The sequence below is a fragment of the Microdochium trichocladiopsis genome (genome assembly GCF_020744255.1).
Source record: "Microdochium trichocladiopsis strain MPI-CAGE-CH-0230 chromosome Unknown B0I36scaffold_7, whole genome shotgun sequence".
In the NCBI taxonomy this organism is placed as follows: domain Eukaryota; kingdom Fungi; phylum Ascomycota; class Sordariomycetes; order Xylariales; family Microdochiaceae; genus Microdochium; species Microdochium trichocladiopsis.
In genome coordinates, this window is record NW_025763550.1 from 1,523,135 (window position 1) to 1,760,210 (window position 237,076).

At 56.7% G+C, this 237,076-nt stretch overlaps 72 protein-coding genes and 2 non-coding genes across 74 annotated transcripts; 31 read left to right on the forward strand and 43 right to left on the reverse strand.

The window, feature by feature from the left end:
* Positions 1 to 290: 290 nt before the first annotated feature.
* B0I36DRAFT_141424 (uncharacterized protein) lies at positions 291 to 3,171 on the forward strand. The gene is made up of 3 exons (XM_046148374.1): positions 291 to 775; positions 1,038 to 2,700; positions 2,800 to 3,171. Exons 1-3 carry the CDS (start codon positions 557 to 559, stop codon positions 3,096 to 3,098), a joined length of 2,181 nt encoding a protein of 726 aa, XP_046010448.1. The 5' UTR covers positions 291 to 556; the 3' UTR covers positions 3,099 to 3,171.
* Positions 3,172 to 5,010: 1,839 nt separating this feature from the next.
* Positions 5,011 to 7,565, forward strand: B0I36DRAFT_375418 (adenine phosphoribosyltransferase; the record flags this gene model as incomplete). The annotated part of the gene is made up of 3 exons (XM_046160367.1): positions 5,011 to 5,049; positions 6,737 to 7,124; positions 7,408 to 7,565. The coding sequence occupies 3 exons, from the start codon at positions 5,011 to 5,013 to the stop codon at positions 7,563 to 7,565; spliced, it is 585 nt and encodes a 194-aa protein (XP_046010449.1).
* A 1,078-nt stretch (positions 7,566 to 8,643) lies between these two features.
* Positions 8,644 to 11,822, reverse strand: B0I36DRAFT_246285 (glycoside hydrolase family 47 protein; the record flags this gene model as incomplete). The annotated part of the gene is made up of 2 exons (XM_046150219.1): positions 8,644 to 11,649; positions 11,724 to 11,822. 2 exons carry the CDS (start codon positions 11,820 to 11,822, stop codon positions 8,644 to 8,646), a joined length of 3,105 nt encoding a protein of 1,034 aa, XP_046010450.1.
* Positions 11,823 to 13,282: 1,460 nt separating this feature from the next.
* On the forward strand, positions 13,283 to 14,068 carry B0I36DRAFT_327559 (uncharacterized protein). Its single transcript, XM_046154488.1, has one exon. The coding sequence runs from the start codon at positions 13,557 to 13,559 to the stop codon at positions 14,028 to 14,030; it is 474 nt and encodes a 157-aa protein (XP_046010451.1). The 5' UTR covers positions 13,283 to 13,556; the 3' UTR covers positions 14,031 to 14,068.
* Positions 14,069 to 15,432: 1,364 nt separating this feature from the next.
* B0I36DRAFT_141494 (uncharacterized protein) lies at positions 15,433 to 17,075 on the reverse strand. Its single transcript, XM_046148375.1, has 4 exons — positions 16,842 to 17,075; positions 15,842 to 16,777; positions 15,628 to 15,777; positions 15,433 to 15,534 (listed from the first exon to the last, which is right to left on the reverse strand). The coding sequence occupies exons 1-3, from the start codon at positions 16,980 to 16,982 to the stop codon at positions 15,745 to 15,747; spliced, it is 1,110 nt and encodes a 369-aa protein (XP_046010452.1). The 5' UTR covers positions 16,983 to 17,075; the 3' UTR covers positions 15,433 to 15,534; positions 15,628 to 15,744.
* A 4,578-nt stretch (positions 17,076 to 21,653) lies between these two features.
* Positions 21,654 to 22,090, reverse strand: B0I36DRAFT_141521 (uncharacterized protein). The gene has a single exon (XM_046148376.1). It carries the CDS (start codon positions 22,040 to 22,042, stop codon positions 21,761 to 21,763), a length of 282 nt encoding a protein of 93 aa, XP_046010453.1. The 5' UTR covers positions 22,043 to 22,090; the 3' UTR covers positions 21,654 to 21,760.
* A 2,953-nt stretch (positions 22,091 to 25,043) lies between these two features.
* On the reverse strand, positions 25,044 to 25,819 carry B0I36DRAFT_141528 (uncharacterized protein). Its single transcript, XM_046148377.1, has one exon. The coding sequence runs from the start codon at positions 25,727 to 25,729 to the stop codon at positions 25,241 to 25,243; it is 489 nt and encodes a 162-aa protein (XP_046010454.1). The 5' UTR covers positions 25,730 to 25,819; the 3' UTR covers positions 25,044 to 25,240.
* Positions 25,820 to 30,468: 4,649 nt separating this feature from the next.
* B0I36DRAFT_351162 (uncharacterized protein) lies at positions 30,469 to 34,569 on the reverse strand (the record flags this gene model as incomplete). The annotated part of the gene is made up of 1 exon (XM_046156989.1): positions 30,469 to 34,569. One exon carries the CDS (start codon positions 34,567 to 34,569, stop codon positions 30,469 to 30,471), a length of 4,101 nt encoding a protein of 1,366 aa, XP_046010455.1.
* An 810-nt stretch (positions 34,570 to 35,379) lies between these two features.
* B0I36DRAFT_327575 (SUR7/PalI family-domain-containing protein) lies at positions 35,380 to 37,039 on the reverse strand. The gene has a single exon (XM_046154489.1). It carries the CDS (start codon positions 36,776 to 36,778, stop codon positions 35,648 to 35,650), a length of 1,131 nt encoding a protein of 376 aa, XP_046010456.1. The 5' UTR covers positions 36,779 to 37,039; the 3' UTR covers positions 35,380 to 35,647.
* Positions 37,040 to 38,994: 1,955 nt separating this feature from the next.
* On the reverse strand, positions 38,995 to 39,896 carry B0I36DRAFT_327577 (uncharacterized protein). Its single transcript, XM_046154490.1, has one exon. The coding sequence runs from the start codon at positions 39,519 to 39,521 to the stop codon at positions 39,033 to 39,035; it is 489 nt and encodes a 162-aa protein (XP_046010457.1). The 5' UTR covers positions 39,522 to 39,896; the 3' UTR covers positions 38,995 to 39,032.
* Positions 39,897 to 41,520: 1,624 nt separating this feature from the next.
* On the reverse strand, positions 41,521 to 42,987 carry B0I36DRAFT_224260 (LETM1-like protein-domain-containing protein; the record flags this gene model as incomplete). Its single annotated transcript, XM_046149050.1, has 1 exon — positions 41,521 to 42,987. A coding segment is annotated over one exon (1,467 nt), but the record flags the coding sequence as incomplete, so codon positions are not given.
* Positions 42,988 to 44,020: 1,033 nt separating this feature from the next.
* Positions 44,021 to 44,663, forward strand: B0I36DRAFT_141570 (uncharacterized protein). The gene has a single exon (XM_046148379.1). It carries the CDS (start codon positions 44,169 to 44,171, stop codon positions 44,616 to 44,618), a length of 450 nt encoding a protein of 149 aa, XP_046010459.1. The 5' UTR covers positions 44,021 to 44,168; the 3' UTR covers positions 44,619 to 44,663.
* A 46-nt stretch (positions 44,664 to 44,709) lies between these two features.
* On the reverse strand, positions 44,710 to 47,356 carry B0I36DRAFT_246901 (uncharacterized protein; the record flags this gene model as incomplete). Its single annotated transcript, XM_046150262.1, has 2 exons — positions 44,710 to 47,227; positions 47,289 to 47,356. The coding sequence occupies 2 exons, from the start codon at positions 47,354 to 47,356 to the stop codon at positions 44,710 to 44,712; spliced, it is 2,586 nt and encodes an 861-aa protein (XP_046010460.1).
* A 629-nt stretch (positions 47,357 to 47,985) lies between these two features.
* B0I36DRAFT_327582 (CTLH/CRA C-terminal to lish motif domain-containing protein) lies at positions 47,986 to 49,799 on the forward strand. Its single transcript, XM_046154491.1, has one exon. It carries the CDS (start codon positions 48,303 to 48,305, stop codon positions 49,596 to 49,598), a length of 1,296 nt encoding a protein of 431 aa, XP_046010461.1. The 5' UTR covers positions 47,986 to 48,302; the 3' UTR covers positions 49,599 to 49,799.
* On the reverse strand, positions 49,800 to 51,347 carry B0I36DRAFT_327584 (putative U-snRNP-associated cyclophilin). Its single transcript, XM_046154492.1, has 6 exons — positions 50,960 to 51,347; positions 50,859 to 50,884; positions 50,593 to 50,738; positions 50,446 to 50,505; positions 50,261 to 50,338; positions 49,800 to 50,078 (listed from the first exon to the last, which is right to left on the reverse strand). Exons 1-6 carry the CDS (start codon positions 50,995 to 50,997, stop codon positions 49,878 to 49,880), a joined length of 549 nt encoding a protein of 182 aa, XP_046010462.1. The 5' UTR covers positions 50,998 to 51,347; the 3' UTR covers positions 49,800 to 49,877.
* A 6,397-nt stretch (positions 51,348 to 57,744) lies between these two features.
* Positions 57,745 to 59,387, forward strand: B0I36DRAFT_364836 (uncharacterized protein; the record flags this gene model as incomplete). Its single annotated transcript, XM_046159042.1, has 2 exons — positions 57,745 to 58,079; positions 58,136 to 59,387. The coding sequence occupies 2 exons, from the start codon at positions 57,745 to 57,747 to the stop codon at positions 59,385 to 59,387; spliced, it is 1,587 nt and encodes a 528-aa protein (XP_046010463.1).
* A 609-nt stretch (positions 59,388 to 59,996) lies between these two features.
* On the reverse strand, positions 59,997 to 61,471 carry B0I36DRAFT_327594 (uncharacterized protein). Its single transcript, XM_046154493.1, has one exon. It carries the CDS (start codon positions 61,332 to 61,334, stop codon positions 60,120 to 60,122), a length of 1,215 nt encoding a protein of 404 aa, XP_046010464.1. The 5' UTR covers positions 61,335 to 61,471; the 3' UTR covers positions 59,997 to 60,119.
* A 604-nt stretch (positions 61,472 to 62,075) lies between these two features.
* Positions 62,076 to 67,174, forward strand: B0I36DRAFT_246399 (Golgi CORVET complex core vacuolar protein 8-domain-containing protein; the record flags this gene model as incomplete). Its single annotated transcript, XM_046150229.1, has 3 exons — positions 62,076 to 62,393; positions 62,466 to 62,901; positions 62,955 to 67,174. 3 exons carry the CDS (start codon positions 62,076 to 62,078, stop codon positions 67,172 to 67,174), a joined length of 4,974 nt encoding a protein of 1,657 aa, XP_046010465.1.
* Positions 67,175 to 67,426: 252 nt separating this feature from the next.
* Positions 67,427 to 69,791, reverse strand: B0I36DRAFT_141647 (uncharacterized protein). The gene is made up of 2 exons (XM_046148380.1): positions 69,684 to 69,791; positions 67,427 to 69,603 (listed from the first exon to the last, which is right to left on the reverse strand). Exons 1-2 carry the CDS (start codon positions 69,711 to 69,713, stop codon positions 67,741 to 67,743), a joined length of 1,893 nt encoding a protein of 630 aa, XP_046010466.1. The 5' UTR covers positions 69,714 to 69,791; the 3' UTR covers positions 67,427 to 67,740.
* Positions 69,792 to 73,144: 3,353 nt separating this feature from the next.
* Positions 73,145 to 74,516, forward strand: B0I36DRAFT_364840 (uncharacterized protein; the record flags this gene model as incomplete). The annotated part of the gene is made up of 3 exons (XM_046159043.1): positions 73,145 to 73,416; positions 73,497 to 73,959; positions 74,028 to 74,516. The coding sequence occupies 3 exons, from the start codon at positions 73,145 to 73,147 to the stop codon at positions 74,514 to 74,516; spliced, it is 1,224 nt and encodes a 407-aa protein (XP_046010467.1).
* Positions 74,517 to 75,496: 980 nt separating this feature from the next.
* On the reverse strand, positions 75,497 to 79,792 carry B0I36DRAFT_271236 (uncharacterized protein). Its single transcript, XM_046151288.1, has one exon. The coding sequence runs from the start codon at positions 79,566 to 79,568 to the stop codon at positions 75,648 to 75,650; it is 3,921 nt and encodes a 1,306-aa protein (XP_046010468.1). The 5' UTR covers positions 79,569 to 79,792; the 3' UTR covers positions 75,497 to 75,647.
* A 1,477-nt stretch (positions 79,793 to 81,269) lies between these two features.
* On the forward strand, positions 81,270 to 83,137 carry B0I36DRAFT_141696 (uncharacterized protein). The gene is made up of 3 exons (XM_046148381.1): positions 81,270 to 81,424; positions 81,559 to 82,825; positions 82,882 to 83,137. Exons 1-3 carry the CDS (start codon positions 81,356 to 81,358, stop codon positions 83,028 to 83,030), a joined length of 1,485 nt encoding a protein of 494 aa, XP_046010469.1. The 5' UTR covers positions 81,270 to 81,355; the 3' UTR covers positions 83,031 to 83,137.
* On the reverse strand, positions 83,124 to 86,790 carry B0I36DRAFT_413164 (ClpP/crotonase-like domain-containing protein; the record flags this gene model as incomplete). Its single annotated transcript, XM_046161990.1, has 6 exons — positions 83,124 to 83,713; positions 83,920 to 85,053; positions 86,037 to 86,096; positions 86,167 to 86,277; positions 86,362 to 86,538; positions 86,775 to 86,790. 6 exons carry the CDS (start codon positions 86,788 to 86,790, stop codon positions 83,538 to 83,540), a joined length of 1,674 nt encoding a protein of 557 aa, XP_046010470.1. The 3' UTR covers positions 83,124 to 83,537.
* Positions 86,791 to 88,081: 1,291 nt separating this feature from the next.
* Positions 88,082 to 88,693, reverse strand: B0I36DRAFT_351177 (uncharacterized protein; the record flags this gene model as incomplete). The annotated part of the gene is made up of 1 exon (XM_046156990.1): positions 88,082 to 88,693. One exon carries the CDS (start codon positions 88,691 to 88,693, stop codon positions 88,082 to 88,084), a length of 612 nt encoding a protein of 203 aa, XP_046010471.1.
* Positions 88,694 to 90,395: 1,702 nt separating this feature from the next.
* B0I36DRAFT_141780 (uncharacterized protein) lies at positions 90,396 to 91,934 on the forward strand. Its single transcript, XM_046148383.1, has 2 exons — positions 90,396 to 91,035; positions 91,161 to 91,934. Exons 1-2 carry the CDS (start codon positions 90,681 to 90,683, stop codon positions 91,679 to 91,681), a joined length of 876 nt encoding a protein of 291 aa, XP_046010472.1. The 5' UTR covers positions 90,396 to 90,680; the 3' UTR covers positions 91,682 to 91,934.
* Positions 91,935 to 92,663: 729 nt separating this feature from the next.
* On the reverse strand, positions 92,664 to 94,687 carry B0I36DRAFT_141760 (autophagy protein Apg6-domain-containing protein). The gene is made up of 2 exons (XM_046148382.1): positions 94,523 to 94,687; positions 92,664 to 94,417 (listed from the first exon to the last, which is right to left on the reverse strand). The coding sequence occupies exons 1-2, from the start codon at positions 94,605 to 94,607 to the stop codon at positions 92,964 to 92,966; spliced, it is 1,539 nt and encodes a 512-aa protein (XP_046010473.1). The 5' UTR covers positions 94,608 to 94,687; the 3' UTR covers positions 92,664 to 92,963.
* Positions 94,688 to 95,127: 440 nt separating this feature from the next.
* Positions 95,128 to 98,784, forward strand: B0I36DRAFT_413174 (uncharacterized protein). Its single transcript, XM_046161991.1, has one exon. The coding sequence runs from the start codon at positions 95,258 to 95,260 to the stop codon at positions 98,486 to 98,488; it is 3,231 nt and encodes a 1,076-aa protein (XP_046010474.1). The 5' UTR covers positions 95,128 to 95,257; the 3' UTR covers positions 98,489 to 98,784.
* A 364-nt stretch (positions 98,785 to 99,148) lies between these two features.
* B0I36DRAFT_327620 (casein kinase II subunit alpha) lies at positions 99,149 to 101,560 on the reverse strand. Its single transcript, XM_046154494.1, has 7 exons — positions 101,150 to 101,560; positions 100,736 to 100,777; positions 100,488 to 100,666; positions 100,176 to 100,370; positions 100,052 to 100,114; positions 99,621 to 99,977; positions 99,149 to 99,560 (listed from the first exon to the last, which is right to left on the reverse strand). Exons 1-7 carry the CDS (start codon positions 101,220 to 101,222, stop codon positions 99,444 to 99,446), a joined length of 1,026 nt encoding a protein of 341 aa, XP_046010475.1. The 5' UTR covers positions 101,223 to 101,560; the 3' UTR covers positions 99,149 to 99,443.
* A 1,030-nt stretch (positions 101,561 to 102,590) lies between these two features.
* B0I36DRAFT_141849 (uncharacterized protein) lies at positions 102,591 to 103,692 on the reverse strand. Its single transcript, XM_046148384.1, has 2 exons — positions 103,407 to 103,692; positions 102,591 to 103,347 (listed from the first exon to the last, which is right to left on the reverse strand). Exons 1-2 carry the CDS (start codon positions 103,434 to 103,436, stop codon positions 102,631 to 102,633), a joined length of 747 nt encoding a protein of 248 aa, XP_046010476.1. The 5' UTR covers positions 103,437 to 103,692; the 3' UTR covers positions 102,591 to 102,630.
* A 1,717-nt stretch (positions 103,693 to 105,409) lies between these two features.
* On the forward strand, positions 105,410 to 106,999 carry B0I36DRAFT_364850 (UV radiation resistance protein and autophagy-related subunit 14-domain-containing protein; the record flags this gene model as incomplete). The annotated part of the gene is made up of 2 exons (XM_046159044.1): positions 105,410 to 106,016; positions 106,074 to 106,999. The coding sequence occupies 2 exons, from the start codon at positions 105,410 to 105,412 to the stop codon at positions 106,997 to 106,999; spliced, it is 1,533 nt and encodes a 510-aa protein (XP_046010477.1).
* Positions 107,000 to 107,521: 522 nt separating this feature from the next.
* B0I36DRAFT_364851 (uncharacterized protein) lies at positions 107,522 to 112,012 on the reverse strand (the record flags this gene model as incomplete). Its single annotated transcript, XM_046159045.1, has 4 exons — positions 107,522 to 108,186; positions 108,247 to 108,868; positions 108,921 to 111,725; positions 111,797 to 112,012. The coding sequence occupies 4 exons, from the start codon at positions 112,010 to 112,012 to the stop codon at positions 107,522 to 107,524; spliced, it is 4,308 nt and encodes a 1,435-aa protein (XP_046010478.1).
* A 2,412-nt stretch (positions 112,013 to 114,424) lies between these two features.
* Positions 114,425 to 115,874, forward strand: B0I36DRAFT_327628 (ribosomal protein S17-domain-containing protein). Its single transcript, XM_046154495.1, has 3 exons — positions 114,425 to 114,712; positions 115,011 to 115,249; positions 115,346 to 115,874. The coding sequence occupies exons 1-3, from the start codon at positions 114,535 to 114,537 to the stop codon at positions 115,412 to 115,414; spliced, it is 486 nt and encodes a 161-aa protein (XP_046010479.1). The 5' UTR covers positions 114,425 to 114,534; the 3' UTR covers positions 115,415 to 115,874.
* A 357-nt stretch (positions 115,875 to 116,231) lies between these two features.
* B0I36DRAFT_327631 (uncharacterized protein) lies at positions 116,232 to 117,713 on the forward strand. Its single transcript, XM_046154496.1, has 2 exons — positions 116,232 to 116,859; positions 116,954 to 117,713. Exons 1-2 carry the CDS (start codon positions 116,368 to 116,370, stop codon positions 117,431 to 117,433), a joined length of 972 nt encoding a protein of 323 aa, XP_046010480.1. The 5' UTR covers positions 116,232 to 116,367; the 3' UTR covers positions 117,434 to 117,713.
* A 190-nt stretch (positions 117,714 to 117,903) lies between these two features.
* On the reverse strand, positions 117,904 to 118,002 carry B0I36DRAFT_t123. Its single transcript has one exon. It is a non-coding gene; the product is annotated as a tRNA-Val (tRNA).
* A 145-nt stretch (positions 118,003 to 118,147) lies between these two features.
* B0I36DRAFT_364855 (ribosome recycling factor domain-containing protein) lies at positions 118,148 to 119,257 on the forward strand (the record flags this gene model as incomplete). The annotated part of the gene is made up of 2 exons (XM_046159046.1): positions 118,148 to 118,215; positions 118,306 to 119,257. The coding sequence occupies 2 exons, from the start codon at positions 118,148 to 118,150 to the stop codon at positions 119,255 to 119,257; spliced, it is 1,020 nt and encodes a 339-aa protein (XP_046010481.1).
* Positions 119,258 to 119,617: 360 nt separating this feature from the next.
* On the reverse strand, positions 119,618 to 121,009 carry B0I36DRAFT_141904 (uncharacterized protein). Its single transcript, XM_046148385.1, has one exon. The coding sequence runs from the start codon at positions 120,901 to 120,903 to the stop codon at positions 119,647 to 119,649; it is 1,257 nt and encodes a 418-aa protein (XP_046010482.1). The 5' UTR covers positions 120,904 to 121,009; the 3' UTR covers positions 119,618 to 119,646.
* A 179-nt stretch (positions 121,010 to 121,188) lies between these two features.
* Positions 121,189 to 123,615, reverse strand: B0I36DRAFT_327636 (Aldehyde/histidinol dehydrogenase). The gene is made up of 2 exons (XM_046154497.1): positions 123,006 to 123,615; positions 121,189 to 122,912 (listed from the first exon to the last, which is right to left on the reverse strand). The coding sequence occupies exons 1-2, from the start codon at positions 123,132 to 123,134 to the stop codon at positions 121,437 to 121,439; spliced, it is 1,605 nt and encodes a 534-aa protein (XP_046010483.1). The 5' UTR covers positions 123,135 to 123,615; the 3' UTR covers positions 121,189 to 121,436.
* Positions 123,616 to 124,047: 432 nt separating this feature from the next.
* Positions 124,048 to 125,045, reverse strand: B0I36DRAFT_423496 (Alpha/beta hydrolase fold-1; the record flags this gene model as incomplete). The annotated part of the gene is made up of 2 exons (XM_046162255.1): positions 124,048 to 124,514; positions 124,605 to 125,045. The coding sequence occupies 2 exons, from the start codon at positions 125,043 to 125,045 to the stop codon at positions 124,179 to 124,181; spliced, it is 777 nt and encodes a 258-aa protein (XP_046010484.1). The 3' UTR covers positions 124,048 to 124,178.
* A 2,150-nt stretch (positions 125,046 to 127,195) lies between these two features.
* Positions 127,196 to 128,375, reverse strand: B0I36DRAFT_327642 (uncharacterized protein). Its single transcript, XM_046154498.1, has 3 exons — positions 128,353 to 128,375; positions 127,778 to 128,249; positions 127,196 to 127,626 (listed from the first exon to the last, which is right to left on the reverse strand). Exons 2-3 carry the CDS (start codon positions 127,877 to 127,879, stop codon positions 127,243 to 127,245), a joined length of 486 nt encoding a protein of 161 aa, XP_046010485.1. The 5' UTR covers positions 127,880 to 128,249; positions 128,353 to 128,375; the 3' UTR covers positions 127,196 to 127,242.
* Positions 128,376 to 129,658: 1,283 nt separating this feature from the next.
* On the reverse strand, positions 129,659 to 132,573 carry B0I36DRAFT_351192 (uncharacterized protein; the record flags this gene model as incomplete). Its single annotated transcript, XM_046156991.1, has 2 exons — positions 129,659 to 130,090; positions 130,129 to 132,573. 2 exons carry the CDS (start codon positions 132,571 to 132,573, stop codon positions 129,659 to 129,661), a joined length of 2,877 nt encoding a protein of 958 aa, XP_046010486.1.
* Positions 132,574 to 134,030: 1,457 nt separating this feature from the next.
* On the forward strand, positions 134,031 to 136,925 carry B0I36DRAFT_432905 (heat shock protein 70 family). Its single transcript, XM_046162647.1, has 6 exons — positions 134,031 to 134,169; positions 134,519 to 134,696; positions 134,765 to 135,308; positions 135,423 to 135,975; positions 136,036 to 136,293; positions 136,365 to 136,925. Exons 1-6 carry the CDS (start codon positions 134,127 to 134,129, stop codon positions 136,631 to 136,633), a joined length of 1,845 nt encoding a protein of 614 aa, XP_046010487.1. The 5' UTR covers positions 134,031 to 134,126; the 3' UTR covers positions 136,634 to 136,925.
* A 930-nt stretch (positions 136,926 to 137,855) lies between these two features.
* Positions 137,856 to 138,599, reverse strand: B0I36DRAFT_351194 (uncharacterized protein; the record flags this gene model as incomplete). Its single annotated transcript, XM_046156992.1, has 1 exon — positions 137,856 to 138,599. The coding sequence occupies one exon, from the start codon at positions 138,597 to 138,599 to the stop codon at positions 137,856 to 137,858; it is 744 nt and encodes a 247-aa protein (XP_046010488.1).
* Positions 138,600 to 142,536: 3,937 nt separating this feature from the next.
* B0I36DRAFT_327656 (uncharacterized protein) lies at positions 142,537 to 143,468 on the forward strand. The gene is made up of 2 exons (XM_046154499.1): positions 142,537 to 143,380; positions 143,405 to 143,468. The coding sequence occupies exon 1, from the start codon at positions 142,812 to 142,814 to the stop codon at positions 143,193 to 143,195; it is 384 nt and encodes a 127-aa protein (XP_046010489.1). The 5' UTR covers positions 142,537 to 142,811; the 3' UTR covers positions 143,196 to 143,380; positions 143,405 to 143,468.
* A 378-nt stretch (positions 143,469 to 143,846) lies between these two features.
* On the forward strand, positions 143,847 to 144,536 carry B0I36DRAFT_432908 (uncharacterized protein; the record flags this gene model as incomplete). Its single annotated transcript, XM_046162648.1, has 1 exon — positions 143,847 to 144,536. The coding sequence occupies exon 1, from the start codon at positions 144,132 to 144,134 to the stop codon at positions 144,534 to 144,536; it is 405 nt and encodes a 134-aa protein (XP_046010490.1). The 5' UTR covers positions 143,847 to 144,131.
* A 1,112-nt stretch (positions 144,537 to 145,648) lies between these two features.
* B0I36DRAFT_327658 (uncharacterized protein) lies at positions 145,649 to 146,190 on the forward strand. The gene has a single exon (XM_046154500.1). It carries the CDS (start codon positions 145,659 to 145,661, stop codon positions 145,989 to 145,991), a length of 333 nt encoding a protein of 110 aa, XP_046010491.1. The 5' UTR covers positions 145,649 to 145,658; the 3' UTR covers positions 145,992 to 146,190.
* Positions 146,191 to 147,295: 1,105 nt separating this feature from the next.
* On the reverse strand, positions 147,296 to 149,603 carry B0I36DRAFT_375437 (cation efflux protein; the record flags this gene model as incomplete). Its single annotated transcript, XM_046160368.1, has 2 exons — positions 147,296 to 149,104; positions 149,580 to 149,603. The coding sequence occupies 2 exons, from the start codon at positions 149,601 to 149,603 to the stop codon at positions 147,296 to 147,298; spliced, it is 1,833 nt and encodes a 610-aa protein (XP_046010492.1).
* Positions 149,604 to 150,344: 741 nt separating this feature from the next.
* B0I36DRAFT_364865 (uncharacterized protein) lies at positions 150,345 to 154,068 on the reverse strand (the record flags this gene model as incomplete). The annotated part of the gene is made up of 2 exons (XM_046159047.1): positions 150,345 to 150,927; positions 150,983 to 154,068. 2 exons carry the CDS (start codon positions 154,066 to 154,068, stop codon positions 150,345 to 150,347), a joined length of 3,669 nt encoding a protein of 1,222 aa, XP_046010493.1.
* Positions 154,069 to 154,903: 835 nt separating this feature from the next.
* Positions 154,904 to 156,835, reverse strand: B0I36DRAFT_246235 (lysophospholipase-like protein; the record flags this gene model as incomplete). The annotated part of the gene is made up of 1 exon (XM_046150215.1): positions 154,904 to 156,835. The coding sequence occupies one exon, from the start codon at positions 156,833 to 156,835 to the stop codon at positions 154,904 to 154,906; it is 1,932 nt and encodes a 643-aa protein (XP_046010494.1).
* Positions 156,836 to 160,898: 4,063 nt separating this feature from the next.
* On the forward strand, positions 160,899 to 162,880 carry B0I36DRAFT_364867 (uncharacterized protein; the record flags this gene model as incomplete). The annotated part of the gene is made up of 4 exons (XM_046159048.1): positions 160,899 to 161,300; positions 161,372 to 161,398; positions 161,459 to 162,108; positions 162,172 to 162,880. The coding sequence occupies 4 exons, from the start codon at positions 160,899 to 160,901 to the stop codon at positions 162,878 to 162,880; spliced, it is 1,788 nt and encodes a 595-aa protein (XP_046010495.1).
* A 753-nt stretch (positions 162,881 to 163,633) lies between these two features.
* Positions 163,634 to 165,316, reverse strand: B0I36DRAFT_142106 (uncharacterized protein). Its single transcript, XM_046148387.1, has 2 exons — positions 165,084 to 165,316; positions 163,634 to 165,015 (listed from the first exon to the last, which is right to left on the reverse strand). The coding sequence occupies exons 1-2, from the start codon at positions 165,144 to 165,146 to the stop codon at positions 163,864 to 163,866; spliced, it is 1,215 nt and encodes a 404-aa protein (XP_046010496.1). The 5' UTR covers positions 165,147 to 165,316; the 3' UTR covers positions 163,634 to 163,863.
* A 1,667-nt stretch (positions 165,317 to 166,983) lies between these two features.
* On the reverse strand, positions 166,984 to 167,952 carry B0I36DRAFT_220138 (RNase P subunit p30; the record flags this gene model as incomplete). The annotated part of the gene is made up of 1 exon (XM_046149021.1): positions 166,984 to 167,952. A coding segment is annotated over one exon (969 nt), but the record flags the coding sequence as incomplete, so codon positions are not given.
* Positions 167,953 to 168,783: 831 nt separating this feature from the next.
* On the forward strand, positions 168,784 to 169,265 carry B0I36DRAFT_364870 (uncharacterized protein; the record flags this gene model as incomplete). The annotated part of the gene is made up of 2 exons (XM_046159049.1): positions 168,784 to 168,918; positions 169,038 to 169,265. The coding sequence occupies 2 exons, from the start codon at positions 168,784 to 168,786 to the stop codon at positions 169,263 to 169,265; spliced, it is 363 nt and encodes a 120-aa protein (XP_046010498.1).
* Positions 169,266 to 170,587: 1,322 nt separating this feature from the next.
* On the forward strand, positions 170,588 to 170,711 carry B0I36DRAFT_t116. Its single transcript has one exon. It is a non-coding gene; the product is annotated as a tRNA-Leu (tRNA).
* A 325-nt stretch (positions 170,712 to 171,036) lies between these two features.
* B0I36DRAFT_364871 (DNA polymerase ligase-domain-containing protein) lies at positions 171,037 to 172,632 on the forward strand (the record flags this gene model as incomplete). The annotated part of the gene is made up of 2 exons (XM_046159050.1): positions 171,037 to 171,570; positions 171,655 to 172,632. The coding sequence occupies 2 exons, from the start codon at positions 171,037 to 171,039 to the stop codon at positions 172,630 to 172,632; spliced, it is 1,512 nt and encodes a 503-aa protein (XP_046010499.1).
* A 581-nt stretch (positions 172,633 to 173,213) lies between these two features.
* B0I36DRAFT_292366 (WLM domain-containing protein) lies at positions 173,214 to 175,481 on the forward strand. Its single transcript, XM_046151770.1, has 2 exons — positions 173,214 to 173,772; positions 174,002 to 175,481. Exons 1-2 carry the CDS (start codon positions 173,595 to 173,597, stop codon positions 175,243 to 175,245), a joined length of 1,422 nt encoding a protein of 473 aa, XP_046010500.1. The 5' UTR covers positions 173,214 to 173,594; the 3' UTR covers positions 175,246 to 175,481.
* Positions 175,482 to 178,555: 3,074 nt separating this feature from the next.
* Positions 178,556 to 182,971, forward strand: B0I36DRAFT_247629 (uncharacterized protein; the record flags this gene model as incomplete). The annotated part of the gene is made up of 4 exons (XM_046150322.1): positions 178,556 to 180,764; positions 180,831 to 181,072; positions 181,137 to 182,059; positions 182,122 to 182,971. The coding sequence occupies 4 exons, from the start codon at positions 178,556 to 178,558 to the stop codon at positions 182,969 to 182,971; spliced, it is 4,224 nt and encodes a 1,407-aa protein (XP_046010501.1).
* Positions 182,972 to 184,082: 1,111 nt separating this feature from the next.
* Positions 184,083 to 184,626, reverse strand: B0I36DRAFT_364874 (uncharacterized protein; the record flags this gene model as incomplete). Its single annotated transcript, XM_046159051.1, has 2 exons — positions 184,083 to 184,181; positions 184,339 to 184,626. 2 exons carry the CDS (start codon positions 184,624 to 184,626, stop codon positions 184,083 to 184,085), a joined length of 387 nt encoding a protein of 128 aa, XP_046010502.1.
* Positions 184,627 to 185,392: 766 nt separating this feature from the next.
* Positions 185,393 to 186,910, forward strand: B0I36DRAFT_246354 (DAHP synthetase; the record flags this gene model as incomplete). The annotated part of the gene is made up of 2 exons (XM_046150226.1): positions 185,393 to 185,889; positions 185,956 to 186,910. The coding sequence occupies 2 exons, from the start codon at positions 185,393 to 185,395 to the stop codon at positions 186,908 to 186,910; spliced, it is 1,452 nt and encodes a 483-aa protein (XP_046010503.1).
* Positions 186,911 to 188,533: 1,623 nt separating this feature from the next.
* On the forward strand, positions 188,534 to 189,444 carry B0I36DRAFT_327681 (uncharacterized protein). Its single transcript, XM_046154501.1, has one exon. It carries the CDS (start codon positions 188,788 to 188,790, stop codon positions 189,361 to 189,363), a length of 576 nt encoding a protein of 191 aa, XP_046010504.1. The 5' UTR covers positions 188,534 to 188,787; the 3' UTR covers positions 189,364 to 189,444.
* A 503-nt stretch (positions 189,445 to 189,947) lies between these two features.
* On the reverse strand, positions 189,948 to 191,571 carry B0I36DRAFT_292376 (NmrA-like family protein). The gene is made up of 3 exons (XM_046151771.1): positions 191,029 to 191,571; positions 190,724 to 190,913; positions 189,948 to 190,667 (listed from the first exon to the last, which is right to left on the reverse strand). The coding sequence occupies exons 1-3, from the start codon at positions 191,206 to 191,208 to the stop codon at positions 190,078 to 190,080; spliced, it is 960 nt and encodes a 319-aa protein (XP_046010505.1). The 5' UTR covers positions 191,209 to 191,571; the 3' UTR covers positions 189,948 to 190,077.
* A 233-nt stretch (positions 191,572 to 191,804) lies between these two features.
* Positions 191,805 to 192,466, reverse strand: B0I36DRAFT_327683 (uncharacterized protein). The gene has a single exon (XM_046154502.1). The coding sequence runs from the start codon at positions 192,138 to 192,140 to the stop codon at positions 191,865 to 191,867; it is 276 nt and encodes a 91-aa protein (XP_046010506.1). The 5' UTR covers positions 192,141 to 192,466; the 3' UTR covers positions 191,805 to 191,864.
* A 620-nt stretch (positions 192,467 to 193,086) lies between these two features.
* On the reverse strand, positions 193,087 to 195,120 carry B0I36DRAFT_142221 (putative TOS1-like glycosyl hydrolase-domain-containing protein). Its single transcript, XM_046148388.1, has 4 exons — positions 194,552 to 195,120; positions 194,019 to 194,482; positions 193,790 to 193,956; positions 193,087 to 193,724 (listed from the first exon to the last, which is right to left on the reverse strand). The coding sequence occupies exons 1-4, from the start codon at positions 194,783 to 194,785 to the stop codon at positions 193,255 to 193,257; spliced, it is 1,335 nt and encodes a 444-aa protein (XP_046010507.1). The 5' UTR covers positions 194,786 to 195,120; the 3' UTR covers positions 193,087 to 193,254.
* Positions 195,121 to 197,778: 2,658 nt separating this feature from the next.
* On the forward strand, positions 197,779 to 198,960 carry B0I36DRAFT_142253 (uncharacterized protein). Its single transcript, XM_046148389.1, has one exon. It carries the CDS (start codon positions 198,090 to 198,092, stop codon positions 198,735 to 198,737), a length of 648 nt encoding a protein of 215 aa, XP_046010508.1. The 5' UTR covers positions 197,779 to 198,089; the 3' UTR covers positions 198,738 to 198,960.
* Positions 198,961 to 199,462: 502 nt separating this feature from the next.
* On the forward strand, positions 199,463 to 203,217 carry B0I36DRAFT_327688 (uncharacterized protein). Its single transcript, XM_046154503.1, has 5 exons — positions 199,463 to 199,677; positions 199,872 to 199,927; positions 200,043 to 200,147; positions 200,224 to 200,372; positions 200,468 to 203,217. Exons 1-5 carry the CDS (start codon positions 199,637 to 199,639, stop codon positions 203,084 to 203,086), a joined length of 2,970 nt encoding a protein of 989 aa, XP_046010509.1. The 5' UTR covers positions 199,463 to 199,636; the 3' UTR covers positions 203,087 to 203,217.
* Positions 203,218 to 207,353: 4,136 nt separating this feature from the next.
* B0I36DRAFT_327714 (putative short chain dehydrogenase) lies at positions 207,354 to 208,495 on the forward strand. Its single transcript, XM_046154504.1, has 2 exons — positions 207,354 to 207,972; positions 208,039 to 208,495. The coding sequence occupies exons 1-2, from the start codon at positions 207,833 to 207,835 to the stop codon at positions 208,334 to 208,336; spliced, it is 438 nt and encodes a 145-aa protein (XP_046010510.1). The 5' UTR covers positions 207,354 to 207,832; the 3' UTR covers positions 208,337 to 208,495.
* On the reverse strand, positions 208,494 to 209,626 carry B0I36DRAFT_327716 (uncharacterized protein). Its single transcript, XM_046154505.1, has 3 exons — positions 209,606 to 209,626; positions 208,576 to 209,419; positions 208,494 to 208,517 (listed from the first exon to the last, which is right to left on the reverse strand). The coding sequence occupies exon 2, from the start codon at positions 209,400 to 209,402 to the stop codon at positions 208,704 to 208,706; it is 699 nt and encodes a 232-aa protein (XP_046010511.1). The 5' UTR covers positions 209,403 to 209,419; positions 209,606 to 209,626; the 3' UTR covers positions 208,494 to 208,517; positions 208,576 to 208,703.
* A 1,072-nt stretch (positions 209,627 to 210,698) lies between these two features.
* On the reverse strand, positions 210,699 to 212,209 carry B0I36DRAFT_364882 (aldehyde dehydrogenase; the record flags this gene model as incomplete). The annotated part of the gene is made up of 2 exons (XM_046159052.1): positions 210,699 to 211,683; positions 211,764 to 212,209. The coding sequence occupies 2 exons, from the start codon at positions 212,207 to 212,209 to the stop codon at positions 210,699 to 210,701; spliced, it is 1,431 nt and encodes a 476-aa protein (XP_046010512.1).
* Positions 212,210 to 212,337: 128 nt separating this feature from the next.
* B0I36DRAFT_142339 (uncharacterized protein) lies at positions 212,338 to 213,291 on the reverse strand. The gene has a single exon (XM_046148390.1). The coding sequence runs from the start codon at positions 212,956 to 212,958 to the stop codon at positions 212,467 to 212,469; it is 492 nt and encodes a 163-aa protein (XP_046010513.1). The 5' UTR covers positions 212,959 to 213,291; the 3' UTR covers positions 212,338 to 212,466.
* A 463-nt stretch (positions 213,292 to 213,754) lies between these two features.
* B0I36DRAFT_364883 (uncharacterized protein) lies at positions 213,755 to 214,215 on the reverse strand (the record flags this gene model as incomplete). Its single annotated transcript, XM_046159053.1, has 2 exons — positions 213,755 to 214,018; positions 214,093 to 214,215. The coding sequence occupies 2 exons, from the start codon at positions 214,213 to 214,215 to the stop codon at positions 213,755 to 213,757; spliced, it is 387 nt and encodes a 128-aa protein (XP_046010514.1).
* Positions 214,216 to 214,621: 406 nt separating this feature from the next.
* B0I36DRAFT_327721 (uncharacterized protein) lies at positions 214,622 to 218,847 on the forward strand. The gene has a single exon (XM_046154506.1). The coding sequence runs from the start codon at positions 214,871 to 214,873 to the stop codon at positions 218,687 to 218,689; it is 3,819 nt and encodes a 1,272-aa protein (XP_046010515.1). The 5' UTR covers positions 214,622 to 214,870; the 3' UTR covers positions 218,690 to 218,847.
* Positions 218,848 to 218,849: 2 nt separating this feature from the next.
* On the reverse strand, positions 218,850 to 220,324 carry B0I36DRAFT_142360 (uncharacterized protein). The gene has a single exon (XM_046148391.1). It carries the CDS (start codon positions 220,057 to 220,059, stop codon positions 219,010 to 219,012), a length of 1,050 nt encoding a protein of 349 aa, XP_046010516.1. The 5' UTR covers positions 220,060 to 220,324; the 3' UTR covers positions 218,850 to 219,009.
* A 266-nt stretch (positions 220,325 to 220,590) lies between these two features.
* Positions 220,591 to 223,323, reverse strand: B0I36DRAFT_246635 (alkaline-phosphatase-like protein; the record flags this gene model as incomplete). Its single annotated transcript, XM_046150242.1, has 6 exons — positions 220,591 to 221,007; positions 221,129 to 221,250; positions 221,389 to 221,950; positions 222,044 to 222,546; positions 222,642 to 222,736; positions 222,878 to 223,323. 6 exons carry the CDS (start codon positions 223,321 to 223,323, stop codon positions 220,591 to 220,593), a joined length of 2,145 nt encoding a protein of 714 aa, XP_046010517.1.
* A 1,755-nt stretch (positions 223,324 to 225,078) lies between these two features.
* B0I36DRAFT_364886 (uncharacterized protein) lies at positions 225,079 to 226,836 on the reverse strand (the record flags this gene model as incomplete). Its single annotated transcript, XM_046159054.1, has 1 exon — positions 225,079 to 226,836. One exon carries the CDS (start codon positions 226,834 to 226,836, stop codon positions 225,079 to 225,081), a length of 1,758 nt encoding a protein of 585 aa, XP_046010518.1.
* Positions 226,837 to 232,271: 5,435 nt separating this feature from the next.
* On the reverse strand, positions 232,272 to 235,934 carry B0I36DRAFT_385684 (uncharacterized protein; the record flags this gene model as incomplete). Its single annotated transcript, XM_046161076.1, has 3 exons — positions 232,272 to 235,268; positions 235,335 to 235,580; positions 235,661 to 235,934. 3 exons carry the CDS (start codon positions 235,932 to 235,934, stop codon positions 232,600 to 232,602), a joined length of 3,189 nt encoding a protein of 1,062 aa, XP_046010519.1. The 3' UTR covers positions 232,272 to 232,599.
* Between the last annotated feature and the right edge of the window lie 1,142 nt (positions 235,935 to 237,076).

Here is a 237,076-nt window from a genome sequence, read left to right on the forward strand (position 1 = left end):
GCGACGATGCTTCAAAGTTCTGTCAGGTTGTTCGATTGTGCTTCTCCAGGTCGGGTATGCTCAAGAAAGAACCACCTGGCGGGCCCAGAGGGACAGCAGGTCCGGTCGGACCTGCCTAAGCGGGCGAGTTGACGAAAAGGGCCTGGCGGCGCTGAGCAGGCGACATCGCTGGGCCGGCAGCGTGTCCACCTCGACCCCGCTCCACCCTGGGCCCCGTCCTCGTGCTTTTTCACCCAGCCTGCTGCTATTTACCTTCGCCCTTCCCTCCTCCGCCGCCTCCGGTTCGGAACCTTCATCCTCGCGAGACCGGAGTCCCCCAAGACTTTTTTTTTGTGTGTGTGTGTGGTGTTTGCTTCTCCCCAACGGCACCCGTCCCGCTCCGCGCCGCCGTCCGCAATCCACAACACGTCCTCCGTTCTCGCCTCCGCCGCTGGCACGGACCCGGGCCTCCGCTCGTGCGGCCCTGTGCTGCGCTGTCGTCCACTCGACGGCCTCGCTGCCGAGGCTGAAAATCCGTCTGTGAGAGCAAACCACCACCGCGCCTTCCCTTACCACCATGGAGGCGCGCGCGCTGGTCGGTGTGGGAGGCCCTTCGGCTTCCCAATCCCCTATCAGCCCAATTGCCCGCCACGGCTCCATCAAGCGCAAAAGGAGCACGACTGGGCTGGATAGTAGCCCTGGCAGTGGCGATGAAGACCACTCGATGCTAGATCCAAACGACAAGAAACGTCAGCCAGGGGTCAAACGCGCTTGCAACGAGTGCCGCCAGCAAAAGGTCAGTATCATTTCCCCGGGTGCACCAAGGCGTACGCTTCGTTTCTGCGCCGAGTCTGCGGCGTGGTGTGTCTCTTCTCATCCGATCCTCATCGTGGTCCACCGGTATCGGGCGAGCTGCCTGGCGTCACCCATTTCGGACACGCATTTCCCCGAGACTGGCTCTTCCAATTCGTCATTCAAATGCATTCGTCCGAACAGATCTCCTCCTTTGCGACCCTTGAAAGAATCCTGGAAGCTGACGGTTGATCGCACTCTCTTAGTTACGATGCGATGTTGTGCAGGACCCCTTTCAGAGCTGCTCGCGCTGCAATCGCCTCAAGCTCGACTGCAAAATCGAGTCCAACTTCAAGCGTGTCGGCAAGCGTTCGAAACATGCCGAAATGGAGAGAGAGATTGAGCGGCTCCGGCGGAACATCCGGGCAGCCAAGAGCCAAGGCTACGTTCTCGAGGATGACCACGAAGACCTGGCGTCACAGCTGCAGTCTCCCGTGGCAACCAACGGCTACTCACATACCCGCAACCCATCTCTCATGGGTTCTGATGAGGCCGTGAGCTCCCTGCTGACCCTCAAGCGGGGAGGTTCCTACAGCATGGCTGCACAACATTACGCATACGAACTCGAATCCGTTCGACTCACCGATCAAGACGTTCGCGGCCTCTTCCAGGAATATTTTACCTGCTACCACCCGTTCTTACCGTTCCTCAACCCCGAACAGTCACCAGACCTCTTCTACCAACAGCACGCACTGCTATTCTGGTCCATTGTCGCCATCGCCTCGCGCAGGTATCGACCGAAGCCTAGTATTCTTCACGAGCTTGCCAACGGACCCCTCAATAGGTTGTTGTGGAACACCGTGGGCGATGTCCCAAACAGCTATTTTGTCGTCAAGGCTTTGTGCCTCTTGTGCACCTGGCCCTTGCCAACAAGCACAACAACAGCTGATCCGACACACATCTTGTGCGGAGTCATGATGAAGGCTGCAACCGGTATCGGCTTGCACCGCCCGAATCATACTCAAGACTTCTCACGAGTCTCTGTAGAGCTGAACAAAGACCAGCTCCACGACCGCGTGACGACCTGGGCTGTTTGTAACATCGTCGCCCAATCGATAGGAACAGGCTATGGACAGCCAGCTTCGACCTTGTACGATTGGACCCTTTCAATACGCCCTGGCGAGGATACGCCATTCACGCTGGCCCCGGAGCTTGAGGCACGGTTGCGCATCGAGAGATTCTGCGACAAGATCTCCAAGGAGATGTATAGCAACGCTAGTGACCCTCGAGGAGTCGCAGGCGATGAGCATCGAGCCATGCTCATGCGCGTATATCGCAGAGACTACGCAGACTTGCAGGCGTCCATCCATTCTCAACCGCTCTCTTCGATTGTGATTGTCCACCTCAAGGCCGCTGCAGTACACTTGCGGCTAGCAGGCTTCTTCGACTCAAGCACAACGCCCGGATACATGGATGATCTGATGGGCTTATGGAGGGCTGTGTCCACATTCCTAGACGTGCTTTTCGAGGAGTCGAATCGCCACATTTTGCTCTATGCTACCAATTATGTGCAGCAGATGCTAGTGGCCGCGGGTTTCGCCCTGCTGAAACTGATGCGCTCGTTCTTTGCTAAGACCATTGATTTCGACCGCGGCCGGCAACTATTTCACAAGACTGTACAAGCCATCCGGACGACGAGCGTATTAGAGAACGATCTCCAGTGGCGTTTAGCCGAGCTTATGGTGCAGATGTGGAACGGCGCCCGCCTTGAGAAGGGCAAGAACACCTACCACGAGGACGACCCGGCAGCCAACATCGACGATAGCCTGCAGCTGAAGGTACGCTGCCGGCACAGTATGAGCCTTGTCTTCGACTCGATCTGGCGGTGGAGAGAAGAGTTCCAGGCCGCTGGACGAGCCACACTTGACTGTAAGGAAACCCCTCGCCAGCCTCATTCATGACTTGCTTTTGTGTTGTAACATAGCCGCGCACGCGTGGTAGCAGTGCGCATGAGCTAATATTGAGCAGCGCTCAAACAAGCAACTAACCCGGACTCGGCTAACGAGTCTTCAGCATCATCGACGCATCTTGATAGCACACTGATGCCGCCGCAACAACAAAACATCTCGCAAAGCCTGCCGAACATGAACGGCGGGCTCACGCCGCAGCCGACCCACGGAATCACCAGCAATGGCCCTAACAGCATGATTGCGGGCATAGGCTATGCCGGCGACGCAAACTACGACTTCTTCGACCCTCAACACTGGATGCTGGATGGTCTGCTGGATTTTAATTACAACTTTTCACAACCACTTGAGGGGATGTGAGCATACAGAAACCGGTCCTAGCCGCCTGGTCGCTTCCACCTTTTGGGAGATGGCTTGGGTTGCGCCTAGCCACAAATCCGACCCCTGCAGCGCGTCTCTGACGAAATTCATGACTTGCATGACTGCAGCGGCTGGAAGTGGCGCTTCAAAGGGAGATCTTTTTGGCACAGACGCCGCGCGCCTTTTTGCGTAGAAGCATAGATGGCCACGTTTCGCGTTGTGGACTCCACGAGTCCTTGTTCACCATTTTGTTTTCACTTGGTATATGCCATCTGGACCTTGAGAGGGCACGCACACACAAAAAGCATGTTTTATGAATTGGGAGGGCAAAGAAAAGCGTTGCCGCCACCTGCGTCAGGAGATATTCCCCGGCCTTGTTTTTATCCATTGGTTGTACTTTGCGACATATCCTAATGTTATTTTATTCGTTTGAGAGATGAACTTGTACAACGTGATCTGAGTAGCTCTTGACATTGAATCAAAACAGGCCACTCCCTACAGAGGTGAATCCGAGCGTGGTGGTGCGTGGAAAGTGTCTGGCGTGCAACAAGCGCCATCCCGTCTCATATTTTTTTACTCACCCCAGAACCCCCGGGCTGCCTGCCTAGTCGGAAGCTCCGGATACTGTGACGATTCTGGACTTTGCTGGAACCACCAGCGACTTTGACCTGCCGCCGGTTGTCCTGCTGCCGCCTCGGTCCTGAGAGACTTGGCCTCTTGCCTGCCTGCCTGCCTGCCTGCTCAACCAACGCCTTGCGACGAGGCGCGAAAACCGCTTGCATTGCATGAGCATTCTCGGCCTTGGTGCTAAAGTGGCGGTGAGGGCATCATGCAAGTGGTGATGGAAGGCGTGTCCTTGTGCATCGAATGGCTGCATTGGCTGCGCACACGCGCCTGCGCCGATTGGCCGGCGTGTAGTCATAGAGTGCTGGGCTTCCATTACACAACGCTACTTTACTTGCGTATTTGGTCATTGTGAGAAACCATTCTGACTTTTATCCCCTCCTGCGATAGAAAAGCAATGGGTATCCCCTAGTGCGGCGGACCGGTGAGCGAGGGTAGCTTCCTCCATGGCTGTGCCGAGGCGAGGAATATCACATCACGCAACCTTTCGTGGGGGTAATGTATGGTGGTGCAGGACACGGTGGGCCAACGCCGGCTGTGGCGTTGATACGACGAAGCAGAGTTGCCAAGGCACTGGAGCTGCATGCTTGTGTTCACATAAGAAGAGCTGGAGGCTTGCGGGGTGAAGAGCTTCCAAGGTTGGGGAGGGGTGGCGGCCCGTCGTCGCACACGGAACGGTAACCTTTTGTGAGACAATCCGGGGAAGCTGCCGGTTGTGAGGACGGGTGGGTGTTGTTTGCGAAGAAATGGCAACAACCATGGACATTTCTCTGCTCGCTGGGTGGCCGTGACGCCTACGGACTGCACCAGGACACGGCGGCAGCATCGGATAGCCTGGCTCCCTCTCTGTTCTGTCACAACATGAGTTGCCCGGCAGCAATCGCCCCATGTCGAGTTTTCGGGCAGATGAAGCAGGGTGTGTGTTGCTGACTATCTTATGGGCTGCAGTGAGCACCCGATACAATCGATGGAGGGTGTCGCAAAGGCCGTGGCGCTGGCTGCTCAACAAGGTGTGACAAGGCTGTGACGTCCAGGCCTTTTGAGTCGCCGCTGGTGTGCGCAAGCGAATGCATCGACAGTCCAGCTTGGAGAGTATAGTCGGGGGGCGAGTTCATTTGATGGCAAACCTGTGAGTCTGAGCCTGTCCGGCGTCATGAGCACGCAACATGCTGCGAGGTGCTGCGGGATGGCTTGACCGCCTCCATTCGAGCAATGCGAGGTGGACACTGGCCAAAAAAAAATCTATTTCATGACACGGATGGCAGCCGGCGAGTGAGTACAAGGCGACATGCCAGTGCTCGGCGTGGAGATTGTGGTGTCTGGACAGGTTAGTGAGGGCTTGCTTCTGTGTGAGTGGAGTGCCAGTGCTAGTCCGACGTGTTCCTGAGACAGGATCGATCTGGAGGGTGCGGGTCGTGCGACGTCGATGAGCAGAGGCGGAGAGGCTCAGAGGCTGGGCGAGCATATAAGAAGAAATCTAGAGGGCGGCCCATCATCAAGTGGCGAGATGCCAAAGAACAGACGAGGTTACATGGAGGCTGCCCAGGATCGACAATGTACTTGGCGAGACATCTGAGCTGTGTAAGTGACAGAGGGGCCCGGCGGCCAATTGTGGAACCGGGCCAGCAACACCACGACTGCCTGCCTGGCTGACTGTCCTGGACATCTACTGCGTATCTGGCGAGGACCCGCGAAGCGTACCCGCCGACGCGTCAGCTGCTCCAGTGTCGTTGCAACAAGACAATGGGCCGAGCAGGGACTTTGGCCCGCATCCCCAGGGCGAAACCTGGCAGGGCGGCTCGGCGTGAGGTTAATGATGTGGAGGTTGCCAGTGGCGCACATAAGGTACATACATGGCAGCGTGCGGCTGTATTTTTGTTAGCACACAATGACGCTGCCCGGCGGCATCCATCGATCCATCCCTCCATGGATTGTGTAAGTGGCCGCCCTGGAGAGTCTTGTTGCTGCTCGAGCAAAACGAGGGCTGAGTCACCGGGGCCCGGCAGGCGCACCCGTGGGGCCGGGGCTGCCTTCCGCGGGCGCACGAAACAACCTTGGAAACCCGTGAGACCGTCACAATCATTCACGGCTCCACGACAAGAAAGCTTCGCGGGCTTCACTGCTTCACGGACAGACGGACGGCCAGCCATCGCCAGGCCCCCATTCGCTACGTACCTTAGGCAGTGCATGTCCCTTGTTGTCGACTGCCTCGACTGCCTGCCCTTTGTCAGCCAGAAGCTCCGCCCCACCCTGGTCGTGCCACACACACACACACACACAGAGAGAGAGACACACACACACCACACACCCGACCCGGGTCGCCGCAAAGGATACGACCGGGCGCTCTCGAGGCGCGCCGTGCCTGCTGCTGCCAGCTCAGACAGGTAATAAGGTCGGTTGCCAGCCAGCCTAGTTTGCGCTGGTCGAGACAACCACTGGTCAAAGGCCCTTCATACCGCCCATTGTAGTCTGTCTGACACGCACGCGCGCCTTGCCCGGCCACCCAAGCCTCCGCCTTATCTCGCCATCGCATCTGCTTCCTCTCTTTTCCCCCGTTCCCTTCTCTCCTCCTGCCTCTGCTCTGTCCCGCAGTCTCTGACGACGATCTCCGCCTGCTAAGCTCAACGGATCCCTCCTGTGTTTTTCCCCCCTTGATCCGACCACTCTCGCCCGCCTCCGCCCGAAGCCCCAGCTGGCCCTTTTGCGCTCCCAGCCTGCCAACTGCTCCTCGCCCGCTGCAGACCAAAAAAAAAAAAGCTACCACCGCCAACCAGATCACTAGATTCCTCCATGCCTCGCGACGATAGCCCGCCCCCGCCTCCACCCGTCCCTCCCAATTCTCCCGTCCGATAAAAAAATATCGACCCCGTTCGATATCTCACCACCACCGCTGCGACCACCCGCCCGCTCGTCTGTAACCCTCACGCCCATTCTCTATTACGCCACAACAACACTCGCACCACGCAACGGCTTCACAATCCAAACCGCCCATCATGGCCTCCAACATTGAGCAGACCAAGAAGATGGTCATTGACGCCCTCGGCCGGGTGCCCGACTTCCCCAAGCCTGGCATCAACTTCATCGATATCCTGCCCGTCTTCCAGAGCCCCACCACCTTCAGCGCTCTCCTTGACGTCCTCGAGCACATGATCAAGGAGCAGTTTGGCTCCGACGGCCCTGATGTTCTGGTAGGCCTCGAGGCCCGCGGCTTCCTCTTTGGGCCCTCTCTGGCCCTGCGCCTTGGTGCCTCGTTTGTGCCCGTCCGCAAGCAGGGCAAAATGCCCGGCAAGTGCCTGAGTGTCAGCTACACCAAGGAGTATGGTGACGACGTCTTCGAGATCCAGGAGGGTGCCGTCAAGCCCGGCCAGAAGGTTCTCATTGTCGACGACATCATCGCGACCGGTAAGCACCTCTTTTTCCTCTCTTTGTGCGGCCGCCAATCGTCGCGGCGCATCCGTGTCGGTTTCCAGTTGCGTCGCAATCGGCCCTCTTTCATGCCCCGCCAGAGCCCTGCCCCACCAACGCAGGTCTCGATGCCTGCCACATTGGTGGGGTCCACCGCCCGTTATCGCCCGTGGCACCATCTGCCCCTGACAACACGAGAGCCTGCTCTTCTTGGTCCTCGCTGCAATCAACTCGCCTCTCGTGCCCCCAAGTACTTTTGAACTGACTTGACTATTACCAGGTGGCACTGCTATCGCGGCTGCAGAGCTGGTCGAGAAGTCCCAGGGCAACCTCCTTGGCTTCCTTTTCATGATTGAGCTCAGCTTCCTCAAGGGCCGTGATAAGCTCGGTCTTGGCCCCTCCCGCAAGATGCTCACTCTGCTCGAGGATATCGAGTAGAAGGGCCGCCCATACGGCAAAGTTCTTTCTTATTGGTCCGGCGGCTTTCAACATCCGAGCTATGCAGGTGCGACACATTCAACAATCAAAGACAATAATAGACCATGATTCCGTGATGAGGGCATGAGCCGAGTCGTTGCGTCACGTATGTGGCCAATCGCAGCATCACGCGTTTTACACTTAGACGGTGAGGGGATGGTAAAGGGTCGGCCAGATGCGGTCATCTTTGCTGTAACATCGCCACACGCAGAAACAAAAGTTGGAGAGGCTATGCATGAAGATGGCGTTTTGGCGGGTTTTCCTTGGCTTATTTTCTTTTCTTTGAAACACACACACACGCTCTCTCTCCTCCTCTCTTGGAGAGCACGACGGACAGGTGTCGATATACTACCATTTCTCATGACCTGCTCGGCACCGACCGATCCTGACTTATTATAGACTTCCGACGCACCTAATACCAGATGTCATGCTACGCACGTTCGTGCAATCTAACCACCGATAGAAACCACGTGCGCTCGGCGTGAGAAGAACAACATCAGAGACCCAAGACCGATGCAGGCGACGCGGGCTGGCCATGTTTGACAACATTGACGATGCAAGGTAATCCACGTGCATGCTAGTGACTCTTAGCAGAGCTTTCTTATCGGGCATGGATCGAGCAGGAACTAACTAGATCTGTGTCAACCATGAGCAGAGCTCTCTCTCATACAAAGTATGCCCCAAGCCTGTCAGACAGCACCAGCGAGGTCGGACAAGCCCCGTTTGGCCCAAGCAAGGGGACATCGCGAAAACGGGCACGCGCGACGGGGACACGTGCTTCCAAAAGCACACCCCATGAGAACCATTGGGAATAAAAACACACCACGGGGATAATTTTCTTGGTATCGAGTGGATTTATATACATGACAAGCGTAGAACGTGTGCTAGACTAGCTGTACGCGTAGAGTGGATGAGTTATCTTCGCCCCGGTCTCTTTCTTTATAATATAGCAATGGTTAATCGTTTCAGGTACAAGTCTGGGGTTCTTGTCGTTCCCTTTCAGTACACAAAATTCCCAGGCGTCCGCGAGCCCGACTGCTCATACGACGACGAGATTATTGATCTTGAGCCCCTGGCTCTCGACGTGGTACCGCCTACGGAAGCCCAGACTCTGCGCGTCCCTCAGGAGGTCGTACACGGCGTCACCGCCTTGGATCATAACCATGGGGATCGGGTACCTGCGGAGCACTCCCGAGGGAGTCTTCTGTACCTCGTCGAGCAACGGCCGGATAAAGTTGTAATCATACGGATCCTCCTCGGTGGCTTGGATCGCCGTCGACTCGTGCGCCTCGCCGGACACGACAATGACGAGCTGCAGCGACTTCGAACTGGGCGCGAAGGACGGGATGTTGGCGAGCTTCTCGGAGAAGGAGCACCCGCCTCGGCGCATTACGATGACTTGGTGGTTGCGCGGCGCCGCGTCGGGCAGCTTGCCGTCGCACGCGGTGTCGGTCAAGAAGATGGTCTGCCACGAGAGCGCGCCGATGTTGGCCTTTATGTTGTTATGGTTGTTGAGGATGTTGACAACGTCCGGAGCCTGGCGCGTCGACGGGAGAGGCGCAACTCCCGGGCCGGTGGGGATTATGGCCGTAAGCTGTTCGTATTCGTGCTGTGGTGTCTTTGAGGGCTCCGGGCCTAGCGTCGCGATTGGTTCTCGGAGAACAGAGGTGATTTGCTGCAGCAGGGAGCTCAGCAGGCCGGACCCAAAATCTGCATGCCCCTCAAGTACGTGTTCGCCTTGACGGCCTTGTGTTTCTACAGGGCTTGCCGTGCCGTTCTGTGCTTCCAGCTGCTCTGTCGGGTTGAGCTGCACCACGATGTGCAAGAGGACCGAGTCCCGAATCCGATTGAATAAAGGGTCGACAATGTCAGACAACGAATCTCGGGAGATGAAGACCTTTTCGTCACGCCCAAGTGCCAGGTTTCCAATGCCGGTGATGCGCCATCCTCTCTCGGACGACTCTGGAGGCTCTTCCATCGCCATGGCGATTTTCAGCCCCGCGAGACGGTTGATAGCCAGTCCGTCGCCGCCTAATCTCATGACATGTTGCGACCCTAACATGAGGTTGAAAGCGCTTCCGCCTGACTGAGTGTTTGCCGGAAACTCGATGACCTGTGTCTCCGTCCGCTTCGATATCGTGCAAACGCCATCGTTAGGGAGAAACGCTGATGGCAAGGTCCATGGGAACACTGTATGGTCCTCGGTTGGTTCGCCTGGGGTCTCTCCGGGCTCACTGTCTGCACCGATATTTGTTCCGGCCGCTCTATCGGGCTTGGCAATCTGATGCAGCCGAATCAAGGTGGCCGCATTGAAAAAGTCCTTCCTCGCAGCGGTAGCAGAGCCGGACAAAGGTGGTATGGTCGGCGGTTTTGGACAAGCATTGGTGAAAGAGTCGTCATAGTACGGTTGCACTGCTCGGTTTCGTGACTTGTGTTTTGGCTGGTAGTGCTTCGCCTTGCTGGGGATAATGAGTGGGTGACCCTCTGTGGTGAACACATAGGCGGCGTCAAGCTTGTTCAGTGGATGATCTGGGTCGAACAGCAAGTACATGTATTTCGCCGTCTCTCCGAGAAAGAAGCTTTCCATGCGGTCGCTCAGTTGTCCTGTGCGGACGTCTTGCAGGCCCGACCAGCCGCAATCGGTCCAGCAGCGACGCTTGATGTCCCGGAGGACCATTTCGCCAGCATACAAGTACCACGGATCTTTTGTCGCACGATATAGATAGTACGTCGACTCGATGAACTCCGGCCGTCCTGGCCACCAGCCGAGTCCACCTTCGACTTGACCATCGCGGACAGACCACCTCTCTGGCAGAGCAGAATAGCGTGTCCATAGAGCTGTGTACAAGAGATGCGTTTCGATGGCTTCGTCCATCTCTCCTGCCAGCGCGAGAAGCCCTGAGTAGTACGCACCCAGACTGTCTATCCAGTAGGCCTGGGGCGACCCCGTTGACACATGGGCGTTGACGTAGTGTGGATGATGCTGGCCGGAGTAAAGATGCCGCTTGATAGCAGCATGTGCATGATGCCACGCCTGGAGGAAGGTGTCGGAGCTGTTATCCTCCTCCGACAGCGGCTGGTATATACTGTTGGGGTCGAGCCACGAGTCTGGCAGTTCGGCATCCGTAGACAGCCCGGGCCTTGGCAGCGTAGTATTGGGCAGCTGATGCCCGGAGAGTAAGATGTGGCTCTTGAGTGCATACTCGAAGAAACTGTCGATTCCTGCCCCTATTCCGGATAATGCGCCGATCCAGTGGCCGCTCTCCGCATCGACCCCGGCACCTATCAGTCCTATGTTGCTGCGGCGCGCCCAGACTGCCCAGAAGGCCCGTTTGGCAGCCTGCTCGAAGCGCGGATCGTCTGTGAGCCGGCTGAGTACTGTAAACTCCAGGACGAGGCTGCCAGCGCCAGCACTGCAAGTCTCGGTGATTTCCCTGGACGGGTCCGCCTCATTCTGGGCGCCGGCGGTGCCATGCAGCGGCGAATTGAGGTAGAACGGGATGCCGTGCCGGAGGTTGACGCGCGGGTACGGTATGCCGGTGGCGGTATAGAAAGCGGGTAGCAATCTCTGGGCAAGGTCAAGCGCGAGTCGCAGCAGCTGCCCATTGTAACTGAAGCCGTTGGGCCAAGGGATTGTGCGCTGCTCGTCCTGGTTCCCGTCGCTAGACCGCGCCTCGTAGCCATTGATGGGCAAGTGGCCAACCGCAAACAGGTGGGCACTCAGTAGTCCTCCAACACCCCTAATCACTGTCTCGAAGACTTGCACTTTGCTGTCGACGTCAAAACCGCGGGCACGTGCTCCCTTTCCAGATGGGCCCTTTCTGCCATCGCCATACTGCTCGACGAGAGCCGCGACGCCATCCTGGAAATCCCGAAGGGCCTTGGGACCCGTCCCCCTCTCATCCTCGGGAGCAGAGGCGAGAATGGCAAGGGTGGACAGACTGTCAATCAAGGTTAGAGAGTAGTTGCCGAGGACGTCATTGAGGCCAATATTGGCCGGGTTGGCGGGGTCGCGCGTCAGCGGAGTGCATGACACGGGCCGGAGCTGTGAGCGCAAGGATGTCAGCAGGTGCGTCGTCGAGCTGGACCGACCGGCTTCATGGCGGTGTGAAATCATACCTCGTCCTCGGGAAAGGCCACCGACATGTAGTTGTCGAAGCCGTGGTAGAACATGTCGACGGCTTGCTGCCGCAACTCGGCCACCCGTGCCGGGCGCATGGCGGCCGCGGAGCCGGCACATGCCAGCAACAAGAGGAGAAGCAGCGAAGAGAGCGAGCATAATGCGAGAGAGCTGGACAGCAAGGAAGGGACACGCCTGGGGGCGAGGCCCCCGGCGGCCAGGCCTGCCGAGGGCATCACCGCCGACGAGGCGCAGGCGCAGGCATAGATGGGCCAGTGCACTGCCGAGGAGTCGCGAGGCAGGCGCGCTCGATGGCTGAGAGGGATGACGGGAATGGGCCTCGGTGTAGCACTGCACGAGACAGAAGCCGGCGAGGTCACACGGAGGGAGCAGCGTCGACGGGCGGCTGCGGTCGCGACGTCGTAGAGGCGGATCGACTGACTGACTGACTGCCAGTCCACCTGGGCAGTCGCAGACGAGATGTTGTCATCAACGCCTGGTCCACTGATGTTGCGGGGCCCCACTCCACTAACAGAAAGCCTCGTGCCAGCCATGTCCCCGCGTTAGTGACGTGGTCTTCTGGAACTTGACACGTGCCACTCACCTGGGCAAGTGCTCCCTTCTTTGGTCGTCCAATCAGCGCAGTCGTGACAACAACCCTCCCTCCCACATTGCCATGGCAGCATTGATTCACACTTCGCACCTCTTCAGGGGTTCTGCGGGAACAGACGCATGCGTGAGCAGGTGCCTCTTTCACAGTGTGGCTCACTTGATGATGAAGGGGGGCCAAGTTCCGCCAATCCATGATTCCTGTCGCAGCAGCCCGTGCACATCACCCGGGGTCTGCAAAAGGCAAAAGTCCTTGCGCCTGCCCGGCAAGAGACCGATCTTGAGAGCGAACGTGTCCAGGCCAGGCCGAGCCTCCAACAATGTCGGCAGCCGTCCGGACCCGTGTGGTTGCCCGAAACCTCGGCCGGCCCGATCACCACCCTGCTCGGCATCGGGTACCAGCCCGACCGCCGCCATCCTAGCACAGCCCTCGTGGCACGGAGACATGTATCTCTTGCATTGCAGGTCATCATCTGTCAGCCATTTGATAAATGCATGTCATATTGAGCACGCAGACCACGTGTGCCTGTTTTGTACCACTTGGCTGATCCAGGCGCGGGTGCTTCCAGCAGCTTCCTTGAGCAACTAATTTATACGGTCGGGCTCAATTGATTGCCTTGTTGCCTTGTATTGTACAGCCCACCCTCCATCAAGTCTCTGTGCACGGATGCCCTTTGCCCGCCAAAGTGAAGGATGTACAGTTCTGCCTGTGGGTTACACCAAATCGTTGGCCGGCTGTGGTGCTCAAAGGAGACTTTGACGTACTGGGGACATGCCTACCAGGCTCGATTCTTTTCTGAGCATCGGGCGTGGGAAATGGCGGTGTACTCGCGTAGCAACAGGATTGACTTCTCGGGTACCAATGATGAGGACGTGTTTCCCATTAGAAGTATTCTTACTGACAGAATCGATGACATGATCCTCCGCCACTAGATTGCATGAGGAAGGGGACTTTCAAGAGGTTGCATGCGGCAATCTGCCACCAACGGACGATCACACATGGAGAACCGCTCTTGTGTCAGATTCCTTTACATAATGCAGGACTGTTGGCCTCCCAGCACTCGACATCCGAGCCACATTCCCAGAAACCACGAACCAAACAGGAAAAGATGTTTGCACATGCGTCACCAGTATACACCATGGCGTATCTAAGCCCGTTCTAGGACGTACCTACTTCCGATGCTGCTTTGCCCCAACGTCCGACACGGGCACACACCCCATGCATGGCATGTCGACAGCCTCTTTGTCCCTCCCGCCCCCCCTCCTCTGCGAATAGAGTGCAAGCGTGCCTGGCATGTCCAGGCGGTCTTGTACTACCACCCCCAGGACGACCAACCAGGACAGATACATGCGTGCCCATGACTTCAACGGCCCATGTGAGACAAAAAGCCAGCGCCCCTGATGAGTTGCATATGCTGCCGCCGCCGCCGCCGCTGTGGTCCGCTTACACTTTGGACAAGTACTCTTGCCTCGACCTCGACACCGCAGCTCCGCAAAGGAATTCCAGGAAAAAGAACGGGCTTTGTAGCAAACACCAAGGGGCCTTCACAGACCGTTGGCCGTCCGTCACAATTCACGCGCCAATGCTGGGAATCGGGACCAACAGGGCCCCAGAGTCAAGCATATCAGCTGACCGCGATGTGTCGTGGGATTCCTCACAAACCCCACTCTTCAGGAATAACAAAGTAACCCCCTGAGCGTCATACATATCCCGCCAAGAAATATATGATCGAATGTACAACATGTGCCCGTGAAACCTAAGATCCTGCTGCCCCCTCCCCCTTTCCAAATCCCCCGCCATGGATGAAAGGGGGGGGGGGGGGACAAACATCCCATCTCTGGTGGGACGAAGTCGGGAACTCGAAGCCGCTACCCCCCCCCCCCCTGGCTCATTCACCTGTGTGATAAACCCAAAATGAGCGGAGGAAAAAAAGAAGCAAGTAGATTGTAGGCGGGTAGACAAAAAAGAACAAACCCCAGCAACAAACATATACAGGGGAAGGGGGGATGTCCACCTTCAAATTGAAACGGGGGCTTGGGTGGATGCAGCAACATCCACCCAGAACCACTTGAAGCTGGGGTAACGCAAAGGCCATCTAGCCGACAGAAGCAATATCTCGGCGGCCCTTTAATACTCTTGCTTTTTTCACACACACACTCTCTCTCTCCAAGTCTCCTACAAGTACTGGCATGCTCTTATGAGGCGTTGATCCATGTGGGGTTATGGACCCCCATTGCCTTTGGCGCGCGTAGCAAGCATTTTTTGAGCAACCGGATTCCTCGGGGCCAAGGGCCTCCAAAGTCTGGTATTCTGGCTGGGCCCGAGGGTCACCACGCGAGTGGAGTTGGATGTTTGGGCCAAGAGTACGGCATCACGAATGGCCATGATATTCACAGTCAGGCGTTGGGGTTGATTAGAGATCAAAAACATTTTGTTTCACGGCTTACACGATTCCAAAAAAATCCGAAGCATTACAGTTGGCAGATCAGGTTGGAAATGAGCGTGTCATTGTTGCTGGAGGCATAACCTCACGTGTGAACTAAAGGCCGATCTAACGTAAAACAACGCAATGCAGCAGATCCATACCGCATGATGTACAGCCTTCGTAATGCGTACTGCAGCTGAGGCAAGAAAAAAGACGATGTCGATAACCCATGCTGCAGAGCTGAGCTCGTCCAAAGCGCGCAATGAGTGATGCCCTTGGCGAAGACTCCCCAAGGCGTTGCAAAATGTGAAAGTGTGGTATCGGTGCGAACGCTGGTAAGCAGAGTCTGATGCAAGTGTCTTGGTAATGATATGCATGGATGGGGTATATTTGAAGCAGGAAGCAAAGATGACAAGCCAGCCAGACGCGGCGATGAAGTAGAGCACAAAAGCATCAACCTCTGCTTGACGCCTCAGTCGGGCTAAATGGGAGCAACACTGCCGTTGCCAACGGCAATCTCATATGCTTCTTTCGAATAGGCAGCCTCTTGGCACTTCATGGATTGCGATGTTGTGTTGCCGTGGCTTGCCGTGCTGGTCAAGAAGGCTTCAGAGTCCATGAATCCGTGTTGTCGAAGACCATTGTGCATGAACCCGGACTCGTGAGAGGCCAAGTCCCTCTGTGCTTCCGAGCCCATGATGTAATCGAGTTGCTCTGCCGTCAACTCGAGCAACTGATCATGGCTCTTGAGGTCGCAATGGCTTGCAGACCGCGACTTGTTGTAGCGCGGAATCATGAGCTTGGTGCGTCGTGCGCCAGGTGACGAAGAGGACAACTCGTTGTCAACGGAGATATGACCCTCACGCACCAGTTGTGCCAGGATCTGCTCGTTGCAGAAGGTCATAGCTCTGCTACCCCCTCGCCTTTCCAGCTCTTGGCGAATGACGGGAACGATGTCTCTCATGACATCGGCCAAAAGGGCTCGCTATCTAGCTGTCAGCTGAGAGCTAGATGATCGCTGTGCCACACAAGGTGTTAGCCGGATTGACTGTTCTTAAACTTACCTCGGATTCGGGCCATACCTGGTGTTTTGCTAGAGCTCGGTTCAACTGCATCTGCAGTGTGGCTTTGCGTTTTGGTGCATACTTTTCCGCATATCTTTGCACAATTTGATCCCACATGTCTTCGCCGTTGAATGCGCCAAGTTCGCATCTCAACTCGTAGAGGTATCTGTCCTGTTCCTTCACGTTGTCGTCAAGGGCGATCCTCTCCTCAGGGTTAAGGGGGTATTGCTCAGGTCTATCGTCGGAATTATCTCGGGGGCGAGGCGTAGCTCGCTTGTTGCGTATCCGACGAGCTCCTGAAGACCTTCTCGAGGCCTTTTGTGAACGACTCTTGCTCGACCTGCTGGCGTCACGAGTCTCTGCCTTGTGCTCGTTCACCACAAGGCTAGGCTGGGCATGGTGGTATTGTGGGTAGGACTGGGCAACACCTCCCAGGTCGTTCGATGATGATGCTGAAGCATGATAGTTTCGCTCATAGGTATCATGAGATTGACGATAGAGGTGTGATTGATGGTGGGGAGTCTGAAGAGCATGCAGATTTGGCGCGAGTGGCATGTCGTGCCTGACCATTGCGGACGAATTCATGTCCATTGAGTAGGGCATTACTTCTGTGGTCAAGGCTGGGGATGGCCAGAACGAAGGTTCAGTGGCTGCAGGCCGGTGGATATCGGGTTCATCAGAACCTTCCAGTCCATCGTACATCGCATAGCCGTGGGATTGGTGATGAAGAGTGCCAGGCGAGTGAGGGTGGCTGTGGTACGAAACACTGTTCTCATAGTGCCATTCAGCACGCGAGGTTGAACGTGGCGAATCGTGATCACCAGTACCAGGTTCGTGCTTGACCATTGGAAGCTCCTGCGTGCTTTCGGGAGTTTCTGGTGACCCAGCCCCTGAAACAGGAGTTGGTAGCGAAGAGTTGTTATAAGGAATAGGATATTCGCCGTAAGTGCCAACCTAGCGGAGTTTGGAATTAGTGAGGCTTCCTTGGCAAGCATCGTTGCAGCCAAGAGCAACATACGGTCGTGTAGACTGGGTCGTGTGAGCTTGGTCCTGCCAACGGGGGTGTCCGCGTTTCCCGCAGCTGATGAGGCAAAGCGTCATGAAGGGACATGCCATCTAGCCTCGACGGCTCCGTGGAGAGGAAAGAGTGGTCGTCCATTTTCGGGATTCTGCAAGGCAGGAGACGACTCGAGAATGACACTCTGAGATGATGTTATGCGTGGGAACAAGTGGTGTGTTGTTGCTGTTGGTGATGTTTGATGTTGAACGATATCCCACGACAAGTAGCAAAAGCCTGCGGGGACACGACGTAATATGTACGGTCACAGCACCTTCGCTGAACCGTGCTATCCTCCCTGCAGTCGTCTAACAGCCAGCGGGTTGTCGAGGCGCAGCAGCAGATGTAGCATCAAGGAGCTGTTCAAACTGAGGAGGATAAAGGTTGAGGGTCTGTCTGCCTTCCGGGTCGCTTCTGATGCGGGCCACAAAACACGACAGGCCCGGGCTGTCTTTCGACTTAAGTAAAGAGGAAGAGACGTCGCGCCTGATCCCAGGGAGCTGATCTAAAAACGCCGGTATAAGGGACTGTAGTGTAGGGGCGAGGCATGCCATGCAGGTGGGCATCGACCCAGGTCCACAGAGGGCTTTACTCTATCGAGAACCCTGCCGAGGAGGGACCCTGGCCACAACCTTTACCCACACATGCCTCGCGCAAGACAGGGCGCCCGTCCTGGTCTGGAGGCTCGGGGCGGCTTGCGCAAGACAGATCTGCTCCGGTACATGCTGGCTGCCCAGGGCAAGCATGAGGCCCGCCAGTCAAAATGAAAACGCACATGCGCCCCACTGCGCTGCACTTTGACATGCCACAGCCGGCTTGCACACACAGGGGGAGGGGTGTGCTTGCGGTTCACTACGGCGACCCTGGGGATGGCCGTCAACCGTGTGTCCCGCCCGTTCTGCAAGCTGTGGTGCATGGGGGGAGCGGCCTCGTCGCTTATAGGTAGCGAGGCCACAGGTTTTCTGTCGAGCCTGCGTATTAGCCGCCCTGCTGTGGCGATGCCCTGGCGCGATCGTCGCCAACTGACATTGATGGCGAGCAACAGCCAAAGTGTCAGTGAGCCTAGGCCTGTTGTTGCGGCCATGGGGGCTGTGGAAGGCAGCATTGGGGGCTTCTCTGTGCGTCTGCATGTATTGGCACCAGAGCGCACGTACCCTTGACAGATGGGGACATGCTAGGCTGGGGATCGCCATCAAAGAGTGGCCGCAGACCCGAGCCGGCAAGTGTCCAGGCGTCGAGATGGATCTGGGGCCAGTTGTGTATGAGCACTCTTTGGTCGTGGGCGGGGAGACGATGAGACAACGGCCGCCACGATATCGGTGCCCCGGGAACGCTGATTGCGTCGACTGCTCGTCTGTGTATCTCGTGAGTTGCGGCTGTTGCTGCAACGCTAGGCTGGAAGGGTGGTGGTGGTGCTGCCTCCTGGAGGATGGATGCAATTGTTGCTTGCCAAAGCGTTTGAAGCTCCGTCTGGCACATCGATCTCGGCACTCTGTGACAGGGCTGTGCTGCCTGCCTGCCTGCCCGCCTGCCCGGGTGGGAGCAACCCCAAGGGAGCGTGCTCGGGTGCCCCGATGTATACAGTGCGTGCACACGGAGCATCGAGACTGGAGGGACTCAAGCTAGGGTCAAGTCTTCTCCTCCTCTCTGGTGGCTTGTGGCTTTCCCCTCCGAAAGCGAATGCTTGTCAGGAACCTTTTCCCAGGTGCTCTCCAACCGGCCTCAAATCTTGAGTTTTGGCGCCCATCAAGATCGAAGCCATCCCCTCGCTAGCAGCCACAAGTCTTGCCCCAGACTAGCACCGCTTGCGCAAGAACAAAGACGCGCGCCCCCGAGATCCATCTGGGGGACTCATGTTGACGAGCTGGTGCCCTCCGCACGACACCACTACGTCGTCTACAACGTTGGCTCCGTCTGAGATCGCAAACCTCGCACGTCGGCGAAAGGGCCTGCTGGCTAACAATTATCCATCATTTTTCAAGAGGACGACGACCGCACAAGAGCACGGCAAATGAAGTTGTCCGGAAGCCATCTTGTAAAGCGCGGTACTCCCTTCCAACAGGGCAATATCCGATATCAATCACGTCGCTCTTTCAAAGCGGCAAAGCTGGCGCGGGTACGGCAGGCAAAATGGACAATCCGCCCCCATTCATTTCAGTCGACATTAATTGCGACTTTAAAGAGTGGCGCTGGCGGGAATCTAAGCCCCCCGTTCCGCGCTAAACGCAAACGTGACAGCTGGGGGACAGCTTTCAGGCTTGGCTCTCAGGGTGTAGGCCTCGCCCCTCGAACCACTCTTCCCGGGCCGCCTTTTAAAGCCCGGTTTGTCGGGAGTCGTGCTCAGCAGTGCTCTCCTGCACAACGAGCTCACTTGCACAAATGTGCGAGTCTCAGCTGGAGGTTCGACAGCGCAGATGCTGTGTCGGGCCGTCGTTCCCAGCCCAGAACAACAGATCCTTCGCCGTCCCTGGAATCCCAAACCCGCGGTGGACGCGCACAAAGCTCTTGTTCCATGACTGTTCGGGCTTGGGTTGTGGGCGCTCAAGACAGCACTTTGAGCCGTATTATGCAGATCGTAAGGGGCTGCCGGCAAGTGGATCAAACTGACCGAGCAAGGTACGCCTGACGGAAGACGGAAACTGGGTCCGGTGAAGGCAGTTCTCCACTACTGCTACCACAAGCCAACCAAGCCCTGGTCTATCCTTCAGGCCCTGACCCATCGCTTCTTGCGCAGCATGGAGCAGAGCTGGGTAAAGAGCAACGGAGTGCTGCCATCATCCACTTGACAGGCAGCCAGAGTCTCCCTGATCCATGCCGCAAGGCAGTTTTGTCATTGGGGTTCCATCCCCCAGCTCTACTGACTACCGTAGTACGCCTGGCTATGCTAGGCATAGTGAAATGCTCCATCCTCGAGAACGGGCCTGAGCTTCCTGCCTCGGACGGATCCGAGCAATGCGGGCTTGGGCCGAACCCGCAAGGGTATTGGCCCTTGCTGGCTCTTTGAAGAATGGCGCTTCGCAACCGGTCATCGATGCACATCATGTGGAGGGACTCAGCTGAACATTGAATCTGCAGCAGGATTCTGTAACAAGAGCAACTCGAGTTATTGGATGTGACTGATGGTTCATCTCTATCCCACATCGAGGTTCGAGTGGCGCTTTGCTGGCTGCCGCCATTGTACTGAGCCCATCTCGCGCTTCCCGGCCCGTTGGAAGCCCTTCCAACCAGGTGCGGCCTCGTACGACCACGACGCACATGACCCCCCAATATGGTCAACGGCCTCCTGCCTAATGTGTCACAACTGAGTCGCTGGTAATCTTCCGACGCTCTGGAACGCCGCGCCTTTAGGAAGGTCTTTGCACCAGGTGGAGCACGCACAGAGGGCTCATGGCCTCGCGTTGGAGCATGCAGACTGGCGAGAAGCTGCGGGTGGCCCCGGTCAATCTCCGGGAATTTTTCGCCTAAGCAAGCCGCTCAAGTGTCGTGCTTCACGCTGCTGGTGCCATCTTGGACACCAAGATCCTTGGTATCCGCATCTTGCTTGAGATTTCAGCCCGCACGAGGCGGACCGTCCGCAGGCGGGCGAGTTGCATGATTCCTCGTTGGACATGTTTGCGTCTGGCCCCTCGTACAAAATCTGAAAACCAGGTTCTCAGGGGCCAGAAACGCTCGCCATGCCCAGAATGAGGAGCGATTCTGGCCGTCGTGGACGCGGCAAATAGTCATCACCGAGTTCCACCCTTTCGGTGTTCTTGTGAGCCGCAGAGAGGGCCCGGCCTGCGTCTTTTTCTCAACAGCACTAAGCGCGATGCAGCGTCCGCCCTGCCACGGCGCTTGGGCAGTCGTCTAAGATCAGGCGACCCAATCTCAGCATGACGATGCGCCTCGGGTGGGCAGTCAATCGCCCTGCAGGCAAGTGTGACGTGGTGGCCGCCAAAGAGACCAGAGGCAGAATCCCCGCTTGGGCTGCTGCAAGGCATGTAGACAGTGCTGGAGACGCGAGTGGGAGCGGGCCGGTACAAGCGCTGGTGGGCGTGCTCCTAGGCAGGCTCTGCTGGGAGCGGGAGGGCGATTCGTGGCAGCACATGCAAAGTGGGGCTCAGGCGGGAGGGGTGAATCCCTGTCCTGCCTCGGTCTCGCCCTATCAGCTCCCGGCAGGTTTCAGGACCTCCGCCGCGCCTATGGACTCTGCTGATTGGTGCACCGAGTTGCTGAACCAGAGTTCTGGTACCCAATCAGAATCAACTCCCGAGGCCGTGCAGCCAATCAGCGTCAACGTGCGCGTTAAACAGGGCAATTCTCGCGACTTGGCAACGAGCAGCTCGTTCGCACGCACGCTCTTGCCAGGTTGTCAGTCGAGCGCCCCCAGGCCCCCCCATCTCATTGCCTTTTGCGCGCAGGCCCGACACGTATTCTGCCAGACCCCTCGAGTCCATGTCCCTGCCGCTTGACACTCGACCACGGCCCCCTCTCCGGAGTGGCAACCCGGCTCCCCCCTCCCATGCCGCGCCCCACGGGTTGCTGCCACATATGCAGCTCGCCAGTGCCGAAGGAACTTTCGTCGTCAGAGGCGCTGCTCCCGGGCTCTCGGTGATGACTCTTGGTGCTGTCGAAGCATCAGCCTGTTGCCAGAAGATCGGTCCCGAGGCAGAGAGGTCGCAGCGACCACTCGCCACGACAGACGGCGCGCAAAATATACCACGGATGCCCGGGTTCTCAGGATGAATTAGATTACTCCGTCACCACCCCTATGCAACGACACACACACACACACACACACAGAGAGAGCAGGGTCAAAGACGTCGCTCCGAGCCCGCCAGCACGCACGCCCGCCCTGTGCTCCATCCGCGCGCAGGCGCCCTTGTTGCCACCCGTCCTAGTCAGGCTGCTGCGTCTTTGCCCATTTTGTCATCGAGCCCCCAATCCTTGCCAGTCGCACACCACTGACGCACGACTGCCTCCAGTCGCCGTGGCCATTTTGGGTTCCGTCGAGCCTGCCCGCCCCTCCGCTCCTGCCTTTGGTGCCCCCTTTGAGCACTTACATGATCAAATGTAGTTGCCCGGGTACCTGCCACGTCCGGGCTATCACCGCTGCCCCTCCGGCACCAGTCCTCGTGCGTCTCCGCCCACACTTCCATCCCACCCTGGTTTCTCTGCCCCATCTCTCTCTTCTTTCCCTCCACGCCCCCTATCGGATCGTCCTGGTGCTCCCACTCCCTCTCGCGACATGCCGAAGCCGGCTGTCAAGAACGAAGACAAAGATGGCCCCGGCGTAGTCCGCGAGTTCCTCCTCGACCAGATTGAGCTGCGGCGCGCTCTCAAATGCGGGATGGGCTGGTCTTCCTGTCTGCAACCCACACCCCCCCTTTCAGACCTGCCGTCTCCTCCTCTGCGGTCCACACACACCCTCAGCCGTTACACGCTCAGGCAACACCACTCCACTGACGAAGCGACTGCGTGGGAGCAAAGAGATCATTGACATCAGCCGCGTGACACATTCACTTGCCAGCTCACGCTTGTTTTCACACTTCCGTGTCGTGCAGCGTGGAGAGTCCAGTCCAGCCGCCATCACCGCGGGCTGGTCCTCCAGGAGCCAACCTAGTTCGCGTTACTGTCAGTTGAGCCCGACCTCTACCTTCACGACCCCCGCTACAACCTGAATGTGGCAGCAAGGCCACCTCTGCGTCTCCCATCCTAAATTGGCAATTGCGCCGCGCGCAACCATATGCCCCTTCTCCGGGGAGATAGAGGGAGGGAGGGAGTGAGAGCGCGCGCGAGAGAGGGGTTCCGGCAGTCGAGGCTGACTCAACGGCAACAGGCATGTTCCTTGTACAAGCCCTTGGCTCTCTCTCCCCATCTGCACATGCTTGTAACAAAGCAGGCAGTCGTTGCGAAACCAGAGCCGAGTCCATGTGCATTTTCTTGGTCAAGATGTATTCGGAGAATCAATCATCCCTCTGGGGCCCCCGTATCAGCAAGAGATGCAATAGAGGCGCACCGCACGGTTGCTGCGGGCAGGCCGGAGCACACAGAAAGTGACGGTGGTCTTCTCTCACTAGCCACCACTAATTGCCCGTGAGCTATAGGCCGTTTGTGCATGGTTCTCCACAGAGTTCCTGTGCCGCATATGTTGCAACAGAACATCAAGTATGAGGTAAGCAGCTCCGATCCAGCCGGCTCTTTGTCTTTCGCGGTCTTGTTACCTGCCTTCTACCGCTGCTACTCGTATAGATAACTGCTGCTCGCGTCACTGGTGGGATCTAGTCGGCTTGGGCCAACCCCCTTTCATGGCCCGCAACAAGATCCTTTGTCAAATTGCTACTACGGTAGCTTTGCGGCTCTGGATCCACTCCAGCTAGAAGACGCAAAGCCTTGTCCAGTGCAACTTGGGTGTTTCCCATCAGCGAGCAAAATCGCCGCTGCCTGTTGACTAGACATGCTAGGCGAAGGACTTGTTCAAGCCACGAATTTTCTCCCTATGCTTCGGCTGGACTATCTTGTCCGTACTCCTCCGGACGCAGCTCCGGCCTGCCCCTGAGAGAGCTGGCAAATTTGCCGTCACTAGTGGCGACGAAGCATCACAGACTACAGCTCACAGGTCCACTCCCATGCCAAACGGAATCACGAATCAAGTTCCCACTAAAGCATACAGCCTAGTCTTGCCGTCCTCTCTGCCTCCCACCCTACCTCCGTGCCTAACAGCCGCAGACCCGGCACTGCCATACCACAGCCATCATCGCGTGACATGCCAGCGCACTGTCACCTTGCCCAACTGGCATCCAGATCCCGTGTCGGGTCCCATCACGATCTCTGTGCAGGCTCTGTGCAGTGACCCCCATCTTCTAAGCGCGGTCAGGCATGCAGTAGTGCTCTCAAGGTGGCACCTGTCATGGTAGGGCTATGACGGCGCTTAGGTCGCGTAAACCGTCAAGCGTCCATTCGCCATGAAGCAGTGCCGTTGGTGATCGTCCAACACTCGGCTGTTATGTTAGACGGCCCTTTTGGCTATGCACGCCCCCCCATTCCACCCCTTGAACCCTCGTCTCCTACTCGGCCGTCATCCGCGCACATCCCCAGTACTACTATATCCCCGATTGCCATGGATTTAGACGCGCCTCGCAACACTGCGTTGCTCTCATGGTCCCTTGCATCCACGTTATTCGGGGAACCTTTGCACGGGAAGCCTTGAGTCTCATTTCGATGACTCCAATCTAGCCACGCCGTGAATGTGACCATTTCTGCAAATGACCAACAGACAAGGCCAGGATGTCGACAAGAGGGTCTTTTCACTGCCCTGTGGGGCGAATGGGAGGAGTACCAACGCCATTTTCGGCCTTGCTCGGCATATGCCTCGCCTCGATCTCCCTGACCCTCGTGAATCATAGGGCCCCGGGAAGACACACAGGCTCTCCTCATGCGGAGTCAGACCGGGACTTGCAGGACCCCTGGGCTTGGCTTGACCACCTGTAGTGTCTTTGTAATCTTGGGGGCACGTTTGCGCGAGCCTGATAGGGCACAAGCGAGAAATTTCTTCCAACCGAGCCCGGTCTGACCTTGGAGGTGAAGATCCACGCCGGCTCTGCCATCGAGCTGAATCTGCGGCCATGCGCAGTACACAGGACGTGGCGCGCTGGGCTCGCTGGTTGGCAAAATCTAAAATCTCCAAGGTGGGGAGGGAGCATCTTGCCGGTTCCGTGGGTTGGGCAAGAACAAACGGCCGAGGACGGAAACGATGTCTCACGGCTCTTCTAACACAGTCTAGCTGTCATAGTTGACGGCATCCTTACTTGTCTGCCTTACGAATTCGAACCTCCCTGTTTCCTGGAGGCAGGCACACTTTGTCATGACCCATGAGACTTCGGTTATGGCCGCGCCCGTGGCCACCTCAACAGGCCGCCTCCTGAGGCTAAGCTAGCACGAAGGCCTAGTGTTCGTGGTCTCCGCTTGTTATCACCTGCCTGGGGGGGTCTCTCGTGCTTCCATGGGGACTTTGTGCGCCAATGGTGCTTGCATTCCGGGGCACTTGTATCCTGCCGTCATCGCTGAAGCACAAATTTTCGCGGGCGAGCAGACCTGCGGTTTAAGCTCGGGCATCCACGAATGATCGCCGCATGCCCGTACCTGTTATGTGAGTTCTTCGCTTTGAAGCGTCGACACTTTGCCATTCTCTTTCAAAGGTTCTTGCACATCACGAAGCAAAGGCCACGACCGAAGTGGCCCTGACCCCCCATCCTCAGGGTCTAATGGGTGGCGACAGTGATTCCCACAGGACAGGCATCTCCCTTGAAGGGCTTGCTGGGAGACCTTCATGAACATCGCGCAACAGTCGCACAGGGGTCTCTGTGCTCCATGTCATAGGTTCACGTCCATCTTGTTGCCGCCGCGAGGCCTTGTAGGGCCGAAACCTGCAGCTCCATTAGTGATAGGCAGATTCGGAGATCCATGGCCAGCCAAGACCAGTGTGCGTCACGACGCCTGTGCCAGGGCAACGTTGTTGTCGACCCTTCTTGGGTCATCGACGGGGTTAGCACACTCCAGCCTAGCCTGGAGACTCGAGTGGTCAAACGAACAAACTGGTGAGCTTGCCTGGGGCCGTTGGTTTTGCACACGCCCCCTCCCTCGGATATTCGTAGACGAGTAGAGGACACCAGGCACAAAGAGCTGCTTCTTTCGGCTGGCGCCAGCAGCGGAGCTACCACTCCCCTGGCAAGGCGGACACCTCGCTCTCGTCTAGGTTCTGCGGAGCTGCTCGCGTACTTGGCCGGTCTGCGGAGAGACGACCCCAGCGAGTTGAGGAATAATGTGCTTACTGGAGCCGGAAGAATCAACGCGGCGGTTGCAGATGGCATGCGTGCGAAGATCTGCGGAACGGGTGGCTGCAGAGCACGTCCTCTTGCCACAACGAAGTTGGTGCCGGCGGGAGAGACGAAGCTTGGGACCAGCGTCCGTGTCGTGCATCGTGCTGCAAGCCAAGACTGACGGGAATGCTTACGTATCCTGGGAGTGTGTATATGTGCCGGTGTGTATACCACGCACGAGCTGCCAACAAGTGTCCATCATGGCTGTGTGGGCGAGGGTGCCATCTGTGGCGATGCGGATTGTGACAGAAGAGGCCGTGAGAACCTTGTTTTGCGAGGCGTGTAACACAGCCCGGAATGCAGACATGGGCGACGACGATGACGACAACAGCTGGTGGGCTCTGGTGTTTGCGAGCTTGAGAACGCAGAGACCCAAACTTTTGAGCGTCCTGCTCGTTGCCGTGTGGGCACTTCCGTGGTCGGCGTGCCTGGTAAGTAAGCGTATCGAAGGAGAGCGGCAAGGACCAGGAGCTGTAGGCGCATGGCACGGCAGGCACGGAGGCAGGAAGGAGCGGTCCAGCCTTGAGCAGGAACTTCCAAGGTTGGGCAGGAGCGGAGGGTGCGACGAAACAACAGACACACGCCTTCGCCGCTCGACAGTGCCATCATCATCATCACCACCACCAACGCCAACAGAGATTCCTCTTGAGCAAACTCTGCACCTTCAGTCCTCGTCGTGACAAACAGCCCACAAGACGATCCAGCCTGGCGCGGGCAAAACCCTGCTCAAGCACAGCACACCCGAGCTCAGCCCGCCTGGAAAATGCAGCCCAGAGGTTCCATTCTTCCGTCCATGCGCACTCAATTACGTGCAGCGGGATGGTTTTCCAGAACAGTCACATCGCGCCGCTGGACCCTGCTGGACCGCGCGAGATCTGGTCCTTCCTGCTGCATCCCATTCCTGGATCAATTCGTCGTCCAGGCACCCGGCCAGGCAGGCAGAGCCACAGCCATCACATCGTCCCATACTTGCAGGTACAGTGGCACTGCTTTCCTCGCCCAGGGGACGCGAACCGGTTCCCGGTCTCGTGGTGCGCAGTCGACCATCCCAACACGAGCAGGGGCATCTTGCGAACCTGTACGCTTGCGCATTGGGAACACCCAATAGTAGGATCAATCGTGATCAATGCTCAAGTGCTTGACACTGCTAGAGCATGTGATTTGCCAGGACAGCATTGCCGAAGGGCACAGCGGCACATCATTCCCCTCCCGTCGTGAAACCGGGGCTGGGCTGAGGAGACGGCAGTGTTATTGCAGCAGTGGTGCAAAGTTCCATCACTCAGGACTGAGTCAATTGGGATCAGAGAGTGAAACCCCTCCAACACAGAGAGACAAAATCACATGGGTCTCCATCCTCCCCCGGTTTCCTCCCCCTGGTCTCGGAGGCTGTTACGGTATCCACGCTGCAAGTCGTGGCAGCACCTCCTGCACAATGCGGCCAGCAACAGACAGGGAGTCCTGCATTCACGATGGAGCACTGCACATGCAGTGACAAGGCTGTTCCAAGTCTCACGGCCTCCGGTGGTTTGGGTCAGCGCTTAACGCTGCATTCTCATACGTGCCCCACAAGACAAGACTGCACGGAGTGTTGCTGCGCCCCGAAGAGCATCGCGACGGTGAGGCCAGCTTAGTGTACTGCCCGCTGCATGCTTCCAGCAGTGGGAAGTTCCGCTAAGACCAATACTGACTTGACTGCCTTGATACTCCATACGTCAAGCCGCTTTTCTAGACTACCTCCCGAAAGACACGAAAAGCCACACGAGGCGCCAGCGGTCCACGACCATCGAAAATGATGGCCGGCGTCGCTGGCCGAACTCAACAGCTGGCAAAACCAGGAAGTCGTGGAGATTACGTCGTGGGATATCCGCACTCTCGCTGCGACTGGGCAAACGATACATAGCTCCCATATGACAATCGCTAGTGCCAGCAGGAATATTATGGGACCCAAGGGAAAGAGCATACTCCCGTCCTCTGAACCGTGTGCCAGCCATTGGCACGGGTTGGCGGTCCACGCAGGCGCGATACTTGCAAGCCTACGGTTCGACACCGTGGCGACCACAGCAGGACAATTGAGAGCCTTCTCTACTATAGGCACTGCTCCGTCAGTGTGCCCCTCGATGCATATCGTTTTGGAGACGATGACCGGACCACCGAGGATCTCGATCCATTATCGCACAGCGCTCGTGTTCCGACGTGGCATTACCTGGCAAATATGATGGTCGTGCGCCTGATTTGACCCTAACGTCTTGCACACTTTACTTCTCGGGGGCCAAGGCATGCAGCAGTGACACACCTGACCGTCACGGAGAAGCATACTCATTGGACTTGCGATGAAAACGGCTGGGGATGCATGCAGCAATGTAATCCCAACCCGCCCTATCTAGCCTCAGACCGCCTGCAGCGCGAGCTCTCCACCAATGATTTTGACTCGGCCCGAGTCCTGGCGTCTCGGAAGGCCATCAATCCCCAGATGATGCCGAGGTCTTTTTCCTACTTTGGCACTTGATGAGCATGGCATGCTCAGTTCCGGCTACTTGTCGGGTATTTTGTTTATCTCACAAGATCCCGAAAGCGCTGAAGGCACGGAACGACGCAACTGAGACTGGCAGAGACCGCCCATCTGCTTGAAAACACTAGAACATGACCTGCGTCAGCGGGGTAAACGTGTATCACGCTGGGCTGCAAGTAGCGGCTGCGCATCGAAAGTGGTATGCACGAGCGCGCTCGTGCAGATCAGTCATGAGCAACGAGTTGATCAAAGTCTTGTCAGGGAAGGTGAGTCAGGGCTGCTCGACGGTTGACCCTCTGGTAGTGCCTCCCAAGTCAACTCAACTCAACAAACAGCGATGACTCCATTCCGCATATGATTCACGTTGAGGCGCACACACATTAGACTGTAGATTGCGATTATAAGGGCCATACTTTGCGACATGGAAAGTGTGGGCAGATCAAGATATGCCTTCAGAATCCTGCTCAGAGCTCGGAGAGGCCATCTTGTGGTTAAATTCGCCGTGCGAAAGCGGTAATTTGAGACGATAAAAGCACATATCACCTATCTGGCTACGCGGCTTACACCCTCCAGCGCAACCGCTTTGCATGTACTCCATGGGTATGATTTCAAGTGAAGTCAGCGTCAGAGATCGTGATCTGGCCCTCCCACACTGCAACTTCCCAGATTCTGTGGTTGCATAGGCGGCAGGATGACATTACACCTGGAAGTGCAGGGACGGACGCCGTGGCTGACCACGATGCTGATGGCCCATCGTTGGTGGCGTCTCGGGCCGAGGGGTGTCCTCCCAGGATGATGTGCCTCTCTCTGGGATTTCATTGCCTGGACCCCAATGCTCTGACACGCATTTCGACAGCGGAAAGACAGGGCTATTCACACCCTCTTCAGCTTTGGCCTCGACTGCGACCAGCCAATCATCTATCTACATGAGTATAACAGATCCTCGAGGTTATTCTGAGACGCGCGCGTGTGGCCGGAGCACGATGCTCGTCCTCGTGGAGGATTTCACACGGACAATGTTGGTTGTATACGGTGGCACTGCTTGCAGGTGCGCGCAGTAGGCACACAGTTAAGTTATCAGAAATGAGCGGCCTCTCCCACGCCAAAGTGCTGTCGCCAGACCTAGCGAGATGTCGCTTGCCAGCATCCTCCTGCACGGGGCAAGAACGTTGTTCGTGCCGGGCAATCTTTTGGCCCCCCCGAGCTGCACAAGTTCGGACATTGCTCCTGTTGCGGAAAAATCGACGGAGACGCCATTCTGCAGATAAGGCACGACGTGGTTGAAAAGTGTCTTGGGTCTTTGCATCTCGTTCAGGGGGCGGCCGTGGGTGTATCAGTACACCTGGATCTCTGGGTGATCAATCTCAAGCATGCTCGACGCAAACAAGGATCGTGGCGGGTTTCTCGTTGACAGGGACGGATTAGGCGGAGTTTGATGGATCTGCGTGTAAGTCCCGGATGCTCCTGGTCTTGAAAGAGCGCTTGGTGTTGTTCGATGACGGATGAACAAACGGAACCACATGGGATTGATTATGAGCGAAGAATCTATTCAAACTAGGCGCACCAGTGCTTCTGCCGATAGTGTGTGGGCTTCCCCTCAACAACTTGACAACGTACGGTGATCACCAGGTCTGCCGGTTACAAACACCAAATGCTAAGGCGTGGCAAAGCTTTAAAGTTCCCCACATGATGTGCGTTTTGGGCATGTAAAGTGACCAATACTTGTGCGAAATGGTTTTTGCAAGGCGTCCTCGTTAGACTAGTGGAATGGGACGTATCTGGACTCAGGTCTCCCTAGTCATAATACTGCTCTCTCGAGCCCCCAGCGCTCTGAGGGACAGTTTCGGCAGTTGATGTCCTCGGGGCAGTGTCCAAACTGCATATGCTCGTTTTCTAGCTACGGCTTGGAGCTCTCAGAGGACAGTCCAGACGAGGGCGACCGTGGTGACGGTCAGCAGTGGTAGCCTCAAGAGCATGGCATGGGAAAGGCTACGCGCATTAATAGGACGGAACTCAACAGGCTGTAGTGGAAGACGGAGATCTAGATCTCGTGGTTGCGATTCCCCAATAAACACAATGTCGGCTGGGAAATTGGGGTCAACTCCCTCGAGCTCTTTATGAGCAGCATGAATCCATCCCATGGATCAGACCTTGTCCTCAAAGCTTCTTCACCAAAGAAGACCCATCAATCAAGGATGGTCCAGCCCCGTGACTGGTACTTCTATACGCGCCAGACTTCCATGCCCACACCACCCACGATGAAGCTCCCTGCTGTGAAAGCTTCACCATCATCGCCATCACCGCCAAGACCCCCACGGCTGATGATCTCCAAATCGCCAGAGTCGGCCACGCCGCTGTACTCATCGCCCACGAGGAGGACCCTGGTTGCTTCAGGCTCCTGCCACCCCACGACCCTCCACGTCTTGACCCGCTGGTCGTTGCTCGTGCTGGCCACCACGGCATCGCGGCCGCCGTTCTCGAGCCGCACGATGCCGATCCCCGTCACGGCGGCCGCGTGCGCGGATCGCACGATGAACTTCCCCTGGACTTTATATTTGGCTGTTGATGCGGTGTAGGAGAGGTGCATTACGCCGAGGGCGTTGTCGTCGCCACCTGTGACTACGAGGTATGATGAGGAGGCGCAGGGGGACGAAGTAGGAAGCCGAAGCATGTCGAGGGACTTGATGCCGCTCTGATGAAGCCTCGCGATTAGGGATGTCTTGTCGGCAGCAGCGTGTCGGGCGCGACTGGCCTGTGGAGACGCTCCGTCCATCGTCTCGGGTGTGACCGGTTCAATACCTAGATCTGGCTGCACACCGACAAAGACGGCAAGATGACCATCCGTCGACGCAGTGAGTACATGCGGCTGCCTCCGAATATGGTCATCAGTGGACGACGAGGAGAAGCCCAGATGACGGAGCTGCATCAGGCAAGCACCCGTGTAGTGCCTCCTGCCGAGAAGGCGGAACCCCCCAGCACTCGAGTAGAGGTAGCTTTGGACCGTCGAGTTGGACAAGGCCATGGTGATGCAGAACTGCATGCCCTCTCCGCCGTTGTCAGCGCCGCCATCATCATCCATCATCGGCTCTACGTCAAAGTCCATGATGCGCAGGTCGCCAATCTCAGACTTGTCCCTGAACACGGCCTCGCAGGCGACTCCCAGCGGGCAGACGTCGCTCTCAACCTGGTTCGCCTTCCACACAAAGAACTCCTCGTTGCCCCCACTGCTAAAGAGGTACTCGTTCTCATGCCAGCGCAAGGCCTGGATGCCTGTCGCGTGCTTCTCGATCGTTGCGACGCACCGGAATGAGCCGCCACCGCTGGTTTGGCTCCTGAATCCGCTGGGCGACGGAGGTGTGTACTTGTGAATCCGGATGACCGTGTCCTCTGCGGCTGTAGCTGTGTACTGGCCAGAAGAGCTCACTGCGCGGATCTCGCGCCCGTGACTGCCTGGCTTGATAGTCTGTGCCTGCGATCGGCCTTGGGAGAATATGTGCATTTCCGAGGCCTTTGTGAAAACAAACCGGAACCCGTCGGGTGAACCCTGCCGCTGCTGCTGCTGCTGTTGCTTCCGATTCTTTCTCTGTAGCAAGGTCATGGCAAAGCTCCGATGAGCACCACCACAGTCCACTGTTGCCACCTCGCGCTGCTGTGTCGCGTTCCAGAGGACGGCGTTTGTGCTGCGGAACCCGCAAAGCATCAGCTCTATTGTGTTTGTACTTGCATTGTTGGTGAACCAAGCTTGTTCAATGAGCGGCCCAAAAGGTGGCGATGTTTCCTGTAGTAACACAATGGCTTCTTGAGATTTCTTGGCATTAGTAGGGATCCGTCTCTGATATATCCTGTACTTGCCATCACGGCAAGTGGCGAGGAAGTAATTGGCTATTGAGCCGGTCTGTCGTGGCAAAAGCACTATAGAAGTGATGGCGTCGGTGAGCCTTGCGCTGAGCGTCTGCGCAACCGTGTATGGAGAGGTAGCCTCGTTCCGACTAAATATTGATATGGCGCCGTTACGAGACCCCAGTATTAAAGTGTCGTCAGCCAGACTCGCAGCTGTAGTGACAAATCCCTTTTCGAGCTCTACGGCCACTGTCGCGGTTACTGCGCAACGACCGCTGATCGAGACTATAGCTGCCGTAGCAGCTCCGAGAACGGTAATCATGAGTTTTGTATCATGCCCATAACTGGGCTGTTCCCCTTGCCGTTGCTCATCGGAGAGACAGAAAAGGTCTGCAATCTTGCCCGGGACGGTGGTCACAAGACGAGGCGTGGCGTTATCTTCATCTGAGAGCGCAAAGACCTCTCCACGACTCGTGCCGATGTAGGCAGTTGATGTCACCAAAGACGATTCGACAACCGAGTATCCGGTCAATGATGTGCGCATTCCTTCCGGGATTGCGAGCGCTTTCCACTCGATCTCTTGGCCCTGTATCGTGCCGACAAAGCAGCGGCCTTGGTTTGTAATGACTAGCAGCTTGTCCTCGGAGATGAAGGTATAACGCTGGAAGCTCTCCTTTGGCGGTTTTGGTGGTTTGACCTTCTTCTTGGGTTTCTCCTCTCCACTATCTTGGGTCGATACGACGGTCTCGACGATTGGTGGTTTGGGCTCAGGGAGAGGCTCGGCTCCTGAAATCTTGGCCAGGCTCTCCAGAGAGTAAGTCTTTTCCCATGAACCTTGTCCATCGACACTCATGGCCTCGTCTTTGTCACGAACAAGTGCGATTTTGCCATCCGATCCGCCAGTCGCTATTGTGACACTATCATCCAGATGGCTCAACACTGCTCTTGACCATATGTGTTTTCCTGTATGATTTCGATAGATTGCCTGGTGCGTCAGAGCCGCCTCACCCAATGTCGAAATCCTTGTCTTGGCCGAGGCGTTCCTGGAAGCCGTTGCGGTCTGCTGCTGCGGCCCAAAGGACAAGTGCCACTTCTGTGCCGTGGCATCCTCGCCGAATGAGTTTATGGGAAACACATTTGAAGATCCTGGACGAGGTTCTGCAAATTTGACATGCCAGATCCTTGATATGTGCCCCATAGCAATAGCCACGCATCGTCTTGCGCTGTCAGCCTCCAACTGTGTTGATTTTCCGCCTCCTCCTGTGGGCTCATCTTGTTTGGTGGTGGTGTTCCCGTTCGGACCAAAGCCAGTCTCCCTCGCTTCCGGCAGACTCACACTGACATCGCGCGGTTTGAGGTCGGCAGCACTTTCTTGGATCTGGCTTTCTGTAATGTCCCATACCCTGACCGTCCTGTCGTCGCTACACGTAGCCAGCAAGCGCACCGGCCGCTCCGATCCAGGCACGACAAGTTCGGGCGATATCTGTATCCCAAATATCGACCCCTCGTGTCCCGAGAACGCAAACAAGTGCTCGCACCACACCTCGTGCTCACTGGGGGGCGAGGGGGCGCGTTCCGGGCGCTGGGCATGCCACTTCCACACGACGACCTCGCCGAACACGGTGCCTGCCGCCACCAGGACACAATCTGTGCCCAGCCACAGCAGATTCCCGGCGTACAAGATCGGCCGCGACGGGGAGCGCACGCTGACCATCTCGAGGGCCAATCCGTCCCTGCCGCCCGCCGCGGACGTAGCGACTGACCGCGTGACTCGCGCCTCGACGATCTCGTTGTGCGCGGTGAGCATGACCACGCGGTCCCGGTCGGAGGGAGAGATCTTGGCGTCGAAGATCCAGTCGGGGGCCCTGAACTCGGCAATATACTCGACACTTCGGCCTCGACTGCAGATGTCGTCCTCGTCGCCTTTCGTGGTCTCAACTATTCCCTCAAAGAGCGCCTTGGCTGAGAGCACGGCGACCGAGTACCCACCCCAGATCAGGATCCGATCGTCGTCGGCCTTCTCTCCCCGCGTCTGGTAGCGGATGGAAATGCCATGAACCGACTGCGCCCTGAAGATTGGTATTTGCTTGAGCAGCCTCTGCTCATGTGCTGTCCCGCCAGGGGCTGCGCTCTCCTCCCGAATGGCCTCGTCGCCGCTTAAGTTGCTCCCCACTGTCGGGAGGGAGTCCTCGTCTGAAGACGCTGATACATCGTAAATCTGCAGATCCGTGTCCTCCGCAGCAAGCAGATATCTCCTTGCACGGGATGCACCACGGGCCGAGTCTGACGCCGAGGCAGCAGGCGTGTAGAACGCCAGCGCAGTGATGGGCGCATGGACATGCTCTCGCCGCAGCCCGCACCGGCGAGCCAGAGGGTATTCTCTCGTGGTCATGGCCCCCGCTGGACTTGCCCCTTGACTGTGCCTCTCTTCTCTGGCGCCGCTGTGGCCGCAGTCATGGCCGGCAGGTATAATGGGTGCCATCGCTAGTGCCTCGAATCATGGGCCTGTGTAGTAGATTAGCATAAGAACTTCTTGTTACAACCTGCCCGTGTTCTTTTGAAAAGTAGTATCCAACGGGATAGCAGGACTGGAAAGTCACGAGAACCGCTTTGCAATACTGCAACAGGCGCCGTCCTGATTCTCAAGGAAATGCTGGATTCGGGAAACTTCCAAAAGAGATAGAACCACGCTTCAAGATGAAAGACCGATGGCGCTCTCCAGTCACTAATTACCACTGGTCCGGCCCCCTCCGTCTCAACTCGGACACGGAGGAGAAAAAACAGGCTCTACATTGTCTTGAAATTTTGGAGAAGCGCAACGATGAAGAGCTTGACTCACGCACCTCAGAATTTTGCCCTTCCAGTGCGCAATCGACGTAAAAGCATCACTTGAATCGAGCACCGCCCGATGTTGCCATGAAATACTTTGTCCCTCTAGATGTTATCGCAAGATATGGCCGCTCGCCTGACACATGGAAGGTGTTTTGCCCGCGAATGGAAAAAAAGTTGTGGTGGGGCGTGGGGTTACAAACTGTACCTACCCTCAATGCCTTAGCGTCATCCTTGAACGAGGGCCCTCAGGATGCATTATTCGAGCGGACTCAAGTCCATCATGTCCATTGAATCAACGGCCTTCCCCTGCTCCTTGGTCGTGTCGTTCCGTCAGAAAATGCGGCGTCACGTTACAATGGCATACCGCTTCACAATATCACGGACCTCCCTTGAGGATGCACTCAACAGCGCAGGGTCTAGCGTGATATCAACTCGTTTGCACTTTCAGAATTCGAAGTAGTTGTGTGGAAGTGTTTTTATTGACAAAATGTGGTCTGTCCAAATCCCTTGTGCCTCGTTGCGTTTCCCAAATCCCTTCATAAAACCAGAATATCAACCAATAGACGCCGGGCAAATGCAAGAGCGCAATTCATATCATAGCTGTTCTATCCTTTCTTCATCATTCTACATCTCAGCCTCAAGCTTATCCAGTGGAAGACTCGTGAATCTGCAGACTTTGATGGCTTGTACTCATCGGTACGAATACTCGGGCACTTCTCAACTTCCATTTAGACATTAGAGTGCGAGTAGGGCTCGTAGGCGAGATCGGAGCGGGCACCGCCGCGCTGAGGAACGCCATAGTTGTAGTTGTTGCGGCCGGCGTGGTGCTCGCCAATGGGCTGGTAGGCACCAACCGGCAGGAGCTTCTCGCCGTCGGCGTGCGAGGAGCGCGACTTGTGGGGGCGGCTCTCGGGCTTGCAGCAGCAGATGGAGAAGAGCCAGAAGAAGCTGGCGGCGAGGGCAAAGGCGGCACCGAGCCAGATGATGGCAAGGAAGGTGGTGTTGACGTGGGCGTTGGCACCGTACTTGCTCAGGCTGCCCTCGACAGCACCGACAACGACAAGAGAGAGAGTGGTCATCAAGGCCGCGGCGGCGATGACAGCAGCCGTGGCAATGAAGGACACGAGCCAGGTGACGCAGGAGACGGCACGAGAGCAGGCAGTGAAAATGCCAACAACGAACTCGATGCCGAGAGCAATGCAGGCAATGATGAAGATGATCTGCGTCCACTTGGCCACCTGCTCGAACGCATCCAGGCCCTTCTCAACCTCGGCGGGAATGGTGATGTTGATGCCGGCGAGCTTGTTGAACTCGGCAAGCGCCTTGGTGTTGAGCTGGTTCTCGGCCCAGTTGAACCTGGGGGCGGTGCAGTTGTGGACGCCATTGGGCCAGTCGGCGCAGTAGCCCCAGACGGTGACCTGGTAGGTGTTGGCGAGGCCGAGCTGCTGGGCGGTAATGTTCTTGGCGGTGGCGGCGGTCTCAGCGTTGGAGCCCGTGGGAATGCCGAGCTCCTGGATCAGAGAGCTGTCGTGCCAGGTGCCGGTGTTGCGCTTGTTCTGGACGCTGTTGCTCACGCTGCTGGGAAGGTTCTGGAGGTTTTGCTCGAGGTTCTGCAGGGTGGTCTGGATCTGCGAGTCGCTGATGTTGAGGTTGTTGAGGTTGACGTTCTGAAGGTCCGTGATGCCGTTGAGGAGGGCAGCGAGCTCGGTGGCGTCGATGGAGGTCTCGGTGAGGTTGAGCTTCATAAGATAGAGGTTGTTGTTGACGACTCCAGTCAGACCGGCAATCAGCACGCACACGATGCTAGCGACGGTCAGGACAAATGGCAGGGCCACGCAGAAGTAGCGGCCGACACTCATGCTGGGCAGACTGTGGGGGAGTTGCAATCCGGGCGAGTATTGGTGGTGGTGGTGATGGTGGTTGCGGTGGGAGTGTTTGTCGGGACGCTGAGCTGCTGGCGAGAACGAAGACTGCAGCAGCGGCGAAGACAAACGAGGGAAGAACGCACGGATGGGAAATATGAAACGGAGAGGATGGGCTGGAAGAGTCGGCAGGTCGACAAAGCCGGCGTGAGCGTGGGCATTTAACTGTCAGGCCGCATTAGCTGTACGAGCGTGGCCATGGGTGGGTGGTTGCGTGGGCTGCGTGGGCAGGCGGGCTGAGCTCAGGCACTAAGGCTAACTTTCTGGAGGCAGCCAGGGGCTGAAGCGGCCCAGCCATCCCTGCCACTGCGCCAGGCTGAGCCGGCACGGCAACAATGCCTCTTTGCTCTCAGCAACAGCCGTCGAGGCGCAGCAGCATGAGACGACAGGCATACACACTTCAGCAGCGGCAGCGGCAGCGACAGCGGAAAGCTGCAGATAGCGATAGCGAGCAGTCTCTTTTGTCCGGCTTCCTTCATTTCGCCCATTTCGGGATATCATTCTGTCTCGAGCAGGGCAGAGCATGACCTTTTTGACCTCCCTCTCAACCCACCCCCATACGACCTGCCTTCCCCTCCTCATCTTCTAGGAGACCGCCCACTACCGGAGCCTGCACGAACTAAGTTGCAAGTGGTGGCGTACTTGGCCGCGATACACTCTAAAACCTACGGCTGACATTGGCATTGGCGTGTTTGGGACCCGTGCAAGTGCCAAGGTGACTGACTGGTCCTCTCAGCCTCCGCACTCCATACAGGCTGCCTTGCGGTCTGGGAACCCTCGCTGCCATTGCTGACCGCGTTAAACCAGAACCGGCAAGGAGGCTGACGGCGGGGGTGCGGCTGGTCAGTGGTTAATAGGCCTCGAGGAGATAGGTAACTGCGCCAGCGCAGCCTCAGCTCCGGCACGCTTTCGCAGGATCAGGACCAGGTTCACAAGAATAGCAACGGGCCCTGGTGCACGACTATTTCGAGGCTGAATCTCGGCTGATGAGGCCAGCAAGAAGTGAAGGGATTCCGGGCATTTCCCTGCCACTAATGGACCTTTGCGTTGCCCCTCGCGATTTGTGGCCAGTAGCAGCAGCAGCGCGGTATCGCTCAACACAGCATTGTTTCTTCAGTGGCCCAAAACTAGGGTCCTGTTAATTATCCAAATGTCCCTTGGCCAACTTGTTTCCAGTTCAGGCTGTTGTGGTCCTGATGCTCGCTGGTATGCCCATGCGCGTATGTAAGACCCAATCTCTGTGGCGGACACGGCGACACCCAAGACAGGGTTCATTCTCACTTGACGAGCCCTACCGCTGATGTAATCGGGGTATCTGACGATGGGGCGCTACTTCACGCTGGTGGATGGTTCTCCCCGAGAGCGATAGAGATATACAGATACTGTGCACCATTGTTTACGCCCGCCCGTTTCAAGATCGGCATCCCACTGCGGGTTTTTCGTCTGCCAAAACACCTGCCCGCTCGAAACACTGATCGTCCATGGAAGCCTGTTGCACCCAGCACCCACTTGTCAAAATGTCGATGCTCATGTTGACGTGACGCGTCCAGGGGTGCCGATCCGCATCATAGTGGAGTCGGACGGGCAACCCTTGTGGGGGAGCAATGGGCCTCGTCGCAACGGCACCCAACGATGGGGGGAACAAACAACAGCACACAGTCAGCTGTCCCGGCAACTTTGTCGCTTCAGGGCACGCCGCGGGCTTGTCCAAAGCACGACAAGCTGTCAGACCTGCTCAATGAGTCCTGCACCTCCTCCGCCTCTTGAGACGCTTTGGGAATATTCTGAGCGTCAGGGGGATGGACACGCACAGGGACAGCGCTGCGTGAGTTCACTACAGTTCAACTCCAGCCTCACCTCGAGAAGAGAGCCGTGACTATCACTTGTCAAGACCAAGCTACCGTCCTTGGCACTGGCGAAGCAGTGACGCGGTGTTCGCGCCACCGAGCAGTGAAAGTCCCAATCGACAACAAGTGCTCCGAGTTCGGGCTGCCCGCCCCAGACGACGCAATGATTGACGAAGTCTCTGCACGCACCGCAAGACCTAGCGAAGTGCTCCACGACGAAGGCGAAATCCTTGCTCGTATTTCCCAACCACACTTGGGACGCAGACGCAGGGTTCATCCGGGGCCATGGGTGCGCTCAGCCACGATGTGGGATGTCTGCTGCAGCCAATCAGACCTCGCGGACATCAGAGGGCCCCTTGATTTGGTAAGCGTGCCTGTTTCTCTAAAAATATCCTGACCCGCTGGGCCTTCTTGGGGCGGTGTTGGCTGTGCTGGGCGGGATTCCAGCCACCCAGCCCAGGTCTCGGGCTCTCTTTGACATCTGTGAAAGTTATCTTGACATGGCTCCTCCCCGCTGGGACTTGCAAAGCTCGGGCGTCAGGAAGCCTGACCTGACTCGTCTGCCAAGAGTCTACTGCCTCGCTGGTCCCCGGGTGCCTGCGCTGGGCTGGGCCGGATCGGGATGTGCACGCACACATGACCCATGACCATGGCTGCCATATACGGATCGCAACTGTCTTCTTCGTCAAGCTTCGCACACGACGCGACTGCTTGCCGTGCGGTGTGAAACCAGCTCCAGTGATCGAGCACGCAATGGGGCTTGGATGGTAGTGGACGCACAAGGTTGCGTGGCACGGCAGTGTGGATGACTGATTTCGCCTTGGTTCCATCATCAGGCTTTCTGGTCTGTCCTAGCGAATGACGAGCCCCCAGAGCACAGATACATAAGGTCACTGCAGAAGGAAAGAGGGAAAAGCAGCCCCTCTAAGAGTCCCAATGCGTCATGAGCGTCGTCGTCGTCGTTCCAGCCAAGAGTGGACCACGATAATGACCACATTAAATCAAGTTCGCAGTCACGGAACCCCCCTTCTAAGCCGCGTAGTCGTGTGCATACGTTGTTGCGTGTATCGAAGAAACCATGTGCGTGTGGGGGGTGTGGTCTTGCTAGATAGAAACTTGTCCGTCCCTCCAGCTTGGCGTTGATGCGATGCCTAACAGGCTGAGGAGAAACTCTAAACCCGCCCACGACGCCATGCACAGCATAGGAATAGACTTTGCGTCAGTTAATCTACGATCTGTGCAGCTCCCCGAGTTGGAGGCGTCCAGAAGTATTCGTTCGGCGCCTGCCAACTCGCCAGGCGAAGGCAGGCCAGGCTATCGTGGTATGATACGAGGCCGTCACAGATAACGCGCAACGTACGAGAAGCAATAGCGACAATGACCACGAGCTCGTCAGGTAATTGCAGTAGAGCCAAGACAAGATCACACTTTCGGATGATGCCCCCCCACTCCCCGGGCAGCGAGCGAGACCCATGCACTGATTACAGATTGTGTAGAGCTGGTACGGAGTTCGGGTGCAAAGGCCAAGGACTTGAGCCGTCACGCGCAAGCTGAAACTCTGCTCTATGCTTCCTGCAAAGCAGGCTAGACAAAAATTTCCCCGAGAAGAAGGCCAAGAGAGACCCAGAGTCCAGAAAATTCCAATCTCTCACCCCAAAGAAACGCTAGTGACTACCACCACCTGCCGCACGTAGCGCCCACGAATCTCATGGCGGAAGGATATCTCTCTCTCCACCCAATCCTCGCACCTCGTCTGCCACCACCCCTCCAGCAAACGGTGCTTTCCGTCCATGCATACATGCCATGGCTTTTCTCTTTTGTCTCACAGACACACGCCACGCCACGCCACTAAAAGCCCAAGTTTTATGTTAGGGCTGGGGAGCGAAGGAAGACAAAGAAGCTTTTCAGCTCCAGCTCCAGATCCTCCAAGCTGAAAAGCTTCGTGAAAGGCGCGCGGCTGTTTCAGAAATTGACTGACTGACTGACTGACTGACTTGGAAAGCCCGCCCAGACTTCCCGTGAGGTGGTCCGTTGTTTGCCTTCTCTCATCATTCGCCCGTCAAGGCGTCCTCCTCGGTCAACGATTCTTGACGGGAAGCCTTTGGAAAACGTTCTTTCCACAGCTATATTTATGACGCGAAGACAGGCATTCGCACACGAGCGCGCCGTCATCCCATTGCCAACCGTACGCTGCCGTAGTGAAGAGTATGCATATACACCGAGTAACTGCTGTGCTCCTCTTGCTACAAAGGTCACGCCGCTGAACACGCGAAGTGTATTGCCTCCTCGAGTGCATGTCGGCCAAAATCGGCAGAAAAGATACCCATGGATGTTGGCAAAAAGAGTCTATAGTTCTTTGTCTAGTATTTTTCATGCTTGATCTTATCAGTATCCATGCCCGCTCAGACTCCTTGGTATTTCCACATCCATTTCCTTAGGGAGTGTTCCGTTCGCTTCCAAAGCATTACGGGGCTCTGGCTCATTCCTCCGATCAACCTTCCGATGAGCGGTGAATCCGGACATGCCGGCAGCCTCCTCGCAACGCTTTCTGTGATGTTAGATACATAATAAACAGGCAGACATATAAAAGTGAAGTAGAGTGATAGTGAATACACGTCGTTTTGGGGCAGCGCCACACATCCTTCGGGTCGAGCTGAAATCAGCCAGGGTCAAGCCCATTCGATGCGAGCGCCCAGATCGTCATGGGAGTGGTCAAACGATCTTGTGGTTTTTGTACAACATGTTGGTATAAATGGAGATGGTGGAGATGGTGCCTTAGTTCTCCTTTTTCTGCTCCTTGACAGCATCCATGGTTTGGCTGGCAGCCTTCTCGTCCTTCTCGGCAGCCAGAGCCTCGTCGACAGCCTTGGCTTCAAGGCCTTGCTCAGAGGCGGCGTGGATGCGGTCTTCCTTCTCGTCAATGTCATCGACGTCCTTAGGAGTGGCGAGGCCTGTATCCTGGTTCTCTTGGTTCTGCTCGTTCTCCTCCTCAATAAGCTCCTGCTGCTCCTTGAGGACCTCGAGGCGCTGCTTGTTGGTGGCAGCGCCTTCGGCGTTGTGAACCTCAAGCTCGATCTCATGGTAAAGTTCCTCGGGGATAGAGGACAGAACACCCGTGAGGGCCTCGATCTGGCCCTGGAAGCCGCTCTCCTGAGTCCCCTTCTGGCCGTAGGAAAAGATATTGCTCAGCACAAGCAGTGTGGAAGGGACACCGTGCTTGAGACGCAGGTCGAGCCAGGACTGAAGATCCTCCCGCAGACGACCAGGAGAGATGGTGTGAGTGGTGATACCACGGCTGGCGCAAGCCATCTGGAGCTCAGCTACGCTAAGGCTGTCGACGCCTTCGTAGCTGATGACCTTGTCATCACGCTTGATCTGCCGCATTCTGTGACGGATCTGGTATCGGAGCATGGTGTCCGTGCCGAAAGTGTTGAGGTTCATGTATTTGCACATGGACACGAGCTGTGGCCGTGAGAGGTTGTCAAGGGTCAGGTCATCCCGGAACGCCTTGCACACCTTGATGACATCCTCGTTTGTAGGCTGCTCCCCAGTCGCGCGCAGCTTGCGGAAGAAGGTAGCAAACTCCTCCTTGTGTGTCGTCGCTTGGGTAAGCGGCAACCCAGTCTCCTTGAGCGTGGTGCGAAGGAAGGAGCTGACTTCCTTGCGCGTGGCTCGGAGAGTGGCGGCCTTCTTGTCCTTGGACTGCTGGGCCTCGTAGGTGCTAGGGAGCAGATTGGGGAACAACCTCAGCGCGATAGGCAGGAGTGCCTCAGCAAAAGGCACGATGATGAAGACGGAGAATGGAACCAGGCGGCCCAGATCCTGAACGGTACGGGACAACTGCCGGCTCTCGCGTCTGGTCAGCTCGTAACCGGCAGCCATCTTGAGCGCCAGCTTGCTGCTGATCTTGACCTCGGCGGCCAAAAGCTTGGTGCCATCCCAGTAGTGCTGAATCTCATGCTTGATCCTCTGGCCCAGGGTCAGCTTCTTGCCCTGCTTCTCCTCCTTCTTCGCAACATCGTCCTCTTTCTTAGCAGCTAGCTCAGTCAACGTCTTGGGCTCGCCGGTTGGCTCGTTAATGGACGAGGTGGACGTTGCCGCCTTTGCACCGTCTGCCTTGACGCTTTCTGTGGCGGTGGATGATTGTGAGGCCTTGCTGGCAGCGGAGGCCTTGTCGCTTGGCGGAAGCGGTTTCTTAGCCTGCTCCGCATTGAAGCCTGGAGGGGGGCCACCTGGAGACGTTGTCGCATGCCTCTCGGTCGAGATGGCTCTGAGTGGAATGAGGAGGGCGCGTGTGGGCAGGTCTGATGGCAGCCGCGAGGTACGGATGTGGCGACCTAGCGCAGCCGGATGGAGGCCGAGGCCAGGACGAGCCACGGCCCTGCCGGTGGCAAAAGGATTGATGATGACAGCCCGCTGGGCGGCCCTCGACGATGTGGCCATTGTGTTGGTAGAGGATATGAAGATATCTGAAAGAGAGAGAGAGGGAGGGAGGGAAGGTCGACCTGTCGAATCAAGTGCAGCTGATGGGCCCGGTTCGAAGTCGTGCGGAAGCGAAGTAAAGGGTCGTGGGCGGAGGATGCGGCTGATGCGCCCGCAGAGGCGAGCGTGGCGAAAGGAGTCGGTTCTGGGCTACGATGACACAGTTGTCGCTTGTCCGGGGGTACAGATGGTTGTGTTGGCAAAGTGAATGGAGAAGAGGTAAGGAGGGGAGAGAGAGGGAGTGTGCGGGTGGGTATGTGGTGTGCTTGTGTGTGTGGTGTTGGAGATGGTGGATGTCACTTTTCAGTCCCATTAGATTAACGGATAACGCTGGCGCAGGCATGGAAGCCCTTGGAGGGTGCCTGGAAGGCTGTCTCGACTCGACTGGGGCAGGGGCGGGCATACCCTCCCTCCTCCCTACAATCGGCCCTAAGAAAAGACTCGGCCTTTACCAGGTCCCGGTTCGGGCAGGGCGGGTCCCCTCGGATCACCTGCAGTGCGCTCTCTCAGCCGTCATGCTTGCCTGCGCGCCTTTAACACCGTCCATGCCCGAGCTGCTATCGTCCTTGTTCCGTTCGGGCAGCCAGCCAGCCATCTCTCTGCACATGCAACTCGCACCACCTGGGCACCTGGATTAGCAAGTCCTTCCGGTTCCAAGCCCTTCGAGGTTCCCACATGGCAGGTATCGTGGCAAGTCCCTAATAGCCCCCCGCAGGCATCTCCAGAATTATTGTGGATTCGTCCAGGGATGGCAGGGCAGGCGATTTGTTGGGGATCAAGACGTAATCGTCCTGCCAGCTGCCACAACCTTGGTCCTCCAGACTTACAAGCCTTGCACCCTTGGGCCAACTGGCAGAGTGCCCAAACAACGCAACTGTTCGCAGCTTACAAAACTCAATCGGCATCGACGACTCGGGTCCAGGTAACTTGAAAGGACGCATCCGGATGGAACACACGCAGAAAGACTATTCGATTCGACACAAGGCTCAAGCCCATAAATGGATACCTGGGTTCTGCAGGCAGTGGACCAGGGACAGGGCGAGAGCCTGAGCAGCCAATCTATCCCAGGACTCATCCAGGCGAATTCAATGATGGCCCTCAAATGTAAGGTACATAGCTACAAGCGGGTGGAGTCACGTGCGTGCTCCACTCGACGCATGGTGTGCTCCAGCAGGACTGGTTCCCATTGGCAGAGAACTTCAGAACCAACAACATCGATGACTAAGGTCGTCCGCATTATCATCCCTCCTCTTACGCAACTTGCTGTATCATCAAGAGTAGAAACTGTTGATGCCGTTCTCCTTCATTTTGTAGACTATCCTCGTTTCAGGTGCAAGAGCCCCGTCAATACCGCGTGGCTAATATCACCTCACCAATCTGCCAGTTGTGGATTGGGCCTAGCTGTCCTGGGGTGGCATGATAAGCCGTTTAACTTGGACAAATGTTAAATGTTACCACTGCACAAAATAACTTCAACTAACGAAATGTTCTATGGGTATCATACGTTTTAAGAACAAAGCCCGGGTATCCCTGCGATGGCTATTCCTTGTTTATTGGCTTCTTGACTCCCTGAGTAATATTCGGCCCAGTACCGATGCCTGTCAGAGTCCTGACTGCCCAGTGGAGCCAAGTCTCAGTCTCCAGCTCGATCTTGAGCTCGTCTGCACGCCTCTCCATATCCACCACCTGAGCTTCAAAATTGGTTACTCCGTCCTCGACGTCCTGCACACGAGAGGATAGAATCGCAAGCTCATACTCTAGGCGGTTGAGCAGATTTTTCAGATTGCCAGACGCTTCGGTCAAGTGCGATCTCTCCTGTGCAAGCAAGGCTTGTGAGTCGTGCTTGGCCTGTCGGAAGGCATCGCTTTGCTGCAGATACAGCGCCTCCAACTCTTCTGCTTGCTCAGAGTAGTGGTTTTCCATGTCCTGGACCGCCCCAATCTTTTTGATGACCCAGGGCTCGATACTTGTCTTGGTATGCCGGATCTCATTGTAGAGTGCTGCTGCTATCTCGCCAAGGCCGAGTTGTTCGGAAGAAGGCGTTTCTATGCCTGACGGGGAGGTCTTCACCAGAGAGATTACCGGTTCCCAACGCAGAACAGCCTGCTCTGCATCGCCAAAGGACATGCGGCGGGGCCACCTATTTTCTTCTGGTACTCGGTCTTGGAGCTCGCTCGGAAGCATGAGGCTTTGGCGACGGTGCAGTGTAGCGGGCTCTCGCAGACTGGGCGGCATCGGTAGCTTTTCTCGAGTTCTGCGGCGCGTCAGCTCGCCCTCGTCCGCGGTCGAGTTAGCCACGGAAGATTCCGGGGCTACTGGATCAAGCTGTGTATCTGAACTTCCGTGTGGTTGAGAAGGCGCATGTGATTGGCCTGACTCTTTCATAGCAAAGTCACTGGTCTCGACGATCATGCCTGCTGCGTTTCGATTATTGGCCCGGGGACCATCATCCGCCACCTCGGGATTGGTCGACGAAGGGGTCGACTCGTTGTGCATCTCCCTCATCGAAGCCAGATACTCCTCTGGCTTGTTTTTCCATGTGAATGCGCGATTGATCGGGGTTGGCCCAGTCCCGGGCGATGTCAGATGCGCCACGGAAGAATGGGCACTGGGAGAAAGCAAGGCGTCAGGGTCATCCCGCGATGGACGGCTGCCATGAGATCTCCCTGTGCCACTGACTGCGTCTTTGATACGACCCAATCCCGAGCGAGCATCCCTTGCCACGCTTTTCAGGACACCCCGTCGAAGCTGATCCTTATTGCCAGGGCTGTCATTGACACTGATCGCGGAGCCGGGAGCCGGAGTCGCGTAGACATCAGACATTTCGTCTTTCCGAAGAGGATCCGCTAAGTCATCTATTGGCGTGATTTGCGGCTTCTTGGTCGTAGCACCGTTCTCATCTTTGACAACGGGCTGTACATCGCGCTCGGGAGAGCCGCGCTCGTTGTTGTTGTTGTTGTTGTTGTAGTCGGCGCCTGGACGTTTCGGCTTTCCCAACCAGAGCCACTTGGCGCGTTCTCCAGACGCAAGACTGATGAAACGGTCGAGATCAAGGGTCTCGATGTCTCCAATGCCACCTTTGTCGCGGCCACCCACCATACCTAGCACAATCTCTCCTCGCTTGCCACCAATCTCGGTGACTGTCGACTTGACAGCCTTTTGCACGCCCCAGCCTTCACCGGCGGCCGCTTTTGCGGTTGTGTTGTGCAGCTTGTGCATCGTTTGCCGATCTAACCTCCGGGAGCGCTCGAGCTTCTGGTATTTCTGGAAGTACGAGATGCCGCGCTCCGTTGCGTCGACGTCAAAGACATCCTTCGCCACAGGTGCGTTGAGATAACTTAGGCGATTTCGTGCGCCTGCGCAAAGCCCAAGGAGTGCAGCAACCGTAGTTGGGCCCAGGATGCCATCAGCAGGCTCCATACTGTAATAGTCGGCACCAAACTCCGTCCACCAGTCCGTCAGCGCCCTCTCTGTGATATCGCACAGAAGACCGTCGACATAAGCGGCATGCAGCGTATCGAACAGATACAGAGCAACCTGACACAGCTTGACAAGCTCCACGACAGCTTGGTCAAAGGGAATCTTGTCGTTCACCTTGTAAAGCTGGTAGAACTTGGCCCTTGCTGCTGCCGACGGCTCAGACAAAGACATTCCAGACCTTCCGGAGCATCCAAGTCGTTTCAGGTTCTCGTTGACAACGAATGCATTACGGTGTTTTTTGATGTCGCCCTCCGGCACTGCAATGACTGTCAAGGCGGACGGAAAGCTACTGAGGTTGGTGACCATAAGCTCCCCCAATGGAGTATCCTTGGGTCGCGCATGATACTGCTGCACTGCCTTCATGTACACACGAAGCGAGTCGGACCAGGTAGTTTCGTCACGAGGAACGCTCAGCACACCGACAACCACCGACTGTGTGTTGTCGCCTGTATATGTCACTATGACGGTCGTCGGCTGTATACGTGAGCAGGCCCATTGCTCCACGAGGTACAGCTCGTAGCCTTCAAGGCGCTGTTTTCGATGAACCACAGCGACACAGGGATCGTCGAGGAGGTATCTATGAGAAGGTCACAGTCAGCAGGCGCTCGTGGAAGCATGAGGGCAGCATGAGAACGTACCTGAATGCCACAGGATCTGGGAAGACGAGTACTCTTCGATCCGTAGCCGGCAAGGGTGTTCCTCCCATAGACCCCAGCTGGCGGTCAACCTCCATAATCGGTGTAGCAGCGACGCTGTTCGAGCTCGTGAGGCGGCCGTTCGGCTGCAGCTGTGCATTCGCGCGTGCCGCCTCGAGGCTGCGGCGGGCTCGACTGTCGAAAGCGGCAGGCAGATGCAGCTGGAACTCCATGGTCGTCGTCGGCAGTCGGCATCTGCAGAGCGGCAATCACTACCGGCAGCGGGATCGATGGTTTTGAGCAGAGGTCATGGTGCGTCTGCAGTGGTTGTAACCGGGATCAGTAGGCCACACGCCCTCGAGCAGGATTCCAGGTGTCGCCAAAAGCGGCGCGTAGGCGACGAGGGGAACGATTGGATGCCAGGCAGGTTGTTGGTGTATTTGGCCCGACAGGAGACACGGCGTCGTCGTCCCTGGCGCCCTGAGCTCTGCTGGAGCACCTGGGCATGTGACGATCGCACAGACACAGTGCAGGGTCGTGGGAAGGCATGTGCACAATTGCAGCAGCATAACAGGCCTGGAGGGCCACTGTCCGATCAGCCAGGGGTAGCTGTGGTGGGGTTCCAGTTATGGGGTTATGCGGTCATGCGTCATTCTCCCGAGCAGCTCACGCTCTCTCACCAGCAAACCCCAGTGCAGCCGTGCTTTCAAGCACTGTCGGTGCACAACCAGCCCCAACGACAACTCCGATCCGATCCTACTGTGACAGGGAACAACACCCCTCGGACTCCTCACAGGTATCAGGCGCAACTTCACCGGAACCAGGGACACGCATCTCACTGCCAGATCTGCCAGCTTGCAGGACAAGAGGCTCAGGACACTCACCACGGGCATAAGATGAGGCTCGTACCACATACCGCTTCTTGAATGTCGTGCCGGAGCTCAACTCGGTAGCATCGTCGTAAAGTACAGAGCAACTCGCCTGGCTGCCGGCGTCACCGTCACCGTCACCGTCACCATGTCTATGCTCCAGCTTGAGAAGGATGTGCAGAAGCTCGCGAGCTCTGCGAAGCTCTCAGATGCCGTCCAAGATGTCGACAAGCTCATCGACTTGCTGCTCGCTGCGAAAGAACGGATCGCGACAGCGAGCGAACCGCACACCACCGGCCTGACCCTGACCAAGCTCCAGAACCCTGTCCGGGAGGGACTTGAAGCTCTCAACACCGACCTGAAAAAGGTCCACAAGGCCCAGAATGACTTCAACAAGTCGCTCAAGGGCGCCTTCGCCAAGGTCAAGGGCGAGCTGCCCACCGACCACGACCCCATGGAGGCACACCAGCACCTCATCAATCGCGCAATCGCCATGCACCTCCTGCGCGAGGGGCAGTTCAACGTGGCATCTACCTTCATCGACGAGGTCCAGCCGGAACAGGAGGATGCGCCTTCGCCCTCCGCCACGCTGCATCACGCCAGCTATGACGAGAGTGCCTCTGGCGGAGATGCCATGATCACGGATGCCGATATTCCGGCCGACCTCACCGCTTTGCAGTCGCAGGCCCTGCAAAGCCAGTTCTCAGATATGTACTCGATCCTGTCATCTCTCAAGGACCACGACCTCCTTCCGGCAATAGAGTGGGCTCGGGCAAACAACGCCGAGCTCGAGGCCCGTGGCTCCAATCTCGAGTTCGAGCTGTGCAAGCTCCAGTTCATCTGGCTGTTCAAGGGCCCTTCTATCAACGGGCTGCCTAGCGGGCCAGGTAACGGCGTGCCGGGGGCACTCGCGTATGCGCGGGACAACTTTGGACACTTCCAGCAACGCCACATGAAGGAGATCCAGAAGCTCAGCGGCGCGATCGTATACTCGCCAAACCTCGCGACGTCGCCGTACCGCTCGGTGTTTGACATATCACTGGCATTCGAAGAGGTGGCCGCGTCCTTCACCCGCGAGTTCTGCTCCCTGCTCGGCTTGTCTGCCGAGTCGCCATTGTACGTGGCGGCCACTGCTGGATCGCTCGCCCTGCCGCAGCTCGTCAAATACACATCGATCGGCAAGGCCAAGGGCACCGAGTGGACGACGACCAACGAGCTCGCATTCGAGACGCCGCTGCCGAAGAGCATGGTATATCATTCCATCTTCGTGTGTCCCGTCAGCAAGGAGCAGTCAACCGACATTAACCCGCCGATGATTCTGACCTGCGGCCACGTGCTGGCCAAGGAGAGTCTGATCAAGATTGCCAAGGGTAACAGGACGTTCAAGTGTCCCTACTGCCCCGGGGAGTGCAGCATTAAGGATGCCAGAGAGATTGTCTTGTAGCATGGTGGAGCAGGCGCAAAGTCGTATCAGTTATCTCAGGGAATCGGCGTAAGAGGGATATCACGTTGCGGTACTTTTCCATGATTTAGTAGTTTTGGTGACTTGGCGTTTTTGGATCAGCTTTTTTTCTTGGAATCTTGGGCTTCTGCGCTTGTCATTGCACAATTTTCAAACACGTAGCGTTTTACTAGACTAGTATTTTCACCCGTCACCTTTCCGTGTGTCCCCTGTATCGACATGACTCCCTCAGATGGCCGTAACCATCTTGCGGCGCCTCTCCTACATCTCACCGCACTGGGCGACAATGACGTCGAGATCAGGCACATCCCGTCCGCGCCTGCCAGTCTTTGTCTTTTCAAGCTTCTCGACGATATCGAGGCCCTGGACGACCTTGCCAAAGACGACGTGCTTGCCGTCCAGGTGTGGCGTGGGTACTGTGGTGATGAAGAATTGCGAGCCGTTTGTGTTTGGGCCAGAGTTCTGTTGGGTTTTGTTCGTCAGTCAGCACCCAGTTTCCCCAGATGGATTGCAGTCAGTGGGAGCTTGAAAAGGAAATGATTTCTCCGCCCGTCGAACATCGGACAAAATGAAGGAGGTGGGGAGCACGACGGGCTGCATGTTATGTGCCTTGCCAAGAACAGGAAAAGAAAGAGAAAACGTACTGCCATGGAGAGCAGGCCCTTCTCGGTGTGCTTCAGGTTGAAGTTCTCGTCGGCAAACGATTTCGTGCCGTAGATGGACTATGTGTTTGTCATACAAGAAGCCATTAGCGCCGCGTCATTATAGAGATTCGCTCAACGCGCGCGACCGCCGTATGCCTTGAGACAAGAGAACAAAGACGACATACAATACTGCCCGTTCCGTCCCCGTTGAGGAAGTCGCCGCCCTGGAGCATGAAGCCGCTGATCTACGAGGTTGAGGTTAGTCAGAAATGGACTCGTCTTGATTTACTACGAGACGAAGACGAAGAACAAGCAAGACTGGGATGACTTGCGATGCGGTGAAATCTGCTCCCCTTGTAGCCCTGAGGTAGGCCGCGGCTGTTGCGAGATTCGCCGGTGCAGAACTGTCTAAAGTTCTCTGCCGTGCGGGGGACGACGTCCTTGAAGAGCTCGAAAGTTATGCGCCCCAGAGGTTCGCCTACGACGAGCGGGTGGTGTTAGCTAGGCGGTTGCACCGGGATCCGGGGCCGGGTAGATGCGTGCTGAAATTTGACAACGCTTTGATTCGTGAGGCGAGTTATGAGCTGGGCTGGATTACCTCCAAGTGTGATGTCGAAAAAGACTCTGCAGGAACATGTTAGCTCAACAGAGTGCTTCTTAGCAGCCAGGCGGCGGCTCTGGGGCTGGGGAGTGGCTCACAGTGGGTTCCCCGATGACGGGAGCTGGGTTGGCGCCATTGCTAGTGGGAAACTATGAAGGAGTGATAAGAGAGTGAGTTGAGATGGGTTGAAGCACAAGGATGGCAGCCGGTCTCGGTGTGAAGGTGAGATGGTGCTGTGTTGCCAGTCGGAGCAGAATACGCGGAAGGAGTGCCGGACGAGTTCTTCAGTCGGAGGTGGTAGAGTCGAACGGCGACGGAAGCAAGTGGGGCGCCGGCAGCGTGGGTCACGGCTGGTCGCATCGACTCCGTGCCTCTGGGGACCGAACCCAACAACTTGATTTCAAGCTCCGTTCTTTCTTTCTTTCTTTCTTTCTGCTTCTCTTCGCGTCGTCTTCACACTGATACTCAATGGCACCACAGATAATCAGGCCTCTGCGCCGTCATGGCCGCCATGCACGTCTGCCGCGATGCGAGGACTTAAAGAGCCCTCCACCAAGGCGTTTGTCACGATAGAGACCAATACCGGTTGAGCCCGTTATGCCTAGATCAACTTTGACAGGTTCACGATTGTTATGAAGACTGTTAGCGAGGAGGGTCTTGGTCAGAACCTACTCGCTTGGCTCCCCTTCGATACTCCCATGGCTGCGCATATCCAGCGCTTCCGCGGTATGACCTTTTTATTCGACCTTGCTGACCAACGTCAGAGCCGCCTTGTGTCATGACCTTCAAGCAAGGTGGCAATCATCACTCACAGCACAGAGGTTTCGGCTCGCCTTGATTGCATAGACCCATCGTCTCATTTTCGTACACGCATAGAACATCAGTGTTAAGTTGGTCGCATTCGTCTCGTCGTATATAGGCCTCATCAACTCCGTGTCTGAGGCCATTACGAAGAAATTCGGAGTATTCTGTGGTAGAAGTCGAAAGAATCATGGAGCTTCGGATGTCCTATGGCTTGATAGTTCGTGTATTTGGAGTTGTTCACGTACCTTCGGATTACTTATTTCTTATCGAGTCGATGCAGAGATGGTCGCTCGCACCTGGATCAGCAACGGTACCAAACTTACTCCCGCTCGTTCAAATTTCCTGGGCCAATCTCGACGGGAATATAGACTAGACGTTCTCACATCCCCGCACTAAATGCCCACTGTATCGTGGTTAAACTGTGGATAAGTTCAAGTACGCTCTGGAATTTGAGCACGCTCCGCCAACGGTTCCCGTCACATTATATCAACGGCGACGAACCCGAAGGGAAGTTTACCGTTCGTCTTGACTTCCGTTTAGACAATCCAGCGACCTGGGCTGTTCCGATGGGACGAATAATTCGGCGATAAACTAGCCCGGTGTCAGCCGTACGGAGTTATACAGAAATTGTCGGGTATGGCCTTTCACGGAATCAGAAGCAGAATTATCCAAGGTCGAAAAAGACAACACCAGGACGATACTGTGCTTCGCATCGCTAGTGGAGGATGGGTAAACCCCGAATTCATACCTCAACACAGCCTCACCGGCTGGTGGGTGACTGCTCACAGCCTGCCAATCACGAAATGCATTCTAATTGTTGTTACACCATCGCAACTATTAGCCGATGTGAGTGGGCAGCGGCGACAGGAATCCTCATCTCAGCCGGCTGCTGCTCCGGAACTACCACGCGGCGCTCTTTAGACCACGAGCCACCAGACCCAGCACCGTTCAGTGCCTGTCGAGAAGCACAATACAGCCACAAATACATAACTTGCCACATACTCAGTGGCGGGTATCGACCGCTTGGTCCATGTCAGGCCACTGCCAAGCCACCTCCGCCGCGGTGCCAGACTACCGCGCGTGTACTCGAAAGTCTGTTTGCGGGGGTCACGTGTGCCAGGAATTAAACTTCACCAAAACGACGATTGGTTTAAGCAAGCTTTGATCACTTCCTTTCACTTTTGCTCGGCGTTGGGTCGGAGAAGCAAGAACCATCTAACGCCCCATGCACTCGAGCGAGTCAATGTCTGCTGATCTCGCTCCTCGTCATCTTCACATACCACGGCACGGAAGAGAGACGCTTGAGCCGGTCTCCACAGGATTACCCCTTGTCCGTGATCGGCGGCAGAGGGAGGATGGAGAGCTTTAGTGCGACCCAACTAAGCTCAAACCAGTGACGCCGTTTCTGCGGATGACGTGAGCAGAGTCTCTCTCCTATGGTAGGCTGGGTGGAAACGTCCGAACAAAAGAGGCGAGCGACAACGGACCTATCTCCCCGCAGATCTTCGGCAGCTAGATCCTTTACAGCAAGCGATCAATTGTTCGGGATGATGTTTCCACGAGGTTGCGGCCTTGTTTCCGGACCGCCTCTGTGTTCGCTGTACCCCCCTGAATTCATCATTGGTTTGGTTTCCACAGCATGCCGGCCGCTTGACTGGTGGTGATCCCCAGTCATCATAGCTTAATAGCACTGATATTGCGCGAAGGCTGTGGGAATTGTGGCACAGATGTGTGGTTCACACGTCCTGAAGACCTTGCAGCTTATACGTGCTTATGTCCTAAAAAAAACTAAAAAAACGTGTATTACAAATGCCGGCGATCACACACCTCCGGCAAATCTTGGAAGCATTGTGCACAGAATCCCCAGCCGCACTCGGCCTTGACTCAAGTATTGGTCCTAAGCCAAACGCGATATTTTTGAATGACCAGCGGTGAACCTAAGACATGGTCCCTTGCGCTGCCGACGAAGCTTGATTTTCTTGTATCCGCGTATTCAAGGTTGGGCCCATCCTCAGCCCGAGACACTGATGGATGCATGGCGCAGTAACAGGAAACAGGACACGAGCCACCCTGCATCTCCTCCCGCTGTCAGCTTTTGCTCACCTAATGTATGTGATGTGATTAATGTTTGTGCAGAATTGGGCGAGCCTGCCAATAATGCAGCCGGACAACAATTGCGGAGCTTCCGTGTTGTAAACTCCGCTCCAGCCGTGAGGGAAAACCCAAGCACACATTGGATGCGCCATCCGAGAGCGACACAAAAAGCCGCAACGGGGCCTGCAAGCCAATACCACGGGCACGACACGAGCAAGTGCCCTCTCGGGTGCCCCGGGCCATTCGTCGCCGGCATTTAAAAGCAACCAACCCGGAGCATGGCCGTCAAAGATTGTCGTGGCCAACCCCCGCCGGCCGGCTCGGGTCGACGCTACTATTTGGGAGGGACTGCAGACGGCCATGCCAAGCTTGCCGCGCCTGCCGGAGGGTCGGGCGTGCGCGGGGTCAGCAACCAGAAAGCTGGCTCGGTGACGGGATCGGCCAGGGCGAAAGGGGAAGGAATGTCTTTGCTATCAGATGCCAGAAGTCAACCTCATTGCTTCGCGAGTCATCATCTTCTTAGTGCTGCAAGCTTGCCTTGGGTCGACTTGGATATGAAGCCACATCAGGCAAGGGAGGAGCATAGATACCAGACAAGGACCTTTAAGCCGCATCCGAGATTATGGTGTGCAACCATGGGACCGGTGGCTTGCGTGGCAGCGAGGAGGAGGAGGAGGATGCTTGGCCGAAGTCGCCCACTTAGAACCCTGCTACCATAGTATGTGGGATGTGGTGTTGACCACGATCACGCACTGCCACTTTGGGACAATGTGCGGCTATGCGTGGATTACGTGGAAGTGTGTGAGTGTGGCCGGCAGAGACCAGTGTTCCCGCCTGGCGCAGTCAAGCCTGACACTTGGGATGAACCAAGCCAGGGGTGTTTCAAGGAGTGTGACAACAGAATCTCCGGGCGCCTCTCAGCTTGTCGCGCGCTCTGCATTCAGTTCCAAGGAGCATGACAGCTCGAGAAACAGACAGCCGCCGCGCGACACAGGGAACAAACCAAAAATCGCCTGATTCCCACAGCAGGCACCGCGCAGGGGAGGTTTCACAATCAAGTCATCCTCCTTGATCCAATGACCAGCATGCCTGAGTAAGACAAGTCCGGGGTCCCCAGGCTTGCCCAGGGGTCCCCCGACAGCCAATCAGTAGGTGAACGATCTGATCGAGCCAAGGCCTTCAATCAGTCATCTAGCGCTCGTTGGGCTACATACGATCGTACCCCAACTCCGACTCATAATTAATTCAGGATTTGGGACGGCCAGTTAAAACGGCTGCGCCAGATTGGCCTCGGGCCAAGGAAGCTTGAAGCATTACCAAAGTCTGAGACATTCAGAGGTCGTCGGCCAGCCGCGATGTGAACGGTCGGCCATGCTGGTGGGGAGGCTGCTGCTCCCGTGACCCCTCCCGTCGGGAGCGATAAAGAATTGTGGCAACCCAGTACTGTAGGCCGCGGCACAGAGGAACACTCGTAAAACCCATCGCGTGGTGTATGGCACCGAAACTGAGCCAAGGACAAGACAACAAGACCAGCTGAACGTCTTGGCATGTTGCCTTGGCAACTTTCTTGTGGCGATATCTTTGAGTCCCAAGGGCCGCGTGATGACGAGGAAATGGGTTGCGGTGTGATTTGGAATACGCCATCCCGCGAATGAGCGATGCACTGCCACCACAACAACAACTGGATTGCTTCAAGTCTACGATATTGGTGGTTCAGTGTCGACCACTATGGGTAGCATTATGTTTCCGGAGATGGAGTGCTTGATGCGGCCGTGTTCCGCACATGTGTGTCTCGAAGCCGTGGCTTCACGCAACGATAGAGTGGGGGGTTGCTTCTCCACGAACCATGATGCATGAATGCACTGGCTCGACAGATTGACGTGGTGAATCGTGGGGAAGAGCTGTTGACCGTTGCAGCGATGAGCATTCCCCGCGACCAAAAAATCTTGCTTTGTCCACTACTGCTACGCAGTTGCGGCGTGGGTTGTCAGAGTGCCCCGAGGAGCCAAGCGTGGCGGGGTGCACTCCTGCACATCCGGGCTTATTGGACAATGCCGGCACCCTGGCATCGCCGGCTTTGGGCGTCGCTGGTTTCCAGATACACTGACTGTGGTGGCATTCCGCACCGATGGCCAGCACTGGCACCAACGTCTCCGCGTGCTGTCTGCGAGGGCGATCATGGTGGTGCGTGACCTGCTGCGGGAAAGCTCGCGGGCTTGATCCACAGCGGCGGAGCGGCATCGCCACTCTGGGTTAGCATCGTCATTGACTTTTCGCTCCTCGCCCTTTACTGCTGCTTACCACGACGGCCACCGCTGACGATGGCCCTCTCAGAGGGTCATAGATGTAACGCTCTTGGATACTGAGCTGGCGACCTTAGGCCGCGCTTGTGCTAGACTGCATGATCACGGCGAGGCTGAGCCGGGCCTGATTACGGCCACGCATGCTCTTGCAGTGACAAATTGTTCAGATTTGACGATATCCGGTGCCGGTTTGGGGCCAATGCTGCTGAGCCGCGTGTGCGGCATTTGGAATTGCACGGCGTGGCCGTTTGTTCCTTTCATTTATCTTGTTGGCTCTCATCCTGTCCAGACACATTCGACCCCTTCGACTTGTCTGACCTTTCTGATGCTTCACTAAACACTAGTACCAAGCATCGGATCTCACCTCTGGCGACACTTGTCAGCTCGTCGCTGGCCTTCTTCCCAGCTCCCAAATCTTGCCGTCCAGTGCAGAACCACAAGCCCTGGTCTCTTGCCAGGCTTGCCTCGGGTTATCCCCCCAGCACCACCACCATTCTGACTGACCAGGTCAGGACTGGCTGCTTCGCGCTTCTCGTCACCCTCGGCAGCCACTTGCGCCGGCCAGCCTAGGCCCCCCCGGCGCTCCCAGCCTGCCCATATCGGCTCTAGCTGACTTGGCGCTCGGCCAATCCCTCTTCGCCGCGCACCTCCTTCAGGGCAGCTCGTCCTTGGTCCCTGTCTCCGCCAACACCACCCAAAGTCTGTGACGCCTACGTACTTACTTGCCCGTCCCGTCGTCGCTGTCGTTGCCGTCGTCAGTCTCGTCAGCTCAGTCATCGCGCCCCAGGGCACGCCTACGCTAAGTAGCGACCCAATTCCGACCGCCGGCAGCGCGTGGTTGCATACAGCCCCTGGCCTGAACACAAATCGTCAGCTGGCTTGGCGGGACCCTCGTGCGCCAAAAGTGACTTGTCCGCCGCCTGTTGCTGCTCCTGGTCGGCTTGAGCTTGCGTTCCCTGGTGCGGGTTCTGACCCCCCCGTCACGTCGGCCGTCGGCTTCGCCCACTTTGTGGTGGGTGGTGGTGGTGCACTTTCCAATCGCTGCCCGCTTGCAGCCATTGAGTCCCTGCACGTCTCAGTCTCACCCTGCCCTGCCCTGCCCTGCCCTGCCTGCGCTGCTCCTTCTCCACACCTCTCTACTCCAGCTGCCCAGCCAGCCAGCCAGCCCAGCCCAGTCGACCACGCCTGGGCCCCGTCCGCTCTCCTCTCCGCTCGCCCTTTCCAGCCCTTCCAGCCTCTGCCGCTTGACCTCACTATTTCCTCACTTAATTACCAATTCTGCGAGGCGCGCAACCATCGCCTGCCAACTTCTGGGCCTCCATTTTGGCATCCCGCGAGCCGCGTCACTGCGCACGGGGGACTTTTCAACAGTTGTCAAATCTGCCAGCAGACGGGTTTCTCGGCAGATTCCTAGCAACGTCGCGCTGTGTCCCCTTTCCCTCGCCACGGTAGCACAAGCAAGTGTCCCATGGCTTGATCTGGTCGCGACTCAACGTCAAGTATTTGCAGTGGCTCTCGCTCTGTCTAGACCTGGTCCTGTGTTGCCCTCTTGCTCTCTCCGTCAACGCCTGGGCTCGGTCCCCGTCGACGCTGGCTTCTGAGACGACGGCCTGATTGCTCAACATCGCTGGTCTTTGCCTGACCACACCATCTCCCCGTCGCTTCCCAAAAGCACGTTCATCATGGTGGCTCTCAATCAGGTCCTGGCGGATGGCGCGAATGCCCTCATTCGAGTTGCTGTCCGGCAGGCCATTGATAGTTCGACCAGCACTCCGTTCTCAGCTGCGCCATCCACAGCTACCACAGACCCATTCTCTCCAGGGCCGACGAGTTCCTCAGCCTTCTCGACGCCGCCGCCTACAACCACGGCGCCCTCCTCCGCGTCATTTGCGCCTACAACCACGGCTCTGGGCCCTCCCAGCCCTACGCCAACCGGTGACCAAGGCGGCCAAGGCAACAACTCGCCGCTGCTATTCTTTGTCGCTCTTGGATTCGGTGTCGTTTTCACCAATCTTTGGTTCGTAAAGCCCGACCTTCGCGGGTATATACCTCGATCCGCTAACACTGCCGCAGGATCATTGTCGGTGTCAAGTACTGCTTTCGCTACAATGCACGCAACCGCCAGCTGCGCGGCTTGGATGAGAACGGCGAGCCCATCAATCTCGATAATATGCCTCAAAGACCCCATCGCCGGAGACGTGAGAAGAAGCTCATGACCATGGACGAAGTGAACGAGAAATTCCCAATGACAAAGTACAAGACCTGGGTTTCGAGCCGCGCCCGTGAGGGATTGCCAACGGCTGGCGGCGTTTCTGTGCACCCCAGCCGTGCGAACAGCGTACGGAGTGTCCAGGGTATTGTGCCGGAAATGTTGCCCAAGGAGCGCGACTCTGTCGATGAACGCCCGCAGACTGCCGCCGCTGGCGCCAAATCGGAGGACAAGCCTGCGGGACAGACGAGTACTGCAACAGATGGCAACAGCGACACCACGACCAAGACACCCGAAAATGGCAACCCGACAACCAATGACACTGCTTTGACTAGCACACAGACTATCGCCAGCATCGACCCCAAGGATCACGACCGCCATGGAAGTGACGATGAGGACGATGATGAGCACATCAATGCCGCTTTGCCACCCGAGATGCTCGAGGGACCAGGAGATACTTGCGCCATCTGCATCGACACTCTCGAAGACGACGACGATGTTCGTGGTCTGACCTGCGGGCATGCTTTCCACGCTGTGTGCCTCGACCCCTGGCTGACAAATAGACGAGCTTGCTGCCCGCTGTGCAAGGCCGACTACTACACGCCCAAGCCGCGTCCGCCCCCTATCGAGGGTGAGACGACCACTACCGTTACTGGCGCTGCGGACCCGGCGCGTAACAATGGCCGGATGAACATGCCAAGAAATCCAACACGCAGCTTTAATCCATGGAGCAGACGCAATGGCTCTCGCAACGCTGCTGCCGCCAGCGGCGCCGAGTCCGGACGCTCAAGAGGAGGCAGCCGTGTTGTCGCGCCAATGAACGCTGGATCAGACCCTGCTTATGGCAACGGATACTTCCAGCGTTTCGAGCGACAACCGTCTCGTCGCCAGCAAGCGTCCGCAACACAAGGCGATGGGGCGAACCAAGACGGACTTATGTCCCGCCTAGGCCGTGGTGTTTCGCGCTTCAACATGCCACGATTTGGCAGAAGCCGCAACGAGCCAACTCCGGCAGCCCCTGAAGTTACAGCTTCGGGTGCCAATGGGCAGGCAGAGACAACGCCGTCGCAACTGGAAGCTGGAGTCAGGCCCACGCCGGCGGCTGCCGGGAATTAGAACTGCCGGGAAATTTGATTGCATTTTCGTCCATTTTGACCATTGCGTTGAGCCTTGCATATGATTATTTATCACACAATATATACATCTACGCTTTCGACGGGTTTACGTACTTATACTATGTCCCTTCCCGGTTTTGAATCTCGTGTGATTGTTCCTTGGATTTGGCAGAGTCGTGACTCATGAGGAGACGAATGCGTTCAAAGAGCCCCTTGGAGTGCTTCACCGGCATTCATCCCAAGTGTTCCTTCCGAGCAGCAACAGCGATGCCTGAGGTAACGAGCACGTCTTTTGGTGTTGCCCTCAGAAATATTGTAAATACCAACCCGCCAGCCAAGTGCCATCACTCCGAGATGCCCAGACATCAGCCGAAACCGGAACTAATGAGATGCCCGATGTATTCAAATCTCGTTTTTTTGAGTCCGTCCTCATCGCCGAGAACTTCATATGGGATTGTGCAGGAATGCGGGCCGCTCTTCTGCCCTTTGTCAAGAGAGTATCTTACAACATTCGACCTAAACGGCAGACTGGTTGCCCTCTCCGCATTGACTCGTCCCTGCGAGTTCCCTGGCATTATGCTGATCCTGTGGCGTCTGACTAAAGACCCAGGTATACAGCCAGGCACGTGCGGTGACTTTGCGGGTAATGACACGTCTTGTAGTTCCGTTTTTTAGATCTCTAAAAGGCGACTTCTAGCTCGTCTGGTACAGTTTGGACAGCATGGAACCATATCTACAGAAACTTGCCCTTTGCAAACCGGCCGCCAAAGTCGGCGGCCTTGTTCAGCAGTTCCCTTCTCTGGGCCGTGCCGATCTTGCCGGCAATTTTCATGTCCTTCTCGCGGTCAAACGCGCGCTTGCTCGGGTCGTCTTCCTCCTCCTCGATCTTGCCGCCTCTACCGCCCTTTGTGGCCTGGTGCTCCTCGTACAGGCTCTTCCCGCGGACCGCCGCGGTGTAGGCCTCGATCTGCCGCTTGCGGGCCTCTTCTGCCTCGGCGTTCTTGGATGGTCCTGCTCCCGCGCCCGACGACCCAGCACCGGGTCCCCCACTACCGCTGCTCCGGCTCTTTGCAGAGGTGGTGTCGCCGCCGCCGCCGCGGCCCAGCACGGCGTCCTGGAGCCTCTTGCGCTTCTCCTCGGGCGTCTCCGTCCAGATGTTGCTCGGCCCGTTCGCGGCCGCGGTGGAGGCCGCGGCAGTGGCGCCCGCGCGCGGGCCAGAGTTGAACTTGCGCGCCTTGAGCTTCGTCGGGTCGCTCTCCTGGAACACGCCGCCGCCCGGCGGGGGCGCGAGCATCCAGTCGTCGCGCTTGGGCCCGGCTGCTGCGTCCTCGGCGGCGCGGATGCTCGCCTGCGCCGACGCGGCTGCTGCGCGGGCCCTATGCGAAGATGACGTCGCCAGGGCGGGCCCGTAGCCGTCGTCGCTATCTGAGTCTTCTGAGGATGATGACTCGGCGTCGCCGTGGTCGGGCCGTTCCGAGAGGGAGGCTGGTGGTGGTGCTGGACCGAAGTTCCTTCTTGTTGGTGGGTGTGGCTGTGGTTGAGCTTGTGCGGGCGGCGCTTGTGCTGCTGCTCCTACTGTGGATGGTCGCGGTGCGGGCGGCGCTGGGCCTGTGTCGCTATCGTCGTCGTCATCGTCGTCTAGAGATACCTCGTGCTCGTTGGCTGGTGGTGGCCTGGGAGGCATCGTCGGGCCAATCGACCTCGTCGTAGGGGCCGGCGCGGGACCTGCTGGCGGAAGTATCGGCCCAAACCCATCGTCCGAGTCGCTGCCGTTGTCGAGATCGATTTCGTCTTTGTTTGATGTGGGTGCTTCGATGCGGGCTACCTTTGCTGGCGGCGGCGAGCCTGGCCCGTACTGACGCTTTGTCTCTCTAGCATCGTCGTCTTGGTCTGGAGTGCGCCGTCGCTTTTGAAGATGTGGTGGCAGCTGGGGGCCAATAGAGGACATGGTTGATGCGGAATGCGCCGGATGCGATTGTCGTGTATGGCTGATCTGGGCAACGCGATGATGGCAGCTGGAGGGGTGACTGGGTACTGAGGCCTCTGCAGATGGACGCAAACAACGGCGTTTATGTTGGTGGCAGGTGCAAGTTGTTGGCAAACCTGACTTTTGTCGGCGTTGATGGGATGATCTCCAGATAGCGCAGCTACCCCTGTCAGACGGGAAGGTACATTGATTGCGGAGCGGAGCTACTGCGGCTGACGACGTCTCTGGCCTGCAGGTGCGTGGGCAGTTGCGCTACTGCGAGGTACATGCTGACCCACCCACGCGTACCTCTTTGTTCATCGTTTGCTCCCGGCAACTCTGGAGCCTGGCGCTATTACGACACAGCTCCTGGGGGTTGGTTGTCGAGCTTCCAAGCCCTCATCCTAGCAAGCACCCAGCTTCACCACTCCAGCACCACACGGCCCTCGACTCGTGCGCCTCCACCTCCAGAGCGCCTGCTGCAGAGCCGACCAGCAGTCGCCCTACTTGCCGCTTCCTGCCGACGGCGATTCTGCCTCGTTGAGGTTCTCAACGTATCCGCGACGATCCGCAGCCCGCCGCGACATAGAGCTCCGATTCGAACCCCCGTCGTCACGCTTGATAAGGTCTCACGGTCCACAGAGCGCCGCCTCGAGCAAAGCACCCAATGCTGTTCGGCCGATGAGGCCTGTGGCGCAGATCAGAGACGATGGGCCTGCCAGCATGGACAACGAAGACCAGCTAGACCTCGCTCCCGAGGCTCAAAGGGCAAACACCACAGGGGTCAAGAACGAGGAAGGCGATGACAACCCGCCTGCCAATGGGGACCAAGAACATCTCGCGGTGGTCCTCGAAGAGGAGCGCAGAAATCCAGACAGTGATCCGGCCCAGGTCAATGGCATACTGAATCAAGGCTATCGGCACCTGCTACAAGACCGCGACGATGCTTCCGAGAGCGGGTCGGCCGACGGGCTACCTCGCCGAGCTGGTAGTCCCATCGACTCTCTGCTCTCCGTCCCAGACGATTCTCCTTCAGTCCAGGTATGTATTCTTACGATACAGAGACGGCGCGACCCAGGATGAGACATGTATTCTGACTCCCACTCGCCACAGGGCTCGGTTCTGTCCTCGCCAGGGAGCAGTCTTCTCCCGTCGATAGCCTCACGACCCGGCCTGAACAGCCCCACCCCGTCCTTTAGACCGTTCGATCGACGATTCCAATCAAGGATACCCTCGTCCTCAAGTCTATCACCGCGGCCATCTTCACCTGCGTTCTTGGGTGCTCACAGCCGAAACGTCTCTCTGACGAGTAATATACAGCTCGACAGCGCCGATACGGAGACACCATCACCACCTTGGGAGGTCGTGCGGTGGACACGACTGAACAAGCTAAATGGCCAGGCATTCTCCGAGGCTGGGAAGCGGAGTTTTGGGTCCCCGACATGCATCGCCGTATCCACGTCTATCGTCATCGGAACGTCCAAGGGCATAATATTAATGTTTGATTACAATCAGAACCTCAAGACCATCATCGGACCTGGGACGAAAGGTTCGTGGTTTGAAGTCAGACGAAATTGTATGAATGCTGACTTTTCGTGCTAGCTGTCGAGTCTGGAGCCATCACCGCAGTCGCGATATCGGCGGACCAAACTGCTATCGCCGGCGGCCATGCGAACGGAAATATCTTCATCTGGGACACCAGCCGTGCTTCCCGCCCATTCCTCGACATACCCCATCTCGAGGATTCTCAACTTGCCAATCGGACCGTGGATGGCCATTTTCCCAATGTAGCCATCACCCATCTTGGGTTCTTGGGTACAAGAAGAACTGCGCTTGTGTCGGCGGACGATCGTGGCATGGCATTCTCCCATCTCGCGACACGTGGGACAGGTGCGCTGGGAAGAACAGTCAAGACTGTTCGAATCCTTGGCCGATACCCCAACGCACCGCCTCCGTCGAGTGGGAAGCCGCTCAAGCCAAGCACAGTTTTGGCCTTCTCGCCGTTACCGCTCGGAAATGTGGAGTTGATGACGGACTCCATGGGACTCACTGCGATGCTCACGCCATACTTGTTGGTCATTGTGTCGACCACACCCATCGCTCAGACGCAGCACAAATCTGCGAGGCCCAAGGATGTGGCCCCCCATAGTGCTATGAGTGGCTGTCTGGCATGGTACCCAGCAGTAAAGCTTAAGGTGCCTGATCCGCATACAGGCAGCACAATGTCAAAGGTCAAGCTTGTGTATTGCTGGTCCAACATTCTGACCGTCCTTGACATTGACGAAATACCGTCTGAGGACAAGGACAAGCCGCCGACCCTGAAGTTCAGAGCCAGGAGCCGCTGGAAATGCGAGGAAGCCATCGTCGCCGTCCAGTGGCTGAGTCGGTCGGTTCTGACCGTCCTGACCATAACCCAGCGCCTGATTGTTCTGGAAGATCGCTCCATGCGAATGACTGAGGCCTTTGATCTCATTCACAAGCACATTTATCATGCCGACATCTTCTCGTCGCAACTCCACAACTTGGTCGAGCAGCTTGACGAGGAGGACGTTGCTATGCATGGCGTCGTGGCCGATGCTTTCTACATGAGCCTGAAGACATATAAGGGCCGGATCTTCCTGATGGGTTTCAACGACGTCTCGATAGGAGCTCTCTCCAATTGGGCAGACCGACTGATCGCCCTCATGGAGGATGGAGACTATGTCGGTGCCATTCAACTCGCCACGTCATACTATACTGGGGATGCAAACAAGTTGACCATCGGTCTCCCCGAGGATACAGATATGCGACATCAAATGGTCCTCGACAAACTCATGGAAATCATGAGCGCGTCTCTGAAGTATGTCTTTGGCCAACGGCAAAAGACTCGACAAAGTGGTGACGACCACCACCTGCGAGAGCTCGCTGAGACGTGCTTCACCGCTTGCCAGAGTGTAGGCGACATGGAATTTCTGTTCGACGAGATGTACGAATGGTACGAAGACGCGGATGTTGAAGGCATCTTTCTTGAAGTGCTGGAGCCGTACATTCTAGAGAGGGCGATAACGTCTGTCCCTCCAGCAGCCGTCAAGGCCATAGTCCTTCATTTCGTTGGTAGAGGCTGGGAGAGTCGACTGGAAGATATGTTGGTGCATATGGACACTTCCACACTCGACATTGACCAGGTTACCCTACTCTGCAAACAACACAGCCTCTACGACGCGCTTATCTATGTGTGGAACCAGGCGTTGAGCGACTACATCACGCCATTGATCGACCTGCTGTCCCTCCTTGTTCCTTTCATGCAAAACGGGGAATACGTTGCGTCTGGCAGTCTTGAGAACAACGAGATCTTCAGTGTCAATGCGCTCAAGATGTTCCCTTATCTGTCCTATACCCTCACGGGGAGGATATACCCGACTGGAGACCAGATGGACGAGTCGAGGGCGTTGCGGGCAAAAGCAGAACTATACTGGTTCCTGTTCTCTGGACAAAGTATCACCTGGCCAAAAGGAGGTGAAAGTCCTTTTCTGACTAGACCTTCAGAGGACGTCGAGCCATCCTTCCCGTACTTGCGCATGATTCTCAAGTTTGACGCCCCGAGCTTTCTAAGTACCATCAATGAAGCCTTCGAGGACTCATTCCTGAATGACTCTCCCGAGAAACATCTGAACGGGAACAGCACGGTGGATCTTCCAGAGGAGCAAATCTTTGGGCGCACGGTTGATCGACAATATGTGGTCTCGATCCTCCTTGAGATCATGAATTCTGAGGACTTTGCGCCTGAAGATACGATCTACCTCGACATGTTCATCGCACGAAACCTGCCCAAGTTCCCCCAATACTTGCTGATCTCGGGCTCAACGCTGAATCGAGTGATTGCCGGCCTGTGCAATTTCCCGGGCACAGACTTGGCCGAGGATGCGCAGCTGAGCGCAGAATATCTGCTTTCAGTATATCAGCCACCGGACATGGCCTCGATTATTCCGTTGTTCAAGCAGGCCCGCTTCTTCCGCATCCTGAAGCGTACCTACAAGACCGAGGAACAGTACGGCAACTTGATAGATGCTTACTTCGAGGACCCAGATGATCGCAACGGCGTCTTCGACTGTATCTCTGAATGCCTGAGGTCCAACACGTCATTATCCAAGAAGAGCATGGCGGACGTGCTTGTGGCCATGCGGAGGCACTCAGTTGAGTTGGTCGAGCTGGATGCCGAGCGCACAGCACAGACAGTTGCTGACTTTGCTCCCGAACTACACCAGCACTTCTTGGAGTCCTTGGATGACGGATCCGCGCTCCAGTACAGCTATCTCCGTGCTCTGCTAGAGCCAGTGTTAGATGGGACGACGACGAAGTCCACATCACAGGATCGGGACCTCGTGGAAATGTATGTGCGCCTCATGTGCCATCACGACCCGAGTCATGTATCCGATTACATTGGCTCTGTGCAGAACACTGATTTGCGGCTTGACCATCTTCTGCCAACCATGGAGGAGACAAATGTCATCGATGCCGCCGTGACACTGATGGCGCGTGACGGCAAGGTTCAGGACGCCATGGCCCGTTTGACCAAACATTTGGGTACCTTGGAATCGGCATTACATGGCATACTCTCCTCGACGGAGGGGCACAGTGACGAGGACAGCCGGCAAGCTGCTGCTGAAGACATTCTGAACACCATGCAACGGTACACGCATGTCGGTATATGGCTTTGCCAGGGCCATATGAAGTCTTCTAGGAAGTCCAAGGCGTTGGCAAAACGGCCCACCGCGACCGCGGATAAGGAGCTCTCCAGCGACGAGAAGCTGTGGCTCGAGCTAATTGATGCTTCGGTCAAGATCTCGCGCAGCTTGTCTCCATATCTGGATAGCAGCAAGGCCGCGGAAGCGAATGGGGAAGACTACTCTCACGTATTTGACTCTGAGAAGCTGCTTACTCTGCTCAGGTCGCTTGTCCAGCACACTTTCACGGCGCTCTTAGCGGCTACCTCGACACAGGGCGTGGACTCCGGGGATGCGAAGACCCGCGTGCTCAGCGGCTCAGGCCGAGGGAGTTCAACCTTCCTGCGCATCCTGCGAGCATTTCTGACCACCGCAGCCACCTCATCACCCAGTCTTGCCGACCTTCGCCAGGTTTTGACCTCCATCTTCTCAGCTTATGCGTACGAGGAGAACATTCTCCAGCTGTCCAACCGGCTGCTGGAGCAGCAACTCTTTGCGAACGTGAAGCAGGCTGTCGAGCTCCGCCAGCGCGGCTGGAGATCAAGGGGCTCCACATGCGAGGCGTGTGGCAGCAGAGTCTGGGGCCCGGGGGTGAGCGGTAACGTTTTCGAGGCGTGGGAGGAAAAGCAGGCCGTTGAGGAGCAGAAGCGTGCGGCCAAGCAGCTTGCCCTACGGTCGGCAACTGACCGGTGGAAGGGCGGCGGCGGTGGTGGTAATGGTGGTGCGGAGGTCAACGACGGGCTAACCGGCAAGGGTAAAGGCAAGGGCAAGAGCACCGACGTCAGCAACGACTTGGTAGTGCGCCCTAAGGCACAAACAGATGGCCTGATGGGTCAGAACAACGAGGAAGACCCACGTGATCCCTCATCACAGGCGGTGGCTTCTGGTGGCCAAGAGCCCTCGCAAAATCTGGGCCCGCTCGTGGTCCTGGCTTGCCGGCACATATATCACCAGCGGTGCCTGGACATGCTACAGGCAGGATCCCCGAAGGGCGATGGGAATGGAGTTACCCCTGGCGAAGTCACAGATGCTGCTGGAGGAGCAGATTATGCGGCTGCCAGGACGATAGACGATTATGGCCGGGTCGTGGTGGCGTATAGATGTCCTATTGACGGATGACGACGATCCAATTCGATCGGGGGATATATGTGTATAGATCGCTGTGCGGGTCAGCCAGTACATAGAGAAAGAGAAGGGCGTGTTTGGGAACATGGCACCACAGTGGCCACGACTCCAGAAATTCTCATCTCTATCACGATACTAAGGTGACGATTGCATAATAACTGGCAGGGAATAGCAGTCATCTACGGTTGGCAAGGTGATAGAAGCTTAAATCAGCACGTATATCTGCACGTTACCTGGAAATGGGATGAGCCAACCACTCGTCAACATCAGGATGAAAATTGTGAGTAAGCTTTCAAAAGAGGTCATTATCGTGACGCAAGCAGTAGCAGCAGCAGCAAGAACAATAACCCCAACGGCTACCACACCTCCCAAAGTTACTCTGCACCGGTATGCGAGTAAGCTGTTGCTAGCTGTACTTCCCATTTCTCTGGTACGCCATCGCGCGGCTTGAAATGCCCGCCGACTCATCGCTGCATACCGTGCTTCGCCCATGGCACACAACGACGAAACACCCCGCCCCTGGGTCAACGATAGTCCAAGTTGGATTTCTACTCGGTCTTCTACGCCGAGCCTCCGTCCTCCTCCTCCTTTCCCTCCCCAGCACCGCCAACAGCTTCCTTGCTCTCACCCTTTCCTTCGGCCTCCTGCTCGTTGGCTGCTGCCGCCGCCGCCTTTGGCGCAGCTGGAGGACTAGTCCTGAGCCTCTTCCTCGCCCCGTCGCTTCCATCCTCGGCTCCGGCATCGCCCTCGGCGTCGCGCTTCGGCGTGCCCTCGCGGCTGCGGCCGATCGTGCCCGTCGACGAGCCGGCCGGCGTGTTGGCGCCGCCCCTGGCGTCGTCGGTGTTGTTGTCGACGTCCATCTTGTCGGCGGCAGGCTGCGGTGGCGCGTCGCCGCCGTCCTCGGTAGTGCTGCCGCTGCCGCCCGTCTCCATCTTGGTCCCGGGCTCGCCATCCTCCTTGTTCTTGGCGTCTGGCGTCTCGTCCATGTTATCGGTTCTCTGCTGGTGGTGATGATGGCCAGCGCCTGCGTGCCCGGAATCAGCAGCCTTCCGCCCGACCGCCGCCTCGACGTTGATGCCTTGCATGTCTGGCCCTGACCCGCTCGCGCCGGTCGTCGTGAGCGAAATGGTCTCCCCGCCCACATGGCTGGCCGGGTCAGGCTGCAGGCCGGTGTCCTCGAGGCCAATCTCCTCTGGCCCGCGCGCGTGAGGCTTGTCCTCGTCAATCGCCGGCACCGACGCGATGGCGCGGCCAGCAGCTGCGCCGCCGCCGGCACCGCCGTTGTCGCTGTCCACCGCCATGTTCTGATCTTCGTCGCCTTCGGATCCTCGCTCGCCGCCGTCTTCGGGGTTATTGTCGTTGTTGTCCGCCAGTGCTGAGGCCGCGGCACCTGACGACGCACCTGCGCCGGCCCCTGCCCCTGCAGCCGCCGCGGAGAGCCGCTGCTGGATAATCACGTTGCCCTGGTGCCGCGCGTGGTGGCCGGGCACGAGCTGGCTGACGGGCACGACGCCGGCCTTTTGCTCCTGCCTGAGGAGCTCTCCCTGGGTCACGCCGACGCCGCGGGCGCCCATGGACGGGACGCCGTTGACGGACACGGACACCGTCTCGACGCTGCCCATGCCGTTGGGCCCCTCGATGGTCTCCGTGCTCTCCGTGCGGACCTGGCCCTCCATGTTGTCGGAGCCCGATCCTGGCGACGTCGACGACGTCGGGGTTGCTGCCTCGGCGGTGGTGTCGGGCGTCGCTGTGGCAGAGGATCCGGCTGGCGGCGAAGCTACCGCTGCTGTTGGCTGGCTAAGCCAGGGGATGGGCGTCAGGAGGGCACCGCCCAGAGCCTCGTCGCTGCCCGGCGTGGCCCATGGAGAAGGCGCGGGAACGGCGCCGGCACCTGATCCTTCCGACACCCCGTTGGAGAGTAAAGTGCCGCTAAAGTTTTCTGAGATGGCGGGAGGGAGCGGATACACATTCAGTCCAGAGGTGACATGAACGACACGATCGACGGCGTGTAGGAATGCAGGTAGAGACTTGTAGTGCCGCTTGGGCTGGAGGAGAAGCTCTGCCAGCCGTTGGATCGTGTGCGGCGGGTATGTCGTGAACAGCGTCTCGATGGTGTTTGTGATGATGGCGAGCCGTATGGCGATGGCCTGCGGCCATTCTGCGAACCTCGTCGTGCTTATGGCGCCTGCTATCGGCTCGACAGCGGGACCCGGGCCGTGTGGGATGGGCACCTCTAAGCGCGGGCTCGGCGCTGGCGAGTTCTCCTTGTTTGTGTCTTGCGATGACCGCGGGCTTGCTGGCTGCGGATCTGGCGAGTCTGACCTCAGCGATATCCAGCCCGGCAGAGCCTCGACGTCGATATCGGTGGTTGGGTATGGTAGCGGCTCGGGAATCGGCGGCATGGGAAACTCGTCACGGGCGATCTGTAGGTCAAATTCACACTCCTGTCAGCGCTGGATGAGGCTGGGCACAGCTCGATCGTGGACGCAAAGCATGTGCGCACCTTTTCTATCCTGGAAACAATGCGCGGCATGAGGGCAGGCCATAAAGAGCTGTTCGCGCCCGAGACGTTAGCAAGTGCTGGCAGCCGAGCCGAGCATGGGAGGCTCGAGGTATCAGAGTCGCCACCTACTAGTCCATCGTGCCGCCAGCAGCGACGGTGCTCAGGATGCCATCCTCATCAATGTCCATCATCTTGCCCGCCGCGCAAGCAGAGCCTGGTGTTCACTGCAGCCGACCCGTGTTTCCGTCCTTCAGTCGCGCCCGTGAGGCGGTAACTATAGTTCGCAAGTGCCCTGATCAGTCCGTAGCAGTCGGAGTCAAGCTGCGACGATGTCGACGTCGTGATGCTGTCGTTGTTGGCGTGGCGTCGTGGGAATGTCGGCGGGCGGCGCTGAAAGTTGCCCGGGTCAGATCAATTGATTGTCGTCGCTGGGTGCGGTATGCGCGCCCGATTAGCTCTGGCGGCGCCGCGGCTCACGAGCGCGTCAAAAGTCTGCCAGGGTTTTGACGTAATGGGGGCCTGCAGTAGCGCTGAAGCCGCGCTGGTGGGGGCGGGACGGTCCCCTGTAGAGATCTGGCGTAGGGGACCTGGCTGCCGCTGATGATCCATAAGGCTCCAGGCTCCGCCAGCTGCCGGCACGCACATGAGACAGTAATGCAGAGACCATCGGCAGTATGTGTATTCCCCCTCTGCATCACGAGAGAGCCAGAGTCCGTGTGAACCTGCGCAGGCAACTAGCAAGCCCGAATACTCTCGTGGGTTAGACCCAGCACAGCAGGGAATCGCATACCACAAAGACACGTTCTGTTGATATCTAGAGCAGATCGTTGCCGTCCATTATCCACGAGAACGTCGTGGGCGAGTTACAGATGCATACCTCATGGTATTCACCAGCTCGACGACAAATTGTCCCTTTCCTCAGACGGCTGAGAAAGCATGCGGAAGAGGGGGCCACTCGTCAGATCTTGGTGGAGTAATTCTGACACTGACAGAGGGCTTGCAGCGCCCGTCTTCCTATTTCAAGGAGACAACCTGCTGGTGCTTGCAGGCATTGATGTAGACCGAAGCAGTCCTCCTCCATCACGTATCGCCATGTCACTCGCATGGATGTGCAGGGGTCGTCCTCCATGGCTGTCTCAGATCATGCAACTCTCTCCAGTCACTGGTCAACCTCGGGACAGCCAATGCCAGTTTCGATTTGCTCCTGGCTTGCTCAATGCGATAATCCTGACAGGACAGTCCACATCCACAAAAAGACAGATGCCAGACCCTTGAGTGGTCAACGCACCACTCCGCACAAAGTCATTTGCCGACGCAAGCTATCGAAGCTTGGGATGGAAGCCGGCCGGGTCGCCGGCACAACGTGGCCGTGCCGCGCGTTCGTGTGGAGGAGCGGACACCGGGAGGACCGAAAAGTCTACACATCTCCGCCTGGATGCTGGCTTGCGGCTCGCGTTATGATTCGGAGACGCTACCGAACGAGCTCAGCATCGCTCCGAATCCAGGGGAAGTCGGCGAGTGTCGCTTCGCCTTGCATGACAGCCAGAATCTTGCGGGTCCGCCGCGTGGCTCCAGAATACTGTACCTTGGACAGGACACCCACAGCATTCGCAAGATGAGCCATTCTCTCCTCGGGCCCCCACACGCCTCGCCCTCCGAACCCACAGTGGAAATCTGCCAAGACTGGGTCTGCGCGGATTTGCTTCTGTGTATCTTTATGCTGCTGGTGATTTGCAGGTAGGGAGATAGGGTCGGAGAGTTGGGAGGCCAGATTGGCCCGCCTCTGTTGTCGCTCTTACATCAGTAAAAGCTGATTTGCTGGCGCGCGAAGCGTGCTGGCGTGCAAGAGGCAAAGGCAAAGGTTGAGCGGTGGTGTGGGTGCCACCTGGTCAGGCCTGTCTGCAACGGCGCGCTGGCGCAGATACGAGGCGATCTGCACGGGGTCAACTTTATTGGTCGCATGACGAGCCACCGTCAGCGGTCCTTGGTCCAGAACAGGAGGCGTCGCTGCTGCAACATCTCTGTCCTGTCCGGCGCCCCCGCCAGGTGGCACGCCGAGCAACATTCGCCGGCAGAGCCTGCTTTGTGAGGCGGGGAGCAGAATACACGACGAAAAAGCCTGCCTCCCATGGTGCGGTGGTTTCCAAGGTTGTTTGGGGGCCGTTTGCAGTGAGCAACATGTGCAGGAGGAGCCAAGGTGCGAAGGCGGAGGCTGTCGTCATGCACGGCCGAGAGGACGGACCTGTGCGGTCATCGCGCAGCAAGCAGCCAGCCCAGGTCGTTGGCTTCACAGGATTCTCTTCCAAAGCTGGTCTTGGTCGATGGATGGGAGGATTCATGGCGTTTGGACGCAGCATCCAGGGACGCCGTGCCTGGGGGACATGTCAAAGCGCCAGGGCAGAGGCCGTGCGTGACGATTGTGAGCCGGCCAGGCACCGCGACGGCGCCTGGGGTTCAAGGTTTGACGCCAATGCAGTGCACAGCGAACGGGTGGGCGGGAGGCTGGCTGGCTGGCTGGGACTGTTGATGGCTGCTCGTTGATGCTGCGCCTCTGTGGTGGTGGGCTTGCACGCCCAAGGCTGACTGCTAACTGCCAACTCGGTGCTGTGCAGGTGCAGGTGCAGGTGCATCCCCGTGGGCTGCCAAGCATGTGCGCGCTCCCTGCTGGGGCCCTCCCGCTGCCGCTGCGCCTCGTGCCTCTCTCTGCCTTGGACTATTCCTCATGGAAACCAGCTGTTTCTTTTTTTTGTTTGTTTTTCCAAACCCATCTTCTTTCTGGTCTCAAGTAGATCACCGACACCAGCAACGACAGCACAACCGTCCCTCGACCGCGCCCGATCTTTTCTGCCTGCTCTCAAAGTGCCTCGCCCGCCCGCCCTTGACTCGCCGCCTGTGTTTCAGCAGCCCTTCGACCGTCCCCTGCCGTTGCCCGGCTCCAGGCCAACACGCACCACCCACCCAGACCTCCTCTCTCCTCTTGGCCTGTCCGCGCCCAGCCGCACCAAGACACGAGCTTGCTCTTGCTAGTGGCCATCCCAAAGTCCCCTGGCCCCCCAGTCCACCCGGCTGGTTTCACCTTTTCTTCGGCCACCACCAAGCAGCCACTCCTCCACCTCGCCTCTCATTCCACATTGTTGGCAATCTGGTAGAGTCCACCTAAAAGCTCGACAGCCATTCACGATCGCCCTCTTCGGCTTGCACCATTCGCCCATCCATCCATCGACACCACCCGTCGCCATCCCAGAGACCTTTCGCTCGCCTGCCTCGGCGCCGTCATCGCCGCCTGCGACAGTCGCTGAGCCCTGGTGGCTGCCGGCTGCGCTGCACACGACTCCCCCTTCCGCAACCCCCCAGACATGTCTTTTCGTCAAGACTCGCGCCGATATCTGCTTTCCGACGAGAGCAACTTCGAACCAGGCCACTCCTCCCAGCCCTCCTACCCGTCCTTCGACAAACACGCCATGGCCTCCTACCCGTCATCTCAGGGCAACATCCCGCCGCCGCAGTTTCCCATGCCCTCACCACAGCCCGACCAGCCATCCTACGGCTACCCTTTTGCCGACCCTGCTCACAGCACCAGCGACTTCCCCGTCGCCGACGCCGCGCCGCCTCCCAAGCGTAGCAAATGGCGGCACTTTGTCAAGGGCACCCAGGAGATGATCAAGAAGCGCTGGCCCCGCTACTTCTTCCTCACCGCGGTCTGTCAGGGCATCATCTGCATTGCCTTCGAATCGTGAGTAGAGCACGCCTCTCCCCATTTCACACGTGTTACAAACTTTGGTGGCATGATCAAGGCTAACATGTCCCCGGCAGCTATACATTCGGCAGGTTCAATGCGGGCGTGGACGAGGAGACTGCCAAGCTCAAACAGACTGCCGATGTCGACGCGCAGCTCAAGACAATCCCCACATTCCTTAGTCTCTTCATGCTCGGCTTCCTGTACGAGGTGGTTCTGACTTGGGACGCGCTCATCGCCAAGAATACCATTCAGGTCATCGGTCTCGTCATCTCCAACTTGGCCCTGCTCATCTACACATCGATCCAGATCAGCGATATCGGTATCGCCATCGACAAGCTGCGGGATGTCAACATCATTCGGGGCTTCGATACCTGGTGGTCGGTGCATCCCATGCTCGTTGCCATTCCGTGCATCCTTGCGGTCGGAACCATTTCCTTTGCCTTGATTGCCTGGAAGCTGTACCAAGAATTCGCGTGGGATATCCTCAAACATATCGGAGCCGACTACCGCATGAAGAAGAGGTTTCTCCACTACCAAGTAAGTCGTCGCGTCTGCAGTGCCGTGCCGTCATCCCAAGGGTCACTGAACTGACTCATGTTTTACAGATCTACATTGCTCTGCTCAAGTTCGATTTCTTCTTCTTCATCGGGTTCACCGTCCAGTTCCTTGTCGTCGTTGGAGGTAGCAGTACGGTCGAGACCGCGCTGACAGCGGCAGCAATTCCCGTGACCATGGGCATTCTACTGGCGGCAGCCTGGTTCACTAAGAAGGAGTTCAAGCCTGGTGTGTACGGCATCGTCGCACTTTACCTCGGCGGTCTCGCCTACTTCATCTTCAAGCTCGCCAGAATCTACGATCCAGGCCACGCAGAGGCGTACAGGCCGGTCGCCAAATCGCTCTCCGCCTTCGCGGTCCTCACCATTATCCTGATTGTCTGCACAATCGTCAACGCCTTGGTCTGCATGTTCAACTTTGGGCATGGGCTCAAGCAGCACCTCAATGCGCCGAGGCAGGAGCTCGACAAGGACCAGGTCAGCTACTCGCTTAACGACGTCAAGCAGCCCCAGATTCCGAGCAGGATGACAATCGACTAAGTAGTCTCCGCTGGCTGCCAGTCCTTGCGAGAGGTCGAATATAGACGGCGCCCGCAGGAAAAGATGAGGCAAACTGTCATTGCTACAGCATCTATCTGGCCGTCCCAGACTCGACCATTTCCTTTTTTTCTCCAAAACTTTTGCATTTATCGAGAAGCCCTCAGTACTATAAGATATCCCGGCTGTCATTCCGAGCCATGGCAGTCATGCGAGCAAGACCTGGGTTTCCAAAAGCCAGGGAGGAGTACCAATCCCCGACAGACAGACTCTGTATAGGCTCATTTGTGTATTTAACTTGAAAGGCGTTTGTTGCTTTCTAGCCATATTTCTTTTTCCCCTGTAAACATGTGTTGCATTTAAATCAGAGATTAGGAGCAGGCGAATATCTTGTTCACCGTGAAGCTGTCATCACTTGTGATTTGTGAAAGTCTTTTTTTCCCTTTCGATTTGTGAGCTCTCTGTATTTGAGCATTGCCTGCATCTGGTCTACGCTGACGACGACGACGTCGTCCCTGCCAGCCCGGTCCTGAAGTACATGGGGATTTCTGAAGTTTTGTTGTCACGTGAATATGAGTCTCCCTTCTCATCCTACTCTAGATAATGATGATGGAATTCTGTCTCGGGGAACAGCGCCGATGGAGATGTAATGTGATGTCAGGGCTGGTCCAATCTTTTTGGTATCGCTTCTGAGAGGGGTTCAGATACTACCATATGTATGGGAGGATGCTGGGACGACCACCACGATTGCTCCGGTTAGCACGAGACGAACGACAATGACGACGACCATCACGCGCATATCATCCTTTTCGAGTTGACGTCCCGCACACGCAGTGTACATGGACGGACCGGTAGGGCCTAAAACACTGCAGGTCGCTCGCAGTGGTGGTTGTCAGACAAAAGGACTACCCTTAAATCATACCCTGAAGAGGCTGTTTTCCATTCTCGTTCCTCTTTGGCCAGCAGCATTTCCTTGGACTCTTGCACTATAGAATTTTCTTTGATTGCTCATTGCGGTTGCTGTACTAAACTCAAGGCTGGCTAATTGATGACCACAAAGTCCTACAATGATTCACTGCACCACAACATGTGTGGGTATATTAGACCCCTGCGATAGCTATGATCCCCCCCGTCTTAAATCACCGACGATATACTCTCCTGCCGGATGGTGCTCTTCTGGTCCTCATCGCGAGCAACGCGGAAGAAGTAGTCGCAAAAGTCGGAACAGCGCATGTGCCGAAGGAACTCCTCGTCGTGCGTGATGACAATCAGCTGGAAGTTGCTCTGCGCCTTGCGGGTCTTGATGATAGAGTGCAGGCTCTCGGCGAGGGACTTGATGTTGTCACGATCCAGGTTGGTCGTGGGCTCGTCGAGTGCGATAAGGCCGCAGCTCGTACCAAACGTCTCCGCCAGAGCTAAGCGGATAATTATAGACGCCAGCACCTTTTGGCCCGCTGAGCAGCGGCCTCTCATGTCCATCTCGGTATCCTGCTTCACCATGCACACACGGTAGTTGTATGTGCCGCGAGACGTGGCTTCTGTGTCCGACTTGATCAAGATTGTGTCAATGTCTGTGCCCTGATACGTGGCCTGCCACAGTTCGCCGATGATGCGATTGACTTCCTCCATCTTTAAGGCGTGGTAGCGCATTATGGCGTTGTTGAGCGCCTGACCGTACCGGCCCAAGTCCTCAATGGCTGCCTTGGTCGTCTCCACCTTGATGTGTGTCTCGCGATATCTCCGCGCGGCATCTTGGTAGTCCGTCTCCCATTCGACCAGCAGACGTGCCAGCTCCTCGTCTTTGGTTTTCATGGATCCCATCATAGATGCCCGCTCTGCGGTGAGCATGTCGCGCTTGGACTCTTCCGACTTGGCTTCGAGGTGAAGGCGATCGTAATCTTCCTCGGCGTTGCGCGACTCAAGCTCCTCAATCTCTCCCTCCAAAGTGCTGATTTCCTTGATGCTCTCTCTGTAACTGAGATTGTCCATGATGTTTTTCTTGTTGCCTGTGCTGTTGGCCATCTCGGCCTTGACCTTGTCGATCCGTGTGGCAAGATCGGCAATGTCCTTCTCAAGGCGAGAGATGTTCTGCTTCAAGGCCTGGATAGCTCGCTCGTTCGATATCAGCGCTGATGGTCCGCCACGGCTGAGATAGTCTTCAATATCGCTACTGGCCATCTTGAGCTCTGCAACAGTCCCTGCGAGACCATCTCGCTCTTCAGCCACCCTCCCCTCCTTCGCACGACCCTTCTGCAGTGTATCTTCGCGAATGGTCCTTGCCTTGGCTATCTCGGGTTCAATGGCTTCAAGGTCCTTGTCTGCTTGCTGAATAGCTTCGCGCTGCGCATTGGCATCTTCCTTGAGCGATTGTATCTGATTCTGCAGGTCCTGCTTTCTTTCCAGCTGACGGACTGCATTGCTGATCTTGTTGCGAAATTCGCTTCTCTCGAGCTCCAGAGCACTAATAAGGTCGCGCATGCGCTGTCTCTCTGCTGACAATCTTGAGATCTTGTCTTTGGACGCTCGCATTTTGACATTGCAGTCATGCTGTAGCTCATTGATCTCCTCGACACTGCGAATCGAGCCTCCTGATTGTTGCTGTGACATGATCCGATCGACTTGTATCTCTGCCTCGGCGATGTCTTTCCAGAGTTGAGATATGCTTTGGATTGTTCTGCCCATCGATTGTGCATCCTGGAGATTGTCCTGCTTCTCTCGCACGACCTCGTCTAGTTGCTCCAGTTGTCGCACGATGCCCTCGTCCTTTTCTAGCAAGCTTTGCAGCTCCCGCTCTTGAAGAGGCTTTTCGAGTATCAACTTGTTGTACATCTCGCTTTGCGGGCGAACGGCACGCAGAGAGCCAAGAATGGTTTCGTACTCGGCGAGCTCAGCCTTCCAATCCTCTCTGTCGATCCCAGCAAGTGCCTCCTTGATCTTCTTGACCAGCCGGGATTTCTCTGCGTCATCAACAAAGGCTCGAGAGCACAACTCACAACAGTTGCGCTTGCTCAGGGTCTTTTGGCATTTCTCATAATACTTCGTCATCTCTCCACTGAGAGCAATGTCCTTTTCGAGCGTCAAGACATCGTCTTCGAACTTGTTCACGGTGGCGGAGAAGTCGTCCATGCTAGGGCTCTCCTCCGGATTGGCCTGCTGGAGGACACTCAGGACGGCAGCCTTGCACTTTGCAATTTCGTCTTCCCGTTTCTTTGCTCTTTCCTTGGCATCTTTGAGCGTGTACTGCACCTGCTTCTGGTTCTGTAAAGTCTGGTCCCGCTTTTGCATGGCCTCGTCCAGCACCTTTTGTTTACTCTGAACGACAGTCTGGTGCTGTTTCTCCACAGTCTCGGGCTGCCAGGCGCCGCCCAGCATGTTTGTAACCTTGTCGGTCCACGTGCTTGATAAGGTGTCGAGCTTTTTCTTCTTCTCAGCCAGCTCATTCTTCCTGTAATCCAATTGTGCGCGATCAGATGCGAGCCGCGTGCACTCGACAAGTTCCCTGCCGAGCTTGTTGGACTCCACCTCGAGCTGTTGGAGGTGATCATTCTCTGACTGGAGCTTGTTGTCGAGGTCGGCCGCTTGCAGGTCCTCATTTGTCTTGGAAAGGCGCTGCCCGAGATCCGCGAACCCTGAGTCGAGAACTGCTTTGGCGCCCTCGTCAATCTCGACAGCATTGAGATCCTTTTGAAGCGCCAGGGACCGCTTGTCCACAGCTCCGATTCTCTGCTTTGCAAAGACACGATCCTGGGTACGTGCGGCCTTGCGGCCCTCTAGCTCAGTAATCACGCCAGTTTTGCTATCCAGGTCATCAGCGTTCTCTTTCTGCAGGCGCTCGAGCTCTCTTTTCTTGTCTGATAACAGTTTCTGGACTCGTTCCTGGAATGCTTGGACTTTGCTATCGTCCAGGTCACTATCGAAACCCCGGATATTGTGTGATCTCGCGGCACTATGTATCAGTTCCACTCGAGACTCGATCTGACGCTCATATTTGTCCCTGTCCGACTCGAGTCTTCCCCGCTCTGCTTGCCGATTCGACAAGTCCCCACGAGCCTGTGACAGCTGCGTCTGATAGTCGTTCTGTTGCTCCAAGTTTTCGTGGTAGTCCTGCTGAAGTCTGGCGGCTCTTTCCTCGTATTGTGCTAACGTGTCTCGTAGCCACTCGTCGCTCTGCTTGATTTCGTCCATCCTCGCCTTCGTCTCTTCAGCAGTGCGTGTGCGGTACTCCAGGTGTCGTTCCTTGTCTCTGAGCTCGTTGACGATTCCGAGGTATCGATTGGCGTCCTGGTACAGCTTTTTTGCTGCACGCTCCGCGCCTTCAATCTGCTCTGTGGTCTGTTCGCATTGCACGCGTAGTGCTTCGATCTCCTCTTGCAGTCCGACAGAACGCCTCTCGCAACGATCTGCCTTTTCCTTATTTGTCTTGTCCTGTGTCTCGTGGATCTTGAGCTGCGTGAGTTGCTCGCCCTGCTTCTTGCGGAGCAGTTTGAGGTTCTCTATAGCCTTTGTGTACTTCATCGCCTCGAAAATTTCGTCGAACCGCTTCTTGAGGGCACTTGGCTCGCTCATAGGCCACAGGGACTCATCCTGGTGGCAGAAGATGACTGCGTCCAGGATTGCCGCGGAAACGCCCAAGGAGGCTGGCACCAAGGTGTCGAGCTCGACGACTTTGGATGAAAGGCTTGTCTTCTCGCCTTCACGTGTTGTGGAGATGGAGCCTTCGAGTGTCTTCTGAGAGCGCTGAGTTTTCTTGACCGACAGCTGGATGCTGCGAGTGACGACGTGGGAGGTGTCGGGTGGCGTTTTGAACTTGAGCTTGACCTGGGCCATGACCTCACGCTCGCCGACAAGCTTTGGGTCATGAATGAAGGCACCGCCCTTGCTGTTGGGCGGCAGCTCGCCGGTGGTTACATACTTGAGACACTCGATGATGGTCGTCTTGCCGGAGCCGTTGTAGCCCACAATGAGGGTCAGGGGCGTGTTGAACTGAATCGTCTCCCTGGTCATGGGACTGAAGGAGCGAACTCCAGAGATGGAGAGCTTCTCGATCTTGGACATGATGGGCGGTGGCTACTCGAGGTCACTGGGGTATCCCATGAGTGTTGTCTGCTGCCGATCATGTGTACGCATCGGAGGGGGGTTTCGTCAAGGGTCGTAGCTGTGTAGAGATCGCAGGTCGAAATGTGCTCGTTCTGTGGACCAAGCCGGCAGGCTGATTCCAGCTTGAGCGCAGTGTTGCCTAGGACTCTAGTGGGCGGCGTGCGTCTGTGATTGTTGGTCGCTGCAGGGTCTGGCTGGGAGCGAAGCTCGGCTGCGGAGCCAGGCGCGTCACTGGATGCAAACACGCGTTTAGTGGACGAGCGCCCGAGCTCGCAAGGCAGCCATGGCAGCCACGGACCTACTGCTGCAGGACGGACGGGCGAAAGTGGGGCCTCGAGGCAGTTCCTTCTGAGGCAGAGCCCATGCTTGAGTACACTTTACGAAGAAGCATTTGTGGATTGTCACTTGCAGCAGCAGTCCATTGGATGATGGCTGGAGGAGCACACATTGAGCTTTTTCTCTGTGCACTTTGGCCCTTTCCAAGGTTCTCCCTGACGTTATTTCTACTGCGGAACGGACAGCTCTTTTTTGGCGGTCTCGAGCCTTTCAGCTGAACCCTACGGCAGGGTCTCAGTCTAGCGCTTAGCTCTGGCACCTGCTGGCATCAAGGTGTCCGACAGTGGTCGCATATTGTGTCGCTGATTGAGAGAGTCCCTTTTGGCGGCCAGGAGGTTCTCAGACAAGTTGTCCCTAGCTTCACGTGTGTCACCAAAACCCTTGAATGCATTTCCCTAGAGACAGGTGTTTATTGCCATGTTGCCGAGATACAAGGCCATGGTCTTTCTGAGGTGCAGCTAAGCGACGCCCTAGGGTGACCAGTCCTTGATACTTGCCCAGGTGGGCAACACCGATTGCCCGAGTGAGATGCGCACAACTGCGGACCCATTTGCGCATACGATGACGAGGATTTGTCCAAATAAATTCTCGTCCTGAATGCGAAATACTGGGTCACTTTTCGGGGAGTCGTTGTGACTTTTGTTTTATTTTGTTTCGTGTTATTTCATACCCTAGCCAGGGGTGCCTTCAGGTACGCTTGGGTGTCAGCTGGACTGGTGGGCTGGTGGACTGCAAGATCGGGCCCTACGGTGCGGATCGCAGGTGCGCGTGCTGGGTCAGTGGGCCCCGCACCGTCCTGTAGCGACATGAGAAAGTCGCTGCCCAGCAATCCCCATTCCTGAAATCCCATCTCGACATCCCCCTCAGCCTGCTGCGGCACCCCCACAACCTTCTCCCGCACAACTCTCGAGGCCCACGACTGCCTCACTACCGCCGACCACCCTTGCGACAGCCTCACAAAAACATTTTCCTCCTCATCTGCCTCCACATTCTCCGTCCACGGGCCAGACTCGACTTTATCCTCGAGCAGCAGGCAGCCGCCCCGCAACCCCTTGACCCCTCTCCGAAAGGCGCAATCGGCCCATCGCGAACCAACTCTCAGGCCTCATACTACAGGCAGGCACTGCAGCGCCCCCACCGCAACACATCCACCGACGTCACCGACCGGTCCGAGCATCACAACCAGCACCCCAAGCCTGCCACCGCTCTTGTCTACACGAAACAGCATCAAGCATAACCATACCTGCTGCCTGTGGGTGGCTCATATGGCTGCAATTACCTAGCACCATAGTGTCCAGAGTTGAAGGAAGGAATCCCGCTGGCGAGACGCATAGTAATCTCTGCAGTGGTTTGCCATTTGTAGTACACGGGACGCCCTTCATTCATCTCACAATTGTCCAGCTCGCATCATGGACGGGCTACCATCTGGCAACAACATGGCCGGCATGGTCTACACCCGTGCCGACAATGCCAACACTGTATGTCTGCCCATCCTGCCGTGCATTTCCACCCTTAGGCAAGAGCATCTTGAGCCAAGGACATCCTGACGACGCCTGTGCCTTAATTCGCCAGCATAAAATGCCAAACCAGTGGAACTGACTCGCTCTTGCAGATGGCCACCGATGGTCAGAATGACATGATGTTGTTCGATGGAGCCATGTTTCCTGGCTTCGACCCCAATATGCAGATGACCCTGGATGGTCTCGACGACATGACAGGCTTGCAGCAGTCACAGCCACAACCACAGCCTCAACCACACATTCCAGCGACGTCTGGGCCGGGTACTGTTGATTCACAGTCGATGATGATGGGCCAAGACACGTCGAACTTGACTTCGCCTCGAGAAAACACTCCCGTGGGCGGCGCGTCACAAGGGTTTGGCGGCAATTCAAGCCAAGGCAACTCGCAAAATGGCAACACCTTGACTGAGTTCACGAAAAGGAGAAACTGGCCCGCCAAGGTGGTGGAAGAACTCAAGGATTTCCTACACATTCTTGACTCGCACGGCAGGATAAAATATGTGTCGCCGAGCGTTACGGCGCTTACAGGATACGAGTCTGAGGACGTGGTCGATTATTTTCTGCGCGACCTCATACATCCAGATGATGTAGGAACCTTCACGTCGGAAATGAACGAATCCATCGCCACGGGCAACCCCTTGCGCCTTTTCTTCCGACTGAAGAAGAAGAACGGAGATTATGCCATTTTCGAGTCTGTTGGCCACGCCCACATCGCGGCGTCCAAGTTTGCGCCCAACCCCGATAACCAGTCACCATTTTGCCAGGCGGTCTTTATGATGTCTCGCCCATACCCGACGAAGAACGCCACATTGCTGGACACATTTCTGGAGCACAAGATTGAGAACGAGAGACTGAAAAGAAGAATAGCCGAGTTGAGGAGGGAAGAGGAAGAAGACGAGGCCTCCACACGGAGCTGGTACACTGGGCATGACGGGCAGTCGGACATCACGGCATCGGAAGACGTCATGAGTGTCTCACAAGGAGCGCCCGGACTATACTCGCATCACTCGACAAACTCGGATACTCATTCTATGCCACCACCAGAGCGGCCAGCATCCTTGGCAAACTCGTCATTGACAAGAGAAAACTTGGAAGGTTCTGTGGCCGCCCACAAGATTGACTCAATCAGAGACAAGATGGCGCGCTTCGAGGGCCCGTCGCATACCGACACAATCGAAATGCTTACAGGACTGCGGTACCTAGAGGGCGAGCGGAGCAAAGGCATCACGACGGGTAACCACAGCCCGACTCTTATCAAGGGCGATGCGGGTATCGCTATTCCCATGGACAGAGACCCGCGGACGGGCGAGAAGAAGAAGAAGCTCAAAGTCGCAGAGGAATATGTTTGCACGGATTGCGGTATGTGCATATTGCTTTTTCTTTGGCTGTGTGGAACTCGGACTAACATAGCACAGGCACACTTGACTCACCGGAATGGAGGAAAGGGCCGAGTGGTCCCAAAACATTATGTAATGCCTGCGGGTTACGTTGGGCGAAGAAGGAGAAGAAGAAGTCGACTGGCGGAGGGACAATGAGCATGACACCTCAGGATCACCAGACTTGATTTTGCTTCTCAGGATGAATGCTCCATGCTTTCTTTACACTCATGAGGGGGGATTGTCCCAGGCAGACGTCATGCAAGGAGATATTTACCAGGATGGCTGTGGTAGAGGAAGTAGAGCGTTAGAGTGATGCCCTGGAAGCATAGGTCTCGCCCTCGGTGACCGGCAGGAGGGACGTCCGTCTTTCTTAAATGCTTGTAACATGAGATACCAAGGATGATATATTGGGACGGTGCATTTACCGGGTTGGGCCAGGCTGCTTACTCATTTTCAGGCAACAAAATAGCAGCGTTTACGCAGGTGGCAGATGGTGTGCATTGCTTTAGGACATTTTCATCTAATTCTGCTCCTTTCCGCTGGCGGTGGCACGAGGTTGTGTGTCTTTGTGTCTCTTTCGCTAAGGCAGGTCAGATCGGTCCAAAGCCAGAGCATTTACCACTGGGTGATTTAGATGAATGACTTGCGTTTTGACGTACTTGTACCACGATACGAGTTCTCTTTTGTCGGATTCACCCCTGGACATCGCCGGGCTTGAGCGTGTATTGCCAAACAAAGATGCAGTTGACCTTCTTTGCAAGCCACGAGGCATCATACTCTTTCTGCCTTCTCAAAAGCCCAGTGGGCCTGTTTTCGTATATTGAATAATGTTGGTAATAGCACATGGGCGCATGCAAATATACGCTAGCTGTACACACACGAATATTCTTTTGCTCGGTTTGTCGACTTTGAAAAGAGACATCGGGCCTCCTCGGTTTTTGAAAAAATGATGCAGAATTGACTTTCTGCAACCTGACACAACTCCAACATAGTTATACCATCCATCCTGTCCCCCCTTGACCTAACAAATAGGAAAAACAAAAACCCAAGTTCCCGCAAAACCTCAAAGCTTACTTGTGAGCTTCTCGGCGTCCCACCAGGGCCAGTTCGTCGGCCGGTCCTCCTCCCAGACCGCCTTGAACTCGGGCTCCCGCTTCTGCAGGAAGCTCGCGATCCCTTCCTTGCTGTCCTTGCCGTTGAACAGGTCGTAGAAGACGCGGCTCTCGAGCAGGTAGGCCTCCTCGGGGCTGGCCGCGCCGCGGTAGATGAGGTCCTTCATGGCGCGGCTCGCCACGATGGACGTCCTGCCGGCAATCTCCTCGGCGAGCTCGACGGCGCGGGCGACGACCCGGCCGGCGGGGACAATCTCGGCGAACAGGTCGCGCACATAAGGGTCCGAGGCGCTGTAGACGGCGCCCGTGGTGCACACGGCCAGGGCTTTCCCCATGCCCAGTAGGCGGGGCAGGAAGAAGGACGAGCAGGCCTCCATGTTGAAGGCGCGGCGGGCAAAGACGAAGCCAACTTTTGCGTCCTCGGACACGACGCGCAGGTTGCACGGCAGCGTCATGGTGATGCCCACGCCCACCGCGTGCCCGTTGATCGCGCAGATGACGGGCTTGGCGCAGTTGTAGATGGCCAGGCTGACCTGGGCGCCGCCGTCGCGGTGCGCGGCCCGCGCGGCGGCGACCTCGGCGCGGGAGGCTGGGTTGGGCGGCGGCGGCGGCGGTTGCGTCTGCCCGGCGGTGCTGGCCCGGCCGCCTGCCGTCTGGCCCTTTTCTTGTGACGCCGTGGCGCCATTGAGGTCCATCCCCGGGCAGAAGATCTTGTTGCGGGCGTCGGCCGAGGTGAAGACGATGCACTTGACGCGGGGGTCGGAGGAGAGCGTGTTGAAGGCGTCGACCAGGGTGCCGACCATGGTGTCGGTAAAGGCATTGTTCGCGGACGGGCGGTCGAGGCGCAGGATGATTGTGCGCGTTGCGGTTGGGGCGCCGGCGGGGACATGCTTGAAGGAGATCTCGGTGATGGAGAGGGCCTCGTAGGACGGCGGTGGCTGGGGCTGCTTGGCTGGCGACATTGTTGTGCCGAAGGGTGGTGGTTGTGTTTGTTGATGTCGAGATTTTGTGGTCTTCTTGTTGGCGTCGTCGTCGGCACGGTCGAATGCTTCCAGAGTCCAGGCAGTCCACAGACGAGAGCAGGCAGGTGTCGGTGCTGTTGTTTGTCCACCGTATCTCAGTATTCGACAAATAGTTTGTTGCCCGTGGAGTTGAGTAGAGCGGGTGAGGGGTCCCGAACTGGAGGTTGGGGTAGCCCGGTCGCTCGGGGCATTCAGCCGAGGTTCATGGCTTCGGCAGGGCCCAGCGTCTAGAAGGCCGGTTAATCTGCCTACCGGGAGCTTGCTTGAGAGGAGGGACTAGTTCATATGAAATTCTGTGGCTGCAGATTTGTCCTACGGCGCAAGTTCATTCCCCCTTGCGCCCAACCGGTTGCGTGGCCTGTTAATTGGTGTCGCCGTTGTTTGTCCAACCCCAGATACCCCGGATTCCAGAGGCCCGGGGCGGGCCGTGGATACGTACGTTAGCCAGCCCACTTCACGCCCCCCAGAGGCCTAGACTACCCCACTTTTGCTCCAAGCTGTGTACCTGCCCGCCCAGGTGTGTAGTGGACTCAAGTATTGATTGCATGATACCAGCCTTTGGTCCTTTCAACAATGCTTGGGGATGTCCACAAATCAAGCCCAGAAGTCCGTGGTCTATGGTCTTGCCCACCTTGGTGTCGCCGGCAGGATCTACTCTCATACGTCAGCGTCTCGGAGCGTGTTGAGCAAGCCTCTGACCAACAGGACCGAACCATCTCTGTCCATGGCCTGCACGGGCAAAAGCTCACCAATTGAGAGACATTCGTGACAGGTCGCCTTTGAGGCGTTACTAAAGGAACTTCGATGCCAGGCCAATCAGGTTCATGCCGCCAGATGAGCCATGGCCTTGGCCACTTTTCATGTACAGCTTGAGAGCGGTCTCGGCCGCCTGCTGGATCGTGGCTTCCTTGCTCGCATTGCCGTGCAGCTGCCCCTGAGATGCCTTCTGGTCGAATAGCTGGAGGCCAGTTAGTCAAGAGATTTGCTGCGGTCAGACATTGTTTACGACAGTAGCTTCAAATCACCAGGCTCAAAGAAGCAGCATCGCTCACCTTACTGGCCTCTGCCATGGCTAAGGCCACATAGTTTGTCTGAGAACCATGGGCCTTCAGAGACTCTGATTAGTCGGGGTTTTTTGAATGATGGCCTCAGCAGGATCCTTACCGACGGTTGCGCAGTGTTCTGACCTCCAATCATCACCTTGAGAGCTTGCAGTGCTGCCGCGGAACCCAGGCTACTGCTGTCGACCTGGTGGCCACCATTGCCGTTGTAGACACGTCTGTGCTGCTCGATAGTCTCTGCATGTTCGAGACAGGTAGTAAGAAGTGGGTGAGTGAGGCCTCATCATGGTCGTGCATCACGTTGGGGACTTTTGTGCGTACCGTCCTCATCCACGTCCTCGCTTGCTAGTGCTTGCCTCTTGTTGCCAACGACATTCAAGATGCTCGAGAAGAGATCGCTGTCGCCAGAGTCGCCAGCATGCTGACTGGCCTCCTCGGCTGCACCGCGGAGATCGTCGGCGTCGGCGTCGGTGTCGTGAGGGTAGCCTCCAGTACCCACTAGCACGGAACGCTGTCAGACTGGTCCACAGCCTGCCTGAAGCAATACATGGCCCGTTTCATGTGCACGGTGAGACATACTGCTTCCTGCGAATCCTGCCGCAAAAGGTCGCATGCCCGTCTTGGATTAGCGATATGTGATGCTCCCGAGGAGGCAGAGGAACCTTGAACTCGAGTATCAAGGGCCCATGGCCAGCACCCCCACAGATGACGTGTTTGAGACGTGCTTTGCTCACCTGCAAGTCTATCCATTGGGCCAATACTTTGACTGATCGAGTGGTTGATCAGAGGCTGTGTCGTGTTCGGCGTGGGCGGAGAGGGCCTGAGATCTGCGAGGAAACGGCAAGAGGCTGAACGCGGAAACAAGCCGCGGAGGATCTTCCGCTGCAGGAGAGTTCAGCGGAGCCTATCGGGTCGACGAGGCACGACTGGGGGTTTACAGGACTGGTGTTGTTGAGGCGCAGTCCAAGGGGAAGTTGCTTCTGACGTGACCAAACGCTGCGAGGGCACTGCAGGGTCATGACGACGTGGGACAGGGGAGGAGCGTGGCAGTGGGGCGCGGGGACACCGTTGCAGGGAGGGCACTTCCGCCGCGCTCGCAGCGGAGTTCGGCGGGGCCGGCCCGGGCAGCGGCGGCGGAGGCCTGCCAGGTTCAAGCAGGTACCTGGGGATACATGGGTGGCGCCTGCGCTCTGTGCGAGTCAGGCCAGCCTGACCAGACCAGACACCTTGCTCAGGGATCGTCAAGCGGCCCGCCCTGTCAGGCCACTGTCAGCTCTACAGGGCTCACGGCCATGTCGCCCAGAAGCCGCTTGATGACTGCTGCCGCTGCTGGGCTAGCTCGTCTCGTGAACCGCCGGCCGGGCGCTGTAGCATTATGAGTCAGGTGGAGAAACGTCACCCGGGGCAAGTCCCAGCCCCACAACTACCGACAGAGAACCCCCCAGCCACCAGTCCAAGGCGACAGCCCTCAACTGAGCTATCGAATCCAAGTGTCCCGTGGGGTATGCTGAGGCGATGAATATTGAAGCGGGCGGTTAAAGCTGCCAGGTCGACAGCCAAGTTGCTGGCCCCAGGGGGTCCACAACACTTGTCAATCTGGCGTTTCCCGGCAACGTCGCAAGGATAACCAAGATCTCACATACCGGGCCGGCGTGCCCTTCGGCCTCGGGGTCTGTTCTTGTCCGATGCGTACGTAAATATGGAACGTTGTATATTGGCCCGTTGCCAGCTTCAACCACGGTTAGGAGGCGCACAGGGCAGGACAAGAATCTGGCCGGAGCAAAGTGGCCCTGCGGAAGAGTTTCCGGCAAGGGTTTCCGCGCGGATTCTCACAAACTGTTATGCTCGGTTGAGGCTTGTGCCTCTGGCATAAATGTCTATAAGGCACCAACAGCGATTTGTGTGACTTTGGAGGAATGTCTCTTTGGGCTAGTCATAAGACAAGAAGCATTCCTGGCGGCACCGATCGACTGACGGCGCGCAGCTGCCCTTTGCCAGGGGAGGGACGGCTGGTCGTGGCTGCCCTTGTCGTCCCAGACACTCACCAAGGGCGGACGATCTCGACCGGGCACGTCTCCAACAACACTCCGACGCGACTGTCCTCTTGCATGATCCAAGTCCACGATCCGAGATCTGAACCCCACCTCGCAACCCAGGCGTTTCCTGCTGGCCCTGCCCGATGTCCTTCTGTCCTCTTCAAGCAGATGCCTAGCCCCATCAGGGGTCCAGGATTCAGGAACACGGGCATCAGAGACCTCAATGTCTTGTCTCCAGGTTTTCTTCTTTGTTGCCGCCCGCATGCAGCAACCTCTTCGGGCAGCACGCCCTCCACAGCCATCGCGACTTGCTTGGAGAGACGCGAACTGTGTGCGTCACCTGCAAGGCGGCCCGCTCCACAAACGAGCCTGTCCCAAGACGCTGGATTACCACCACCCTCACCACCACGACCAATATAGCCAGCTCGTACGGTTGCCAGCATTGCCGGCCCCCACCAGGTCTCAGCTCGGGTGTTGGGGCTGACGCCTCTGCGGTGCCAATCAGGCTCTCGCGAGCCACTCTTCATTTCAAGCTCAAATCCGCCGTGGCCAATAGCCTCTCGAGCAACAACTGCAAGGCACAGCCCGCCCTCGGTCTTAGCCCTGGCCCATCCCATGTGCACGCATCTCTCCGCCAGAATCTCCCACGCGCATTGTCCACATTGGTACTTGGCAAAAGCACGGCAACAATTATGTTTCGGGGCAGAATCTCCAAAAGAACCTGGTACACATTTCCGGAATGCTATGGCGATCGACGTTCTGATCAAAGCTAACCTTGTTCCCAGCGCCAATGGCAGTGAGACTACACCAAGCCTATGTGCGTGAGACCCGCCGCAACCCTGGGGCGATCTCCACGCCCCAATAGTTTCGAACCTTCCATATCATCCCTGATCCTTGGATTGCCGTGCGGACTTCGGATGGAAAAGAGGCCGCACCCTTGAGGTCGCGATCGATGAGCCATCCAGCTCCCGAGTGCCGCCTGCTTTCCTGCTGGGCAAAGATTGCGCCATCGCATGGCAAGTTTCTCTGGTGCTTACCCTGTCACCCCCATTACAGCTTCCGCTCCTGCTGTACAAATCCTTGCAAGCTCGCCCCGACCATTAAAGCACAAGAAGCGAGCACGATGCCCATCTGCCTCAGGTGTTGTGAAGTCCCCATAGCATGGCGGCAGGAACTGCTAGTTCACGCAAATACGAGGGAGGCGCGGGTGCATTCCCCAATAGGCTGGACCAGGGGTTTTCGGCGAACCCGTGCCACGGAATACTCCGCAAGGATCACTGAAAGGAGAAAGCCCACAATTAGCCCATCAGCGCGCAGATTCCGTCCCTCGTCAAGCTCTGCTTCTGATATCGGTCATGTGTCCGACTTAGCTGAAATTCAGCAGCGCAAAATCCGTGCCTTCTCAGTCTTTTCCTTGCTGCGTCGTCACTGCCCGCAAGTGACCAGGCACAGATATTGGATGGCTTAGATGAACGAACAGCGCTGAGTCATCCTTTCTGTTATCTCGGCAAAGCCATGGTCATGGGCTCTGCGCTCTGAGTGATGTGCAGCATCTATGTCCGACAGGAACTGATGATGACTGCTGCGCCGCCTTGGAACGGCCGGAGATCAGCCCTGGACATTGAAATCGAGCCACGCAAGTGGATCAGCAAAATCTTGTTGCTGACCAACACCATCTCGGTAGACCACCGCTCATCAATAACTGGGGGCAAAAAGGGCCTCTCATGCGGCATCTGTGAAGTAGCCACTGGGAAGTGGTAGCTTGCATTCCCCCCTTGATTTCCAGCATCTGTCATTACCGGATAGAATCTCCAGCGAGACACCCGCGCCATCATCGCTTGCCAACATGTTTCGGTTATGCCGGCTCCATCACACGACATGACAGCATGACTGGCAACTCCCCGAACGGCAATATTGCTGCGAGCCTGTTCGGGAATATACAGATTCTCAAAACATCCTCTGTCTCGGAGCCTCTGAACCATCTTGGCACGGGAATAGGCTGGGTGAGATGCTCCATTGTGTTACGTCGTCATGCCAAGTGTATGTTACCAGACGTCAATGCACGGAACATTCCGCAGCAGCAAGATGCGATGCAGCAAAAGGATGATCGTAAGAAGGTTGGCCACTTGTTTGGTAAGTACAGCATACCTGCAATGTGCCAGCCGGCGGCCTGACAGCCTCTCAGACCCATGCAGCCTTGGTGAAGGGCGACGTGTTGGGATTCCAGAGCGGATCTTTCAGCTCCTGGGTGCGGTGCTACCTCCGTCGATTGCGGGTACTTTCTTTTTGTACCGCCCAGTCCCTGCACGGTAGATGCCCTGAAGGGCTGAGGACGCACGTACCGATTGGCTGCCATTTCAGATTATTATTGCTCTTGAGCCAACGCTAACGCACAAGATGCATATTCCCAAAAGAGACACGCCAAGCGGTGATCTCGCTCCCTCTTGGAGGCAGCTTATAGACAGATTCCAGGCTAAGTATGCCCACCGTTGGCCTTTTTACGAGGCGAGTTCCCTGAATAGTCTCCATGGCTCATACGCTATGCATGTGCCGTCCCCTGATCTCGGCAGATCTAACTTAGTCTAACTCCCATGCGACACCGCCATGAGTTCTCGATCGCCGACCCCCGATTTGACTTTTGTTACAGGCAACAGCCTCGAGCAGCTCCGCGACAATGCCAACAAGACAGTCCGCTCCCACGTCGCCCGTGTCTCATGGAGCAATCAACAGAAATCAGATCCAAAATCGAGAAGGCGACGACGCGCACCGCCCGAGCTGGCCATACATGGAGGCTCACATCAGGACGACCAGGTGCAGGAAGCGGGTCCTTCCGCGTCAGTTCCAGGCCAACTTGCACGTTCTCTGGTAGACACTCAGCTCGATGCTGCACGTCAGATTGATCCATTCAGAACATACCCAGCGCACTGGCAGGCATTCTTCCCTCGCCTCGTCGACCATTGTGAGTGTAGTAATCCGGCACGAAAGGAATCCTGTCGAGCACCACATTGAATCGGCGGCCGGGCCCGCCGGGCACGACGTCCATTCTCCAAGGTACACTTTACTGATGACTATCTACTCTGGAAGACATCCAACACCTAGCCGCAGATATCTGCGAGCTCGATTCTCCGACACAACAAGAGCTACTTCGGGCACAATGGTGGCCTCTGGTCACGGCGGAGCCGGCGGCGCTGCTTACGGTGCTACTGTCCTCTGCCTCGAACTATTGTCGCATGCACGGAAGCACAGGCCTTGAACCGGAACTATTACGATTAAAAGGGGACGCGCTCAGGGCGATCAACGAAGCCTTCGATAACGAGGACAAGAGGCTGAGCGATGGCCTTATCCTGGCGGCGGCGGAGATGGCAAGCTTCGAAGCAATACACGGCAGCCGGGACTCCTTCTCTACACACATGAACGGACTCAGCCAAATGGTTACATTGCGCAATGGGCTGGCTTCCTTGGGCCTGCACGGCCTCCTCCGCCGCATCATTATCTGGATAGACCTCAACTCATCCAACCTGCTCCAGACGGCACGCTTCTTCCCAGGCGAGACGTATTCGGCCGTGCCGTCGCCAACCAGCGACCACTCTGTCGAGCAACAATAACAGCCTGTGCAACGTCTGGCTGCAAGCCCGAGCTGGGAGCCTGCAACGCCAGCATGCAGGCATGTATGCAGTGTCCCGCAGACACCCGACTGCATGGTTCGTTCCCGGTGGTACGGATACGAATCGGAACCCAGCTTGGCGTGTAGTGATCGGCGTAGTGGTACCTGGATTGGATCCGCTCCAGGATACAACAGGGCGCAGGGAGCCCTGGAAGACATGCGACAAGTCAGGCAACCAATAATGAGCCACGGCCATGCGCCCGACGCCAACACGAAACGTCATCGGTGAATCACACACAACCTGGCCTGGGTGACGATTGTCGTCACGGACTCATCTCAGGGTCCCGAACCCCTTCCCCCCTCGTTTGCGCAGGCGACAGTGACATTTTTGTTTTGTGGAGCGCCATGCGGACAGATCCCGAGGAACGAAAAATGTCTGAACCCACGACGACTCATGGTGGAGCTATCAATCTCGTCAGCCGGCTGGCCCCGCTGAACTATTTGACATGGTCCTGGGTATGCGCACGCTATGCATTGCATGGTGTACTTACCGAACTCGCAAAGCGTCACACCTCGACGATCCGGCTACATCCGCACGGAGGTCCGCCCTTGCGTTTCTCGATTTTCAGTTGGTCGCCGCTTGGCAAACCCTGGTTCCCTTCTGCCAGACCAGGGGCATCATAATATCTCTCTCTCTCTCTACCCATGTCTGCCCAAACCTTAACAGTCATCACCCCGTTGGGTCATATCACGTTCTCTTCCCCAACATCAAAACAAGTATGGCAGCGCAATGACGACACAATAATACCCAGCCAGCCAAGCAGCCACCTCGACAGACGGCACAGATGTAATCATAAACATGTAAGAAGCTAGAAGCACGCTGGCCGTGTTGAAAAAGAATAGGTAGAAGAATTAAAGAGAACAAAAGGCGGGTCACACTTTTTGATTTTAGCACGAGACCCTGCTTTTCTCGTCGGTTGACCCGGATGGATTCTGGCGGTGCAAGACGATGTGGTTTGCACTTTATTCTCTCTTGACATCGATGTACTTGAAGTCCAGTTAAGACTGACGTGGTGTGGGCTTTCCTACACACTTGGCTCAGTTTCCCCTAAAATGATGTTCCTTACAAGTTGGCAGTAAACCTCCAAAATGAACCCAGACCAGAGTACTTGAATTGGGACGCCCATCAAGGACTCTAGGCAGACCATTCGTTTCCACCTGGTGGCCCCATTTCGTCTTCGTGTTGCGTGCTGGTTCGTTTCAACAACCAAAGTCTTGTCGGGCTATCTCCCGTTCGCGGTATGGCTGACGTTACTTGCATGCGCAATCAGGAACTTGCAGCAGGTCAGCGCAAACTTGCACGCCTTGGTCCAGCCCTCGTCGTTGGTGATGCCGAGCTTGATGCTGTAGTGGCCTATCCGGTCGTCGCCAATCTTGTCGCCGTCAATCTTGTACGGCAGCGTCAGAGGCGCAGGGATGTTGGCCGCAACACCGCCGCCGGCTTGGTACCCGCCCTCCAGCTCGGCGCGCCGGTGCTCCTCTTTGGTTTGCTGGTGCACAAAGTTGCCGAGCTGGCGCACGAGCTCGAGGAAGGCAACCATGCCTTTGTCGAACTTGCGGCTCCAAACTTGCGACAGGAGGTCACCTGAGAAATACAGATCCCAAACGTCGCGCTTCGGTGCCGGGGGCGGGCCGACGCGCTCCCGCGCGCCGAGCCGGCTGGACGACGGTGATGGGTGCTTGAGCTCGACAATCTTGGATGTGGAACCCATGGGCAGAGGCTCGTAGCCCTCGAACTTGTAGCCGAGCTTGTCCGCCACCGTGACGACGAGCAAGAGCGCTTGGCCCCATGCTGCGTTGATCTCGGGCCAGTCTACAGGCTTGGTCGACAGTCTCCCAAGCCGCAGCCCGTTTATAGTGGCAAAGTTGCCGTCGTGGTGGATGGAGAAGGTATCGTTGTAGACATTTGCTCGCTGCAACTTGGTCAGAAGCTGTGAGTCGTGATCGAATTTAGAGTTGATGCTGTCCCGCTCATTCTGGAACTCGGCGAGCTGCGTGGAGAACTCGTTTCGTTCTCTCCAGAACTGCTCCTCCTCAGCATCGATCTGCCGCGACTCGTCCTCCAAGGCGGCAATCTCCTCATCCAGCTTGGCCTTCTCTTTTTCAAGCTCCAGCAGCGCTTTCATGGACTCGGCTTCGTCTTTCTTAGCTGCGGCAAGGGCACGCTCTGACTCGGCGACCTCCTCCCGGCTTGGTACGTCGGCTTGCACTTGCTTGAGGAAACCGGCAAAGGCGTCTCGCTCCTTCGAGGCAGCTTCAAGCCGCTTCTGCAGACCATCAACAAGCAGTTCCGTGCACTCGACGCATATTGGGTGATCGATGTCTGACCGCGCCGAGAGAATCTCGAACAGCCGGTTGACACGATCTGTTTCGTGTGGTAGAGCCGAGGTGGGGTCCTGTTTCTGGCCATAGCCTGTGGACGCGCGACGGGCCTTTAGGCTTCGCTGTGCGGGCGATGTTGGCGTCGTCAGCCTGGGCGGCGCGACTTGTGACTCAGTCAGGAGGACAAAGGACATGGAGTTATCACGCCCCTGCGTGGTGCTGCCCGGCTTCCTAGTCGAGACGGCCGCCGGGTGTTTCGAGGCCTGCTCATACATGGCGCGTCGCTCGGCATCGTGAGGATAGGTCGGGCGCGAAGACACCGGGGGTGCTAGGTGCTGCTGTTGCGAGGCCGATGCTGTTGGGTCATGTTCGTGTCAGCCAGTCGTCTTCTAAGGTCACACTACAGCGGCAGCGGCAGCGACAGCGACAGCGAAAGGCAAGTGGGAGGGTGCCGACGTACTGACAAGCAGGTCAAAGGCGGCTGGGTTGAGCTCCGCTAATGAGCTGTCAAGCTTCAGCGGCGTGCGGCACTTCTGGCAATACATTGCGAGATCGTGTCGAGTGCCTGTGATGAGCTGCCCATACTGAGAGGCGTCCGGAATGTGGTGCGAGGCGCACGCAGTTGAAGCGAAGGTCGACAAGGTGTGGCTAAGCAGCAAGCACACGCAGTCGCGTTGGCGTCTTTACAGTACTCTGGCGCACAAGCTCATTGTGTAGAGGAGCGTTCAATGAATGCTGGCGTCGTGCTAGGAAGGGTTCGTCCCGCTCGCGGTCGTGGTGGAGGATCTGCGTGATGTTCCTGATGTCCCATGAGCAGGTGGGATGTACGTCACAGGGCGGCGCGCATGGTGGGTAGCAATGGAAGGGCCCAGCCTGTTGTGAAGGCATGTGCTCTGACAGTGTGACTCGCTAGAAAAGCACTGTCTTTGACGCCAAGTCCTCGTGGTCAAGCACAGTGTATGTTCACCTGCGTGGTGGCTTGTGGGGCTGGTTGATCGGTCAACTGAGAGGGAAGTAAACGGTACATTCACTGGACGAACAGCTGGCTCACCCACCTTACGCGACGACGTTCAGCATTCACGACCGGCACGTGCAGACGCCGTGACAGCAGTAGCTCCAGCGCACACCTCCTGCGGTGGCCAGCACCCAGTCGTCTCAATGGAGGATCACCCCTCAGCACCTCTCTCAGTCCTCTATGGAGCCACCCTCAAAACGACCCAGGACGGGCCCAGCTTCATATGATGGGGACGATGACGACGATGTCGCAGAGGACGAGCTGTCCATGAACCCTGTACAGTTCGACATTGAGCAGGATCCGCTTTATGAGCTCGACAGAGGCCGTGCCAACGCGGCATCCCGCCTCAAGTCGCGCTTCGAGGACATCTTTGCAAAGTATGAGAAGGACTTTACAGGCATTGGCGATGAGATCGACTTTCACACCGGAGAGGTGGTGGTCGACAATGGCCACATCGAGGCTATTCTGCAGCAGGAGGACGATGATGACGACCACGGCGGCGACAGTGGCAGCGATAATGATGCCAGTGACACGGAAATGGACTCGGCCTCTGACGGTTTCGTGCCTGGCATGGCCTTACAGGATCCTGTGAGCACGGCTTCTGACAGCACGAAAAACCATTGGACGCTGCCGGCAGATCTACCCGACCTCGACAGAGCCGAGGCGCTGGGTCCGCCGAAGAACGGTAGCTTTAGATCAGACATGTCGACAGGTGCGTACCATGGCACAAGCATGGCAAGCGCACCGCCTCTGCTCAATCCAGCACTCCTGCAGTACGACAGCTTCGGCCAAGCTCGCATGCGACGATCGCTGTCCGACATGCTGAGTCGCTACAGCCACTCTCGTCTCACCAATGCCAAGTCTTTTGTGCAGGCTCAGAAGTCCACAACCACTCTCGGTGCCATCCACCATTCCTCATCGACCAGGGCGGCTACGATCGGCCAACGTGGCATCTTGTCTTATGGGGTGCCAGCATATGCTGCCAAGCAGTCTCATGGAAACGAAGAGTCGAGTCGGAAGCCCTCTCGGCGTCCGCTAGCCGAGAAGGCTTCTGCAAACGTCGCAAAGAAGGTCAAAGAATTGCGCAAGATCCGAAACAGCGCCAAGGCCAAGAAGAGCGAAGCAATCCGCGCAAGGAAACCGAAAACGGTCCCTGAGACTGAGGGCACCAGCAATCTTGTGGCAGACGACGTGGTCGTGGTGAAGAGGAAACGCGGCAGACCCCGAAAGGTCCGCTTGCCAGACGAGAACGAGACCGGTCTGCCCCTCCGAGTGGATCAGACTCTTGCATTGAAAGATGCTGCACCCCAGAAGTCTGTGAAGCAACGGCAGAAATCGGCCCATAGGAAAGGGCCCGAGGAGGTGGAGGCTGCTCCAGAAGATGGAGATTTGCCTGTTATTTCCGATACTATTACTGTTCCGGTCAAGAGAGCTTATAGAAAGAGCCTCACGTCCCGTAGGCGAAAGCCCGTTGGGGCTACCAAGAGGTTGGCTACGAAACCCACGGCCAGAAGGAAAAAACTGCGACTAGTCAGCGATGCACAGAGGAAGTCGGGTCGAGCTCGCAAGCAGACCGAGTTCTATGGCGAGTTGATTTCAACACTGGAAATCGAACAGAGCCTGTTGGAGTCTGATGACGACGATAACGGTGAGCTGAGGCACTCGCTGCGTGGACTTCGCCCGAGTCATCTGCAGAACGACGTCCAAGGGACACAACACGGCCGAGAGCTCTCTCCTGATCTCTCGTCGCAGAGGATAATTCGAGACTCTCAGGAGCCAGCGTCATCTTGGCCGACCGTGAGCACATTTCGTGCAACAAGTCATGAAGTACGCTCGCCTCTGCGAGCAGGCGGACTGGTTGTTCGAGATTCGCAGGAGCCCAGCTCATCCATTCCTATTCCGGACGCCTGCTCCCCGAACATTGCATCCCAACCACACGAGACATTTCGGAGGAACGAAGTTGATCCTACATATGGGTTTTCAGACGATGAAGACACAGACCTGGGCGTACGACATCCTTTGCGCGCCTCCCAAATACGCAACGACTGTCCTGTACCGATGAATGAGAAGTCTATTTCCCCAGGACCACCCTTGCCAGTCATTGCACAGGTAAGGCAAGCCTCGGCTGAATCATTTGGCAATGTCAACAACGCTATCTTCACCTCGAGCATATTCGAACCCTCGGGTGAGGCTCTACCTCCGGCTGCTGAGGGCACAATCAATGTGATGGAGGATAAGATGCCCTCGCCTTCAGTACGGACCAGCATGACTCCGCCTCCAAAGATATCACCAACAAAAGGCATGGCCACAGAATCCTTGGAGCACAATACACCGGATTCAGGAGCAGGTGAAGATGCAGATGCGTCGCTATTAGGAGCGCGCACTCGCAGTCCCCGGCGCAGCAGTCACTTGTCTTCTCGGTGCAACTCACCCACCAATACTCCATATGATGATGACACAGCGGCCGCAGCAAAGATCAACTTCGAACCTCAACCAATAACCGAGGGCAATGGTCTTGTTTCGACAGAAAGGTCGTCTTCTTTGACGGCAACTGGACCTGAAGATGAACCCATCACCCCGAAGGAACACAGATTCAAGGAGATCAAGGTTAAGACATCTTCGTACGTCAGGAGGCGCGTGCTTGCGTTGAGCAATTTGGTCCCCGATCCATCAGCTGTGGATGGTGACGAGGACGAACTGAGCACAGCATTCCCAGCCAGCTATCGCGGTTCTTCAGGTGATCCCAGTCAGCTTACGCGATCTGGGATCGCAGATCGCCAGAGGTTTTCTACGCCACCTGGTCGACCGTCCACACCTGATGAGACCTCCAAAGCGACACGCAGGCGCCGGAGTCTTCATGCAAATAGTAAGCCCGCTATTCATACTGGCTCAGTCACAGCTGCAGACGCCTCCGAATCTGCCGAAGCCGGTGTTCCACGACGACGAAAGACTGGGTTTGGTTTTGAGAACGCTCGTGGCGTGGAGCCCCGGATGTCGTCTGTCACGCCTCAAGTTCTACCGTGTACCGCGGCTGCCACCGCGAATCGCTCGACGGGGGCGAGATCCAAATTAGTGACTCGGAGTAAGCCTGGTCTAAGTGTCCCGGCCGGCAGCAGCCCTTCAAAGACCACGCAGATCTCGCCTCTAGCTCGGAGGACGCTTACGAGTGGCGGCATAAATCCAGCAGTTGTCACTGAGACACCGAGCAATCGAAAAAGAAGGAGACACATAGGAGATGACGGTAGTGATCAAAGCAAACCTCAGATCCGGGAGGACGACGACGTCAGCCACGAAGATGGTGGCGGTTCTTCAGAGGGCGAGCTCGTCCAGACTCCCGGAGGCACGATGCGGCGCTGCGGCGTTGGAGGATTCACCTGCGATCGAGACTTCTGCCTCGTGTGCTGTATATGACGAGGACCAGAACGACGGCCAGAAATGAGCGGCCGGGAAACACGGAACACGAGTGGCAATAAAAAGTCACCAAGAGCCGTTTTTGTCACAAAACACCCCGACGAATAAATGTAAATAAAGAAAAAGAGTAATTAGACTTAGATACCCCCAAATCCAGCGGTGACGTTCTTGCAAAAAGAGCCGATGAATCACCAAGGCGACGAATATTGGCCGAAACTAGCACGTGAGCCAGACATGGCAACGTGCTTTTACAAAACAAAATCAATCCCATTCCTTTGCAAACCCGAAAGATGTAGCAGAGTAAAGTCGCCCAGGCTACGATTGGATCTTCTTAAAATTCCTCAGATATTTGAATCGGGTTTCGGAGAGGCAATGTGTTCGAATGGTGCCTTTTGGTGTCTCGATGGCTTCATCCTCAAGTGCGAGTTTGTAAGCACTACGTCCAAACTCAGGAATCCGTGAGCACCAAGTAGAGAACCTAAGTGCAGCACGATTATTGCATATTCAGTCAATATGGCGGAGGACAAGCCACTACGCCTCTGCCGCCACCGTCCACATTTTATTATGATGTTCCGGAAGCACTGAAGCAAATACCACCACATGGGCTCACAAAACAGCAGACGTTACCGTGCTGGGCGCTCGTTCTCATGATGCTTCTTTTTTTCTTTTTTTTCGCAAGGGTATATTGGAATTGGGTGATATATGGGAGACTACCTGGCCCCGAATGAGCGCTCGCTTTATCTTGCGTTTCTGGCTGAGGTGCTAAGCGACACTATTGATTCCCCTCCTCATACATGCTGCCGCTTTTGCTCCCCTCCACCCTCACTACATAGCATGAATTTGTGACCTAGTCCTTCTATTGCTCGCCTTCGACATGTGATAATGATTTGCAGGCGTGGCCAGGAAGCAGGAGAGAGAGAGAGAGAGAGAAATATCAGCAGTAGTGTGGGCATCCTCAGGTCCTCGATTCTGAGCTGACGGTGGCACCATTGAGGTACTGCTTCAGTGTCGCCTCGTCTCGGATCGGCTCAAAGTAGGCATGCGCCTGGGCTTCCTTGGCAGTCAGACGTTCCTGAGTCATTGGTCAGCGATTTTGATACCATCGTTGATTGGGGAATAGTGGTTCACTCACTTGGTGGTCGTATCTCAGGAGCTTGTCCAGGAAGTCAATGGCCTCGTTACTAACAAAGCGCTGGTTCTCAGAGTTGACGAAGCTGTGCCACGGCTTTTTCTGGAAGCGGCCGAGGATATCATCATATTGTGGGTCAAGCTCTATCTCGTACTTGTCGAGGTAGTCGAACAAATCATCGGTGCCGAGGACCTTGGCGATCTTGACGAGCTGGTCAGAATTACTGTTGCCGTGGAAGAACGGCTCCTTCCGGAAGATCATGGAAGCGAACATGGCACCCAGACTCCACATGTCGAGGCTGTAGTCGTACTCCTGGAAATCGACCAACAGCTCAGGACCTTTGAAGTATCGGGAGGCCACCTGTTCGAACATGTTAGCACAGACTGCCATGACTCGATAGAGACTCTACTGGGGGGTTCCAAATGAACACATACTCGTACATTGTACTCCGTGCCGGGATGGTAGAATTCCGCCAAACCCCAATCAATGAGGCGCAACTGATATGACAAGTTAGCACAGAGCGAAACAACGACAGTAGAATTTACAGCGAGCACGCACCTTCCGGTTCTCATGATCGATCATAACGTTATGAGGCTTAACGTCTCTGTGCATGATGCCTTTGCTGTGGCAGAAGTCCAGAGCCTTGAGCAGCTCGAAGATGTAGTACCGCACATCGATGTCGTTGAACTTTGGGTACAGACTCCTGAAGTCGGTGTTGTTGACGTTCTCAAAAATGAGAGAAGGTGTTTTGGACTATGACCCGAAAGGACATGTCAGCTCGATATTCGTGCATCGTGAGTGGCAAGGGCAAACCGGCCAATCGCCCTAGTCGTCACCACTCCATCCCGGCTTGGGCTATCCTTCACTGACCTGACTGTCACGGACAACGTCCAGCAGAGCTACGATATTTGGTCCGCCCGATAGATTCTGCAGGATCTTGATCTCACGCTTGATCTTCTTCTTCTTGACAGGCTTGAGAACTTTGACGACGCATTTCTGGTAGTTGACGATGTTGATTCCCTCAAAGACCTCGCTGTACTTTCCGCGGCCTGCATGATAAGACGGTTAGATTGGCTGCTGGGTCGTTATGGCATCGCGGACGGTGGAAAACGACATACCGATCTTGCGTACAACCTCGTAGTTCTCAAGGACACCCCAGCCTGTGGACAATTGCCCGTTAGTTCACAAATCTCGAAATCTAGGGTCCACAGAAAAGCACAGTCGTTGGGCGCATCTGAACGCCATAGCTGGTCCTGGCTCTCAAGGAGACGGGCTCGACCGTGGCAGCACCGGTCATCACAAGTAGAGGTTCCAGGCAGGGGGTTGTGCACGTGGGTGATGAAGGTGGTCGAGCTGAGTTGCAGCGTCGCAACCCCCCGCGTCCCGGTCGGTCCATGCATTCGCCTCGCCGCGACTCGTTCGGGCCACGATCCTACGCATCCAGGACCAAGATGTGCCCGTGCTTGGCGCGGTCAAGGACAGTCGAGGCACGCCCGCTGCCAAAGTGTCTATGCATCGCGGCGTGGACTTACTGATGTTGACGCTGTCGTAATCCCAGTAGCTCCTCGGCAGGTTCTGGTTGACGTCGGCGTAGACACGTGCCATGGTGATTGCGGGAGCCGGTTGGCCTCGAGCGTGATGCGCAAGGGAAGGCTTCCTTTCGGACAGACGCAGCGGCGTCGGAGGCCTTGAGAAAAGGCGGGGTGTGCCTGTCGGTTCCGTCGATGGGTGGGCGGGCGGTGCAGGATTCGGCGGCTGCAGCACGGACAGCAGAGGACAGTGACGGCGAGGACGGCCGGCGGGAGAGGTGAGGGTGCAGAAGGGTGTTCTGCGGTGCGAGGCGTTAAGAATGCAGATCCATGGGCTATCGCAGGTGTGCGTGGTGTTTTGGTGCAGCTGATAGCCAGCCAAGCCCGCCTGGCTCCAGGTTGCTTGCTGGTTGGTGGTGGAGGGGTGGTGGCTCGCCGATTGTGTTTTCTCACCCAGCCAGGCATCGTAGGTGGGCCGCGCTGGGCTGGCGGGCCCAAGCCAAGGGGCGGGCCCGCCCAGCCTACGCCGGCATGCGGGCACACAAGCCCACGCCAAAACCTTGGAACCTTGCAGGCCACTCACTGGCAGGTACCTGCTGCTGCGCACTGCCTGCACTCATTCACAGGTACTTCTTAGGGTGCACAACCTGTCAAACTTTCAAGACGTCTCGATCAACAGTCCCGGATTCACAAGTGGCTTGCGGTCATGTATCCTAGTCAATCCTAAAGGTGCTTGGGCGGAAGCATCATTGCATTTCCACAGAACGTCAGCAGTCCCTGCAGACATCTTGAAGAAGCAACCCCCCAACAGACTACTGGGTTCTGTCTGCCCATCACCAGCCCGGCGCTTTCCCCTTCCAAGCCTATTCTATTCAGCTCCGTGCCCGTGTGAAGCCTCTGTTTTGGCATGAGGCTGCAGTCAATCAATCATGCCGGATCGACTTGATCTCCGCAAATGTTCGGGGGCCCACGTATCACATAGGACGTGTGGCCTAGGGGCAGCCTCAGCGTGCCTCCCGTGCGGTGCACCAGTCTAGCTGGGAAGCCACATGCGTCTGGTCAACAAGACCCTCGAATTGGCGAGACTACCGGGTCAATGCGAGACTTGCCACTTTCAAGATGTTTGATTTCGCAGTCGTCGGAATGGAGATCTACAGCGTCGTTAACAGGGTGCTTCTTCCGTAACAGAGCGTGTACTTTAATGGGCAAGGGTGGGACAAAGAGCTCATTTTCAGAGAGAAGATTAATAGACTCGACATGCGACAGCTTCAGGACCAGATCCGACAGCAGAGCTGGCTTCCTCCTGGTCCCTCGCCAGACTTCAGCCTAAGGATGACGATACTAAGGTTCTCATCATTTGCGAGCGTGCAGGAGTGCAAGGAAATAACTGAGTCTTACTTTGTAGAGGGACGCATATTAAGAGCGATAGTGGTACCGGAGTGCTTCACCGCAGAGTACTTTGCCAGATGCTCGTGCGGGAGGTTTCAGTCGTCGTATGAGATCTGCCGTCTTTTGGAAGCGAGTCCTAACTGCTTGGCGTGATCGTTTTCGCGCTCATCATAGTCGAGGCTGTCCATACCAGCGTCCACGACGTCCCAGGTTCTCTTGCGCAGGTCTACTTTGGGCTCTGGATGGAATTTTTTGTTCTTCTCCTTCTTGCGTTGGCGTGCGCGCTTCTTCTTCAGGCGCTTGGCCTCAGCCTCCGTCATCGACTGGGTACTGTTGTCGTCCTCACATTCGCCATCCTCGCTTCCAGATTGTGGTTCGGATGAGAGATCGACAATCGCCGCGCAAGTCCCGCTGGTAGCCACTCGGTGATCTTTCGGAACTGTTTCACTGAAGTCGCCATCGGTTTCGGCATCAGCATGGCGTGCAAGCTCGAGGAGTCTGGCAGATTCGTCTCGAAGCTTTGTGGCTTTGTCATCGGCACGTCGCAATGCCTCAAGCTCAGAGTGTCGGAAAATCTCAATTTGCTCATCAGTTAGGGTGCGTTTGACGCCATCAGGATAGTAGCCAAGGCCATCATCCTCGTACTCGTCATCCCATTCTAGATCATCCCCGAGATGCTGCACGTATTGCAGAGATTTGCTGTCGTGGAATTCTCGAGAGTGCTCCGCTGCCACAGAAGGGAGGAAGTCCACCGTGAAGTGGTTCAAGGCAGTAGGCGAAAAGTGTGCGTCGTGGAAAGCAGCGATCTCTGCCTGACCCAAGATTAGCTGCTGCCCAAAGTTTGCAATGATGGTACGCTTCTTCCACGAACCTGTGAGATGTGCGGTACTTTGAAGGCCATGATCCTGGGGACTCTCGCACGGTATCAGCCGTGTGCATCGAGCGCGCGACAGACGCCCTCCATTGAGGCAGAAGTGTCGGTGTGACTTTGTGTTGGAATGAAGTCTGAGTTGCAAAGGAGAGGTGTCGTAGGCAGAATCACGAATGATGGAGCTCCAAAGCGCGTCGCAAGTCGCCCCACTTTGCCTGCGGCGCCCAGGCCTCTTGACAAACTGAGTTCCTCTGGCATCTCCATGACCAGGGGAGATGTGACGCAAAATGGTCTACAGATTGGCCAGCTGCTTGCATAGCATGCCGTTTTTTATGAATGAAGGAGTGGTGTAAGTGGTGGTTGGACGATGTTGCAAGCAGTTCCGCCCTCGAGTAGGAGCCTGGCTGTAAGATTGAGAGTAGTCCGAAGCAGAGAATGAAACCTTCGGGACTTCGATCCTCTCCAGCCAAGCATATCAAGTACATAGCATGATCCGTATGAAGCGGCCGAAGCAGCCTTGAGAGCTTTGCAGAGAGCTACGCTCACGTCAAACTAAGAAGTGCAAGTGCGCTTTGGAAAGCCTTGACAACCTCGGACACTGCGGATGGCGAATCAACCTCAGCTCAGATCTGGATGTTGGTTATTCGGAGTAATGTACTCACAATGCTGCTTTTTTTGGGTGAGTGTCTGCTCCGAGAGCTGCACATGGCGGCTTCTCGTTTGCAGCCTAGACTGGCTGTTAGCTGGTCATGTTACTCGAAGGCCGTGATCCGCTTTGCCATACCTCTTGATAGCTCTCTCATCGTCGTGTGCAGACGAGGCAGCTGCCCAAGCAGCAAAGTACTATGCCAAGGTCAATCAGGCTTGCTCGCGAGGGAATGAGTGCACAACTTACCTCGACCAGCTGATTGAACTCATCGAGTATCTTCTTTTCTTTCCCATCTGCTTCTTCCAAGGCGTCCAGATATCGCTGCTCGAAATCGGCCCAGTCGAAGTCGGCCATTGACGGGCCTGGTGTGCCAGGACGGCCTTCCTTAGCACCATTGGTGACTAGACGCTGGAGTTGAGGTTGTTTCGGGTGGAAGTCAGCAGCTCCGTCAATCCTATTCCCGGGCGAATCCGCATGCATAGAGTGTTCGACGATCATGGATTGCTCTGGTCGTTCCACGGTACCGGAGCCGTGAGATCCGACGGGAGATCCAGACCTTGGAGTGGTAGACATGCTGGACCAAGGCGGTGATCACCAGCTTGCGAACCACGCGCGGGATTGGAACGAAGGTCTTTGCCGCAATCTTCAGGGTGATGAGTACTAGTGCTCCCGGGCTCGAGTGCAAGCCTGGGCGACGAGGGTTTGAAATATCTTCTAGCTGGCAGGTTAGTATGTTCATTCTATCGGAAGCAGGTGCCACTTTCTTTGCGTTGTGCAGGCACTTTGGCAGACCTTAGGAGCTCCAGAGCGTGGGCCAGCGCGGCAGTGGGTCCACACGCTGCCCGTTCAGTGGGCTGAACCCCTGAACCTCACAGTTGGCACGCTGGAGCCCGCATTGCAGTGGTCTCAAGTGCTGGGCGCACTGCCAGATGCTGTACTCCCCCAACATCCTCACAAAAGCCAGCGATCAGCACATGGGTACATCTGGTAACGCGTCCAGAGTCCACAAGGTGGTTGTGGAGTAACAGATACCTTAAGGAGGCAAGTGCTGGCCGCCTGCAGCCTACACGATAGGTACCGCACTGTTGGGCCCCTGGGGTGAATGCCCCCACAGATTGAATCATCTGATAAGCACCGCGACGTCACTGCCTGCCACGGGCCCCGATCACGGGATCCAGCGCCGCCTCGACCTCGTCAACTGCGCAAACCAGCATCTTCTACAGCGCATCTGACGCAGGCAGCAAAGCGATATGCCATCCTACCTGCAACGAGCTTCTACAACCCAGGCCGCGCAGCTGCCCTCGAAACCCGAGCAGCGCCAAAGAGCCAACGCAACACCCGCCATTGCACGACCATGAACTGCGACATCTGCCAGCGCGGCCATCACCCAGCCAAACTCCCCTTTCTCTGCGTGGTCGACGCGCGAAATGCCCTGTACCCCGGGCGTATCAGCCATGCGCAGGTTCTCATAGAATCCGAAACGCTCGAAAGCCGCATCAACAAACTGCTGTCCGATGGCGATGGCTCCTCGTCCGGCGCCCGTGCGGAAGCACAAGATCTTCGTATACATGTCGAGAACTGCGCATCCAAGGAGGCCATAGCACGCGAGAGGACCGAGCAAATCATCGCGTCCGCGGACAAGCTGCGCCAGGAGATCGATATGGCCAAGAAACAGATCCAAGAACGTCGGGCCAAGATTGCGCGGCAGAGGACCGATCTCGCTGCAGCAAGTAGCGGGGTCGACGCGCGGCGGAAGCGTGAACTGGAAGAGACCAAGAAAACGATCCGGATGACCAAATACAGCTGGGACCGAGAATATGAAGGACTGACACAGTATCGCGCGGCCCTCTGCCTCGAGGTTGCCAAGCTATATAGGCTCCAACGTGTCAAGCGTGGTGGTCCACTTCGGTACGACTACAGAATAGGAGGCATCGACATCGTGGATCTACACCAACTCAACAGTAAGTCATGGGGACGAAACCTCATTTTTTGCATGGCCCAGACTGACTTTGCGGCAGGCGCACAACCAGAGCTCATCTCGGCTTCCCTCGGCCACATCAGCCATCTGCTGTGGCTCACTTCTCATTATCTCGCCATTCGCCTACCTGCCGAGCTCACACTGCCACATAATGACTACCCCCGGCCAACCATATTCTCACTGGTGTCATCGTATCATCACGGTAATGTCGCCTTCCCGGGCTCATCCCCGCTCCCGCCAGACCCGCTAGACCGGCAGTTCCAGCATGTGCCACACCCGCGACCGCTATACATAGATCGACCGCTCGCGGCCTTGATGAAAGAGGATCCGTCAGCTTTCAACTCATTCATAGAGGCCGTATCCCTCTTAGCATACGATATAGTGTGGCTCTGCCGGACACAAGGGGTGCCGGTCGCCGACAGTCTCGAGGACTTTGCCAGCATTGGCAGGAACATGTACAACCTGCTCATCAACTCTTCGATGCACCGTGGCAGCCAGCAGCAACCTCTGAGCCCGCCCGACGCCAGCACCGGCGACAGCCCTGAGCAACAGCACGCGGATCTGGCCAAGACGGCACCGCGCATGGGCTTATACTCGCACGGCACGATGCACACCTCGCTCGCCACAGCGGCAGGCAACAAGCTCACCAGGTCCTTCGCCATGGTGAACCCCATCAAGCTCGCGGACCAGCTGAAGGCCAAGCTCGCGCATGAAATGTACCCCACGGCCGAGTGGGAGCTCGTGCAGAACGACGGCTTTGTCCCAGAAGGCCTCGAGGACGCAGTCATGGTTGGCGGAACCCCGCCGACCTCTACTCACCTGGGCTCCGGCGGCGAGTCGGGGGGCGCTCGGTACGGCCTCGAGAGCTTCATGAGCGTGCAAAATACTGGCGCAGGAGCATCCGTAGCCCCACCGCGGGAAAAGAGTCACGGGTGGACAAAGATCAGGGCCAGGACTCCTGGGTAGCTTCTCAGCATCAGGGTGCATCTCAATGTCGACCTGGGGGGCAAAACCATACGAGACTTCAGAGACAATACAAAGACAATACAGAATGCGTAGTGAAAAGCCTGGGTCAAGTCTTTGACCTGTCTAGGAGAAGCTAGCATGCAGTGGAGTGGACAAAAACAGTGAATTAAATCATGCTCAATTTCTCACTAGTAAAATGCTTCAGAGCAGCTCCGCGGTCCCAGCCACGCACTGGAAGGCAGAAAGGGAAAGCGTCGTTCAGATGTCCATTATAAGGTGGTTTCATCGCTAAGCGTTGTTTATTGCGCAGTAGGAATGTCTTCTGTGTGCTGCCCGATCCCGAGTGCGCCTTCCATCACCACCAGAAACTCCTAACAAAGCAATGCTCAACCATCAAGCCCCCGATACCCCCGAGAGCTGAAACCCAAAACATTTCACATCCATCATAACCTCGTCAAGGCCGGCAGGACTGCCTCAGTCTCTGTAACCATGTGCATCTCTCTTTTGTGCCATCTGCTGTACTCACTTGCGTCCACGCGCAAGCAGACGCTGATGGAGGTCGACCACAACATTACTCCACGACCCGACCTGATCCGCCGTCTTTTGGGACAGCAGGTTGGTGCCCAGGTTTGTCGACAGATAATCAGAAACCTTGTCCACCTTGAAGTGCTCGCCGTAGACGACACGTGCCGTAGGGGTAATGGTGACGTCGAGTCCGTCCGCAGTGCCTCTGCCGCGAAGGTCCAAGGATATCTCGACCTTGGTCTGGAGCGGCGCAATGAGCAAGACGGTTCGGACCAGCACAGACGAATCGGATGTGCGGCTGATGGTCGTCGGGAACGTCGAGTTCAGTATGCGCAAATTATGCGACACCTCGATGGCCTTGTCCCACGACCGACTAATGATCGGCAAGAGTTCGCTCATGCGGGTACGTCCCTGCACAGCAGAACGCACATAGTCCCTAATGCACTGCAAGAAGAACTCTCTGTCTGGTGTCGAAGGGATGGGGCACAGCTCTCGGTTTGCAGCGATGTACCAAAGATCCACCTGCGCGGCGGGCTGGCGCCCTTCAAGCGCTGACATGTCGAACACGAGCTCGACTTCCTTGAGATATGTCATTGACACCGTGCTGCCGGCAATTCCAGTAATGGTCCAGCCATAGGCCCGCTCAAGGTTGTCAACCTCGGCTGCACTCACAAGTCAGCACATGTCTAAGATTCGAAATGCTTCAAGAAGTATGCCCTTACCTTTCAAGACGCTGACCTCGCTGGACGTCCAGCCTCTGCACTCTTCCCGAATCTTCTCGGATTGCTCAATGTCGGCAATGCACTGCGTCCTCTGCTGCGTGCAGTCAGAGATGGACGCTTCGGTCTCCGCCAGCTGTAGCCTGAGGGTTTCGATTTTGGCAGTCTTGGCGGCTACGTCCTCGTCAAGGCCTTCAAGCTCGTCACGGGCAGCTTGCAGGTCCTCCGGATCACCGTCTGCGAGCTCATCTGCGGCGACACGCAGGTTTCGATGCTCGCTTTCGAGTGTCTCAAGCTGCTTCTGGAGACCAGGCAAGACAGAGTCAAGAAGCTTCTGCTCCTTATTTAGCAGTTTCTCATCATTGTCCATCCCTTCACCAATTCGGATCAAACCCTCCTTTAAGCCCTCCTGCAGCTGGCTGCGCCACTCATACCACATCGCTTTGCTCAAGAGGCGGGCATGAGTTTTGACGTTCTTGAACTGGTTGTCCATGATGATCTTGAAGTCAGGCGTGGCGTTCATATACTCCTGGAACAGAGGCGGGTTTTCCTCGAGCGTTTCGGTCTCGATCTCGCGGATAATCCTACGACCCTCTGAGATGTACTTCTTGAGCTCGCGGCACGACTGCTTGGGAGTTAGCTCGCTGAAACTTCAGTCAGATTATGGCCAAACTTACGTGTTGGTACAGCTCCAGCATTGGGACGGTACAAGCACCAGCCACCACTCGCCTCTCTAGGGAGACGTCATCTTTGTTGGGGACGAAACTGTCGCGAGTCGTCCGAGGACCTTGTGTAGGCCGGCTTTTGGTTGTCGTCAGTTCTATGAACCGAATACTTGTCATGTTGAGGAAGTCCTGCAAATGGATGCGCGACCCGTCGTCGTTATCTTGGTCCTCCTCATCTTCCATGCGAATAGTGTGCTCAAAACTCAGCGTGCCAGTCGGTAGATCTGATTCGACAAAATTCAAGTACTTCCGAGACTTTGGGGACGTCGTGATGGGGACTTTCTTCTTGGGCGAGAAAGTCATGGTTGAATTGACAGAGTTCGACCACGTCTCAGCTTTTGTTGGCGGCGCGTTGAGTCGGATGTTCTTTACCGGACTGCCCTGGTGATTCTTTAGTCGTTTGACGCCATCCATCGGCTCGAAATCTTCGTCGTCGTCCTCATCGTCATCAAGCTCCAGAGGTCTCTTGCCAAGAAGACCTGCTGCACTGCCAACCGCGAGACTTTTGCGGCCATTGAGGGGGTTCTTCTTCGGCGTCATGCTTGCGATCATGTCTCTCAGTGTTGCGGTGTTATTGTCCTCGTCCGTAGGGCCTGTCTCTTGAAGTTCTCTGTCAAACTCCTCAGCCATGAGCTGAGGGTCGGCAAACGAGACACCACGCTGAGCGCCTATGCTTTCTCTAGGCACGAAGGTCTCGGCAGCCTGACCGAGCGACTCACGTCGCTCAAACATGGCAACTACTTTCGGAGATCCCAGACCAGCCCGGTCAGCACCGAGTCCAGAAAGCCTCCTTTGCTGTGGCGTCAGAACAATCAGGGGAGACATGATACGAGAGGCTGAGGTGGGCTTCTGGGCTGACAACGGCCGACCTGGCTTGGTGATGGATGTAGGCGTCCGCCTCGGAGATCCACTCATGAATCGACTTGTATTCAAAGGCTGGCTGGGTGTTTTCCGTGGCGATGCAGTTTTCGAAGGCGTATTCGCTTGAGCTGGTTTTTGAGGTGATCGCTTTATAGGGCTGGTGGGGTGATCTCGGAAAGGGGACGATTTGAAAGGGCTGGATGACGGTGGCGCGCGCAGACTTTGTCCAAATGCACGAGAGTTGAGGGCAGTACGGCCCGGTGATTTGGTCGTCGTGGCATTGGGGGGGTTGACCGCCTCCGATAACCGTCGTTTCGCAGAGGAGCTGATGTCTGGCGTTGCCACGTCGGCCTCGTTGACTTCCTGCTCCATGATATGCTTTGCCTGACTCCTTGAGCGTGCCGGCGACGGCTCGGATATGATTCCGCCAACAGCCATGGTCATATCCATATCGGCCGTCGCTTCGTCAAGAAGTTCGTCTTCGTCGTTGTCGTTAGGCAGAATGCGGCCGAGATCAGTTGTCATGTCCATCGTCATGTCCATCGTAGCGTCTTCCTGATTTGCAGTGCTTATTCGACGCCTTCCAGGTAATGATTTCCGCTTTCCAGGCAACACTTTCCCGAGCACGGTTGTGAGCTCCATGGACATTTCTTCGTTATCGTCGAATTCGAGAAGGTCTCCCTCGGAGAGGCGAGGCTGGTGCTTGATGCCGCCGACTGCCATGGTGAGCTCCATTGTTGCATCATCATTCTCCTCGCTCATGGGCGAGCCAGGCTCTGGCGCCTGGCCGTGAGAGCGAAGCGAGCCTGCTCCAGACACGATGCCCCCGAGAGCTCTGGTCACGTCCATGGACATCTCTTCATCCAGATAACTCTCATCTGCTGCGTCGTCGTCTTTGTCGATAATACCACCAATAGGACGGGTGAGCTCCATTTCGGAGCCGAGATCCATAGTCGCGTCGACATTGCCCAGAGTGTCTTCATTGTTCCGTAAAGCGCCATTCGCCGCAGGATTCGCGGCCGACGTGGAAGGTTTGGGTTGGGGCTTTTTCACCCACCCGAAAGACGGGATGATCTCCTCGTCCTCGTCGAGAGTCTGTGTCACAGCCCGGTTTGTCGCAAGTCGCAGCGCTCCCTCCAAGGTGTCGGTCGATCCTGTCGTGAGATCCGAGTGCCTGGACATAGCAGATGCCAATGAAGCGACAGTTGTACCAGTCACCTCATCGACATCCAGATCGACAGAAACACCATCTGCATCAGAGTCGCTCCCTGAATCGGAGTCGACATCGTCTGCCTCAATGACGCCTTCGGTAGCCTCTGAATCCGAACTATAGACTGTCGAAGCCATCGTGTCCTCGTCATTGTGCGTATAGGTAAGAGGTCCTGCCCCAGAACTCCTCCGGCTCTTCTTGTGCATATCGCGCTGGTCGTCTGGTGATCCCGGTACTACATCCTCGGTCTGATCGGGCGGTGTTGAGGGAAGCTCTTCGTCCTCATTTTGGCCCTGCGAGCGCTGCCCAGAAGACGAGGCTCTGCGATTTGAGTTGCTCGAAGCGGTGGTGTCTTGCATGTACTCGATTTCGTGGAAGGTGTGAAGGGTAGCTTCGGCCGCGAAAGATACTCGTCGATTCGCGAGAGACTTCCGCCGTGCTTCTCGGCGATCCTTGATTTCCTTCTCCTTCTCCAAAGCTTTCTCGCGCTCTTCTCGTTCTCGCGCGGCTGCTTGTTGTTCTTCCTCGGTCCTTAGAGCGACCTTGGTTCCGGAGGTGCTGGCAGCATCATTATGGTTCTTGTCGGCTCCTTTTCCGCGCGGCTTATGAGGTGGTATCTCGGGCAGTACTGGGATGGTGGGTTTCAATATCGACCGTGGCGGTGGTTTTGAAGGTGCAGCTAGCGACTGGATGCAGCTCGTCAGCAACCAACTACAGCCATGATCACGAGTACACCGAATGCGCGCAGCACACTTACGACGCGACGATTGCCAGCAGCGGATTTGAGCCCGTCCAGGCCGCCGGGACCGATACTCTTGCTGCGCAGCTTCTTGCGACCGGCGTTGGCTGCCAGAGAGCTTGCCATGTCGACGGTGATGTTCTCCTTCTCGATTCGCTTGCGGACGGGCGAGTGGCCCGTGGATTTGCGCGGGCGTCTAGTGGCGGGCAATGTTGTCTCAGCTCGTCCTGCCATTGCGGGCGATCATGCGCGGTTCTCCTCGCGCTGTGGACGGAGCGGTATCATACAAAAATTGTTGGTGGATGCTACTTCATCACCTGGGGGTGTTGCGGTGGCACGCGATGCACATGCAAATGGTGGGGAGTCCCCAAAGTCGCGTTAAAGGGCTTCCGCCAGGGGTACCGCGGCCTGACCTGGCGTCATGTTTACATTGGTTGTCAATTCTAGGGACAAGGGCCAAAGTAAACAACCGCCGGGGCGGGCCAGGAGTGGGGCGGCCACTTGCACCATAGTCAAAGATCAAGTCAGGCAGCACAGGACCACTTACAGTTGTGAATGTGTGGGCGGCTTGGCTCTGGAGCTTCAGCCTGCAGCACGGGAAGCCTTCCGTTCGCAGGCATGCCATGGCGCTGCATGCTCGGGGTGGGCGATTGATTGCACGAGGAGGCCGAGACGAGCACAATGATTGACTACGGTCAGAGAATTAAGAGGGCGTATTGCTGACTTCGGCCCGTGAATGTGCTGTAGCAAACCCATCGAGTGCACCAGGTCTTGTCTCATCCGAGAATGGATGTGAATCAGATCATCGTCCTTCCACGACCTGACTGGCGAAGAAGCCATTACAGACCAAGACGAGAGAGATGGAGGGCAAGATGCCTGACCGCCATGCAGGGGTTCTGCGACTTTGCTGACCCCGATTGTGCGGATTCCCTCGATACTGCGGATCGTGCCACCGTTTCTCCTCAGACACCACCCACGTCTGCTCTTCGATGCGGGAAGCGCCAAAGCGCAGAAGTGGCCAGATCTTAAGGCTGTGCTCTCTGAGTGGAGTACTCGCGCACAGGAACACATCACGATAGCCTTCGGGGTCTTGAGGCACAAGGCACTGGAATACTGGGTTCAAATGCCACAATACAAGGACCACGCTGTCCCTCTTCTCAGCAATGGCTGGCTATCACGATCCGAGGCTCGCCATGGCGTCAAATACCGCGCTAAACACGGCGAGGCTGCGAGAATTGAGACAGCAACAGGGGTCTCGATGACTGCAATCCGACTGCTCCTTGCGAAGTACAGCGACACCGACATCTTCAACTGCGACGAGACAGGCTTACTCTGGAAGCTCATTCCAGATCGTAGTCCTTCGTCAAGAGCCTCAGCCAGCCACGAAAAAGATAAGGCACGCATCACAGCTCTCTTCTGCTGTAATGCGACAGGTACAGAGCGTTTGCAGCCGTGGTTTGTAGGCACAGCAAAGAGACCACGCGCGTTCGCTGCTGCTGGCGTCAATATTGATAACATGAACGCGGTTTGGCGGTCAAATAAGCAGGCCTGGATGACGTCAGTCATCTTCAAAGAATGGCTCCGTTGGTTCGACAATAAGATGATGAACAGGAACGTCGTTCTATTGCTCGACAACCTCTCCGCCCACGAGGCAGCCGTCAAGACTATTATGTCAAGTACCAACCCCCTTACGAACGTCCTCATCGTGTGGCTCCCTCCAAACGCAACTGCGATCACGCAACCTCTCGGTCAAGGGATTATTAGGGCGTGGAAGGTATTCTGGCGATGTCAATGGGTCCGATTTATGGTCTCCGAGTACGATGCTACAAGGCAGCCAGCCGAGACCATGAACGTGCTTCTCGCTGTGCGATGGGGTATCCAAGCTTGGGAGCTCGATGTCTCATCGCAGACCATCGTGAAGTGCTTCAATAAGGCCCTCAAGGAGCCAGAGATTGATAGCAGTCTATCTATCGAGACATCTGAAGCCATGTACGAGATCGCTGCCAATTTCCGGCGCCTTCAAGAGCAACAGCATATCCGGGAGATTACGACAGTCGCCAACTTCTTAAACCCCGAAGACGAGGAGGTCGTCGACGTACTCGAAGATCTCGACCAGATCCTCGCGGAGTTCAACGACGGTAGTGACGAAGATGGCGATGAAGCTGAGGTGATACAGGAGCCAAGAATCACTCCGACAGAGGCATTGGATGCACTCCGTCGCCTCCGTCTCTATCAAGAGCAAAGGGGTGGTGATACTAGCCTCATTTCTGCCCTCAATAGGCAAGAGAGGATCCTGACGGCAAGTGCAGTCGCAGAGCTTTTACAGGCAGACAGCCAAATGGACCTTCAGTAGAATTTAGTCAGGAATAGACACTGACTCAATACTGCCCGTGCTTCAATTGTGCGGATTCTAAAGGCTGTCTCCGTCTTGCAGCCGGTGGACGGTCTTTTGCGGACACAAGTGTGGAGTCAGACCCATGACTAGCGGGGACCAGGGTCGGCCACGCCGCTGCCACAAGCCCGCTGTGGCTGGTGCGTGCACTGGCCATGAGGCGCAGGCCCCCAAGTCCCATGCGGCCTGCACGAGGAAGCGACTGCCCACAAAGAAATCCAAAATTCTGGGCCGGGCAAAATTGACCTTGGGTAGGGAAATTTGCAAGGCGGGCCTCGACCTTTACACCCAACCACACAATCCCGCACGACAACCACCGACAACCACCCCCGTTGCGATTCACGACAACCGACAAATCGCAAAAATGGCTACCGAGTTGACCGTCCAGTCCGAGCGTGCTTTCCTCAAGCAGCCGCACATTGGTCTCAAGCCCAAGACCAAGGTCAAGGCCGCCAAGCCTGGCCGCAAGGGCACCCGTTTCTACAAGGACGTTGGTCTCGGCTTCAGAACCCCCAAGGCCGCCATCGATGGCTCCTACATCGGTACGTGACGCTGCATGCGCGCTGGAAACATCAGATTCGCTGGGCAGGGAGGAAGAAGGAAATGGAGGAACCAGGAGGACGGCATCAAAATCGGCAATCTGTACAAGCAGCAGAGCAAGGCGCATGGCTGTCCCACAACCACAACCACGACACCAATAACACCACGAAATCGCATCGACGTTGGACACGACATGGGGTCATTTTGAGATTCGGATTGCGATTGGGATATTTTGGCCGCTGCGGGCCGAAATGCTGTCTCGGGGAATTGCTAGCTGACCTTTGTTTTTCTCATCCACAGACAAAAAGTGCCCCTTCACCGGCCTTGTCTCCATCCGTGGCCGTATCCTGACCGGCACCGTCGTTTCCACCAAGATGCACCGCACCATCATCATCCGCCGCGAGTACCTCCACTTCATCCCCAAGTACGCCCGTTACGAGAAGCGCCACAAGAACCTCGCGGCGCACGTCTCGCCCGCTTTCCGTGTCCAGGAGGGTGACCAGGTTACCGTCGGCCAGTGCCGGCCTCTCAGCAAGACTGTATGTGCCCCCGCGACAACCAAACTCAGATCACCAGGGCCACCGTCATGTCCCTCTCAACCTTTTCTTATGACATACTGACATGATCTACCGCAGGTCCGTTTCAACGTTCTCCGTGTGCTTCCCAGAACCGGCAAGGGCGTTAAGAAGTTCAGCAAGTTTTAAATTTGGGGATATTTCTCGGGCATCACTGGCGTTGTCGTTCCATGAGGATTCTTCACCATTAGCAGATTCGGAACGGGTGGTTCATAGGGTTCTGCTTCGACAAAAAAATCAATGTCGTGCCGGTAGAATTGAAAAATAAAAGGAATACCAAGCAACTTACTTTACGAGTTTCGATTCTTCGACCAGGTCACGATGCCACGATTCACGGAAGGGGGGGTCCCTCCACTGGCGAGGGACGGCTTTGGCACAAACATATGGCGTCTGCCCACACGCAACACCGAGATATACGCAACGCCTTAGGATGAAGTGGAAGTGGCCAACAGCGCGCAGGCTAGTTGCTAAGCTGGGTTATGCGCCGGGCGATCTTGAATTCGCCGACCCGGTGTTCGCGGACTGTAATTGATGAAATGACACCGAATTATCCTACAGAAATAACGCGTCCTTCCTTTGTCTTGTGATTGCTGGCATGTTCTGCAGCAGTTTGCGCGGTATCACATGCATCATAGTGACTGCATTGACGCGCCCACTTAGCTTCAGCTCCTGGGCTCGCATCCAGTAACGGATTGCCCTCGAGTTGGTGAAGGACCCCGAAATTTGGACACAACATGAAGTTGAAAGAGCGTCAATCAGTATCCGGGGTAGTGATCTGCTGCAACCTTGTGGTCGGCTCATAGTCAACATCGTTGAGCAGTATCCATCCACGTACAGTAGGTATTGCAGATACGGGACCTCGGGAGGGGGGGAGCTCTCAAAAGTGGTAGATGTGGGGCACCCAGGATTTATTTTCGTGAGCATCGCGGGCAGTGCTTCCCTTTGATAGGACGTCAGTTTGCGACTCTACCAACCGACCACCCTCAAGCTCTCGCAGCAATAGAACGACGCAACAGGACAGGAGAAAGTTCTGAAGTCGTCCCGGAGCACCTTGACTGCGATAAAGACCCACGAGCGGCGCCATGGGCTGGTGGGACAGCCTCTGGTCATCTTCGAGGAGCGACGACCCGCTAGGCAAGCTCGACCCGAAGCTGCGAGAATACCTCGAGAAGGAGTCGCCAGTGAAGTACGGCGCGGCGAACACGACCACGAAAAGAAACCCCACGCCGGCCGAGATCGAGGCGACGAGACAAGCATTCATCGAGGCCGACAAGAACGAGCCGGCAGTACCCGCAGAGAGCCTGTACCAGGATGGCCGCTATGCGCACCTCTGGAAGTCGTACAAGCCGCTGGCGCAGATAGAGAACGAGACCAAGAGCGACCACGAGAAGCTCATGGACGTGCTCGAGGGGTTCAAGGACCGCAAGGAGCAGATTGGCAGGGCGGCCCTCGAGAACTGCGCGCTGGAGCAGTCGGACTGGCGGTCGTGCATGTCCAACCCCAGCGTCACGGAGCGCCTGACGCTCTGCCGGACACAGGTCAAGAAGTTTGAGAAGTGCTATACACAGCAGACGGTAGGAAAAGACCATGACCTGACGTCTCTCAAAAAGAGCGGCTCGGAACGATCTAGGGGGAAGGCGGCATTGCTAATACCTGTCTGTTCTGCAGAGATTACTGAAAGCGCTCGGCTACCTGTCGACGGCAGATCGCTCGCCACAGGTCGAGGAAGAGATTCAGATGCACGCAGACGCGCTTTACCAGAAGATGCAGGCGCAAGAGGCCGAGATCGATGCCGCCAAGGCCGAGGGCCGACCGCTACCGACCTTTGAGCCCTTGATACCGAAGCAGGCAGTCCGCAGCATCGGCCCGGAGCGCCAGCTGACCCCCGATCAGCAGGCGGATCTCCGCGCAAGGCTGCTCAAGGTACCCGAGGAGGAGCGGGCAGCCGAGGAGGCTGCCATCAGAGCCGAGTTCCGATCCAAGGCTGAGATATCGGCCAGAGTGCACGGGCTCTGGGAGCAGCAAGAGAAGGAGCGCATTGCGCGTAAAGCCAAGGGCGAGGAGACCGTCTGGGACAAGGTGACTGGCGTGTTCAAGTCTGGTGAAAACGCCGCATCATCAAATGACAACAGTGCTGAGAAGAAGTGATGTTGTTCACTACCTGGACTTTGGGGAAAAGTACTACTGCCCATCACTCGCGCGGGACACTTCAGTATACCATGTGCCGGTGTTTGTTGGCAAATAAAAGGGCTGGGAACATTGCCCAGCGTGGTCCTGCTGTATAATGGCTTGTAACACTTTTTGTATCATGACATATAGATAATGAGGAACGACACTGCCCATCAGCCGTGGCATGATGTATATATTGCCAAGCCCCGGTGTCTACTGATGTGAATCGACATGAGTGGAGAAAAGCACAGACATGAGAGGGAACGATCTCCTGCAAGGGCTGCTTAACCGCAACATTTCGCAGACGGCAGTGCTTAAGCCCTGCTCTAACACTCTGTTGGTAGCACCACGGACGCGGACCATGAATGCGACAAAAGGGAAGTGCCTCACCGATACAACAGCAGAAGCAAGGGGAAGGCAGAAAAGAGTTTGTCCTACATGGACAAAAATGATCGATGCAGGGATCGAACCTGCGATCCTTCGCGATCTTTTCTCATCCGAGGAGGAGGTTTGTAAAGCGAATGCCTTAACCACTGGGCCAATCGACCGTTTTCATTGGGTATGATTGCAGCGGGGCTTAACAGTACACATGTGCCGTGCCTGTTGACCACAGCAGGCGGGGCTGTCAACAGCTTCAGCTGGATACAGCTTCTGCTCAGATCCAGCTTGACGGGTAACAACATCAACCACAAAATGAATAGCACACCGACAGCTAGATCGCTTCTGCAGAGCGGTTTCGCCTGGTGCGAGACGGTCAGCCTGTAAGTTCACAAGACCAATTGGCGTCCCTGTGCAATCTCACAAGTGATTAAGGGCAAGAACAATGGATTAACATGACTTCTTTCTTCAAGGCAGAATGCTCGAGCACCATTGCATGCCCTGGGGGCGGCAGCAGCAACAGCACGATACAGCACAAACACTATCCAGTCTTCAGCTTCGAGCTACCCAGCAACCCCGAGGCAACAACGATTACCGACGCACCACAGCTGCAACGCAGCATCAAGAGACCGCAATGCCACCACGAGCCGCTGGATTCACAGCACACCTGCGCTCTCGAAGAAGTCGCGAGACAAGAACAACAGCCAGGTCGAGGAAACCAAGGGTGGCAGGGGTGGCAAGAACAAGCACGCCGCGCAAAGTTCGTCGTCCTCGTTAGGAGGTGCTGGAGAAGAGGACGACTCCAAAAGCGGAGGAGGAGGTGGCGGCGGCGGCGGCCCGGCAGCCAACCCGGAAGATCCCTTGAACTTTGACGACGTCAAGGCGCGCTACGCAAAGCAGTCAGAGCACTTCATCGAGAAGCTCAAGAAGTTCCGCGCGGGCGGGCGGTTCAACCCAGACAGCATCGCCTCGCTGCCCGTGACGACGGACAAGGCGACGGGGGAGTCGTACCCGCTGCGCGAGCTGGGCCAGGTTGTCCCTAAAGGCGGACGGACGATCAGTATCATCCTGCACGAGGCTGCGTACGTGAAGCCCGTGATGTCGGCCATCCAGTCGAGCGCGGACTTCAACCAGCAGCCCCAGCGGGATCCGGACAACGAGCTCGAGCTGATTCTCAAGATTGAGGCTGAGAAGCCGGACGAGGTGGCCAAGCGCATCAAGGCCCTGTGCCATGACTGGCGTGGCAAGGTCAAGCTCATTCGCCAAAAGAGGGACAAGCAGCACACCGCGTGGCGCAAGGATGGTCTGATGCTGGCTGATGCTAAGAAGCAAGCGGACAAGGAGCTTGAGAAAGTCATCAAGACCTTGAACGCCGAGATTGATGCCAAGGAGAAGGAAACTCTCAAGCTCGCCCAGGTAGCTTGAGGCGGGATGACCTCGGCACGATGAGCTATGTGTATTATATCAATGTGATTTTACCCTGGTCCACAGGCGATTTAGCACCATGCCAGGGCATAATGATATGTCTGAAACCCGGAAATGTAGCTCCAAACAGCTGTCAATTACGTGGTGTGCATCTCGCGAGGCATGAAAATGATGAACGTGTGCCTCTTTTTGCTTGTATATGTACATTACACGGGTGGTTGTTGTTACAGCGCTCTACATGTGCCCGGGCAACCAGAGACAAGACAGTACCTTCAATCTTGTCCCAGTGTGGCCAGCATATTTTGCTTCATGCTCCACGACTTTCTATAAGCACAGCCGTGCCTAGGTCCAGCCAATCCTTGATGCATTTACGTGCAAGCCATGGCTCCTCACGCCTTGGCCTTTTTCGCATCCCCACCGGCCTGCTTCGCCTTTCCAGCAGCAGCCTGTTGTGGCAGCAAACTCTTGATTTTGTCATGAATCGTACGGCCCGGCTGCCCAAAGATGCGCGTGTCCTTCTTGGCGTAATTCTGCACCAAGTTGAGCGTGTCGCCCAGCTTGACAGCCTGCGGCGCATCGTACTTGCCCTGCAGCGCGGCCTCGAGAACCGCCTGCTTCGTCTCGGCGTTGGCGGCCTTGTACTCGACGCCCTCGGCCGTGGTGAACTCCTGCGTCCACACGCGGCTCTCTACGCTCGGGAACAGCACGCCGTGGCCCTTTGTCGACCTGGCCAGCGCCTCTTCTGGGAGCACGTGGTTCTCGTCGTTGTAGGGCTGTCCGCCGCTGAGCATGCGTGCCTGGGTCACCGCCGTCGCAGCGTATCCAAAGGGAGAAGACGTCGTGGCAACCGCTGGCGCGTAGCCGTGCAGCGAGTCGAGGGTGAACGTCGGGTCGTACACCTTGCCCGTGCCGACCTCGAGCCGTGACACGTACGCGGCCTCCTCGTCCGTCACGAACAGAGGATCGAGCCTCCGTGTGTCCTGCCTCTCTCCATCGGCGCCGTCTCTGCCCTCGCCACGGTCTCCGCGACGTGCTGCTCCGCGACGGCCGCGCCCGCCCCTGCCGCCTCGACCACCGTCTCTCCTGGGTCCGCCGCGCCCGCCCCGGCTCATCCCTCCACGGCCTCGTCCTCCACCGCCGCCGCCGCCGCTGCCCGCGACATTCAAGCCCATGCCCAACGGCGATGGCCTCCGGGTGTAGTCTGCGCCAGGACGTTCCGTCACGCCGCTCGGCCCCGGCGGGTTTCTCGGCCCCGCGAACGCACCGCCCCTCCCGCGACCGCGGCCGCGCAGGCTTGTGACGCGAATGATGTTCTGGCCGCCGGGTCCTCCAGGCGCTGCTGCTGACGGGTTCTGCAGATTTCGCACGCTCTGCTCGGCCTTGTAGATGAGGTTGTCGACGGCGGAGCTGGCTCTCTGGCGGTTGTTTGTGGGTGCCAATGGCGACGAGGCGGGTTTGTTGTTGCTGTTGCTGCTGCTGCTGTTGCTGCTACTTCTGCTGCTGCTGCCATTGTCGTCGCTGGGATTCGCGGCTGCGAGGCGCTGGGCGACCGAGAAGCTGCGCAGGGACGCCGAGATGCCTTCCGCGACTCGGGCGAGGTCTGGCCTCGTCCGCGTGAACGCGGTCTGGAGCGGGTTCCGGATCATGGCGAAGAGCGACGATTCGGAAGTGACCGCGTGTTGCGTCCAAAAAAAAAAAAGAGACTGTCGTTGCTCGTGAGGTCGTCGAGAAACTTGTCCCCCTCCTCGTTTCTTTGGGGGATTTGGGCTGGACATGGGGTTTAGAATCTGCCCTGGTGGAGCCCCGGGGGTCGGTGGTGGTCGTCTGCGTGCATGCATCAAATGCGACTTGTGCATTATGCGGGGGGCCGCTCTTCAGTGTCCCCTCGAGCAGGATCAAGGAGAGAGGCCAGGTACCGCACACTGCACATACTTGCCGTTTGCCTTGAACGAGATCGAAGTCAATTTTATTAATTTTCTGGATGGAGTTGTCAGACTAGTATTGACAGGTATGCCCAGTTCTTTATATATGCCCCAGGATTCAGATTAACTCGAGATGAAACTACCTAAGTATACAATTAAAATTCAAGTCAAATGCATTAAGTTACTTTTTCCATTAATGAACATCTAGACTAAACTCCGAATTTTAGTATCTACTTTTCTTCAAACATGCAATCCGCTCAGCTCTGCAGAGGCTTGCCCATTCCACCGAATGTAATGGTCTTGAGGTTCTGATATTCCTCGATTCCATACTTGGAACCCTCCCGCCCGAAACCGGACTGCTTGACACCACCGAAGGGCGAGGCTGGGTCCGAGATGAGGCCGGTGTTGACACCAACCATGCCAACTTCGAGAGCCTCAGCCACCCGGTAAATACGCTCAAGATCACGGGAGAAGAAATATCCGGCAAGGCCGACCTCGGCATCGTTGGCGAGGTCAACAACTTCCTGCTCGGTCGAGAAGGGGAACAGGCCAGCAACTGGGCCAAATGTCTCCTCGCTGGCAATGCGCATCTCCTTGGTCATGCCGGTGATGACGGTGGGCTGGAAGAAGTTGGCACCCAGGTCGGGCAGCTTCTGTCCACCCACGGTCACTTTGGCACCCTTGCTTTCGGCATCGCGAACGTGCTCCTCCACCTTGCCGACAGCGCGGCTGTGCACCAGGGGTCCGTGGGTGACTCCTTCGTCGAAACCATGGCCGACCTTGAATCCCTTCACCTTCTCGGCAAACTTGGCCGCGAACTCATCGTAGACGCCCTTCTGCACGTAGATGCGGTTGGCGCATACACAGGTCTGCCCGGAAGACCGGAACTTCGAAGCGATTGCGCCGGCCACGGCAGCCTCGACATCAGCATCATCAAAGACGATGAACGGCGCGTTGCCACCCAGCTCCATCGAGAGGACCTTGAGCGTCGACGACGACTGCTCCATAAGGAGCTTGCCAACTCCAGTTGACCCAGTGAAGGAAACCTTGCGGATCTCAGGGTGCGTGGTGAGGATCTTGCCAATCTCAGGGGTGTTTTCCAAGCATGTCACCACGTTGTAGACACCCTTGGGGATTCCAGCACGGTGAGCAAGCTCAGCCATTGCCAGAGCAGAGAAGGGGGTCTCACCAGGCGCCTTGACAATTGTGGTACATCCAGCCGCCAGAGCAGGACCAACCTTGCGAGTGATCATTGCAGCTGGGAAGTTCCAAGGGGTGATGAGACCACAGACACCAACGGGCTGGCGGATCGTGGAGACGCGGTTGCCCGGAACAGCTACCGGGATGGTGTCACCGTAGCTGCGGGGGGCTTCCTCACTGAACCACTCAAAAAAGTTGGCGGCATAAGTCACCTCGCCCTTGGCATCCGTGAAAGGCTTGCCGTTCTCCCACGTTATGATCTTGGCGAGGTCGTCGGCATTCTCTACCATGAGATCATACCACTTGCGGAGCAACTTGGAACGCTCGCGTCCTGTGGTGGTCTTAAATGACTTGAACGCAGCAGTGGCCGCGCTGATTGCCTTCTCGGTATCGGCAGAATCGAACTCGGGGACTGTGCCGATGAGCTTGCCCGTGGAAGGGTCGTGGACCTCAAAGGTCTTGCCCGAGGCAGCCTTTACCCACTCGCCGTTGACATAGCCGACATCCGTCTTGAGCAGGCTGGGGTCGTTGAGCTATCCAACACAAGGAAAGAAGTATTAGCAAGAGGGTACCCGGGCGGGAGGTCGTGCCGACGAGGAACCACGGCTTGAGTAGCAACAACACACCTTGGGAGCCATCGTGGAAGCTCTGCGACTGTATACAGCGGGCAAAACAGATCGCTGGAATTGGGACTTGACTGGAGGTGACCTGAGGGTGCAGAGGGCGCTTCTCTGGATACTACGGACGAGAGACATTGTTTGAGGAAGAAAGGGTGGTGGGGGAAGAGTCGATACTAAGTCTCGCGAGAAGGGGTGGATGGGGCTCCGATTGCGCAGTCGGCGAGCTGTCCCGGTTGCGGTTCCTTATCTACGGAACGACGGCCGATGCTAGCGGCTGTGATCGGGGCACGGGGAGTCAGGCGGCGCAGGTGTAGTCAAGCCCTCAACTGTGTGTGTACGGGCTGCGTGGTGGGACAGGGGGGAATTTGTGTCACGGGAGGGAGTGTAAGGCAACTTGACGTGACCACGAGGTGGGAGCTTGGAGAAGTTGGAGTCGCTGCGCTTATATGACGTTGGCATTTGGCAATCCCGAGTTTGGGGAGAGGGGCACTGTACCTAGGCCCCCCAACCCGAGTGCTCCAGAGTCCTTGGCTTCCCGAGACTTCAAGGGGCACAATCTCAATTCTCATCCTCCGATAGCGGGCGGAGTGTCATAGATGCAATTTGATACATGCACATTGACTGACTGTAAAGATTTCTCAATTTTTACTCCTGGCTGGCTGCCAGCATGCAACAACAACAGTTGCATGTCCCGTGGTGCTGCAGGCAGGAGCGAACTGCGGGGAAGATTTCCTAGAGGGGAAGGTACAGCCCGGCCCTGGGCGCCTCTCTCTGCCCTACCAACCAACGTACCCGACCTACTGTACTAGCCATCTCCACGCAAGCTTCATCGCGCTTCTTCTCGAGCTTCTTCCCCACATTCAGGGCATCCTCAACTCCAGAGGGTTGCATGCGGTGGGCATGCCAGACGTGACCACTTGCTCTCGACACCAGCCGACCGCCGGCGGCTTGCCATCAGGTCGCTGCTGACCAAGCACCTCAGAGCAAAACCTGCTGAGGGTCTCTGGCAATACCTGCCCAATACGGACCTCAGTTTCTTCATTGAGGCATGTCATTGGCTCCAGCTCGTAAAGTGGCGTTGAATTCATGACTGTCATAGTGCTTGCCGTACGTTCAGGCCCGGCCCTTGTTTCCTCAGAGGCTGCTTTCTCCCACAGTCCTTTATCCAACGACAGCCTCCTACGTCCAACTAGCCTGCGAAATGTCAGCTACAAGATGAGCCAATTCCTCCGGTTTGCTGAGAAAAGGGCTGTGGCCCGTGTCGATCCTGTGCGACATCATCTCAGGTATAGCTGCTATCAGCATTTCCTGGACATCAACCGTCATCGCACGATCCTTCTCACAGATGATAAAGGTCTTGGGTGTGGCGACGTCCGCTGCCGAAAATGGGATCCCGTGCTCGACAGCGCTCTGTGACTGAGGGACTAGCTCGCCTAGCGCCCACCTGATTTGTGCATGGGACAGATCATTGTATAGAACTTCCGCGGCCTTTTCATTGACGAATGTCGATCGATCCTAGAACCTCAAGGTCAGCGAGGTAAAAAAATCATCAGAGAAGGATCACAATCGCGTGTGCCCAGCAAGGAAAACAATGACTTGAGGTACCTTGGAAACGCTACCGACCTCGCCAAACTCCATCCAGTCTGGGAAGCAGCCGCCCACGGCTTGAAGGAGGCTCAGATTGCGAGCCGGTAATGCGAAGGCGGACAGGTAAATGGCATGGCAGAAGCCACCTGGAAGCCCTGCAGCCGCCCTCTCTAGTCTCGTCAAGCCTTCGGTTGCAGCTGATGCAGGTATGCCCCCGTACGAGTGTCCAAGCAGGACTACCTGTTGATTTCTGTCGAAAAGTTGCTGCGCAGCCTCTCGGACGCACATAACATCATCGCGCCAGCTCTTGCCGAGCCGGTCTTTTCCTATTGACGGCAAAGCTGGGCAGACCGCTTCGAACCCAAGCTTCTCCAGCTGGCGGGTCAGGAACTCGTAATGACATGGTCTGTGCCACGACCCGTGTACAATAAGCACGGCAGGCTTTCTGTCCACTGTCATATCTGCTCTGAGGACGAAGGTTCAAGTATAGTCAATTGATGCTTTGCATGAAGCCAATGAACAACAATCAAATGACATGCAGGACGCAACCGAAAGCTTGAGCTGGCACGGACGTGGCGATCTCGTTTTATAAGCCGCCGTGCCTACGCGCTTAGCGTGTGACGATCACACTTGGAGTGCAGGCCGGAGCGCTTCCGCGGAACGGCATGCCGTCTAGACCTCGACTACTGTTGTTGCCAGGTTATTCCCTGGCACGATCCAATCGGCTGTACGCCTATGCCTGTTGTAGAAAGTATTATCCAGCCTCGAAGAGGGCGGCAAGGATTATGGAGCTCTTGGTTCCTCCCGCTGACCACCCTTAGAGCTATGTAGATGTATTGGAGAGAATCGGATGGATAGTCCGTGTGCCGTCCCTGCTAGACCTCCGGCGCTTGAGGCTAGGTTCAGCCGCGGTGAAGAGGTCTCAAGCCCTTGGTTCCTTGCTTTTCCGCTCCTTGGCTTGCAAAGAGCTGTGGAGTGGATCAGTGCACGCTGGCTTCATGAGCAGCATGCTCACATTCGATTGAATGCCTCATTCACGGTGCAATCACATATTGGCCTGTTCATTTCTGAGAGAAGTCGGGCGGCGGCGGCGGCGGGCACCCCTGGCACCGTCTGGTGCATGTATGGCAGTGCAAAGCGCATGGCCAAGGCCAAGAAATCAAGGAAACATTCTGTATCGCATGGCGAATTTGACGCACCGACATGATACCGGCCGGGCCGTGGTCCATGAGATCCGGGAATCATTCTTTGTCGAGATCTGATTTACTGCCCACCGGTGACCAGCATGTCGTGGTCCCAGACCTCCCCCGGCCTCTAAATCTCTTCAACCATTGGCCCATATCACACTGATCCCTGGAGACCAGCCAATCGCTGGACATTCCCAACCAACTGCGGCTATATTCTGCAGCTCGTCACGTCCAGCCAGGGGCCCTTCCAAGGTCTCAGAGAGATCCTTGCTCTTGGGGGCGTGGACCAGCAAACAAAACATCAACCACCCACCGGCCTACCCCATGTACAACTGGCCGTTCAAGTGACGGTGCGACATGCTGCCTATGTAATCTTTGTTGATGATGGCTGCTATGACAAGGCTATTATATGCCTGAGTTGGAAAGTGGGTGTGTAGGTTGATAGCCTACTTGTAGCGTGAACACCAGCAGACCCAATGACGTGACAAATCACAGCCGTAAGTTCTGTAGTGGGCTTGGGTGAGACCGCCTAAACTCCTTGTTGCGAAGAGGGAACGAGAGGGTGTGCTCGGATATCTCTTGGACTGCTGTATCCGGGGGCTTTATCGATCTGGCCAACGCCTATGCCGCGATATGTCCATGGTCCTAGCCAGACTTCGAAGCCAAAGAGGATGAGTCTGAGACGTCCATGAACCAATAGTAGGAAGAGATAGTCTGTTGCCAATATCGTAATGCGTGACCGTGTCACCCTCCATGGTCATGGATGGCTGGTTCATCAGCAGCCTGTTGCCGAGTAGTCTCCCAGGTCTGCAGGTTGTTGGTCAGTCACGAGATTGCATGCAAGCATGCAGGACCACTCGCCCTTTCTGCGACTAGTCGGCGGTGTGACCCGCATGGGCTAGCCTCTTGATACACGGGTAATCACGGGAGCATTCGCTAATATGGTCCAAGCCGACTGGCACTGGAGCGATGAGTGTCCGAATCTTGGCAAGATGATTGGACAGTGCCTCAGGTTTAGGCTATGTGTACGCAAGTTTGTCTGATGAGTGGTCGACGCCCGGAAATTTTTGTAGGCAGCCCATGATTTGCAGACACTTTATGCCATTAATTGTAGTCTTGCTCAACTGGAGGGGCTGCACTATCGTCATCTTTCTTTCCAGGATTTTGTACGCAGAAATATGCTCTCATATAGCAAAGGGAATGTCCAACTCGGGTCCTCATATTTAAATCCTTGTTCACGTGTACGACTCCCTTTAGCACTGAAAAGCCGTTCCGTATATGGCGAGGATTCTCTGACTTCTTACAGAGACAATGTTGGCCGAGAACTAATGCTACCACGGTAGCAATAAGAATTATTTTCAGACATACAAACTCTTGGCCGTCGCACCCTAGACAACCCAAACGCCTCCGAGCTTCCGCCGAGACCTCACCCAAACGACATACACACACACACACACCCGTCCACATAATTATACACTGCTCAGCTCACACAGCCCTTTTACGGATGGATCTTTCTTGACACCATCCTCATCCATGGCCGAAGTCCTCGCCCCACCACCCGCGGCCGCAGCCGCAGCCGATGCATTCGCCCCTACCGCAGCACCACGAGGGCCCGGACCGGGCACCGTGTGTCCAAGGTACGGCCCGGAGCTCGGCTGGTCCAGGAACTCCTGCGACGAGGCGTAGCTCTCGCCGCTGCTGCTGACGCTGCTCCGCCGGTCCTCCTCCTCCTGCGGGTACGACTCGACGCCCTCGGGGATGGGCACCATGGCGGACTTGGTCCAGATGTGGATTGCTCGCGTCCAGTCGAGGCCGTCGATGCAGCCGCCCTTGACGGAGACGACCTTTTTGTTCTGGTGGAGGGCGAGAATGCGAGTCAACATGAAGGATTTTCAGATTTTCCTGGGTTGCGCAAAGTAGGGTGAGGGAAGGGCTGGACCTCCAAGCCCCGTTTTGTTCCCATCCCAACAATGCTCTGTGGTAAAAGCAAGGTGAAGTACTTACTGGTGTGCTATGCAGCAGTCTTGTGCCACAGTGGCGGCAGAAGTAGCTAGACCACGGCCAGCGGCCCCAGATCGTCAGTTCACTATTAGAAAAACGACTCATATGGGGGAAGTTTCCCTTCTGCGTGCCAGAAAACTCGAGGTAGAATTCGAGATGATTCAACGAGATGGTCAAGACGGGATACTTACCAGTACAAGTTGACTCCCGACTGTACCGGCCGACTAACAAGAAAACAGAGGTTATTAGCCCTGTCTGGCTTTTTCTTTTTACCACCAGTCTCACAGATACCCTCAAGAGCCCATATGACCCGCAAAGACGGAAGCTGTACGGGCGCCCCGAAAAAACTTACATGTAACAAGCGAGGGCGTCGCTCTCGGGCAGCGCGAACCGGGGGAAGATGGCCGAAGTGCCAAACGCGGAGCTCGTCTGGCGGCGACACTCGGCGCAGTGGCAGATGTACAGCGCCAATGGTCTATCGCAAGACAAAAAGAGAGAGACGAAGACGAAACATTTAGCAAGTATTTTTCTCGACCAAGGATGCTGCTGGGTTTTTTTTGGGATTAAAGACGACGTACTTTGGCGTGGGGATCTGGAACTGGACAGCCCCGCACTGGCATCGCGCGTCCATGGCTTGCCAGTTTCGCTCTCGATTGTCGTGATTGGGGGTTGGGTGCTTTATGGAGTATCTGCTGCTGCTGCTACTGTTCGTGTATAGCTTGTATTTGCGTTTGTGTATGGCGCTGGTGTCTCCTGTCTTTGATGCTGCTGAGGATTGAGTTGTGTGGGTTGTTCGTTGATTTCACTGGCCACTCTGTGTCACTCGAGAAGCGGTCGCAGTTTGGCGTTCCAGGTTGTCGTCGGAGGCGGGTGCTCTAGTGCGCCGTGGCAGCTCCGCCTGCAAGCCCGGCAGTTCTTGCTACAGCACCCAAGCTGTGAAGTCCAGAGTGTGGGATCTTGATGATGGAGATGAAGGGAATAGCCTGAGGCACCACGGCAGATTCGGGATGCGGCAGTATGCAACTATATACCAGCCTGGGACTATGCGTTATTCAACGTCAATCGAGTCAGATGCAAGGGCCATCTTTCGGCCGTCCCGTCAACAATCTCACAGGGCCGATATAGCACACATCAAAGTTGGCCTGTCTCCAGTCCAGGCACCAGTGGCACTCACAACCCCCACATTATGACATCGGCCCCCCATGCCACAGGGGCTGTTATAGTGCGGTGCAACTTCTCCGGGGAGCGGTCGACAAGGGTGCAGCTCGTTGCGTTTGAGGCGGCTGACACGGGCATGCACGCGATGGGAGACAACATGAGCAAAGACAAAAAATATATATGAAAAGACCCATGTCCCTTTCTCAATTCAATACGGCTGCACCATGGCAGAGATGCTCATCGCATAGTGAATTAGCCACGTCTCAAAAAATAAAACCCAACTCAAATATGACACACCTGGTCTATTAAAGTCTGCAAATTACCCCGACTCCGATCCAGGATCGTCGTCTCCATCGAACGAGGGGGCCGCCTCTCTGACTCACAATTTGGTAGCTATGGAGCAGCGTGAACGCCAAGTCACATGCTTTCGCGCCAACTTAATCACTACGCTTACGCTACTCGTCCGTCTTAGTGGCGGCGGTGAATGAGGGCATGAGCAGGCATGTTTGTGCGCTTCAAATTCCGTCGCGACTGGTCGTCTCAGGCGATGTCCATCCAGTGACGCGCGTCAATGCCACGGTGCAATTTGGTTTTTTCCGCGAACAATATCGGGCGAGCACTCACGCAGTTGCCGCTCTCCAATGCATCAAAAGTGTCAGATCGTGGAACTTGATAGAAGTCTTGTTTAATCCCTCGGCCATACGTCGTCGTCGTCGTCGTCGTCGCTCAAGGAATGCAAAAGTCTATCCAGCTACCCAGGTAGTCGAGCCGGTTGCGCCCGCCGTCGGCAAACTCGTGCTCCCGGTATATCTCCTCAAACTCCTCGTAGCTCAGCCTGCCCCAGCCGCCCCGCTCTCGGGCTTCATCCTCGGCCATATCCAGCCGCTTCCATGCAACCAAGGTGTTGTGGTCAATTTGGGCATCCGGAGCCGACTCCGGGTGCGGCCCGCTATCCGGGCCAGCGTCGCGACTCTGAGGATGTGAAGATGACCCGCTGCCCGAGGTCTGCTCTTCCGAAGACGGCGTTGTGCTCGTGGTAATGTGCTCCGGAGTTCCCCCTGCATTCGGGATAGGGTATTCGGCCTGAATTGAGGCATTGTAGGATCCCAGAAAGCTGGCAAGTGGGCCGGCCGTTGTGGTCTGCTCGACGCAGCTCGCCTTGGTGCTGCGGGCAGGTCTCGCGAGCCGTTAGCTACACCTCCAGCCGTAGCGGATTCCGTGCCTGAAACGACAGATTGTGGGCCATCATGACCGTTGATTTGGCTTTGTGGTTGTCTACCATAGTCCTGAAGGTCTTGGTCGCCATCCGCCTCGTGCTCTTCGTCAGCCGAGTCGGTCACTGTGTATCCACTCCTCTGCAGGAGTTCCTCGAGGCTCTGCTCGCGAATAGGCCGATTGTTGTTCAGGCTGCTTAGTGGCGGTCTTGTCGCGGAAGGAATGGGAGACTTTTGTCTCATGGCGTGATGGTTCTCGTCGCCCAGCTCGATAGCTTCGAGCAGCGAGCGGTACTTGGCTCTCTGCTCCCGCGTCTCCGCAGCGCGAACCGCGAGGTCCTCTTTTCTTTTGAAAAGTTCATCCAGCAATTCATTGAACGCCTGCTGGGTGACTTGGTATAGGATTTCCTTGCCGGCATCCTTCTCTGCCTCTGGCACGCCGGACGATCCGCGCCTGCGTGTTGTTCTTTTGGAGGCACCGCTGTCCGAGCGTGCTCCGCCATTGATTGCCATTTCGGCAAAGACGTCCTGATCCTGAATCCAGCCCTGTGGGGGAGTCGCGCCTTCTTCTTCGTCAAGGTAGAAATGCCGACGACGCCATCTATCCAGGAGCTGCCGTCTAGCTTGCGTCCGCTGCCGTCTCTCATGTCCCATTCGATGACGACTGCTGTGTGCCGAGATGGCTTGGTGCTGAGCTCGCAGTTGGCTTTCTGTCGGCAGCGTATTGGTGAAAAGCGCTGGATCGGGGATGGCTCGAGCTGCGCCGTTCTCCTGTGAGAATTCCCGAGTATCGTCTCTCTCACTCGCGTCGCCATTTTCTTGTTGTTCATCAGATGTGCGGTCCTCGTCCTCATCTGACGAGGTTGACTGCTGCTGGGCTTGATCCACGATGGCCTGGTGCTCTTGTCGCACGGAATCGAGAATTGCATCGAGCTGCGGATAGTCGCCCGAGATCAAAGACGACAAGTCAACTAGGTTTTGCGGTGGGTTGATTATGCCAGACCAGTACCGACTGTCGCCATTCAGTGGACCAGGCCTGCGTGTCGAGCTGAAAGATTCTGTGAACATGCCCTGGTGACTGTGGCGGGTAAACAAATTGTTCAGAATCTCCTGCCGTCCAGAAACATCTGGAGTGTCCCCATGAACAACTCCTCTATCGTCATTAATGCGGACGTCCCCGTTCGAGTGGAAGATCTTGCCATGCATAGGGCGCGAGTGTTCAGCGGGGGGAACACGGCCCTCTCTGCCGAAAAGACTGCTCAACGGCTGGCGGCTGTTGATGAGCTGCTGTGCCTCGATGGTCGTCATCATATGGTCATCAAGACCTTCTAGGATATCTCTATGCATCTGCTTGTAGAGCACATAGTACGCGCGGAACATGCGTAGAAAGTCGCGCCTGTCGACGTATCCATCACCGTCAATGTCGTAACCGTCAAATGTTCGTCTGAGCTTGTCCTTTCTCTTCCTGTACGAGACGCCGTGGAGAAACTCTTCAAAACCAATAAGATCATCGTTATTCGTGTCGTAGAATGCGAACATGCGGTCGTGGATGAGGTTGGGTGTAGCGTGCCGATAGCCTCCCGAAGGAACCAAGCACCGCTCAAACGTCTTGCGATCCATAGCGAGACACAAGCCGTTCGGATCATCGCGCCACTCGTTGTTTGCCATGAAAGTCCACTGCTCCCACAAGGCATCCAGCTCTACCCGCTCAAACCCCGTCTCCGCCGACCATTTGGTGAGGAGGAACCTAGGCAGCTGCCGCAGTGCAGTATCGGGATCACCAGGGTACCAAACTGGCTGGATTTGTCGAGGTCCGAAAGGCGGCGCAGGGATTTTGACCTTGTAAAACACATGTGTCTTGTTGTGCAAGGACTGAGATTCGCACGCCTCACACAGGTCGAAGTCTGCGCAATTCGCGCAGCGGTAACGGATGCCACGAATGGGAACCATGCCGCAGCCATTGCACTGGCAGCCCCGGTGGACATACGCGTTGCGCCGCGCGTTGTCCTCAGAGACGCGGAAGAGGAGCGTGACAATGTTCTCGCCGCTGCGTTGCCTGGGCTCCCTGGCACCGTCCGTGTACCATTCCTCGTTGTTCTGATCGTCGGCAAGCTCGATCGTTTCGCGAATCGCAAGTTGATTGCCGAGGTCTAAGTTTTCGTCTGTTGCCGCGGCGTGCCGCCCACTGCCGGGAGACTCGGGCTCCTCGATGTCATCTTCGTGATGCTGGCTGTGCCTATTACGGCGGACAGCATTGCTACGATGGAGTCCTGAGCCAGTCGGAGGTGATGCTGAGTCAGTCGCGCTCGACTGGACATACGTGTAGTAGCCAAGGGCAATCGCGGAGAGCGTTGACACGATGGCGATGGCTACTCGAGGACGGGTCAAGGTCGAGGCTGCAGCCGACGATGAAGACTGAGATGACATTGCGCGAGTGCTTGTTTCACACTCATGGCGCAGTGCGAGGCATCCGCGCGTGTGAGATAATCAGATGCTGAGAAACAAAGGCAGATCTGGAGCGCCTGATCGAGTGCGAGGTGGACGCTCAGAAACAACCAGCTTGCTTCCCAGGACAGCTTCGGGATGCTGTAGTGCCAGCTCTCAGCAAGTGCGCAGGCTGCCAGTCGTATGAATTGCTAGGATGCTGCAATCTGTTCGCGACAGCTCGGACGGAGCTGTCAATGCACGTCACTGGCCCCCTGCAGTTCCGCGCGGCTGCGGGATGCGTAGCGTAGCCAAATATAGGGCGGTCAAAGATGGCAATATCACAGCTGTCCGCCATCGACGCCCACTGTGGAAATGCCCAAGAACTGACAGACATCGGTCTCCACAGAGCATCTCTAGGTTGATGCAGGGTCGTGCCCACCTCACCTAGTCAAATGCTGCTGGATTGTACAGGGAGCTGTAGCTTTTGCACACGGGGAGCATCTGTCCAGGTATATTTACTGCCTCACGATGCCCCGTTTGTTCCTCAGAGGCATCTTCTCAGCAAGTGGCCACTCCTCGGGCACTTCCGTGGCACTAAGGTCGCTCACTCACTCGTCGAAAGATGCAATAATCGGAAATCCCTATGAGGAAGCATTCGCCACGTGGATACACAACAGCTCGAAGTTGAAGCGGGTCACTCTTGCTTCGGGATATCTCGCAGCATCAAATATCGCTGCCTCAGCACCGTCACATCATCGACTTTGCCCGGCCAACAAGTACCTCACGGAAGAACCCGACATTGCTCTCTAGTGGTGTCTGGGACCCGTGAAGGGTAGAGAAGTGATACGCGTGTGTTCGCATTCACCCAAAAGCCGGCCAGAGTGTGGGCTCAAGGGGTGTCTCCTTTGCCTCTGGATTCTCCGGGCTCTCCAAGATCATCCCCAAGGTCTGAGGGCAGTGGACTAGGGGAGTCCTAGCTCGGTGGCGTGTAAAGACTCGCGGGCACCGGAGGGTGTCGTGCTTGAGTCGTGGAGGTCCGACGAAAGGGACGCCTGTGGTTGGCGAGGTGGTGAGAGGAAGATGGAGGAGGCCCTGCTGAGCTAAGCGACCAAGGGAGAACAAGACCCCTGCGCGTGAGACAAGACGAGGGTCCAGTCCCCATTGGGCCCTAGCGTGGCTGCGGGGTCGGTCGCCGGGCCCGCCTAAGAAATTTCACACCGCATTGGCAAAAAAATAAAAATGGACGGGCAAAGTGCGAAAAGGCACCGCTGCGCCGGCAGAGGCCCGGAGGCCAGGCGGCGGGCGGCGGGCAGGAGCAAAGAAAACGAGCAGAGGAGAAAAAAAAAGTCTGGGTCTGCCTGCCCCCCAAAAAGCCCAAGGTCCGATTCGTGCAGCCCACCCCAGCCGCCGCCTCTGCTGTCCCGCCAAGTGCCAGTGTTTTATTCTTCTTAAAATCTGCCCCTCGGCCTGCTGGTCTCCATCCTCTCTCCCCAATCCATCCCCTCTGGCCGTACACTTCTCCCTGTCGACCAAAACACAAATCCATATTCAAGATGGCCGAAGAGACTTACGATGGTGCCATCGGCATCGACTTGGGTATGTTGTTTTCCACCGGCCTTCACCAAGACCCCACGGGCAATTTTGCTCGAACCGCCGCACAAATAATCCCCGCCCCCGCGACCGCCGCCTCGAACTCTACGCTCGAAAAGGACGACTTGAGAGTCTGTATACAGATTATGGTTCCGTGAGGCAAATACGAGTTCTTCTCGGTTACCTTGACGAGCTGTGCGAAACTCTTGTTTGTACCTTGAAACGTCAGAGTTGTGGCTGGATGATCGCGACGAAGTGTGGGACAGGAAAAAAGCATCACATGAGACATTCACCATGAGAGGCAGGCACTTGGAATTGTAGAACAACCAGAGCTAACAGAGAATACCCCCTTCAGGTACTACCTACTCTTGCGTTGCCATCTACGAGGGCACCAATGTCGAGATCATTGCCAACGAGCAGGGTAGCTTCACCACCCCCTCATTCGTTTCCTTCAACGAGAAGGAGCGTCTGATTGGTGAGGCCGCCAAGAACCAGGCTGCCATGAACCCTCGCAACACCATCTTCGATGCCAAGTGAGTTGTGACCCATGTTTGGTTGAGCGCGCTCAAGGGAGCACCGTTGCTGACTTTTGAATGTGAAGGCGTCTCATTGGCCGTCCCTTCGATGACCCCGTCGTCAAGAAGGACATTGAGTCGTGGCCCTTCAAGGTCATCGAGCAGGGCACCAACCCTGTCATCCAGGTTGAGTACCTCGGCGAGACCAAGACCTTCTCCGCCCAGGAGATCTCTGCCATGGTCCTCGTCAAGATGAAGGAGATTGCCGAGACCAAGCTTGGCAAGAAGGTTGAGAAGGCCGTCATCACCGTCCCTGCCTACTTCAACGACAACCAGCGTCAGGCTACCAAGGATGCTGGTGCCATTGCTGGCCTCAACGTCCTCCGTATCATCAACGAGCCCACCGCCGCGGCCATTGCCTACGGTCTCGGCTCCGGCAAGTCCGACAAGGAGCGCAACGTCCTCATCTACGATCTTGGTGGTGGTACTTTCGATGTCTCCCTCCTCAACATCCAGGGTGGTGTCTTCACCGTCAAGGCTACTGCCGGTGACACCCACTTGGGTGGTCAGGACTTCGACACCAACCTCCTCGAGTACTGCAAGAAGGAGTTCCAGAGAAAAGCCAAGAAGGTCCGTAGTAATATTTTCCAATCTATACGACTTTCCAACATGATTTTCCCAAAAAAAAAAAAACCTAAAAAAACCTAAAAAAAAAAAAAAACTAACTCGACATCTGAAATACAGGACATCAGCGGCGACCCCCGTGCTCTCCGCCGTCTCCGGACTGCTTGCGAGCGTGCCAAGCGTACCCTCTCCAACGGTGCCCAGACCACCATCGAGATCGACTCGCTGTTCGACGGCGAGGACTTCTTCCTCCAGATCACCCGTGCTCGTTTCGAGGACCTGAACTCCAAGGCCTTCGCCGGCACCCTCGACCCCGTTGCCCAGGTCCTCAAGGACTCTGGCATGGACAAGAAGAAGGTCGACGAGATCGTCCTTGTCGGTGGTTCCACCCGTATCCCCAAGATCCAGAAGCTCCTCAGCGACTTCTTCGGCGGCAAGAAGCTCGAGAAGAGCATCAACCCCGACGAGGCCGTCGCCTACGGTGCCGCCGTCCAGGCCGGTATCCTCTCCGGCAAGGCCACCTCTGCCGACACCTCTGACCTCCTCCTGCTCGATGTCGTCCCTCTTTCCCTCGGTGTTGCCATGGAGGGCAACATCTTTGCTCCCGTCGTCACCCGCGGCCAGACTGTGCCCACTATCAAGAAGAGAACGTTCACTACAGTTGCAGACAATCGTGAGCTCTATCCTTTCCAAATTTCTTCGACTGATTTTTTTTGCTGACAAAAAGAAACAGAGCAAACTGTCCAGTTCCCCGTCTACCAGGGTGAGCGTGTCAACTGCGAGGACAACACCTCTCTGGGCGAGTTCACTCTTGCTCCCATCCCTCCCATGCGTGCTGGTGAGGCCGTCCTTGAGTGTGTCTTCGAGGTCGACGTCAACGGTATCCTCAAGGTTACCGCCACCGAGAAGACCTCCGGCCGCTCCGCCAACATCACCATCAGCAACTCTGTTGGCAAGCTCTCGTCCGCTGAGATTGAGAACATGATCAACGGTGAGTCTCATAATATCCTTATGCCACTGTCTTGCCAGTTGGGTACTAATACCATGTCCACCTTGCTCCAGATGCCGAGAAGTTCAAGAGCTCCGACGATGCCTTCAGCAAGCGCTTCGAGGCCAAGCAGCAGCTCGAGAACTACATTGGCCGTGTCGAGGAGATCATCTCCGACCCGACCATGTCCCTCAAGCTCAAGCGCGGCCAGCGCGAGAAGATCGAGGAGACCGTCAGCGAGGCCATGGCCCAGCTCGAGATCGAGGACTCCTCCGCCGAGGACCTCAAGAAGAAGGAGCTTGCCCTCAAGAGACTCATCACCAAGGCCATGTCCTCCCGATAAATGTGTTTTTTTCCTGCTGGTTCTGGCGTCTTTGACACGTTCTGGGATTCCTTGCTTTTCCAAAAGAACAAAAAACTTGGGGGAAAAAGGGGCTTTTTTTCTTTAGACCAGATCTCGGGACACATGATCTGGTAACACGACTTGATGCCCTTTTTTGATACACATTTACGATAGACATGCCGGGAGTGCATCTCAAAAGAATGCTGGGTGATGGCGCCCCGGGGACCAAAAAAGGAAATTCCCGGGGCGGCGAACAACAATTCCCTTTGTCGTTAATGAAAGAACATTAAACAATCTTCAATGCCCATTTGCATGTCGCCGTGATCATCCGTGGTGTTTCTTGGGCTCTTCCTGCCTGCCTGATTTCGGCATGCCAATGTTAGAATGTGTGCATCATACTCACATGTCAAATTTGGAACTCGCCATGTCCGCGCAAGTTCCAGTGGACGCCTTCAAAGGTAAAGCGTACGACAGGTTACAGGCCTCAACTTCTCCTGGAATCTTCTTCGAAAGTTTCCAATCGCGCCACGAGCTGACTTTATCTGCAGCGTGGACAAACGAAGCTGATACCAAGCTATCATATGGCACACCGACCAAAGATCCACAAAAGTCTGGAAGTGGGCAACACCCGACGTCCCAGAATCCAATCCCTCCCTGTGCCGTACTCACAAAGCATTGACACAACATGCCTGGCAGAACAGACGCAACTTCTGATTATCACAGCAGCTTTCCTCCGTTTCGCATGCCGGACACCTTGAATGCGCGACTGATCAACTGCCATGTCAAGCCATGGAAATGGCTCAAATGGGTTGTGTCACTCAATGAGCTTGCCTTGGAAATGTCGAGCTTCGTGCGAGATGACTTTCCTGGTTGTTTCCTGCCAGAGCATCAGGGAATGCAGACATCGACATCAATAATTGAAAAAAAAAAAAAAATTCATGAATTTCAGGCTGGACTGCTTGCTATCTCCCACGATGCTTTTCTAAACGAGATATCTCGTTGCCAAAGGTGTCCACCAAAACCCCATGTCCACGTCCATTGTGCACGAAGGCAAACGGCCAAGACTTCTCGAAACAAACGCAATGTCTCCCATATTCTCATCCCCCGTTCCGCACTTGGATATCCCTGGCCGATCTCAATTGATAATTTCCGCTGGACCTCTTGTGTCTTTTTGTGGGAGGCTCTCGCCAGTAGGTTCGTGGCTCTAGGGTTGTGAATGCACCTATTCGCCGCTTAGGCGCTTGCGCTTCAGCCCGGCAGCAAGTACATCCGCATCAAAAACAAGCGGTTCGTATTCGAACAATATTTCGTCACGGTCGTGTCTTGCTTGATCTCGTTCATCCTGTGCCTGTTTCGTTTGACGCTTCGACTGTTCCAGTTCGTGTTGTAACTGTTCCACTTTGCGTTGTAACTCGTCCCGTTCGTGGAGTGCCTGGTTCAGCGCGGTTTGGGTCCGATTTCGCTCGTCGACTACCTTGTCTAGCTCGTCTTGTAGCTGTTCTCGCTCGCGGATCGCCTGCTCTCGCTGGTTCTGAGCCTGCACTGTGGCCTTTCGTAGGTTTGTAACTTTCCTTAGTGCGCTCTGTCGGTAGGCTTCCGCCTTCTCCTGCTCGGCTTCGCACTGTGCCTTGAGCTCTTCCACTTGTGCTTCCAAAACCTGGCATTTTGTTTCGTTGGCTTGGCTGGACGTCTGGTTACGCTTGAGAATGGCGATGAACGATTTCAGAAGCTCATTGGTCTCTGCTTCGCCAGCTATGTTCTCATTAAGACCCATGTCGCGGGCCCATGCCTTCCAGCTAAGACTGGATGTGAGTTCAGGTGCGTTGTCGGGATTTTGTATAGTGGTTGAGCGCCTGGATAGAGATGCAGAGGATGCGGGTTGTTCAGAGCTCCGATCAGCACGAACGAACAAGTCGCTGCTGTCGGCAATGCTGTCGCTGCTGTCGCCGAACCTGTCGTCATCCATGGCGGAATATGCTCGGGCGGCAGGGTCTCTGAATGGGCCTAAATCGTCGTTCTCCCGTGAGGCGAGCAGGTATTCCCTTTTGGTTTCCGATTCGTAGCGAATGTCCCTTCCAAGAAAGGAGTGGTTCTGACTATGGAAATCCTGTTAGCTTCTCGTTGTTTCATTGTTCAAGTGACCCGCAATTGCATTGGACTGACTCTTCAGTAACGTTGGTGATGTTTGTGTTGCAAAACTGCATCAAGCACACTGTAAGCGGAGAAAGCTGTTGATATTTTGCGTTATGTTGAAGCCCCAGTGTGTCAACACAGCAAAGTTGCAGGAGTGGTGACGCAGGTTGTCGAATGTGTGATTTATATATAAGTACAGAGGCGGCAGAAGTACTCGCATGCTCCTCTATCCCTAAAGCACAATGCTCATGGTGTAACAATGGTCCTGAGCATAATTGGGTGGCATCAATGAAGAATCAATGCGCCTTGTGACTCATGCTTGCTTGATTGTGTTCGTGGAAGGGCGGGCTCGTCAATGGCCATCAAGCCTTGAGCATCAATGGCCTTGCGCATTCATGGCCTTGCGCATTCATGGCCTTGCGCATCAACGGCCCTGAGCAACAATAAACCACAGCGTGAATCATTGCCACCTGTCACACATTGCTGTTGAATTGTTAGTCCGGCACTATTGTCGGGGTTTCCATTGTTGCCTAAGGCGCTGGCCTTTCGATTCCATGATATAAGAGCCGGCTCCTCCCTCCCTCAAGCACTTTTCTTTCTTGCATATCTCAGCAGTCTCGAGATCTCCCACCTTCAGCAACCTCCTCAGCTCTGCGCATCTTCATCTATCCTACGCAGTTCATCCCACACATCTTTGATCAAACTACATCGTGCCTCTCCAGCTTCTGCATCTCACCTCCGCCACACCCTCTGCCTCTGCGTTTTGCGCAACATACCTGCTTGTGGATAGTCCTTTCACCTCGCATCTGTTCTTCTTCGGCTTCATTTCTTCTCAACCCTTGTCGATCATAGCCACCGCCGCATGCCTCATGATCACTCGCCACGGCTCCCCTCAGACCATTCCAAGGTTGAGCCGCCTGCGGTCACATCACCCGCATTACAAAATTCTCAGCAAGATGTCAGTACTCAGTCACACGAGCAGAAACCATGGACGACACTGACTATTCCTTCCACGATCAGCTACCATAACCAACACCCAACTGCTTCCCCTCCCGCCGCACTATCCCCCGGAACATTCCCAATACACGCCGGCATGAAAGGAGACGCGATTGAGATACACATTTGTATCCTGCCTTTGCCTTCCATGAACATCAGACGCGTGTCTGGACCTATGAAGCCAGCTGGGCCAGCCCTCCAAGCAGCGTTTACGCCTAGGAAGCCAACAACCTCACAACGCCTGCTTCAGACAATCAACGCCATATCTAGCCAAGGAGAGTCCAATTTCTGCATCGGGAATTCAAGCCACCAGGACCCTGCTGGGCGATACGCGGGAAAACACTGTTGGCGGGCCAGCAGTACGGACCAAAAGCTTCGCCGGTGGCTCATCAGTATTGCACATCCGCCTCCCCCTACAAGAACAAGATCTGGATGGCCGCTCGGTCTTGAGGTTCCACGAAAGCACTTTCGACCCGTCCACAGCTCTTAAGCTCTCAAGTTCGCTTGCATGTAAGGGACGCGAACTCGCCGCCATCATCACAGGCCTGCCCCCCTTTCCCGTTTGACCATACTATCATGGTCGACTTAGATGAGCACAACAGAGCTCATTATTGAGCCGATCCCACTCCAGGTTATGAGCCAGGATGAATCTGTCAAGACCCCGGGGACAACAAGCCGGTCGCTACACTTGGACCAGTCGCGGTGCCACACAAGCCTGCCACTTCGACAGCGCCGACTAAACAGGCAAAGAAGACGGCGGCGAAGAAGACCAAAAAGGCAAAGACGTCAGCTACTGTTCCTCAAAGTAGCATTCCCGCCCCGGCGGCCGGAACCGCGACGGCTCCGTCAGCATCGGCCCAGCCTGCCACGACGTTCCCAGACCAAGACTTCAATTTCGGGGGCACCACTGCCATCACTCAGGTGCAGTGGTCATCATGGCGCCAGAACGGCATGGATGCCCTTGACCGTGTCACCAAAGAGGGAATTGATTGGGCAGAACCTTCGCTCGTCGACAGGCGCAAACCCATCGAGAACGGCACTCCGACCAAAGCCGACATGGACCTCAACGTGAAGGGTTCACTCTGGTGCGAATGGGTCCTGCGCGAGACCGGCGTCCCAAGTTGGGTGGACGCCGAGGAAGTCGTTCGCGAGCTCGCCAAAATCCGGCCCAACGACAAACCAGCAAACACCAGGGTGTTCCAAGACCTGAAGGACGCACTGGCCGAAGTCCGCGCTGAGGGCAGTGAAGCTCTCTGGACGGGCGATGGCACCTTGCCGGCCAATGCCAGCGAGGCCAAGATATGGGCTGTGATGATTTTCGGCTCGCAGAACGGCAGCTATGGCGAAATGCCTTGGGTCATCAAAGACCTCATCCAGCAAGTTGGCCTGACCTGGCTCTTTGTGGACCCATCAGAACGGCACACAAAAGCCTTCGGCCACGAGCCCTCGACCGGAACGGCTTCGACACCTCCAAGTGGCAAGCCTGCTACCAAAACGGGCCGCAACGCCAAACAGCCATCATCTGCGCCGGCACCGCCACCAGCGGCACAAGCTCCAAAGGGCAGCGGGTTTCAGAGCGATTTTGACTTCGGGGGAAATACCGAGGTACCTGCGACGTCATGGGCGTCGTGGCGTCGAAACGGCCTGGACGCCCTCGACCGCGTAATGAAGGCGGGCGTCGTGTGGAAAAGTGCGGATCTGACTATGAAGCGCAAGGCCGTGAAAACACCCGGTCCAACTGAGGCAGAGCTGAATGCCAACCTGGAGGGCATGCCATGGTGCCAATCCATCCTGCAGAAGACCGGCATCCCCCCTTGGGTGAATGCTGACGAGGTGATTCGGGTGCTGGCAGGAATCACGCCAAACGCCCCTCCGCAACGGACAGAAGTATACGGCCAGATCCGTACTGCGCTTGGAATTGCCCGGGAGAACGGCAAAACGAAAAAATGGCGCGGTGATGTCAGCTTACCCAACGACATCACAGAGGCAAAGCTGTGGGCGTTGCTCATCTACGGTTCAGATGACGAGGGCTACGGTGTGTTACCGCGGCTGCTGAAGAGATCGTTCAGCAGGCTGGCTTAGCCTGGCCTTGAATGGACAAGGCCACGCGCAAGGTCCCAAGACTGGAAGCCGGAATTCCCAACCACACCCCAGCATCAACGCAGGAGCCAGCCAGCGCCGGAGTCACCTCTGCTGATGAAGGGAAGGACGCTGGTGGAAAGGGGAAGGGCAAGGCAGTCACCCCAACCGTTCAGACGTCCAACCAGGTCGCATCGGGTTCTGGCCCTAGCAACGAGGCGACTGTTCCGTCGCGTGCTCCGCCAGCCGCCTCGGGAGGCGTTCCGTCGAGCGTCCCGGCGAAGAGGCCCGGGGACGAAGCCGAGCATCCTTTGAGCAAGAAGCCAAAGGCAGCAGACCAACCTGCGCCAGAACCAGAACAGGCAGCGCAGACCGGTCCTCTACCCGTTGGTATTGTCGCTGCGGGTCATGTACCAGGCAGTGCAGATGTCGCGGTTCAGACTGAGGCTGAGAACGCCACGCACGATATCATTTACCGTGTCGTCTCTAGGAAGCTACGAGCTGTTGTAGACAACACTTTGCCTGGGGACTCTATGCGAAAGGCGTCACATTCACAAGCTCAAGCAACAAGACAGGCTCTTAGGTACCTCGACACTGGAAACATCGAAAGCACACCAGAATCGCAGTCACTTCGGGCAGATGTGACTGCATTGCTTCGAGCATACTCCCGGGGGGGGGGAGGGGGGACGTTGGGCCGGACACAGCTGCGTTCATCAACGTGTACGAGGCTGTGCAGGATTCTCTCATCGCGAGAGCTGAGCGTGGTCTCGAGGCCGCGAGAATCCAGGCGATGCACGACAAAGACATAGTCTTTCCAATCAGAGAGCCATTTAGGGATTCAGTCAAGGATTCAGTCAAGGATTCCAGTGATATCGTTCTGTGACTGGCTGCCGAGACCAAAAGAAAGGCCTCGGAGGCACAGACACTCGCGCGGGAACAATCAAAAGACACCGCAGCGCTCAGGCGGGAAATGACTCGCCTGCATGAAGCACAGGAGGAACTTACTCGCGGGTATATTAAGCTTAGCCACAACCAAGTCGTACTGCGGGAGGACAACACCCAGCTGCTGGAGGAGAACGCCCAGCTGCGGAAGGAAAATTCCCGGCTGCATGTCAGCATCACACGGCTGGACAAGGACATAGATGATCTCTGGAAAGCAGTCAACACGCTTCGGTACGGGAACAACTGGCTCGACGCTATGGGCTCCCTTATGCCTGAGGAGTTTCACAACCTCTACAACGACTCAATGCCCAGCGACGGTTTGTCTCTTCACGAACGCGTGGATGTCAATAAGGACAAGTTTGAAGCTCTGATCCTAAAACTTCCAAATAGCAGATGGCCGGAGGTGCCCTGACATCATACTGAATAGCATCCGCAGCAAGCGTCAATCCGGGGGCCCATTCAGATGATTGGTCGGAATAGGCACGGGTGCTTCTTGAGATACTGGGCTCTTGATCTTCTCGAGGACTGCGAGGACGTTTTGGTCGTCCTCCTCTTCAGTTTCTTTGGCTCGGAAGTGGGAGGTTCAGAGGTTCAGAGGTTCAGAGGTTCAGAGGTTCAGAGGTTCAAAGATCTACAGGGGTTTAGTGGTCTCCGTATATATGGACAAAGAAAGATTGCTCTATGACTCAAAGCGTTCATGCTCGTCTCGGTGTATCTCTTGGTGTCCATACAGTGAGTTTTGGTTTGAATCTGGCGCAAGAGCCAGAGCAAGGATGACCAGAGCCTTGTCATGATTTTGTGCATGGTGGTGGATAAACGATTCACTGCATGGAAAGGTACGAAAAGATCTCTCTGGCCACTTCACAAGCTTTGAGCAATCGCACAACTTCCATGTTGCGTCTTCGTAGTGAGGGGGGTGAAGTGCTTCAGTCTAAGCGCAGAGTGAGCAAAGTGACGACGGCGGAAGGTGCTATCTTTTCAGACAAGGCTGCCATCGGACGAGCCATATGCTACACATCTTTGCGGCAGCTAACCCCATGACTTCTCGGCTGAGGTCAAGCCAAGTCGAGCAGGGCCGCAGAAGCTGCCCTCATCATCTTCTGCCACAGATTTCTTCTCGGCATACCAACCATCAACCCGCCACAGTCGACCACTCGACTTCACTGGCCGCAAGAACATACCCCGAGAGAGACAGAGAGAGAGAGAGAGAAGGAGAGATGGGCAGCATCACAAGCCGAGTCGCCAGATCCGCATGTGACCAGACAGATCACGATTTTGAGGCCATCATTGCCCGGTGCCTCGGAAGCCAGGACACCGTCCTTGAAGATCTTCAGCCAGGTGACTGGCAATGGATCATCATCCAGATTTAAGAGGCGATGGTAAAGACTACACTAAATTGGCCATGATCTGCCTTCGTTGTCGAGCCCAGAATAAAGCTAAGGCGGAGAGGCTACGAGTCGCATGCGAGACTGTGAAGGACAAGGCGGAAGAACTCGCAGCGCAAGCCAAGCTGTGGTCAGCGCTTCTCTGTCAGCTCATGGCGGAAGTACAGGTACGCTTGTCAGACATACTGGAAAAGTGCACAGAAATACAAGAGCTCCGCCACGAACAGGAAGATCTTGCATGTGAGAACGAGAACCTGGAGAGAGGCCTAGCCATCATGAGCGATATGCTGCAGGCTCTTGGCAATCAACACGGCAATACCGGCGTGGAGGCTTTCGCGACCACGGCAGCTATTCGGGCTGGAGGCTAAGATCACGGAAGAATCCTGCCACACGAGTAACATGATCCACGCGTAGTCATGGGCGCATGCAACAGGCGACAGTATGCATGGTTGCGGACCTAGCTTGTTGAGGTACAAGCTCTCGCGGCAAATACCAACCCGTGGGGCAAGAATGAAAACGTGGCGAAAGACTTGGATTAGTGGAAGCATTTTACGACATTCACAATCAACCTCCTGCGTTGCTGCCGAGCTTCCGCATAAGTCAGCCGCTAGTATCAACATCGTGCTGTGAATGCTTAGTGCTTCGTCCAGTATTGAATACGTGGCGAATGACCAAACCGCAATTCTTATCTTATTATTGAAATACTGACTCGTCACCTCTGCACCTCTGCCTCCTCGCTCTTTCCCTGTTGACGCTTCTGCACGATTGCACTGCAGGAAGGGCAGGAGCAACCCTCCGGAGGGCATGCCCAGCAGCATTGCTTGTCTGTTTGCTTGTTCCAAGGTTGTCGTCGTTGACCTTCTTCATCACTCCAACCTCACGTTCGTCTTATGACACCCATCTGCCTTTGTTCTCGCAGACTGCAGCACTCTCCACATCAACCAGATCCTGTCCTTCTTCCGTCCCACCAAAGCAAAAGAGGCCCACCCCTGGCGTCTTACAGGTGAATGAACTCGGACGTCACCAGCAAGAATACCAGCCCACTGGACGCCAATCTGGGGACACCAGGAGCCACCAGAGCTCGACTTCTTCTTGGACACGCTAACAGAATCCACTGGTCGCTGGGCGGTCTACTGCATCATTATGCAGAAATGTGAGTCGACAGAGCTGACAAAGCTGTCCTTGCGGAGGCCGTTAACTAGGCCAACATCCAAATCTGCGACAGCTTTCTATACGCTGTCATGGCGGAGGAACCGCCAGAACTGGACTTCTTTCTGGATACCCCAACAGAATCCGTCGGTCGTTGGGCCATTTACTGCATCATTATGCAGAAAGGCGAGTCGACAGAGCTCGTCCACCTTTACATCGGATCAGCGACTGAGAAATCCAAGAACAAAGGGCTCGGGGCCCGCTGGAAGAACTACCACAACGGCAAGCTCATCCCCAGCAACGTCAAGAAAGCACTGGACGACGGTTACAAGATTGCGCACATGGGCACGCTCGCGTGGGTGCCAATCCCCGCTGCTGGCAAGGATCCTCGCCTTCGGGTTTTGTTCCTACTTCTCGAGGCCACCCTGACGGCGTGGTTTTGGGCGGTACACTCAGAGTGTCGGCAGACCGACCGGCAGGTCATAGAACAGCTCTGCCCTTGGCCAACCGATTCTTTTCAGTACGGAGGGCTCTGCAGCCACTCACCACTGAACGAAGGTGTTCGTGGGGACCTCGGCATGAGCGAGGAGCTCTTGAACCAGCTCGAGGCCGAGGCTCGAGAGCGCCGCAGGGAACTTCGTCGCCAGACCGACAAAAAGTACGCTCCCGCATAGCGTAATGAAGATCGCAAAGCTTTCAATGCGCGTCCGAGGGGGGCTTTATGCCAAGAATAAGCAGCGGGGTTTGGCTGTCAAGTACAAGTCGGCCATGAAGATGTATGTTACACGGAAGTTCTTCTGCAACATCTGCAAGACTCCCTGCACATCGCAGTGGAATCTGGACCGGCATAGAGAGGCAGAGAGGCAGAGAGGCAGAGAGGCAGAGAGGCAGAGAGGCAGAGAGGCAGAGAGGCAGAGAGGCAGAGGTGCAGAGGTGCAGAGGCGCAGGAACAGCTCCTTAAGGCAGCCTACATATTATTCATACAGACATTCGCGTGGAATATATCTTGTAGGATGGCGGCATAAGGAATCGGACTCGCGTCGCGGAGTACCTGATTGGGGCGCAGTATACTCAAATATAACATCGTTCATCGAGAAAAGACCAAGGCCCGTCTCTTTCAAGTGAAGAGCCAGTGTGCCCCCTCTTGCCCTCTTGCCCTCTGGACGTCTAGAGCTCTGGGCCAGACTAAGTTGCTGTACTGCATAGGACAAATATATGAACGTACCTAAGTAGAGCGCTGCCTAACGCCACAAGTGAGCGTTGCACTACCTCCATTGCCCAGCAGGAGCCTTGAGCTGCAGTTGATCAAAATGTCTACGCTACATGGACCCCATCTGGCCAAGGAACAGACCACAACATAGAAGCAGGGCAGATCAGCGAGTAAGGCACCTAGACCAGAAAGCGAGGCCATCACACCAGCAATGAGGACGTCTTTCTTTCAGAACCTGTTTTCTTTAATTCATACCCCGTCCCTGTCTGAATAAAGCCCTATGTGTCTACAAACAAAGTAAAGACAGCCCTAAAACGCCGGCCGGATTTTATGTCCTCTCCATCTTTAACAGCAACCGAGCTGAAGACCTCCTCAGGACTGATGAGTGATGCAATCAAAAAAAGTAATGACAAAAGAAGTAGCAGGCCGCCGCCGTCCTTACATAGAGGGAACGAAGGAAACAAAGAGTAGACTTGTAAAATATGCCTTTGTCCCCATTGCATCCCAGATGTGACCCCCGGCCCCAGAGCGAAGAATAGTCAAGGGCAGGGAAGAAAAGTAAGGCGAGCAATCGAAGCTTGCATTTGTGGATTGGGGTACATGAGAGTCAAGTAAAAAGAAAAAAGTTTGCGTGTCGTTGCTGGTCTGAGCCAGACAAAATGTGGTATTAGTGTAGGTGCAGGTATAAACCCCCTCCAACAACAGCAAGGCTCAATGCTGGCTTTGCCCCCAGGACCGCACCAGCGGCGTCGTCATCCATGTCAACGGCTAGTGGTCATGGCTGTGGCCGTGGTCTCCGTGGTCGTGCCCGTCGTGATCGCCGTGCTCGTGGTCGTGCGCAGTCGCCGAGGAGCTCGATCTCCGGCTGCCGTCCATCTTGGACTTTGACGTTGGGCAGCAGCCGTCACCGGCGCAGTTGTCGACGCATTCGAGGAGGCATGACTCGGGGTCGCCGACACCCTCGACGGCACCAGCACCGCACTTGACCTGCGGAGTCTCGCCGGCTGCAGACGTAGAGGCGAGGCCGTCGTCGCTGTGTTTGCAGCTCTCATCGACGCAGAACTCGGGCTGGATCGTGGCGCTGTGGATGCCGTAAGCGTGCAGACACTTGCGCGCCTGCCGGGCGAGCTTCATGTACTTCTCGCCGCCGTCCTCCGTGATGGGGAATTCGATCTGGACATGCATGGATGCGACGACCTTGGTGTCGGACAGCTGCCAGATGTGGACGTGGTGGCAGCTGATGACGCCAGGCAGGTTCTGGATGTCGTCCTTGATGTCGCGGAGGTCGATGTGGTCAGGAGTGGCCTGGAGCAGCACCTTGGACGTGGCCTTGGTAAGGGGGATGGCAGACCGGAGGATGATGGCGGTGATGAAGAGGGAGACGGCCGGGTCCGCGTAGAACTTGCCAGGCAGGTCGGTGAGCCAGATGATGAGAGCAGTGATGATGACGCCAACGTTGCCGAGGGCGTCGCCGATGACGTGCAGAACCATGGCGTTCATGCCCATGTCGCCGTGGTCGTGGCCGAGGCTCTTCTTCCGCTTGTCCTTGGGCTTGTTGTGGTTGTGCTCCGTGTGGACGCCCGAGTCGCGTCTTGACCGGCCGGATACCGAGTGCGAGTGGTGGCTGCTGCTGCCCTTGCCAGAGTGGCTGTGCGAAATGGCACCGTGGTTGTTGCCACTGCCGTTCTTGATGAGTGACGAGCTCTCGTCGACGTTGGAATCCTCCTCTGAAATCTGGGAGTGGACAGTCGAGTCGTCTTCGCTGTCGGGCTCGGGCAGGTGCGGGTTGGACAGGCTGTGCTCCAGGATCTCCTGGCGGAAGCTGGACGGGTGGATGCTGAGGTCATCGATGCTGGTCAGGCGGCTATGCTTAGTACTGCCTGCGCGGCGGCGCTCTCTGCTCTTAGATCCAGAGGCCTTGCGAGACGCGTTGACGGCCTTTTGCTGGGCGATGCTGGACGACACGGCGGACGCCTCGGCCTGGGCCCTGGCGAGCGCGACGTGCGGGAGGACATCCATGGCCGGGCCGCTGTCGTCTGCGAAAGCTGCCGAGCTGTATCCGCGCCCCTCTTCAGCGGCGGAGACGGGATCGCGGGGAACCTTGGCATGGTCGTGGTCATGGGCGGCATGCTCGTGCCCGTGTTCGTGGTCATGGTCGTGATCGTGACCGCCGGGGCCGTGGTCGTGTCCGTGGCCACCGAGAACAAGGAAGCCAACCAGGTTCGACGCGAGGCCGAAGCAGCCCACAATCAGGATGAGCTCGGGGTTGGTAATCTCCGGCGGCTCAACCAGACGGGTGATGGCCTCGAGGATGATGGAGACGCAGAGGGCGATGAGGAAGACGGCATTGAAGAAGGCACCGAGGATCTCTGCGCGCAGCCAGCCGTACGAGTAGCGGTCGGTGCTGGGGTTCTTTGCGGCCTTGACGGCCCAGAGGCCGATGACGAGCGAGATGATGTCGTTGAGCATGTGGAAGGCGTCGGCCATGAGGGCGAGGGAGTGGACCCAGAAGCCGGTGCCGAGTTCGACAATGAAGAAGACGACATCGATGGCCAGCATGATGCTGATCTTGGTCGACTTGTCCCATTTCAGGCGAGGGAGCTGCATCTTGGGCGATCGGGTGGCCCACACGGGCGCGTCGGCGGTTGAATCTGCTGAACGGTGTCGGGGTTGGGAAAAGGGAAGCTGTCGCAGTCGCAGTCCACGATCGTGCTGCGCAGTGGTAAACAACGGAGCAGTCGGATCGGAGGAGGGAGCAAGTCGACACTTGGCAGAGCGACAGGGGAAGCCACAGGCGTCGTCGTGAGGCAGTCGTCAGCCAAGGCTGATGCTATCGTCGTTGTTGGCAGGCGCTGGGCAGAAAAACGGAAAAGCTCGACCACCCTGCGAGGCGGCTGTGAGGAGGGAGAAGGGGCGCATTCGCCATCGCACGACGCAAAGTTAATTACGCTGTATTCTGGACGGCGAACGCCCTGCGCAGGACCCACAAGACCGGGTGCAGCGGGCGTGGGCGCTTTCAGTGGGTCGGGGGGCCGAGATCTTCTCCGTGCACCTGCTGACTCAGCTCGGTTCGCATGGTGCGCTGCGGGGGATGGGGCCGGTCTTCGGCTGGCCTCGCCTGCCCATGACTGATGACGCAGCCTGGCGAGCCCGTCGACAAGAAATGTCCGCTCACTTCCACCAGATGTGCCTGCTGGGTTACGACATCAGTGCGCAACCCTTTTTTTTTTTTTCCTTTCCTTCCAAAGACCGCTTTGCCTGGCCGAACAAAGTAATTATCTGCTGCTCCACGGGCCCTGGCCCGCTCGGCTCGCGCGCAGCACAAGAATCGCATCATGTAGCCGCAATGTCTTGCTCATCGGGCACAGCATGACACAAGACACAGCTCGATTGCTTGTGGCACAGTGACAAACAAGCGCTCTCCCAACTGCCAACCGCAAAACAAATATCATTCCTCGCAGGAGGAGGCCTGTGGCTCACGGCAAACTAGGTTCTAGCATTCCAGGCAATCATGCACAGGGGTCCGCCATTGCCGAAACACCATCCGCAACTGCCGAAGCAACAACTCGTAATTAGGATCAGTAAAAGCTACCGCTTCAATGAAGTGTGAATGCTTGTGCAGGTTGACCCGAGCCTGAACGGCCGTGATAATGATGCATAATGCCAAATGCTAATGGGTATGGTACAGTCTGTGTGTGAACCATGGACATGAAAACGAGGCAGAGTAAATCAACGCGCCAGAAACACCATTTCCCCATGCACGAATCAACCGATTCATTGTCTCATTACCGAGACACCCTTGCCCAACCCCTCAGCCCTAATACCAAGCCTTGGAAAGCGGGCTGGCGACCTTTGGCGCAAACTGCAGGCTCTTGCGGCGCGCGGCCATGAGCCGCATCATGACTGTCTCGTCCTTGCGGTGGCCCAAGATGTTTGCACCCATGCTGTACATCGTAGACTGCTTGGGAGGACAAGTCTGCATGTGAAGCGGCTCTCGGCCGATGGATGAATCATCGTCGGCTGAGGACGAGCCGGGCGTGACATCCATTGCATATCTGGCAACAGCTTCAGGCGCCGGGGTCTTGGGCACAGGTGTGAGGATACTGCTCACGTCCGGGCGCCAGTCGTCTGCCTCGCCAGGTGCGTCCTCATCCTCGTCCATATCCGATGGCGATCTCATCCAGAGCGAACTTTCGCGCCTGTTCATCTGATTGCTGGGTGCTGTCATGCATTCTCGCGGAGCGGCCGCGTTGTTCTTCATAGGAGTCACCAACGCGCCGTTCACGTTCGCAAGCGCCTTGGGCTCCATGCTCTTGCGGCGGTTGCGGCCGCCGCGGGGGATGAGCGAGGTGTCGATGTAGTGCGTCGACTCATCAACCCATTGGTTGTGCTTCTCGCAGCTGCGATGAAAGCGTTAGCAATAGACATGGACTCCAGAAAGACACGACAACTTACTCAAGGACCCAGCCGACGCCGACACATTGGACGACGCCGTTGCTCTCCCGGACCTTCTCCATGGTACGCTTTCCACCGTCCTTGTAGACGACGTGAGTGATGCCAATCTTGGACTCGCCCGTTCCATCATGGCTGGGGTTCCAGGTCCACGTCTTCACGCAGCGAGCACCCATCTGGGTCAAGAGCTCGACAAAGACAGCACTAGCGTCTGCGCCCTCGCTCGTGTGGACATCGACAAAGACGACCGCTCCGCGCAGAAGGTCCGTGTTGAGGTCCCGTCTGGGTGTTCGGGCAGGCGTTCCGACCATTGACCAAGAGTCCGCCTTGCCAGGAGTGACGGGCTGCGCGAGCTCGCCTTCCTCCATTGTTTGTTCTTTTGTAGGAGAATACGAGATGACAGTCGCGTTCCTGGCGGGCATCTCGGGCCGTTTAGGACCCGCCTTTGACGCGCTGAAGCTGCGTGCCTGGTTTCGTGCTGGGGGCGTGTCGTCGGCCGGCTTCAGCGGCACCTTGGATGTCGTGTGGAAAGTCCTCATGACGGGACGAGCGGGTGTGACAGGAGTAGATTGTGCGTTGTCGGCGTTCATCAAGGCAGGGTCTATAGGCACTGCGTTCTCGTCGCCATATTCTTGGCTGGCCTCGGAGGCGGTGTCATCTTGTGAAATTCCGCTCGTTTTGGCCTTAACCTCGGCGTCATCCATGAGAGACATCTCATTTGCTTCGGCAGCAAGCTCAACGTCTTCGTTTGTGATGTCCATCATGTCGTCCAGCATTGAGTCATCGCTGTAGCCCGCGGCGAGATCGGCCTCAATCATTGCCTCCATCTCCATATCAGCACGAATCTTCATCTCGTCCTCAAAGAAGTGGCCGTTGGCAGGCGAGCCTTGCGCGCGTGGCGATGAGTCGTCCGAGACCAGTGAGAGGTCTTCATCTGTAGTAGCTGGCGAGGCAGGTGCTTTCTGTTGCTGCTTCAGTTTGGAAGGGCTTGAGGCCCTCCAGTCGCTGAACTGGGCAGCCAGTGGAGTGAAGCCGTGCTTGGTGCCTCTTGAGACAGATCGGATTGCGCGACTAGCCGCCTTGGCTGCGCTTGACGGCAGACCACTGCGAGGAGTCCTGATGGCTGCAGGAGTCGGCGTCGCAGGCACGTTGTCAAAGTCGACCGTGGTCGTGTCCTGGAACTTGGAACCCGTCTTACCGCTGGTCGCGAGCTCGTCCTCAGACTCAGACATGTACTGGTCATCCAGATCTTTTGCGCGAAGCCTGAACATCGGGTTGGTAACCGCCTTCATGGGCGAAAGACTGCGAGCTCTGCCCGGCTGTCCTGTTGTGATGGCTTCGTCTGTGTTCATCTCGTCGAGATCCATGGGATCTTCCGGTGTGCTCTCAACGAGGGGCTTCTGCTCGATGGCAGCCTGAACAGCCTCTTCGGTGTGGGCATCGGAGGGAGCGTGTGCCGGCTTCTCCTTGAGGGCTGGATCCGCGTGCCGGGGGAGAACGGCTGATAGTCTACCGGGGAAGGCAAGCTGTGTGGATAGCTCCAGCTCGATCTGCTGGTCGAGGGCAATGTGGTCAAGAGATGAAGAATCTGCCTCTTCCTCATCACGGACCTCAAGTTCGCCTTGTTGTACCTCTATGACTTCAAGGATCTGCTCAGGAAGGGCTGGCCCTGTCTCTTCCACGGGAGAGGACTCCTTGACTGGGGTCTCCCTCTTCTTCGCCAGCCCAAGTGGCTCGTGGCTAAGGCTCTTGAACGGTGCCCCGGCACCACGCTTAGCGGGAGAACCAAAAAGCGAGCGCTTCACGGGAGAATGAGGGGCAAGGGGACCTTCATTCGAGCTCATCTGGAATGCCTTGATCGGTACTTGTGGCCGCTTCGCTGGAGATTGGAGCATAGACGTCTTTGATGGCGAGGTGGGAGCCTCTCCTTCTGCAGTCGATCCCGACAGGTCGAATGGAACCGACTCGATCTTCTTGGCGGGGGACTTCATCGATTCCTTCCATGGCGAAGCTGGCGGTCTACGAGCAGGACTACGCATGACCGAAGCTGTCATGATGTTCTCAGAAGGAGCAAAGGCGTTCTCGTCCTCTGACAATTTGTGCTCCGGCCTACGCAAGCTGGCGGGTGGCTTGACGGGGCTCTTCATGAGCGGCTTCATAGGTGTCTTCTCATGAGTAGCTAGCTCGTCGTCCGAGCTCTCGTCACATCTGGACAGGGGACGGTTCGCTCCATCCTTCTTAGGGCTTAGGGGTTTCTTCGCGGTGGCCGGTGCTGTCCTGGTTGACGTCCGTGTCGTCCTTGCCGGGACTGTCGTCGTTTTGCGGACAGGTCGCGCCCGCATACCGGTTGCTGTGGCTGCCTTGGGCTCGGCTGTCTTGGCTTTCGTGGTCGTTGTCGTGGCCACGGGGACCATGTTTTCCTTCTCGGGCTCCTCGAACGACACTGACTTCTTAGTAGTACCTCCGAGCCTGGAAGCAGGCCGAGAGAAGTTGGATTTCAGGCCCGGCGTGGGATTCGTCGTGGGCACGAGAGTCGTTATCGTGCCAACCTCGGGCTGCTTTGTGGTTGACACCGCTCTCTTCCTCGTAGCCTTTTTGGGAGTATGGCCGGGTGCGGCAAGAGCCTCATTGTCGCTCTGCTCGTCCGTGGTCGCTGGTTTTCGCACACGCGTGCGTGTCGTCCTTGGCGCAGGCTCCGGCGCTTTGGCTGGCTGTGTTGCCGAAGCAGCCACCACCTTCCGTGTCCTGGTGCGTGCAGCAGGTTTGGCGGTGGCAGCCGAGGTAGAAGCAGTCGTTGTTGCTGTCGTTATCTCGGCTGGTGCAGGCTCGACAACCGTGGAGGCCTCGGCCTCGGCGGTCTTCCTCGCCCGCGTGCGCAAACGCGGCACTCTGTTCATGGTCTTGGGCTGCTCGCTGTCTGTCTGCTGGAGCTCATCCTCGGTATCGTCGGGACGCGTCTTGCGCTTGGCAGATGTGCGGGCGGCGACTGCGGCAGACGGCTTATTCAAGATCTTGGTTTGTGACAGCGCGGGCACGACTCGGGCGCCGCGCGCACGCGTCATCCGCTTCGGCGGGCTGGCGACCTCCATGGTGGAAGGAAGGTACGCGTGGTTGTTGCTGTGGAAAGGGTGGTTCTTTCTGGTGGCGGATGTGTAGAGATGTCGCCAGGGGGGAGTTATTCTGTCGCAGTGGAAGGCATTACAACGTGTATGCCACGTCTAGATGGATGCAAACAGAAGATGCAAAAGCCCGGGCCAAACAAGGGACTGGAGTATGGCTGGCTGTCGATGTCGCGGTGTGTGTCGAAGGTACGCGTCGAGGCTGCTGCACCACTCTTACCTTGAAGTGAAGCAACGTCAGAGAAGGGCAGAGTTGTCGACAATTAGCAGCCGCAATTAAGCAAGTCTCGACAGATTGTGCATGGGTCCGGGTTGGGCGGCGTGCTGCCTGCCTTGAGCTATCCACATCAGGCAAGTCAAAAACATTCGGGTAAACATCACGTTGGTTGCTGGGCGGCAACGCGTCCCCCCCTATCCGGCGCCCATCTCCGCCCCTGCCCAATCAACCTCCTCTAGCCCCACCATGATTCCGCGAGGGCTTGTCGTGAAGATCATCGCACATCTTGTCGCCAACAATTCACATCACAAATGCCGACCTACTGCAGACGTTGGTCACTCAGAGGCCATGGCACCTCTTGGTGGGGAAGTCACGGATGGTACTGAATAGGGGCACGAGCACCAGTCTTTGTGGACTGAACACAGTATAGGTAGCCTTTGCAATCACGGACAGCTGGCATGATTGACTTGTGTAGTGCATGGGTACTGATATTATGATGCAAAATGGGTATCAAAGTTAATTGTCCTCCAAGCATTCTCCCCAACTCTTCGAAATTGTGGCACTGGACCTAAGGCCTTCTTGACCCATCTAGGCGAGGAAGAGCGCGGCGAGGACAGCAACGGCGAGACTCATGCTCGATGTGCGCAACGTCACGCCGGCGTTCTGAGGGTTGGCAGTAGCAGCCGCATCGCCGATGATAAAAGTCGGCTCGGCAGTGGGTGTAGCCTCGTTCTCCGTCCCGTTCCAGCAGTGACGCTGGAAGCAGGTATTACAGGCCGCGGGGATGGTGGTGCCGGTGCGCTGGAGACTGCGGCTCAAGACCGCACAGGACAGGCAAGTAGTCCAGTCAGACTCCACCGTATCATTGCCCATGGTTGCAACATTCCATCCGTTCTGAATAATCCGGAGCTTCTCCTCGACCTCCGTCGACATCTGGAAGGTGGAGATGTTGCTGTTGATTGTGTATGGGGCATTGGGCACATACACGATCAGAGGAGGAACATGACCACCCCGAAATTCCGAAACATCACAGCCGAAGAAGGTCGGCCGCCTGTTCAGACCAAGGTTGATGAACGTGTTGGCACCAGGCACCGCTGGGAAATTGGTTCCATTGGCGACGTCTTGTTTGCTTCGCTCGTATGTGGCGCGGAGAGCAGTACCGTTGGGCCAATAGTACTCTGTGTCGGCGGATGAGTCGACGGCGAATACCACATCTACAGCGCGCATGGGCTGGATGACCGGCTGGAGAGGGATATTCTCGAGGGCCATGCCACCATCCACCAGGATCAGAGACTCTCGGTTGGCATTGCGATTGATGCCAGGGTGGTAGCCACGGAATGGGTTAGGCTCCCACACGGCGACATCGTTACTCTCGCCGCTGATAGTCTCCAAGATGCCCTCAACCATGTTGAGGACAACGGTGGGGACCTCAGACTCGCCATTGCTATTGGTCAGCTCGATCAGAGCGTAGTTGAATAGACTGCTGCTGGTGCCCATGACAAATCCAAGCTGATCCAGTCCACGGACACAGTGGCCAGTGCTGTTGATCTCACCACGGTTGAACTGTGATCCAAGATATCTAGTCGGCGCAAAGCCGTAGAACGTGGGATCAAAGGTGCCCATCTCGTAGGGGTTGAACTCGACGACGCTGTTGTTCAAAGCCAGATTGTCATTGCCGGGCGCCCTCTCCACGGTTACAATGATGGGGAAAGGGGTGTCGGCATTAGCAAAGCGCTCGTCATTCGCAATGGAAGAGAGGGTGTATGCGGGACCTCCTTGGGTCGCATTGATGAGCTGGTAGGATAGAGCACGGCCCCAAGGGTCGGTCAAGGAAACTGCGTAACCAGCGTCGCGCTTGTCGTCCACATTGTCCACAAGGTCTGACCAGTAGCCTGCCGTGTTAAGGATTGACACGCCCGGCTCGTCCGGGCCTCCCAGGATACTATCTTCAAACTTCCACACGGACGAGTCGGGAGAGCCGTCACGAAGCCGAGTGACAGTGGTGTAGTTGTTGGCATAGATGGAGCCAACGAGCCAGCCACCGCCCGAAAGAGCCGAGACATAAGTAGCGGCCTGGAGGAGACCACCGATCTGGCCGGCACCAGTCGACCCGGCCTCGCGGCTGTCTGCAGCAGCAATGAAGCCTGCACCATTCATGAGCGCTCGGTAGCCACCACCAGATACGGCGATGCCGATATTGGGGATTACGGAGAAGTTGTTGGCATGGTTGTTGATGAAGCCCTCTGCATCGAAATCCGGGATGTTGCCGCGCCTCAACAAGTCGATCATGGGCTGGACAGTCTTAGGCCTACGCTCCCTGAGCCAGTCTCGCTCCGCCTGTGAGAGAGAGTCGGCCGCGCGGATGGTAGGGCGAGTGCTGGGACAGTCAACATTGGCAGGCGGGTAGCTACCAGACGGGCTATCCGGCGCGGCACGTCGGGAGAGCTCGCCAGCGTGCCCCGGGCCAGCGGCCGCCAGGACACTCGAGACGAAAGCAAGTAGGGAGGCTGAGAGCAGCATGTTGGATATGGCGGGATATGAAACCCCCGGGAAGAACGATAGGGCGGGCCGAACTGGGCGCGGTGCCTTTAATATCAAGTGAGCGACAGGCGGGTTGGGAATGGTGACCGGTCGGAGTTCACCTCAACAGGGATAGCTGGCTAAAGATGGGTGCCTCCACGCGTGCCAGACGTATGGGGCGTTCTCGCGGAAGACTCCAGGGCTGGAAAGTAAGGCACTGCTGAGGCAAACCTTGAAGGAACGAATGAGAATGACTGCGGGCTGTGCGACGTGAGCAATGCGCTTGTTGACAAGGTGAGAGGGATCGGCAAGGCGGAGCGGAAAAATAAGACACACGAGACAGGCAGTGCCCCCTGGTAGGCTACCGGCTGGAGGCAGTAGTAATCATCACCACTGCTTGGCGGGCGGGAGTGTCGGACGCACGCGCATATTAGCTGGAGCTGTTGGCTATGACGCAGGCAAGAAGTAGGCTTGGACTGCGAGAGGCCAGCACGCCGACGCACGGTTGTTGCATGATCCCAGTCACGGCATTTACAGGTGAGCCCGAGACGCCCTGACGATCACGCGCGATTAGCACGTCGATATTGGCGGGGCGGCTGGCGGGCTAGGGTCGCCACAGACAAATGCTGTTTTTCATGCGAGCGCGTGCTCAGACAAATGCCCACGCCAGGTAGGAGGGATTGCAGCCACAGACATGGCGACAAAGGCATGGCCTGTGGGAGGCAACCAGCAGTGGTGTTTCTGCCTGAGTATTGCCGTATGACGCGCCTTGATGAGCGCGAGAGCGAGCCAGCCCTGCGGACGTCGGCGTGAACGGCAGCCAAGACATGGGCCGATGTTGCTTTACAGCACAGCCCCTTGCAGATGTGCCCGCCCGCCCACCTCGCCAATCAGCACTGCCGCTGCCTGAGTCGCCGGCTCATCCGGGCACTGCCTGATGCCCTCGCGTGGCTGGTTTTATCGTGTTAGTCGCCCTCTCTCTTGACGACGACGACGACGACGACGATCCGGCATGACCGCGCAAGACATGGTCAAAATGGGCACGCTGGACAGTGAAGACTCGGTGCCCCGCCCGGGACAGGCCAGGGAACATTGGCTCGAAGGCAATGCGAAACGCGATTCGATCATGTCTTGTGGATGACTTTCCGGTGCAGTGAGCCAAACAAAAGCACACCTGTGCCACCACCTCAGAGAGCCCAGCAGCAGGACGACGGACGAGCGTTGAGGCTGAGGCTCTGGCCCACCTGGGCAAGCTTGACGACGCCAAAGGTACGTACTTGGTGACATCAGACTAAGCTAGAAGACAGCAGCCAGGCAATATAGGAAGGAGCGAATGCAGGACACAACACTGTGTTTCCACGACTGATCCGATGTCTGCCTACGCCTTTCTGCCCTCCATCTTGATCAACTCTGCCGTGGATTGCTGCTTATGATACTCACCCCCGCCCCTCCAAGCTTTTGCTCCACAGCTTCCTATACAGATCGAGCATTGTCCAACCAGGCCGGCGACCTTGGCCGATTCCGCGTGGTCAGGAACTGTTGCACAAAGGGCATCGCTTTTGTGATTACGTACTGCCGTGCCGGCTTCGTGTAGCGACTTCTCACCCAACAACAACAACACGCGCAAACAACGTGTCCATGAGATCCCTCAATAAGTTAGGGCCAGTACTGCTGCCAGCTCCCGCAGCAAAACGTCTGTTCTGAAGACATTCCTTGTGGGAGAAGCGCGATCCTGCCGGCAAGTGCCGTGTCAATTTGAGTCAAGGACTTTCGAAAGACCTATAGTATACCGCCAATGATGCAGACTGCCACAACCAGAGCCGAACAGCCTCCGCTAGGTGACAATATATATCCGACTTTGATTGCGACATCCATAATATCTCCCGGCATTATGGCCGCCAGCTGTTCTACGGAGCATATCCTCGAGTCAGCCGCAGTTTCAAAGCACTGGCTGAGCCTCAACACCTGCCCCAGCGCCACCATTAGTCATTGCCAACCACACCGACGAGCCAGACTTTCAGTGGCAGAAAGCGACCAAAGTCTCTATGCTGCATGGTTTCGGCAGCTTTAACATCGGTCAGCTGCGTTTCGATATGCTACGCGCAGACTATGTACCAGGCATGATGTGCGGGAAGCGCCCTGTGCCGATTTACGGTTATCGACAGTGGGCAGGTCAAACCCACCAAAACATGTGCCGAGGCGCATCCGAACCGACACGGGCTATCTTGTGACAAAAGCGGGGCCGCAAATGGCCCTCTCTTGCCTGTTCTCACTTCGATTTCAAGGAAATCGACACCTGTTAGGTCAAGTCATCTCTAGAGCGGTGGCATTTCCCAGCAGCCAGAGGCACCGCCAGAACCGCCGAATCCCACTCATGGCAGGGAGTCGCGGCCATGGCTTTCTGCAGTCTCCCAGCTGTCTGCCCGCGGCTGAAAGCCGTGCTCGAGTCATGCCCAAGGGCTGCGAAAGGCTGGACTGAGTAATTGCGATCGAGGCCAAGGCCGCTGGTGAGCCACAGGGCTCGATCTCTGCTCACCACGAGCCCGGTGGATGGCGAGCTTCGACTGAAATGAAGTGGCTGGCCGACCAGACCCGGAGATTGCCCACCAACCACGTTGCTCAAGATGCACAGCATAGATGGCCCTGCATGAGGCAGAAATATACCTGCCTGCCTGCTGCTTGCTGGTCGACCCCACGTCCCCCATGTCGGCAACTTCGGTAACAGCGAGACCAATGAGCCGAAAGCCGGGGCACTTTGCGCCGGCCTCCACATCTCGACGGAACCCGCCCGCTCACCTCGCCGCCCTTTGCAGCTGAGCTGAGCCTAAAGGTTATTACCCCCCCGGTGCCGCCTGCTCTCGGCTGAGCGGTGCCATGAAAGGCAAGTCGGAAGCTGCATATGTCATGTGCCTGGGCCTGGGGTCTGGGTCAGTCAAATCAGGCCGAGGGCGAGAGTATGCCGGCTTGCAATTCGCGCGTCTGCATGCGCCCTGCCTCGACGATGGACAGCCCTGGGTGATTGGCCGATGCCCTCACCCCGGGCAGGCGGGCATCGAAAGCATATCTGTGTCTGGGCGCGCGGCGTCTGAAGTCGTCCAACACTCCCTCCAGCAACAGCAGCACATGTGGCAGGTGGTGGAGAGCGGGCTGGCATAGGCAGCCTGACGCGGTTGACGTGTAAGCACGCGGGCCGCCAACACCCACATAGGATAGGCTCATGGCCGCCGGCCCCCTCACTTGATGCCATCTCTCGCGACTATGATTCCGCGGGGCCTTTGCAAATGTGGAGGGCCAGCCGCCCGACGCTTTGCCAGCCTGGGGGACGGCGCCCGGCCTGGATCGGGCGCACATCCGTCTGTCCATCCTCGAGGTATGGGCCCGCTGCCTACGTTCTCGGTCTGGAGCCGGGGACAATCCCACAGCGTCGAGATCCAACCCCATCGTCGACCTTATCCATGCCCCGAGGGCCCCCGCGTTGTGCCCCTCTCGGCCCAGCTGCTGCTGGATTCTGTGATTGCAAACCAGGCCCCGTCACCGAACCTCGCCGTCACCCTGCTTTGCATCTCATGTGGCTTGGGGCGCGCCTGCCCGTCTCCACTGCCCAGCTGTCGTTTCCCTTCTTCGTCCACAATTCTTTGGTGTTTCAGTGCCTGCCTGCCTTGTCTTTTTCTCTTCTTGCGCTTGTGCCACCTTGCTGGACTTATTCATCCAAGGACTCGATACCAAGTCCGTCGGCATATCGGTGACGACAATTCTAGGCGTCTAACATCTGTTGCTCTGCTTCCGACGGGCATCCTCGGGCGTGCGGGCCGTCCTAGCTCGTGGTCCAGTCTGTTCACGGCCGAGGTCACCGGACTTTTCCCCAGCTCGGCGTCTTGCCGTGTTGTTGCAGTCACTGGACACTCGCCTTTTCACGAAGAAAGTATCCATCTACAGGACGGCCTGGTGCTAATTATTACCACACTGGGTTTGTGTTTAATACTTGCACAGTCTTGGCTGCGGTGTGGTCCCTGATTACGACGCACCACGGCCGAGCGTCGGAGCTAGCGAGCTCTGACGAAGGATGCATCCTGCTCCGAGTCTGGCGGAAGCATTTCCAAAGACGAAACCGCCAGCGGACCGCATTCCATATGACCCATGCCGGGGTGATCAGGAGCCAGCGTTGTCACCCAGAGAACGGCCTACATCACTGTCGCCGATCAGGAGAACCTCGGACCCTCTATCCGTTGCAGGCATCACCGAGCTCACAGACGACGATGGGTCTAGGGCAGACGAGGCAGGAGCAACTACCTTTGGTGCTGAGGCGTCTCAGTCCATTTTTTCCGTCAAGGATGGGGCTGAGATCATGCAAAATCGAAGGGCGAGTCGGAGGAGGACTGGACCGCTTTCAGCTCAGCAAAGGGAGAAGGCTGCTCTGATACGAAAGCTGGGTGCTTGTGCGGACTGCAGGCGGCGTAGAGTCGCAGTAAGTACTTCTCGACCTTGCTGACAGCTTAGACTGCTCGACATGTAGTCACCGCTGACACTTCAACGTAGTGCAGTCCGCATCATCATGATATGACGGTACCAACACCTCTCTCTAGACTACAAGACTGGAATCAGTACTGACTTTTCCGGACACAGTGGGAAGACGCCATCCGGAAGTACAGATCAACAAGTCCACTGCAGGACCTAGGATCGCCTCCGCACCACCGGCCAGGCTCCAACATCCACCGGCGAAAGTCGTCGGGCGAGTCGCAGCGCATGGATGTTGATTCGGTTTCCGCAGCATCCAAAGCCGTCGCTGCTCCGACATCTCGCCTACCTTCCAGCGACGTGCGGATCAGAACACCACTGCCATCTGCGCCTCGGCTAGACAAGGCGCTTTCGATACCTCCAATAGCTGCTGCGTCACCCGGCCTGCCACCGATACCGAAATTCTCGTCGTTCAGGTCCAGTCTCGAGAAGTCGGTGTCGTCTATCCTGATTCCCGGACGGAGCCGCCGCTATGTGGTTGGCCACGTTCTCCTTGTTTTTTGGCAGGACGACGACGACGCAGTGGTCTCGTCATGCGTTAGGGAGCTTTGTGGCGTCCTCGAAGAACGATATGCGTACAAGTGCGAGGGCGTCAGTATCCCCACATCCAAGTCTGAGGTTTGCAAGAACCCATCACGATGGTTATCGCGCCACATTGACGACTTCATGGAGAAGCATGACAGCTGGGACTGTCTGAAGATTGTGTACTATATTGGATTCAGCTTCCTCGATCATGCTGGAGACATGGTTTTGTCGAGGTATGCATGGAACAACAGGCCCATATCGCAGAACGAGCCCGCGTGCTAACAAGACTTGACCAGTTCCTTGGACAAAGCAGCTACCCCTACGATCCGCTGGAGCGGCATTCAGCACAAGCTTGAGGAGGCATGCTCCGATACGCTTGTGATCATGGATACTGCATATTTCCCATCATCACGAATAGCGCGACAAAAAGGCGTCCTGGAGATCCTCGCCGCGTCAACTACCGAAGACTATTTCAGGCTTGCGCCCCGTGCAGGGTTCACAAGACTCGTCCTAGACCGACTGCGTGGTGGCACGCAACACCAGCTATCCCCTCGGATATTTGAGGACAAGCTGTCGACGGCTGAGCTATATTCCAGGGTTCTCTTCTCGTACTCGGAATTGCTGTCGTCTCAGGGCGGCAGCGCGGGCGGCGGACCCGGCGACAAGCACTTCTCCTCGAACCGCGCTTTCCCTTTGATGCCACTACATATACAGATCTCTAGCAACCCGACACTGCCACCGATTACGTTGACGCGCATGGACAGCCTGCAGCTCCCGCCGCTGTCCGCGCCATCCTACCAGCTATCCGGCTCCAAGAACAGTGGGTTCGAAGGGGCGACCGGCAGCCACGGCAGGCAGCTGTCACTTACGTTCCGGCTCACGGACGACATTGGCGGCGGCCGCGAGGAGCACGACGTGGAGCGCTGGCGGCAGTGGCTCATGATGATGCCCGAGGGCGTGAGGAGCGTCAAGGTGGACGATTTGTCGTCGCAGCTGAGAACGTAGAAACTCTCCTCATCGGTCGCAGAAATATTTCTTCCGCGCCTTAGACAAGCAGACGCCATGCTCGGTCGGCACGAAAGAGCAGGCTTTCATCATCCGATGTGTGGTGGTATTGGCCGCTTTGGGGGCGGCCCGGGCCTTGGCAACCCCGGCATGGTTGGTGGGATTTCTTTTCTTGACTGGATGGATCTGGCTTTATACCCCCCCTCCGCTTTCTTTTTCAATCATGTACATAACGACGATGACAAACGACGACGGATGCCGGACGACTCCATTAGAGGGCGAGCTGCATTGCGAGCCGCATTACCTTAGCCCCTCGCCCTCCCTGGTTTCAAGACCTTTGCTGGGGTTGTTTTCTCCACGTGAAATGCCATTCATTGCTCTTCGTTCCGCCAACGGTTTCCCGGCTTGGTTTGTTCCATGTATCATGTATCCGGGACGTGTAGCTTGTTCTACTGTTCCTCGTGCGTTACATCCCCCCACCCCGTCTCTTCTCTTTCTCTTTCTTCGTCACGCAAAATCATAATTTCCACACCAAACACAGCACAACAGCCAGCAAGTAAGCAGACAAAGTCACTACACTCGGAACGGGAACATGATGACGATGATGATAATATCGACCATGTACAGAGACGGAAACGGAAAGGGGCCCCGGGTTATTGCACCTTCTAATTCATGTTTAATGGTATATATGAAAATCACAAAGGCCGTATATCCATAGAAGTAAGTTAAAAACAAGAGAGAAAAAAAGACCACATGCGAGTTGGGAGGGAACAATGGAGGGGGCGGGAGGGAAAGAAAAAGGTATAAAATTCAATAGATTGACCTTCTCGCGCGCGAGAAAAGTCAGAATATCCTAGAATAATAACCCCCTTTCTCCGCATTATCCTTAGCTACCCGGTCCTCCCGGCGGAGGTCCACCATGGCAAAGCTAGAGAGAAAGAGCTTTACCCGCGTGTCCCCAAGCTGCTGCTGCTGCTAGGGCCCTATTTTGCCAGGCTGCCAAGATCAAGAACACTGCTCAGAGGCTGCCCGCCCAGGTTGACCGACGGACCTTCGTTGATGGCCGTCAGGAACGTGTTGACTCCGGGCAGGGCTGCGCCGGGCAGGATCGCGGGTGCCGGCGTCACGACTGGCGAAGACGTGGAAGGACGCGCCTGGCTTCCTCCGGGTGCCAGATCAATCGTGGACGCTGCTGCGGCTGGGACTGACGTCGACGTCGAGGATGACGGTTCCAAAGTCGCGGAGCTGGAAGTAGTCGGGGTGGAACTCGACTGCTCTGACGAGGACGACGAAGAAGGTGCTGCGGTCTCAGCCGAAGAAGAAGAAGACGCTGAAGTCTCAGTCGAAGATGACGCTACAGTCTCAGTCGAGGCGGAGATTGCAGTTTCAGTTGCTGAGGTGGCCGCGGGAGGTGCTGCGGCTGGCGTGGAGGCCACTGCTGACTCGGCAGGCAACGATGCAGACGAAGTCGAGCTTGATGCCGAGCTTGATTCCGAACTTGACGCCGAGCTTGATGCGGAAGTTGAAGCCGAAGACGAAACCAGAGGAGGCAGCACAGAGGGCTGGACGATTGCGTCTGCAGGTGGCACCACGGGAGTCAACGCAGGCGGAGCAGCGACGGAGGCGGATGATGCCGAGACGACGCTGGTTGACACGGACGCGGACGCGGATGCGGACGAGGCTGCCGAGCTTGACACCACAGCTGAGGCCGGAGGGACAGCAGAAGACGGAACGGCTGCGGAGGCTTGAGTTGTCGTCGGGATGATGGACATGAGCGGGATGCTTGTCGTCGCAGCAGACGTCGGGATCGTATGCATGAGCGGGATGGATGTCGGAGGGACCTGGGCTCCTGCGCCAGCTGCAACGGTGTGCACAATGGTGACTGTAGAGATCGACGTGACGGTCTTTGCTGCTGCTGCCGGATCCGCGACCGTGACGGTGACTGTCGAAGCACAGTTTGTGACGGCAGCGGCTGTTTCGGTCACCGTGACAGTAAGGGCTCCAGAAAGACTTGCGCTTGCAGCAAGACTTGCGCTCATGGTGCCTGGCAGACTAGCAGGAGGCTTGGGAACCGTGAGCACCCGGGGCGTGTTGTTACGAGCCGCATTCCTCCCTCTTGGAACCAATGTTCCCGCCTGCGCGATGTCCTGGTTAGCTTCGTGTCCTATGTCCCTCGCCCTTATCCCCCAAGTTGACTCCCTACCTGAACCAGCGATCCGAGAGAGAGAAGTGCGACGAGAGCGCCTCCAGTACCGGTGGTCTTCATGGTGAAAGAGTCCGAGGCGGTGGAGTCGGCCTCTTGTGATATTATTCGAAACCGTAGAGGATAGAAGTTGACGCTCGGCAAGGAGAACAAGTTGTTGTAGACAGGCCAGCTGTATTACTGTAGGCAATAGAAAGGTGTACTGTTGTCACTCTGCGGGAGCAAGCTCGACCACGAACAAGGCGAGGCAAGAAGGTCCGAGAGGACAATGGCGAGTACTGAGAAGCGAAGAAGGGGCCCTGGAACGGACGGAAAAGAGTGAACGGGCCGTGGTGACCTCAAGACATGACCTCGGAAGGGGTCGACGACAACACACGAGAATTCCAGAACACCGGGAAGAAGTCTCACGAATGGGCACAGGGGAAGAAAAGACGGAAAGCAGCGGAGTAGCACGAGAGGCTTGGGACGGTGGCGGGCACCGGGGCCATGATGGTTAAGGCGTTGACATATTGCAGGAGCTTCAATTCCGTGGGTAGGCAAGGCCGAGGTGGGTATGGCTCCCACGCTCGCATGCCAGGGGCGATCGAACTGGGCGCCGCCTCGTGCTGCCGGGGGTTCGGCGCCAGCGGCAGTCGCAGCAGCACCAGCAGCGACATAGTGCAAGTCGACTGTCCCAAGAGGCGGCAGTTGACGGGCTGAGACTGTGTGAGAGCAGACTGGTGGTGGTGGTGGTGGTGGAAGACTGTGGCAGCCCCTGGTCGGATCCCCCTGTGTGAGGGCCGGGGTGCGCCAGGCCCCTGGGCATGGGTTGTCGACGCACAACGTTTTGGATCCCTGCCTCGCCTGGCTAGGCGGGCATACCACGATGGCTTCCTGGCTGTGCATCAACGCTGTGCCGCCGCTGCTTGGGCGGGCATTGTAACCTGGGCAGCGTAATTATCCAGAGCGTCAAGTGCAGGCAGCAGGGACCCATGAGGTGGCAGGCATCCCAGACTCTTGGTGTCCCGACATCATCTGATCTTGAGGTAACCGCGCGTCGATTTCGTGCTTGGCGTGCTTGATCATTACAGACAGGCAGGCAGGCAGGCAGACATGCACACATAATGGAGCTTGCGATGCGGCGACCGAGAGCCTGCACTTGAGTGTTTGCGGCAGGACTCACAATTCGTAGATCGGAGCGACGTTGGGAGGTTCCCCCCAAGGTTGCAGGTTCAAAGGAAAGGAAGAGAAGGAGTAGGAGAGGGAGAGTGAGAGAGACTGCAAGAAAGAGAGCGCGTGCCCGGCGGAGACCGAGTGGATCTGGAGATGCGCTGTGCTTGGCATGGCGCGGCCACTTTGGTCTTTGGTGCTGGGTCGCGTTTCAGGCCGGGTGCTTCACCAGGCGCTCGCCATGTCGCACTGGCGCCCCCGGCACAAGCCAAAGTCGTTCGATTGTGCTCCCGGCCGCCACAAGAAACCGTTTCGGAATGCTCCGGCCCTCCGTGGCCTCTTCACTTCATCGTTCATACCAAACATGGGGGCCAGAAACCCATCACCGCCCCTCGCTTCTCCCCCTGCTCCCGTCGAGCAGGGTTGATTATACACACATACGATGGCCGATTGTTCTAGACGCTCTGCTCGCCACGGTGGGCCTGGAAACAAGGAAAAATGTCCGAAACATTGATTGAACCACAAAAGACACCTGGCAAGCACTCCCGTCGGACCATGTGCTCGATCTTCTATGTGTCTGACCTACGTCGGCTTCGTAGGAAAGGGGGTATCATTACGCCATATCATGTCCATAACCCAAAAGACCACGCCTGAAACGCCTTGTTTCGCGAGAAATGCTAACCACTACCGTCCGTTTGGTGCCTCCCATCGTCGTACGGTCCTATGCTGCTGATGATGGCTTCTGCCCAGCTGCTGCTTTCAGCTTCTTCGCCTGTCTCTTGCTCATGGGCGGCTCTGCGCGAGTGGCGTCACTGTTGTTCTCTTCCGCCGGCTTCCGCTTCTTCTTCTTCTCCTGGGCATTTGCGTTACTCTTTGGCCTCTTGACCCCAGCATCATCTCCTGTGTCCATGTCGTCTCCTTCCTGCCCCGTGGCACCCTCTGGCTTTTGCGCGACCTTGACAATGTCGACGACGCCGCGAAAGCCCGTCCGCTTGACCCGCTCGTTGACCACGACGCTGCGCGGGATGCTGCCGAGACCCTCGTTGCCCTTCTCGGTCCCCAGGCCCCATACTGCGAGGAGGTTGACGACGTCGGCAGGGGCCCGCAGTCCCATGGCGTTCTTTGCCTCGGAGCTGAGCACGATGCCCCGGCCCCTCGTGGCACGCACGAGCTCTATGACATTTCCGATGAAGGACGCTCGGCCGCGCGCGTCGGCCGTGAGCATCTGCGAGTAGCAGACCTCGAACCGCAGGCCTCTGTTGATGGCGGCCATACACGGCTTGGGCCGGAAGTGGAACGGCAGGTGCTGGGTCATGTCGAGCGAGATGAGTGACGGCTCGGCCATGTTGAGGCAGGCATTCTGGAAGGCCTTGTCGGTCAGTGGGCGGATGGCGAGGATGTCGTAGGCTGCTGCGAGCTGGACGAGCCGGTGTGTCTGCGATGGATCTGACATGACCACCGTAGCTCGGTGAAGGACGGCTGGCTGCGCGCCCGTGCCATTGGACTGTGCCTGTGCTGGTGCCGAAGTCGACGGTCTCGCAGAATCATCAGGAGGGGACAGCCGCGGTAGAGGATTGACCGTCTGCGCAGGTATCGGCGGGTGAATAATGTGATTGAGGGCGACGACGTCGTAGCCGAGCGAGGCGCTGAAGCTCAGGGTGCGCTCGAGCTCGGCGGTGGTGGCCGTGGGCGACCACGCGATGTTGAGATCGTACAGCATTGTCTACAGGTGCATTGTGTAGGAGATGACCGGTCAGAGTCTGCGGGTTGTCGTCGTCGTCGTCGTGGCTGCCGCGAGACTGTGAACCTGGAGATGGCTTTTGGCTGCTGGCTGAGGCGGCCGTCCGTCACAAAAATTTAGTGGTTCCCAGGGTGGTGCTTGTCCCGAGGCCGGGGAGTGGGGTCTGCGAGGAGACGTGCATAGAGGCCTGTCGTGTGTACATTGTCCAGCTCCCAATGCACACTTGCCCGGACCGACCGCGCTGCAAGAACAGGATCAGCCAGAGAGCTACTATGTAAGCGTACTCAGTGATTCATTGTGGCCTCCATAACCTGGATACATTGCATGCACCCAACTATAATTCACTGGCACATCTAGGCCATGGGCTACCTCCATAAGTGTCGCCACCACTGAGCAGGCGGCTTGGCTTGGCTGCTGCGCACAGCCCCCCCGGACTGACGCGGATGCATCTTTGAGCTTCACGGACTGAGTTGTGCAAGGCAGGCGAGCGAGGACCCTCTTCCAAGCCGGCAGGGCGGCCCTTGCTCCATCTTCTTATGCGCAAACAACCCCATCGCCAGGCACGTTTCCTACCAGGCAATCAACCTCTTTTCGTTGTTTCTTCTGGGTCCTGTTACGACAGCAATCGCTCCGCCCAACGACAGCGCTCCAACAGCACCTGCGACATCGCTTGCGAACCGACGTCATCCCACAAACCTAACCGCCAGCGCAAGTGTGCATCGCGGTCTCTCGCTAGGCACACCCCCGAAGCGACACCCAGCACACAGCCAGCACCTGCGCATCGTCGTCGCCGCCGCCGTAGTCGCAAACATGTGTTTCGTCTTCACCTGCGGAGAGCACACCTTTCGCAAGCAGGTCGAGGGCTACGAGAGCGTCACCTGCCAGTGCCACAACTGCCGCAACCACGTCATCAAGAGCAACCCGTGGTTCACATTCTGCTTCATTGTGCGTGTTTCCTCCCTTCAACGGACCCCTTGTTTCTTGGTTGCTGTTTCCCCATGTCCTGTCGTCAATTTGGAACCCAGATAAGCTAACCTTGAGGCTCCCTTTCTCGATCCCAACAGCCTGTCCTCCCGCTCTCCTTCAAGGGCTACCAAGACGTCATCTGCAACGTGTGCAACTTTGCGCAGCCCCTCGAGAACAGACCCGACGTGCTGAACATGCGAGGCGGAGGCGGCCAGGTCCCGTTACAAAATCAGCAATATCAGCCGCATCACCAAGGCGGACCACCACCGGGCTGGGGAGGACCGCCACCGGGTCAGCAGCAGCAGCAGGGCATGCGGTACGGCTAACACGATAACATTGTGAGGTGGTGAGCGGCCCCCTACGCGCGCGTGCGCGGTGCGCATGTGTGCGTGTGTGCATACGGGTGTGGACAGCGATTGGGCATTGTCGGGGAGGCTCAACGGCATGCTCGCGCCTTGCGTCGTGATGGAAAAGCTGGTGGGTGGCGATGCACATAAATGAACTGGCCTGCACCGACGTGTACAAATGGTCTTTACGAGGCAGAAACCTTTTAATTCCTTTGTTTCTCTCTCTTTTTTTTCTTTCCAACTTCTTTTGGTTTGCACATCTTTCTCCAGGATATCATTCCTGCCACCATTGGGAGATGGTCTGGCGTTGTCGCACGGCACAATGACTGCTATTAGGTACTGAATTTGATAATATCCCAGTTCGTTTTCGAATCGGACGCTGAGTATGCGAAGATTGGATACTGGGTGCATGGAGGACTGGGACGCACTTGCCTCGTGTAGTCGGCCTCTTATATAAGGTACGCTACACGTCTATGCGCGGATACGCATCAGAGAGCGCGCAACTCATGGCGAAGTCTACCCTGTGGATATCATGCTTTGCACTCTACGCATCGTGCTCGTGGAACTTGAAACAATTTGGATTTGAGAAGTCGTGCACCTGATTACGTGTGCCTCTTCAAGCGTCTGACCCACAGGTGTCGGGACCCTCTGGATATCTGCCGGTCTGTTGAAGGTCCAAATGTTTGGGATTCGATGGTTTCAGAAACAGGCACATGGTCTCAACCGGAGACATTCAAAGGTGCAGAGTGGTGGAGAGAGGTTGAAGAGCTTGAGGGAGGTAGCAGAGGTAGCAGAGGTCGCAGAGGTAGTGGAGTGTCTGAGGGCGTGAGAATGAGGATGTCAGTGTAGGAGAGGTTTCAGATTATGATGCAGCAGCAATAGAGCCGCCGTCTGAGCCATATGCTACGCTTTACTGAGTGAATTTAATTATCAGGCCAGAACACTTGCTTCATCAACGTCACAGGTCTTATCATGAAGTCCATTGCCATTTGTGGGCTACACACTTCACATAACTGGCGCGAAGCACATAGAGCGAAGCTCTATGTGCCGCGCGAATTATTGAACAGGTTTTTGACTCGGCTAAGAATAGTCGATTCTCCTGAACGCAGCGCCATAACCGCGAGTACATCGACCTGGAGAGTGGTTGTTTGTCAACGGGAAGTCCCAGCCTCGCCAGCTTGACTTACAGTCGTATCTCCAAGACAGACTGTTCTGCCGAAGTTTTTCAAGCGTATATATATGGGATTATCGGTCCTCTCCCCCAACAAAATCGGGCAACTGTAGAAATACAGTTGTCCATTGGGAAGATGGCCGAGCGGTTATGGCGCTGCGTTCAGGAGAATCGACTATTCTTAGCCGAGTCAAAAACCTGTTCAATAATTCGCAGTAGGGCAACCTGCGTGGGTTCGAATCCCACTCTTCTCAACTTATACTTTTGCCGGTCGCTGCGCCGGTTCTTTTTGCTGGTGCCGGTACTTTTTCCGAACCCCTGCTCGTGGTGGCTTCACAGTCCCACTTTTCCTTGAACCTTCAACTCGGGTCCCAACACCGCGCGACGCGGTGTTGGAGCTCCTGTCCTGCTTCCATGTCAGTCGTACTTGCCATTTCAGAAGTCTTTTCTATTAATACGGGCATGCCTTTTTGTGCCTGGCCAACTTGCGAAACCCAGGAGTCAATGCTGTGTGGTCTTTCAAGCTAAGTGTTCGATTACGTCATCACATACACCACCTACACCACCCAGGTTTCGCAGATGGCGAGCAAGCGCACTTTAGGAATAGATTTGATTGAAAATCCGTTTATAAAGAAGAAGAATTTGGAGTGGACAATCGACCTGCCAGGGCAGGTCGAGTACACAGTACCGGCAGACCAGGTCAACAAAGGAAGAGAGCAAGCAGAGAAGGAATCTGCGACACGAGTCCAGGTACGGCCAACTCAACCTGCCACTGCAGATGTTGAAGCAGGCAATGCCCAGGTGGAAGACCACCTGGCATACTTCAGCGGGATACTTGAACGGGCGACGTTGTCGCCGTATCCAGACCAGAGTCCCCATCTGCCAGTCGCCAACTACCAGCACCTGTACAACAGCAACTCTGGCAATGCCAAGGGCAGCCACTTCATCATTCACCAACATGACCACCCCGTGGCTGGCACACACTACGACTTGAGGCTGCAGATAAACGAGACGAGCAGTGCGTCATGGGCAATCATGTACGGTCTGCCTGGGGATCCGAATAGCGTGCGGCTGAACAGGAATGCCACCGAGACCCGGATACACTGTCTCTGGGTAAGTCCTACTCGATCGAGTCACAACCCTTGATCAGCGCTGTCTAGAAACACAAATCCAACTCACACATAGGTACATGCATAGAACCACTTGATAGAGACGGCCTCGGTACACACAGGCTCCCTCCTCATCTGGGACACCGGGACATACTCAATCCTGCCTCGCCGCAGCAAGTACGCGCCAGCCATTGACCCGGACTCTGAGCGTTCCTCGTCATCCTCGGAGTGCTCACCCGCCAGCGGCGATGAGCATGCAGGCGGCACTAGGACCAGCCGCCGCCGCCGTGTCCTGACGGAACAGGAAAAGCTCCACAGAGCATTCGCGAACCGCAAGATCCGCCTGCAGCTGCACGGCACCCGCCTTCCCGAGAACTACGTTCTGAACCTGAGGCTCACGCGCAGCGAGGATGCCGCGGGCCGGCAGCGCAGCCGGAGAAGCGCGGGCAAGGCACCAAGGAAACGGCGCCGCAGAGGGCTGCCCACAGCTTCGGAAGACAAGAAAGTTCCGATCATGACCAGCTCGGACGAAGAGGAGGAGGGAGAGGAAGATGGCAAACACAGTGGGAAGCAGGAAGACAAAGACGAGGGCGAGGAAGACGTGGACGCGCCTATCGTACAAGCGGATCAGCACCAGGGAATATCCGCGCTCGAGAAGGAGCTGCGGGAGCTCGAGGATGAGGACGTGCGCCGCACCAACGCCTACACGGGCGCACAGAATTCGATTGGCAGTGTGCACCAGCGGCGCTGGTACTTGTCGCTGGACAGGGAGGCTTGTGGGTTCACCAGACGGTATAGAGGCCGCCATGAGGGTCCTGGAAAGAATGGCAAGAAAGTGGAATGGGTGAGGAAGGAGACGCGTGACAAAGGAGTGGAGGCAGAAACGCATGGGCATCAGGATGAGCGAGACGACGGTCGCGATGGCAGACTCGATTATCCTTTCTATGTACGAGGCGTGGATGTCGAAAGGAGTGTGGTCACCGGGAGACGGGGGGCGGATATTCTCCGCGACGAGGGAGTTGTGGAATATGTTAATCGGCAGGGGTGGCGGCCAGCTTTGAATTAAGGCGTCATACCGGAATCAATGTGACATTTGCCAAGTAAATATGGCTTGTTTCAAGTCACACTGGTTGTTCATAATTGGCAGCATCAAGTGTGTAAGTGTGAGCATTGCTGTCGACCAGCTGCCTACAGCACAACAATATCGCCTAAGACTTAATTTCAGAAATATGGCTAAAGAGAAAGAGGCGCTATACGCCAGTATATAAACAAGGTACTGTTCGAATCCTTTTCCGTTTGACTTGAATTTGTAAAAGCTTGTCTGTGTGCAAGTTTTTGTCATCGGAGTCTGGGTCTTGGTTGACAACTTGCTAAAAGGGTACGACGCACGAATTCATTTCTAAAATTATAGTTACTCGTGAGGTGAGTTCTTCCGCGAGTACACGGAGGTTTCCGATGCCCAAGTCAGGCAGAAATCAAGGCCGGCTCTGCTGAGCTGTGTATAAGGCGGTCGTGACTCCCCTTGGCCACAATGCATTTGTCACCAGCAGTGGCGCTAACAGAACTCCAGGCAGCGCTTCTGGCGCGTTCCACACCCGCTGCCACAGCGCCACCAGCGCTGCGTTTGCATCTCACCACCAACGTTCGCTCTTTTTACTCTCGCCCGTGACATCCTCACCTTCCACGATTACTCCTCGCAATTCTTCTCACACGCCCGCAGGACAGCATCGCCAAAGAGCCACTATCGCTTGGCACATTGTCGGGAACAAAACATCCGCGCAAGCGCTTCGGCAACCCGTCCCAAAGACCACGCCCGGGACGGCCCAGACCCTCTCTTCCCGAGGCCCCCACCAGTTACGACCACCCGCCTGGCCTAGATTGGCACAACTGCCTGGGAATCAAAAGATCCCCATCCCAGAATCTTATGCAAGTGCGCAAAACCCGCACCCTTGCAACAAGCCCATTCCCAGGTCGTGTTCTCGACTGTCAAGAGCCCCATTGCCGCCACAAACAGGCAATTGATCTGCCATGCCAGAGGTCGATCCCCTGATCCTCTCGTACTCCCACCTCGCCGACTTCCCGCGCGCCAGCGATGCGCTCCACACGCTCAAGAAGATTGCGTCCCTCGTCAAGCCCCTGATGCGGGCGCGCGGATGGACCGTCCGGCAGCTTACCGAGTTCTACCCCAACCAGGAGAATCTGCTAGGTATGTCAAGCATATTATTTCTTTGAGAGTACCGTCTGTTACAGCTTAAAGGGAAGACCAGAAAAGATGGGGCCCTAGTGCGGGCGCGGATCCGCACTGATGATGTCTCTCATATGGTTCATACCAAAAGCAGCAGCAGCAGCAGCAGCAGCAGCAGCAGCAGACAGCAGTCCAATACCCCGACCATCGCTGGCTACCTGCGTACTGACAGAAGTTACCCACCGTCTAGGCCTCAATGTCAACCGTGGCCAAAAGATATGCCTGCGCCTCCGGTACCCGAGCGACCGCTCGCTCTTCCTCCCGCTGGAGCAGGTCGTCGACACCATGCTGCACGAGCTCGCGCACAATGTGCACGGCCCGCACGATGGCAAATTCCACGCCCTGTGGGACCAGCTCCGTGACGAGCACGAGGCGCTCGCCATGAAGGGGTACACGGGCGAGGGCTTCCTGTCGCAGGGTCATCGTCTAGGAGGCTCCGCGAGGCTCCCCATGGACGAGGCAAGGCGGCTAGCAAGGGCTTCGGCGGAGCAGAGAAGGCGCCAGCAGCAGCAGCATGGCCAGCATCCGGCCGGCGGAGGATATGGTGGCCGGAGACTTGGGGGTTCGGCGGCACGGCCAGACCGTGACATACGGAGCACGATAGCGGACGCCGCTGCCCGCCGGAATAATAGGATATCCCGGGGCTGCGCCAATGACAAGCAGTCTGCCGACGAGATCCGGGCCATCGCCGACACGGCAACGAGGAATGGCTTCCGTACCCAGGCCGAAGAAGACGCTGCAAACGAGGCCGCTATCGCGCAGGCACTGTGGGAGCTCGTCCAGGAGGACGAGAAGGCGCGGCTGGGAGATGCATACGTCCCCCCGACAGCTTACATACCTCAGGACGGCGAGAGCCCTACGTCGATGTCACGAGATGCAACACATCCGACCCGTCAATCCTCTTCCACACTGCGAGAAGGTGCGCGGACTGGGACGCGCACAGCAGCGGGCACGAATAATGACCAAAAGGCAGCGAGCAATAGTAGCAAGTGGTCGTGCGCAGTGTGCACGTTGGAAAACCCAGCGATATATCTCTGCTGCGATGCATGTGGCACAGAACGTCGTGTAGCAAACTCTCGAAACGATGATGATGACCCAGCCGGCACGACAGCGCCAGCAACGACTACAGCAACCGATAATTCCAATCACGCCAAGCGCAAACGCACCGAAACCATAATAGATCTGACAAGCCCTGGAGGGGTGCTCCGGCGCGGAAGGAACGACAACGCTGCCACCAAATCATTGTCGTCCACGTTGTCGGCGACACCCATTGGCGGCGGGCCAGCCCGAGTAACCCATGCAACACAAGCTTCCTCTGCGCCACACCCGAAGTCTTCGCCGGCAACGTGGACGTGTAGCTTCTGTGGGCGTGTGCGCGAGCGGCAATGGTGGAGCTGCGACTTGTGCGGCAAGGTGAAAGACAGCTCGGCTTAGCTTAGCTCGAGCGGGCAGCTTGTGGCAATCGCAAAGCAGTTCTACGGCATAATTCGAGAAAGTTGACAATATAGGCTTCTGACATTAAAATGCTCGCATTAGTCCTCATGCCTCATGTCTGCTGGGACAACACAATTGATGGTGGCCTGGTCATTTTGTTTAGACTTCCTTCGGAATCACCTCGTTGGGGCTAGAGCAGCAATGACAACGAGGCTGAAGCCTGTGACGTCACCACTGCCCCCCCCCCCCCGCATGGGCTTCTGTGCACGCAAGGAAACTGCAGGATCGCGATGATGCCGTCGTTGTTGTTGGCGCTCATTTCTAGGGCTTTGCTGCTGTGCGAGTCACGATCACAATTACTCGTTGAGGATAACGACGACGAGGACGATGATGCAACTCGGTCCGAGACCATTCGCTGGCTTTTGGCTAGCCAGCGAATTCCAGGGCCTGTGAAATGCAAGCCTTGTCCCGAAGAAGAACGGAAACAGCCGTCGAGCATGGCACGGCACGCGCCCATGCCCGAATTTGGTGTTGAGATGTTCTAGACCCCACCATGGCCCACGCTCCCTGGCGTCGGACCTGGATGAACTCATGATCGCATTCTGCGGACGAGGTGATTTCATGTGAAGATCCGGGAACCTGGGGGTCGGGGCTATTCGCGATTTGGCTTTCTGCCTGCCGGTGCAAACAGTCTGACAGCTTGCGCATTGCGGCTGTGGAACTGTGTCCGAAGCCGACTTTCGTGGCGGGCGCCTGCAACGTCATTATTAACCATCTCGCCGCCGATGGTTCCCCCGTCCCGCCGACAGAGTTAAGCCATTGTCTCTTGTCGGCCTAGTGCTTGGCCCATGGCTCCACTGAGGCTTGCTGCTGGCCCTGCTGTGGCCGAGACCATCGTCGCTGCTGGGGTGCCTGGTGGCGCCCACGCACGTGGGAGACACACTGCCTCTTCCAATCATGCCCTGTCGAGCCCTTGAGCCCGTCGTGCGCGGACCTTTAGCATGGGCCTTTGCACCCTAAGGACCTCGCATCGAGATCGTGAAGGCCCAACCTTCAGACTCAATGACCGCAGGGCCACACCTGCGTGGACGTTTGTGGGCGTAGTCGCCGGAGCTCAACCGAAGGAGCGAAGTGGTTGAATGTGCCGAAACATTTCGATCCCGCGCGCCGGATCACGAGGCCAGGACGGGGCGGGTATCCCAGAAAGCAGCTTTGTGGCTTGCTGTCAGGCAGAGAGGTGACCGCCATGTACGTCATTTGAGTTGTGGGTGCTAGGTTGACAGAGCAAGGTATGCAGGTCGAAATTCCCCGATTCGCAACCACCAGCATTCTGAAATAGCCCTGGCTGTTGACGGTCAGGATTGTGTTTGGATGGCGAAAGCGGCGATTACTGAGCAGTCGTCATGCCGCGCAACTCGAGCATTGGGTCCCATTGATCGCGGACGGGACAAACCATGATGTAGGCCACTGAGAGAATAGTCATTTCTCGTCGCTGTGCACAGCCAGAAGGTCGTTCTTCCAATGCAGCGAAATGTCCACAAGACACTAAGGGTTCATGAGCGTGAAGGTGAGCGCGTCTTTCCCCTGTTCCTGGGCACACACACCTGTTCAGCGGTCTCGGTCGAACCTCCGGGGTCCAGAGATCGGCGCAAGATGATCACTCTGACGCGCTGATGAACGCCCCCCCTGTGCGCTCGATACGGGACGTGGGCCAAACACACCAGGCACAATCGGCGTCTTCTCCGGAGGTGCAGCATGCAACGACGATGAATTGTTGTGTCTCAAGACTCCATGTGCAATGATGAGGGCTTCGCCGTTAGTATCGGCCGTGTACTGGGTGCTCGGGCGCTGTGGTTGAAAGAATGTCCAGTGCGGACAGGGCCCGCTTCTTCGCAATTATGATGATTATTTGGTCGGGTGCTGATGGACCGCTGCGAGACACGAACGGACCCTGGAATCCGCAGATCTGCATCGACCGTGGATAGGAGAGGCCGAGCCTTGGAGCTTGGGAGGCATGGGCTTTGTGAATTGTGGACTTGTTGGCCAGCTCCAACCCCTAATCACTTACGCTTAAGCTTGTCTACCGGTCAGCACGATGAGCGAGCAAGCACGCAGACCTGCATTTGTGGAAAGACCGGTGTCCTCTGGTCTCTCAGGTTTTGCTTCGTGTTTGTTGCTGTGCCGATTGTCGACACACAAAGGGAAAAGACGTGGGCGGCCATGCTTGTTTGAGGCACGCCGCGACTGGGACCCCCTGCCCCTGCCCCTGCCCCTGCCAGGCATCGCCCCTTCGATGGGAGGAACCCCATAGTCCCTGGTTCTTGCACCCTCACCCCCTTGTGAACTCAATCCTCATCGTACGTCTGGTCCAGCAACTGATCCAGGGACCACCCAAACTCCTTCCGACTTGGTTGAGATGGCCCCTCTATTACAGCAGGCCTGGAGCCTTTTGCGCCGTCAGCGTACACAGTGACCAGTGAACAACGGAAAACGATCGGAATGCGCAGTGCTATGAGAAGATTGTAGTTCTTCACGGTAGCTTGTCCATCTGACGCCCTCCCAATTGGCATGTCTTTGCTCCCAGGGCAATTTTCATTCTACAGGACCTGCCGTTCCAGCACTCAGCAGTAGAGCCCAGCATTAGAAGAGGCCCGGGGGCTGACAACGGCCCGCTGTGTCCGAGCCCTTTCCTTGGCAGCGAGCCTCTCAGGCGGCGCCGATCCGATCACGATCGAGTGGCTCTAGCAGCTCTGGCCAGACCCTGCAGCCCAACCCAATTGCACTCGTCTGTGGGTGGAGGTGCTCGACTCGTCACGGCCTAGAAGAGACATTCCCCACCAGCAGGCACAGCACAGTCCGACAATCCCATCACAGACTGGCACCGGGAACACAGACAGCACAGACAGCGTCTCCCCCTGGCCTCCACTGCGCACATGTGCCCGCAGCGCCGCGCCTCCAGCGTTCGAGACCGCCCCTCGCCGCAGCAGCTGTTCCACATACCCCGAATGGAGATACAGATCATCGACTAGCAAAACCTTGTGCAGCTTGTCGACAGGGCCGGCGCTCTGCCCACACACTCTCTCCTCCGCCTACCATAGTTGATCCTTCCCAGCCTCATGCGCTGGTCTACCGCCCCCCCAGAACCCGTTGCAACCGTGACTGGTTCGAAACTGCCAGAACATCGCGAACCACCATCCCCCGTCGTCCGGCCGCGTTGTCGATGGCGTTCTCACTGGCCAGGACATAGATGGTTTGCGGCACATTGCCATCCTCGCTCTCCGGACGTGGTCGCTTCCGGTCTTAAGTCAACATGAAGACTTCGACCGGCGACGGTGCCTCGCAAGGACCCCGGCAGACTCGGCCGCCCTCGGGCTCGCCCATCATCAACCACCACAGCCAGGATGGCATCACTCCCACCTCCAGGATTCAGGCCTCTGCCAAGGGCACCATATCAATCCCGAGCGCCGACAATTTAACGCCTCCGTCCGACTCGTCCACCGACTTATCACCATCATCGCCCAATACGCAAGATGATCACTTCTTCGGCTCCAAAGAGGGCGCTGATCGCGGCGCACCCCTCAAGCTCTCGAGGTCAGGTTCTGCCAGCCCGTTTCGCCTCTCGCTGCCCATGATCACTCCCGGTCAACTGGCGTTCTCCACATTGCAGTTCCTGCCGGTGCCCATACTGGTCCTGGACAATCTCAAAACCGTGGTCATGGCCAACAGTGCTATGGGCCGCTTGCTCGGCATGTTGGATGACTTGTCAGCTGGTCTGGACGACCCGTCGGCCGTAGTTGACAGGCTTCGTGGCCAGACTCTTTCACAGGTCGGCGTAGATTTGGTCGACGAGGGGAAGCCCGTGTGGATATCTTGGGATGCTTTCTTTGACGAATTGACTGCCGAGCAAGAAGTGTCGCAGGTCGAGGCTGCTGATTCCGCCGCCACATCTGTGAGCGAAAGCACCCCGACGCCTTCGGAAGCCAACGCGTACTTTCCACGTTCGCCCACGAAAGAGACTGGAGCGAAAAGCCAAAGCTCCGCCGTTGACGTGGTTGTTTTGTCAGCCGGCTTCAACCCAACCAGTGATGCGAGGTCAAAGGCAGCGAAGCACACGAGCGCGAAGATGCTCATCACAATATGGGAACTGGAAGGTCACCAGACTTATTACACCTTGACCTTTACTAATACCGACTCACCGCCACCGCTTTCTGCAGGGCCCAAGATTTCTGTTGCGCGGCCCTCGTCCCTGGAAGCTGCGGAGCGCAGGTCGATCACAAGTTCAAACCCCCCGTCAACCAATTCCAGTCAAAGTCATGGCTCGAACTCGACTTCATTCCGGATCAGTCCCAGCACAGTGGCAGTTTCCGCCGCACCATTCCCACCGATGGGCCCTCCACCTCGCTTGTCGCATTCCTCAACCCCATCAGCCCTGCTCAAACTCACTGTCATCAAGGACGCTTTGTTGGACAACACCGAGATGCCAATCCTGGCGATGTGGAAAGACGGCACTGCCCCAGTGCTGAACAGAGCGGCCCGAGAACTGATCAAAGACAGCAGGGCCACTGCCAGTACTGATGGGCTCGACTTGCTTGCTCATTGGGACGTCTGGACCGAGGACTTCAGCCGAATGCTCACTGCGGACGAATTTCCAATCAATGTCCTTCTCCGTGAGCAAACGCCGTTCTCCGGAATGCGAGTCGGCATGATCAACCGGAGGACCGATAGCAAAATCATCTACGACATGCTCGGTGAAATCATAACAGACGATGAGACGGGTGAAGTCGTGGCGGGAGTTGTGACCTGCCGTGATGTTACGCCTTTGACCAATGAAATAACGCAGATTAAGGAGGCGGACGAGGAGCGGTTCCAGGTTATTTGTGACAGCATGCCGCAAATGATTTGGACAACAACACCTGACGGCATGCACGACTACTTCAACAACAGGTGGTACGAGTACACGGGTTTGACTCCAGACGAATCGCTTGGTCTGGGATGGAAGAACCCATTCCACCCCGATGACATGGCAGCAACAGCGGCACGGTGGCAGCACAGTCTGGCCACCGGTGATCCATACGTGACTGAATATCGGTGCCTCAGCAAAGACGGCGAATGGCGCTGGATGCTTGGGCGTGCTCTTCCCCTGCGGAACAAGCAGACGGGAGAAATCACAAAGTGGTTCGGAACCTGTACGGATATCCACGAGACACTTGAAGCTCAGCTCGTCGCCGAACAGACAAACTCGCGTCTCAAAACAGTTCTCAGCCATGCCCAGACGACTATATTCACTGTAGACCGGCAAAGTCGACTGACGATGCTGGAGGGAGCCATGGTGTGGAATCGGCAGAAGGGGCACGCTTCTCGCTTTGATTCTAGGAAATGCATCGGCCGCAAGGTTGACGAGGTCTTTGTGGAGATCAACCCTGACACAAAAGAAGGCGAGGCGAAAGAGTTCCTTAGCGGTCTACATGACATTCTCGCTGACCGCCAAGCTCGCGACATCGTTCATGAGCATGGTTTAGGTGAGTGCGATAGAGGAAGAGTTCGTCCTGGCGAAGCTAGCCCCTAACAAGGATGTTTTTTTACAGGGAACCGCTTCTACCGGACCAGGTTTCTACCTTTCCAAGATCATAATCCCCAGAGCGACGAATTTAGTGATTCCTCCACATCAAAGAAATTCGATGGTGTCATCGCCGTCATCACAGACGTCACGGAACTCAAGACGAGGGAACACGACCTGAAGATTCAGGCGAGGGAAAAAAGGCAGCTGCTTGCCAACGAGGCAGCTGCGAAAGAGGCTAGTCGGTTGAAGAGCCAATTCCTCGCAAACGTGAGTGGACCAGCCAGGGCTTCACGCTCGCGCGATCTTGGACTGACCTCCCATATATATGTAGATGTCACACGAGATCCGCACGCCCATCACCGGTGTTATTGGGATGGCCGAACTTTTACTGGATCTGCCGCTCGGAGATGAGCAAAAGGAGTACGCCATGAACATCGGTCGCTCCGCGAATGCACTTCTTACCGTCATCAACGATATCCTCGACTTCTCGAAAGTGGAGTCAGGTCACCTCGACATTGAGGAAGTTCAGTTCTCACTATCAGTAGTTGTGCAGGACGTATCAAAGATGCTGAGCTTCGCTGCGGAGCGCAAACACCTAGATTTTCGGTCGGACATATCGCAGGACATCGCCGACGGTCTGGTCGTTCTGGGGGACCCAGGCCGTGTTCGGCAGATCATCACCAATCTGTTGACAAACAGCATCAAGTTCACCAATCACGGTCATGTCAGCTTTTCCGTGCTGAAGGAGAGGGAATACGGGGACACGATCGAAATCAAGTTCGTCGTCGAAGATACAGGCATCGGTATCGATGATGACGTGCAGAAGAGGTTGTTTCAGCCGTTCAGCCAAGGCGACCCTTCCACGGCACGAAAGTTTGGCGGCACGGGACTTGGCCTCACAATCTCAAAGAATCTGCTGGACTTGATGCGGGGGCGCATGCAGCTTCAATCGTCCCCTGGCAATGGAACCACTGCCACCTTTTGGATTCCATTCACCAAATCAACCAGCCCGCAGAACGCGTCTCTCGTGGAGATAGGTCCGTTGCCTGATCGTCTGCATTCAGAGATGAGCGTCTCATGCAACAGCTCTGACCACGACCACGGCGGCAATCCTGCCGTTGACGGTCCGTACGGCAACGGGGCTATTGCCCGATCGTACAAAGGACTGATGCCGGTTTCACCACTCGGCGTCAGGGCTGAAGATCTCCCCAGGTCAGAACGAGCCAAGATCCAAGTTCTCGTGGTAGAGGATAAGTGAGTAATATCTCTTGCACGCGACACCTCGCGCCGGTCCGCGGTGCTAACCTCCCTTCTAGTGCAATCAATCAGCAGATCGCCACGAAAACTATTGAGAAGCTCGGATTCAAAGTTTCTGCCGCGTGGAATGGCAAAGAAGCGCTCGAGTACCTGGAGGCTTGTCAGCAGGGCACCCTGGTGAAGCCTGACATCATCCTAATGGATGTGCAGATGCCTGTAATTGATGGCTACCGCTGCACGCACATCCTCAGACATCACCTGCCTTACAAAGCCTACGCGCAAGACGTCCCGATTGTCGCCATGACAGCGTCAGCCATACAGGGTGACAAGGAGAAATGCACTAAAGCTGGCATGGACGATTACCTCGCGAAACCAGTGAAGAGTCAGACTCTAGAGCAGATGCTCATAAGGTGGAGCAAGACGAAACGACGAGCACTGCCGATCCTCTCGCGCTCGCAATCCCACTCGGATTGTTCCGAATCGACCGATCACTGCTTAAGCACAGACATCCCACGGACCGGATTTCACTCGCCGGCTGAGACACATGAAGACCTGCATCCGTTGAGCGGCAATACATTTCATGCGGAGATAGACGAACGGCAGGGCTTACCAACCCCTAAGCCTTTTGTCCCGAGACCTGGTACTCACGAGATGACGGGATTTCCGTTCGGGCTGACTCAAGCGACACGTCAGCTGGATCCAAATGAGTTGGCCATGCAGCTGCGAGACGATAAATTGCTTGGCGCTGCCAGCAGTGGAGAGATGTCCACTTCAGCTTCGCCCAATGTCCTTCCTGAAGGGGACTCGCTCACTGAGGCCAACATTGAGAGGCTCTCGACCCAAGAGGGCACAAGACCTGTCTATGCGAGGACAAAAACACAGGACTGGAGTACACGACGACAGTCATGACAAATCTCCAACAGGTAGTTCTTCCGAGGCGCAGGCATATCGACGTTGTGGAGGCAACAGAAGCATTCTCGCATGATGTCAAATCGCAAAGGACAAAAAGGTGCCCACAAGCGAGTCAGGCCGAGTAGGACGGCTCTACAAAGTACATGGCGCCACATGTTTGTCCTCCCCCCACTGGACGTACACGAGAGGGCCGGCAGCTGCGTGGAAAAACGAGAACACGATATGACATGATTGGGCGTTGGTAATGGATTTCATGCTTTTAATTCCCCCATCGAACACGACATATACTACCTGACTTGACTTCAAGCCTACGGAACCGTACGCGCTCCCATTTACGATGCATTGTGGCATTTTACTCGAATATGAGGCGTTGGCGACGACAAAAAATACTATCTTCTCCAAGCCGCTGTTTTGCGGCTTTTGGCGTACGGCATAGAGGCATACACTGGCTCGGCATAGCCGGGAGCATCACTGTTTAGGTGGCAATACAAACATTTCATCCAACATGCTCTTTGTTTTCTCGATGTTGGCTTATTATGGCAAGACGGTCTAACGTCAGGCTACTTGATGGCGAGCTACGTTCGTGAATGTCGTTAACCAAATTCACCAGCATGGTAGCTGGCCGTCTACCTATGTTCTAAACTATACATTCTTAATCTCGCAAGGCCAGGGGAGCTGTGTCTGTGCTCTCTGTGCGCCACGACGATCCAGGATTCCGAGGTTGGAACGATTGATTGACTGGCGTGAATCATTTCTTCCATGAAGTGGGTAATTGATCGCCGGAGTTCAGTCGAATTACCCGTAAAGGACAAACGACGCGCCTTCCTACACGACTGAGACAGCTTCACCCAGTGTCTGTGACCCCAGCACTACTACTATTTAGCTTGTAGAATCCCAACCACCATCGAAAACCCGGCATCTCCTTCCTTCTTTCTGTGGTGTGTTTTTCGTCATGGCCTTGAGCACACGGCACCGGATCGTGACAGGCAACTAGCTATATTGGGTTCCATAGATGTCCGAAGTCGATCCTTTGTTGAAATCGCGGTGCGCTTTTCTGAAGCAACCACCACGGTGGGCGTTCTTTTTATAAGGGCTGGAGGTGTGATCGTCATACGCCAATGTGCGCCTTCATGGCTTTGACCGCGTTCCCGTCGTTAGCCTTGAGCAGGGCCGTGGCTTTGGGTTTTGTGAGGTCGAGCTCGTCAACCTATTGATCCGAGTGGTTGCAAATTTATGTTAGCCAGCGAGCACTAGATAAAGATACCTCCATTGGTTCTGTCTCGTGCCTCGAGAAAGGTGAAGAAACACCAGGCTTTGAAAAAAAAAAAAAAAAAAAAAAAAAGCTCCTAGGACACAACACATACCAGCAGCGCAACATCTGCAGCATCAACCTTGACCTTCTTGACCTCCTGCGCGGCGGCCGGCTTGGCCGCGGACCCTCCGCCGAGGCTCTTCATCGCCTTGCTGGCGGCCTCCTGGTCGACGGCCCCGTTGGAGCCGCTGCCGGCGTCGTCGGCGCGGGCGTCCATGCTGGCCAGCGCGGCGGCGGCCTTGCGGTCCTCGGCCGACTTGGCCGTGGTGTCCTGGACCTCATCCTCGATGTCGCCGCCCGTGGCGCCTTCTTTGACCTTGGGAGGCTGTGGCTCGGCCATGATGGTTGCTGCTGTCTTTCTGTTGTTTGTTCTGAGGAGTGTCTCTCGGATCGTGATGATGGTGAAGGTCGTTGACGTGGCTTGGAGTGTCAAATGGGTACAATTGGGGGGCGTGAAGCTCACACGTCCATCCGCAGACAGGCAGGCGGAGTGAGTGAGGTCACTACGATGGTAGTACTATGGTAGTAGCTCCCCACATCTCCAAACCCTTGCTCCGAGCTAACGAGCGGAATTGGTTGGCGGGGTTGCATCTCCCGAGGAGGGTCCCTGCTCCATCCTGGAAAGTACCTGGAGTGTACTTTGAGCACGGCGCAACTTTGGGTGCAAACGTGGGCGACAAAGGCGCGGCTCGGGGGTCCACTTCAAGTACTCGTAACGTTCCTCGGGCCGCCCAGGATGGGCCGCAGCTGGCCGCACACCAGAGGACAGTTCGTTTGATTTTACATCACACATTGAAGGATTGAGTCTAATTGATTCTTGTAACGTGGTGTTTCTGTGGCTACGACATTGTGACTCACCCCAGGTACCAGGTCACATATATCCGCTATTGCAACTCAGTACTCGACCCTGGGGCTTTTTCTAGCCCGTCCAGTCCACGATCCGCTCAACCAGACCTCGCCGCAGCCACCCGCGCCGCTCAGGATAAACTCTTACACGCAGGGTCTCTACTGTCTCCACGCCAGATCACCCCCAGGCTCTCGGGCTCTCTCGCCTCGCCGCCAATCATTCTACGATCCGTTCTGGCTGCCGTCGCGGGAGCACAAGCATGGCAAGCGCGGGATCCACTGCCACCGCCGCCGGGTCCGGGTCCGGCTGGTCGCCCAGCTCGTGGCGGTCTAAGCCGATAAAGCAGTGCCCAGAGTACCCGGACGAGGCGGCCCTCCGGCGGGCCACGGCCGAGCTGAACGTGCTGCCGCCCATTGTCCACCCGCGCGAGATCAACCGTCTCAAGCAGAACCTCCGTGATGTCGCCCGCGGCGATGCCTTCCTCCTCCAGGGCGGCGACTGCGCCGAGCTCTTCGACTACTGCCGTCAGGACCGCATCGAGGCCAAGATCAAGCTGCTCCTGCAGATGAGCTTGGTCCTCATCTGGGGCGCCAACAAGAGAGTCGTCCGCATTGGCCGTATGGCCGGCCAGTATGCCAAGCCCAGGTCCAGTCCTACAGAGATTGTGGATGGCAAAGAGGTTCCCTCCTTCCGGGGCGACATCCTCAATGGCTTCAACCTCGAGGACAGACAGCTCGATCCTCAGAGACTGGTCAAGTGAGTCGGTTCCAAAGCGAACAAAACGGAAAGAGAGTGGCTGCCAGCTACTGACATATTGTGCAGGGCATACAACCACTCCGCCGCCACCCTCAACTTCATCAGAGCCTCGCTGTCGGCTGGCATTGCCGATCTCCATGGGCCGCTCAACTGGAGTCTCGGCCATGTCAAGGACCCGGAGCTCAAGGCCAAGTACACCAAGGCAGTGGATTTCCTCCGGGACATGCTCCGTTTCATGCATACCATTGGTGCCGATAAATACTCTGAGCTTGCCACCGTCGACCTCTTCACGAGCCACGAGGGGCTTTTGCTCGAATACGAGGAGAGCTTGACCAGACTCATGGAGGATCCCGGGCAAAAGCCACACATTGGCAAGACAGGAACCACAAATGGTACGTCGGCGAGCACACAACAGTACTACGACACCTCGGCCCACTTCATCTGGATTGGAGACCGCACGCGGCAGATCGATGGCGCTCACGTCGAGTTCTTCCGCGGGATTGCCAACCCCATCGGGATCAAGGTCGGCCCCACGACCCCATCCTCGGATCTCCTGGAGCTTCTCCGGACCCTGAACCCGGATTGCGAGCCCGGCAAGATCACGCTCATCACCCGCTACGGAGCGTCCAAGGTCCGTGAGCTCCTCCCCGGACACATTCGTGCCGTGGAGGGGAGCGAGTACAAACGCTGCGTCATCTGGCAGTGCGATCCGATGCACGGCAACACCCGTTCTACTGGCAGCGGCATCAAGACTCGGCGCTTCAACGACATCTTCTCGGAGCTGCAGCAGACGCTCGCCATCCACCAGGAGGAAGGCAGCTACCTTGGTGGCGTGCATCTGGAGCTGACTGGCGATGCTGTTACGGAGTGCTTGGGCGGGAGTGAGGGTCTCGAGGAGGACGACTTGTCAACCAACTACACGAGCTTTTGTGACCCACGCCTGAACGAGAAGCAGGCGCTCGAACTTGCTTTCCTTGTTGCGGATCACTTCAGGAAGGAGCGGTCCACAGAGATCGATTAAGGGCGGAAGACTAGCATGCCGTGACCAAGTGCAATTGAAGTCGAAAAGTTTCTGGCAATTTCCAATATCAGAAGCGTGACAAAAATCAGGAGTTCTGAATTCTTGAGTCTCATTTCAAAGGCATTCGTGAACAGCTATGCAGGTTTGTTTCTCCAACTCTACGAGCGACTGTCTATCATGGCCAAATAGAGGCTCGCGGCTTTCATAAGCCACGTAGAAGGGCATGTGGGTGAGAGATAAGTTGACGAGCCATGACCAGAAAACCTTTCCATGGGCTCGAGCCATTCCACAGACCAATCATTGTGTTGTCATCAATTGCTACAAACAGATCGAGACAACAAAGCAACCGCGAGACAGCCGAGTTTCGGTGTCATAAGGGCTTGCGTGTTTCTGATTGCCTTTCGTGCTGAGGAGGCTGGTGTGTTTGGGCGAGATGTTTGGCATTGCCTGGCAATCTGCGAGAAACTGGTTTCGGATGGTTCAATTCGTCGAAAGATATCGCACTCCATGGCAGGTGGGGCACAGTTTTGGGCATCAACTCGGCTTGTTGGAAAGGACAGGCCTGTACTTCTAATAACGGTTCCTCGCGCGCAGACCGCTGCGCAGCCGTATCGCCACGGATTCACTGGGACAAATCAAGTATAAGTGGCCTCTGGTTTCAAGTGCCAGAGAATGGCCGTATCAGCGTCCCTGGTATGGATACCGGCTCTGTCAACCCATATCTGCAGCCTGGCTTGTTCGCTGAATGGATTCACCATGCAGGAGTCAGTCTCCTTTGTCTTGATGGCATGCGGCCACCCTGTGCCTTTTGGCAAAGCCAATTGTGCAGCAAGGCGCCGTTATAATAACCACGGCAACCAAGGCGATTTGCTCGGTCGAGCACCCACAAGCCATTTTGATCCTCCTGTCACCATCCGCCCTTTTGTTCTTCAACACTTGCGTTGAGCCACACAACCGGCGAGGCATCATTCCTCACGACCAGCTCAGCACCTTGACCACTTACTAAAATCTCGACCGCTTTGCCCGACCTCTGAGTATGCCCTCTCAGAAGTTCTGTTCATTATCTCGTGTCTCGCACTAACACGAATTGCATAGAAACCACTCCTGGAGCGGACCTGCGTCACAGGGATATCGCACAAAGCTTACGCCATCAGCAACAATGAGCGTCATGATGGCAGACGACAACAACGACCGCCCCGCGGCCTCTCTGGGCGCCACTGGCATGTCCTCACTTGCAACGGTGTTCATTATCACCGTGCTAGTTTCAGTGCTGATCACGATCGTACTCACACTGCCTGGTCTCTCCCCTCCGCGCGTTCGCAGCACCGCACACGCCGTCGCGCTGACCTCGCTACGCATCTTCGCCCATGCCGTGGGCTACTTCTGCATCGCGCTCGTCATCGTGCCCGTCCTGGTGCTGGCTTGGTTCGACAAGCACTGGGACGACATCTGCTCGCTGCGGTTCTTCCAGGTCTTCTCACGTGGCAATATCGCCAGCGGCCATGCCGACGGCCAATGCGATGATTGTGAGCACCAAGGGCATCAGAGTCTGCGCCGGCGCCGGCGCCGAGGAGACCGCAGCGGTTCTGTCAGCAGCGTGATCAGCCACTTTGACCTTGCCGACGGCTCTTCCGCCCATGATCTTACCACCAACGACACCGTCATTGTGGATGACGAGAGCCTCGACAGTGGCCTCCGCGTGGTTGCCGACTCTGATGATGCCGCAAGCGACTGCTCTTCCTCGGAGGCTGGCTTCGAGCCGGGACTGTTCGATAACTATGGCAAGACGTCCACATCATCGTCGCTGCGTCCCGGATCGGGATTGTCATCGGGTCGCGACACGCCGCTGACCACCCACAGCCCCGCTCCAAGTGTCCATGCCAACGCCAGCATCAGAACCGCCTGCGTCTCTGCCACGCCTGTCGACAAAGCAGACAGCCAGGACGAGGCCAGCCAAGGCGACACTACTGCTGCTGCTGCTGGTACTACTACAGCTGCCGCTACCGCAGACAATGTCGAGGCAAGTCGATACTCAGCTCTCAACGGCACCGGCACCAACAGCAGCAGTGACGCTCATGGTCAGAAACTCACCTATGCCGCTGCAGCTGTCTCTGCCCCTGCCCATGGCGCTCCCGTCGCCGCTGTCGACGCCATCTCCGCTGTGCCCGGCAACATCATGGTCAATGGCGAGCCAGCCGATGCTGACTCTTGAGGGGGAGAGGTTTCTGGCACACCGAAACGCTAAGGACCGGGGAGTTTCGAGGACCTTTTTCTTCTACCCGTTCTTACGTGTTCCCCAATGGGAAAAAGAAAGATCAGATCTCAGTGGTACTCTCATGAGTGGGCATTTGAAGTCTCGAGTTCACCAGGCCCCCATCTCACCGTACACTTCATTCGGTCTTCACGTGGACGGAAAGCATGACGCGGCACACACAACCAAGCACACCAAATAATATAATCATGAGGTACACCCGCAGGATGGCTACGGGGTGGTTACTTTCCCGCAGGGAGATAATGCAGCACATGTCATAGGCGTGTTTTAGACACCTGAAGTAACGGGGGGGGGGGGGGGGGGAGGAATGGAGGGGGTTCAAGAGGCCCAAGAAATCCCAGACCGAAAATAGCACTAATAATGTTTAATGCCCCAAGGAGCAAAAGAAATTATCCAACAGTGTTCTTGCGTGAGGCTGTGCAGATGATCAGAACTGGCATTGAAGCGAGGCGATCCGAGGTTATACGAGACTAAAGTAGGTAGCTAAGATCATGGGTGCCCCAATCTCTAATTGGAATGGAAGAAAAGGAGGCACGAACACGCAGATATGCAGATCGTCGGTCCTGTAAGACCCCAATCGATCTCATGAGCTGGGCTGAGCAGGGAACAGGTTCATTTTGCGCTTATGGAGCGGATGGGATTGCATTTGACTGGTCGAGGACTTTCTGATCCCCAAGCAGATCGAGCAAGCGCTCTTACTCTTGAGGGAACGATGCATGTAAAACAGCGTGAATCAAGTTAACACCAAATGCACAAGGGCTTTTTATCTTTCATGCCAACTGTCTTGAAAGTGAATGTGCTCAAAGTAATTCTATAGTCATTATCTGTACATATCCATGCCGGATTTCTTCGTCTCCATGCTTATTCATTATAGGTGCTCCTTTGTACCAGCCAGCTACTTCAGATCCTTGAAAGCCGGCGCCTTCTTGGCATACTCCTCCCACGTCGTAAGGGGCTCATCGACGAGGTCGAGGGACGGCTTGAGGTCCTCGCCAAAGTAGTATCCAAACTCCTCGAGGAGGCGCATGTTCTCGTACAGCTCCTCCGCGATGAAGTCGGGCGCCGACATGTTCTGCTTGATGAGACCCTTGTACACGTCTCCGGGAAGCTCGACGTACTGCGCGGTGGCACCGGCCTCGGGGAAGAGCTTCTTAAAGGTCTCGACCATCTCGAAGGGCGTCGTGTAAGCCGTGGCGGCGAGGAAGTTCTTGCCGAGGAGCTTGTCGCGGTTGTTCACAATGGCCTTGATATACTTGCCCGTGTCCTCCTTGGGCGCGTAGTAGGGGATCTGAGAGTCGCCCTTGACGGGGAGGGCGAACCTCCAGTTGTTGTCCGGTGGCGCTTGGCGGAACATGCCGCCGGGGATGTTGGACACGTAGAAGCCAGGCATGAAGAAGGTGGCGGGGATCCCGAGCTGCCTGACATAGTCGGCAACCTTGGCCTTGGTGTCAAAGTGGTAGACGTGGGGGAGCTTGCCATTGGAGCCTGCCAAGAGTTAGTGACTCGCTACCTAGAAGCTCGCTGTGACGGGGTTTGCTTACGCTCTGAGACGTTGTATAGAGTGCTCCAGATGTAGTGCTGGACGCCCGTCTCCTTGGCGGCATCAGCGAGATCCTTGCCCTGCTTGATCTCAAGATCGGCGTCGGCCTTTTCCCAGTAGTTTGTGACGGCGAAGACGGCGTACGAGTCTTTCATGGCCTTGACGAGGGAGGCCTTGTCGTTGAGATCCGCCTGAAATAGAGTTCGCAAGAGGCTAATGTTAGCGCTGGATGGCTACTGCAACTGAGACTGCCCTTCAAAGGCAGAATGGATGATAATAAAGGAAGGCATTCAGGGTCCGACTTACAGCGACGACTTCGACACCCTGGCTGGCGAGCTTCTTGGCAGAGTCCTTGGAGACATCTCTGGTGACGCCGCGGAGGGCCCACTCGTTCTTGAGCTTGGCATCGTGGAGGAAGGTCGAGATGATGCCGCCGCCCTGGGCACCAGTGGCGCCAAAGATGGTGAGGATCTTCTTGGAGGCCATTGTGGATAAGTTAGGCGAAGTAGTTGTTGAGGCTGTTGGGTATGTTTGAAAGGTTATGTTCTGGATAACAGAGTTGGTGGTGCTACGAGAGCAGGAGCGATGAGTGTGAATGTGAGTGCGAGTGTGATTGCGGTGGTGATGGTCCGAAACTCCAGGAACAGGGTGGCGCCCACGGACTTCTTATAGTTTGACTCCATCATGGACTCTGTCCCAGTCGCAGCTGGACCTCGCCTGGGCAGCAAGTCCCTGCGGCTCCAAGGTTTGTCAACCGGCCGGAAGGTTGTTCGCATGCCGTACTGTTCTCGTCACGAAGCTGTGGCAGGCGCAGCTTGGACGATTGGCCAATCACCAGCTAAAGAAAACGAGGCCCCGCCTTTGGCCAGCCGCTCGAGAAAGTTTAGCGGGTCGACTGTCGGACACCGAGGGCCTGGCGTTGCAACTTGCAAGCCCTCTGGGGCAGGCAGGTGCGATGCTGACTAACTCCCCAGGGCCCAGTCCCCAATTAAGCCAGTCTCCCGCCAGTCACCTCCAGGGCTGGGCAAGCCCAAAGCCAGCTCGGACACCGGGAGACTGCCCGCGTTCCCCACACTCTCAGTCAGCTTCGCACCCCGAGCCCTGCAGCCTCGTTGCTGGCTGATAAATGTGCCTGTAAGCACTTAGCACGCGGCCTTTGGGCTCGCTTGTCCTGCAGCCAAGGCCAGCTCTCCCTGCACCATGCCGGTCTGCAACTGTGTCGTCACCTGCCTGCACATTACATACTGCTGCAGTACGCTGAGGTAAGTACGTTCTGTTGTAGTATTGCATGCCCCGGGGCATTTGCAACCAACACATGAGAAACAGCTTGGCAAGCACTGACAAGGCACATTACACACACATACGCAAGCGCGAAGGGGAGGGGTTGTACAAATTCTAACTGCGCTCCGGTGCCCCATCTCAAACACGCAATGTACGTATAAGAAGGTGGATGGCAAGAACAATGCCCACTCTTGTGGGACCTGATCTCAAGATTGAGGGGGTCCGGGCCAGGTCTCTCAACGGTCAAACTCCACCATCTCTGCGCGGCCCCCCTCTGAGCCAGCAAGACCGCGGGGTAACCTGTTACACACGTGCCAACAACAGGCAGGAGTGCAGTCCCGACGACATCTCGTGAGGAGCTAAATTACTCGGGGGATTCAACCTTCACCGCGTATACATGGTGAGTTTCTATATCTCTGCAGCAACAGCAACAAGAACGGCAGACAGCAGACAGCAGACAGCAGACAGCAGACAGCAGACAGCAGACAGCAGACAGCAGACAGCAGTAGAAGAGCTGTCCCATTCAACCCCTTCATTTTTTGGTCCATGGTAGTAGAGGTGAGAGTGGGTGTACGCTCACCAGGTGATGTTTGTCCCGAGGAGAGAGCGCACGCATCCAATGCTCCACCGCGAAGGGCCCCTCAGCCCCCTCAAATCACTGTTGGAAGCAAGAGAATATCGCCGTAAGATCGATCCACGTACCACATATACACATTGATTCCGCGCACTCCTAGGGCTGGTTTTAGACGAGGGTTTTGCCAAGGAGCCAGTGTCGACGATTTGATGCGAGAATGGAACCTCCGCCGTGGGCACCCCGTTAACCAGAGGGAGGTCGTCGTGGCTGCCAGAAATGCTGTATGGTTGCAGTGGCAACTCTGATGTATCCACAAATCATCACCTTAAAAACAATGGACACCGCGAGCCCGAACATGCGGTAGGCAAAACACTCTATTACATGGCTAATAATGACCACATGCATGGCGAAAAGGGTTGAGATAAAATGTACAACCCCTCCCGCGGGACATCACACAAATGTGGCACCACACAAGCCAACCGGGGCATGCCTTCCTGGGTAGTTGAATGGAAGAGAATGATGTAGAATAAATCCAAAAAGCACTGCAGAACAGACCTATGATGGCATCCTCTTGAGGTATATAAGGGGTATGTATAGGGTATTGTCATCCTCATATGTATATAACGCTGCCTCCCTGCTCCGCGCTCCCGCTCCTCATCAGGCCGTGGCCAGACTTTCTAGTTCTTGCCAAAGGACATGAAGCTGAACAGGTTGGTGTCGGCCTCGTCGGCGACAATGGACTCGATCTGAGCGCCAGTGAGGCTGGTGCTGAAGTCGAAGCTGTCGTCGAGGACCTTGATGGTAGCCGTGGAAGTCGAGGACTGGAACACGGCGGCGATCTTGATGGTCTTGTCGGTGGGGCGGGCGAACCAGTGGGAGTCGCCAAGGGCGTTGGCGAAGTGGAAGGTCGACTTGGCCTTCTTGTCGCCAGAGGCAAGAACCTCGAAGATGTCGGCCTCACCGCAGCCACCCTCGATGGGGCTGGCGTTGTCACCCTTCCAGCAGCTGCAAGAAGAGTACTGGCCGGTACGGGCAATGGCGCCGTTGAGGGCCCAGATGGCGGGCATGTTCTTGTTCCAGCCAGTGGCACCGGTGTCGGGCATCTGGAACTCGAAGAAGAAGGCCTTGTCGGCACCAGCAAAGGCCTCTGTTTGGGTGTTAGTCGACCGTTGCTAAAGCAATACTTCGTGGGATGGGTCCATGTAGACGTACTGTAGGCAACAGAGCCAGGGCGGACAGCGCCGCAAGACTCGTCGCACTCAATGTCAGAGTAGATGGCAATCTCGTTGCCGTCGGACAGGTCACCGTTGAAGACGGTAGGACCAGCGGAGCAGGACTCGCCATCGGCGGAGACATACGCAAGACTGCTGCCCCAGACACTATGATAGGAACCATGTTAGCAATCGGAGTCTAAAGCCGCGATCGAGCATGGCTGACTTACGTGTCCCAGGTGCCAGAAACCTTGGGGTCGCCCTTGTTGGCGAGGAAGGTCAGGCCTTCGGCGATGTTGTCCTTGGCGCTGTAGTAGCCAACACGCTTGAAGTTGCCGACGGGGACGCTGTCGGTCGAGCCAGCGCTGCTGATAGTGCCAGAGGGCGCGCTGTGGGCACCAGCAAGGGGAGCAGCATCGACAGCAGCAGGGGCGGCGGCGGCGGGGGCGGCGGCAGGCGCCTCAGTAGGGGCAGCGGCGGCGCCGAACCAGTTGTTCTCCCAAGAGACCGTCACACCGTCAATGACGGCGGTGACCATGTCTGCACGCTTCTCCTCAGCGGACTTCTTGTGGAGGTGGGCGTGGCCGTGCTGGTGGCGCTTGGTGTGAGGCTTGGGCACATCACGCTTGCCGGTGCCAGGCGTGTACACGGCAACGGAGGCAAGCTTGAGAGGACCACGCAGGTGCATGGACAACTAGAGCAACACATGTCAGTCTCGACCTCTCCCTCGGTCAAAGAGTGGTGACAGTTGGGGGTTTCGTACATCCTCGTCAAAGGGAGCAATGGAGCCAGAGTATGGCTTGGTGACAAACTCGCAGACACCGTCGGCGGTCATCTTGCTGACGGCACGGTAGGCACCAGGGATATCGAGGCCGCCGTACTTGATCTGGGAAACACCAGCCAGGCCAGCAAACCAGTTGCCGCCCTCGTTGAAGGCGGTCATGTCGGCGTTGACAGTGGCGGCGGCTGCCGCCAGGACGGCAGAGGTGTACTTCATGATGTCGGAGAGTTCGAGCGGTGTGGTAGACGGGCTAACGGTGCTGCTAAAGGTTGCTTGTGTCTGGAGAAGCGAAGTCGTGAGGCGCGCAAAGGAGCGGATAGGCGATGGGATCACCAGGAGCGTTTAGAGAGCGACAGGCAAGCTGAGGGAGGACTAGAGGGGGCGCTGGGGCAGGGTGTGAGCCTCGCGGGCGGCGAGGCTCTTTAAAGGGCCATGGGAAGGGGGGCCCACGCAAAGGGGACGACGAGGATGTGGACGAGGACCACGACGAGGAGCCAGGGACCCAAGCCCAAGCAACGGCAGGGGTGTGCCCCGGGACGAGGAAGCGCACGCCCCTCTCGCCAGAAGGCGAAAAGGGAGGGCGGCGAGAGGTGCAGGTGGAGTGTCGACGCGGTGGTGTTGGCGTGGTGTGGCCCACGACTCGATGGCCTGTGCCATCCTGGCGGGCAAAGGACCCTGCGCGGAGCCCGTGATTGGCTGGGGCCGAGCAGCAGGATGGAGGACCCACCCAGGCGCTGCCAGGGCCCAAGGCTTGGCTTTGCGACGGTGTGCCCCGTACCTGCATTGGGGCCGATCCAATGCCTTTCTGGACGCTCACAATCTTGCAGGCGCCTAGCCCATCGAAAAGCCGCAGGCAGGGCTTCTTTGCTGTCAAGCGGCGCCTCAAGAGCCTCCCATGTCGGCAGTTATGTTGAAAACACCGCCTGTCCAAGTCACGAGGCACGTGCTGAGACAGGGTGAAGACACAGAGGCGACAGGCTCGGACGGGGTGCGCGGCATAAGTGATGCACCTAATCTGTCCTCGATGGGGCTGTCGAGGGAGACCACCCACGGCAGTGGTAGGCTACTATCTGGAAACAAAGGAACTCTAAACATCCAGCCACGCAGCCCGCGACACCTGACGCACAATTGCAGAACGGGCGGCCCCTAGAGTTAGCGTCCAGATGCTGCTCCAGCTGTTCGCCTGCGAAAAGTACCTTGCCATTAGGGTGACAACTACCCGGCCCCGACCTACTTTAGTAGCGAATTGTTGTGCGCAAGCGTAAACACACAAGGGCGGCTGCATGAACTGTAGACGGACCGGGGCAGCAAATAACAACAACGACGCCGCCAACAACAACAACAACAACAACAACAACAACAACAATCTTCTCAAAATACACTCGGATTGTCTGTCGCGCAACAATCGCCGGCACCCACTTGTTGTTATCTCTGCCGCCTTCCACAACTGGTGTCGAGCCTAGGCCAGGCCACGATCAGCATGTTGCAGGGCCGCCATGCACGCAAAACTGGGATCGACAGCAGCAGAGTCTCGGGGCCGTGCACTAAGCGACCCCCATTGTCAGATCCCCCAGCAGCCCACCATCCGCAGAGAGCGTCGCCCAGCCTGGAGCCAATCTGCCTCATTAAAGCTCATTTGCGTCGCCTCCGCACAACCACGCGGCCCCCTTCTCCTGAGTCTCACCTCCCCATATTACTCTATCTCGAACCCTCTGGGGCCCTCTGGGGCCGAGTTGCGCGTCCTCATCATGGCCCTATGCGACAGTGGTTGCAGGTGGACAGGAACGGACCATTTCTCGATTGAGCTCCGGGCCAACTCCAGGTCCCCAACCATCGCGAGCAATGGGGGGATGCAGCCTGCGCAAGCACAGAGCCTTCCCAACAGACAGGCAAACAAACTGTCCGTGCCACTGGCCCAGCGTGCGGCCGGAGCAAGCAAGGTAAAGTGATGCGCCCCAGGTGTCCTTCTTCCGAAATTGGGTGCTGTCCTTGGCGCCACCCGATGCTGCCATGTCCCAAATGAATGATCTCCGACAGGCCTGTGCACAACGTCGCAACGGCGCAAGCTGGGACGTGATTGGGTCATGCGTCACGAAACGGGCGTCTACCCATCTGCCCATCGGGCGTGCGCTGCTGATCCGATCTGGAGCATCTCACTTACATAGTACGCAGTAGTCGGCTAGCCAGCCTTGCGGATCACCTGGCCCCGACGCTCGAGGCAAAGTTCGCCATCTGCCGAATGTGTGGGTGGTGGTGCTGGGAGGATCCAGAGGAGCGGGATTGTGCAGGCTGATGTGATGTGGTGGTTGTTACACTCCCCACGTCGTCATGCACCGCCTGCTGGCGGACCTGAAACGTCCGCCAGCCCTACCTTGGGGAAACAGATCACAACACGAGAGTCGAGATTGGGGCCCTTAAATTACCCCGCAGGATTGACGCTGGTGCCAGACAAATCCTGTCAGACGCCAGCTACGTCGTTCTGCCATGGCACGTCGTAGATCCGCCAGATGACGGCAACGTCTGCATCCCAAGGATCCTCAACGTCTATGTTGCCACGAGAGTAGGCATGGGGAGTGGGGGAATGTGCTCCAATGCGCAACCCCGCGAGATCGCCTAACACCGTTAGCAGCCCAACACAATTGCGGCTGAGAGCAAGCTGGCTCAGTCGTTGTCACGACTGGTAAACAGCTCTTGCAACAAAATTGCAATCGCGAAGCCAGCACGGAATAAGTCAGTCCATGGCTCAAATACAGAGGTGGCGAGCAAGACGATATCCCAGCGTCGAGCACGCTGCTCACCCTTTCTGTCCCATGCGACTTCCCAAAGCTCGGCTCCCGACATGAGAACCGACGGGCCGACGATGTACAACCGCTGGTCCACCCGGCTGCAGCTTTTCATCTGGCGCGAAAGAGATCGGACGGGACCTAAAAAGGACACAGCTGCCGGGAGCACCACGCCTCAATGGCTTTTGCCCTATTGCTAGATAACTGCTCTAGTGTCGAAGCTGTGGACAAAAACTTGCCGGTGGCAATGATAGCTGGGCCGAAGCGGAAATATGGAGAGAAACACTCCACTTTAGGGTCCAGCCTGCTAAATCCTGCGAGTGTGGATATGGCGTCACCCTCTGACCGTTGACATTCCGCAACCTAACGGCACATTTCTATGGCCACCGAGTCAGGACAACTGCAGCTCCTCCACCATTGGCACCAGCTGGCCATTCGTCTCTTCGGTTCCTGGGCGGACATGCAGCAGCACGACTCGTAAACAATGAGTTGTCACGCCCTTGACAACGACGCTAGTGGGAAACTTCTGCGTAGCGGCCCATTGTTTGTCGCGCGGTAGCAGGCAGGTGAGCAGAACTGTCGAGTTCGTGAAGCGGGTGCACACCACACGTGGGCAGAATCTAGAGGCGCCAGCAGATGCCAAGCAAGTCCTGCAGGACGATTCAAGGTTGAAGGATCTGGCCCCCGCTGTTGTGAACCATGTCCTCCCGTGATCGATACCGACACCCAGGATCCTCATGCTCCCCACCTCGAAGTGCCACCATAATAATGGTCAGTCCCAGGCGGCCCATCATGTTAAGTCGGTAGCTAGTCTTTGGCAAGTTTATGCCGAGCTTGTCAGTGGCGGAATCATGCATCGGAGGTCGAGGATCCAGTCACCCTTGACGCTGAAAAGTTTTTTTTTTATCCCGCTCGCAAAAGAAGACGGCGAAACAGCACATCCAACAGCGTCCAAGGTTGCGGAATGCGGTCCGACTCAACGAAGCACACAAAATTTTCTCTCTTCGTGCTCCATCGAAGGAACCAAGTCCATGAAAGCCACCGAGCCCAAGCAGCCTCCATGCCACCGGCGTCGTGCTCACAAGGGGAGTGTATCCAAATACCCGAGCAAATTCTCAGTCAAGATTGGCCTCTACTTGGAGCGAGGCGGAATCTTGTCTCCGAGGATGAGGATCAAGAAGTATTCACAGGATCGCAGCCCCAGGCTACCCGCACTTGAAACAAACCTTTTGGCGGCGAAAAGCAATGGGGGGGGGGCTTTTTTTTCTTCCTTTTTCATTCTAGTGCAAGGTTCAGACAACACTGCTTACTCGATCAAATCGGGCCTCACGGAAGATTATGTCGCACCTGACGACCCGACGACGCAAGGGGAGGCCGGGAGCTAACATGACAGTCGGCGGCCCGTGAGCAGAACATTGAGACGCGTAAAGTCGCGTAGAGTGTGTCTTGAAAGGCCATATATATCGCGTCTGGCATGCCCGAGACTCCATGTATCCCGAACGGGTGTTAAAGTGCTTGCATGACGAAGTGGAACAGCTGTCTTGACTCTCGCCAGCCCCGTGTCTCATACGGGGTGTGCTGCAAGAAACGAGGGGGGCTGATGGTACCACTTCACTGATTGCTGCCCAGATGACGAAGTACAGCAGACGCCCTTGGAAACGTGCATTGAAGTGTTGAAGCTCTCCTCATTATCATGAATTGGGTGGATGATGGATGAACGGTTGCCCTCCTCAACCTAGCTGCCGTCCACCAGCGTCAAGTCTGCGCAGGGTCAATGGCGTCACGCCTCCTGCATAAAGGGCCCGGCTCTCTCAACGCCTTGGCTCGAATCAAAGCATGCGTAGAGCCATTCGCAACGTCTGGTTCTATTGGAAAATCGTGCTTGCGATTGAAGGATGTGAGGATGCAATTGTTTGAATTGAATTCCAAAATGGGTCCGCTTAGCCACATCCGTGGACCCGCAGTTTGTCTTCGATCTGCGCTGGAGCTGCCAGAGAGAGCCCTGGGTAATGTGGCTGAAGCACTGACGTACTCCTGGCCGCCCCTGAGGCTGAGCCTCCAGAGCTCCAGAGCTCCCGAGGTCCCTCTGCACGATCGCACTTCAGGCAACCACGAAAAGAGCAGCTGTCTGCAACTAAACATTTCTGTGCTAATCCGGCTTGCCATTGTCGCCTCACACGCTCGTTTCTGAGACAACTATGATGCAGCTTTGGTATTGCTCGCCATAACAGCCCCGAAGAACCTGCACGGCGGAGGGTCTCACACTCTGCTGTGAGACGAGGCAATGACCTCTCTTGTGAACGCTGGGTTCCTTGTCCAAGTTTGGTAAGTGCCACCGCGGCCTGGGGGCCAGACTGTTGTCGCGCCCAGATAGCACCCGTCCACCAACTGTTTTGCCCGTGTCATCACTGGCACGACTCTACTGCTGTTCACCCTGGATCTAGAATAAGCGCAAAGGCATTTCCATTTAACCACTCGACCCAGTGACAATGTCGCTAATCCCTCCGGCGCGACAACAGCTTCCTAGTTTCATCCCTATGTTTGGTGACGTCTTTGCAAAAAAGCTCGCTTACAGGTAAGCCATGCAACAACAGAAAGATCTCCTCTCAGCTGGAGTCTCATACGGATTGATGCCTTCAATCGGAATAGTCTTTGTGTAGAAAGTGCTGATGACGGTGCCGACGATATAGACCAGCCACGGCTCTCATCGACTCTCGTACTTATTCTCACTGGATGCTTTACACTCCTGGCTTCTCTGGTTTCACGGTGGCTACCGTGGCACGGCAACAAACATGGTGCGTCCTTCGTCTTCACTTCATATAGGTGTGTTGGGAAGATAGGCGGCATTGGTACTGACTGGTCCGTTCACAGATTCAACTTCTGGACATGGAGAGCAGGCCCTCTCTTTGTTCGTGCGGCATCGCAAATCTGTCCTGGCAATAACCCTTCTTGTTGCCCTCCGTGTTGAAATATTCCAACGCGTCATGGACGAGGTGCAGTGCAGCGGCAAGGGGATCGAGGTAAGCCGTTTTCACATGATTCTGATGCACGCACAGTTCTGCAGCAGCAACGTCAATGTTTGTCACCGCGGTTGTGCTGACCTTCGAACACGCAGGCATTCCTTCCAATGCTGCTGGCAGCGCACGAATTCGTCGTTCAGCATCCACCACCGCGCGCGGTCTCTGATGATCCCCCAGAGATGTGGGGTTCCTTCTGGGAAGACGTCGTGACATGGTTCAAAGAGTCACCCATCAGCCTTCTCGCCAGTTCGATCATGATCTCCCTTGGCGTGCTCCTAAGCATGGATCTCCTGCAGAGCTCGACCTACTTTTGCTCGACGATCATCGACAGTCAGCGGTCTGTCTTGCTTATGCAATTCGTGGGCGTTGTCACAGATGCTGGCATGATCCTCATGACTAGGGCACTGCTACTCAATCTCGGTGATACGACACCCAGGTTGCGTGCTCTGGGGCTTCTATTGCTCAACGCCTCCGCACTCATAGCTTTCTTCCATCTGGTGGCACGATCCTCTGGTCAGGCTGAGCCTGTTGACCTTGGAAGTTATCGTGACTTAGCAAAGATTTATGCAACCGACCTTGTCAGCATAAGCGCTGTAGCCGCTGCAGTGTTAATCTCGCTAATGTTGTGGACGATTCAGGCTGGGCCCATTGTTCCTGTAGGATTGGCGACATATCTTTGTGGCCTCATCCTCAGCGTGCAATATACGCTGTATATTGGTTCCTTCGAGCAGATCTCACCAGACCAGCCGTTGGTCGTGATGGTTCTGCTGTTTATTGGCGTCACAGTATTCCTCAACACAACAACTCAGCGGCGTGCGGCGCGGATACGGCGCTTCTTCGTCGTAGTTGTCCTCTTTGGCGTGCTGCTTTTCTCCATCACGTTCAGCCTGCTGGGGAGATATCCGTTCGGTAGGCACAGGGTGGCTGAGCTGGTCTACTCCAAACGGGTCGAGACAGATCGCTGGCTGCGGCATGCAACGGCCAGCGACTCTCTCAAGAGCGCCGTGATCGAGTACAGAGAGCGCCACCACGGCCGCAGTCCGCCGCCAAATTTCGACAAGTGGTATGAATATGCCATGGAGCACAAATCGGCCGTCATGGACATGTATAATCAGATCGGAAAGGACATCATGCCATTTTGGGGCATGCATCCGCGCCAGATCCGGGAGGGTGTTGACATCCTGCGACGTCTTCCCGATGTTGGTGTGGTGACCATCAAACAGGGCATTGCCTCGCACGTGGCTAACAGCGCGTCTACTCAGCAGAAGGAGTGGCTGGACGACATGGTCGACCTGATCTCGCCGTTCGCAGAGCATTTGCCGGACATGTCTCTTGCGTTCAATCTTGGGAGGAGACCTAAGGTTCTGTCGCCGTGGGAGGACATCCACTTGTTGACCGAGGCTGGCCAGCGCCAGGGGAAGCTAGTCTTGGATCGCCCCCAACGACCACAGCAACTACCTGCTTTGTTCTCTGGATATACCGACGCCGTGGCCAAGGCATCGGGCAATGCCCAACACTACCTCTCTGTCAAGACGTTTCGTCAGCTGCAGGCTCTCGCGTGCCCGCCAGGATCACCAACTCGGCGCGGTCTCGACGAAGGCGCACGAGACTTCTGCAGCAGCTGCGCGCATCCACACTCGATTGGCCAATTTCTGAACAACTGGGAAAAGGCCCTTGACCACTGCCACCAGCCCGACGTTTTCAATCTGCACGAGTTCTACACGCTCCCGCACCAGTCCGACCTGTTCCAGGATCTACTGCCCTTGTTCAGCACCTCCAAGACGGACAGCTTTAACGACATTCTCGTCCCGCACCCCAGTGACGCGAAGCGGACACCTTCGTGGGCGGAAGGGGCAAAGACGAGCCGGCCTTTCGACAAGGGCGTTGATATAGTCTCTTGGCAAGGCAATGTCAGCGATGCGCATCTACTGACGCCGAAGTCGCACCACGGTAGCCACCGCAACAGGCTCGTGCATCTGCTGCGCAACGCCAGCAGCACGGACAAAGTCGCTCTTCTTGTGGGCTGGAAGTCAGGCGACGAGGAGAACGCGCCGAGATTCTTTCACCACGAGAAAGTGCCGACCAAGAATGCGAATGGCGTCCTGCCGTTCGCCGTCGACTTTACGAACAAAGATGGCTGCACCACCGAGGTATGCCGGCTTCTCGAAGCCGAGCTCGGCGGCAGCACGAACGGGGCAGAAGCCGCAGCACAGCAGCAGCAAGACGATAACAAGGACGACGGCGCGTGGGACAATGACAATCACCGATACAAAATCATTCTCGACACGCAAGACGGACCGTTCCCATCGACACGGTCTACCCCGAAATCACCGTCATTCCTGCACGCCCTGTACTCCCCGGCCCAGCTGCCCATCCTATCCTCCATCTTCTGCGAGTGGTACACGGAGCGCCTCACACCCTGGGCGCACTTCATACCGCTAGACCTCCGCTACCACGCGCTCCACAGCACAGTGGCGTACTTTGTCGGGCTGACCGGCCGGGGGCCGCTCAACGGCCGGACGCGCAGCGCTGGGGACATGGACGCGCAGACCCAGGACGCGAAGTGGATCGCCGAGGAAGGCAGCCGCTGGGCTCGCAAGGCGCTCAGGCGCTCAGACATGGAGATTTACATGTTTCGGCTGCTGCTGGAATGGGGCAGGGTCATCAGCGACGATAGGGTCTCTCTGATGTACCAGATGCCTGCGGCGGCTTGAAACAGAATAGTTGTAACGGTTCTGAGTGGTGCATAGTCATGTATGTAGTGCGGCGTGGGTGAACCAGGCAGGATATTGGCTTGGGTGGCATCTACACGTATCTAGCGCCTGGCAGCTTGTATGAATACGAATTGTACATAACGTAACCCACGGGTGACCCGCCCACACGGGTGACCCGCCCACTTTCCCAATCTTTCTGTACAAGCTATCTTCAATCCCATATTCCTCCACCAAAAATCATGCCACAGCAATCGAATGAAGGCGACATTATTCTAGCGCTAAACGCGCTTCAATCCGATCCAAAATTAAGCGTACGAAAGGCTGCGCAGATCTACAAAGTCCCTCGTACGACACTTCGCGACCGAAAACGCGGCGCACAGCAAAAACGCGATACCCGACCACCCTGCCAGAAATTGACTTCGTACGAAGAGGAGAGTATTATACGATACGTAATCGACCTAGGTTCGCGATCATTTCCACCGCGACTTAGTGGTGTTCGAGAAATGGCGGATCGACTCCTCGCCGTACGCGACGCGCCGCGTGTCGGAACGAACTGGGCCTCAACCTTCGTCCGACGACGATCAGAGCTCCGTACGCGTTTTAATCGAAGAATCGACTACCAGAGAGTCCTCTGCGAAGATCCAGACGCGTATCGCGCGTGGTTTGAGCTCGTACAAAACATAATCGCGAAATACGGGATCCACGATGACGATATCTACAACTTCGACGAAACGGGCTTCGCGATGGGTAAAATCTCCGCCGAAACTGTTGTTACGACCTCCGATCGACGCGGGAGGCCAAGAGCCGTACAACAAGGTAATCAGGAATGGGTTACAGTAATCCAGGGTATCGCGTCGTACGGCTATTCAATCCCGCCGTACATTATCTTCGCCGGGAAGGTCCACCTCGACTCCTGGACCGCGAATAGCCCTCTACCGGCCGACTGGGTAATCGCGCTTTCAGAAAACGGTTGGACGACGAACGAGAGAGGCCTAGAATGGGTAAAACACTTCGATTTCCATACGAAGAGTCGTACGAAGGGTACCTACCGCCTCCTCATCCTCGACGGCCACGAGAGCCACCATTCCGTCGATTTCGAGCTCTACTGCAAAGAACAGAATATTATCACGCTCTGTATGCCTGCTCATTCGTCGCATAAGCTCCAGCCTCTCGATGTTGGGTGTTTTGGACCTCTGAAACGGGCGTACGGTAAAGAAATCGAAGGTCTAATGCGGGCGCACGTAACCCACGTTTCAAAGGAGGACTTCCTCCCAGCCTTTTATAAGGCGTACGACGCTGCAATGACCAAATCAAACATCCAGACAGGCTTTAGAGCGACAGGCCTAGTACCGTACGACCCGAATTATGTGATTTCGCAGCTAGATATGAAGTTTCATACGCCGACACCACCTGGTTCCTCTGCTGGACTACCACCCCCATGGGTTTCAAAGACGCCGAACAACCCAATTGAGACCGAATCGCAGACGAAGTATATTAAAAATCGCATCATACGACACCAGAATAGCTCACCGTCGTCCATTGTTGAGAGCCTACGGCAGCTGGAAAAAGGAGTTATAATGATGGTACACGAGCAGGACCTTATACGCCAAGAGCTCGCCGAACTTCGAGATGCAAATGACCGCCTTAGCCGCCGTCGTCGTACGAAAAGAAAGCAGCTACAGAAAGGAGGGTCCCTCACGATTGATCAGGCAAAGGATTTGAAGGCTCAAATCGATGTGACGCAGCAGTTAATAGCGGAAACGAGTCAGAATAGTGGTCGTACGAGGAGGCCCGAAACGCGCGCGCGACGATGTGGCGTCTGCAGCGAGCCCGGTCATAATGCTCGTACGTGTCAGAAAGTTGTATCTGCCTCTGAAGAAGAGGATTCTGAATAGTTTCAATTGATTTGAGGCGTTATGGTTGAATTGACTTATATATTGTCGGACGATAGCCCGGAAAGTGGGCGGGTCACCCGTGGGTTACGTTATGTCGAAGTAACAAATACGTACGTGACCAATTCTTTGGTCATTGTGATCATCAAGTGGGATAATGATTTGAAGGCAGAGGATCTCCAAGCAAGTACTGCCGGGGAATGTGGAGAGAAGAACGTGTGGGCATGCGATAATGAGTGGGATGTCGGCAAGGCTCGCAAGCATTGAACAGACGAAGTGCATCCTGTTCTTGGTATAAATTTCACAACGCCCGGCAATTGTGGTTGGTTGGCTGGTCTGTCAAAGGAGGTGCAGCTATACGTCACGTCAAGTCCCTATATTCCCCTGAGTCGGACGGGCACATGTGCTTGATAATATGCAGCGTAGAAGTGAAGGGCCCGGTTACTGGCTGAAAGGCAGATAGATGAATGGTGTTGCAGAATGGCAACGCACGACCAGCCAATGGTACTTGAGCAGTGCAGCTCAGGTTTGTAGCAGCTCGATGACCAGGGGGATGTCTGCATACATACCCAACAGCCACGGATGGCATCACTCTCTTGACTGGTAGTTTGTCTTGTGGTAAATCCATCTGCAGCTTGACCAGCCCATTCGAGCTGGAGACAGCAGCGGCCTTGATTCGTGACCACCCGACAGCCTCTTTTCGACGTCCCAAGATTTAGCCGAAAATTGACTTGTCCAAGCTGGGTTTTGCGATGCCGGGCCTCCTCCTGCAAGAAGCAAGGATCGTTGGGCCCCGATCGTGGCCAGAACATCCGAGTTGTGGGGTTGCTGCGATGCTGGCAGGGGATGGAGGTGAGGAATTGCGGTGGGGCCGCTCTCAACCCAGACAGGCCCGGCGGAATGCCCAAACAGGCAAGCCGAAAAGGGCTGTCCCATTCTAGTCCCAGGAGGTGGAATTTGCCTTGTCAAAGGCAGTTCGGTCCGGCGATGGGACCACATACCACCGCATATCGGAGCTGCTGCTCAAGGCATGGCCAATTCGTGCTGGTCATAGACGCGGAGGACTTGGAACTTGACCCTACCATACAGTTGCCGGCGGGCGCGTGACCCATGTCTGAGTTCGAAGGGGCCGCTGGGCTGCGAGTCCTGAAAGCACAAAAGGGGCAGCCGATGTAGAGAGAAGTTGTATCTCTGGGCCTGAAGAGTCTCTGTGCACCAAGCACCCAGAGTCAAGGATGGGCCACATTGCAGGAAGGAGGGTAGCCAGAGAGTAAAGGCAGAGAGAGGTGACACGATTGAGTACCCATCCTGGCGCCTCTTGACATTTTGGCTGCCAGTTATCTATCGCGGCCGGTGTGCGCTCTTGCATGAGTGCATCTCGCAAATTCAAGCCCCCGTCCATCACAACCCACAACGCACGCATCACGACGACGAGGACGACGAGGCCACAACTCCCCTATCCCAGCCGCTGCCAGTCGCCACCTCGCAGCAGGGTGCGCCTGCCTGCAGGGCACTGCATACTCGGGCGACTGCCGCGACTGCCACGTCTGGTAAGCGATCCAACCACGAGCGACGCCTGACCTCCCAGTCACAACATTCACCATTGCTCGTTGGCGCTGGAGTAAGTATTAGTCCATGCCATTGATGAGATGGACACGCCTCCGCAATGCGCTTCCAGGGCCGTGGAGCAAAGTGGAGAGCAGGGTCTTGTGGGCAAGCAGGGATCCCCCGCTAGCAACATCCTGGGATGCCATCATGATGAGACGGGCCCGGCCTGCCCTGATCAGTGATGAAGCGCCGCACATCGGAATGGCCACAAAGGCTCTAAGTTGGGCTTCCCGAGGAGCTGTTGCTGCTCCACCGTGACTCGAGGCCGCATCGGCTTGACAAGGCCCGGCACAAGCTCGTCAGGCTTGACAAGCTCGACCAGCCCGGGAGCCCTTATATAAGTGCACCTCTCTTCGTCATGCCCTGAACTGGTCGCAAACTCTATCTTGTGCTCAAGCGACACTACTCGATCCACGGTAGCACCGTCTGAGGTCTCGTTTTCCTCCTCGGCACTCAAAACACCACTGCACACAGCCGCTGCTCTGCGAGGCTCCAAAGAGGCGACCTCAAAGCTGCATCTGCTTTTTGCCACTACCACCGGCGACCTCAACATTGAACAGCTTCAGAGACATTGATTGCTTCACCAGGCCTTGAAGTCATGGTACGCACTATCCACAACGGGCCATTATCCTGCGAGACCGCGTATTCCACTGGGAAGGCTGCAGCCCGCTCCTCCCCATTTCTCCAAAAGTCATGCCGCCACACGTTACACAACATGAGGAAGCCTCGAATCACATGCTAATCTCATCTTACGGTGTCAACGTACAGGCACCACACGGTCTTCCCGAATTTAGCCTCAAGGACAAGGTCCTTATCGTGTCTGGCGGAGCTCAGGGCTTGGGTCTCGTGCAGGCGGAGGCGCTTGCGGAGGCGGGCGCAACTGGTATGGCAACCATTCTTGGCATGCATTGCAGTCTCTTGTCACAATCTTGTCACGTACCAGATCAATGAGTGGGTGCATTGTGGGGAACTTAGAAACTGACATGCCCATCTAGTACACGTCCTAGATCGCCAGCCCGAGCCCGACGCGGATAGCAAGTACCAGAAAGTTGCCAAGAAGGTCCAGGAGCAGTTTGGAACGTCATTCACCTACCATCAAGTCGATGTCAGGACAGGCGTGGACAAGCTCAACGAGATTGCCGAGGAGATTGCACAGAAACATGGCCGCATCGATGGTCTTCTTGCAGCTGCCGGCATCCAGCAAGAAACCCCCGCGCTCGAGTACACTGCAGCGGACGCGGACCACATGCTCGGTGTGAACATTACAGGCTGCCTCATGACTGCGCAGGCCGTTGCCAGGCAGATGGTCAAGAACAAATGGCCTGGGAGCATCGTCATGATTGCCAGCATGAGCGGGACCATTGCCAACAGAGGCTTGATCTGCCCGTAAGCCGCGCCTTGGTGTTTTCAACCATGCCTCCCATATCTTCACCAACTAATCACTGCGTCTAGCGTTTACAATGCCTCCAAAGCAGGCGTGATCCAGCTCGGGCGTAACTTGGCCGCCGAATGGGGCCAGTACGGGATTCGGGTAAACACCATCTCGCCCGGCTACATTGTGACGGAAATGGTCGAGAAGCTCTTTGTCCAATTCCCCGAGCGCAAGACGGAATGGCCGACGCACAACATGCTCAACCGCCTGAGCCAGCCGGAAGACTACCGCGGTGCTGCAGTTTTCTTGCTGAGCGATGCTAGCACGTTCATGACCGGGTCCGACTTGCGCATAGACGGAGGTCACGCGGCGTGGTAGAAGCAGATGAGCGAGGAGCATTGAAGCAGCAACTAATCCGAGGAGGGCGCGCATAAGATTTGTTTGATCGATTTGCCTTGCAATTGCTGCAGCACTTTAGCGGGCCTTGTTCAATCGAGTGTGCTAGACCTCATAATCAAAGTTATTTAACCCGCAGTTACTCATGACTTCATGGCCCAATCTGACGCACAATCATCAGCAGTTGACTTCCAGCTGCCGTGTAAACGAACCTCTCTTACACTTTTTATACAAGCCACATCGTACACGATCATGACAAACAACCCAAAAAGCAAGTCACATTGCCAAGAGTCCCAGTCTTCCTTGTTGCCCGTGGATGTCACTGAGTCTTTCAAGTGTCAAACCGTGATCACACCTCCAACGGGCCAAAAACACCCTTGGCCTTGCCTCCCACCAACCTCGCCACAACGCCCTTTTTGAGATTCAGCCTCTTCTCGATCTGCGCCGCATCCACATCGCCTCCTCCTCCTCCTCCGCGCTCCGCGAGCACCAGGATCTGCCTGAGCGTGTTGACATCCAGGAACTCCCTGTCCACGTTGCCGCCGCGCTCAAACTCGTGCTGCGCGCGCTCGGCGAGCTCCTTGCGGACCTGCAGCGCGTTAAGCGTCGTGCTGTTACTGTTCCCACCACCACCACGACCGCCCTGCTGCTGCTGTGTTGATGTTGTTGTAGCCCGCCCTGTTGGTAACGGCCGCGACGAGTCCCGCGGCGAGCCGAGGGACGATGTGGAGGTTTTGTTTGTCGAGACTGTCGTCGGGCTGGGCTGCTGCTGCTGCTGCTGCTTGGTTGTTGTCGCGGGGGTTTCCCTTGAGAGGGAAGGGTCTTGGACAAAGCGAGAGGCATTGTTGCTGCTATTGTTGTTGTTGTTCCTGGAGAAGCCGCCGTGGCTGTTGACGGTGGACGAGTTGGACAGCGTGGGGTTGGGCGTGGCGACGCCCATCTGCCGCAGGCGCTGCGAGAAGGCGGCGTTGGTATGGTGGTTCGGGTCGATGTCTGCGTTGTTGTTGTTGCTGCTGCGGCCGGAGGAGGGGAAGGCTTGGGGGTCCATGCCGTCTGCTTTTATGGCTGAGTTTTTTGTAATATGGTTCATGGAGTTAGCGACGGGCACTTCTGGGGTTTGTGTTTGGGTACGATTCAGACTGAGGGTTGAAGTATGTTGGGAAGAGACAAGGCATGATATAATAGTCATTGCCTCGTTTGGGACGACGAGAAACCCTCTTCTCTCTAGACCCCCTTCCAGGAGAGACTCACCATCGTCCTTTGTGAAAGAAGCCTGCTGCTGCTGCTGCTGCTGCTCTCTTGGCCGCGGCGCCGGCGAGGCAGCTCCCGTGCCAGCTCCGGACTGCTGCGCCGACGGTGTTGTCGCGCCCCGGGGCGGCCGTACCGCGGACTGGCCGGCTGGTCGGGAGGGGAACTTGCGCGTCGCATACTTTGCCTGGGCGACGGGTTTTGAGGATTTCGCGCCCATTGTTTTTGTTGGTGGTGGGGATCTCTCTCCCTCTCGCTGTCTCTCTCGTGTTGTTGGGTTCGTGGAAGAGCGGGCGGTTGTTATTTGATGAGATCCTTTGGTCATGCACGCGCAGAGGGCGTTTGGGAATACACACTTGGCCGAATATGTGGTGGTAATATTGATGTCGGCGGCGGCGGCGGGGACAGGGACAGCTCTAGCAGGCAGCTCGCTCACCACAACTTTCGCACGTTATTATCGATACAGTAGCTGGTCGTGACGTGGTTGAGACGAAATGGTGCCGATCGCTACTTGCTGGTGTGGGGAACGCGCCGAGTGGGGATCCACTGGCGGGCGGGCAGCGCTCCAAACTGCCTGATGCGGAGGGGCAGGCCAGCATATCAAGCTTGCTCCGACTGGTATAATATTCGAGATATAGAATCCCGAGTGTATGAGATTGGCAATAAAGCGATAGGTTGTACTCAAGCATAAGTGTACTATGGTTGATGTCGATTGGAAGAAAACGAGGGTTTAGCAAGACGTTGCACCCGTGGGTAACCTGGATTCTAGAAAATCCGCCGCAGCTTTTATGTCTCGAGATTGGGCCTCATGCGGATTCGAGGCATGTAGCGGCCTCCAGGCTGCTGATATTCAATGGGCAGCCCGTGTAACAGTGCAAAGGACATGACTATCATGTGTGATGTCAACTCGCTCTGCGGCTGATTGCTTGCATGAGGTCCTTACTAATGCCAGTCGGCATTGAGCGCGTCGCTATTGAGTCTGATAGGCCGGGTCTGTCTCATATCAAAATGCACTGCAACCACTATATTAGGAACCTGATCAACATACACCTCTCCGGCTGCCGCGGCCGCCCCTCTTGGTTGCTTATCTCGCTACCTAGTTCTTCCAAGTCACAGTCTTTGTCCTCGTCCACTCGTCCAGACCCCACGATGCGTTGAACCGGCCGTACCCACTGCTCTTGACGCCGCCGTGCGGCAGCGCCGACTCGTCGTGCACAGTCATGTTGTTGATGTGCACGGCGCCGACCTCGATGCCCTTGGCGAAGCGCAAGCCCGTGCGCAGGTCCTCGGTGAAGACGGCCGAGCTGAGGCCGTACTCGGTGTCGTTGGCGATCCGCAGCGCCTCCTCCTCCGTCTCGACCTCGATGATGCTCACCGCGGGGCCGAAGCTCTCCGTCTTGTACAGGTCCATCTCGGGCGTGACCTTGGTCACCACGATCGGCCGCAGCCGCGTCTTGGACGCCTCCTCGGTCTCGATGGACCCGTTGCCCACCACGGCGGCGCCCTTGTCCGTGGCGTCCTTGACCAGCTTCTTGGTCTTGTCGACAGCCTGCCCCGTGATCAAGATCGGGGCCTCGCCCGACGAAGGAAACACCTGCTCGATTGCCTTGAGGAACTTCTCCTGGAACGCGGCGCTGATCTTCTTGTGCACGAGGATGCGCTCTGTGCTCATGCAGATCTGGCCCGAGTACAGGAACGAGCCGAGCGTGCACTGCAGCGCGGCGTTGTCCAGGTCCGCATCCTCCCAGACAATGGCGGGGGCTTTGCCTCCGAGCTCGAGCACGACGGGCTTGAGGTGCTGGCCGGCGAGCTTGCCGATGATGCGCCCCACGGCAGTGCTGCCGGTAAAGTTGATCTTCTTGACCTCGGAGTGGGCGACGAGCGCCTCGGTCACGACCGGCGCGTTCGAGGGCGCGCAGGTGATGAAGTTGAGCACGCCCTTGGGCAGGCCGGCCTCGTGCAGCGCGTCGACGATGCCGTGCATGACTCGCGGCGACAGCTCCGAGCCCTTGAAGACGACGGTGCAGCCGGCGGCGATGGGCAGGATCACGGCACGCATGCCCAGGATGTAGGGGGCGTTCCTTTGGGATGTCTCCCGATCAGCTTGGGGGCTCCTGTTTCGACCAGAGCGTTCTAAATACAAAGAGGGGGAGAGACTTACCACGGGGCCATGGCGAGCACGACGCCATACGGCTCCTTCCAGACCATGGAGCTCACATCCGGGCTCGCGGTGGTGGGCACGGCGCCCTGGATGGTTGCGACACGGCCAGCAATGTCCTTGAGCATGTCGATGGCATTGCCCAAGTTGAACTCGGGCCAGCCCGGGGGCGCGCCGGTCTCGTCGGCCTGGAACTTGCCCAGCTCCTCACGGCGCGACTCGAGCACCTCGGCAGCCTTGAGGAAGATGTCGCGCCGCTTCGAGGGCAGCGTGCGGCCCCATTCCTTGCCAGCCGCGGCGGCGGCCTCGACCGCCTGGTTGACGACGGCGACGTCGGCGTTGCCGCACTTGTGCAGCACCTTGCCCGTGCCGGGGGCCACGACGTCAAAGGTGTCCTTGGGCTGGACCTGCTCGCCGTTGATGACGAAGGGCACTATGTAGTCGGCCATGGCTAGGTTGTTGTTTGCGATGTTCTCGCCCTTGGCTGTGGCTGGCAGAGTACAGATGGTGTCGTGGAGGGGAGCGTATGTGCTTTGAGGACACGACGACGGAACCCCCTCGATCTTATATACTTAACACAGGACTTCCAAGGTTCCAAGGTTGCCTTCTGGAGACGACGAGAGCAACAAGGGAAATATTGCGGTTCACCCCACTCTCCAAATGATCTCTCCACCGGCCACCCACCATGCCAAGCGCTTGCTCGCCTTCAACCATGACAACTGCTTAGTGGCAGATATGCCGAGGATAGCTGCCGTCCCATCATCGCCTTCGCTGGTGCAATCCAAGCCCGCCTAGGCACGCATCGGATCCCAGTGGGCGAATGCCCTTGTCTGTCCCGTCTCCACGGCCACGGCGGCGCCAGTGCTTCCCCGCACTCTGGCTTGCGCCACCCCGCACCACACGCTGTGCTTTTCCCAGGCACTCCTTGGAGACCTTGCCAGTGCTCCAAATCGCGACGCTCTCCATCATGCGAGAGTCCTAGAGGGCCATGGTCAAATCGTGCCGTCCGTGGAGGGCCTGGTGATTCGGACATGGCATCAACATGTCGATGCTGGGTAATGGTATCTCCAGGCTCAGCCTCGGCATCAAATATCCACCGCACGGCGTAAGTGCTTACACGCCTGGCTATGCGAATAAGCATGATCCCTGTCTGACAGGTCGGGCCTGTAGCTGGCAAGATACAACATGACCTAATCATTGTGGCAACTGCGTGCCCGTACAGACTTGCAGCATCATGACTGCTGCGGCGCACAATGAATCCCAAAGGAGACAATGGTGCACGCTCATGCAGGGGCAAACCAAATCTTGCTTGTTCGGAGCTTACTGAGGGAGCTCCGAAACTTGGCACTCGTTATCGCTTCGTGTAAAAATCCCAAAACGGACCGTCAGCAGAAATGGGAGTATCAAGAGGACCCCCTGAGTAGATATGCCGCTACAGTCGGTGCTGGATTTCACGGACTTTGCAGCAGTTCATAATTGTCACGGTCAATGAGACCAGGCACACGACTTCTTGGACTGCCCCATCGTGAGGTGCAGGATAAACTCATAATGGGTGCTGCTAATCCGCTTAATACTTTGATGCGGGCCGAGCCCTGTGTTGCACCATGACCTCGAATGTATGCGGTTCTCCTGGTAGCGAGATGGCTCCTCCGTTTACGCTTGCGCAACCTTGCCGGATCGAAGAAGGAGCGCACCTCTCCGCGAAGTGTCCAGCTCTTATTGAAGGCATACTGTATCCCATATTCGTGGCCTTTACGAGCAGTGCGGAAAAGGGCCTGCCATGATTTTCGAGTAACCAGTTGAGCTACGGCGCGGTTTCGTGACCAGGTCGAGGTTGGGCCAGCGTGCTGCGCCCGTGATGGGGAATGCAATCCCGACTGGACATCGTATGCCAAGCATATGTTGCACTTTTGGTGGAACGGCCGTCAGTTGCCAGATTTGTCGTGAAGCGGGCAAGTCCCTGGTCGAGCTGTTGGGCTCAAGATGATGCTGGCTCAGGGGGGCAGCTGAACTCCTGCATTGCCATAGATGTTCCGTCTCTCGAGGACGGAGCGGCTGCGCATCTGGCTGACAAACTCCTCTACCTCGAGCTTGACGATCTGCTCGCCAGGAATGACCACAAGGCCCAGATATCGCGACGTCATGTCACTAACGACCTTGTCCGCGCCAGAGAGGATAGCGGCTGCCGCAGCGTCGTCGAGCTGCTGCTTGGACGGCTGCCGATACTCGTAGGTCAGTGCCAGGACGACATTGCTCTCCTGTATAGTGGGACAAGTCAGCATACGTCACACGGTAGCAAATGACTGTTGAGACGAGATCGAGGGAGACGAACGGGGTCGGTGCACTTGAAGGTGCCGACGAACAGGCGCGAGTCTTTGGTCTGGATGCGCAGAGTCTTGTTGATAAGCCCTTTGATGAAGGACTCGGCTTCGGCCTTGTTCTCAGCGAGCGACATCGTGGGAGCGGCTTTACAAGGGCCCCGTGCGCGGCTCTATTCATATGCCATCAGCGCTCTGCCCGCCGTGACTCAAGTAACTCTGTCGTGATGTGAAGTTGTCAAAGGACAACCAGGAACGATGTGTGGTGTCGTGGGGCGGATGGACGAAAATATCCATGGATGCCCCTCCAGTGACCCAAAGGTAGTGGAAACCTTGGGCCTGTGCATAACCTGCGCTATAATTGGTGGTCGCAAGCTCGGCCAGTGAGTATACAGTACTTCTGGGAGAATCCGTGGCTTCCGAGGCGCAACTCTCAGCTGGCCGTGTCGCGTTCCTCGCCCGACAGGCACGATAAAGTGCACCAGGGACGCGCCTTTAGTCGCTGTGCCCTGGTGATTAGCGTCATTGCCCCCACAGGGCAACCTTGACATCATTGCCGCCCTCCAGGCAACAGACGAGCTGACAGCTTCACGCTGCAAAGATCCTCAACACCACGCAAACCACTCGACTCGACTGTACAGGATGGTCAGCCAGACTTGCTTCACAATGGTGCAGCACAGTCATGCACAAGTCCTGCCCTCATCTTGATGCGACCCTTCACGTGCCGACAGAGACTCCCACAAGACCCATCCATAACCGTGGTGGTGCAATCACCACTGCCACCTAGGCGCCATGGGTGTGAATGGCCTCTGGACCGTCCTGCAGCCGTGCGCGCGACCGACAAACCTCGCCACGCTCAACCGCAAGCGCCTCGCCGTCGATGCCTCCATCTGGATCTACCAGTTCCTCAAAGCCGTCCGCGACAAGGAAGGCAATGCGCTGCGCAACTCCCATGTCGTGGGCTTCTTCCGGCGCATATGCAAGCTGCTCTGGTTCGGCGTCCGCCCTGTCTTCGTCTTTGACGGAGGTGCCCCGGCACTCAAGCGCCAGACCATCACGAACCGGAAGCGCAGGAGAGAAGGCCGTCGCGACGATGCCGTCCGCACCGCCGGCAAGCTGCTCGCCGTGCAGATGCAGCGCATCGCAGAGGAGGAGGGAGAGAAGAGGCGGCGGATGGCGGCGCTGGAGAACACCGGAGCCCACACGGCGGAGATTGAGACCGAGGAGCTCCCTGACGAGAGCAAGCTCGTCTATGTCGATGAACTTGGCATGTCGCAGCAAGAACGCCAAAAGAATCGCAAGTTCTACAAGCAGGATACATACCACTTGCCCGAGCTCGGCGGCAGCATCGATAGCATGGGCCGGCCGGAAGACCCCCGGATCATGAGCATCGAGGAGCTGGAAGAGTACGCGCGACAGTTCCATAGTGGCGAGGATATCAACCTCTATGACTTCAGCAAGATTGACTTTGAAGGCGACTTCTTCAAGAGCTTGCCCCCCGCGGATCGCTACAACATTCTCAACGCGGCCAGACTCCGAAGCAGGCTGAGAATGGGTCTAAGCAAAGAACAGCTCGACGAAATGTTTCCAGACCGGATGGCGTTCTCGCGGTTTCAAATTGAAAGAGTGAAAGAACGGAACCACCTGACGCAGCGCCTGATGAAGGAAGCTGGCATGACTGGCACCGATCTCACGCTGAGTGGGACCTCGAGGATCGCTGGTGAGAGAGACCGCGAGTACATCCTTGTCAAAAATGAAGGGGCAGAAGGCGGCTGGGCGCTTGGTGTTGTTAGCAAAGAGAAGGACCGAGGCGAGATCCACAAGCCAATCGACGTCGATGCGCTTGATTTCCAGTATCAAGCAAAAGATGAGCAGGAATGGGAAGACGAGGATGAGAACGACTTCGAAGACATTCCGATTGAGGGCCTGAATCGGCTACCGAAGCTTAGTGGGGCTGCTGCTCTTCAAGGCATCGCAGATGAAGAAGCTGGCGGATTCATGGTTGAGGACGACGAGGAGTCATTGTTTGTCGCCGGCCCAGAAGCTACGGAGGCTAACGATACGCTTGCTGGGAGTGCCGCCCTGCCGCAGAGCGATGAAGACAACGACATATCGCGCGCCATAGAGTTATCGCTTCGGACCCAGCATGGCAAAGGTCAGACACCACCAGAGGAAGACGATGATGTGGAATTTGAAAATGTCCCGGCCCCCGAATGGACGCAGAAGGCGGTTGAGAAAGCTCGGCCTCTCACAACGACGAGCGGCAAGGTTATTGCGCACATTGTCAACAATAGAGCGAATGCTGCTGTGCCAAAGTCCAAGCCAACGCAAGGGATGCCTTTCCAGGACAGCGATAGTGATGACGACCTGGCGGCTGCACTCTCGAAAGCCAAAAAGAAGAAGGCACCAGCGCCAAAACCGACACCGTCAGTCGAGCCTGTGCGGCCAAACGTCAAGAATCCGTTTGATGGTCCGTTGCCGTTTGAGAAGTTAAGCTGGAAGTCTAGTATTTTTGCCAGCAAGTCACAACAGCCGAAGTCGCCGGCTGCCAAAGGGGATGGCAAAGCCAAGGAGCAGGAGGACGACGACATGGCGGGAGGATTTGAGAGAGATGATGATGCACCAGCGTCGGAGGCGGTGCCTGAGCCTGGTGCAAGCAATACAGACGACAAGAAGCCTCGACCGCTACCCCCATGGATGGTTCAGGATGAAGAAGATATCCGGGAGTCCATGAGAGCCCAAAGAGAGCTCGAAAACGAGATTAATGAGGCTGACAGGGAGGCCGCAATGGCGGAAGAGAAACGTCGACAAAAAGAAAATTTTATTGAAATCGACTCGTCCGACAATGAGAGCGACGTCGAGATTCTAGATCAGCCACCGGCGCTACCACAAAGGCAAGGTCCTGCTGCACTTGAGGTACCCTTGTCTCCAGCTACATTGACCAGAATAAGCCCACCGCTGCCAGATCCCGTGGACGGCGTCGCTCAATCGCGCGCGGCGACGACTCGTGCGGACGCCACCTCAATCGTGGATGTGGAGGAAACTGCACCAAGCAAGGACATTCGTGCAGATGAGTTCGCTCGACCAGCGGAAGCATCGTCGCCCGAGCCTGATTTCGAGGAGGTCGACATCATGCAGCCGCCAGAGAACGGGGATTCTGAGCAGAGTACTCACGACGCAACACCAGAACCTGAATTTGAGGACGTCCCTGCTGCCGAGCTACCACAACCTGCCGTTGAAACCGAGATTTCTACCGAGATTTCTCCCGAGATTATGCCAGACTTGACGGCCGACATCGATTTTGAAGGCGCGATCAACCCCGAAACTGGGGAGCAGATCTTGGAAGACTATGACGACGAGTTTAGTGATCCCGAGGACGAACAATTGCTGGCTCAGATGGCCGAAGAAGCTGAAGAGCATGCTCGCTTTGCCAGCCAGCTCACGAACAAGTCGGCCAAGGATGATCAAGAGGCTTATGAGCGCGAGCTCAAAGCACTACGTACGCAGCAGAAGAAGGATCGGCGTGACGCAGACGAAGTCACTCAAATCATGATCACAGAGTGCCAAGCACTGCTCCGATACTTTGGCATACCGTATATCACGGCGCCAATGGAAGCCGAGGCACAATGTGCCGAGCTTGTGAATATGGGCCTTGTCGACGGTATTGTCACTGATGACTCGGATATCTTCTTATTTGGCGGGACACGAGTCTACAAGAATATGTTCAATAGCAACAAATTTGTCGAGTGCTACCTCTCAAACGACTTGGAGAAGGAGCTGTCTCTAGGCAGAGAGCAGCTTATTGCGATAGCACAACTTCTGGGCTCCGATTACACAGACGGCCTCCCCGGCGTGGGACCCGTGACAGCTGTCGAAATCCTGTCTGAGTTCCCAGGCAGAGATGGCCTGGCAGCCTTCAGGGACTGGTGGCAAGATATTCAGATGAACAACCGCCCCAAGGAAGCCGACCAGAAGTCAACGTTTCGGCGGAAGTTCCGCAAGTCACAGGCCACCAAGCTGTTCCTCCCGCCGGGATTCCCAAGCGAACCTGTGTTTGAGGCCTATCTGAAGCCAGACGTCGACAGCGATCCAGAGCCATTCCAATGGGGCGTTCCAGACGTCGAAGGCCTGCGGCAATTTCTCATGCAGACGATTGGCTGGAGCCCGGAGCGCACCGACGAGATTCTTGTCCCTGTCGTCCGGGACATGAACCGCCGCGGGGTTGAGGGCACACAAGCCAACATCACACGGTTCTTCGACGGCGCCGTGGGCGTTGGGGCCAAGGAAGCCTTTGCACCGCGTCAGAAGGGCAAGACGAGCAAGCGCATGGTCGAGGCTGTGAACAAGTTACGTTCCCATGCGGTCGTGGAAAGCCTCGGTGGCAGCGGTCCAGATGCACAAGCTGGTGCAGATGACGACAACGCCGCTGCCGCACAAAGCACGGCAGCCAACGGCAAGCGAAAGCGCAGAACTGGGCGGCGAGTCACTGACGGCGACGGCGACGATGACGAGGGTGACGACGAGACACACCAAGGTGATGGCTTGAATACGGGCGGTTCCACGACAAGCAGCACGCGTGGCCGATCCAAGAAGGCCAAAGCGAGTTCCTGATTACCGCGGCGTTGAAGAGCTGGACCTGCACCGGCACCCATAAAGAAGGCGTACACACGGCACGTAAAGGTCACGAGATTATGTATATATATACACCAAAGGATTCACTTATCATATTGGACTTTCTACGAAGAAATGAAAGATATTTTCCCAATGATACAGCTGCAATAAACCTGTACTTGCGAAATGAAAGTAGCACCGAACTGGGGCTTCACCCTCCGTGCATCTTGCACGGTCTCGTCACCACCAGTTTCCCCTCTTATGCGATCACTCCTGAGTCCTCCCGAGACACACATCAATCATGGCCGCCATTGACGCCATCAGTCATCCAAATCAAACCGGCCGGCTGACACGCCCCGGAGAGCAGACAGCCTCGTCCGCTCCCACAGATGACTCGGCAGTCTGCGCGTGGGAGTAGTCTCGCTCGGGCATCCCTTGAACTGGGCATTGTGGCTGGCACTCGCACGGCGATGGAGAACAGACTCGTTGTCGTCGGCATCCTCAAAATCTACGCTGTGGCCCTCGTATGCCTCGTTGTTATTGTCGTCGTTGTCGTCGTCGTCGTCGTCGTCGTCGTCGTCGTGGCTGGTGGGGAGGTAGCTCCTGATTCTCGCCTTGGTTAGCAGGGCTCTAGCCGGAGGAGCTGGGAGCTGGTATAGTATGGCAGATTGTTGTTGTTGCTGCGGGTGCAGTGCTGGAGCCTGCGTGTTGTCGTTGTTGTTGATACTGCTCGTGGCGGCTAATGCCAGAGATGCGGCACCGGAGGAGGAGGAGGAGAGACCAGCGTATTGCCGGAAGCCCGCGTAGTGCGAGTCGTACTTGCTGACCTGCTCGATGTCGTAGACGGCCTCGTAGTCGTCCTCGTCCTCGCCGTTGCCGTTAACGCCGTCAGCACTTGGCCGCGAGTTGTCGTCGGCCGCTCCCACGCCCGCTGGCGCCGCCTCTTCCTCCCCCGCAGCAGCAGCTCTGGCCGCCTGCTGCCACTCCTTCTTCATCCGTCCCGAGATATAGAGATGCCTGACCAGCACGGCCCAGCCGAGCACGGGGATTCCCGCGGCGAGAATCAGGCCCAGTCCGCGGGCACACAGTATGCAAGGGTGGTTTTGGAAGCGGCGCTTACTACGCTCACGTCTCCCGGCTCTCTCTGTGGCCGCCGCGGTGCGGTGGAAGTTGCCCTGGTTGATCTGCGGGTGGAGTTGGGCCATACTTGAGAGTGTTGTTTCTGGGTGGCGGAGACTAATAGTGGCTTGTTGTGTCTGGTGCTGTTGCTGCTGTTGATGTTGCTGTTCTTGCACCAGCTTGTCGATTCGTCGGCGGATGGACAGCACCAGCGTGCCCACGAGACAGCAGATGGCCATGTAGATCACCATGAGTGGTATGTACTCTTCGAAATGCTTGTAGATCGTGGTTTCCTGGTCCGAGGTTGGTTCGTCGCCTTCAGAACCGCCACGGCTACTGCTGCTGCTGCTGCTGCTGCCATCATCGAGATTGTCAAAGTAGCTGTCTTGGTTGACTTGGTCCAAACGGGCGTCGTTGTCGTCATTGTCATCATTGGTGGCCACGGGATGGGTCGTGGTACCCTGGGACGAAACTGCATGCTCGACGGCCGCATAAGCCGAATTTGTTAGCCCTGACCTCAAATCTGGGCTGGGCAATTTGGATATATAATTTCTACGTGGTGCGGAAGCTGTCGGAGATGGCCGTTTCCAGGCTGTCTATACCACTGGTCGTAAAGACACGTCGGAGATACACACAGATGTGCGACTAGCCGCCGTCTCCATCCCAACAGCGTCGAACTCATCCTCTGAATCTCCTGCCCCATTGATTCCCGACTAAGCAGATCGCTTGGTTGCAACTCTCTCCGTGTTCCCTAAACGAATGTTTCAAGGCTGGCTGATGGCTCAAGTCCAGTGCGGCCACACGGTATAACCATCCTCGTGGAACTGCATGACCTGCTGCGGGCCCTCCGCCTCGATCAGATACCCATCGTCGCACCAGTTGAACGAGACCTGAGCCTGCTGCGCGTAGAAGCCGTCGTATTGTTCGTGCAGCGCGTCCGCCAGCGTCTGCACTTGCTGCCCTTGCCCTTCACCCTGCAACGCCTCCTCCTCCTCCTCGGGATGCAGTACGCTCCACGGCCGCACGCACGAGGTGCCCTGGCACGACTTGAGGACCATCATGAGCGCGTCGAGGCGGCTGATGACGCGGTGGATCTTGACGTTGTTAAGAATCGACCTGGTTTGCGGTGATGAGTTCTCGTCATCGCCCCGCGGAGACGCCTCTTTGGGGTACAGGTTGTTCAGCTGTCCAGGATCGGTCTGCCAGGATAGTGAAAAAGGACACCGTTAGCATAGGCTCCGAGTTCTGGCCAGTTACAAGAGCATTGCTCGCCGTTCACGGCACAGTTGCCATTGTAGGAAATGGGTGTTGATAACTTACAGCTAGATCATACAACTCGTGCTCGTTGTTGCACCAAACCGAGTAGAACAAGTCGTAGCCCGCACCCAGCACACGCAGCGCTTTATAGGTATTGTTGGGCATGATGATTCGGCCATGGCCGTCTATTTCAAGTCACGGTCAGCAATCTTGGGCCCACTCAAGTTTTGCGGAAAGAGAAGAATAAGACGGGCGTGGGCGTGAGCGTGGGCGTGTTCGCCCGGTCGCCCGCCTAAACGACAAAGAAAAGGGGCCCGGCTTACCGAAACCACCAGCTTCGCCCTCGGCCAGAGCGATGCCCCAGAACTCGACGCTCGCGTGCTCAACCTTGCGGCGCTGGGCAGCAATGGCCGCACGATCCTCATGGGCCGCTGGCTCATCCTCGTCATGCTCAATCTCTCTGTCTGCCCGTCCAGCAGCAGGCTCAATCGGCACGGGCCGCCCGTCGAAATCACCTCTCAGCTCGACACCAGCAAGATCCAGCACCGTCGGCGCGAGATCGACGTGGCCCGTGACTCCTTCCTCCTCGTAGCCCGCCCTCACCCCGGGCCCGCGGATGTACAGCGGGATGCGGATGTCCTCCTCAAAGGCGCACTCTTTCCCCGGGGGCAGGCGGTGCTGCCCGACGTGGTAGCCGTTGTCGGACGAGTAGATGATGTACGTGTCGTCGAGCGCCCCCGCGGCCTGCAGGGTCGACACGATGCTGTCGACGAGCTCGTCGACGCTCTGCAGGGACCGGAGGCGCTGGCGGTAGAAGTGGTCCAGATAGGCCACCGAGGAGGCGTTGAGGGCTGGCAGCTTGGAGATCCAGCTGACACTGCTGGGCTGTGATTCCGGGGGAGGCGAGCAGTTGTTAGCAGGCTAGAAGCACACTGTGGATGGCAAGTAGTCAACAAGGCCCGCAAATCTTAAACTTACAGTGTCAGGATTAAAGTTGTCAGTCCGCGGTACCTGCACGTCGGGGAACAGCTTCTCATGCTTGGGTAGGGGGATCGGCTCCGTCATGAACGGCCCGCCGCCAATGCCCTGCTTCCTCTCGAAGTTGGTATGGGGCGCAATCGGCGCCACCGCGAGGAAGAACGGCTTCTCTTCCCCATGTTCCTCCTCGGCTTTCCTTGCATCCAAGGCCTCCTTCAGGAACCCGAGCGCCTTCTCGGCCGTGAGCTCTGCGGTGTGCGTCCCACGATGCTGCACGGGCTCCTCCTTTCCTCGCTGGAAGATTGGGTTGAGGTACGAGTATGTGCCCGGATCCAGCAGGAATTCGTTGTCGGTCCAGCCCGCTGGGAACGGAGAGTTGTAGTTCTTGATGGTGTGCGCGTTGAAGAGCTTGCCCACGTAGTACGTCGCGTACCCGGCGGCTTGGAGCCAGACGGGCAGGTAGTTTTCGTTGAGGCCCCGGGCGACAAACTTTGGGTAGCCGCCTGTTTTACGTGTGAGTATGCAAGCTAACTTCCTTGGTCGTCCCAGAAGCAGAGGGGGATGACGACGGAGAACAAGAATAAATAGCAAGACTCACCGTGCGGAGGGCTCACGTCCGTGACATTTGTGTTATGCGGCAGCTTTCCTGTCCATAGAGACACTCTTGATGGGCAGCAGATGGCGGTCGATGTGCTGTACATCACGACGGTGCCGCATTAGCAGACTGCCCGTCTTCATTGGGATGTTCCCTGGCTCGGAGCCCAGGAGTCTTCGAGACATAGTCGAAGCCGTTTATGCATCCAAGGAGAGGGAGCGAGGAGTGGGTGAACGTACAAGTGATTTCGAAACGTGATTCCCTTTTCGATTATATGCTCCTTCAACAAGGGCATATACTCGGGCGAATCCATCGTCAGGTCCTGGTCGTCAGTAAGGATGACGACAATGTTCTTCCGCTTCTTCCTCTTCCCAGTCGCATGTTGCACTGTTTCGCCATCATCGACATCTCCACTCGTCTCTTCGTGGCCGACGTTGCCACCCAGCGCATGTTGCTGCTGCTGGTGCTCCTGACCAATGAATCCAGCTTGCTGATGATGCCCGCCATCGACTCCTCCCACTTCGACAGGCGCGGCAGCAGCAACAACACCATCATCTGCCGGTTGTCCTGAAGATGAAGTAGCGGCGTGCGCACCGGGCACCAACACCACCGTGGCCACAACCGCTAGACACGTCGCGAGCACAGTAGCAGCGGCCGGCCGCCGGCGTGACGAAGGAATCTGCATCTTGCGGATTTTCCGGTATGCGGCAAGGTTCCAACGGCTATATGATCCAATTTGCCCGCAGAGCCGATCCGAAAAAGGGCCCCCCGTGAAGGGATTGGCGAACTCGTGGTCTCTCTTTTGCGAGGTGTTGCTTCCGAACTGGCCCCAACACTAGACTCCGAGATCGGCACCAAATCCCAAAGCTGTGCCTTCTCTTTTCGAGCAGTCGTCGTCTGTGCTGTTGCACTGCTGTACGTGTTTGTTGTAACGACGCAACCAACAGTAGATGATCCCTTTGACCAAATTCTCGTGACCGATTAGACCTGCTTGGTCCAGAAATCCGCAAAAGAAAGCGCTTCTACTGTAGCTTGATTCCCAAGCCTGTAAGCCGTGTTGGACAGATTTTCAGCCCGAAGAAAAGCAACGTCAAGCCGCCAAAAGAAATGTTGAGCCGACAGGAACGGATGAACAGGTCCAGCAGATCGGGAGAGAAGATAGCAGAGCCTCACCCTTCTACCCCCAAAAATAGCAACACTTCCCACGATGTGGGCGTGCTTTTGCCCCTGTTTCGCTGGCTGGAGAACCCCCCGTTTCACCTTTCCCAGGACCCCCCGATTTTCCTCTTCTCCCAATTGTCGGGGTCCAAACACTACGCACCCACCGACTTCTCGCCCCCCAAACGTATATCTGGGGTCTGTAGAGTGGCGTCTGTGACCGCGGCGGAAAAGAAAAAAAGCTGGAAACCCTTGTTGTTTCTTATCTTTTCCCAAGGTTTTGTTGTTTCAAAAGATGCGGGGTGGAGGAGCCAGGGCGAGGGATCCAGGCGCGTGCCAAGACTTTCGTCGTCTCCTTCTCACCCGGCCTGGTGGTTCTGCTGCACGCTGCACGCCAGATTGCGTCAATTGGAGCCCAGCGCGCGAGGGAGAGAGTGTGTGGAGCGCGCGTTGCCTGCCGTGTCGCTTGACTTGATATGGCCCCTCTTGGTTGCTAACACGTCTTTGGGAGCTTCTGCTGTTTGTCTCACTGCGCGAAATTGCCGTAATTCTGAAGTGAAGTGCGCTGCGTGAGTAGGGTGCAAAAGCTGAGAAGGAAGGTTTGGTTAGCAGGAGAACCGACGGAAGAGCAGCAGACAGCCACCCTGCAAGCAGGAGCGGCGCCGGTCCGGAGCGAGGGGGCGGAGACCCGGAAAGATAAGTGCTCTGGCGCACGCCATCCCCCGTTCGGATGCCGTGATGGAATGCCGGCCTTTTTGGTTAAGTGGCTGGGGGGGCAGGACCCCCACGGGAGGTTAGCGACCCTAAAGTGCATGTGGGCAGCTTTAGGTCCGGCCTGGAGGAGACGAAAATCAAATCTCTACTGATCTCTCGAGATGCCACAAAATATGAAAAGCGTGTGAAGAGAAAAGATATATGTTTGGAATTGATGGTGTGCAAATGAACAGAAGACCTATATATCCTCTTGATACCAGCTCGAAAGGTCGGGTGGGGGGGTTAGAAAACGTGAACCGTCCAAAACCACAAACGCCTGGCAGCCCCAGCCCCGTAAAGTCGTGACAAAATAAACAAGATGAAAACTATATACAATATGAGAATGGAAGTTATGGGCATCCCCTCCGAATCAGGAGACCGCAGTTCATCCCAAACAGCGCCGGCGAACCGCCGTGATGCAGCTGTCCGTAAGTGGAGCCGAGATGCCGCAAATGCGGGTGACAGATAGTCTGCCAGAAAAAAGTGAAGATTTTGAAAGGACAGAGGACAGAGAAAGTCTCTTCCACGTCTATAAGAAGCCTTCGACACTGGTTACGGGGACGAATGTCGTAGGTGCGCTGCTGGGCTTCGTTAGCTCTGAAGTGGGCTCCGGCGCAGGAGTAACGGCTGGCGATGAGGTCGTCGTCTCCGTAGGCCTAGGCGCCGCGTCAGACGTGGGTTCCGTTGAATGATGCGACGTGGCTGTGCTGCTTGTCGTAGAATCGGCCGCCTTCGAAGACTGTTGAGACGAGGACGACGCTTCGGCCGAAGAAGATGAAGATTGGACGTCTTGAGACTTGGAAGTGGCACTCGGGAATCCTGGTACAGGACCATCGTCCGAGATGGTAGCTGACGAAATGGAGGACGATGTGCGAGTTGGGAATCCAGGGAGTGGGCCGTCATCCGTAGTCACTGTAGATGACGTCGACTCAATCTCGGAGGAGAAACTGGAGGAAGTTGTCGTTGGCAGACCGGACTGCAGTGCGTTGTCAGTGGTGACAGTAGAAGAGGTGCTGGAAGCAGCCGAAGCAGTCGATGGCAACGACGAAGCTGAGGACGACGATGAAGAGCTTGATCTGACGGATGTTTGAAACGTCGACGGCTGCGAGAGGGACGAGGAGGACGGAGTGCTTGCCGGTGGTAGACTGGTGGGGAAGACTGTGGGCAAGTCGGTCGGCAGGCCAGGAAGGAACTCTGTTGGCAGGTTCGTGGGCGCCAGAATTGGGTTCTCGGTCGGAAATGGAGGAAGGAACTGGGTGGGCAAGCCCGGCAGTGGCAGAGTTGGATCTTGGGTATTGCCGACAGTGACAGTGTGGAAGACTGTTGTGGTGACGGGCTCCGCAGTGACAGTGACCGTCACAGTAGCTGGACCAGTAGATGTTGGGCCCCCAGCCGTGGGCGTAGTCGGAGCGGCACCAGTTGGGGCTGGCGGAGAGTTTGTACCCTGACCAAGAGTGACGGCCTCGATCAGGGTGTGGACCTGAGACTTAATGGCCGCGTTTGTAACATTGTGGTTCGAGGCAAAGTTAATCTTGGAAGAAGTATTCGATTTTTTGGGCTTCAGCTGGATCTCGGCACATGAAGTGTAGGTCTCAGTGACGTTGGTGTGCTCCGACGTGATCAAGGGCCAGTCCCAAACCCACATGACGTTATAGATACCCTGGTCAGGAAGGTTGGACGGAAGACGAAAGTCAGACTGGCAGTCGATCGAATCGACACCAAACTTGGTGTGGCGCTGTGTGTAGATCTTATCCTTAGGGTCGGGCTCGACGCCGCCCAGGTTCTGGTAGCACTGGCCATCGTCGAAGAAGTGAGTGGCCAGAAGCGTGCCACGCTTGTCGCCACCTGTTCCCTGTGCATTCCAAGAGTATAGCACATCGTTGATGCCGGTGGACTTGACATCCTTCAGAGTGCCGTAGATGTAAACGTTGCCGCCACGGAAAGGACGCTGCGTGATGCCCGGCTGAGTCACGTGCCCGTTTTCCTGGTATTGCATCGCGATATAGTCTCCCGCTGCGGCAGCCAGGCGAGGAGCATCTTGTGAGTAGTCGAAGTTGCCCTGCTTGCAGACCGAGGGGTTGCTGGTCTTGTCTAAAATCTTGTTGAGCATGGCATCATCGCTGTAGCCAGGGGCTCCTCTCGCTATGTATGGAATAGGATAGCCGGTGCTCTTGGAGAAGCTACCGTCCGAGTTGATGCGCTTCAAGAACTCTACCCAGGAGTGAGCGCTCGCCAGCGGGGCGACCGCAAGGAGCGCCACGATCGTCTTGGCTGCTCGGTATGCCATTTTCGTTCTCTATATGCTTGATGAGATGTAGTAGTGATGCTGACAAATGCTGTGATGAGGCTTTATACTCGCGGTCGAACCGTCGTTGAAAAAGAAAAAAGTGAGGATGAGATGACAAGGGAGAAAAAATAAGTATAAGTTGTCAAAGGCGACGCACAGCGTCTTGGGGTGTCAGGCTAGCTGACTCAAGAAGTGAAGGCAAGGAAAAATAGGTCGTGTTTGTGTTGTGACTACACCAGCATTGCGGTCTGAGCCGACTCTACGTGGTGTTGTGCTTGTCGTAAAGGCTGACTGTTATGACTCGGTCGATCTTTGCTGTGCAGGTAAGTCCGGGCGACTTGACAATGATCGATATCTGACTCTACACCGCGCGTCGTGAGGCCTCGGTGAAGCTCGGATGAAGTTGAGCTGCGGACAACGAGGCTGAGGTGAAGGGACGTAGAAAGCGGAGGTAGGGCTGCGTCACACAGATCGCCACAGGCCGGGCTGGTCGCTTAAGAGGCTTCGAGGGAGCAGCTGTGGGCAGGCAAGGTCAAGGCTGACGGCACAGGCAAGGCGGCGGCTATGGGCCTATGGGAAATTACAGCGGGCAGATGAGTCGCAATCGAGGGCGCGCCGGCGCGTACAACCCAGCCGGTGGATGAGTCCAAGAGGATGACGAGGCCACGATGAGACGGGCGGGTGCACGAGTATTAGACGGGCGCGAGGGAGCGAGCGGCTCGGAGCAGCTGCCGAGGACATGCCCAGAACTGTCAAGCCCGCGTGGGCAGGGGCATGCACTTTGCAATATCCAGGCACGGGGCCTTGATTGGGTGGCAAGGCCTCGAAGGCGATGGAGGGGCATGATCTGGGCTCTATAGCGCAGGTTTCGCAAGTATGGACAGGGTCATGGCGAAAGGCGGGCAGAAACACGATCTGGGCCACGAGGATGGGACGGTGGAGGCTCGACAGGGCAGGAGGCTCGTGTTTCACGGGGTCGGGATCGGGGTGGAGGCACGGCGGCCAGTCGTTGAAGAAGCAGGCAGGGGTTTCTGCTGCTCCGGGAGGGCATAAATGAAATCAATCAGTCGACTGTCGAGAGAGCAGAGCAGAGCAGAGCAGGACGCAGGCTCCACCGGCACCCGGCCACGGCTCCGGGAGCGCCATTGCGGGTGGATGTGGTCATTTGTGGGTGATTTGCAGCGGGAGCCGCCCCAGCATGGAGCAGACCGCCCGAGGGCTCGTGCTCGCCCAAGATCCTCTGAATGTTTTCATGCTGGGCTTGGCGTTTTGCGGAACAGGATCGGGTCGCCAGTGGAGCCCGCAAGGAGGAGCCCCAACGGCCGATCGCTCCCAATAATTGCCGCTGCTGGCCACATGGGCAATCTCGACATGTCAATTACCTGCGCATGCGGTTTCGAGCGTGCGTTCGTCTGGTGTTGAGCCCCCCTCTCCCCCTTCGACAGACCACTTAAGGTTGGACATGCTCGCGCACGCAAGCAGGCGTCGTCATCGTCGTCCATATCGGGGCGAAACACGCTGCCTCTGAGGGAAATGAGCCAGGATGGACAGGTCTGGTGCTGGTGCTGGCTAGAGACCGGGCAGCGCCGAAGCAGCGTGGTGCAGGCGCGACTGTCTGAGGGACGTCGTCGTCCAATCTACCTGCAGCGGGAAAGGTAGGAGCGAACAGTCTGGTCCGGCCTGGCCTGGCTAGGAAGGCGCGATGGGACGGACGGGCAGCCTTGGGAGCTTGTCAAGTGTCGCAGAAGTGTGCGGGCCCCGCAACCCTAGTGGCAGGTGCCTGCCCTTACGGCGGGCTAACTGCGCGTGTGCCTGCATGGGCGGCAGGGGCTCAGGGTCGCAACTGCCTCATGTGGCCCGCCAGCCAATCAATCCCCCTTGGCATTGCCAGATCCGTAACATGGCGCCCCGCCCGCGCGGTTGGGGCCTTCTGTCTGTTGTTCTCAACCAACTCAATCCGCAACTGCCCACGAGCAGTTTTTGGAGGAAGCCCTCCACGTCTGGTGTTCCACTTTTCACTCTCCAGTTCTTACGCAGTACTGGGCCCGTCCGACCAGGTCTTTCTGCTGTGCGTGCTGCCAGCCAGGGTCTTGCTGCTGCCCGACCCACTGCCCAGCCGGCGAAGACGCCCACGCGGGCACAGGGCTCCGGCCGAAGACACCAGAAACCCACATCCCGGTGGACACGTCGCGACATTTCTGTGTTTGACTGTTGTTTCCTGCTCGCCATCATCCCAGCCAGGCAATGAGCTCGCGTACGCCAGGTAAGGTGCAAGTGCTTGCATGTCGAGCCCCACCGTGCCAAGACTTCTGTTTCCCGTCAGCCCGACGGCACCGCACCTACTTTTCAGAGTCGATGAAACGAATGTCCACTGCACCACCACCTGTTAACCTCTCAATTCAGCAAGCCAAAATAGCATCACCGCCGCTGCGCTCGAGTGGTGTGTCAAGGCTCTGCCGTTCTCTCTTCTCGCTTTGCCAACTTCATCTCCTTTCGCGCCGTGCGACCTCGTGTTCAGCAAGCCCTACTAGAGTACGTACCTAATGTACTCGTCCAAGTCCCACACCACCGGCGCTTATTGGCTGCAATAGCCGCCGCTCTTGCGACCACAGGCCTGGCCATTGTCCCGTGAGCCGGCCTCTATTTCTGGCCTTTACGCGACATGGCGCTTATTTAATTTACTCTTGTTCTCACCCCAAATAGCACCACCCATTCACGTTGCTAAGGCAGGACTCTTGGCTCGTTCATGAAGCAGTCAAGCATGGACCTCGTCAGCTGTTGCGTAATCTAGCGCTTTACCCAGCCACTTTTCTCGTACCTACAGAACAACATTCACGAGTCGAGCCAGATGCTTGCCTCTCTCTCGGTTCGCATCTAGCTCGAGACGGTCTTCTCATTGTCCTGGGGAAGCATTGATTCACGAGCGCTTACAATATTTCAGTTTGTCGGCACTTGACAGCTTCGGCGTGATCCTGGCAAGCGTGTCCGTGTACAGCTGCAGTCGCTGGAACGCCAGCCACTCGTTGGTCCCGTCACGGAGTGATTCCGTGCTCCCGTGCCATGGACTGCAAGCCTCGTGTTCACGAGTCTCTTGTGAGTCGGTCTCACGAGGTGAAACAACATTCTTTGAAACACGCAACAAATGTTTCTGTGACACAACGTTTGTGGTGTGGAGCATGGCCTGCATGTGAAGCAGAGCCAACGTCGGTTTGGTGTCGATCAACTTACCGCTGCATGCTATATCATTTATCTGCGAGCAAGCCGCCCGAATCGACATGGTTCCTCCCGGCTGATAGTCCTGGGCCGGTCCTGGGTTCAAAATCCTCCTCTGAGCTTGTCCTCATACAATATGCTTCTTTTGACTCGCAGCACAAGGCTCGCAAGACCGTAGTGAATTCACATGACAACCAATTCAGAAAGTGTCCTCACGCAAATTGGTCATGAACATGTGCGCATGTTGCTTGCGCTTTGCGATTCGCCTCGTACAGTACATCGGCGATGACCCCGTGACTGGAGGGCCAGTTCGGTCATAGGGTTTGAAGCAGCAAACATGGCATCCCAGCAGGCAGATTCCAAGCACGGCGGAAACACCAACGCCAACACAGGCGAAAACGATTGCATGTCATCGCCCGATGAAGACATGTAGCTACTCCCCTCTTGGGCTTCGTTCCCGCTCGAACCCCGGGTATTTGTTTGCTTTCGAACCCTGATGCTCTTTCGGATGCTCTTGACCTTTACCCCCTCCCACATCAAAGCCCGAAGTCTCAATGTGCTCACACACCACGCACACGCCGCGCAGCTCGGGCTTTCTTGGATGCCTCGCAACATTTCTTTTTGTCATCGCAATCCCTTCATCCCCGTCACGAGGGGCCCGGTCTGTACGACGTCCCGCATGCTGTCTAATGCAAGGCGAGCCGTTGTGCCTTGCCCGTTGTTTGGCATGCACGTCTCGATCCTCCCCAGCCTTCCATGACGTACATGTTCATCACCTCACACACACACACACACGCGCGCGCGCGCGCATTCACATTCACATTCACATACTGTTGCTACGCGCACGCCTAGCTCGACGCCAGATTTGATTGCGATTGCGAGGTGTGGGAGGTACTGGGTACTTCCGACCAAGATGACGAAAGAGGCCAACCTTTCAAAGCGTACTGGCTCCCGTCGACGCCCGGACAGAGCACACGACACAGAGAGGGAGAGCGCGCGAGTCCCGCCACCAGCGCCACACTAGAGTGCTTCTTCGGCCGTATCGTGCGATGCCAGGCGGCACTTGGTTGGACGCCTTGATGTCGTTCATCCTTGGGTGGCTTTCCGCTCCTCGGTGAATGCTTTCTGGATCTCCCTCGCGTACTACACATCCGCTCGCTTCCCCACTGTCATTCTGAGGCCACGCGGGGGGGGGGGGGGGGTTTGACCAGAGTACTGCCGATGCTGCGTCTTGACCAAGCGACAACAGCCCACCGGGTGTGGGCGGCTTAAACGATGCAACTATCAAAATGACTGTATACGTTCTTGTGTCACGTTGACACAAAAAGTCTCGGTTCTTCTCTCGCTCGCAAACCCATTTGGCACGTTGTGTCCCGAATTTCTTTTTGCATTGGTGGTGAGTGTGTTGCTGCCATCCGGGTGGACACTGGTGACCTACGAACACTCAAAGCTGCTAGTGAGAGGAGCCGATGATGAAGAAACTCCCACAAGAAAGAGACCCGCCCCGCGCCACCCCCCCTTGGGGTGGTTAGATCAGATGAGACGAGATTCCGCGGCCCCTCATGATGATAAATGATGTGTTGTGTGGCGATGATCACCCCTCCGGAACGACAACCCACCCAACCAACAACACCATGGGGCGATAAACCCCCGTGCGTCTCTCCCCTCGTGGGCAACGTAGCTACCTGCCCACCAGACAGTACCGGAGGCAGCCCCGAAGAAAGGGGGCTGATCCTCTCAGAACAGAAAACAACAAGATCGCCCCAAAAAACCGCATGCACGCCCTGCATACATGCGATCCCGCCCCTCCCCCCCCTCCCCCGTGTCCCCGTCCCCCTGGGCTCAGCCACCGCACGCGCGCCTTTGCCGTGGGCTGCATGCCTTCAAATGGTTTCGGAGCAAACAATGCCACTGCCCTGGCTCCCCCATCCTTCCGCACGTGGACTGGACCTGCACACGGGGGACAAGGACAAGGATCAGGGGACCAAAGGGCCCTTGGGCTGATCCGAAGGCGGCATAATAAATAAATAAAAGTTTGACGAGACCAAGGACAAATATCGAGCTCGTCGGGAAAAGATCCCGGTCCCCAGTCGTGGGGGCCCGGAAGGAGGACAAAGTCCTTACTCTGGCCAGGCTGAGTACTTACCCATTCATAGTTTGGATGAGCCCGTGGGCGCTCTGGCTAAGGAGAGCCTGGGAGGGATCAGTTGCAGGCGGTGATGGTCAGATAGAACCCAGTTCAAGCTTTGAGTGAAGGGGCCTTGACCTCACACTTGGTCGTTCGCGACGGAAGGCTGTACTTGTTGTCGTCATTGCTTCGCGTACTGTTGCAGATGGTCTTTCCAGAAATGCCATTCTTTTCAGTGATTATTCAGCTTTAGAAATCTGCAAGGTAACCTCCACCAGAAAACTCCAGAGTACTCCAATCACCCCCGTAAACGCCGGATATATTTGTTTCCCCGAAAAATGACAACCCACAACAGGAATACCATGAAAATCAAATCAATAGCCAAGACCCCACGCAGGTGCAGTATCAGAACCCTCATGATATCACGCCTCGAAGGAAAAGCCCGCGTCGCCGACCATGTCCGGCGTAGGCGCTCCCCCATTACTTGCATGTCTCTCCTGTTGAAGGCGGTGCTGCTGCCGCATGCTCTGCAGCGCGGCCTGTGGATGTGAGAGCTTGCGCATGGTGCTACGCTGCTGTTGCGGGTACTGGACTTCTTCAGTTCCTCTTTCGCTACCGCCATCTCCAGCGTCAGGGTCGCTGGCTCCGCTGTCGTTGTGGCCGTTGAAATCATGGGCTACGTCGTCGTCGTCGTCGTCACGTCCACGCTTGCGCGGATTCGTCATGCTTGGAGCGGTGGAGCCTGCGCCCGAGCGGAGAGCCGCGAGAGACAGGGCAAAGTCTTCATGCTGTGTTGCTGCTGCGGGGTTGGTGGATGTAGTGGGCGTGGGCGTGGGCGTGGGAGTGGAGTGTGTCGTGGGTTGAGGGAGGATTGGTGACGTTGTTGCCCATGGCGAGGACGCCCATGCGTCTTCATTCTGCTGCTGTTGCGCTTGTTGTTGCTGTTGCTGATATTGTCGCCGCTGATGTAGCGAGGACGAAGAGATGGGCATTTGCTGGTGGTGCAGCATGCTCCTGTCATGATTTGAAGCCACAGCGAATAGATTGGCATGATGCAGGCTCCTCATGTTCGAAGCGCGGGACGAAATTGTCGCAGGATCCTTGAGGGCAGCAGTCAGACCAAGGCCGTGATCGTAGGCGGAGGTTGGAGGCAGATTCTGCACGGGAGCGTCTGCCCACGTCGGAGCGCTATGAGCACTCGTGTGAGGCGCGGAATCGAGCAAGCTCGAGTGGCCCCATTGGCTCGTGTCGAGATCTTGAGACGCCCATGAGTGTAGGCCGTTCTCGTCGACACTGGTGGTCAGCACAGAGTCATCAAAAGACTCGGTACCTGAGGAGCCGACAGAGACGCCGAGCAGGAACGGGTCGGTGTCAGCGGCCGTCATGGGGGTGTGTGCAGCGATGCCTGGGCCACCCGAAGCACCAGAGACACCACCATCAGACATGAAATTTAGATGGTGCTGAAGTGTCGCGTCACTGCCGCCGAGATGGCCAGACACGCCGGCAGATGTATCATAGCCGTGGCTGTAAGCATGCCCTGCTGCGGGCAATCCCGCGGTCGGTGGCGGCGTGGCCAGGCCATTGGGGAAGCCGTCCAACATACCGAGGTTCATCTGGCCGGAGCCCACGCCGCCGAGGTGCGACTGAGGCATGGAGACGTGAGCGCCAGCATCGTAGGCGGAGGAGAGGTTCTCTTGCATGGCGGCAGACAGGTGGTGCGAGTAGCCTGGGTTGGGGCTCATGACGGCATCGCGCGAGACATTGGGAGAGCCGCTGAGGTAGGCATGCTGCTGGTGGTATTGGGACGTCGGGTCGAACTTGGTTAGGAACTTCCAGCTCGTGCCAGCCGCGACCGTCACGGGCTTGCCCTTGTCATCCGCCTGGTCGTGAACAGGGGCGAACGTCCACAGGATGACTGCTCGGCGCCTCCAGCCTTCAGACTTCTTCTCTCCCATGCCACGGAGGTGACCGCTCTCATCGGATGGAGCTGACCAGATCTCCTGATACATGGCGACCTGGTCGAGCAGCTCCTTGGGACTCTGCAGGTTCGACTTGCTCCGGGACTTGGCGGTGGCCGTGGACGTGCCATCCTCAGACTCGGACCGACCGTGCGGGCGTGAAGACGAAAAGGAGGAGCCTTGCTCGCGCTCTTTGCGCTCGCGCTCGGCATTGACATATGGAGCGAGTTTGATAAAGGTGTTTGCCCAGCTGGCTGCGGGGAAGGGAACACAGATGGTGTCACGGCTCCCACGCATGGCACAGTCACAGTGCGGCCGCATGGAGCAACCGGTCCGGTGCGACACAATCACATCGACCTGGTTGGTCCTGTCCCAGAACTCGGGCTCCACGTTGTTGATGTGAAGCTCGTTGGGCTTCATCACCGAGGTCATCGACCGCCACCTGTGGCCTTGTAGGTCCCGGTGGGCAATGGACAGCTCGACCATGCCGTTGAGCTCCGAGCCGGTGGGGAATTTGGAGTTTGAGTGAAGATCCAGGATGACCTCAAAGTGGAACGTGTCGCAGGGACCGACTACACATCGCGAGCTCAACTCGTCGGTGGGATGAGTGTCGTCCATGGCCGCGAGCAGCTTCTCCCGTAGCTCGGGGAAGCGCACCTCCCACCTGTTCGAGATGTCCTTTATAGAGGACGACTCCTTCTGTGCCAGGCTCTTGGTGTACTCATGCAGGAGCACAGGACTGCGCCCGTTCGTCATCGGCAGGTCCTTGTAGTCCTTGCCCTCATTGAGCTTGAGGTGGGGGTAATCCTTCTCGCTGAGCCGGTGGCCGTCGAGTGTGTGGCCGACAATCTGCTTGCGAGACGTGCCGTCCTCGGCCGTCACCACGTCGTCCTTGAGTATCACCCCCGAGGACGAGACGAAGATGCGGCACTGCTTCGGGCGGAGGAAGACATCGGCGTCAGCATTGAGCAGGCGGGCAAAGTACTCATAATTGGGTCTCTCATCCGGGAGACGGCCATCAGCGATGGCAATCAGCACTCTGTTGTTCTTGAAAGACTCCGTGTCGTCATCTTCCTTTTTGATGATCTTCTCGTCTTCCTTGGCGTCTTTCTTGCTTGGGAAGATGAAGTGGACTACAGGCTGTGACGTCAGCTCCAAGTTGCGGCCACATCATGTGAGGAAAGGTGGCGTAGGCTTACAGGTGACCAAGGTGTGGAAGAAGCCCTTGAGGACCTGGATGTGACTCGACACCTGCTTGCGTGTTCTGAAGGCCGGGTGCTTTGTCCTCTCCCGTGTCTTCCTGTCAGGAATCCGCTCGCCGTTCTGTGGGGGGTTGAGAAGCCAGTGGTAGATCCACAGATACTCTGTAATGAGCATGTTGCGGCCATACAGGATGGTCTTGGAGCTGAACTTCTTGCGCCCCATTTGGGGAATAAGGAGAAGTGCTACAACATGCCTGACTGTCAGGAAGGCTGATACATCTCGCTGTCGACGAGAGGGAGAGGGCATAGGTCAACGAGCTTACCGTCAAGGAACGCATCCTCCAACCAGAGCGGCCATATCGGTGCTTCCTTCTCGAGCTCCTTTTGCATCACCTTGTTACGGTAGTCTGCAAAGTGCTTGTAGGCATAGATGGGGTTCTTGCTACCACGAGGGTACCCCAGCGGGGACTCGCGCAACGAGACATCGCGGTGCAGAGATCGGCCACTGCGGAAGCTGGTGCCATATGTCGACGGTAGTACCTGCGTAGGGACTATAGGGGGAGTAGGGATAGAGTGTAGTGGAGGAGAAAGCGACATATGACTGGTCTGGCACAGGGCCAAGGAGGCAGCGAGGTTGTGGTGAGCCTGGACGTTACCGCTCGACTCGCCCAGTGGTTGCCGGGCAGTGGTCTGCAATACCTCCTGATGATGATGGTGGTGTTGTTGTTGTTGTCGATGTCGTTGCTGCGAAGCCGGTCCCTCGTATGAGTACTCGTCCCCCGGCGAATACCTTTGGGAAAGCAAGACCGGGCGTGGCTGCTGCATTGGAGCCGCTGGAACTCTGGCGGCGGCGGCACGAATCGCACGCACACGCACAAACACTCAAAGAATCTCTCTCCTGAGAGACGGAGGCGAGCGAGGCAGGAACGCTGGGGAAGAATGCTCGACAGCGAGGTTGAGAATTCGGGTGAATGCCTGGAGCGGTGTCAAGAACGCATGGGAGCAGAATGAGATATGTAGAAAGGAATGGCAGTGGCAACGGCGAATGCCCACTATGTGTAGCTATAAGAACGAGTGATACCCAAACACAGGGCGGCTGGCATGGAGGCGAAAGAAGACTGCATGCCTGGCGGGAGGCTCTCATATAAGTGACATGGCTCTGGGCCTGGTGGTGTGGGGAGGAGCCGTGTAAGTGCCGTCTGCCGCGCCGGTGGTCACGCCTCTCGACACGGCCGATGGTGGATGGGTTGGACAGTCGAGGGCGGCGTGCAATAGTGGCCCGACTCAGCCAGCTAACATGCCTGCCCTCGTCGAGACCCCTTGGGCCGACGAGTACCGCACCCTCGCCGCCCACTGGCTTTCTGTGGCCCGACCATGTCGGACAGCCAGAGACCCGCCGTGCTGGGGCGTGCCTAGGGGTCTGTCGAGCACAGCCTGGGCGAGCGAGTGAGCACAGTGGGAAGCCCTCCCCTATGCCCTCCTCCTCCTCCTTCTCCTGCTCCTAGAGGGGTAGAGAGACCATTGAAGAGTTTGCGCCCTGGGTTTGCGCGGTACCGGCGAGTGAAGTTGGCGGTAGCCGGCCCGGCTGGCATGCCAGGGGTTCCGAGCAAGGTAGCGACAGGCTGACTGGCCGACAGACTTTTGCCCTATTCCACTCGTGGCAATGGCATGCAGAATGCTCGTTGTTTCGTTTCATCAGGCCCGATAGGATAGGGTCAACCAAATCGGGGGCCAGGATC

What these genes read in the sequence shown, in the direction of transcription:
- B0I36DRAFT_141424 (XM_046148374.1), top strand. Translation starts at nt 557, where the DNA reads ATGGAGGCGCGCGCGCTGGTCGGTGTGGGAGGCCCTTCGGCTTCCCAA. An exon ending in ACGAGTGCCGCCAGCAAAAG is followed by an intron (nt 776 to 1,037) that starts GTCAGTATCATT and finishes GCACTCTCTTAG; the next exon opens with TTACGATGCGATGTTGTGCA. An exon ending in TGGACGAGCCACACTTGACT is followed by an intron (nt 2,701 to 2,799) that starts GTAAGGAAACCC and finishes AATATTGAGCAG; the next exon opens with CGCTCAAACAAGCAACTAAC.
- B0I36DRAFT_327559 (XM_046154488.1), top strand. Translation starts at nt 13,557, where the DNA reads ATGGCATGTCGACAGCCTCTTTGTCCCTCCCGCCCCCCCTCCTCTGCG.
- B0I36DRAFT_141494 (XM_046148375.1), bottom strand. Translation starts at nt 16,982, where the DNA reads ATGGACGACCACTCTTTCCTCTCCACGGAGCCGTCGAGGCTAGATGGC. An exon ending in ACGACCCAGTCTACACGACC is followed by an intron (nt 16,778 to 16,841) that starts GTATGTTGCTCT and finishes AAACTCCGCTAG; the next exon opens with GTTGGCACTTACGGCGAATA. An exon ending in GAGCTCTAGCAAAACACCAG is followed by an intron (nt 15,778 to 15,841) that starts GTATGGCCCGAA and finishes TGTGTGGCACAG; the next exon opens with CGATCATCTAGCTCTCAGCT.
- B0I36DRAFT_141521 (XM_046148376.1), bottom strand. Translation starts at nt 22,042, where the DNA reads ATGGGGCAGAGAAACCAGGGTGGGATGGAAGTGTGGGCGGAGACGCAC.
- B0I36DRAFT_141528 (XM_046148377.1), bottom strand. Translation starts at nt 25,729, where the DNA reads ATGCCATCTGCAACCGCCGCGTTGATTCTTCCGGCTCCAGTAAGCACA.
- B0I36DRAFT_327575 (XM_046154489.1), bottom strand. Translation starts at nt 36,778, where the DNA reads ATGAGTGTCGGCCGCTACTTCTGCGTGGCCCTGCCATTTGTCCTGACC.
- B0I36DRAFT_327577 (XM_046154490.1), bottom strand. Translation starts at nt 39,521, where the DNA reads ATGATGGAACCAAGGCGAAATCAGTCATCCACACTGCCGTGCCACGCA.
- B0I36DRAFT_141570 (XM_046148379.1), top strand. Translation starts at nt 44,169, where the DNA reads ATGGATACCTGGGTTCTGCAGGCAGTGGACCAGGGACAGGGCGAGAGC.
- B0I36DRAFT_327582 (XM_046154491.1), top strand. Translation starts at nt 48,303, where the DNA reads ATGTCTATGCTCCAGCTTGAGAAGGATGTGCAGAAGCTCGCGAGCTCT.
- B0I36DRAFT_327584 (XM_046154492.1), bottom strand. Translation starts at nt 50,997, where the DNA reads ATGGCGCCAACCCAGCTCCCGTCATCGGGGAACCCACT. An exon ending in GGAGCAGATTTCACCGCATC is followed by an intron (nt 50,506 to 50,592) that starts GCAAGTCATCCC and finishes TCAACCTCGTAG; the next exon opens with ATCAGCGGCTTCATGCTCCA. An exon ending in GGGACGGAACGGGCAGTATT is followed by an intron (nt 50,339 to 50,445) that starts GTATGTCGTCTT and finishes ACAAACACATAG; the next exon opens with TCCATCTACGGCACGAAATC.
- B0I36DRAFT_327594 (XM_046154493.1), bottom strand. Translation starts at nt 61,334, where the DNA reads ATGTCCTCTATTGGCCCCCAGCTGCCACCACATCTTCAAAAGCGACGG.
- B0I36DRAFT_141647 (XM_046148380.1), bottom strand. Translation starts at nt 69,713, where the DNA reads ATGCCGCGCATTGTTTCCAGGATAGAAAAG. An exon ending in TTGTTTCCAGGATAGAAAAG is followed by an intron (nt 69,604 to 69,683) that starts GTGCGCACATGC and finishes TTTGACCTACAG; the next exon opens with ATCGCCCGTGACGAGTTTCC.
- B0I36DRAFT_271236 (XM_046151288.1), bottom strand. Translation starts at nt 79,568, where the DNA reads ATGTCCAAGATCGAGAAGCTCTCCATCTCTGGAGTTCGCTCCTTCAGT.
- B0I36DRAFT_141696 (XM_046148381.1), top strand. Translation starts at nt 81,356, where the DNA reads ATGGACGGGCTACCATCTGGCAACAACATGGCCGGCATGGTCTACACC. An exon ending in GTGCCGACAATGCCAACACT is followed by an intron (nt 81,425 to 81,558) that starts GTATGTCTGCCC and finishes TCGCTCTTGCAG; the next exon opens with ATGGCCACCGATGGTCAGAA. An exon ending in ATATGTTTGCACGGATTGCG is followed by an intron (nt 82,826 to 82,881) that starts GTATGTGCATAT and finishes AACATAGCACAG; the next exon opens with GCACACTTGACTCACCGGAA.
- B0I36DRAFT_141780 (XM_046148383.1), top strand. Translation starts at nt 90,681, where the DNA reads ATGAGTTCTCGATCGCCGACCCCCGATTTGACTTTTGTTACAGGCAAC. An exon ending in CCCTCGCCTCGTCGACCATT is followed by an intron (nt 91,036 to 91,160) that starts GTGAGTGTAGTA and finishes CTACTCTGGAAG; the next exon opens with ACATCCAACACCTAGCCGCA.
- B0I36DRAFT_141760 (XM_046148382.1), bottom strand. Translation starts at nt 94,607, where the DNA reads ATGTATTGCCAGAAGTGCCGCACGCCGCTGAAGCTTGACAGCTCATTA. An exon ending in CGCCTTTGACCTGCTTGTCA is followed by an intron (nt 94,418 to 94,522) that starts GTACGTCGGCAC and finishes ATGACCCAACAG; the next exon opens with CATCGGCCTCGCAACAGCAG.
- B0I36DRAFT_413174 (XM_046161991.1), top strand. Translation starts at nt 95,258, where the DNA reads ATGGAGCCACCCTCAAAACGACCCAGGACGGGCCCAGCTTCATATGAT.
- B0I36DRAFT_327620 (XM_046154494.1), bottom strand. Translation starts at nt 101,222, where the DNA reads ATGGCACGTGTCTACGCCGACGTCAACCAGAACCTGCCGAGGAGCTAC. An exon ending in TCGATCATGAGAACCGGAAG is followed by an intron (nt 100,115 to 100,175) that starts GTGCGTGCTCGC and finishes TTGTCATATCAG; the next exon opens with TTGCGCCTCATTGATTGGGG. An exon ending in TCCTGAGATACGACCACCAA is followed by an intron (nt 99,561 to 99,620) that starts GTGAGTGAACCA and finishes CCAATGACTCAG; the next exon opens with GAACGTCTGACTGCCAAGGA.
- B0I36DRAFT_141849 (XM_046148384.1), bottom strand. Translation starts at nt 103,436, where the DNA reads ATGGCCTTCAAAGTACCGCACATCTCACAG. An exon ending in AAGTACCGCACATCTCACAG is followed by an intron (nt 103,348 to 103,406) that starts GTTCGTGGAAGA and finishes ATCTTGGGTCAG; the next exon opens with GCAGAGATCGCTGCTTTCCA.
- B0I36DRAFT_327628 (XM_046154495.1), top strand. Translation starts at nt 114,535, where the DNA reads ATGGCTACCGAGTTGACCGTCCAGTCCGAGCGTGCTTTCCTCAAGCAG. An exon ending in CATCGATGGCTCCTACATCG is followed by an intron (nt 114,713 to 115,010) that starts GTACGTGACGCT and finishes TCTCATCCACAG; the next exon opens with ACAAAAAGTGCCCCTTCACC. An exon ending in GCCGGCCTCTCAGCAAGACT is followed by an intron (nt 115,250 to 115,345) that starts GTATGTGCCCCC and finishes GATCTACCGCAG; the next exon opens with GTCCGTTTCAACGTTCTCCG.
- B0I36DRAFT_327631 (XM_046154496.1), top strand. Translation starts at nt 116,368, where the DNA reads ATGGGCTGGTGGGACAGCCTCTGGTCATCTTCGAGGAGCGACGACCCG. An exon ending in AGTGCTATACACAGCAGACG is followed by an intron (nt 116,860 to 116,953) that starts GTAGGAAAAGAC and finishes TCTGTTCTGCAG; the next exon opens with AGATTACTGAAAGCGCTCGG.
- B0I36DRAFT_141904 (XM_046148385.1), bottom strand. Translation starts at nt 120,903, where the DNA reads ATGATCCGGAACCCGCTCCAGACCGCGTTCACGCGGACGAGGCCAGAC.
- B0I36DRAFT_327636 (XM_046154497.1), bottom strand. Translation starts at nt 123,134, where the DNA reads ATGTCTCTCGTCCGTAGTATCCAGAGAAGCGCCCTCTGCACCCTCAGG. An exon ending in CTTCCACGATGGCTCCCAAG is followed by an intron (nt 122,913 to 123,005) that starts GTGTGTTGTTGC and finishes TGTGTTGGATAG; the next exon opens with CTCAACGACCCCAGCCTGCT.
- B0I36DRAFT_327642 (XM_046154498.1), bottom strand. Translation starts at nt 127,879, where the DNA reads ATGAGTCGTTTTTCTAATAGTGAACTGACGATCTGGGGCCGCTGGCCG. An exon ending in GACTGCTGCATAGCACACCA is followed by an intron (nt 127,627 to 127,777) that starts GTAAGTACTTCA and finishes GCCCTCCACCAG; the next exon opens with AACAAAAAGGTCGTCTCCGT.
- B0I36DRAFT_432905 (XM_046162647.1), top strand. Translation starts at nt 134,127, where the DNA reads ATGGCCGAAGAGACTTACGATGGTGCCATCGGCATCGACTTGG. An exon ending in AACACCATCTTCGATGCCAA is followed by an intron (nt 134,697 to 134,764) that starts GTGAGTTGTGAC and finishes TTGAATGTGAAG; the next exon opens with GCGTCTCATTGGCCGTCCCT. An exon ending in CACTACAGTTGCAGACAATC is followed by an intron (nt 135,976 to 136,035) that starts GTGAGCTCTATC and finishes AAAAAGAAACAG; the next exon opens with AGCAAACTGTCCAGTTCCCC.
- B0I36DRAFT_327656 (XM_046154499.1), top strand. Translation starts at nt 142,812, where the DNA reads ATGACTCGCCTGCATGAAGCACAGGAGGAACTTACTCGCGGGTATATT.
- B0I36DRAFT_327658 (XM_046154500.1), top strand. Translation starts at nt 145,659, where the DNA reads ATGGGCACGCTCGCGTGGGTGCCAATCCCCGCTGCTGGCAAGGATCCT.
- B0I36DRAFT_142106 (XM_046148387.1), bottom strand. Translation starts at nt 165,146, where the DNA reads ATGAAGACCACCGGTACTGGAGGCGCTCTCGTCGCACTTCTCTCTCTC. An exon ending in CTCTCGGATCGCTGGTTCAG is followed by an intron (nt 165,016 to 165,083) that starts GTAGGGAGTCAA and finishes GACATCGCGCAG; the next exon opens with GCGGGAACATTGGTTCCAAG.
- B0I36DRAFT_292366 (XM_046151770.1), top strand. Translation starts at nt 173,595, where the DNA reads ATGCCAGAGGTCGATCCCCTGATCCTCTCGTACTCCCACCTCGCCGAC. An exon ending in CAACCAGGAGAATCTGCTAG is followed by an intron (nt 173,773 to 174,001) that starts GTATGTCAAGCA and finishes CCCACCGTCTAG; the next exon opens with GCCTCAATGTCAACCGTGGC.
- B0I36DRAFT_327681 (XM_046154501.1), top strand. Translation starts at nt 188,788, where the DNA reads ATGCCAACGCCAGCATCAGAACCGCCTGCGTCTCTGCCACGCCTGTCG.
- B0I36DRAFT_292376 (XM_046151771.1), bottom strand. Translation starts at nt 191,208, where the DNA reads ATGGCCTCCAAGAAGATCCTCACCATCTTTGGCGCCACTGGTGCCCAG. An exon ending in AGGGTGTCGAAGTCGTCGCT is followed by an intron (nt 190,914 to 191,028) that starts GTAAGTCGGACC and finishes ACTCTATTTCAG; the next exon opens with GCGGATCTCAACGACAAGGC. An exon ending in TCTATACAACGTCTCAGAGC is followed by an intron (nt 190,668 to 190,723) that starts GTAAGCAAACCC and finishes AACTCTTGGCAG; the next exon opens with GCTCCAATGGCAAGCTCCCC.
- B0I36DRAFT_327683 (XM_046154502.1), bottom strand. Translation starts at nt 192,140, where the DNA reads ATGGGGCACCGGAGCGCAGTTAGAATTTGTACAACCCCTCCCCTTCGC.
- B0I36DRAFT_142221 (XM_046148388.1), bottom strand. Translation starts at nt 194,785, where the DNA reads ATGAAGTACACCTCTGCCGTCCTGGCGGCAGCCGCCGCCACTGTCAAC. An exon ending in TTGCTCCCTTTGACGAGGAT is followed by an intron (nt 194,483 to 194,551) that starts GTACGAAACCCC and finishes GTGTTGCTCTAG; the next exon opens with TTGTCCATGCACCTGCGTGG. An exon ending in GTTTCTGGCACCTGGGACAC is followed by an intron (nt 193,957 to 194,018) that starts GTAAGTCAGCCA and finishes TTCCTATCATAG; the next exon opens with TGTCTGGGGCAGCAGTCTTG.
- B0I36DRAFT_142253 (XM_046148389.1), top strand. Translation starts at nt 198,090, where the DNA reads ATGCTCCCCACCTCGAAGTGCCACCATAATAATGGTCAGTCCCAGGCG.
- B0I36DRAFT_327688 (XM_046154503.1), top strand. Translation starts at nt 199,637, where the DNA reads ATGACCTCTCTTGTGAACGCTGGGTTCCTTGTCCAAGTTTG. An exon ending in GCAAAAAAGCTCGCTTACAG is followed by an intron (nt 199,928 to 200,042) that starts GTAAGCCATGCA and finishes CCGACGATATAG; the next exon opens with ACCAGCCACGGCTCTCATCG. An exon ending in GCAGCGGCAAGGGGATCGAG is followed by an intron (nt 200,373 to 200,467) that starts GTAAGCCGTTTT and finishes TCGAACACGCAG; the next exon opens with GCATTCCTTCCAATGCTGCT.
- B0I36DRAFT_327714 (XM_046154504.1), top strand. Translation starts at nt 207,833, where the DNA reads ATGCTCGGTGTGAACATTACAGGCTGCCTCATGACTGCGCAGGCCGTT. An exon ending in AACAGAGGCTTGATCTGCCC is followed by an intron (nt 207,973 to 208,038) that starts GTAAGCCGCGCC and finishes CACTGCGTCTAG; the next exon opens with CGTTTACAATGCCTCCAAAG.
- B0I36DRAFT_327716 (XM_046154505.1), bottom strand. Translation starts at nt 209,402, where the DNA reads ATGGACCCCCAAGCCTTCCCCTCCTCCGGCCGCAGCAGCAACAACAAC.
- B0I36DRAFT_142339 (XM_046148390.1), bottom strand. Translation starts at nt 212,958, where the DNA reads ATGATTAGGTCATGTTGTATCTTGCCAGCTACAGGCCCGACCTGTCAG.
- B0I36DRAFT_327721 (XM_046154506.1), top strand. Translation starts at nt 214,871, where the DNA reads ATGGGTGTGAATGGCCTCTGGACCGTCCTGCAGCCGTGCGCGCGACCG.
- B0I36DRAFT_142360 (XM_046148391.1), bottom strand. Translation starts at nt 220,059, where the DNA reads ATGGTGATCTACATGGCCATCTGCTGTCTCGTGGGCACGCTGGTGCTG.